This window comes from Dermochelys coriacea, chromosome 3 (genome assembly GCF_009764565.3).
Source record: "Dermochelys coriacea isolate rDerCor1 chromosome 3, rDerCor1.pri.v4, whole genome shotgun sequence".
Classification (NCBI taxonomy): domain Eukaryota; kingdom Metazoa; phylum Chordata; order Testudines; family Dermochelyidae; genus Dermochelys; species Dermochelys coriacea.
This window is the reverse complement of record NC_050070.1, coordinates 110164072-110407189: the sequence shown is the minus strand read 5'-3', so window position 1 is coordinate 110407189 and position 243118 is coordinate 110164072. Positions and strand designations below refer to the sequence as shown.

General features: G+C 41.6%; 1 protein-coding gene across 5 annotated transcripts; it reads right to left on the bottom strand.

Annotated features, from left to right (window-relative positions):
* Nucleotides 1-1405: 1405 nt before the first annotated feature.
* Nucleotides 1406-221472, bottom strand: PHACTR2 (phosphatase and actin regulator 2). Of its 5 annotated transcripts, none has more exons than XM_038396944.2 (13): nucleotides 221142-221471; nucleotides 77068-77235; nucleotides 51513-51593; nucleotides 47909-48067; nucleotides 39325-39564; nucleotides 31909-32455; nucleotides 29479-29675; nucleotides 28241-28397; nucleotides 26135-26190; nucleotides 17136-17197; nucleotides 14562-14699; nucleotides 9953-10029; nucleotides 1406-3036 (listed from the first exon to the last, which is right to left on the bottom strand). In XM_038396944.2, the coding sequence occupies exons 1-13, from the start codon at nucleotides 221299-221301 to the stop codon at nucleotides 3021-3023; spliced, it is 2058 nt and encodes a 685-aa protein (XP_038252872.1). In that variant the 5' UTR covers nucleotides 221302-221471; the 3' UTR covers nucleotides 1406-3020. The 5 variants fall into 5 exon arrangements, with proteins under 5 accessions (XP_038252872.1, XP_038252874.1, XP_038252873.1 ...); XM_038396946.2 differs by lacking the exon at nucleotides 221142-221471 and adding an exon at nucleotides 178161-178286; XM_038396945.2 differs by lacking the exon at nucleotides 221142-221471 and adding an exon at nucleotides 135641-135904.
* Nucleotides 221473-243118: the final 21646 nt, after the last annotated feature.

Sequence of the window (243118 nt, the reverse complement as noted above, 5' to 3'; positions counted from 1 at the left end):
CAATGTATCACAATCTCATTAACTTGTCTATCGCTTGGTCAATACTTTACAGCTTTTGTCCTCCAAACCCGTTGCTATTTACAATATATAAAATATATGTACAGGGTTAAACGTGTATGCATATCATACATAAACATTTTGTAAGTTCTAATTTAGCAAAGCACTTAAGTGTTTGCATAAGTCCTACTGAGGTCAACTTCCTTTATCCCATTTTAAGCATGTGGATAAGTGCTTTGTTGAATTAGGGCCATAGTTTGTACCTTATTTTAACAGTGAAGGCCACGGTTGCTCCTAGTAGTCAAATATATAAAATGGCATATGTTCTCAATGGCAAAGCCCACCACTGATTTCACTGAGAGTAGAAAGGGGCCCTAAATTCCCAGTCCTGCTGGCTTTAACTTACATGTGTAGTCATTACTCACACAGTGATATCCATGGGACTACTATCCCACATAGCATTTGCAGGGTCAGGCCACACATTTGTGAAAATTCTTACAGAACATATGTCATAGCCACTTTTCACTTTTCTAAATTTAATCCCTCGGTAATTTTTTTTTTTAAACTATCAAAGTGATTAGGTCGTATTAAGGACCTGTCAGTTGTCCCATTTAATTTTTTTGAAACAAAAACTTCAAATTATATTGTTCAATGTCAAAATAGTAAACTTCTACACTATTTTGCACTCCACACTTTCTTCGAAATTTGGCAACAAACAAAAAAACAGTCTGCGGAGAAGTATTGCTTTGCCGAGCTTTAATCCGGGGTACATTTTTATGGCTGGGTTTTAAACCCTGAAAATAAGGGATTTTAATAGGAATGCTGTCACAAGTACAACTAATGGCTTGCACACAGCTGTATGATTTAGTGTTGTATGCATTTTCATTGCTTCCTTGATGTAAAAATGCTGCTTCCATAGTTACAAAATGATGGCATTGCAGAAGCTGAATTGTTTCCTACTAATTCTATTTTTAATACACCTAATTGATTCCAGTAAGAGGCAGAATGATACCGATTATTTTTATTTGCTACAAGCTTGTAGTTGGATGTTTTACTAGTTATTGATATTTTTGAGTTCATACCCTGCATTTTGTAGGATTTTTACCAAAATTAAAGTGTTCTTAAAAGGTTCTATCAACCTATTTCCTTAAAATGTTTAAATCAATCTATTTAAAAAAAAAAACAGAAAGCCAGCTCATGGCAAGCATTCTGCTATTACCTGAATGCCCTTTACAAAAATAATCCATCCCATTTAGGCAAACCTGTTCTTGTTGTAAATATCAGTAAAGAGTGAGATCTAATTTTAGCCACTAAATTGCATTCCACCTTTAGGCTGACATCTAAAAATGACAATCTTCAATTTTATAAATTAAAAACACTCCGCAAGAACCTATTGCAGAATCTGAGGTAAAAATCACTCTGCACAAACCTTTTATTGCCTGAAAAAATACTTAGCTTTCATAATTAAAAACTAAACAGGGCACATAAAAGACAAAAATAAATTGTAATTATGTACACATATAAAAAAAGGATAAATAGTATATATACTGTAATACTGCATTACATGTATGTTTATGTGTACTCCAGGCCCAGAAAAATCATTGTGTACATAAACCAAAGGATAAATAAGTGCCAATATAAGACAGAGAATTTTTTTAGTGTAAACAATGCCAAAGGCTAGTAATAGGCCTTAGGGCTGACATAACAAAAGCATATATTGCCTTTCACGCTCCATACCATTTAATTTTAATAGTACTGTATTCGCAAATGCAATTTCAGAAGTTATGAGTTAATAAGCATTCTTCACATACAACAAAAACAGGCTGTGGATACTAAGGATTTTCTGTAGTTTTTACAAGACCCTTGATGAAGATGTATTGATCCACATGTTAATTCTTTCTAGAAGCAATCCAAGGGATCCATCTAATGTTGCTCTTAAAGTTAAAGTCACATTGTTAACCACTTTCCAAACCTACTTATATGCAAATTCATGGCCAATTTCAGTTTTAATTTTGGATTCAAATTAGAATGTCATGATTGTCAATACTGTCTGCCATAGTTCACAGAGATATTGGTGCCACTACTTTGACAACAACGTGAGTGACAAACAAAAGAAGAGTGTTTCAAAACATGAATCCTTTCATTGCACTCACAATTTCTCGTTATTTGTCCTTTGAAACCTACTTGTGTAATTCTGATGCATCATCATGGAGAATCCAAGGTATAATTGTATAAAAACATACCAACCATATTTAGCTATGCTATATGAATACTCAATGTATTTTCTTTAAGCATGCTTTTCAGAATTTTTAAAAAATACATCTGAATTATAACAAGAATATTTTCTGGCAAGTAAGTTCACTGGTACCACAAATTACTGTACTTCACTAAAGTACTGATGAAATGAGGACTTGGTGGCTTACTGTCTTGCTAGGACAGGCTGAGGTCTCTAGAACACACACACACACAGTTGCTCAAACTCCCAGACTTACAATTTTTTTCCTCTTGCCATCCAAATATACAATTAAACCAGTTTCACAAAGAACTTACTATCAGTTTGTTCTAACTTTTTTCTGTTAACTTACAGGTGAAGTCTCTTCCCCCCCCCCGCCTCTCTCTGTGTTCCCACTGTACCCACAATTACACTCAGTCACCATGATGTAAAGTCTGACGGGTTTCTAGCCACAGGCTCTCAAACGATTGTCTTCAGCTCTTCCTGTCTTCTCAAGCTTTGATGAAAAAATATCAACATATCTGTGTGAGCTAGCCACAGAACCACAATCTCTCTTACTATCAAGACATTGCTTAGTTAAAATGGAATGTTATCCCCACTTTCCCTAGGTTCTGGTCCCAGTCAAATCTCTTGTTCTCTAATAAAGATAAGGGCCACATTCATCATTAACCTCAGGGTAAGCTGCAACACGCGCTCACACTCGTTCAAGTTCCAGTGCAATCTCAGGTCTTCATGATGCAATGATTTTCCCGAAGGAAACGGGTGTGAAGTATGAGATACTGTCAAACAATTATGGACGATGAAACCTGAAACATTAAAATCAAATAGAAAGTTATAAGTGTTATTGTTTCATGAGATGATAGCATTGAGCCTGGTTCTGATTTCACACCTATTTATTTCCATTGACTTAACAGAGCTGTTCCTGACTTTCACTGATGTAAATGAGATCCAAACTAGATCAATTGTGTCTCATGTTTGAAACAACTGATGGGGAATCAGAAAAGCTTATCATCTCTGAAAAACAGGTCATTACTTTTAAGTCTGCTTCCTTATCTGTAAAAGGGGGATAACAATACTTAAACATCTTTGCATGTTGCTTTGAGATCTTAGGATGAAAGATACTTTGCACTTGCACAATATTATCTTCTTATTAGTTCAGTCAGTTATGCCAGATAAAGTATTAGAAGAGCACCAGGACCTGGTAATATAACCTATCATCAAGGATATGAATTTGTTTAAATAGTTTCAAAATGTATACACACGCATGGAAAAGATAAAAATACTATATTGAGAATAATTCATCCAGTGCAGGCAAAATATTAAATTTTGGGTAGATATGATTATATATGTTTTCTTCTGGTATAGAAGGATATTTCAAGGCAAGAGAAAACAAGCTACACTCTACTGCAATATAATATAATTCATAGTTATATATAGGGTCACTTTTTAAAGTATGGACACAATGGGTTTATCTGCAAAACCCAGTATTTGCATGTTAAGCAGGTGGATAACTAGCTGATGTTATACTAATTTGCAAAGGCAGATGTGTGATTTTAGTATTTATATTAATTAGAATGGTGTCTCATGACTGCAGAGGTTGAATGATGAAACTCATGTGAGGGTGAGACTTTTTAAAAATAACACATAGCACTGTATAAATATACACTATGTTGTCTTCCCAAATCTGCATGTTACAATTGGTAAATTATTCTATTAATAAAATACTATAATTTTAGAAATTCACTTTCTTAGGTGTACATCTAAAATGACCTAATTAGTGTAATTGTGTAATTACACAAGGAATCAGGCTACATTATCAGGACTAAAAGGAAGGCTTTGGCCATTATACTTTGTCGACAAATAAATGTCAAATATTTTCTCTTTATTCTGTATCCAAAGCTCAGTGTTAAATCTGGGTAAGGCAAAAGGAACTGTGAAAACAGATTAATAATAACCTGTAGGAAGTAGCTCCTTTGTCTTCTCATCCTACCACTGAATTTTATGAGCAAATCTGTTCTGACTAGCTGCAGGCTGCAACTTATTTTTAATTTTTATTTCTTAAATAGTTCTTTTTTTTCTTTTAAATGAATAATTCATTCTCTGCTGCAGAGTCACTTGCCCATGATACTATTAGACCTAAGCCTACTTTTGCTTTTTCAGTCCAGTGTTATTAGTGAACTACATGAGTTACATTCCTTTTAACAACAGGGCCTTGAGGAGACTGAAGCTCTTTCCTTTCTCCCAGAATTGCAATCCTACAACATCTGTGCGTGATTCTGCTCTTAACAGCAATGGTTTTTCTCTAGTGTTACTCCACTGACTTCAGTGTAATTATTCCTTCCTCTCACAGGCCAATCAGAGAGAACAGAGGGAACTGATGGGCAGGATCCCCTGGGAGGCTAATATGAGGGGGAAAGGAGTCTAGGAGAGCTGGCTGTATTTCAAAGAAGCCTTATTGAGGGTGCAAGGAACAAACCATCCCGATGTGCAGAAAGAATAGCAAATATGGTAAGTGACCAGCTTGGCTTAACAATGAAATCTTCTGTGAGCTTAAACTCAAAAAGGAAGCTTATAAGAAGTGGAAACTTGGACTGATGACTTGGGAGGAGTATAAAAATATTGTTCAAGCATGCAGGGATGTAATCAGGAAGGCCAAAGCACAACTGGAGTTGCAGCTAGCAAGGGATGTGAAGGGTAACAAGAAGGGTTTCTACAGGTATGTTAGCAACAAGAAGATGGTCAGGGGAAAGTGTGGGACCCTTACTGAATGGGGGAGGCAATCTAGTGACAGATGATGAGGAAAAGCTGAAGTACTCAATGCTTTTTTTTGCCTCGTTCTGCACAGACAAGGTCAGCCCACAAGCTGCTGCACTGGGCAGCACAGTATGGGGAAGAGGTGAGCTGCCCTCAGTGGTGAAAGAACAGGCTAAGGACTATTTAGAAAAGCTGGACAGGCACAAGTCCATGGGGCCGGATGCGCTGCATCCGAGGGTGCTGAGGGAGTTGGCTGATGTGACTGCAGAGCCATTGGCCATTATCTTTGAAAACTCGTAGTGCTTGGGAGAGGTCCCAGATGATTGAAAAAAAGGCAAATATAGTGCCCATCTTTAAAAAAAGGAAGGAGGAGAACTTGGGGAACTAGAGACTGGAACTACAGTCTCACCTCAGTCCCCAGAAAAATCATGAAGCAGGTCTTCCAGGAATCCATTTTGAAGCACTTGGAGGAGAGGAAGGTGATCAGGAACAATCAGCATGGATTCACCAAGGGTAAGTCATGCCTGACCAACCTGATTGCCTTCTATGATGAGATAACTGGCTCTGTGAATATGGGGAATGCAGTAGACATGATATACCTTGACTTTAGCAAAGCTTTTGATATGGTCTTCCACAGTATTCTTGCCAGCAAGTTAAAGAAGTATGGATTGGACGAATGGACTATAAGGTGGATAGAAAGCTGGCTAGATCGTCGGGCTCAACGGGTAGTGATCAACGGCTTGATGTCTAGTTGGCAGCCGGTATCAAGCGGAGTGCCCCAGGGGTCAGTCCTGGGGCCGATTTTGTTCAACATCTTCATTAATGATCTGGACAATGGGATAGATTGCACTCTCAGCAAGTTCACTGATGACACTAAGCTGTGGGGAGAGATAGATATGCTAAAGGGTAGGGATAGGGTCCGGAGTAACCTAGATAAATTGGAGGATTGAGCCAAAAGAAATCTGATGAGGTTCAACAAGGACAAGTGCAGAGTCCTGCACTTAGAATGGAAGAATCCCATGCACTTCTGTAGGCTGGGGACTGACTGGCTAAGTGGCAGTTCTGCAGAAAAGGACCTGGGGATTACAATGGATGAGAAGCTGGATATGAATCAACAGTATGCCCTTGTTGCCAAGAAGGTTAATGGCATATTGGGTTGCATTAGTAGGAGCATTGCCAGCAGATCGAGGGCAGTGATTATTCCTCTCTATTCGGCATTGGTGAGGCCACATCTGGAGTATTGCATCCAGTTTTGGCCCCCCACTACAGAAAGGATGTGGACAAATTGGAAAGAGTCCAGTGGAGAGCAACGAAAAACGATTAGGGGGCTGGGGCACATGACTTATGCAGAGAGGCTGAGGGAACTTGCCTTATTTAGTCTGAGAAGAGTGAGTGGGGATTTGATAGCGGCTTTCAACTACCTGACAGCGGGTTCCAAAGAGGATGGAGCTCGGCTGTTTTCAGTGGTGGCAGATGACAGAAAAAGGAGCAATGGTCTCGAATTGCAGTAGGGGATGTCTACGCTGGATATTAGGAAACACTATTTCACTAGGAGGGTGGTGAAGCACTGGAATGGGTTACCTAGGGAGGTGGTGGAATCTCCATTCTTAGAGGCTTTTAAGGCCTGGCTTGACAAAGCCCTGGCTGGGATGATTTAGTTGGGGTTGGTCCTGCTTTAAGCAAGGGGTTGGACTAGATGACCTGCTGAGGTCTCTTCCAACCCTAGTATTCTATGATTCTTACGGGGGGGGACACTTTGGGGCCGAATCTTCCTCATGTAGTAGCTTCCTTGTGGACCACCTGGACTCATTGGTTACGTGTACCATGGATAGGATTGGCATCCCTGTTTCAAGCCTCTCCCTTAAATACCTTTCTCACTGACTTGCTGAAGTATTGGATCACTTCAGACCTCTGGGCCCAGCTTCTGAGAATCCTACTGTAATGTGTGTCCATCAACTGCTGTTTTCAGTGTTGGTGAGAAACACTTTCAAGTTCCTCTTTGGTGTCTCTTGTACAAATATGTGCTAATTTTGCCATATAATTTGTAATGATGTAATCAAGGAGTTACATTTCAATTGTATCAGTTCATAGCAAAGAATAGTCTCTTGCAATTTACTTTATATTGCACTTTTCTAAACCTGTATTTTTACATATCCTAAAGATTAACAAATACAAGGAATACAAGACACAGGGTGCCAAATGGAGATACACGAGTTATGCACTTGGCCTAGTGATCTGTATCCATATTCGTTATGGGCATTTTCTAATAGTCTAAGCAAAACACTGGGTTCTAATCCCTAACTGTATGTATGGTTATAATCCTTGGCTCAGTTTTTCCATTTGTAAAAATGACAATGTTTCCTTACTTGCTTTATGAGATGTTATGAGAATCAATTAGTTCATGTTTATAAACTGCACTGATGTGCTAGGTGTTGTTATAATTATATTAAAAACCTTATTTTAAAAGGTTATTAAAGTTGTAAAGTCAAGCACTCAAAAATTAGGAAATGCCAGAATTAAAGTTGATCATTTAGACCAATTCAGTCTCTCTGTGAGTATGCATTCTGATACAGTCTAGCTCAGGGGTCTCAAACTCAAATCACCAGGAGGGCCACATGAGAACTCATAGTTGGCCCGAGGGTCGCATCACACCCCCCCACAGCTGTCCCCCCACTCCACCCCCACCCGTGGGGTGTAGCAGGGGGCTCAGAGCAGGGAGTTGGGGTGCAGGAGGGGTGTGAGGTGTGGCAGGGGGCACAGAGCAGGGAGTTGGGGGGAGGGATGCAGGAGGGGTTCCGGTTCTCACCCGGTGCCGTTTACCTTGAGCAGCTTCGGGGTGGTAGGGGCGCCTGCCTGCCTGCCCTGGCCACATTCTGCTCTGCTCCGGGAAGCGGTGGGCACCCTGTCCCTGCGGCCCCGGGCGGAGGGGGAGCAGAGAACTTAGTGAGCTGTTCTTGTCTGCGGGTACCTTCCCCAAAGCTCCCGTTGGCCGCGCTTCCCCGTTTCCGGCCAATGGGAGCTTCAGGGGAGGTAACCACAGGCAAAAACAGGTCACGGAGTTCTCCTCTCCCCTTCCCGCCCTGGTCACAGGGAAGCGGTGCCCACCGTTTCCCGGAGTGGCGCGGGCCCTCAGCACCATGGGGTTGGCAAATCTGCGGGCCAGATCCAAAGCCCAGAGGGGCTGGATCCAGCCCGGGGCTGTAGTTTGCCCACCCCTGGCCTGGAGGTAGGCTGGGGACACAGCACGCTGGGGAGGGACTGCGGGGAGCTTGGCAGGCCGCAGGGAAGAACCCCACCTGTTTGAGACCCCTGGTCTAGCTACAGCATCTCACACAATCACGGAGTGGTGGCAGCAATAGCAGTGGAAGGAAGGAACCCAGTTATGGATCAACTTTTGTGTGTGTTTCATCTGAAGGTTCAGTTTTTATAGAATCATAGAAATGTATGGCTGGAAGGGACCTCAAGAGGTCATCTAGTCCACAACCTCCCTTGATAACCTATTTCAGTACTAAGCTATCTTTCTAGTTAGAATGTTTTCCTAATATCTAACCAAAATCTCCCTTGCTGCAGACAAGGGGAGCCTGGTGTATGCAATGGTGAATGCAGGGCTTAATTTGTGGTAGGGCTTGCCAGGGCTGAGCCCCAGCACCTCTAGGCCTGGCAGTTCATAGCCCTAGCACCTGTAGGCTCGCTGCATCCGTTATGAACGTAAAAAAATTGCTTGAGCCCCGGCATCTTTTTCATTACAAATCAAGCCCTGGTTGAATGATTTTAGCAGCAAGCTCTACTGAGCATATTGCAGACTGCTAAATGCAATCTTCAGAAGCTTAGAATTTGAATAAATCAGAACAGATTTTCATGGAGACAGCAAAAAGCACACACCTGACCTCTGGAATAACCCTCTGCCAAATTTCAAAATCCTGCTGCAAATCATAGACATTAGAGCTCCTCAAAAAACTGTCAGAAAAAAATAATTATAATGGGAATTGTTAGGTGACCTAAATATAGGCTACTACTTTCTCTATAATGATCTATTTGATAATTATATAGTGGTTTTAAAAATATCAGGGCCCTGTTTATTATTAATACAATAAAACTATATTGAGTAATCCTTACGGAGTTGGAGTAGCTTGAGTGCAAAATTGGTTTACACTATTAGTACCTTCTGATCCCTAATTTAAAATCCACACTAAAACTCCTATTAGCTTCACATTTGTTTTGTTTGATCTGTAGCCAGCAAACTATTTTTAGACCAAATTTAAGGTTATTTAGACGTGCCCTTTTAAAGATATGGGATTTAAGAAAGACAGGTATTAATCATAGTTCGAAAATTCTTTTAGTTCTTTTTTGCCACATCCTAGCTTCAAGATAACATATCCTGAATACTTCAAACGAGGCTTATTTGAAATATCTTGGTGAGATCTACGGCACAGGTCCAAACAGAGATGTATATTACAATGTTATTTGTGTCAAATTAGGAATGTTAGAATGGAATGTCTGAATCTGGCAAATTTCCTAAAGAATGCTAGAAACTCTGGCAATTGTTAGGAAGTTCTCCAAAATGGGGATGGACTTTGTGAAGTTTGCTAGACTGCTAGCTTGGTTCCAGTGTCCCAAAGCACCCACCAACACATACTTTCATATGCAGTGGTTCTGTGGAAGCAGGGCTCTCCTCCCACACATGCAGACTGTGAATTTCATCTGGGACATGCTGAATCCAATAAAATGTATGAAAGGATTATTTTTCAGATTTCATAAGCAATCTGTTCCATTTAAAATCTATTCAATTCTCGTTACCCTCATTGCCATATCGATTAAGTGGTTTCAGTGATCACATCAGCAACACTGGGAAATCCCACCAGTCAAGGAATTAATTACAGTACAGCTCTAGAGGACTTGGGAAAGGCAGAGACTAATATGATACATTCACCTCTCATTGGCTTTACGCCAAAAGGTACTTTTACTCACCTTGTAAACTGTCGACTTTCCTCATGTACTTCCATTTCTGTGCTTTTAAATTCATTCAGTTCTTTCCGTATTGCTGCCTAATTTAAAAACATGCACAAACATCAGAAAGGTGAACATCCAGTAAAAACACATTAACAGAACAAATTCCCACTCCTATGAGGTGCAAAATACCCTCATCTCTATTGTTTTCCATTTACTTTTCACTTAAATCCTTTCAGTTACTCCATCATTCTTGCACAATTCTGATCCCAAGAACATAATGGCTCTTTCAATTATGGTTATTTGAAGCAGTAAAACCATTTTTAGGAAAGCCATAAAAAATATCTGAGGCCAGAAAATCCCTCTCACAAAATATGGCATTTGCTACAAAAGAAGCAGGGAAAGGGAATTTGTCACCCTCAACAGCCACCTGTTTAGTATGCATCTGCAAAGGGATTATCACAGCATACAGCCCTGGAGGGGAGGATGAGTCATACCTCATGCATAGCAATTGCATAAACTACAAGATTCCTATAGCTCCCGACTGGAGACAAGATTTTAGGAATGCTAGATGAATGCCACTTTTCAAATGGAAATTAGTCACTCTGTCTGATCGATTTTATGTAACATTACGTGAGATGTTTGGACATTCCAGGGCCGTGTTTTCAGCTGGTAGATACTAAAGAACAGCAGAAATTCAGCATACTTTAAAATGTCAGTCCTTAATGCCTATGTAAAAAGAATGGTAATCAATTTACTTCACTATGTAATTCATATAATTTCTTAAATGGCCACTCTACACACACAGGTATTGCTATAAATGCTTTTGGTCCAAATCTATAAACATTTTAAACCACTGCTTTCAAACCCACGCTGTTCAGTGAAAGGTTTATTCTCTCTCTTTCTACTTTCTGTGTTTCAAATACAAGTAATAGCATTTGAGTAATCCTTTAAAAAAGCAGCTCATTAAAGAGCAATGTCTTTCAAAGCAGGACAGAATTCCAGTGTGATAAGTTTACGCTGTGTCATCAGAATGCCATCTCCTAAATGATAAATTTCACATTCCAGCAGGGGACTGTCCTGCTTAACCCCAATGATACACTAGCACAAGGCTGCTGAAATAGTAAGGAAAGAGACAGCTCAGATATTGCACCCTTCATTGTTTTTAAGCATATGCCATACTGATAGACAAGATATCAGAGTCCTGAATCCACAGAACTGGTATAGCGCAGGCTTCATAGAATATTAGGGTTGGAAGAGACCTCAGGAAGTCCTCTAGTCCAACCCCTTGCTCAAAGCAGGACCAATACCAACTAAATCATCTCAGCCAAAGGCTTTGTCAAGCCGGGCCTTAAAAACCTCAAAGGATGGAGGTTCCATCACCTCCCTAATGAAATAGTTCCAGTGCTTCACCACCCTCCTAGTGAAATTGTTTTTCCTAATATCCAACCTAGACCTCCCCCACTGCAACTTGAGACCATTGCTCCTTGTTCTGTCATCTGCCACCACTGAGAACAGCCGAGTTCCATCCTCTTTAGAACCCCCCTTCAGGTAGCTGAAGACTGCTATCAAATCCCCCCTCACTCTTCTCTTCTGCAGACTAAATAACCCCAATTCCCTAAGCCTCTCATAGATTAGAGTTGGAAGAGACCTCAGGAGACCTCTTTTCCACTGATGTGCTTCAACTGGACCTAGAGGAACTACTTCTACGGAAAAGAGGTAATGGAGTCTTCAGATTCACTGGACCCTGTCGTCTGAGACTGAAAACATGGAGACCAATTTGTTCCAACTGTGCTGTGGAAACCTGTTCATTACAAAATGTATTGAGCCTAAAAATGTACTTCAGGTGGGTAATAATGTATGCAGTGTTGTTGTTGTAGCCATGTTGGTCCTAGGGTATCAGAGAGACAAGGTGGGTGAGGTAATATTTTTTTATTGGTCCTTGTCTCTCAGGTGGTGAATAATGACTTTCAGCCACTATTAGCCAGACCTGAGCACATGACCTACGAGTGAAAAAATTCCACTATCATGAACAATCAAGCCCTTCTTGTATCATTTCTAAATGTGGCACTCTGATCTACTGTGACTTAAGGCCTCATCTACACTGATTTGACCTATCAGTGCTAGCTACCAGTGTAGTTTGCTTGGTGCAACTCCCAATGCAGATCGATAAAGTTGATAGATAAAGCTGCTATTTGCACCAGGACTTTTCACCTCAGTTTCCTGCAAGGTGCTGAGTGCTCTAAGCTCCTGAAGACTTCATGGGGAATAGAGAATGTTCACCTCCTGAAGCCCGGGGCCCTGAGCCCTGCCACCCGGGGATGAAGCTGAAGCCTGAGCAATGCAGCTTTGCATGGGCCCCTGTGGCATGGGGCCCCAGGCAATAGCCCTGCTTGCTACCTACTAACGCGGGCCCTGGCTTTTATATGCAGAAAACCAGTTGTTGTGGCACAGGTGGGCCATGGAGTTTTAATAGCATGTTGGGGACGGGGGGCAGGCTCAGAAAGAAAAAGGTTGAGAACCTCTGCCTTACTTGGTATTGCAGCATCTTGAATTTTCTCCACAATTTAGTCCAGAAACGGTGGTTGGTAAACCACCTGTTTCTAGTAGAGAAATCCTGCAGGTATCTTTGCAGGAGGAGTGGTGGTCAAAGAGGGGAATGGGACAGCTGAGTAGGTTTTTCTGAAATGCCCTACTGATGTCTTAAAAAAAAAAGAAAAGTAATTCCTTTCAGAAAGGCAGAGGAACAAGCAGCTTAACAGAACTGCACCCAAACAGTGTGCCGTAATGTGTAAGGTACAAAGTTCCTGAAGAAAACAGTGCTCTTCACAGTATGATCAACAGTAACAGGAATGGCCAGCTCTTTCCTCATGGGCTAATGTCATAACTGGATCCTGCACTTTACAGCCATTTCACAACAAAAAAATCTGAGGATTCAAGCCAGCTTCTCTTGCCTCTCTTCCCACCCCTACATTCACCTCTCTCAACTTGCCCCCTTCTTTTGTACAGGTTAGAGATATCCAATAATGTGAAGCACCCGGGATTCCTTCAGACCTGAGCATGGCATGGAAACACCATGGCTGAGGATCTCCTAAGGAGACTTAAGGCCAAATGTCTTTGGTGACTCTACTTGATCTTTCAGAGGCCTTCAAGATAGTTGATTATGAGGGGCTGCTGAAGTAACTGCAGGCTGGCAAGAGTAGATGGGATGTGATAATTCATCCACTTATTCCTTTCAGAGGAATAGTGACAGGGGATGGTGTTGGGTGACTGGTCCTCTCTTTCAGGGCTTTCAACTGTGAGGTCTTGCAGGGCTCAGTTCTGACAGCCCTACTGTTCAACCATTATAAAACCACGAGGGGAGATCATGAGGAAATACGGTCTACAGTGAATTCAATGTACTGGTGACTTTCTGCTCTAGGGCCCCTTTTCATCAGACTCAGACGTATCAGTCTGCATGCTCTCCCAAAATCTGGCATAGATGGGGCCTGAACAAAAGCCAGTTGACCTAAACGCAATTCTGAAAATAGCGATAATGCTGGTTGAAAATATTGTGAGGATCTGGCAAGGTACATGACTGCTTCCTCCTTTGAGGAAGGCCTGTTGTGAAAGCAGAATGTAATATCAGGATTTAGTTAGTGACACCATTGCATATAGATGCTCAGATGGCACCCATGGGCACAGCCACCTTTTTTTCCCCACTTGTGGCTGGCATGGACAACCCTTTCCTCTCTGATGCAGACGCTCTACAGCCACTCAGGCCTTTGTTCCCGCCTGGCTAGAACAGTGTAACTTGCTGTACTTGGAGCGAACTGCTAAAGTCACTTGGAAGCTAAGACTAGTAGCTGCCACTGCCTTCTGAGTGGGAGCTGGTTTCTTATGCTCTGCCCTCTGAAATTATCTGCAGCCACAAAGAATGAAAACACTTTGTTCTCAGACTTGAATCCATCTTTTAGCAAAGTAAGCCTGAAATATTTTATGACTTTTCACCAAAAAGCATGACTTTTCTTCAGAATTATTTTACCTAATTTTTAAAACTCTACTTATAAGTAAATAAGAAACCTGGTAGCTTCTCTCACTGTTTAAAGTCCTCTCTACTACCGAATTAATCTCACTGCTCTGTTAAATTGCAGAGTAAAGACATAGGATTTTGACGCTGAAGGCTGAGTTTATTCCCCAATGGTGCATGAATGCAATTGGTCACCTGACAACTGTAGTGATGGTGTATTGATGTGGCCAAACATTTTTACAGTAATGGGAGAGCCTGTTACATTTCACTGTAACTGGCTTTAAAAGCAGCACTTAAGGGCCAGCACGTAGGCCTCTAACTGCCAGAAACATTGGTTGAATTCCAAGGACTACAACTAAAAGCTGATAGCAGTGATGTAACTGGCCTAGGAGGGATTTTAAAAATGTGAGAGATTGATCTCTGAACTGCCATAACTGAATTGGTAAGTACAATTTTAACAGGCACCTGAGTGGGTTCTGCTATGTGTGGGCAATGCATGGCACCATGACAATGTCAGTGCCTCAAGAAGATGTCATTAATGATACTAGTGTGGAGGGACTGAAAATAAGACCGGAGAAATATTTTGAAAGTTATAGAATTCAATCTCTATTTGTCTCTTGCCTTGTCTGCAGGAGTTAACCTTGCCCAGGGCTTGTCTGCTCGGCGATCATAATCTGGGGAATCTGTTACCTCCACATACTCATTGAAACGTAGGATTCTTCTTGCCTGCAGTTCAGCCACTGTAGGTCTCAGACTGAGCTGTGAACAGGAGGTGGAAGAGAGTAAATTGAATAAGCCAAAATAAAACCTAGGGTATGAAATAACCTGAAGAGAACATTAATGGTATTTCTAATCAGGGTCACTTTCAGGTGTCTAAAAAAAGGCACCATCTAGGGAACATCAAACAGGAATTAGAAAACAGTGCAACCTAGTTTCTTAGAGTATAAAATTAATCTTTGTCAGACAGGCCACAAAGAATCTTAACAGATAGTCTCTAAAACATTAATTTTACTTTGCTACACTGGTTCTATTTACCCTCTTAGACAATGCTAGTATTTACATTAATAACTACAATCACTACACGGTTTTTCACTACAAAAAGAGAACAGGTTTTTGATGCGTTTCTCTAACTAAAAGGAATTTGTGAATCGGAGAGTCTATCTTTATTATGATATTGAACCAAATGATCTGAGACACCCCAATCAAGGTACAAATTAACTAATGTGAACTAATGATTGTCACAGTAAACAAAATTCTGCCATTGCACATATATTTTTGAAGTGTAGGGAAATTGTATGTCATATTATGGGGCTTCCTCATCTCAAAAAGGATAGTGCAGAACTGGAAAGGGTATACAGAAGAACAATGAGAATGATCAAGGGTCTGGAAAAAAATGCTCATATGGAGAGAGATTGAAAAAGCTAGGACTGTTTACCTTAGAAAAGAGACCCATAAGAGGGGAAATGATAAAAAAAATATATAAAATATCAAATGGAATAGAGAAGGTAAACTGGGAACTTCTATTCTCCCTCTCTTGTAACCCACGCGCACGGGGATATTCCATGAAATTAAAAGGTTGCAAATTCAAAACCGATAAAAAGAAATACTTCCACACAGAATGTTTGATTAAACTGTGGAACTCATTGCCACAGGAAGTCACTGAGGTCAAGAACTAAACAAGATTTGAAAAAGGGACTGGATAGTTGTATGGATAGCAAGAATATCCAACATTATTGCAATTAACACAATTTTGGAAGGGATATTAAACCTTCTGCTTCAGGGGGTTTAATCTGTTTAAACTGTTAGGGACCAGGATGAGCTCAGGATAGGGGGCAGATAATCTCACATCTGTCTACTATGGGATTCTTACACCTTCCTCTGAAACATCTGGTGCTGGCCACTGTCAGAGACAGGATATGAAACTAAATGGACCTTGGGTCTGATCTAGTATGACAATTCCTGTATTCCCAAAATCCAGTTGAAATCATTAGGTTTGCATTGGTTTAATTGAGAGCAAATATAGCCCTAATCTGCATAACATGCACATGTGTACAAGCAATTTAGACACAATTAGAAAAACATTAATTGTTGTGGATCACATATTATATATATATATATATACACACACACAATTAATATATAAATGCACATATTTGATGTGTGTGCACATATATATTAATTATAATTAATTATTAATTAATTATATATGTGCACACAAATCAAATATGTGCATTTATATATATATATATATATATATATATATATATATTATATATAAAATTATGTTTTAAGGTTTTAAACTTCTCATTATTCAGAAAAAGAGAGACATCCATGAGATTAACAGGAAGATCACAATCCAAAAAGTAACACAATTTAACAATTGACTTGGGCACAATGATAAATATTTTGTATACTGTGGTTCTCTCTTGTACTAGACTAGGAAAGACAAGCAAAAAGTTATACATTACCTGTTGAGAGAGTCTTGCATTGCGATGTTTTACATGGTACTACCCACTTTGATCTTGATTATCAATTTTAGTGATTTAGATACACTCGATGATCAGGACCATGCCATTATCCCACTAAGAGCTCTGAGAGACACTGTGCATCACTGAGGCACTGTGGGTGGGATGTTCAGAAACCTTCAGTGTTGGCTTACGTCTGTTACCACTGAAGCGAGTGGGAGATTTACCATTGACTTCAATGGGAACAGTTAGGCCAACCCTGAACAGGAGAATGCAGTATGTGCTCCCATCTGTGATGGGCAAGCTCTGCTGGCTTGTGTATGGGATAGTGGTGGAGGGCTGTTCAAGCACCCTCCTTTTCCAAAAGAGGCAAGTACCTACACCTGTGGTTGCATGGGTGTGCGTGCGCGCACACTCGGGAAAGCTCCTGGTACTCACACCCCCTCCTTACACACACACATGCATAAGGCTAATCACAATTGGGCCCTACATTTCCTTCAAAGATGGCAGTTCTGCCCTGTAAAAATGCTAGGGAAAATTGGACAGACTGGATTTATACCAAGGATGACTTCGGCCCATTCTGTCTTTTAAACAGGGTTTACCTTTTGGGGAAATGGAGATGGAGAGGGAATTTTGTCAGTATATCTGAATATATTTTAGAATAGTATAAAGAAAAATTATCATTCTTTATTATACATACAAGTATACTACACATAAAACATTTTATCACCTTTCTGCTGAGTCTGCGTTTTAATTCCCTCCTGGCTTCCTGTTCTTCTTCTTCATTCTTTTCTGTTTTTGGAAGAGAGGAATAAAGGGGATGACTAGGGGGCTATAACTGTATATGGTATATTTCCCTTGGCAGTAAGTTTCAGGCCTTGGAATATTGGCTCATGCATACTCATATTTCTGAGCTATCCTATTTTTGTGTGTGTGTTCTCATTGCCTTTATCTGTCCTCTCCGATTCCCAACTCTGTAGCCTTCTGTAGCTATCACCTTGTGCCTGGAATATAGCAGAGAGGCTACAGTCATTTCCACTCTGTGAAATAACAAACAAGGAGTTGCACAACTGCTTCACCTACCTGCCAAGAGACTAAGATCATCATTGCCTTTATTCCCAAGGTCCCCTTTACCTTAGTCTAGATCAGAGTTTAATTGTGTTTACTAGGGCAGAGAAAATAATTTGCAGTGAATAACCTACCTGATGAACCTAACCTCTTTTTTTTGCTCCCAGAATATCCAGAGCAGAAAGCAAATTCCACAAATTTGTTTGTTAGTGGAAATTAGACAGTGAACTGCTTTGTTGTTGTTTTTTTGTTAGATTCCATGGATTGATCATTAATAGTTCTCAGTGAGTATCTGATTTTCATAATTTGAGCTGTCTTGGTTAACTGTGATTAGTCAGACCAATCATAATTTATTATTTCTGTTCCTTGGTCAGATAAGGCAAATAATTGCATACGCAACTTTAAAATTTCTGCAGATATTTGTGCATGTAACTGAAATTTGCTTTCCAGAAACTTTTGCGTCAGTGAAAAGAGTGCCTGAATGTCTGTGGAAAGCAAATTAAAAAGGGGTACAAACATGGGTGAAACAAATTATTTTACACTGATGAATGTTTGCAGAAAATTGTTTGTATCATTTGCCCAGCTCTATTGCTTATGTCTGAGTGTATCTTTTCTGTGGATGAAATATTCCAATCAGAGATGTTGGTTGAACTGCAAAGCTCAGATCTGGATCCACAATTCCCCAAGCTCATGAGTTTGGATTGAGAGTTTTGGTTCACGACCAACTCTAGTTCTAAAGGAGTTTATCTGTCCACTGCAGATGTGACCAAACTGTGTTAGAAGAAGGTGAGAGCACAGTTTTGAACACTTGTTCAGTATGATTTACCCTCATCCATAATAAATGGCCAAACTGTGTGAACATACAGTGTTTCCAAAACGGAGTTTGACTCTCGCGTAGGTGTTAGGCTTATGGTTGTTCAACAGATACACCTGTTGTACACGTTTTCACAGGCGTATCACTGAAGACAGAACATCATTCAGTACTCGTAAATTTCCTTTGATAAAGCATGAGATGGAGAGAAAGAAACAAACAATAAAAAACAGCATCAGAAGAAAATCACAAAGAAATAGTCAACACCAGCACTGCTCCTCAAGAAGATTTTGCCACCAAACTTCAAGCTTCAAGCGAGATAAAATCTTGCAAAGACTGCCAAGGCTAGATTAACTCTATGATTGAAATTACATATATTGAGATATGGAAGTGAATATTCTTCATATGACTTCTTTAAGTAGTCTAACTAAAGCTCTCTTTCCTTTACTGTATTTCATAGAGTTTAGCAAGATCACTTACCTTTACTCATTTATTAGCTGTTTTAGTATATTTATGATAACTCACGTGGAAATGACTTACTTTTAAACAAACTTCCCTTTGTAATCAATAACCACAATATCTAAGGTAACTAAACAGGATCTATTAAATTAGGGATTAATTCACTTGGTTTTAGCTCATTTAGAGAAGACTGGTCCCTACAGGAACTGGATCTCCGGGTGTAATCTCTGTTGCAAACTCTTCATGAGGGAAGAGAGAGCCCAGAGGAGATTGTAAGTGAACACACACATTGTACTGGTGCCTGTTTTTGTTATTTTCTTTCTAGAATTAGTTATTACTCATAACTTTGAATTCTCTTGCTTGTCTAAATCACTATGTCCTAAAGCATGGTAAGAACCTCCATATGAGAAATATTGGGATCATGTCTCTGAATTTATATCACAGGGAACCATTACTAATCATTTAGTCTACCTGATCTATGTTTCTCTAGACCATAATTCTTTTAAATTTGGGGATACAATTGCTTGGCAGTAGGCACAGGATGTGCTGGCCTTTTAAGGGGGTCAGAGCTCAGCTGCCCCTGTGCCACCAAGATGAAGGGAATAAATTCTGGGGTCACGTGGTTGAAGATTGTAACTCAGAGCTAGGCCTGTTGGGAAGCTTGAGTTCAGGGAGAAGGCTAGAGATGAGAAAAGAGCAGAGAGTTTCTCCTTAGCAACCAGGCCTGGGAGTGCGCACCTTGAAGGGAGCAGGCTAGGAAGGCTGGAAGTAGGACTGGCCAGAAAGAATTCCATTTTGTGAATAATTTTGAGATTGGGATATTTGTTTTTGTTTTGCATCCGAGTGAAAATGAGACCTTTTGAATTCTTCTGTGAAAAATTATTAACAAGAGAGATTGCCCCCACTAGTAATAGCCCAGTGGTTAGCGATGTGGGAGACCCAGGTTTGAGCCCCTACACTGCCTGATTTGGAGCAGGGACATGAATGTGGGTCTCCCACATCCCAGAGGAGTACTGTAATCACTTGGCTATTGTGTGTGTGTTTGTCCATTTCTCTCTCTCCCCCGACCCTTGTTCCTTCACCTGAAAGTTCATCCCGGACCGAAGAAATCTTCCCACTGAAATTTTAGTGGAAACTGAGACATTTCCACAAGAACATTTTGGTTTTGTTGAATCCAAAGAAATGTTTAGTCGAAAAATCCTGAACAGCTCTAGCTGGAAACCGCTCTGTTGGAGGAAAGCTTCAGCAGAAGGGAATAGAGACCCTCCTTTATACCCACACAGAGGGTGTGAGGAGCGAGGCCTGCATTGAGCAGATGAGCTCCATCAGGAGACCCTGCAGTCAGGGGAAAGGACGTGGCTTATATGTTGAACTGTTTTATTTGGAGAAATAAAACTCAAGCCCTAAAGAAAAAGGACTGAAATCCTGTGGCTACGTAGAGTTCTTTGATACACCGGCTGAGGAGCTGGCTCACTGACTTAAGGCACTCAGCACTGTAACTCACGCATAAAATACCCTTTTCACACTGTAACAGGATGGATTGCCCCTTCAGGGCTGGAGGGCTATGTCTAGTCAACCCTGATTACAGCATGATCCCCATCTTGGGGAGATTAGGGATTCCGGATGGTTTGCCCTATAAAGAGCAGCAATGGGCTGCTCTGCAATGAAGGGGAGAAGCTCAGGAAGCTGTGGAGTCTGCAAAAGCTTCTGTGAGGAAGACCCTCAGACTATGGGAGTTGATCATCATAGGGACCCATGGAAAAGATCCAGTCCATGCAGGAAAGACAATGCAAAGGCCCCAAGCAGGAAAAGCTGGGAGGTGGAAGAGAAACCTGGTGTTTTATGGGATTATGAATGGACTTTGTTTGGGATTTTAAATTTTATTTAGAGTTTATTTTATATTAATAAACCCATCCTCCAGGAAGGGATATTTTTGACCAAGAAAATGCCTGGGTGAAACTTTATTTGAACAGTCCAAGAGGGAAAAACTGAGACAGGCTGCCTGTAGCAAAACCCTAGACCACAAGAGGATGCATAGGAGATAGTTGGCCAAGAAGACCAAACATTGTTTTAGTGTAATTCCTACATAAATACTGTCCTTAAAACAGTTCTCAGCAATAGAATAATGTTTTTGTTTTCTGTAATTGGCCATATAGGTGAGATTTTGAAAAATGCCTAAGTGATTTAGGAGCATGAGTACCACTGAAAGTTGGATGTGCTCCTAACTCACTTAGGCACATTAGAAAATCCCTCCTCAGTGCCAAATTCTGGCTGCAGGTATGAAAGTGGCTGACTTGCCCAAACAGGCACACACATTCATGCTGCAAAAGAAGTGTTCATGGGACCACAGTTTGGCTGCTCTCCACCCTAGGAGCAGAAATCATCTGTATGGGGCAGAGAGTTAAATGCATGCACCATGCTCGCAATCTGCAAGCCCTATCCTGGAATGTCCCTCTGCAGCTCCACCTATGGATGACCGGCAGAGTGATCTCCTCTGGTTTGAAGGGCAGCTGGAATTTGACAGGAAAAACTATTCTATGGTTTCCTTCCTCTTCTGGCTGCTGCTTCTGGAACATAGATGAAGGCACTGCCCAAGCCAGAATTTGTTCCTAGATTAGAGGAATTTGAAATTGATGTCAATTATGGGATATTTTGTTGTCTCTTTAAATCAGTGACCTTGGAGAAATAAACACCCATGCCACTACTGTGACAGAAAATATTGGCATTTTAGACCCTGGCATCATTATGGGACATTTAATTCACCACAGAAAGTCAGGAAGAAAAAGAGAGAAATCTTTCCGCATAAGGACTGTTCTGTTTTCAACTATAAAGTAATTCAGGAGCGTAAAACTGAACTTTCCACTGAGTCCCTGTGGGGATTAGCTATGTTTAGATTACTTTGTAGGATTGCTAGGGAAATGAAAAAGACGACAAACAAAAGCACTAGGATCCTGGAATACTGTCAAAAACAAAAAGCAGTTTCTGTTTTCACATACAAAGATGATCATTAATATTCCCTAACTAGCACCAAAAGCTACATCACGTTTCTAAAAAGCAAGGCTTGGCAAGAGGATAGGCACACGGTCCAAAAAGCCTTGCTATTCGTCACAGCTACAGAAAAACACAATGGCTGTAAACTTGACTCCTTGTGAGAGTTGAAAAAGCTTCCCTGCTGTAATGCAACACCATAATTGATTCAAGGATGCACGTCTAAAATGTTTCAAAATCAGCATGCAAGAAACCAGCCCGAGTTAGAACTCATTCAAGTTACTACTTAACTTTTCATTTTTAATGTGGAAGGGTACAAAAGTCTGGATGCTTATATACACTTATCCAAGGTTCTGTGATCTAGAAATCAGGCTAGAATCTCTGTCACAGGATTTTCAGTACTCCCTGGTTTAGCTGAAACTATAAAAATAAAAAAATATCTTTTGACATAATAAATCTTTGCTTAGCTAGAGGTGCAAAAAAACAAAGTATTAAAAACTTTTTTGAACCTTATGAAAGGTTTGGATTCAACTTAATTTTGGGGCAAACATTTGGATCAATTTGATCTGTGCATCAGTTAATCTATCCAAAATGTATGCTAAAAAATAAATCAAATCACAATTTTTCTCCAGCTACAGTACTGCTCTGTTTAGGGGCAGTTCTAACACTAACACAACCCATCACAGCAGAAAGGAAGCTTTATGAAAGAAATTCTAACTCATTCACAAATCCCGCACACAAAAACAATACAGGAATGTAAGGGATGTAAACATTTCAGAACTGTCCATAGGAAGTGGGCACAATAAACCCATAAGCAATACATTTGGTTTAAGAGCTAAGAGAATTTCAGAAAACCTACACTGGTAATGGGCTAAGGGCACTGTCAACATAAGCAACACACCTATTTGGCATTTAAAAGATCACCATCGATTTGAAATGTGGTAAATTTAAAAAATGAATAAAAAGTAGTTTCACGTACTACATGTGCTCTTGAGTGCCCACACCACCTTTTACAATAAAAATTTCCTAATTTTTGAAATGTTTTTCTTTCTCCTGCTTCTCTGAGCAAGACCCACACAAATACCACAGGAAAATGAGAGAGACCAGGTAGGTGAGGATATGTTTACACTTAAAACACGAAACCAGTAGGAGAGCACTTCAATCTCCCTGGACACTCAATAACAGACTTAAAAGTGGCCATTCTTCAACAAAAAAACTTCAAAAACAGACTTCAACAAGAAACTGCAGAACTGGAATTAATTTGCAAACTTGACACCATCAAATTAGGCCTGAATAAAGACTGGGAGTGGCTGGGTCACTACAAAAAATAATTTTCCCTCTGTTGATATTCACCCCTTCTTGTTAACTCTTGGGAATGGCTACATCCACCCTAATTGAATTGGCCTCCTTAGCACTGACCCCCCACTTGGTAAGGCAATGCCCATTTTTTCATGTGCAGTGTATTTATACCTGCCACTGTATTTTCCATCCATCTCTGATGAAGTGGGTTATAGCCCATGAAAGCTTATGCCCAAATAAATTTGTTAGTCTCTATGGTGCCACAAGGACTCCTTGTTGTTTTTACAGTGGTGTAGACACTCACTACAGCAATGGGAGGGATTCTCCCATTGTTATAGTTAATCCATCTTCTTTGAGGCCATGTCTACACTTACAAGCGTACAGCAGCACAGCTGTACCGATACAGCTGTGCCGCCGTAAGAGTGCTCATGTAACCACATTATACCAACGAGAGAGAGCTCTCCCATTGACATAATAAACGCAGCTCAACGAGTGGGAGTAGCAATGTTGGTGGGAGAGTGTGCTCCGCCGACATAGCACTGTGCACATGAATGCTTATGTTGGCAAAATTTATGTCGCTTGGGGTGTGTTTTTTTCACACCCCTGAGTGACAAACGTTTTGCTGACATAAGCGCTAGTGCAGACCTGATCTGAGATGTGGTTACTAGGTCAACGGAAGAATTCTTCCATCAACCTACCGCTGTGCGCATAGCAGGGGGTTAGGTCAGCATAGCTACGTCACCAGGGGTGTGGATTTTTCACACCCCTGGGAGAGGAAGTTAGACCTATGTAAGTTTTCATTGTAGACCAGCTCTTCTTCAAGTCTGGGGAAAGTAACCTGAGTGTTCAAGCTAAATTCAAGGTGGTAAAGATTGTTAAGCATAACAATTCTACATACACACGTTGTAGGAGACAACTTAAAACAAAGTGGGCAATTAACATCTCTGCAGTTGTAGAACAATGGAGAGTTAGCAGGCAGTAGGGTGTATTACAAACTGTAATGAGCCACAAAACCAGTGTCTCTGTTAAAACCATGGTTTTTAGTGTCCAGCAGAGTTATAAATTTTGACGGAAAATGACTGTTTATTCTATGAAAACAGTGAAAGTTACTATACACAAAGTGCTGTCAAACCCACAAGATAAACAAGCTGAAACGACAGAGAAAATATTTATCTTCTGTTAATCTCGATCATCTATATTCATCTTTTGTGTTATGAGTAACAGTAGTAGGTCAAAAAATTAGTTCTAGGTGTAATTTTTAGTTTGATTGTGTCCTTTGACATGTTGATATATCACGTTTATTAGACTTGGATGGGGAAAGTGTAACTGGTATCCTCAAAGTCAGCAGAAGTAGCTTGTGTTATACTGGTACGAGTTTTTGGAATTATCTTTCTCGTGTAGTCAGGGCTTAAATTCAGCTGGAGTTGTCCAGAGCGGAGCTCCGGTAAATTTTTTCAAAGGCTTTAGGTAGAAGCCCCGAGCCCCGGCACTCCCCGCGGGGCAGAAACCCCCAGCCCTGGGGCTCCAGGAAATACTATATGAGATTTTAAACCCTGCATGTAGTCCAGTGTTTGCTGACTGGTTATCAGATTAATATGGTTATACTTCACAGTTTATCTTTATTACATTTGATAGTGTAATGCAGAGATTCAAAATTTTCCTTATTACAAAATATACTGCAGATCATCTCTTGGCTAGGAGTTTGTTGAACCCTCTTATGTACCACAATGCATAGCAGATAACCAGAAGCTACAGTTTTAGTAATTATCCTAAAGGCTGGATGACATCACTGGTATTTTATCAGCTTTATGGTTTCCCTGAAAGCTGATAACTTTTTTTTTTTTTTTGATTTGTTGGCCTGGTCAAGTAATGTTGCCAAAGTCACTTGGATTTCACAAGGCATGCCATCCATGCCTTCTTCTCTTCCTCTCTTTCACTTGCACATTGTGTGTAGGTATATCGAGATGGATTCCAGGCATGCAATGATTGATATGTGCTTGAAAACGTAGCATTACACACATTGTATCATTTATGTCATGGTTAGAAAATTTCTACACATCTAGTCTACATGGTGGGTTTTTTTGGTTGTAAACGGACTAGTTTTCCTATTATTATTGCTGTCATTTATTACTCATATGCTGGTAGAACCCGTAATATGGTAGGTATTGGGCACTCACAAAGGAAGACACAAGTCTCTATCCCAAAGAGCTTATCCGTTTGAGTAGGCAAGCAACATAAATAAGGGTGAAGATGGGCAAACAATCAAAGTATGTACAATATACTTCATACCCATTGTTTTTTTCAACAATTAAACAACACATCAGCTATACTCAACCTATTCAGGATAATGGGCCAATTGCTTATAGATGTCAGGGAAGGTCCGAGTCCTGAGGGGTGAGTGGCAGCCTTACGGATCAGTTGAGCGAGGGTGTTCCAGGGTGTTCCATGCATGGGGGCAATATGGAAAAATGCATAACTATATGGGAGAAGCAGATCTGAGGGTGGGCAGGGCTGACATCACTGGTGGCATGCTGCCTCTCCTGCTCCCTGCCCATTACAAAGGAACCCAGCAATACTAATACAGCTTTAGGGAGACATGGTTTCTTTTACATCTTCAAGAAGCTGGAATGTATTGTCTCCTCTCTTCCAAGACCCTTCACCTTTCTTTTGCTATTTGTACTTTACTCACTCATGTCTACCCCTGTTTGGGGGGCACAATATTTCTCTTCCTCCTTATAAAAGTTAGTGGGGAGTGATTAAAAGAATTAAAAATACCTTTAAGGAGTACCTGTCTGACTGATTTTTATAACAGTAGGAGCAGATTCTGCGCTCAGTTACACTCATGAAGCTCCACTGAAGTCAAGGGAAAGAGTATGAGTCTGACCAATAACTCAGTTTGTCTCCCTGACTACAGCCCATATTTAGTGCTGCCATTACAGATTTATGATGGGTCTAATGTCAAGTTGCTACTTCACCAAGCACCAATCTCTCTCCAGGCATGAATCTAGCATTTTATACTAGCAGTCAAGGTTCCTAATGAATCCCACAGTTGTTGTGCTTTTTTGCTGAATAAATAATTACACTAATCTGCACAGAATACTTACGCTTCAGGATGTTTCTCTGCTCTAGCTCTTCAGTTGTGGGCCTCTGGCTAAGTCTCCTATGAGTACAAATTACACGACCATTTATAAACCAAGATTTCTCAATCAAAGGTTAACAATAAAAACAGCAGGTTGCTTTGTTAAAGTCTCCAATGCAACTCCTTTAATCAGTCTTTTAATACTCTTCATTTTCCACTGAGGGGTAGGTGTGCAACTGCACGGTTAATCTGAATGTAGTTTCTACAACGGAGCACATACACTGGGTACTGAGCAGATATAAGTCTAGTTTGAGGCATGGTTGGCCACTTAGACATGCCAGTGACCAATGTGTGGATGCAATCATGGTAACTGTGTGTGCAAACCTTTAAAAAAAAAAGACTCTAAAATACTCCACTTTGGGATCTAGTTTGATGGAATAATCTGTACAAAAAACCTCCTGTACTGTATTGTAATATACTGTGCAACTGTTGGAATATTTTCATGCATTTATAAATTCTTTCAATTTCATTTGTTTTAAACACAGCAAAATGCACACTACTGACTGACTGCTGCATATATGCAAAGTCTGGAGATTTAAATCAAAACTATGTTAGTTACCTACATGCCAAAAAGTATCTGAACATTTAAAAAATGTCTGAAAACCACTTATTTTTCAGGCTTGTACCCTACAAAACATGGCTAATATTGCCATAAATTTACTAAAGAAATTCACTTCTGGGCTGCAAAGAAGCAGAAGAAGTTTCAACAGGGAAGTTAATGTTGGGTATCTGTGCAAGTTAGGAGACCCAGAGGCAGCTTCTCTGTCTAGTAAACTCCTGTGATTCACCAGGGAGCATCACTGGCATAATTAATCTCATTGTGTCCACCAGACTGCATTAGATAACCTTAGCCGGTCTGTGGGAAAATGGAAGGAAGGGGCAAAGACAGGGGTGGGTGAGCGCATGAAGCTTCAGCAGGGGCTGGAGCCACAGAGGTAGGCTGGAAAGTGGGATTGAGCAGCTGAGCTCCGCAGGATGGACTTTCTGGTAAGAGAAGCAAGTGAGATGTAGCTACAGGGGACTGGCACTGAATAATGGAAGTTCCCCACAAACACATAGTATTCCATTGATTTGCATTGTAGAGAAGAAACCTGTTAAGGCAATAGGCTGCAATAACTGTGTATATATATTAAAGTAGCATATATTAATGGAGGACTGAGTTATGTACAAATTTTCAAGTGTGCACATGACTATCTCCAGCTTACAGAGTTTGAACAAAGTCAGACAGGGTTAAAAATGAGTGATATTAATCTGTTTAGCAATCACTCGTTGTGAAAAGTACATAGAAAATTTGGACCTGATCCAAAACCCATTGAATAACAACAATATTAATAATATAAAATAATATAGTACCTAGCTCTTATATAGTGCTTTTCATCAGTAGTTCTCAAGACTTTCATTGACTTCAGTGGGTTTTGAATCAGACCCTTAAAGTGCCAGGTGCTGACTGAAATGTTAAAAAGTTTGATAAGAATAAGTGTTAAACTTCATAGTGCTTACACAGGTTTACACTCCCCTTTAAGTGTAAAGCTCTACATGAACATAACTATGTAGCCACTAAGGTGACGTATAATCTATTATCCATGGCCAAAATTCAGCCACCTCTGGAGTGGAGCACGTCAGTACCACCACTACTATGCAAGGCATCTTAAGACAAGAAGTTAAGAACAGTGTATTCATTTTAACCTATGGAGGAAATGTAGGTAAGCAGAATATGATTACTGGAGTTGGAATTTGGCCAGGACAGCAGTGATAAGAACCACACACCTATATGATTAATTAATTATTATTATTATTATTTTATTTTTATTATTTATTAAAGGGAAAGGGCCCCATGAATTCCACACACATGATGCATCACACCTACCATTAAGGAATAAAATATGTTTTTAATATGGCTCTCAAGTACACAAAATAATTTAGTTCATGCCATAAGAATGCATCAGATGCTCACAGACCTGGCAACCCAGAATATCCTGCACCAAATACCGTGGCTGCATTTAAGATGTGATGCCAGTGTTCTTGGTTTTTTCTCTACCTCCCAAACCCACCCTCAGATTGCAATGGATACCTCACTAGCTTCGTTCCAATCTGATGTCTGATTTCCTGCCTCTCCTCCTCAGAGGTACGCTGCAAGATATTTTTGTCTTCCAATTCTTTTTTAGATGGTCTGTTGCCAAGTTTGATAGCAAGAGTATCCCTACGACGGATTTTACTTGCCAAAGAGCCTGAGGGAAAAAAGGAGGGGGACAGTCAGTTCATTCACACTCAGGTTACAAATGCAAACTATCGCAAGAACTTTTAATACATCCCCACAGCGGCTGCTTTTTCCACATGCAAGAGAGGAATTTTAATTAACATCGGAAGAAAAAGAGTTCCAACTTGGTTCATGACAATAAAAGGCTGAAGGACTCAGAAAAGAACAAGCTGACCGCCAAGATGTTCAAAGGTAGTGAGTGAATTTACAAGCTTCACCCATAGTCTGTGAAGTGATATGATAAAAATGAGAAATCTGGTCTTGAATCTACCTGAAATCTGGTACATTACAGATTACTTTATTTATTTTTTTTAAAAACAGCATGTTTAGCAAACTGCTTCTCTTTTCTTAAGCCTTACACTGTTCAGTCTAATTCTCCTCTTCTCCCTCACTCCCCCTCATTTTTTAATGCTACTTAGCACTTTTATAGTGCTTTTCCTCTTCAAAGCACTCTGCAGACATGACCTAATCTGTGAAATCATCACACAACAGCAAATCTTTTAAAAGTGCATTTAGTGCATGTAAAGTATTTTAGATGGAAAGCTGTGGGAGCTGTAATCATCTATTCATTAAAAACCTGATACAGCATGGACAATGACAATGCAAGCCTCTCAACACTGCCCCATTAATATACTTAAACTAACGGTAGGACCCAATCTCAAAAGAAATCAACTGAGCTACCCCGTACCTCTATGAATAACATTTTGAATACTGCCTGCCTTGTATTGGACCAATGGCCAAATGAATGAAATACTCAAGTAATCGCATAACCAAGACTGCCACTCCCCTGCATCCCAACTCAGTACAGTGACAAACGGCTTCCTCCTGATCATTCCAAGATAGGTCACTCCGATTAAATTTCAAAACTTTCACACACACAGTGTATCATCTGTGCTAAGAGAGTCAAATGCCTGAGAAATCCATAACCAAAGATGAGGGAGGCTCTTCCAGAAAATAGCTGAGTTAAACTACCTGCTCACTGATGGGTTACTTTTGCCATTCATATAAAGTGACCATCTATCCCCCACACATCCCTCTTTAAATTGTCTTACTTTCTGCACTTGTGTTATCGTCGTCATCATCGTCATCATCAGTGTAGAGTATTGGCCCATCTGAATCAGAGTCACTGGTGTGGCTCTCTTTGCTGCTTTCACTTTCCGGATTGGCCATAGGCTCAGGAGGTTCTTCTGTTGGTTGAGGACTTGCTAGGTTAGGAGTCTCCTCTTCCTGGTCTTCTTTGGTAACTGAACTGTTGATACATAATAAAGATGCTGTAACATTAAGATAAGCAACACAGAACACCAAAAGGAGACCGCCTGGATAAGCAAGCATGAAAATACAAGCTCTTTTATTCAGACTGACTTAATCTTATATATAAAGAGATGCAAATGGTCTTAATGATGAGCTGCATCAGTAATACCTAAAATGCATTAACAGCCAACAATTGGAGGTGTATACAGTGCAGGAGATTCTCTCCTGAGCCAGAAGTCTGCTTGTGGTAGGGGGATGGGATGGTACAAAAGGGCCAGTTCCAGCTCCCCGATCTGAAGGCCAGCCTGGCTCCATCACTGACTGCTGCTACCAGGTAATTCTAAGTTACACCACTCGTGTATGCCTCTCCTTAGTGGAGCCTATATCAGTGGAGGACTGGGGCAACTGAGCACAGCTGCACCATGCCCAGTGCCCTTCCACTCTCTGTGTGGGATGAGGGGGAAGGACAGAGGCACAGGGGCTTGATCGTGGTACAGATGTGCTAGACGGGAGTTCTCTATGCCTGGGGAATTCTTTGCTGGTGATTAACATTTGGATTACAGCCCCTTTATGCCATCTAAGTGCAGAAACTAGAACTGCTTATTGTGGTTGTGAATGATGTTGATTTCTCTTGTGAGGAAAACAGAGCACGGTTGTGATAATGGGGCTGACAAGTTTACCCTAATTGTGAACTCAGTCAGTAAGACGTTACAATAACCTAAAATAACAAATGTTGATGAAAAGTTGGTCAAGTTGATTTCAGTAATTAATGTTATATACAGGTGCAAGAGAACCAGACATAGACACAAAATTAGTCCAAACAAAAAAAAAAAAGACCACATTGATATGATTCAAGAACTATGTTGAAATCATGCTTGATAAAAATAGAAGCTGCAGAACCAGAAATTAATGAGCCAAAATTGGTGTGTCGGATACTAGGCCTAATTGGTGGACAAAATAATGAAGGGATGGGCTATTCCACCATCATTCCCTTTTTGGGTCCTTAAAAGAAAGAGACTGGGGTGGAGGTGGGGGTCAGTGGAAGAATAGATGGAGGCTACTGGAGTGAGCTTTACCCTCATGGCTGCCAACTCCACCATATGCTGGGACCCCCCAGATCTTCTTCGTCCTAATCCCGAGGGATATTCTGACCAAACTGGGCCAGAGAGAGGGACCCAGTTACATCACCACTCCAGATGAATCACAAACACTGCTTTAGATGAAATGGGATCAGACTTTAACAACAGATGCAACAACAGCAGCTCCAGCCCATCTCAGCGAACTTCTCTTCTCCCCAAATGGACAATTATTGCCATCTTTGATACCATCTAAGAGTCTGTCAAACAAAGGGGGGTGGAGGTTTCCTTCTAAATTTTCTCCAGCTAAAGGGAAGGGAAAGGGAGAAGGGATGTTGTTAAAATTAAAGCCTTTCTTAATACTTTACGTTTCCAGTGTTTTAACTGTTCTTCATTCTTCTCTGTATCTTTGATAAAAGGTTGAATGATTTTTAACTGTGCTTGCCATGGTACTAAACAGGCTAAGGTCTCTGGATACCAAACTCCACACCTTGTTTAACACTGTTTAATGCTGACAGTGACTGGATTCAGGGGCACCAGAGCAGGGGGGCCAGGGGGCTATGGCCCCATCACTTTTAAAAGTCGGGGAGCTATGCCTTAAGGGTGATCGATGGAGGGGAGGAGGCAGACAGGAGCGAGTGGGAGGCGGGGCCTTGGCAGAAGAGGTGGTGCAAGGGCAGGGCCTCGGGGGAAGGTTATTTAGGGTTTGGTATTGATACCCATCACTGTAATATTTGGGCACCTTCCTGTTATGCAGAATGGCAATAGTGAAGTCCCTTCTGGACTTTATAGAGTCTCTGATTTCTCTTCCTTTCTGGCTGATAAAAAAAAAATACCCCAAGCAGACATTTCTATTATTATTCTTATAAAAGGGTGGCAGAGGGGAGCAGTTGCCATTGCAAATGTCATTCTGGTTATGTTGGGAAAGCATTTTTGAGTTTTGTTCATATATTTTGCCACTTCTACTTTCGACTGGGACATGGAAGTGTAAAGGCAAGTGAAAATAAATAATAATGAAAAACAAGTTAACTAAAGTTTTGGATCTGATAGGCAAAGATGCAAGACTGCAAGCATTTCTTACTTTATCTGAATCGTTTCGCCACGCCAACAATGAGCTGAGTACCTTCTTGCTTATAAACGACAGTAGAGTCTTACCATGTTGTGTTTTCTTCACTCCTATCCAGGCTACTGTCTAGGGCTGCCCTGCTAAGGTTTTCATTGTCTGTTTCATGTTCAGTCTGGAGAAGAGGATTAGAATCTGAGCCTGGGACGGACAGGCCTGCTTCGCTGCTAATGGGTACATCTGGTGTTTCTGGAGAGTCAGTGGACTGACTGGCTGAAGGAGGAGAAGGCGGCGGCGGTGGCGGCGGCGCCGTGGGAGGAGGAGGGACAATCAGTTTGCTCTGCTGGTCTGTATCTTCAGCCTCAGAAATTATGACGGGAGGTTGCTCTGAATGAGAGTTTTCCAAGTTTGTTTCTAAACTGTCTGCTGCTGCATTGGAGGAGGAAGAAACGTCTCCGTCTGCATGGGTTCGTGGGGTTGACTGCTTCCCGGGTTTCCTTTTGCCCTTGGAAGTTCCTGATGTGCCCGTTTTACTAGGTGCTGTCTCCTTACAGGCTTTTGGATGAGATGATGTGGATGAAGGAGACTGTGAAGAAGATGACTTGGAGACAGATGATTTTTTTACGTGAGAGGAACTAGCTAAAATAAAAAAGGACAATCATTTTACAACCTCAGAAATGCAGTTTTTCTTTAAACCATTTGAACTGTATCATGACTTGATATTTTAATAATAAAGCAACTATACTTAGTACTTCTATAACTCTAAGCATTTGACAAACATCAGCTAACTAATTGATCCTCACAAATCCCCTGTGAGGCAGGTAAGTCTTATTAGTTCCAGTTTTAGAGGTGGGTAGAGGCAGAAGGTGTAAGTACTTGCCCAAGGTCATTAGAGCTGAGGCTAGAGTTCCTGATGGTCATCACTGTGTGGTGACCGCTAGGCCAATGCCTAGTAATAATCTTAAAAATCCAGTTTAAAATAATAACACAGTTGTCCTGACTGAATAGCTAGCTACACATCAGGAAAAATTTTCAGAAGTGCTTGGGTGACAGAAGCCTGTCTCATTTTCAAAAGTGACTCAGAGACTTATGAGCTACTGACTTTCAGTGGGACTTAAGCATATCAGTTCTAAATTACTCTTGAAAATGAAACTTAGTTTCCTAAATCATGTAGGGGCTTTTAAAAATGTTACTATGTCTGTGTATAAATCTTGATTCACAATCATTAAAGGATTATTGTACTGTACATCCTCCTGTAGATGTACATGCATGTAAAGCATTTGTGAGAATTAGTTGCATGCATTCTGTGGAGAAATAGCTCCAGTGAAAACTTCCCTAGTCCCTCTTTTCTAAACAATGCTGGCCCCAAAAAGATACAAATAACCCCAGTTAGTCTGCAGCTAAAGCTAATAATCTTCAACACTAACCTTTCCTATTACGTTTTTTTGTCAGAGTATTATAGACTGTCATCATTATTGCCATTCCATAGCACCTTTATATCATCCAATTATGTCTTGCAATGTTCTTGAAAGGCTTTTCTCCCCCATTTTACAGATGAGGAAACTGCTAGCTATTTTGCCCAAGGTCACACAATGAGTCAGTGGCTAAACTGGGAGAGAATACAAGAATTCTGACCCTCATTTAAAAACAAAACAAAATATACAATTAAATCCTTTTAATCAAAACACTGGTGAAGTCAAACACTTTTTTTGGTAAGGGGAAATGCACTAAAATTAAGACAATGGGAGCACTTAAAAAAGAATCACATAACAGATCAATTGATTAACATTCTGAGTATGGAATGGGGTCAGCAGGCCCCACACTGAACCAGGGTGGGGAATAGAGGAATACTGCGCTAGGAGGCCCTGGTCTTCAACAGATGCAAAGCATGTTCCCAGTGGAGGAATGTTTTAGGGGCACTGGCAGCCCAGAAGGAAGGGGGTAGGGGAATGAACTGTTCTGCACTGCACTGCATGTGGCAGCAGGAAACAAGGCTGATGCTGAGAACTGTGCAGGGAGTGGCAACAGCTTTGTGAAGGGGAATTTGGGATCCCTTGCTCTTTGAGAGTTGAAAGCCCTGAGACAGACTGACTAACTGAACTGGACACTGAGGACATGTCTACATTGCTGTTAGACACCCAGGGCAGGCCCATGCCAGCTGACTTGGTTTCCTGGGACTCAGACTGAGGGACTGTTTAATTGCAGAGATCGGGTTAGCTCTGGGACCCTCTCACTCACAGGGTCCTAGAGCCCGGGATCCAGCCAAGGCATGAACATCTATACTACAATTACACAGCCGCTTAGCCCGAGTCAGCTGGCACAGGCCAGCTGTGGGCTTTTAATTGCAGTGTAGACATACCCTAAGAGGCTGAGGAGCGTCTGCTTAGCCCGCAACCATGCCCCAAACTGAAGAGCATCAGACTGACAGGAAATGACCAGGGGGATACATAATTTGGGGTAACTTGTAACTGGGCTGGCCACGCTGAGAGACTCCTTGGGGCTCTGCGCTGGTATCTGTTGGAGTGTGGGTCCTCCCCAGGTTGCCTCCCCCCCCCCAGCTCCTTTGTAGTGATGAGCTCTGAGGGAGCAACTGGAACATGAGGGGGTGAATGAGGCTGCAGCTGGGGCTCCCTCTGGGATGACTTGACTGGCAGAACTTGTAAAGTCATGAGCTGACCACTAGGCCAGATGGTCACCAGACCTTCCTGCTACAGAGTAGAACAGAAGGCTAACAATGTGTAACAGAAATTCACTTAACTGTATCTTTAAAACAGTAGATTATGATGGGAACCAAAATACAGCTATTTGCCAAACTTATTACAGTGAAATAAGCTCATGATACAAAAACAGCTTCCATTGCATGAAGTCTGAAACAGGAAAGTAATAGAGAAAGCCTATTATGCCATTTTCTCCTCTAACACAATATTACGGAGTACAGACATTTAGAAGGTTCTCTGGTATAGGGTGCGACCTTAGGCAAATCACTTGCTGCTCTCTTTATGTCACAAACTAGCTGTAAAATGCACAAAAGCAGGACCTCACTGTAAAGCAGGTATTGCATATAAGCAGAGCTTTAGGGGTAACTAATTTACAAATCAATCAATCAAAAAGAAAAGAAATATAAAGGCAGAAGTGGCAATTTGCAATGGAAACAAATAGTATCTTATTCCTGCACAATATTTAGTAGAAACCTTTCTGTGAAGGTGAAGGGTGCTTACAAAGGGCTTAATCCTGCAAGATGCTGAGATCTAGCATAGGGCTTGATCCAGTAAAGCATTAAGCACAGGGTTGAAATCAGTGAGGCTAGACAAGCTTAAAGTTAAAAACCCCAACATAATCTACAATCAATCTATAATGGTCACTGGTTAAACTTCAAAAGGTGAGGGTATTGAAAAATCTTGTCTCTTTCTTAGAACCTCTCTGGACTTGAAATCAGTCTGGAAAACTGCAAGAATGTTTCCCTGTGACACCGCCTGCCTAATTTCAGCTGAGTCAGAAGTATTATCATTCTTGTCATTGTTAGGGCTGGCTGAAATTTTTCCATCAGAACTGGTTTTTTGATGGAAAATTGGGTTTTCAACTAAGTACGTTTTTTGTGTGTGAAAAATGTTTGCTTTCCATGGAAAATTTCAATTTTTCATCTATAAATAAATAAATAAATAAATAGTTCAGCTAAAACCAGATTTTTTTTTTCCAATTTAGAAATACTGCCATGAGTCAGTGGCTAAACTGGGAGAGAATACAAGAATTCTGACTCTCATTTAAAAACAAAACAAAACATACAATTAAAACCTTTTAATCAAAACACTGGTGAAGTCAAACACTTTTTTTGGTAAGAGGAAATGCACTAAAATTAAGACAATGGGAGCATTTAAAAAAGAATCACATACCAGATCAATTGATTAACGTTCTGAGTATGGAATGGGGTCAACAGGCCCCACACTGAACCAGGGTGGGGAATAGAGGAATACTGCGCTAAGAGGCCCTGGTCTTCAACAGATGCAAAGCATGTTCCCAGTGGAGGAACGTTTTGGGGCACTGGCAGCCCAGAAGGAAGGGGGTAGGCGAGTGAACTGTTCTGCACTGCACTGCATGTAGCACCAGGAAACAAGGCTGATGCTGAGAACTGTGCAGGGAGTGTATTTTCAGTTGACTCGTGTCCCCATTCTCCTCCATGGGTTGGGCTCCCTGGCTGGACTATATATTCTAAGATGTATCGTGGCTGGGGGTTCCCATGATGCATTGCCTCTCCTCTCCAGGAGGCACGACCAGGGTTCCTCATTGGAGAAGCAGTCCAACCAGAGAACCCTACAACTCCCATGAGGCACCACAGCAGCATTGCAATTTTGGGGCAAGATATTTCCGTTTTCAATAAATCGACATTTTCCATGGAAAATTTAAAAGAAAATTATTTTTTTCTATTTTCATCATAATTTGTGATGGAAAACTCGCTATTTTCAACCAGCTCTATTTATATGTATTGCCATAAGTGTTCTTGAGGCCTTACAATAGGTATAGTGTGCTAAATATTTTGAAAGCCACCAGTGTAAAACAGATAAATTAGTATCTACCATCTTTTAAAGGAACATGATACACCTAATGTTGAAATAAATTATTAGCACAGAATGTATTACTTTAATAGCCAACAGATCAAATGCATGTTTCAGTTATACTCATGCAATCTAAATAATTTTATGGAGTTACTCCTGACAGAATTCTGCACCCATGAGGGGGTACCCTCATTTGGCCCGCATATTTCTGTGGCGCCCATGCAGAAAAATGCAAAAGAAATCTGTGGGGGGACATGCGTCTCTTCCCCAGCAACCCAGGCAGCGCGTCTGTTCCAGCGTGCCTGGAGCGGCTTCAGAGACGCAAATCACTGCAGGGAGAGGGGGACTGGGCATGCGTGCCTGCGGGGCAGACATTGATCACCGTCAGGGGGCGGGGCTAGCCAACAAGCGAGAGACTCTGTCCTTCTCTCTTGATACTGCGGCTTGAGGGGTGTGGAGGAGGATAGGTCTTTTTTGTCATGCAGGAGGAAGGCTCTGTCCCAAAGGCAGAAGTGTAGCAGCCTGCATGCCCAGTAAAATATAACTTCTTGAGAACTGAAAAAAACAATTAAATATTAGTATTATGTTACTGAAAATTGTTTGTTTTTAAATTAAAGAAAATAGCTTTTGTAAAAATAACCACATTTTGTTAATGTTTCTGTTGATGGTTAATTGATCTCATTCTCTGAGGCAGAAATGTAGCAACCTGTCTGCATAGTAACATTGTTAATTATTCTATTGTTAGTTAACTGTTCTCAGTCTCAGTCAATTCCCGCACCAGCATAAAAACCTGTAAAAGTTTTAAGGCCCCTACACTGCCAGAGTGATGTAAGCCTTATAAATGACAGTAAGGGAATCAGCTAGGAAGATTTATGTGCTCGCTCACTTTTTTCCTGTGCCAAAGTGGCATAATGGGATTATATTTTTACTTACCCATTTTAAAAAAAATAAAATAAAAGGACTTCAGAGGGCAAATAAAACATTTACCAAGCAGTCAATAAAATGTCAGTAAAATCAGAACCAAGCACTTTCCAAAGTACTCAGCTAGGTCCAGGACAATGATTAGCAAAACTGTACGACTTTCATGTGTGAAAAATCTGAGCAATTTAGGGCTTGTCTACACTGGCAATTTACAGCGCTGTAACTTTCTCGCTCAGGGGTGTGAAAAAACACCCCCCTGGGTGCAGCAAGTTTCAGTGCTGTAAAGCACCAGTGTAGACAGTGCACCAACACTGGTAGCTACGCCCCTCCTGGAGGTGTTTTTTTTTTTAGAGCCCTGGAAGAGCTGTCTCGCAGCGCTCTGCCACGACTACACAAGCCACGTTAAAGGCCTGTCATGGCAACACTGCTGCTGCAGCATTTTAGCATTGCCAGTGTAGACTAGTCCTTAAAATGACATTCTACTTTTAATTTTTCCGTTTGGTGTTCTGTAATGTAATTTAAATGAAAATCTAGAATTATAACTGGAACGCAGGGTATTAGTTATCAAGTATTTGTCACTTAACTTTCATGTATTTAGGAAATGATGAACAGTTATTGTGACTTTTTTTCTGTATTGTAGTTTAAATAACTTACCAAAAAACAATTGAAACTGGAGTGATTATATTGCATTATTTTGACAAATAAAATCTGCTGAATTTTGCAGTATTTTTTGGCGCAGTATTTTAAATTTTTTAGCGCATACTTTTTAATTTTCTGGCACAGAATTCTCCCAGGAGTATGAGTTGTACCAAAATCACTGAGGACAGAATCAGGCCCCAGGATAGCACCTATTTTAAGCAAACAAGTAAGATAATTATTTACCTAATTTCAAAATATGGATCTAATCACCTTTCTTCACCTAAATCCATTGCTTTATTTCTGTAAAAAAATCTATTAGCTTTACCTTGTTAGAAAGTTTCCCAACCCTGTAAGAACTTAGTTTTCCACCTGAATGTGGAATACAAGCAATGCATTCTGGGTTAAAAGTGAACATTTGGGTAACTGGTGTAGTTAATGTCAAGTTCATGAATGAGACTTTTTCTGGTAACGTGACTATCAAAACTTTAGCAGCTTTGTAGTGTCTTCAATAGGATTCTTCTTTCATGCTTCAAACGCAAAACCTGCCAACATCTGCAATCTATCAATGGTGATATATTTGGAGAGAAAAATGCAGGCACTGAATGAGCTTTCCAGTTGGCCTAGAGCATAAACAAAGTGCACTGATTATAAACTCACTAGTGTTTTAATTGCCTTCTGGTGGTTTTAATTTTTTTTTAAGTCATCCTATAATTTATAACCAGTCTCAGTCAAAGGATATTAGTATTGTAGGTTTGACTGCTTACAATATCATTGCTAACTGATAGATAAACAGAATCTCAATGGGTAGGTATATCTGCGATTTATCTGGCAGCATATTTTGTCATGATAAGAGTATTCTGTATCTTTGAAAAGTATCCATCAACTGAGGGAATAGTTGGACTTTTTCAATAAGCTGTAATCATTCTAGCAGCCAGAAGCAAATATATTTCAGTCTCTAGGGCTAAGTTAGTGGTTTTAGATTCTGCCCTCTTAAGAGAACTTGTAGTCTTATAAAATTTACTGAAATGTTAGTTATTTCCAGGAGAAATAGGTAGTTATACATTTCCCAGAGCTTTGGGGGAGTAACTAAGATAAATTTTGTCTTGGAACTCATCCTTTCCTCTGCAGCTTCTCCCAACATCTCTACCCTCAGTTTTTTCAGTTAACTGGGTATTCTACATCACCTCTGTATAGTACTTAATCTCACATATCCAGACATTAGACAGCGAAGTGATTTCTCCATTTTCAGAGGAGCTTTTATACAGCAAAGTATGAGCCCAACGGAAAACTAGCAAGGTGCAGATTCATTAGTAATTACAATTTACACAGAGAATAATTAGCACAAGCAACCCCATGCACATGCACCCACCATTCTGGCACTGCCTACCCAGTACTCACCAGCTTCTTGATTTGCATTGTGACCTGTTGGCTTGGGAGGTGGGACAGGGGGCTGCTTGGCAGGAGCCTTGACTTTTTTTTTAACATGAGGTGCTTCATTACTCTTATGGCTGGTGGCAGCGGCAGCAGCAGCAGCATTTTTTGGAGGTATTGATGCTTTTTTAGGTTTAGGCTTAGACTTAGACTTAGGTGGCAGTGGAGCATGGGATGCTGGTTTTTCAGGACTGTTAACAGTGCTCTCTACAAAGAAGAAAGTGAACAGAAGCCGACTGACACAGACATACACAATGTAAATGCAATGACAAGCTAGATGCTGCTGCTTAACCTCTTGGGAATCGGAAGAGAGTTCCTCTTCTCTTATTTAATAACAATGCATCACACTAATGAAATGTTATACTAGATCTCAACTGAAAACCTTTTTATGGAGGATGGAGCACTTGCCTGCTTCTCTCAATTTTAATCTATCCCATAGGTTTCTGAGTTCCACCCTTGACTTGCAGTAGCACTGATTGGTCTGCTAACTACAGTCTGAGCCAGTGTTAGAATCTAGGAGCTCCATTCTCCCCTCAAACAAATTCCCGAGGTTCTTTTTCCTTCCCTTGAGAGCAGCAATATGTATAGCTTTGTATTAAATTTGTGACCGTTCTATAAACGGGGGCATCTCCACAGTCACAGGTTCAGTGGTTACCAAACCTGGCAGTGGCTGGAAATTTCAGCTGCAGCTGCTAATTCTTCTGTGCCACAGCATGTTTGCTAAAAATGGTAACTTTATTCGGGCATCTTCCTCACGGTACTTCTATTCTTCAGGCAGAACTGAAGCCAAATTAAATGGAATGTTATTTGGCATGGGAATACTCACCCACCCTTGCATGGACTCTGATTGTGACTGCCAGCACTGACAGTGTTGTCAAGAATCAATAGTTCCTAAATCAAAGTAGATTTTGTAGTCTCCATAAAATTCTGCATCGTGTGGTTGTGTCTAGGTGCTTGCCAGATGGAAATTCTATTCTACTCCATCATTCTAGCCCAGCACTTGTTCGGTCTCAAGGTAACCTTCCTGACCTTTTTGAAAAACACTTTATATATAAACAGTAAGCATGTGTCAAAAATCACAAATGTATTACTTGCCCGTTAGTGACAAGCAGAGTGTTTGGGAAAATATAGGAGCAAAGGGCATAGTTAAAGTATTTCTAAAAATAGCTACCTTTGATATTGGAGGTAGCTATTTTTGGCAATCAGTGGCAATCTGTGTACCAGCTCTTAAAATTAAGATCATATTAGAACCAGACTCTGCATGTCAAGTGACCATTTCTGGATCTCTTTGTCCTGCCTTCCACCCTCTATGTTACTAAGTCTCTAATCCATTCCCAAAAAATAAGCAGCATTTCTTCACTGTAAAGATTAGTAGATGAAAGACAAATAACGTGTTAGACAACAATTACACTGCTTTATCACAGGATCAGGGATAAAAGATTAGGACCAATGCTGTGGTCTAGCAATGGTGAACTTGAGCCAGTGTGTCATTGGTCATCATTACACACAGCATGCACACTTATCGGTTTTCACATGTTGTGGGAATGAAGACAAACAGTTCATTCCTTTTCCCTTACTGGGTTATCTAGTACAATCAGTTTACACTAACTGTTGATTTTGTCATTCTTTATTTCCAGCCTAAGCTTACAACATTATGGACTTGGCTGTTCTTGCTAATACATTTGATAAATTATGACAACCTTTTGCAACTATTAAACTGAGGGCTACTTCTGCTCACTGACCCCTTGAACTATCTCTCGGCTCTCTTGCTTTTTGTTCCTGGATCAGACACACTCAGGGAGAAGGAGGAGATATATTTATTAAGCTTTCCTTTCCTCTTTTATAGTACATTTTCTGTGCATATCTACCTAGTCATTACAGCACCTATGCATCTGCCTCAAAATTCTCCCCAGCTTCCCTTTTTGATGATGACTTCTACTTTGATGCAGTGGAAGAAAGTATCAAGATGGCAGTAGAAGATACATGAAGGAAGCCCACCTACTTTTAAAAAAGGCAAGAAGCTGTCAGTGGGAGAGAAAAATCAGATGAGAGATTTCAGACCTATAGCTGGTTCAGTGAAATTTCCAACTGAACCCTTTCTGATGTCAGCCATTTAAAAAAATCATGAATTTCAATTCCCCCAGCTCTGGACTAAGGGTGCAGAACTTAAATCAATTAATAAAATATCTTCCATTAGCTCCACACTGTCTTCAGGAAGCAGACAAACAGATTGGTCTTTAATACCACAGTCCCATCCATCCACACAACTAGAAATCTCATTGTCTCACATCTCAATTCTTGCAGCATCATTTTCTCTGGTCTTGATGAGTGCAATCTTGCCCCAGTCATATCTATTCAGAATGCTGCTGCAAGGATCATTTCTCTAGTCATCACTTTGACCATGTCACATCTCTTTTTGCATACAGCAGAACCTCAGTTACGAACACCAGAGTTACGAACTGACCTGTCAACCACACACCTCATTTGGAATTGGAAGTACACAATCAGGCAGTAGCAGAGCCAAAAAAAAGGCTAATACAGTACACTGTGTTATAACGTAAACTACTAAAAAAAAGGGGGGGAAAGCTTAAAAAAAAAGACATTTTACAAGGTAAGGAAGCTGTTTCTGAGCTTGTTTCATGATGGGCAGGGATGGTGTGCCTTGCCTCTGTTTGCCAGAAACTGGGAATGGCCGAGAGGGGATGGATCACTTAATGATTAGCTGTTCTGTTCATTCCCTCTGGGGCACCTGGAATTAGCCGCTGTTGGACAACAGGATACTGGTCTAGATGGACCTTTGGTCTGACCCAGCATGGCCGTTCTTAATTGAGTCCCCCAGTGTGATTCTGCTTGTACATGGGCCCTTAATCTTCAAGACTATTCATTCTTTGACACCTCAGCTGAGACTGACAACAGCAATAGCCATCATAGCCAACTCTATCTGTCTGTTTCTCCAAACCCATCTCCATGGTATGTCAGCACCAGCTATGAGGTGCTATTTTCTGATTTGGACATCCGTCCACTTGGAACTGGACCAAGTTGACCAACTCATTTTATAAAATGATTGAAACAGCCATCAGATGGGAGTAACTTTTAGTCATTATCACCTTGCATCAGATTCGGACAGCGAGCAATCACTTGGACCAAGACAATCCACCCATCAATTACTCTTTTAGAAAACAAACAAAAACAAAGCAAATGTTAATGCCTCATTCAGAGCTTCAATCAATATTGCATTTATATTTAGAATATATTTCCCTAAGGGCCAGATGTTCTGATGCTGAGCACCCACAACTAGAGCCAAAGAAAGCTTTCCAGGTTTGTCCGGGTTTACAAAATGTTCACCATCCAGCAGCTTTCATTGTGACACTGTGACCTGATTTTCAAAAGGATGTGATACCCAAATATGCTGAGTTCTTTTGAAAATCTGACTATTTATTTTATAACTGATAACTGAAGTCTTTTTAAACCAGGGTCCCAATGGTGGCTGTCAAACCCTTCTGAAAATTCTGGCCATAATGTTTAGAAACAACTCCCTGCATATTCATAAATTTACTGTTAACTTGTTGTTAATTGCTGGGGATATTTAATAATAAAAGACCAATGTTTTTCTCAATCTATCACAGCATTATCTCATACTGTTCTAGTAGTATTATTTCTAATGCTAGAGGAGCACCACAAGAGAGAACAGCTAGAGTTGCAACTCAGGCATCTAATTCACATCAACAGCAAAGTCATTCCCTCCAGGAAGAGAAGTGTAACTCAGTGGGTGATGCTATGGAAAAGGAATGTTGCAAACAGCATATGGTTATTACAGCTTACTGCAAAAATGAAACTGCTGTGAGAAGAAGAGAGATTTTTCCCTATGGCTGCTTGCGTACAGATCATTGACATGGTTAATTAAGAACAGGGGGGTAGCCACTTGTGGACTTCTAACTCTATGTCACCACTTGTATCAGCAGCACGGTGTGCAAGAGGCTTTGTACAAGGGAATCTGCAGGAGTCTTTCGGTCTGGGGAGAGAGGCTAGTTTACATATGCCTCTCAGTGGAATGGTTTGCAGAGTGTAATTCTGCAAGGAGCAAGTTATGAACGAGAAGGAGACAGAGACGCTTGCCTTGATTCAGGCTCCACAGGTCTGGAATCCTTTAAGGGGTAGATAGGCCCCTGCAGAAGTCACTGGGTGAGGGGAAAAGGATGTGGTTGATATGCTGAACTTGTGTTAAATAGTTTTATTTTGAAGAAACCAAAGCCCTGAAGAAAACAGAACTGAAAATCTGTGGCTGGAGAGTGTTTTTTCATGCATGGGCCAGAGAGTTAGCCCACTGGCTTACATGCTCAAATAAAAAACTAAATTAAAGGGAGATAAAGGGATCGGTGGACAAATAGAAGGGGTAAGAAGCTACATCACAATGAGTTAAAACGCAGAGCTTTTGTTGAAGCTTGGAATAGAACTCTCCGTTGGAAAAAGACTCTCAGATGTTGTGAAATCCAGCCAGAAATCAACATGCAAATTTCCTGCAGTGGGGGACATGGAGAAATCCACCAGAATACACAGTATTGTTCAGCTCATCTACTGTAAATGCTTAGGAACATTTCAGAAGCTTGTGCTCAGTCTCACAGCATCCAGACACCAGCCCTGGCTTCCAACATTACTATAGTTTTTTTCAGCACTAATCATAATGGCTGGCTACCAGGCTGCAAAATTAAACTTCAGTCTCCGTTCCCATCACTATCTTGCTCCTGGGTATTCAGCCACATATTTCCTCAAGCCCAAGAAAACCACCAAGCGTGAAATTAACTAGCGGGGATAAAAACAGATTGAATCAGTTTTGTAAACTAAACTGAACTGAATGCTTAAGGTTCTAAACTAAGCAAGTGAGCCAGAGACGGAGAAGGAAGAGCAATCCTGCCAGGGGCACTGGAGGTATTATGCTGTGTAGTGAGGAGCAAGCACACTGCCTCAGGAGTGCTTGGGGAAGGGATGGGAGGATTGTCCTTAGCAGTTACAATTCTGACACTTTTTCTACAAGTGTAGCCTGTGCTCTCCCTAGTGCTGCGTCCTGTCTGTGGGTGGGACAATGCAGATGAGGGGGAGGGAAAAGCACAAATCCATCGCTATACCCCTCCTCCACATTGTTGCCCAATCTGGAGCCAGACTGGCAATCTCTCTGCCTAGCACTTCCATAGCTCCAGCAACCCAATTACATCTGCCTTCTGTGTGGGTGAACTGGAGCAGGGAGGTACTTAGAAGCTCCCTATTCCCTCTTCTCCACTCTCGTGTACCTACACAGGACAGCCATAATTAAGCTCTTCATTTTCCTTGGAAGGTGCTGGGTCATTTTCCTTTTAAAAAACACGAGTTCACAGAATAAATAAATGATCTATAACAATATCCAGGTTTCTCATCTGCAAAGGCTCAATAATCAATTACCCGTTGCATGTAAAAACTGTCAGCAGCTCCTCATTATCCTTATGACAGGGAGGCATTTCCTTTTAAACATGCCACTTGGATGATTGACACCCCATCATTATTTCAAATAGCAACAGTTACATTATTAAGCTGCCAAAGGGAATTTTTTCACAAAATGTTAGAAGCATCTGTAAACTGACAAGCAGCAGATGGGTTTATAGTTTACAGAATTGTTTGGCAGCACACAGGACAGCTTGGAAGGTTTTTTTTTTTGTTTCATACACTTTTGCTTAACTCATTTTACATTGTATGTTTCAGTCTATTGTTTGCCCCCGTTTCTCTAATTCTACAGATCACCATGGGATGGTTCTTCCTTTAACTCCTAACATATTCCATTTTCCACAGTGTTGCCAACTCTGGCAATTTTACTGAGAGTCTTGTGATATTTGTTGTTTTTCTTAAAAGCTCCAGATCCTGGAGTCATGTGAGAATCTCACTTTAAAAAAAAAAAGTTCCTAGCCCTCCCGGTTGTGTGGAAAACATGAACTCTACAGTCTCAAAATCCAGAAGACAGGTAGAAAGAACCCTCCACATTTTTTAATGTCATGATTTTTTAAAAACACTTTCGTCTGTCAATATTGATTACTGCAGCATGCCCTGATACTAAATGAAAGGAATTAATCCTGCCTCCAGTCCTCATATGCACGTCAAATGGGCAAAAAAACTCTCCTTTAAGATTTATGCACAAGTACAGTACCTCTAAAATGGTTAAGAGTATCTGCCATGGGATTGTACTTTCTGAATACGTTTTCCTGAATTTTCTAGCTAACTTTGAAGCTCTCATATCTTGATTCTTATGATGGAGTGGGAGTTGTCATCAGAGAGAGCAGCATGTTCCATGACCTGGGCACAGGACAGTGAGTCAGGAACTCCTGTATTGCAATTCCAGTTCTGACACAGACTTTTTCTGAGGCCATGAGCACATCATTTCCCTTAAACTCCTACTGAAGTCAATAGGCCCAATTGTCCTCTTACTTAATGTGGTGTAAGTCAAGAGTAACTCCAGTGAAGTGCAATGGGCTTATGTTGCTTTTGCTCAGTAAGTGGGAGGAGTGCATTCACCACTTCTTTCAGGATTGGCCCTCTAATATTTCCATTGTACTATTCAAATTCAAAGTGCTTTATATCCCCTGTGTAATATTACTAAAACTTTACTGAAGCTAGAAGATCAAAATCCCACTTTTCTTATTTTTATTACATCGTTTCCCCAAAGCATTTCAATTTCTCAGAGGAAATGGAGAGAAGAGGTATCATAGTTACGTATTCCTCTATTCTCAGATAGCTTGTGTGGCAAGGGTTTGGAATGGCTCTCTACAAAGCAGTCACAGTAGGTATAGAAGGTAGCAAACATATGTAGACTTTGAACCTTCTATTTTAACTAGAACTCTAAATTCTGCAGGACCAGCCATGTAGGATCAAATCACAATTAAAATAAAATGTTATTTTGCTCTTAAATGTTTCAAGGAAAACCCCCGAGTAGGAAAGGATAAAATTGACATAATCTTTAGCCCCAAAATCAATGTGAACTCTTTTTTGGTGAGTTTTCCCTTCCCATTATTTTCCATTCTACTGAATCTACGCATTCCTAGTCCTGGCTGGGACCAGAAGCGGGATGTGCCAAAATACCATGAGAAGGGCTGGTCTTGTTTTTCTGGCTCAACTGAGGGCAGCAAGTACTGGATATCTCACAAGAAAGCCAGTTGTCAGATTTCCAGCCACGTTTTGCGGCTCCAAAAGGTTTGCACAGTTTGGAGAAGGATCCAAACTTTTTGTGTGATTAGCTGAACTGACACACTCAACCTTCTGAGGAGCACTTCTCACTAGACAAGCCTACAAGAATATTTTGGAAAGGCTATTAAATCAAACAGCCAGAAATAGAGAGATCCTGACCCTTTGCATTACTGATACTTTTCAGGAAAGTCTAACAAACAGGCTGTAATTCAAGAGTAATTTTCACTGACAATGAAATAGCAGTGTGCATTACCAGTTATGATGGAAAAGAAACAACAATTACGGGACAAATCCTGTGATCTTCACTCAGTGTTTACTCTTCCTTATTCCATCAAACTTCTAATGAAGTCAACAGAAGTTTGAGTGAAGACAGTATAAGCTAAACTGACTTCACGATTTGGCCAAATAATAATATTTAGCATGTGTATGTTGCCTTCTACAAAGCACCTTACAGACATGGGATCAAATTTTCAAAAGCACATAAGGTGACTTATGAGCCGAAGTTCAATTTTCAAAAGTGACTTAGACTCTTAGGTGGCTGAGACTCATTGAAAGTCAATGGGATTTAGCTTCCAAGTTACTTTTGACACCAAGACATAAGCTCATAAATCACTTTGAGCACTTTTGAAAATTGTACACATGAACTAATTTCTTCAACAATCCCAAAAGGCTAATGAGTATGTATAATGGGGCTTAACCACCATCCGCTCAAGGCAAGGGGAAGAACCCCAATTAGTCATGCTCTGCAGCTGGGGAAGTGATTAACTAATTACCTCCTGCCTAGAGAAGGCAAAATTAGGCCTTATAAGTAGCCTGAGGGAGCTCAGTTATGAGAGAGAGATCTCTCTAGTGGGGGGAGAAGCCCTGGGCTAAGTCTTAACAGACAGGATATAACAGGGGAACTAGTGAGAGGGGTGGAAGGGCCATTAGTTTGAAGACTTGTTTGAACCTCCATTTGGACTAACTTATGCTTCCTTAGAAAGGCTTTAGACTTTCATGGGACTTGACCAGAAGGCCAAGCTAAGTATGCCCTGAGGGGGATTTAGACAGTTGCAGGTTTGAGGAAAAGCCTTACAGAGAGTGCCGGAGACAAGGGCTCTGTGCAATGCTGTGACCAGCCATGAGGGGGTACCCATGAGGTGAGGATGCACTCTTACACTATGTATTATTATCCCCATTTTACAGAAGGAGAATCTGAAATAGAGACTTGCCTGAAGCCAGAAATGGACTCGGCACTGGAGTCAGGGATTAGAAATCAGAACTTCCTGACTCCCACTTCTGTGCTCAGACCACTTTCCCCTTTATGACCTATAAAGGTTTGTGAGAATATGAAGATTTGTTTGTTTACCTTTTTTATCTTCTTTTTTTCCTTCCACAGCTGACGCTTTGGCTGATAAGGAGCCATTGTCTTCTGTGGTCTTTATTACATTTTCTTCCTGGATGGTTTCTTCACTGATTGTTATGGTGTGCCCATTTGAGGTTTCAAAATTTACTGTTACATCACCAGCTAAAATGAAGATTAAAAAGCCGTTATCCAATTTTACAACCTGCTCAAGAGCTAGTTCTCCATTTGTTGTCAACTCAATGATTTTTCAGGTTTTAAGTTTCCATGAAAGAAAAGCACAATTTCACATTAATTTATTTTATGTATAAAACAACATTTTGATGAAGTTCTACTCTAAGCAACTCTGTAATAGTATGTTATAAGGCTCCCTGTTCACTGAGTTTGTGACTTCCAGATCACATGTGCCCAGTTAACAAGTAACATAGATTATTATCATCCAATTTCCCACCCTTCAAACTGAATTCTAAGTCATGCATCAGACAAGTAATAAAGATTATGCAGACCAAATTTTGCCCTACCTCTTACAACAGATTATCTTTACTTACTAATATTTAACTATGGTTTCCTCAATCCTCTTAAGAACTTTTCCTTAACACAAACACGCTCCCTCCAGTGCATCTTGCTCCTCACTCTTTGCCTCCAAACATCTGGAGGATGTTATCTACTTATGCTGTCCTTGACTAACTACAATCTGATTTCCACTCCTCCACTTCACTGTCCTTATTAAGATAATCAGCTATGTTCTTTCTGGTCATTTCTAAGACCTTCTCTTTTACCTTTCTTCTCAGGTGTCTCCTGTCTTTCCCCTCCTACTGAATTCTCTCCCTACTAAGATTTATTACTTTTTCTATCTCAATTCTCGTCTTCTGTCTCCAACTCCTGCTTTGTTGACTTTTTCCAATAGCTCCTTTTCCTCCTCCTGCTCTGCTGGAGTCTTGTGGCATTCAGTTCTTGGCCTACCCTGCCTTCCCTTTATTTCATCCTCTTACATAGTTTTTCTTACCATCTTTATGAATCTCAGATCTCGGTCTTTATCCTTGATCTCCCCCATTGTTCAGTCTTATGACTCTGATTCTATAATTCTGGCTATCGAGATACCAGTTCCCACTCAACGTGATAAAAATAGAACTCCACTTTCTTAAATTCCTGTCCCTTCCTTGTTCATTACTGCTGATAATTCCACAATCTTCTTTTTCACTGTGCTGTCATAGTTGACTCCTCTGTCTCTCCTTCAGTCCTTCTTATACTGAGACTGTCATAAACCCATCCTTTCCTCTCCACCTCCAAAGTTAAATACCTTCCCCCACAAGCTGTTCACCAGCTGTCTTCACCGCTATAAACTTGTCCTCACTAGCCTCACCACTTCCCCCCATCCACTCTTTAAGCTACACAAAATGCTGTCACCAAAATTATCTCCCTCACCGATTGGCCTTATCATGCCACTCCCCCGACCACCTTCCACATCTGGTTCAGACTTCTTATTCTCACCTTCAAGACCTGGCAATTCCTTTAACCTGTCTACATCTCTGTTCTCATCCCTTCCTCCTCTCTATCCTGCTTAACCATTCCCTTCCTTCCAACTTTTACTCTCCTATCTTTGTGTGCCTTCTTTCTCAGAGCTTCAAGCATCTACCTTGTCTTCTTTTAGATTGCTCTTTAAAACGTACATGTTTATCATATGTAAAGCAAGAAGCATTCTAGGAAGCATAAAAATGAACAGATACCCCTTCTTAAACAGGGAAGAAAATATTTCACCTTCCTATCCTTTTCCTCTCTTTGTACTGACCCAATCCGAATGAGACTTTAATGTGTATTATAACAGAATACCGAGTACTCTGGGTAGGGTGACCAGATGTCCCAATTTTATAGGGACAGTCTGATTTTTGGGTCTTTTTCTTATATAGGCTCCTATTACCCCCCCCCCCCCTTCCTGATTTTTCACATTTGCTGACTGGTCACTCACTCTGGGGTACAGGGAAGGAAGGCAGGCTAAAGAAATAACTGCCTTTGTATGTCCATTTTTAGCTCATTTATTTTAAATCTTGTTCTAATCAAAGTTAGAGATTAAAAAACATTGCACTTATTGCCCTTTCTCACAAAATGAAATTTACAAACACCAACCAACTAAGCCTCACAGTATCACAAAAGAAAAGTATTTTTAAAAATTTGGGTTTACAGATGAGTAAACTGATACACAGAGCAATTAAGTTCCTTGCCCTAAGCCACAGAACAAGACAGTAGCAAAGACAAGCTTAAAACCCAGATGTGCCGAGTGTCATGCTCTGATACACACACGCCCCAGCACTAGCTGATATAAAAATAACCCTCCGTTTCTAAATATTAATGTATATGAGGCTGCAGGGAATATAAATAGTAAGCTATCCCTGACTTCACACCTAACATTCATTACACTGATTCCTCGGGTCAGTCAGAGTAAAACCTTTTTTTTTTTTTTTTAGTGGAAATCTATTTTTAGAAATATTATCAGAACCTGTCCTCTAAGACTTTTATAGTCCACTAGATTCTAAGTCAGTTCCTTTTACTGTTCTCTTTTTAGTCTTCATGACAAATGGATTAATTTTAGGAGATGGAAAAGCATTGCAGTTACTAAAATTATATTAGACAAAGATTATATTAGATCTAGATTTTTTTTTATTAAAATCAAGAATAATACAAACACTACCACTGTGAACAGCAGAAACAAACATTTTAAAGAGATGTGCATACTGCTGAAAATCTGCAGGTATAATCGGAGTTAGGTAATAATGCTTTACCCAAGCTTTACATAATACATCTTGCTATGTTTACCATTTACTAAACCTGGTTGTGTTTTTAAATAAAGGGAGTTTTCCTCAAAACTCCTTATGTCTCTGCTATTTGAACGTAGCATGTGTGATGGTGGTGGTGTGTGCGATACTACACCTGCTACCTCTCAATATTGGAAACACCAGCTGTTGAGTTGTTTGCTTTGGTTTACACTTGTGACACATAAGGTGTTTCTACTCTGCAATCAGACACCCGTGTCTGCCCCGTGTCAGCTCATTTGGGCTCATAGGGCTCAGGCTAAGAGGCTGTTTAACTGCTGTGTAGACATTTGGGCTTAGGCTGCACTCTGAGCTGTCATGGTTTTTAACTGCAGTGTACACATACCCCAAATGGTAAGTGGCAGGGCCCCAGAGTCTTTAGTTTTTCATCCATAATCACCATATCATCCTCCAGCTGTTTTGGAAAGAATTGCTCAACTCAAAATATCCTCTGAATCACTGATTCCAAAAAGTAACATTAATTACTTAGCACATTTCATCTGCAGAACTCAATTTGCTTTATAAAAGTGCTACGTATTACAGAGAACACAGAAAGGTTAAGTAACTTGACCAAGAACACACAGCAAGTCAACAGCAGAACCAGGAACAAACTCCAGGTCTCCAGACTCCAAGTTTGGTGCCCTATCCACTTGGTCAAACTGCCTCTCCCACTTGCTGCCAGTGTTTCACCAAATCTGCCTTTTTATAGCTGGATAGCTGATATTCATTATAAAATGGAACAACATGACAATAATGTCCATGCTTAGAGTTTAAGATCTAAATATTAGGTTATTTGTCATCACCTTGCTCAGGTATTTCCTTCAGAACTCCCTTTCTTATCAGCTCCTCTCTGCTTTGTCTTGTCGAAATCTTCCTTTCCAACACTTAGAAAAAGAGAAAGCACAGTTAAGAATACATCCATTCTGGTACTGAATGTAAAATTAAAAAAACAAAACAACACTCTGCACACTTTTTGATTTTGCTAGAAAAAAGGGTTATTTTTTCAGATCTCACACACTGGAAATATTCTTTATTTTATTAGTCAGACAGTAACCAATATCCTCAGCAATAATAATATCCTTAGCATAACCTGTGCAGTGCCCTAACTGTATGGGAAAAACAGCTTTAAAAGAAGTTAATATGGCCTGTTATGAACAGGAACAAAATCATCATTTGGGCTGATTGTCACAGCAAAAAATGCAAAGTCGTGTTTTTAGGTTGGGGGAAAAAAATCATGGCACGCATTTTAATTAAGTTTATTTTTCATTAAAAATAAATAGCTTTGTAGTAATTTAAAAACATAAACATACCCACACAAACAAAACACACCAAAATAGAGCACAGGGTAAAAATTGATGTAGACATCTTGTTAACAGCAGATAGTGCAGGATGAAAGAGACCATGAGTGACATTTTCAAAAGCACCTAACTGACTTAAGAGCCTCAATTTCGTTTTTAAAAGTGCCAGGCACTTACAGTCTGATTTTCAAAGGTATTTAAGCGCCTAAAGAAGCAGATAGCATCTACTGGGATTTTCAAAAGCACCTGGGCACCTACTGCAATTAAAATCAAATTAGTTAGGTGCCTAGGCCCTTTTGAAAATCCCACTAGACACCTACCTGCATCTTCAGATGCCTAAATACCTTTGAAAATCTGGTCCTTTGAAATCCTAGGTCTCACTGAAAGTCAATGGAACTTAGGCACATAGGAGTCTAAGGCCTGGTCTACACTACGAGTTTATGTCGGATTTAGCAGCATTAAATCATAGATTCATAGATACTAAGGTCAGAAGGGACCATTCTGATCATCTAGTCCGACCTCCTGCACAGCGCAGGCCACAGAATGTCAACCACCCACTCCTATGAAAAACCACACCCATGTCTGAGCTATTGAAGTCCTTAAATCATGGTTCAAAACTTCAAGGAGCAGAGAAGCCTCCCTCCAGTCAACCATGCCCCATGCTACAGAGGAAGGCAAAAAAACCTCCAGGGCCTCTCCAATCTGTCCTGGAGGAAAATTCCTCCAGGAAAATTCCTTCCCGACCCCAAAAAATCGAATTAACCCTGCACCCATCCACAAAACAAAGCCATTTTTTTCGACATAAAGGGCTCTTAAAACTGATTTCTGTACTCCTCCCCAACAAAGGGATTAGGGCTGAAATCAACATCGCCGTTTTGAATTAGGGTTAGTGTGGATGCAATTCGAAGGTATTGGCCTCCAGGAGCTATTCCACAGTGCACCATTGTGACTGCTCTGGACAGCACTCTGAACTCTGATGCACTGGCCAGGTGTATAGGAAAAGCCCCGGGAAATTTTGAATCTCATTTCCTGTTTGGCTAGGCGAACTCATCAGCACAGGTGACCATGCAGTCCCAGAATCAAAAAAGAGCTCCAGCATGGACTGAACGGAAGGTACTGGATCTGATAGCTGTATGGGGAGAGGAATCTGTGCTATCAGAACTCCATTCCAAAAGACGAAATACCAAAACATTTCAAAAAATCTCCAAGGCCATGAGGGACAGAGGCTACAGCAGGGACGCAACACAGTGCCGCATGAAACTTAAGGAGCTCAGACAAGCGTACCAGAAAACCAAAGAATCAAACTGATGCTCTGGGACAGAGCCCCAGACATGCCGCTTCTACACTGAGCTACATGCAATTCTAAGGGGGGGGTCTGCCACCACTACCCCACCCCGTCCATGGACTCCAATGATGGGGTACTCTCCGCCATGCCTGAGGATTTTGCGGATGGGGAAGATGAGGAGGAGGAGTTTGAGGAGAGCACACAGCATATTGTTCTCCCTGACAGCCAGGATCTTTTTATCACCCTGACTGAAATACCTTCCCAACCCAACCAAACTGGAGAAGGGACCTCTGGTGAGTGTACCTTTTTAAATATAGTACGTTATAAAAGCAAGCATTTTTTAATGATTAAGTAGCCCTGAGGACTTGGGATGCATTCGTGGCCAGTACAGCTACTGGAAAAGTCTGTTATTGTGTCTGGGGATGGAGTGGAAATCCTCCAGGGACATCTCCATGAAGCTCTCCTAGAGGTACTCTAAAAGCCTTTGCAGAAAGTTTCTGGGGAGAGCAGCCTTATTCCGTCCTCCATGGTAGGACACTTTACTACACCATGCTAGTAGCAAGTAATCTGGTATCATTGCACGACAAAGCCTGGCAGCGTATGGTCCCGGTGTTTGCTGGCATTCAAGCAACATCCGTTCTTTATCTCTCCGTGTTATCCTCATGAGAGTGATATCGTTCATGGTAACCTGGTTGAAATAGGGGAATTTAATTAAGGGGACACTGTGGCTGAAAAGAAATCCTCCCCGCAGTTAGCCACATGGTGGTGGGGGGGGGACTGGCGCTGAGCTCTTCGCATTTGGCTAGTAGGATCTTCCCTGATACAAGCCATGGGGTGGGGTGAGGGGTAAAGCAATCATCCCAGAGAACTGTATGGGGGGGGGGGTTAGTTTGGTTAACAAGAAAACCGCAGCACTAAATGGCCAACTCAACATGCTTTGCTTGGTATGGGAGAGGAGGGCGCTGCTGTTATGAAGGTTGCAGAAGCCAAAAGACTATGGCTTACCATGGCTGCCTGCAAGCCTAATTCTGTTGCCTGGCACTGCGTGTGTGATCTCTAACACCAAAGCCGCAGGCACTCAATACAAGATGCAAAATGCGACCTTTTACCAAAATCACATGTGCTATGTAATGTGAATAGTGTTGTTCACTGTGAAAGAGTATAGCCATTGTTCTGTAAAATGTACTTTTTTAAATACTTCACTCCCTTTTTTCATCCAGCAGCTAAAAATGTTTCAAGCCTCCCTCCTCCATCCCAAATGCTCTCTCAGATAAGGCAGCAAAAAAAAAAAAACGCATGCGCGATGAAATGTTCTCTGAGCTCATGCAGTCATCCAGCACTGACAGAGCTCAGCAGAATGTGTGGAGGGACACAATAGCAGAGTACAGGAAAGTGGCCAATGAACGTGAGGAGAGGTGGCGGCAGGAAGATCAGAGGAGGCATGATGCAACGCTGGGGCTACTGCAGGATCAAACGGATATGCTCCGGCATCTGATGGAGGTTCATGAACGGCAGCAGGATCACAGACTGCCGCTGCAGCCCCTGCTTAACCACCCTCCGTCCTCCCCAAGTTCCATAGCCTCCTCATCCAGACACCCAAGAACGCAGGGAGGGGAAAGGCTCTGGACACCCAACCACGCCATCCCAGTGGACAGCCCAAGCAACAGAAGGCCGTCATTCAACAAGTTTTGAAGTGGCCTTTTTCTTCCCTCCTCCCACACCGCACCCAGGCTACCTTGCGAGTTATCTCCCTATTTTTATAATCAATTAATAAAGAATACATGTTTTTTTAAATAATAGTGACTTTATTTCCTTTGCAAGCAAGCTGTGATCGAAGGGGGAAGGGCAGGTGGCTTACAGGGAATTTAGAGGCAACCAAGGGGGTGGGTTTTCAAGGAGAAACAAACAGAAGTGTCACACAGTATCCTGGCCAGTCATGAAACTTGCTTTCAAAGCTTCTCTATTGCGCAGCGCTTCCTGCTGTGCTCTTCTAATCAGCTTGGTGTCTGGCTGCGCGTATTCAGTGGCCAGGCGATTTGCCTCAACTTCCCACCCCGCCATAAACGTCTCCCCCTTACTCTCACAGAGATTGTGGAGCACACAGCAAGCAGCAATAACAATGGGAATATTGGTTTTGCTGAGGTCTGAGCGAGTCAGTAAACTGCGCCAGCGACCCTTTAAATGTCCAAATGCACACTCTGCCACCATTCTGCATTTGCTCATCCTATAGTTGAACAGCTCCTTACTACTGTCCAGAGTGCCTGTGTATGGCTTCATGAGCCAGGGCATTAAGGGGTAGGCTGGGTCCCCAAGGATAACTATAGGCATTTCATCATCCCCAACAGTTATTTTCTGGTCTGGGAAGTAAATCCCTTCCTGCAGCCATTTAAACAGACCAGAATTCCTGAAGACGTGAGCGTCATGAACCTTTCCCGGCCACCCCACAATGATGTTGGTGAAACATCTCTTGTGATCCAGTGCTTGCAGAACCATTGAAAAGTACCCCTTGCGGTTTATGTACTGGCTGCCCTGGTGGTCCAGTCCCAAGATAGGGATATGCAGTCCGTCTACAACCCCACCACAGTTAGGGAATCCCATTGCAGCAAAGCCATGTAGTATGACCTGCACATTTCCCAGAGTCACTTCCTTTGATAGCAGCAGCTCAATGATTGCATTGGCTACTTGCATCACAGCGACCCCCACGGTAGATTTGCCCATTCCAAATTGATTACCGACTGACCGGTAGCTGTGTGGCGTTGCAAGCTTCCACAGGGCTATTGCCACTTGCTTGTGAACTGTGAGGGCTGCTCTCATCTTGGTATTCTTGCGCTTCAGGGCAGGGGAAAGCAAGTCACAAAGTTCCATGAAAGTGCCCTTACACATGTGAAAGTTTCAGAGCCACTGGGAATCATCCCAAACCTGCAACACTATGTGGTCCCACCACTCTGTGCTTGTTTCCCAGGCCCAGAATCGGCGTTTCACGGCATGAGCCTGCCCCAGTAACACCATGATCTCCAAATTGCTGGGGACCGCGGTTTTAGAGAAATCTGTGTTCATGTCCTCATTACCTCTCAGCCGTCGCCTCCTCACCTGATTTTTCAGGTGCTGGTTCTGCATAAACTGCAAGATAATGTGCAAGGTGTTTACAATGGTCATAACTGCTGCAGTGAGCTGAATGGGCTCCATGCTTGCCATGCTACGGCGTCTGCTAGGGCAATCCAGGGAAAAGGGTGCAAAATGATTTTCTGCTGTTGCTTTCACGGAGGGAGGGAGGGTTGACTGACAACATTTACCCATAACCACCCATGACAAATTTTTGGCCCCATCAGGCATTGGGAGCTCAGCCCAGAATTCCATTAGGCAGCGGGGACTGCGGGATAGCTACCCACAGTGCACAACTCGGAATGTCGACGCTTGCCACAGTACTGTGGATGCACACCGCCGAATTAATGTGCTTAGTGTGGACACATGCACTCGACTTTATACTATCTGTTCCCAAAAATTGACTTCTGTAAAATCGAAGTACTTTCATAGTGTAGACATGGTCTAAGTCACTTTTGAAAACAGAACTTAGGTTCTTTTGAAATTCACAAAAATCATGGCCATGACAAGCATACAGATTAATGTCCAGTTCTTGCAAAGAGATGTGTGTTGGTGGACACTTATGCCCTCTGGAGAGTACCATTAAAGTCAATGGGACATGACAAAGAAATAAAGGCCACCTGTGCACATACTGTTGAATGACTGGGGTCTTAACCATCATAGTAAGCAGGTTTATTTATGATGATAGTACTGCACTGAATGCATCATTCTATCACATAGTTTCCAGAGACAATAATGCAGGCACATAAAAAATTGCTTACCTGTTTTACTAATAACAATTTAGATTAAAAATCTTGCAGTTTTCAGAACCTAATTCACTTAGTTCTTACCATTTATGCTTACTGCTTCCTTTTTGCATTTCACTTTGCCCTGGACAGTGAAACTAGACTGATCAGTATCATTTTCTGCTTATAGGGCCTGATCCAATCTCCACTGAAATCAATCGCATTCTTTACACTGACTTCAGTAGGCACTAGATTGGACCCATAATCTGGTTTTACTCTTCATTTCTCATGATGATGTTTCTCCAGTGCTACTGGGTAACACCTGAATTTATAATTGTTTTAAATGAAAAATAAAAAGAACCATGAAACACTTTCTTTCATATTAGGATGCAACTCTTTACACTTTCAAAGCACAATACTACCATTACTACACATACTACCTAGAAGATAATACGGTGATAAGTAACAGTCAGCATGGATTTGTCAAGAACAAATCATGTCAAACCAACCTGACAGCTTTCTTTGACAGTGTAACAAGTCTTGTAGATAGGAGGGAAGTGGTAGATGTGGTATATCTTGACTTTAGTAAGGCTTTTGATACTGTCTCACATGAACAAACTTGGGAAATACAACCTAGATGGAGCTATTATAAGGTGGGTGCATAACTGGTTGGGAAATCATTCCCAGAGAGTAGTTATTAGTGGCTCACAGTCATGCTGGAAGGGCATAACAAGGGGGTACTGCAGGGATTGGTTCTGGGTCTGGTTCTGTTCAATATCTTCATCAATGATTTAGATAATGGCATAGAGAGTACACTTATAACGTTTGTGGATGATACCAAGCTAGGAGGGTTTGCAAGTGCTTTCGAGGATAGGACTAAAATTCAAAATGATTTGGACAAACTGGAGAAATGGTCTTAAATAAATAGGATGAAATTCAACAAGGACAAATTCAGTAAGGACATTCAATAAGGACAGATGCAAAGTACTCCACTTAGGAAGGAACTATCAGTTGCACACATCCAAAATGGGAAATGACTGCCTAGGTAGGACTGCGGAAAAGGGTCTGGGGGTCATAGTAAGAAGAAAAGGAGTACTTGTGGCACCTTAGAGACTAACAAATTTATTTGAGCATAAGCCTTCGTGAGCTACAGCTCACTTCATCGGATGCATTCAGTGGAAAAATGGGGGTCAAAGTGGATCACAAGCTAAATATGAGTCAACAGTGTAACACTGTTGCAAAAAAAGCAAACATCATTCTGGGATGTATTAGCAGGAGTATTGTAAGCAAGACACGAGAAGTAATTCTTCCACTCTACTCCGCGCTGTTTAGGCCTCAACTGGAGTATTGTTTCCATTTCTGGGCGCCCCATTTCAGGAAAGACGTGGACAAATTGGAGAAAGTCCAGAGAAGAACAACAAAAATGATTAAAGGTCAGAAAACATGACCTATGAGGGAAGATTGAAAAAATTGGGTTTGTTTAGTCTGGAAAAGAGAAGACTGAGAGGGGACACGATAACAGTTTTCAAGTACATAAAAGGTTGTTACAAGGAGGAGGGAGAAAAATTGTTCTTCTTAACCTCTGAGGATAGGACAAGAAGCAATGGGCTTAAATTGCAGCAAGGGAGGTTTATGTTGGACATTAGGAAAAACTTCCTAGCTGTCAGGGTGGTTAAGCACTGGAATAACCACCACTGGGGATTTTTAAGAGCAGGATGGACAAACACCTGTAAGGGATGGTCTAGATAATACTTAGTCCTGCCTTGAGTGTAGGGGACTGGACTAGATGACCTCTCGAAGTCCCTTCCTGTTCTACGATTATGTAAGCTTCACAGCACCCCTTAAATATATTTATCCCCATTTTAAAGACTGGGAAATTCATGCAGAAGGAGGCTATGGTCTTGATCCTTCATCATTCCTAGTATTAACTGACAGTGTTTTATAAATTACTTTAAATAAATTATGTTCTGTTAGCCCAGCGTGATAATATAATGTTCTCAATTTATTTGATTATTGGAAAGAACATTAGAAATCACGTTAATATTTGCTATGAATTTAGTTCCTATGTACAAAAAAGGTTGCATAACAAATACATCCGACCAAGATTCTGTACTCTTGTATAAGAGGTATATTGTGACTACTTATGTTACCTTAATATGAAGGGACGCCAGCATCTAATAAGGTTGAATCTTAATAATAATTTATGGCATATCACAGATATTAGATTATTCATTACTGTGCATTTCACGATCCAATATTTTCAAAAAGTAAATGCACTTATGCTGGGATTCATTCGCTTAAGACAATAATTAAATCCAAAAAACTATTTTAGAAAAGACTTAAGAATGCACAAATCAAGCACTCAAGTTAGGAAATGCCAGAACTAAGATTGCCTGTGCCTTATTTCAGCCCCCTTGTGCCTATGCATTATGACAAAACCTTTCATTACATGATCACATGCTATTTTTTCCATAGGATCTCTGCCTCATTCAGTGCCTGGGATGAATGGTGCTCACTGAACAAGTGGTTGTTCTTTCTTTTTCTTTTAATATTTACTATTCAATGTGTGGCCCTAGGTCTTGTTTACTGCACACCATTCAAACACTGCTCTGAAAATTATTAATTTCCTCATGGGCATTTCTGTGGTGATCTCACCACAGAATCTGAGTGCTTCACAAATATTAATGAAGTTACCTTCACAACACCCCTGTGAGGTCAGATGGTATTATTGTCCTCATCTGTAAAACGGGGAAGAGAGAACAAGGCCAGAACTGTCAAAAGAATCCAACCATTCTCAGAGATATTTTTGAATGTAATTTCCTAAGTTTAAATATGCAAACTGAAAACCCCCCAGAAATTCTGTCATGTGGAACCATATTGACAGCCATGTGGTTCATAAGCAGGCTGGGAACCTTGCATTGCATAGACCTCCGCCATTAGAGCTATGGGAGTTACTGATAGCGGTATCAGGCTGTTGTCTATGTGGCCCAGCCACTAGAGGTGGTGGGATGAAATGCAGTTTCCTAGGGGGTTTTGCTATTTGCTGGTAGCAGAGAATTATCAAGACAAAAATCTCCTCAGTTCAAGTCCAGATTGTGGGAGGAGGGCATGGTCTAATGGTTATAAACCATTTTGCCCCCTCTCTAGCTCCTGTCCCTGGGCCCTCCCATCCTACCTCCTACCCTAGTTCTTACCCCTGTATCCTCTCCCTAGAGTTGATTCAGCTGGCTCCTACTCCCCTTTTTTTCCCCCTCTTCCCTTTATTCCCATCCCCCTTCCATCCATCCTCCTGCATATGTCCTTCCATTCCTGATCCCTGCCCCTGTACACACTGCTCCTATCCTCCCCTATGCTGTTTCCCTCCTTCCTGCTCCTGCTCCCTACTTTTCAGCTCTTGCTCCTGCCTGGGTCATGTTTTAAATTTACTAAACATGCCCTCCACTTCTCTCATCCCCTGCATGCTATTCAGGTTTCTTCCTCCTTCTCTTCCATGCTACCTGGCCACTAGTGTAGATCAGTTGCTCTGTGGGGATGGCACAAATCCAGTTCAACTAGCACACAGGTATTTAATAGACAGCAGGTTTAAAACAAACAAAAGGAAGTATTTCTTCACACAACGCACAGTCAACCTGTGGAACTCCTTGCCAGAGTGTGTTGTGAAGGCCAAGATTATAACGGTTCAAAAAAGAACTAGATAAGTTCATGGAGGATGGGTCCATCAATGGCTATTAGCCAGGATGGGCAGGGATGGTGTCCCTAGCCTCTGTTTGCCAGAAGCAGGGAATTGGCCATAGGGGATGGATCACTTGATGCTTACCTGTTCTGTTCATTCCCTCTGGGGCACCTGGCATTGGCTACTGTTGGAAGACAGGATACTGGGCTAGATGGACCTTTGACCTGACCCAGTATGGCCATTCTTATGATCTTATTGTGAGAGGATGGAGTATGCTCAGTGCAGACAGATTCTATGGAGAATGTAGCCTCCAAATGTCAAGAAGTCTCCATTGAGCATATGCGAACTTCAGTTTTCAGGGGTTTATAATTTGGCCAAATTTGGCTGGTTTTTCATGGGATGATAAACATTCCTGACACCAGCGTGACCGCTCTCCCCCCCAACACACCAAATTTCAAGCCCATACTCAAATCACAAAGGTGCTAGAACTTCTCAATGGATTTGAGATTTTTTTTTTTTAAAACATGGGCAAAACAATATATATTTTCCCTAATCTCATTCTCGGAAATGGCTGAATTATTTTTGGATGAAATTTAAAACAGAAACAAAAAGCCCCAACACAAACTCAGATCAAGTCAGATACCCAGCATGGAAAATTTGAGCCCAAAACAGCTTAAGTTTGGCAAAGTTATAAATAACCAAAAATAGTGGTCTTGTAATGGAATGTTTTAGGCAAGCTATAGGCTATGCGATGGACACCGCTTACAATACACCCAGGGAATATGGACACAACTAGAAGTCTCATCCAGGTCTGATCATTTCCTGTCTTGATTATAACAAGGCTTCCCTGATACTCAGTCCATTAAAAATGCAGTGGCTAAAATTACAGAACCATAGACATGTAGGGCTGGCAGGGACCTCAAGAGGTCATCAAGCCCAGCACCCTGAGCTGAGACAGGACCAAGTAAACCTAGTCTATTCTTGACAGGTGTTTGTTCAACTTATTCTTAAAAACCTCCAGTGAGGGGGATTCCACAACCTCCCTTAGAAGCCTATTCCAGCACTAACTACCCTTATAGTTAGAAAGTTTTTCCTAATATTGGTCCTGAATCTTTCTTGTTGTAGATTAAGCCCATTACCTTTTGTCCTACCTTCAGCTGACATGGAGAACAATTGATCACTGTTCTCCTTATAACAGCCCTTAACATATTTAAAGAATGAGGGGAAATCTGATAAAATTAAGTCTTCTTCTTAAGATTAAACATGCCCATTTTTTTTTAAACCTTTCCTCAATAACCTTATCCTCCCAGGTTTCAGAGTAGCAGCCGTGTTAGTTTGTATTCGCAAAAAGAAAAGGAGTACTTGTGGCACCTTAGAGACTAACAAATTTATTAGAGCATAAGCTTCACTTCAGATGAAGTGAGCTGTAGCTCACGAAAGCTTATGCTCTAATAAATTTGTTAGTCTCTAAGGTGCCACAAGTACTCCTTTTCTTATCCTCCCAGGCTCTCTCAACCTTTTATCATTTTTGATGCTCTCCTCTGGACTCTCTCCAATTTGTTCACATCTTTCCTAAAGTGTGATGCCTAGAACTGGACACAGTACTCCAGATGAGGCCTCACCAGAGCTGAGCAGAGTAGGACAATTACCTCCAATATCTGAAATGCAATCCTCCAGAATATTAGCCTTTTTCACAACATCATCACATTGTTAACTCTCATTCAGTTTCTGATACACTATTACCTTTATTCCTTGCCTGTTGATTTAACCATGTTGTCCCCACCCACACCTTTCAATACTTCTGCAGGCTCTTTCTCCTTCATTAAATGGGCCGCATCTACCATGATTGAATTGGCCTTGTTAGCACTACAAAAAGTAATTTTCCCTCTGTTGATATTCACCCCTTCTTGTCAACTGTTGGAAATAGGCCACATTCACCCTAATTGAAATGGCCTCATTAGCACTGACCCCCCCCACTCGGTAAGGCAACTCCCCTCTTTTCATGTGCTGTGTATTTATACCTGCCTACTGTATTTTTCATTCCGTGCATCTGATGAAGTGGGTTTAGCCCCCGAAAGCTTTTACCCAAATAAATTTGTTAGTCTCTAAGGTGCCAGAAGGACTCCCCTTTTTCTTTTTCTGATTCAGACTAACACAGCTACCCCTCTGAAACCTGTCATACATTCAGCTTAAGTTTCTTAAATTTGCCTTGCAGACCCAACATAAAACTCTATCCCCTCCTGCTCCATTGACACCACCAGCCACAGAGCCACTATTCAGCTGATCCTCCCACAAGATTTCTGTATCTTTATTCATGCTGTCTCCCACATTTGAAATGTCTCCTTTTTCTGATTTTCCAAGCTACCACCTTCTCCTCATTCAGAGTGGTCACAATATGAAATTCTATCCTTGCAAATTCTTTTAAACTTAACCACCAGGATGTACATATAACTAGGTAAGTGACCACCAGATCTTATTACTGTTACCTTTGTTCTCCCTTAGATCCCTTCTTTACTGTTTTTTATCCCCACTCCAAGCACCATGTCTGATACTAAAGCCCCAGTCTTGCAAAGGGATCTGCCCTTGTAGACCTTTACACTTACTTGGAATCCTGTTGAAGTCTAAAGGACTCCCTGCGGGCACAGGGGTCCACATCAATAAATCTCTTTCCAGGTTCAGGGCCTTAAATTATACAGTTTTTTGGGACAAGGCACCAGGGCTTTCTACCTAATCCACTTAGCACATTTCTGGAAGCTGTAACGCAAACCACAATAATTCTTCTATATTAAATTCCATCATCAAATATGGTGATTTAAAAACAATATTAATGTGAAACAGATATGGAAATATACAGTATTTTAATATAGCATGTTTTATATACTCGTGCAGTATAACTAATTTAGTGTTGTTTGCTAGTCTAACTGACCTTGTCGACAATATTTATGCAAATCTAATAAGAACTGGCCTTAGAGGTGAGATCTTTATAGCATAGTTGCCTTTTACTTGATGATATGATCCTTGTGGTTTTATAGAAATGCAAACTCAGTTTGGAGCTCTAGTAAACTAGATAGCATTGTGCCCCATACTCATGTTATGAAATGCAACCAATTCCATAAGCATAATGTGCTTGCCTGCTAAGAAATGCTAATGTGATATAAACTCAGTTCCCAGAGACCCTTCTCCAGCAAACGCAAAAAATCTTAGGGTGAAGTCCTGGCCACACTGAATTCAATGGCAAAACTTCCACTGATTTCAGCAAGTCCAAGGCTTCATCCTTAGATGGGAAGGGTTGGGTTTTGTGAGACAGTGCGTGAATATAGCATATTTTGTGTAAACCGAATCCTGCAACACCCATTCACCCCAGTAAACCCTACTCGTGCAAGGGATTCCACTGACTACTATATTTTTTGCAGTAGCCCAATTTAACATAGGACTTACTTTTCATGGAAAGGTGAAGAATCAACTTTATTTATTTATTGCAAAAAGAATGCTTTGTGCCATTCAGTAACAATAAGCCTCAAGCAGTCTTAAAAACCCCATTCTTGCATTTAAAAAGTAATCTGAGAGCCTAGATACCTGCCAATTTTTTTGTTTTGGTCTTTTCAAGATGAGCCCCAGCTGATTCTGATTTAGTTTTGAGTTTTTCTCTGGTCTTAATCCTGATCTAATCAGGCTAAAAATGGTTTCTGGCCTCAATTCCATATACTCTTACCATGGGGCTTTGAAGTGGCAGCTGCTTCATGCCAAGATATAAACTGCTGCCTCTCCAGCAAATAGACACTGAGAGGAAAAATCTTGAGTTGATGCCATTCACTGTTTGTTTTAACATTATTTTAAAAGCCCTTTATACAGAAAGTGCACAACTGGGTTCACAGTGAATGGATTTTATGAGATACAGCATGGAAAATATGTTGCTAAAGGGAAAAATTCCAACCATCATTCCCACATCAGTACAAATATTTCCATATCTGGTTCTCCATCTTTTTAAATATTTGCACCATATGTTATGTAGATTTTTCAGCTCTTAGCACAATACAATTACGTGAAGATTTTGTAAAAAAACCCCAAAACTGCATGATACAGCCTGGTCAAGCCTATACCACGGTTCTATTTCAAAGGACTGATCCAAAGCCCAGTGAAATCACTTGAAAGACACTCTTACATTCTATTTAGAAGTAACGGAAGACGAGAAGGACCTTGGAGTATTGGTTGATCATAGGATGACTATGAGCTGCCAATGTGATATGGCTGTGAAAAAAGCTAATGCGGTTTTGGGATGCATCAGGAAAGGTATTTTCAGTAGGGATAAGGAAGTTTTAGTACATTATACAAGGCACTAGTGAGACCTCACCTGGAATGCTGTGTGCAGTTCTGGTCTCCCATGTTTAAAAAGGATGAATTCAAACTGGAGCAGGTACAGAGAAGGGCTACTAGGATGATCCGAGGAATGGAAAACTTGTCTTATGAAAGGAGACTTAAGGAGCTTGGCTTGTTTAGCCTAACTAAAAGAAGGTTGAGGGGAGATATGATTGCTCTCTATAAGTATATCAGAGGGATAAATACAGGAGAGGGAGAGGAATTATTTCAGCTCAGCACCAATGTGGACACAAGAACAAATGGGTATAAACTGGCCACCAGGAAGTTTAGACTTGAAATCAGACGAAGGTTTCTAACCATCAGAGGAGTGAAGTTTTGGAATAGCCTTCCAAGGGAAGCAGTGGGGGCAAAAGATCTATCTGGTTTTAAGATTCTACTCAATAAGTTTATGGAGGAGATGGTATGATGGGATAATGGGATTTTGGTAATTAATTGATTTTTAAATATTCAGGGTAAATAGGCCTAATCCCCTGAGATGGGATATTAGATGGATGGGATCTGAGTTACCCAGGAAAGAATTTTCTGTAGTATCTGGCTGGTGAATCTTGCCCATATGCTCAGGGTTTAGCTGATTGCCATATTTGGGGTCGGGAAGGAATTTTCCTCCAGGGCAGATTGGAAGAGGCCCTGGAGGTTTTTCGCCTTCCTCTGTAGCATGGGGCACGAGTCACTTGAGGGAGGATTCTCTGCTCCTTGAAGTCTTTAAACCACGATTTGAGGACTTCAATAGCTCAGACATAGGTGAGCTTTTTTGTAGGAGTGGGTGGGTGAGATTCTGTGGCCTGCGTTGTGCAGGAGGTCGGACTAGATGATCAGAATGGTCCCTTCTGACCTTTGTATCTATGAATCTATTTTCAGACTGACAAGAAAAGCCTTCTCCCTATACACATATTTACCAGGGTAGGATATTTGTTAGGCCTTTAAGAGAACAAACTAAAAACAGGACAATAATTCTGCTAATAATCTTAGGCCAAGTGCTACCTTCATAGTTGTAACACACACACACACCCACCCACCTTTGTCCAAAACACAGGTATATCTCCCCTCCCAGCTGTTTGGGGAAGAGGCCCTTCTGCCCTGCACCTGTGACCTCCCTGCTCCTTTTCCATTATAGATCAGCAGGTAATGTCTTTCCTGCTGCGTTAATTAGTGGGGCAACAAGAGCCACCTGCTAAGCAAATGCAACATTTTAACTTCTGCTTTTCCTAGGAATCTCTCTTCAGTAGGTATAAGGATGAACTTTTTATCTCTAGGAAGCAGCTTGTGATAGGATGCATTCAGCCCGAATGAGGTTTCACTTCAAACCCCACCTTTAAGGAAAATAACTATAGAATTTAAATGAGTCTATAAAAGTTATTCTATCTATTTAGAAAATTTAAGAGCAGATCAAGTCATTCCAGGTCTTTTGTGTGCGTACGTCTTGACAACAGGCTCCATAGTAGATAAGAATATTTCTTCACTGCAGCATTAACTTGGGTGATTGGCACTTGGGCTTGAGCACTCAGGTTGGCCTAGGCTGGGTGGGAGCAGCCACATTGCAAACCCCTAGCCGAGTTACTAGGTCCTCATTGGCGCTGTGCTCATCTACATGTGTTGCTAGGACTTCTGAAGGCATGGCCCATGGTTCTTTGTGCTGCAGTAAGCCGAGCCACTCTGTGGTTCTCTCTCAGTGAATTGTGGGAGAACTTGTCCGTCCTTCTGGGCACAAAGGGGGAAATGTGGGAAGGCACTGGAGGATTATTAGCACTGGAGTGATTTAGCTTATGTCCTTACTTCAGATTGGGTGGGTTACCAGCCCAAGTGATAGCAACACCTGAGTGCTGGCCTGCCGCTCTCAGACAGGCCAGCTAGCCTAGGTTGAAAGCACCACCACACTCAGCTGAAGAGGTTTTGTATGTAGACAGGACGGAAGTTTGAGACAACAGTTGAGTAAGAGCCTGAGGTAACTGTGCAGTGAAGAGAGACCCTAAGAGTCTTCAGTGTAAGGAGATGTGGCTGCACTTGGGAACAAACTAATTAATATTAAACAGTTCAATAATACTTTACAACTTTCAAAATGCAGTACAAATACACCTCTACACTGATATAATGCAACCCAATAAAACACGGTAAAGCAGCGCTCGGGGGGGGGGGCAGGGCTGCTCGCTCCGTCAGATCAGCGTGTCTGGCTCTGACATGCTGCTCTGAGCGGTGTGTTAAGGGTGCTGGGCTGGGGCTGAGGGGTTGGATAAGGGGCAGAGGGTCTCGGGGGGCGGTCAGGGGAGAGGGAGTGGGAGGGTTGGATGGTTCGGAGGTTCTGGAGGCAGGACAGTCAGGAGATGGGAACGGGGGCGTTGCATAGGGCATGGAAGTCCCGGGGGGCCTGTCGGGTGTGGCTAGTGGTCGGGGCAGTCAGGGGACAGGGAGTAGGGTTGGGGGTTCTGAGGGGTCAGTCAGGGGGTGGAAAGTGACTATTAATAACGGAAATGCTCAAGGCTAAAGAAAGTTCGAATCAACGCAGTTTCATGTATAATGCGGTAAGATTTTTTGGCTCCCGAGGACCGTGTTATATCGGGGTAGAGATGTAACAGCATGGGTTTAGAATGGTATAGGTTTAGACATTCTAGCTTTGCCTCTAACTCCTTTCTTATGAGCATTTTTGTTTGATCATTACTGCTATCTGAGTGGTGGGAGGATGAGAGGTTTGCAATCCTATTTTCCCAACTGACATTTCTTTATTTAAACATCAACGTGCGTGAGCCACAATGTTCAGCTCTAAATCTGGTTCTAAATTTTCCCATATTCCATTCTAGAGGTTTATTTGGGCTCATCTCTATTAAAAATCTTAAAGAAAAGGGAAAAACTAAGAATATCTTGTCAATGGATCAACTTATGTGAATCAGAGTGGAATATTTTCTTGACAGGGCTCTGATGGAAACAGTATAGCACACTGGCACTGGCTCTCTTAATGTACTATCTTGTTGACGAGAATCTCAGCATTTCATTTTTTTTTAATAAAGCAAGTCTCTCTCACTGTTATGGTTGTGAAGAAAACCTCAAAAATGTAATTGATGCAGAAATGTTTTTCCTGAGTCTGGAACAATAGCTCTAAGATGTGAAAGGGCCCAGTCTTCATAGTGATTATTTAAATGTCCTGATAGTTAACTAACTCATTACTCATGTAAAAAAACAAAAATATCACAAATCTGTGCAATTTATTATGAATGAATATTCACTTTGGTATCATGTGTGGAATGCACTTGAGACACTATCACCCCTCATTCCCTGCCCCAAATCAAGAAGCCAAGTCTAAGGAATGTAGCAGATCCAAGGGGCATAATCAAGCCATTCCAAGGGGGACTCAAGCTGAAAGAGCCGAGAGATCATGCGTGATATTTCCACAATGTACTGTGAGCAGTATCTCATTTTGGTGACTTGCAAGGGTAGATCTTATTTTGTATGCAGAGGCTGGAAGCGTACCAGCACCATTTTCTCCTCAGTTCAACCCCTGCTTCTTGATATGTTTTGCGCTGTGAAAATATATTTGCAGACAGTAACAAACCTAGAAGACTCTATAGTGTATATTTAAAGATGTGCACTATTTGATTGTTTAGTGCTGCATTCTGCAGCTCTTAATCAGGCAAACTCCAACAGAACCCAATGAGAGTTTTGTTTGAATAAGGACAATAAGAAAGTAGCAAATATAGATCACCTAATGGCCCTATGATTATAGATTATATGATTATAGATTTATTAAAATTCTATGCATATTATAAACTATTTTATTCATGTAGAATGAGGTAGTGTATTTCCTTTATGCTTTCTTTCTTAAAGTTAAATACTTCAGGCCAGATTTTCCGAAGTTCACACACCATTTTTTGTGAACCTATCTTAACAACACACAAGCTACAGTAGTGTACATATGCAGTATTGCAAAACCCAAGCATTCAAAATCGTGAGTCAGACTCCCGAAAATCATGGAGTGTATTAAATACAACTTTTTTAAAAATTGGGGTTCTTTTTACTTTTTTGAGCCTTTCAGGTTCACATTTTCAAGCTTTTCTCTGAAACCAAGAGGGCTAATTACCTAAATTTTCTTTAAAGTGAAAGCTGAGAGTCTTGGGTAATAACATGCCTCCAGGAGTTTGGGCTTTAAAAAAAAGCCAGTAAATGGTGTAAACATTGGCAACAATGCATTTTTGTGCATATGTTCACTACAAATAAATAAAATACACATTTATGTACAAATTAATACAAAAAATACATTTAAAAATCTGGGACTTGATCCTCCATTCTATCCTAATGGTGTAATTGCATAGAAGTAAATGGAATTTCACAGTCATAACATCAGTGAAAGAGTGGAAAATCAGGCCCGTAGTCTTTAATTAAAATAGAATATATGTACTCACTAGGAAAAATAAAAAAAATTAACCAGTCTACTAAATATTAAAGCAAATACCACAAGTTCCTGGGTCTGCTGTTTACAAGGTTAACTTCATTCTCTATAATATGCAGAGAATTTTCTCTGTTGGCACTTTGTGAATAAGAAAGGCTAGGAAATATTATAAATTCTAAAGTGTTGGGTTATACAAAAACTTCTGCTTTTAGCATTATTTTTTGTAAACATTCAGTAAAAAAAAAAAAGGTTTAAAAAAAAAAAGGCCAGAATGCTGTATACTGGCTTGAATTGCATATTGTAAGGGCTTGTAGTAGGAAGCCTTAGCCAAATGCCAAGTCAAGATGATGAAATAAAAGTTAACAAAAGACAACTCTGGACCCATTTCTGAAAAATTCCATGCACCTGAAAGTCCTTTTGGGAGTGGAGGAAACTTAGTTCAGGAGGTGCTTTACAGTCAGGTCCATTATTTGGTTGTGGCTAATAAAGCCAAGTTAATAGAAAAGTTCAGCTGCCAACCTTGTCACTGAGGGAAAGGGAATATCATCCATGCAGGTGTCAGATCCTAAACTCTTTTCTATTTCTGTCATTCCCTGCCAGAGGGATCTTTACATGAGCATTACCTTTTTCACGTCATTAATTTCCACAGCTCATTAGAAGACTTAAAAAATCTTATAAAATGGGTTTGATGAAAACAATGACCTGGTTGACAGAGCTCTCAAACAAGAGCTTTCAGATCCATGTAATTATCTATTAACACATACCCATGGTCTATACTCCTTCATTACCAAGCACATTGAGTGTCTGCCACTTTTTCAATGTAAAATCTCTTAACCTGTATGTGAGTTCTACCTGCAGAATAGAGCTCTATTCTGTAATCTGAAGATGAAAAAGTTAAAAAATTGAAATCCTGAAGAGGCAAAAAATTAAACCTAATCTATAATACTGGTTTTGGTCTCTCACACCTGAAGGACTGTGTTGTGAAATCGCTGCTGAAATTAAGAAAACAGTTTGCATGATTTAAAAGTGTTCCAGGAAAGTGATTCTGCTTTTCCTCTCTGCTGCACTCTGCTATATCCAAACAAAGCCACACTGCCAGAATAGAAGTCCAAGAGGTGGTCTTTGTAAAAAGAAGTTAGCTTACTTATTTCAAACCCTCTCCTCTCTGTCCTTAAAAAAAGTCTGATAGATTACTTTTATTTGTCCTAATGTTTTCCTTCTGCAGCCAGTGTGAGCAGAGTATTCAAAATCACAAGTAATGTGTAGAATATGCAAAAGTGTTATAGAATTTAACAGAAATTGATTCACTTTCCATGTGTTTTTTGCACCATGATACACAATGATAGAGAATTATAGTCCTTCTATAGAATTCTAAGAATGATTAAAAAACTACTTAAAAGAGATCACCCTCTGTTTTATTATATATGTTTTAAAAGTAATCTCAGACCATCTTTTTGTTCTATATTTGTACAACGCCTAACACAACGAGCTTCTTTTCCATAACTAGGGATCCTAGCTGCTTTGGGAACACAAATCATAAATGATACATAATAATAACGACCCTATTAATTTTTACAGTACTCCATACATTTAATTCCTGGGCCATTCCATATAATTTTTCCATATGGGGCAAGACAGGCCTTTCAGACTCACAATGGCCCTAGCCACAATATTCCCCATTTTTGAGACATTTTAAATGTTAATCACAGTTTCCATTTTAAGACAAGTTACAAAGATAACTTCCAATTATAATGCATCTGCGTTACTGGGCTCATCCTTACAATACAGCCTTTACATGGTAATAGTTTACTGTCGCTTCCCTCCTGGTCTGGAGTCAAACCACTGTCATAGAAATTGAAGGTTCCATATCCAATTACCCAACATTTGCGCATCGAGATCCCTGTACATTGTGTTTACTGATTGTGATGTACGGTTGTGTGGGGTTTTGTTTGCTGGCCTATCAATGGTATGGGTTTAACATTTTAAGGGATCAGGCAACATTAGAAATAATCTTTGGATTTCTTATTTCCTGCTTGCTAAAGAAAAATGATACATGCATGTAAATACCCAATTTCAACAGTAGCCATCTTACAAATAGCTCTTATATAGCAGATCAAATATGAATCAAGATCTGACTCAGCAGCCTCTGCTTTCTCTCTCAAGCTGGGTCAGAGCCTGGCGTTATGGCTGCTGTTGCCTCAAACTTGGTGCTGTGCCTTTGATAGTTGCCATCTGTCCTAGTTATCAGCAGACTGGACCAATTTTGATGGGACTCTCGTATATCCTGCATGTTGGTTCGGTCCTGAAATGTCTTTGGGCAGGTGAAATGTCATCGGATTGTAACATCATGTCACGACACAACACAGTGACGTTCACAACCCGACACATCCCATCCCCGCAATGCATTCATTCATATACTCAGGACAGTTCCTAAAAGGTACAATCTATCCCTACATAAATTGGACGCAGGGACAAGGAGAAGAGTTCCTCCAACTTGGCCACAAAGGGACAAATTCACTGCTGAAATAATTCCGCTGAAATAAACGAAGTTAAACTAAAAATAGTTTTGGCCAAAGTAGGTCTGTAGGACTAGAAGTACCCAGTCATTAAAATATCCTCTCTTTAATCTGTAAAGTTTGGGGAAAGAATGGGTAGGCTGTTTAGATTTTAAAACGGTGTAGTTATTAGAATTAGGCTTTAGGTTAGACCCAATTTAAAATTTAACTCTAATCATAGGGTAAACAGCTGCTTTGTATTATTTGCTTGATTAAATCCAGACAAGGAAGGCTTTTAAAACCAGAAGTGCCACAGTTCAGGAATTGGAACTTAAAAGTTGGGCCAAGTGAAAATTGATGCAATTATCCTTTACGTGAACACATCAGAATTAGTTATTCAGTATTTAAAATGGTCACTGCTTCATAATAATCTCATTAATATTAATAAATATAGTTGTTAATCAGACAATGATTATTGACATATACATAGGAACAGATCCTGAATCTGGAATGTTACCTGTAGTGTAAATTTAAAAACACAATTTTAACCTAAATTCTAGTACTATATGGTTTGCTCCATTATATCGGCATGATAACTAAGTTACCCCATATCCTAGTTGTACCTTTACCACAGTACAATTTATTTGAAATAACTGAGTTATTTGAAAGTTGTTTTAAATAAATTATAGGAAAATAGCCCATTACATACTAACAATCAAAGCAATTTAGAAATAAAGAGAAGATTTGCCCTAGTTAGAGGAAAGTTGCAGATGATGATAGGTCTCTGAAACGTCTATGATTCAAGAAATAAGGAAGGCGCTTAGAAAAAATATGACACCTAGGAGTAAAGTGCATTTCAGAATTTCAGGGCCCTTCAAGGGAATGAACTAGTAACTAAGAAAAAAATAAATTGTGAGCAAATGTCCATGCAATCTTAAAAACAAACAAACGTCAGTACCAGGCAAATTAGTTGAAACAATAGGAAAGAATAAAATTGTCAGACACATAGAAGAACATAAATTGTTGGGCAAAAGTCAACATGGTTTCTGTAAAGGGAGATCATGTCTTACTAATCTATTACTGTTCTTTGAAGGGGTCAACAAACAGGTGGACAAGGGGACAGCTGACATAGTATACTTAGATTTCCAGAAAGCCTTTGACAAGGTCCCTCACCAAAGGCTCTTATGTAAATTAAGCTGTCATGGGATAAGAGGGAAGATCCTTTCATGGCTTGAGAACTGGTTAAAAGACAGGGAACAAAGGGCAGGAATAAATGGTAAATTTTCAGAATGGAGAGGGGTAACTAGTGGTGTTCCCCAAGGGTCAGTCCTAGGACCAATCCTATTCAACTTATTCATAAATGATCTGGAGAAAGGGGTAAACAGTGAGGTGGCAAAGTTTGCAGACGATACTAAACTGCTCAAGATAGTTAAGACCAAAGCAGACTGTGAAGAACTTCCAAAAGATCTCACAAAACTAAGCGATTGGGCAACAAAATGGCAAATGAAATTTAATGTGGATAAATGTAAAGTAATGCACATTGGAAAAAATAAACCCAACTATACATACAATATGATGTGGGCTAATTTAGCTACAACTAATCAGGAAAGAGATCTTGGAGTCCTCGTGGATAGTTCTCTGAAGACGTCGACGCAGCGTGCAGCGGCAGTCAAAAAAGCAAACAGGATGTTAGGAATCATTAAAAAAGGGATAGTGAATAGACGGAGAATATCTTATTGTCCTTATATAAATCCATGGTACACCCACATCTTGAATACTGTGTACAGATGTGGTCCCCTCATCTCAAAAAAGATATACTGGCATTAGAAAAGGTTCAGAGAAGGGCAACTAAAATGATTCGGGGTTTGGAACGGGTCCCGTTATATGAGGGGAGATTAAAGAGGCTAAGACTTTTCAGCTTGGAAAAGAGGAGACGAAGGGGGGATATGATAGAGGTATATAAAATCATGAGTGCTGTGGAGAAAGTGAATAAGGAAAAGTTATTTACTTGTTCCCATAATATAAGAACTAGGGGCCACCAAATGAAATTAATGGGTACCAGGTTTAAAACAAATAAAAGGAAGTTCTTCTTCACTCAGCACACAGTCAACCTGTGGAACTCCTTGCCTGAGGAGGTTGTGAAGGCTAGGACTATAACAGGATTTAAAAGAGAACTGGATAAATTCATGGAGGTTAAGTCCATAAATGATTATTAGCCAGGATGAGTAAGGAATGGTGTCCCTAGCCTTTGTTTGTCAGAGGGTGGAAATGGATGGCAAGAGAGAGGTCACTTGATCATGACCTGTTAGGTTCACTCCCTCTGGGGCACCTGGCATTGGCCACTGTCAGTAGACAGGATACTGGGCTGGATGGACCTTTGGTCTGACCCAGTATGACCATTCTTATGTTCTAACAATTTCCCATTTCACTCCTTTTAGAGCAGAACCTGCAATGTTTTGATGGTGTGAACTCTGGCCTTGGTCCTGAAAACGCACCCAATAGTAACTATATGCATATATTTGCTCAGTTAGGGACAGAGTTCATGCCATCAAAATATGGCAGACTTTGTTCTACATGGCTATAAACGGAGTGAAATAGGAACTTATTTCTTTTACGATACATGTCTGCCAAGCATCTCATCTCATCACCTTGCATGATCAAGCTTTTGAGGCAAATTCTCTGCCCAGCAACTGGCCAGGCAAGAAACAGCTCTGATTTGCACTCAATATTAGGTATTTCCTGTACATAAACTGGTCCATGTGAGATTATGAACATGCTTTTGAAAAATATGTGCATAGGCCAACATTTTCAAATATCCACTAATTTTGGGTAATTGAGTTTACAGACATCCATCTTGAGACAGGCCGGGCCTGAGCCAAGTTAATGGGAATCACAGGTCTTAAACACCTTTGAAAAACTGGGCCCTCTCAAGTTAGGCCCTCAAAAAAACTAAGGAAGCTAAGTAGACACTATTGAAAATGTTAGGTCTTAACTTCTGTGCCTCATTTTCCCCATCTGTAAAATGTGAATAATAATAATACTTATCTATCTTGCATGGGTGTTTTGAGAACTGATATTCCATTCTCATAGAAATGGTTTGAAGGAAGGAAGTTGATATAGAATACAGAATGTTATTTAATTACAGATGTATTAATAGTATGATTTTGTGAAAAATATCTGCTGAGGTACATACAATTTATTATTTAAGGGAGGGAATAAAGCCTGTAACGGTCCATGTGTTAATAAATTGTGACAGTCTGAGGAATTTATCTATGTACAACTTATGAATTCTGACTGATTTTATGAACTATATGTATAGCTCAAACCCACAGTGTGTATTAAATCAGCTGTTTGCTGATGAGGACTTGTGGTCACTGTGATGTTGCACCCAATAATGCTTTACAGAAATATGCTTCTGAGGGTAAATATGACATAACTGAAATATGTTTTATGCTAGATATGCCATGTAACATATCTTTGCAAAGGTTATGTTCTGCTGAATGTATTCATCCTATTCATATGCATGTATCGTTTTTATATCTGAAGTTAAGAGCGTTGGCTCTATGCTTGTATTTAAAATGTTTGCTGTAGGAAGCACATAAGGCAGATTTGGTCAACATAGCGTGAAGGGGTTATTCAAGTAATTGGGAGTACTTAGCTAACAGTGGACCTTGAGAGACACCAATGCACATCTGAGCTTTCCTGGGAATGTTCAAACTAACATGTAAACAATGGCAGCCTGTAAAAACTGAGTCATGCATGGGTATGTGACTTGCCCAGGTGACAGCAAAACTCCATCTTGTTGAGGGGATTTTACACAGGAAAAGAGAGGGGTTTCTACCCACAAGAGAAAGACTATATAAGACCCTGGAAACCCCGCCATTTTGTCTCCAGCTGGCTCAAGAGATAGCCTCTTCACCCCAAAGAGATGCTTGAAAGAAACTGGAACAAAGGACAGTAACTACATGGGTGTGACTGATTGCTGGACCCAGACTAGGAAGGACTCTAGTCTGTCAAAGAAGCTTATTGGAACATCTCTGAGAGTGAGATTTACCTGCATTTAGTTTCCTACTGTATTAGGCTTAGACTTGCGTGTTTTTGTTTTATTTTGCTTGGCAATTTACTTTGTACTATCTGTTATTACTTGGAACCACTTAAATCCTACTTTTTATATTTAATAAAATCACTTTTTACTTATTAATTAACCCAGAGCAAGTAATTAATCCCTGGGGGACCAAACAGCTGTGCATAATTCTCTATCAGTGTTATAGAGGGCGAACAATTTATGAGTTTACTCTGTATAAGCTTTATACAGAGTAAAACGGATTTATTTGGGGGTTTGGATCCCATTGGGAACTGGGTATCTGGGTGTTGGAGACAGAAGCACTTCTTAAGCTGTTTTCAGTTAAGCCTGCAGCTTCTTGGGGACGTAGTTCAGACCTGGGTCTGTGTTTGTATCAGGCTAATGTGTCTGGCACAACCAGCAAGGTACTGAAGTCCCAAGATGCCAGGGAAAACAGGCTTAGAGGTAGTCTCAGCACATCAGGTGGCAGTCCCAAGGGGGTTTCTGTGACCCAACCCATCCCAGTCACATATTACACATTCTGTCTGGAAGCAGCTACAGAACAAATCCTAGAGTACAGAGACATTGACTGGTGGGGGAATATTTTACCTGTCCATCCCAAATTTCTCTGGGGGAAGGTAGCATATGGCCTTGTGTTCATCAACAAACATATATTTTCTACGTTAAAAGAATATGAAATGCAGAGGTAAAAAAATTAATGTTTATTTAGCAAAGTTCTTAGTGACAGAACTGATGATAGAATTTGAATTAGGTTATTCCTCACCTGGTAAGAATCAGTTAAGGCATGTCAAATATTGGGCCTAAAACTCTTTACAATGTCTGCTTAGCATCTAATAAACTTCGGTACCTTTTGAAGCATTACCATTTAATGGTCACTTCTGGCCTTAAAAATCGAGCAATCTATGAAAACAATTTTTACAGTTAACAAATGACTATACACATACCTGCTGATGTTTCTTTAAATGTGTCACTGGTCTTCTTCTTCCTCCATTTCCAAGGTTTAAATATTTTGCCAATAGTAGAGAGTTTGCCTTTTCTCTTGAAAGGAGGGGTTTGGGATCCTGGGGTTGGCCCATCAGAATTTGCAATTGAAGCCTTGTCTAATCCATCAACTATATAAAGAAGAAAAGTAAAATGTTACTGAAACAAGCAGGACAGGGAAGTCATTTTAAATCTAAACCTGAATGTTATTAGATTGCAGAGTGCAATGTGAGTGGACTCTCTTCTGAGTCCAGATTGAGATTGTTTCAGTGGACTCAAAGCAATCATTTTGGGCCCCTTTGTTCCAAAACCGTTCAATAGCCTAGTTAGAACTGATCAGAACTTTGTTATAAAATATTTCTGATAAAAGCATCAACATTTTTTCAACAAAAATGTGTGATCCCCCCCCCCCACCCCCAGAGATTGGGGGGGAAAAATCTTCCCCTGCAAACTGGAACAATTCCCATAGTTAAAATTTTAGCAGAAAAAATAAATCAGTTTTTCACCCAGCTCTAATACTGAGAATTCTGGCAATGGAATGGGACACTCAGAAATAGGTCAGTTTGATATCCTTCATAGTCAGTAATTCACAGTGGAGTCTGTCATGATTAAGGCTCCTTATTAACAAACAGAATTTAACACTAAGCTTTTGGGGCTAAATCCAAAATACTGTAGGCAAATATGCAAATAAGAATTACTGGGTTTGGTCAGCAAAGATTTATTGACAATATCAATGTCAGAGCCAATATTAACAAGTAACCTTAATGCTGGGGTTTGTGGACCCAGTTAAGAATAACCATTCAGCAGGAGGGGGTGGTGTAGAGTTAAATGTATAGTGTGGCATAGACTTCCCTATGATATCACTTTGAAGTCTATTATTATTTTTTCTTATTACAGTAGAGGCTTCTTTAAGAATCAGAAGACAACAGGTAAAACATTCTAGCCTGATCCTGCAAACACTTAAATATGTGTTTAATTATGCTATGTGCGTAGTTTCATTGAAATCAGTTGAAATTGTTTATGCATATAGAGTTAAGCACATGCATGTTTATGGGAGAATGGCTTCTGTTAGTACTTTGGTCTATTTACATATTCCAGTTATAACTGGATCAACACTTGATGCCACCACTGACAATAATAATAATCACAGTCTGTACATCTCAAGGTTCTCTACAAAGGGGAGGGGGAGTAGTGCTATCCCCATTTTATTGAGAGAGAAACTGAGGCACAGTACAATTAAGTGCTTAGTTCTAAGGTTGGAAAGTGAGCCAGTGGTAGATCCTGGAAAAGAACCCAGATTTCCTGAAAGCTGATCTTGTGCCCTGTCTACTGTCCCATGCTGCTTCTGGCCCATCACACCAGTATGGATTCTTGACATCATAGTTCCAAGGCAATCAGTGTTTGTTTGATAAGATCTATACTTGCCCAAGACTTCAGTATTGACCTTGGATGTTTAAAAAATTCCTTGCTGTGGGAGAATTTTGAAACACTGATGTCAGCCAATCTGAAGGCAAGAAATATTATTTCCAATATTCTGTAAAAGACACTTGGCCAAACTGATCCCTCATCCAACTATATTGAAATCTATGGAGTTAAAAGCAGGGATGAATTTGGCCCAATATGTAGTATTTAAATCAATAAACCTGAACAAATTAGGTCATAAAATGTAATAAATCCTGCAGGAGCAGGAAGATGGAACAAACAACATAAAAAGGGCTTTTCCAGCTTAATTGCTGTTATTTAAATGCTTCAGAATGGTAATTCTACACTCAGTTTTTATTTAAGTGTTATCCTTGGACAACCTGAGTATTTGTAAAATAGAAAAGCCACTACAGTTGGCTTTAACGAAGCTTGCCAGCCTTAGAGCCAGACTGTGACTGGCCCTTGCATAGGGCCACAGGATGGGAGGACACAAGTGGTCTCCCCACTTGGCTATCCTGGGCAGCCAGTCACAGTTACAGTCTTTCACAGGTGGAATGGCCTTTAAGAAGAGTTGGGCCCAACCCGGTCAGTGACTAATCAGCTGCCTCCCAGCTAAGGCTGCAAGGCTAGGAACTGCTGGAAGATCAGATGGTTCTCACAGAAAGCAATTCAGAATGAGAACTGCAGGGCGTCATTAGGCTCCTACAGGAGTTTCAAGGGCAGAGCAAAGAACCTAGTTTATGACTCTCAGGTGAATGTAACCCTGCAGGAGAACCTGGGTCAGGGAGGAAAGGGCATAGCGATACGTTAAACAGTCGGAAGAAACAGAACTGAAGACCTGAAGAAAAGGGACTGGAATCCTGAGACTAGAGAGTGGTCTTTGGGACATGGGCCAGTGAGTAGCTCCTTGGTTTATACAGAGTTAAGTGACTGCAGGGCAGCATCCTTTGTACACCCAAAGTCAGCAGGGAGGAGGTACGATCATGGCCTGCTCTTTTCTTCACTGGCCTGAAGAACAGACTGGAGCCCATTCCAGTGAGCAGGCTGCATCATCCTAAAAGATGGTGCAGCCTCCGTAGACTCTCTATGCACTGGAGAGCTCATGGAGATACTGGGGCTCCTAGAGCGCCCTGTAGAGCAACATAATTCTGCACTGGCCCCTACATAGGGCTGTGCCTAGAGGGCAACATTTAGCTCTGTAACATAGCTTTACCATCAGCTTTAACTGGACAAATACTCCTCTCCTTCAAATGAGCAAACATTTTTCATACACAAATAAGAACATCAATTTAGCTCCAAATACTATACAGGAAAAAACACAACTTTTGAAAACAGGATTCAGAAATCAAATATTTTTGAAGTTATATGGAGAAGACTCATTTAATAAACAATTGCCCCATGTTCATTCCTTCATTTTGAAGGCAACCCAGCAAAGAACTGGCTGCAACAAATAAGGATGGCCAGACCTTGCAGGCTGTTTCTAGAATTATCCCATGATGAGGTATTTGGTAAAATTTCTGAGCTGAAGAAAATATCAGCATTCCAATTAAAAAGCAATAATAAATTAACACATTTGATTTCAAACTAACACACCACCAGGAAGAAAGCTATTTCACAGTGAAATTCCAGAGCATTTATGGAGAATTTTTTTCCCCATAACTATTTCTCTTCAACTTTGTAACGCTTTGCAGGAAATTGGTGTTTAAGATTTACACTGTATGCTTTAGATGTCATACATCAAAGGGTGTATTTTTACCTCAAGTGCCCATGGACCTTCTATAAATGTACTGCTTACAGTGATTAATGAGTAGGTGTTTAACTTTCCGTGACTGGATGTTGTTTGGTTACTTATGTTGCTCTCTCACTTTTACTCTGGAACCTTATGGGGGGACTTGATACCAATCAGCTCTGTGTTTTTGGGGAACCAGGGGGTAGTATCTAGCCTGTCTAACTCATGAAAGACAACCCCCTCCCCAGTCACCAGTCTCTGCTTGAACCAAAACCAATCAGAGAAAAGGCTCGCAGAGAGCAGTGAAGGGCGTTGGGAGACACACCTAGACCCCTCCTGACAAGGGTGACAAGATTAAGACATCTCCAATATCATATATAATGAAGAACAGAGACAACTCCCCTAGCCTCATCTGCATTAAAGATGGGACAGCGATTAGCATAAAAAATGAACAACAGAGAACTGCACTGAACTCTGGGACCAGAAAAGTAGGGAAGCATGGCATCATGGGAATCTCTGCTCCAGATGTTAATAACCTATGCACACACCCATCTCAGCAATTATCAGACCAAATTCTAGTAATAAATCCTTGACTGATATCCAAAATACTGAAGCAGCCTAGTTGCATTGTGAGCTCCCTGGAAGAAAACACCACCCAAAGCCAAGAGAGATCAGCTCCTATTGTCTAGACTAAAGAAAACCCTTAAGTCATCAGTTTACCTATAAACAAATCTAGTGTTCTCCCTTCAACCATTGTATTTTCTCCACAAAAATCCCTACTCACCCTCCAGTCAGTGTTCTGATGCATGGATCCAAACTCTGTATCAGTTTCACTGGGACTCCATCTCCTGACTGACTATGCTGGGGGCTCTGCCCATCTCCAGCAATCAAGACCCTGAGCTACTACCATCAGCTGGGAACCCTGACCAGTTCAAGCCTCATGGAGTGGGTGAGATCCAGTGATGAGCTGCCAAAAGCTGAAGAACCGGTTCCTTCAGTCGCTCCGGGTCTTCGGCGGCACTGAAGGACCCGCTGCCGAAGTGCCGCCGAAGACCCAGAGCGAGTAAGGGACCCACCGCTGATGTGCCGCCGAAGACCCGGAGCGCCGCCGGGTGAGTAAAAATTAAAAAGGGATTCTCAGGAGAGCCTCCCTAGCCGAGAGCTCAGGCAGGCTGGACAGGATGGTCCCGCGGGCCGTATGTGGCCTGCGGGCCGGAGTTTGCCCACCCCTTTAACAACCAGTTCTAAACTGGCTTCAGAATTTAACAACTGGTTTGAACGAACCGGTGCGAACCAGCTCCAGCTCACCACTGGTGAGATCCCTCTCTCTCTGTTTTCTTTCTACCTCAGGTATTAACCTTTAATAATGTAACTGTTATGTTGGTTTAGGCTCTGCTTGTGTAGTTATCACTATTATTCAATAAATAACTTTTATGGTTAAGCTGGTTGCTTCTCTCTCTCTCTGAACTTTACTCTTTTGTGTTTTTAGCTTCCCCCATTTACTCTGCAGCAACGCTTCTTTTACCGAAGCTAAAGATCCCTGTAGCACCCAAAAATACTGTGGGGTTTGCTCATCAAGTGGGTTACTACCAGTACAATTGTGACACGAAAGTGGGATAGGGATGTGTTAAACCTGTGGCATATAAGGGGGGGCAGCTGAAAGTGCTGCTCGGCCCAGCCTATTGAGACCAGGGGCACATAAGGGTGACAGCTTGAGAATGCTGATTGACCTGGTCTGCTCAGACTTGCTCTGTTAGTGTGTGTGTCTGCGTGTTCATCTGGTTCTAGTGCTGGAGGAACCCAGGCCTGGGGAACATAGGTCCTGCAGGATAGCTCCATTGGGAGGGGACTTGCAGAAGGAAGGAGTAGAGCTCCATATGAACACACAAGTGACATAAGCAGTACATTAATAGAATTACAGAACCCCCCTTCTCCCCCCTGAAGAATAATCCTAATAAATGAGCATACCCAAAGTAACGGGCACATCTGGTAACCTTTGCCTTCTCCCCCATCGTCAAAAAGCTAGTGAGCCACTCACCTGCACTCAATAATGGTCATCTATTAAGTCTGACGTTAGGATTTTTGACAATATAATATGCATGGATTTAGTTTACATCATTTCAATTGTTTACCCCATCTACAGATTTTTCATCTGAAGGCTTAGGTGGCAAATTCCATTGAATGCAGGAGAAAATGACAGGCAATTCATTTTAAATGAAGGAGCTGACAAAATAGTTTTACTATTGGAGAACTAGATGCACTTAAAACATTTTTATGCTGTTTCACTGAAATTCATTTCTGGAAAACAGTAACGCAAGGAAATTCCCTCTGTCTGGCTTTAGTGCAGGAAAACACCTAACAATATGCTTAAATCTATTCAGGAAAGCATTTAAGCATATCCTTAAGTGCTTTCCTGAATAGAACCTCTACTGGGAAATTCTAGAACATATTCGTTATTAAAGAGCACTTGACAAACATTATGGACACAAAGTGATTGCCATTAAAAGTCAACCATTAACCAATGTTACCACACAGCAGTATTTTAGGCCCCGATCCTGCAATGAGCTCCGAGCTCCACAAGGATAGATCTCTGAGCGCTCATGAAGCCCCACCAAGTTCAGTAGAGTGCTGCATGGGCCCATGGGTTGCCTGTGCAGAGCCACTTGCAAGGTTGGGATATCCGTTACAGTGGGTAAATGTTGACTTTTAATGGTGCACACAGTGTGACAGCCATCTGTATTTGTGCATTTCTCTCAGTGATAAGAAATACATCATTTAAGCTGACATTATCAGGGACCTGTCAACCCAGTGAAGCAAAAGATTTAGGACTATTTACAAGGGAAATCAACGTTATAAATAATATTGATCTCTAAACATATTGGCTATTTCAAAGTGTGCCAAGCCGAAGTTTGCCATCCTAAGCATTTTCTATTTTGTTAAGATTTGTAAAAGGTCAAATTGTTAAAGATCAACTAAAAGCCGGATTCACGCCTGCACTGGTGATGAGCTAACCCGTAGGAACCAAGAAGGGAAGCAACGCACCTCCCTGAGCCTGGTGCTGCCAGCACACATTAGAGCAGCCTCAGGTGCTGCCCAAACTTGTACCTCAGCTCTAATGGCCCCTACAGGTCGCTCCAGCAGCCAGGGAGAGCCAAGGTGTAGAAATGCTCTGGCCAGGGCTGGTGTAACCACTAGGCAAACTAGGTGGCCGCCTAAGGCGCCAAGATTTGGGGGTGCCAAAAAGCGGTGCCCCCCAAATTTTTTTCTTCCACTATTGCTGGAAAATGAATGAATAAAGAAAAAGAGAAACGTCGTTGAACTTGCATTTTAACTTGTCATTCTCTGGTACTTTACAGCTATAGCCTATGCCAGCTCTGCGTTGCATGCACAAGCTTACTGCTTCATTACGGTACAAAGTGGCAATGACGTCATTTTTCTCGTCACACGCAGCCGGTACCCATTCTGACAGGCTGTTTATCATGCTACATTTACTAGTTTTCGGAGGTTGTCGACTGAGGCTAACTATTTTTGTTGAGTTTTTTCAGATCTAACACTCTGGCAATTGCTGCTGCATCATTTCGCTAATACTTTGTGTCCACTGTGTGTGTATGTTCAGTATTTGAGTGTATATGTTTATCATGTGCAAATATCCGTGTGTAGGTTGTTGAAATCTGTCATCTTGAAATTGTCAGTTGTTGTATGACGGAGTATCCGCCATTCTAATTTTATAAATTTTATTAACAATAACTGGATATTCTAAAAAGGTAGAATAAAATGTAGTAGATTTTGATATGAAAAAATGAAGGAAGGAAGTAAACATGTCTAAAAAGGATGCATTTCCGATTACTATCAACATTGCTTAATTTTAAGGAAAAGTCATCTTGATCTCTTAATCAATGTTTACATCAAACAATTGATGAAATTCAAATAGTGACTCACAGTTAGTAAGTGACATGTATTCTATATCCTTTACTTTTAATAGTGAACAAAAAAAAACGGATAGGAAAAAAATTTCATTTTTTTTGTTTTCAGTTGATGCAGTCTCATGGCAGATAGAGAAAAATTGTTGATAAAAACATACATACGAACATCAATGTTGCAACAAAGACTTGTTGGGCTATCTACCTTGTCAATAGAACATAACATTGCTCGCAGCATTGACTTGGAGGAACTTGTTTCTAAATTTGCTAAACTGAAAGCGCGGAAAAATAAATTCTAAATTATAACGTGTTACTCTGTGACAGTGTATTGTATATAATGTATATGATTTATTTTTAAGATCCATGCTATGGTGTGCAAAGTGAAAACAATAATGATGTTAACACTGTCAGGTTATTCATTTATTTTCATTAAATATGTAGACTAAATAATGAAATTAATAAATTTTCAAACCAAACATGTATTAATTCTAAGGAACAATGCCACATTATGCAGTATTCATTTTTGAAAGTTTAATAATAATAAGCGATGCTCCAGGGGGAGGGAGGGAGCAAGGTGGAAGTTTCGCTTACGGCACAAAATATCCTTGCACCGGCCCTAGCTCTGGCCATGCTCCATCCTAAGCACGCCCCCTATGCCGGGTAACAGAGAGCCAGCTATGCTGTTTGTGCAACTCATCATTAATATCTGCTGCCGGGATGAGTTTGTTTTGTTTTTTTCCCCCTAACTGCTAATACTACAAAACCAAAATATCTTTTTACTTGTAAACTGAACTAATTTTATTTGGAATAATTTAGGGAAATATGGGACAACCCCATGCCATATTTACAGTCACTGTTTAGAATAAAGCCACCTTTTAGTAGTTAACTGAAAATTCCTTGGTTATAGTCTGCTTTTAGTAACTTGAGTTATTGCTCACTAAAAAGGAATATAAAAGAAGAGTAATGAAGTAGCTAACAAACAGTGTACTCAAAGAATTTTTTCTACAAAAAAAGAAGGCTATTGAACTTGCACATCATTGCTTTTAATAATCCTTTTCTTCTCCACCTAAAACAGCAATTCCACATTAATACGAAAAGAACTTTGAGTTACATGGCTAACTTCAATGCATGTTTGGATGTCATTTTAATTAAATCCTACAGAGACACTGCATTACCAAGATAATATTAAGCAAAACGTATAGTACGCAAATATATAGAGATTTCATTATGCATGTATATGTTGAGCTACAGGAGCAAAACGTATGTACAAAGACTGTATTATTACATCAAATTACAATTACATCAGTAATAGTCTAGTAGAGCATAAGATTGGGAATCAGACCTTCTGAATTCTGTTTCTGGTTATGTCACTGACTCTAAGTAACCATGGACAAGACAGTTTAAACCATATCTGCCACAGTCTGTCCATCTGCAAAATGGGGATAAGATTTACATAGATCACAAAAATCATTGTGAGCCTTATTTAATTACTGATTGTGAAGAAGGATTTTGAGATTCTGAAGCGAAGGCACTTAATGCTAATAATACTTAGCATTTATATGGTGCTTTACAAAGCATTTACTAAACTAATGAATCTGTGTGGTAGGGAAGAATTCATTATTAATTATTATTAATAGCAATACAAACACTAATGCTAAGACTTCAGCCCACAAAAAACAAAGTAATTGGACTAAAGGTTGCTACAGCACCTTGAAGTTTGCCCCATTTGTTTAAACATTATTACAGAAACGCAGCTTGCTGGAACATCTCATAAATGGATTGGATTCATGTGGTCTTTCCTGGTCCCACCTCTATTAGATTCATATGGCTCTGTTAGGTCAACCGCTGTCAAATAATTCATTTAAAAAATATGGGTTAAGACTGGAAATGCACATAAATAGTTGTTGCATTCCCTCTGAACACCACATATGAAAAATCATCCATGCACGGTGCGATGGGGTGTGCACACCATACTGTCCTTGCAAGAGCTGAATTAAGCCAGGTGGGCCCAATCAGCTAATTAGGTTGCAAATGGGAACTTTAGGCTGGAAGCAGCTAATTAGAGAGAGGCTCACCTATAAAGCCAGGTAGTGGTCTACAGACAGGACTACTAGGAAAGGCTGCAGGAAAGCAGGCAGCAGCCACTCCCTGGGAAGAGGGTTCTTAGAGCTAGTGCACCCAGAGAGAAGGGGAACCAGAGTTATAGAAAGCAGTCCAGGGAAGGAGCAGCGAAAGCTGAGAGAGAAAAGCCAAGAACTGCTGAGCTGAGGGTCCCTGGATTGGAACCCAGAGAACAGGGTGGGCCCAGGTTCCCCACCAGCCACTGAGGGTGTGGCATGGATCTGAGGCAGTGAATGGGAAGACTGCCTTTGACTGCTGATAGATTGTATCCCAGAAGTGGGAACACTGAGTGACCTAGTACCTAGCTGAATGACTTTTAAACTCAGTGTGGTGAACTTTTTTTTTTTTTTTAAATCAATCATCGTAGGAACTACTATGTCTAACCATAAAAGAGTTGATTTCAGGCTCGGAGGATGTGCCAGCCTGAAATCAGACTTACTTAATTTTTGTGGATTTATGTCTTAGTATTTTGTATATTTATTATTTATCAACCAGTCTGCTAGAGATCCAGTTTTGAATATAGTTCTCTCTTGCTCTTGCTTCCTCTGATCTCACCCTCTCTCCGCAAAAGGATATGCTACAAAAGACACTGGTATATGGAGACCTCAAATCCTCTTTTGAAGATGATGTGACTTCACATACAGTCTTGCTAGAGGGTGCCAGAGTTTGACGTCATGGTCTCCAACCCAGCAGAATCAACATGTTTATGCAGCTGCATGTTATCCCAGTTCACCAACAAGAACAATAACTCCTGGACTTGGTACAAAGTAAATGAAGCTGCTTGTTTCTAGAGCTGATTGGAAAATTCTTTTGAATGGTAAAATGTTTGAGCCTCTGGTTTAAAGAGTCACTTTTGAGATTATCAATGTGATTTTAAATTAAACTCTCAAATTCTATAACATATCAATTCTTCCTGAAGCAAAAACAGGATTTTTTTCCTTGTTTTCTTCTTACTGGGGAAGAAAAAGAATGCAACTAATCCCCCATAGATAAACTGACAAATGGGGGAGCTGTAATGCACCTCTGAGCAACCCAATCAATTGACATTGTATGCATTTGCCTAGCCATACATCTGGTGTTTTAACTTTGGGAAACTATCATGATGTAATTGATTTGATTGTATTTTAAATTAAATAGAAGGGAACCACTAAAGTTTTTACATGAGTGGCTGAATGGTAGTTTCCATACGGGGCTGCCAGTGCTCAAAATGTTAATTAGATCTCCTGCTAGCAATATACTCAACAGGGTGGGTAGTGGCACCTCAGATGAATTCTGATTGCTGTCTTAAAATAACAGAAGTGGGTAGTGGATATATTCCCTTGGGATAGCCAAAGCTGGAGCTGAGCACAGTCCACCTGAAAGTCACCATCTTGCCACACAGACAAAACTGCACACTGGTCAGTGAGATGGTCCTGCAACACACAAGTTCAGATGGCTGATTCATGCCTCTCTACCTCACGAGAAGCAAAGTAAAATCTTGCTGCAGTAAGTCCAATCTATAACAGAAGAGGCAAATCAGTCTACGTTTTTTAAATCACCAAACAAAAGGCCAAATTCTGCTCCCTGATAAGCAACTGCATAGGGATGCAAACTACCCTTAATAATGCACATGTGCTTCACAAGCACTTAGCAAGGATCTATTGGAATTCTGTGCTTCCTTGATAGTGCTACTACAAATGCATATGGTCTCTATGCTGTTATCCAGACATCTCAGAAAAAGTCATAGTATCCAAAGAGGTGGGCAGGGCATATTACAGACATGATTTATACTAGCCTCATATCCCCTTGGTCTCAGGAGTACATTACACAAACACACTTCCTGGCTCTTTTGACAACAAAATGTTATGTACGGCCACAACAGATGCCTTTCACAGCTGTACATGGCATGAGCATCTGCAGAGCCACATGTCTTAGGCATGAATATAACCTGAACAATGGTTCCATCTTCCACATGCACTTGCTATCATTTTTCTCTCTCTCTCTCTCTCTCTCTCTCTCACTCCCTCCCACCCCTAAAACATAATTTTTCTCACTATCCTCAAGCGTGTATTTAGAGGTTTCAGAGTAGCAGCTGTGTTAGTCTGTATCTGCAAAAAGAACAGAAGTACTTGTGGCACCTTAGAGTCAGTGTTAAAAAAAACAGGTACCCTTCTGTGACATGATGGGGAGGCCTCTTCCTGGCTGCCAGGAAGCAAGGAGTTAATTTCAGCTCAGTATCCCACTACCCTGCACATGTGCCTAGGAGAAGATAGAATGATGGATGTTCCAGTGGTTTGGGAGCCAGCCTGGGACATGGGACCCCCAGTTTCAATTCCCTGTTCTGCCAGAATTCCTCTGCAACCTGCAGGAAGTCACTGAGGGTTTGTCTTCACTGACAAGTTAACTTAGTTTTGTCCCCAACTCTAGTCCTGCCCCCACACAAACTCTTAACTCACATGTGGTGATGATGCTTTTAACTTGAGCTGACTGGCCCATTAGGGGTATAGGCTACAGCTTGAGTTAGCACTACCTGTCAGCTGCTAATATGATGTAATGTCACTAACAGAATCACTCTGTTCAGCTCAACCGTAACTTCACAATGTAGTTGGACTCATGTGAGCTCAGCTCATTTGAGTGTAGATAATTCAAATTACCTTTGAAGAACTACGCTGAGTCTCTCTGTGCCTCTGTTTCTCATCTGTAAGATGGGAATAACAGCACTTCCCTACCTCACAGGTGTTGTGAGGATAGATATATTAAAGATTATGAGGCACTCTGATACAATAGTAATGGGATCTCTATAAGTACCATAGATAATGAAGCTAGCTAGGCTGGAGAATTCAGGGCAATCAAATAACAGAGGACACTGAAAAAGAGCTACTCCACTGGCTTGGGAGACAAGCAAGCAAGGAGGGCTGTGCGGTGAGCTAGGCTGGGATTTTTCCTATTATGTTTCTAGGCAATACCAGACCAGTTTGTCTTGTCCTTTTGTAAATACTTCAACCTGAAACCCTCAGGAAGGAAAAAACCATAAAGATGGATGCAGGAGGCTAGAAACAACTGTTTTGTTTTATCTGTCCCCACAGCTGATTTCCACATTCAGTGCACCGTGCAGTATGTTGCTGGTGGTGCTCACAAGGGGATCCTGACTGATGATATTGTTTAAACTGAAAAATAATGAGCATACAAAGAAAAAGCTGTGATGAGGAAAACCCTCAGCACCTTATTCAGACTTGTACTTAGTTCTTGAATAGGTAAACCCCACACTGAGATCAGTAGGAGTTTGCCTAGGATTGAATACACTGCACCTCTGGATTTGGCTTCATAGTTGTAATACTCACAAATACCAACCTATCACAGACTAGTTATTTGCATTCCGGCACCATCCTGTCTTCATTAGAGCATTAGATTGTCCTACATACTCATCACTTACTCCCTCTTCAACCAACTGTTCAACTTCTGTTCTTTTTGGCTTCTTTCATAAGGAAAGATTAAGAGCTTATTGTTCCCAGAATACAGATATTAGAACCCAATTTGGATGAAAATTAATAATTCCCACCTGTTACTTGCTCTCTGATTGGAACCCAGTTGGCTCAGATCGGAAAAGAGCAAAGTTAGGCTTACAGTAAACTGTATACTTTCCTTTCCTCCCTCCAATGATTTGTTTTAAAAAAGCAGATGGAAAGCTTCCATACAGTAAAGTTTTCCAGATGTAATAAACGTCAAGATAGATCCTAAATTTGACCTAAAAAACTACACAGTAAAAAACCAAGCAAGCAACCAACCAAACCAGTCGTCATAAGGAGAAAGGGAGGTGGAAAGAAAAGAAAAAAAATTGCTGCACAAATGAAATCACAACCAAATTGCTTTGTTTAACTGAGGGCTGAAAGTTGTTGTACATCATGTCAGTGTATCAGGAAATAAATCTCCTCACCCTGATGCAGAGCGATAACGTTTTCTAAGAGAAAAATCTTAGAGAATTTTGTTATTCAGCCTAAAAATAAATTTAATTTTACTTATCTTGTTGAATTTTACAGCAATATATTTCAATGCCACATCTGAGAACAAATACTGCAAAACCAGAAATGTTTCCTTAAATTGATATTTCTTGCTTTATTTCAAGATTAAGGGGAAAAAAATCAGTGATGATTAGTTTATGGAAAATATATTTAGCAACTGGCAACTGACAGAAATTCTTAGCAGATACTGAACAGGAGTGTGAAAATAATTTGAAGTATGTATGTGGCCACCCCACTTTTGTGCTAAAATAAACAGGAACTAAAAACAAAACAGTTCTGGAGTAAATGAAACATGTTTTACAGATGATAAAATGAGACCAAGTCAAGTGTATCACATGGAAGCCTCTGGACCCATTCCCATTTCTCAAGCTAGTTCCAAAATTACCTTCCAGCTGCACAAGATACAGTGGAAACTCTTCAATGGCCTGTCAAAACATCTAGCACTAAAGCAAGGAAAAATAGGAGAGAGCTGAGACCCTCAAACTGGTTTGGTCTTCCAAGAGAAAACACATAATTTGATACACGGTGTAATTTGCCTAAATTAGGACTTCCTATCCCCTGTAGTTCACAGAAACCTGAAAAGACAACATGAGAAACAAAATATGCAGGAATTAGTTTAAAAATATTGAAATGAGTAAGTCAAGTGAGCACCTCCTACCAACACAACACAGGTGCTGCTCACAGTCATTCCAAAATGCCAGGGTCCTTCCTGACTGCCAGGGTCCTAAACCTCCAAATACAAGATTTTCAAAAGAGCTCAGAGCCAGATTATCCAATACTCAACACCTACATTTAGGTCCAGTTTCCAAGAGAGCTAAACTCCCATTTAGGCACATAAATAACAATGATATAGTTTCAGCATATGGCAATAACTCTTTCAATTCCACTAGTATCTCTAGAGGATGTTAAACTACAGCTACTAAAGTCAGCCATTTTTAAATCAGCAGGTACAGATAACTTGCATCCAAGGATTTTAAAAGAACTGGCTGAGGAGCTCATTGGACCATTAATATTGATTGTCAATAAGCCTTAGAATAATGGTGAAAGTCCAGGAACTGAAAGAAAGTGATTATAATACTGATTTTTAAAAAAGATAAATGAGATGACTGGATAGCAATAGGCCTGTCAGCCAGACACCAATCCTAAGCAAGATAATGGAGCAGCTGATACTGAACTCAATTAGTAAAGAATTAAAGGAGGGTAAAGTAATTAATGTGAATCAAGATGCGTTGATGAAAATAGATCTTGTCATACTAACTTGATATCTTATTTTGATGAGATTACAAATTCGGTTGATAAAGGTAATAGTGTTGACATAATCTACTTAGACTCTCTACAGCATTAGACTTGGTACCATAAAACATTTTGATTAAAAAGTATTGAATAATATAAAATTAATGTAGCATATATGAAATGAATTAAAAAGTGATTAACTATAGATCTCAGGATGTAATAGTAAAGGGGGCCCTAGCACCTCCAGTCAGGGGTGCCCTGGGGGCACATATATGAGCTTGTCAAAGTACATTATCCCATCCTGCATGGACTGTGTCCCTTGGGCAATTGGGTCTTTTTCTGAGGCAGTTCAGATGAAGGAGAGCAGGTCTCATTGAACTGTGGCACTGGCAAAGTTACCAATCTCAAGGAGATATGGGGGCTTGGAAGTTGATTCTTAGCTTGCCCAGTAGTATTCCCCCTTCCACAACAGAGCATCAGCTTTTCCATTTCGCTTTCCCAGGTAGTCGGTAATTGTGAAATTGAACCAAGAAAAGAACAGGGCCCATCTTAGCTGCCTCTGGTTCAATGCTCAGGTCTTGCTAAGAAGATACTTAAGGTATTCTTCAAATGCCGTTTTATAACAAGCAGCTCCTTGTCCAGTATTTCATAGTTCATCTCTGTGGGGGTAAGTTTTTGAGAACAGAATGTGCAAGGGTGCAGAACTGACTGGGGTCTGATTCACTGTGAGAGTACTGTCCCTATAGCCACATTGGATGCATCTGCTGCCACTATGAAGGGATGAGTCAGGTCCAGGTGTTCCAGGATTGGGGATGTGGTGGAGACAGCCCTTAGTTGGTCAAAAGCAAGCTGGGCTTCAGATGACCAAGTGAATCACATGGCTTTGAGGACGAGGGAAGTCAGGTGGGTTATGAGTTGTGAGTTTGCTGATGAATCTCCTATAAAAATCTGTAAAGCTCAGGAAGTGCTGAAGTTCTCACAGCACCACTGGGGTGCTATCCAGTTGCAGATGGCTTCCACCTTTTGTGGATCCATCTGTATTTCCTCTGGGGAGTTGGTGTACCCCAAAAATTCAATGGTGGTCTGGTCAATTTTGGCGTACAAACCAGGCATCCCTAACCTCTCCAAGACAGATGGAGCAGCACTACCAGCGTGTTTGAAGTTTTTGGAAAATACCAGTATATCCATTGAGGTAGATTATCACATACTGGTCCAGGATATCCCTGAACACATCATTTATGAAATGCTGAAATGTTGCAAGGACAATGGTTAAGCCAAAGGGCATTAGCAAGTATTTGAAATTTCTTTATCATGTACGAAAAGTGGTCTTCCATTCGTCCCCAGCCCTTATGTCCCCCAAATATCTAGTTTTATAAATATCTTGGCAGTCCTCAGGCAATCCCGCAATTCCAGAATGAAGGTCAAAGGGTACTCGTTATGAATGGTCACTTGGTTCAATGAGTGATAGTCTACACAGAGACATAGTGAGCCATCCTCCTTCTTCACCAAGAGGATTGGTGCCTCTGCTGGAGAAGTGAATTGCCAAAGAAGCCATAGACTATGTTTTCCTGTAAATACCCACATAGTGCCTCCAGCTCTGGTTAGAACATGGAGTGTATCTGTCCGTAAGGCACCTTTGACCCAGGTTGGAGATCTATTGGGCAGTAGTAGTCTCTATGCAGGGGTAGTGAGTCTGTATTTTTCTTTTTGAAAACATCCAGGGAGTTGTGGTGTTGTCTAATTTTTTAGGGGATTAATACTATTTATATAAAATTGGTTATAGGCTCGATAAATTAATCTGATTAGAAGAAAAGATTCTTGTCCCAGAAGCAAGCTACACAGAGTTTTGCAAGGACTGTCGGGATGTATGACAAGGACACTTACACTGAGAACAAAATACAGCCTTAAAGACACTTATTGAGACAAATGGAAAGTAATCAAATGGAAAATTAACCATTCAGAATTAAAAAGGAAATAATATTGTTCTAGAGGTACATATGGTACTATTTACTATAAAACTTCCTAGATTAACATACTCATACTCTGCCTTGACAACCTGTTGGTGAGAGCCAAAGGACCAGCCTTGCCTTGGCATGCCAAAAGAGTCTGATGGTCCAGTTTCCTCAATTCTCAAGTGGGACGTGAAGAATTTAGGAGAACCTAGAGACCTAAAAAGCTACAGAAAGACTATAGAAGGTAACTAAAAACAAAACTAAACATGGTGGGTTGCCCCTCTTATAGAGCCTGAGCACTATGTGCCCATCTTCTATGTCCAAACTTTATTTCCTCACCCACAAAATATCAGGGTATGCTTACTTTATAGACTGGCATGTTCATACGTATTAATGACCATTAGCTCATTCTCACATCTGTTATTTCTGGCCTAACCGGTTATTTCCATGTTCTTTGTGGTGTACCTGATATGTTTGTAGGGGGCATGAACTTAAGTCGCCATCTATCTATGCCAAAAGTCTTACTTCATTGAACTCATCCTCACTGATCTATGCTAAAGGTCACAAACATATATAGGCTAACTTTATGCTCTAACTCAACATACAGGAAGTAGCCTTTAGCTTCCTTGCATTATTGCCAAAAATACTCTACTATGAATCTATAAGTCTATTATAATAAAACAATCAAACCCATAAAAAAGGATATATGAGCAAGCAAGCAAGCAGGCTAGCCTTATGGGCTACAGTGGTACTTGTCAGGGAGGCTGAGATTCTGGCCTGGAGCCGCTCATGACTGGCTAGCCACAGCTGTCCGGGGTTCCACTTCCAGGGGTCTCCTTCCATCACATGGCCCTGCATTCAGGTCAATTGAGGATTGGTTGCTTTGTTGGAGGCATGCCTTTTGACAGTATTCGGAGGGGAAGCTAATGGTTCTCCACCACCAGGAGATACATGGGTCATCCTGCTTGAACCAAGGAATGTCATGAATCATCAGGAAGAATGAAGAGCACATCACATCAAAGCATAGTATTTCTCAGTGCTCTAAGGGGACAGTCTCCTGAGTCACCAATCCTGACAATAGGGATGACCCATCAATCAACTCCCCAGTTATGGTGTGGGTTTTGGCTGAAGGGGGATCTGGAGGGTTTTGGCTGCCTCAACATCTATAAAGTTGGCCACAGCCCCAGAGTCTATCATTGCTAGTTGTGAGGAGATCTGCTGCACTTACCCAAAGACCTGCAACCACAGTAGCAACTGGAAATGAAGGAAGACACCATGGTTCCCAGGTTGGGTGCTACTTGAGGTAGGGGTAAGAGTGGGTTCAGAGCATGGGGCTCTGAAGGTGCACAGGCTGAACTGCACATTAGGCCTGGGCTGGTCCATTTCCTTAGTTCTTCTGAGCTGGGCAGGAGGTAAGGGCGTGTCCTGGTCCCCCTCAGTCAAAAAACAGAGGTTCAGTGGTCATAGACACTTTTTCTCCTCCAGAGTCAGATGTCCGCGACCCAGGCTGGCCTGCATGGATTCAGGACTCAATTCTACAGGCCTTAGTGTGGAGGGCAGGTGTAGTGTTGTCGGGCCACCTCCTCTTTCCTCCTTCCGCTCACACAGCAGAGAGTCGATGCACAGGGTGAGGTCAATAACAGTGCCTAGACAGATCGAGTTTTCATCGTGGGCTAGCTCATCTTTTACCTCATCACTGAGCTGCCACTAGAACTGGTGAAATTGGGCTACATTATTCCATTCAACATCAGCCCTAAGCTGTCAGAAATGGGCAGTGTAGGAGGTAGCCAGTCCTTACCCCTGGCAAAGCCTTCCAAAGGGCAGCCTCTGCAGAGCAGATACAATAAGGGTCATCAAAGATGGTTGGGAAGGCTTCCCACTCAGAGAGATCTGGGCTGTTCTGTCCAAAAGAGGGAGGCCCAAACAAGCTCTTCGCCAGAGAGCAGGCTGACAACAAGCCCCACCTGAGTCTGGCCTGTGGGATACAGTAGAGGGCAGAGCATGAAGAGCAGCCCCAGACTTTCCAATGATCCCCACTGAACCGTTTGGGACGTAGCACAGTGTGGGGTGGTTCTCCCTGTAAGAGTACAAGCTGCTTGTGTAGGGTCTATGCTTTAGCAGTGATCTGCACCACTTGAGCCTGCAATGGGGCTAGCTGCTTGTGCAGGGTCTGTGCTTTGAATGCAGACTGCATAGCATGATCTGTAGTCCAAGGTTCTCTGCCTGCAGATGAGTGACTTGGTCCTGTGGGTGCCAGACACTTGGGGAGCCACTGGTTGGAGGGCAGCGAGCCCCTTCCATTGTCTGTGGAAGTGTTTGATGGATCGGGGCGGGCACCCAGAGATGGTCTGAGAAAACCGTCATGACCGTAACAAAGGCGGTCAGACATAGTGGTCAGAGATGGAGTCAGGCCGAGTCAAGTACCGGTAGGTCAGAGTCCAAGACAGGTCAGAGGGCAAACCAAATGTCAGGTGTGAGGAGGCAGGCAGGATCAGGCACCAGTGCAGACAACAATCGAAGAGCAAAGCCAAGGACAAACCAGGATCAGAAGCCAGAGTCAAGGGGCTATCATGAGCAGAGACAGGCAGGCAGTCTGTGTTGTTGTTCAGACAGTTTCCCATCATGACTTCCTGGTTTAAGTACTGGTACCAGCCAATCAGTAGGCCGTGAGGGGCTGCCACTCAGGTCCTGCTGGGTGGTACTTCCTTCCAAGCCTCGCCTCACATGGTCATCTTGTGGGAGCCCATACTAAGCCTGCCGTAGCAATGTGGTGGTATCTGGAACACAGAACTCCCAGATTCCAGCCCTGCAGGTTTTTAAACTTATAGTGATAGGCTTAAAGAGTTAAATCTATTTTGAGAAGGTTAAGAGATAACTTTAATAAAGTTGTAAGTATCTACATGGGGAACAAATATTTAATAATGGGTTCTGCAGTCTAGCAGACAAAGGTATAGCACAATCCCATGGCTGAAAGTTGAAGCTAGACAAATTCAGGCATAAATTTTTAACAGAGAGGGTATTCAACCATAGGAACAACTTGCCAAGGTTGTGATGAATTCTCCATCACTGACCATTTTTAAATTAAGATTGGATGTTTTTCTAAACGATCTGCTCTAGGAATTATTCTGGGGAAATGCTAAGGCCTATGTTATACAGGAAGTCTGACCAGATTATCACAATGGTCCCTTGTGACCTTGGAATCTATAAATCTATAAGATCCAAGATTGTCCATAGTGTGCAGCTTCTGGCAGCTCCTGCTGAGATGCTTTGGGCCATTCTTTCAAAAGAGTTCGGTACCGATGTGCTGAGCTATTTGAAAAATCTGGCCCCAAATGTTTTGTCTCCTGCCTGTTTCTTAATGCTATAAGAACAAGATAATTCATCTAAAAAGGGGGGGGGAAGGCAGGGGGAGGAAATGCATGGAAAGAATGGGCACAACCCCCCCTTCTTCTAGAAGGAATCAGAGACACAGTAAAAGCTCATCCTTCCCATGAAAGAAGGGAATATAAAATGACTTGGTTATGAAAGCAGGACTGGAAGAGGGAAGAGGAGACACCTCCAGTGGCTCAACATGTGATGTTTACTGCCTCTTCCTCAGCAGACTAATGCACATGTGACAAGTCTTGGGTTGAACCGGTACAGGGTAGCACAGCATGCTGGCCTGTCTCTGAAACAGCTACCTTGTTCCTTGCAATCTCATCTTTCATATAAAAAGAAAAGTGTAAGTTTCTAGCTGCTATAATTGCAAAGAAAGACTTTGTGACTTTCCCCTGGTGTTATCTGGACGGGTGATCTGCTAGGTCACTCCAATCCTCGACTCTGGGAGCCAGCCTTACCCTGCTCCGCTGTGAGAACCCCCACTTCCGGGCTGTTCCCGCACAGCCTCTAGCATTTAAGCTGCTCCCAGCCAACTGAGTGAGCACTTTTGGCCAGCCACTGCTTGGATTGTGCAACTGAAAGACACTAGCCAATATCTCCAGTCCCAGACACAACCCTAGGAATCTCCATCTTGCAGTGTCCAGTTATGCCCACTGGACGCTGCAAGCTTATATGAATTCATCAATTTAACAAAGAAATTGATATGTACCAGGCTTGTTATCCCAAGGGGAGTCTCTGACATGCTTCAAACCAAACGCACTACTTCAGGTAGAACAAACAAACAGATTTATTAACTAAAAAGATAGATTAACTACAAAGATAGAACAGTGGAGAGGCTAACAGAGGGAGTTTGCCTGGGATCTGTCTGAGAGGTGGTATGGTAAGTGTTGCATTAGTGGGGCTGTGTTGTTGAGCATCTGAGTGTCTGTTGTGGGGACAGTTTGACCGTGTGCTTGATTGTTTGAAAAGTGTGAATTGGGAGTGCTTTGTTCCAGGTGAGCCTTGAGTGGGCCTGACTGTTATAAAAAGCCAGTCAGCTGCAAATCAGCTGAGCGGCGAACAGCAGAGCGGCTAACAGAGGAAGTTTGTCTGGGAGTTCACCTGGGAGAGCCCACTGAGGCTTTCATTGTGCAGGCGTCTCTGAATAGTTACGACAACACCCGAGGAAGCTCTTGGAAGGAAGGTAATATGGAGCGTGAGTGTTCAGCTGTTGTTACTTGCACAGGATGTGCCATGTTTGTCTGTCTTTCTTCCACAGGACAGAAGCGACTTTGTCTGTACAAAGTGCAAGCTGGTCTCCATATTGGAAGAGAAGGTTCAAAGTCTGGAGAAACAAGTATCGACCCTGCGTTGCATAAGAGAAACTGAACATTTCCTGGACAGACGTCAGGATATACTTCTACGGACACAACATTATGAAGATTCAGAGCAGGCTGCGCAACGGGGACAGAAGGACGGTGAAGAAATCTAGCAGCATGTGACCTCCAGAAGAAGAAAGGGGAGTGTCCATGTACCAGCAATACAGATGCAGGTAAGCAACCATTTTCATGTTCTCTCCCTGGGTTCTAATGCGGAGAGTGGACTAGAGACGATACATCTGAGGGAAGGGAGCAGAAGACGGACTCCGCCGATTGGAAGGCATGAGATGCACTGTCTTAGGGATGGGGGTGCCATGACCACCGCTCCCAAGAGAAGGAGGTGGGTGGTAGTGGTTGGGGACTCCCTCCTCAGGGGGACTGAGTCACCTATCTGCCACCCCAACTGGGAAAACCGAGAAGACTGCTGCTTGCCAGGAGCTAGGATTCACGATGTGACGGAGAGACTGCCGAGACTCATCAAGCCCTTGGATCGCTATCCCTTCCTGCTTCTCCACATGGGCACCAACGATACTGCCAAGAATGATCTTGAGCAGATCACTTCAGACTACGTGACTCTGGGAAGAAGGATAAAGGAGTTTGAGGTGGAAGTGGTGTTCTTGTCCATCCTCCCTGTGGAAAGAAAAGGGCCGGGTAGAGACTGTTGAATTGTGGAAGTCAACGAATGACTACACAGGTGGTGTCTGAGAGAAAGCTTTGGTTTCTTTGACCATGGGATGGTGTTCCAAGAAGGAGGAGTGCTAGGCAGAGAAGGGCTCCACCTAACCAAGAGAGGGAAGAGCATCTTCGCAAGCAGGCTGGCTAACCTAGGGAGGAGGGCTTTAAACTAGGTTCACCAGGGGAAAGAGACCAAAGCCCTGAGGTAAGTGGGGATACCGGGAGGAAGCACGAGCAGGAGAGTGCAAGAGGGGAGGGCTCCTGCCTCATATTGAGAAAGCGGGATGATCAGCAAGTTATATTAAGCGCCTATACACAAATGCAAGAAGCCTGGGAAACAAGCAGGGAGAACTGGATGTCCTGGCACAGTCAAGGAATTATTATGTGACTGGAATAACAGAGACTTGGTGGGATAACTTACATGACTGGAGTACTGTCATGGATGGATATAAACTGTTCAGGAAGGACAGGCAGGGCAGAAAAGGTGGGGGAGCTGCACTGTATGCAAGAGAGACAATGACTGCTCGGAGCTCCGGTATGAAACTGCAGAAAAACCTGAGAGTCTCTGGATTAAGTTTAGAGATGTGAACAACAAAGGGTGATGTCATGGTGGGAGTCTGCTATAGACCACCAGACCAAGGGGATGAGGTGGACGAGGCTTTCTTCCAGCAACTAACGGAAGTTACTAGACTGCAGGCCCTGGTTCTCATGGGAGACTTCAATCACCCCGATATCTACTGGGAGAGCAATACAGCGGTGCACAGACAATCCAGGAAGTTTTTTGAAAGTGTAGGAGACAATTTCCTGGTGCAAGTGCTGGAGGAACCAACTAGGGGCAGAGCTCTTCTTGACCTGCTGCTCACAAGCCGGGAAGAATTAGTAGGGGAAGCAAAAGTGGATGGGAACCTGGGAGACAATGACCATGAGGTGGTCGAGTTCAGGATCCTGACACAAGGAAGAAAGGAGAGCAGCAGAATACGGACCCTGGACTTCAGAAAAGCAGACTTTGACAACCTCAGGGAACTGATGGGCAGGATCCCCTGGGAGAATAACATGAGAGGGAAAGGAGTCCAGGACAGCTGGCTGTATTTTAAAGAATCCTTATTGAGGTTACAGGGACAAACCATCCCGATGTGTAGAAAGAATAGTAAATATGGCAGGCAACCAGCTTGGCTTAACAGTAAAATCCTTGCTGATCTTAAAACACAAAAAAGAAGCTTACTAGAAGTGGAAGATTGGACAAATGACTAGGGAGGAGTACAAAAATATTGCTCAGGCATGCAGGAGTGAAATCAGGAAGGCCAAATCACACCTAGAGTTGCAGCTAGCAAGAGATGTTAAGAGTAACAAGAAGGGTTTCTTCAGGTTAGTTAGCAACAAGAAGAAAGTCAAGGAAAGTGTGGGCCCCTTACTGAATGAGGGAGGCAACTTAGTGACAGAGGATGTGGAAAAAGCTAATGTACTCAATGCTTTTTTTGCCTCTGACTTCACGAACAAGGTCAGCTCCCAGACTGCTGCGCTGGGCAGCACAGCATGGGGAGGAGGTGACCAGCTCTCTGTGAAGAAAGAAGTGGTTCGGGACTATTTAGAAAAGCTGGACGAGCACAAGTCCCTGGGGTCAGATGCGCTTCATCCGAGAGTGCTAAAGGAGTTGGCGGATGTGATTGCGGAGCCATTGGCCTTTATCTTTGAAAACTCATGGCGATCGGGGGAAGTCCCGGACGACTGGAAAAAGGCTAATGTAGTGCCTCTTTTAAAAAGGGAAGAAGGAGGATCCTGGGAACTACAGGCCAGTCAGCCTCACCTCAGTCCCTAGAAAAATCATGGAGCAGGTCCTCAAGGAATCAATTCTGAAGCACTTATAGGAGAGGAAAGTAATCAGGAAATGTCAGCATGGATTCACCAAGGACAAGTTATGCCTGATTAATCCAATTGCCTTCTATGACGAGATAACTGGCTCTGTGGATGAGGGGAAAGCAGTGGACGTGTTATTCCTTGACTTTAGCAAAGCTTTTGATACAGTCTCCCACAGTATTCTTGCCAGCAAGTTAAAGTAGTATGGGCTGGATGAATGGACTATAAGGTGGACAGAAAGCTGGCTAGATCATCAGGCTCAATGGGTAGTGATCAATGGCTCCATGTCTAGCTGGCAGCCGATATCAAGCGGAGTGCCCCAAGGGTAGGTCCTGGACTTAGGACAGAAGAATCCCATGCACTGCTACAGACTAGGGACTAAATGGCTAGGCAGCACTCCTGCAGAAAAGGACCTAAGGGTTACAGTGGACAAGAAGCTGGATATGAGTCAACAGTGTGCCGTTGTTGCCAAGAAGGCTAAATGGCATTTAGGGCTGTATATGTAGGGCATTGCCAGCAGATCGAGGGATGTGATCGTTCCCCTCTATTTGACATTGGTGAGGCCTCATCTGGAGTACTGTGTCCAGTTTTGGGCCCCACACTACAAGAAGGATGTGGAAAAACTGGAAAGCATCCAGCGGAGGGCAACAAAAATGATTAGGGGACTGGAACACATGACTTATGAGAAGAGGCTGAGGGAACTGGGATTGTTTAGTTTACAGAACAGAAGAATGAGGGGTGATTTGATAGCTGCTTTCAACTACCTGAAAGGGGGTTCCGAAGAGGATGGATCTAGACTGTTCTCAGTGGTAACAGATGACAGAACGAGGAGTAATAGTCTCAAGCTGCAGCGGGAGAGGTTTAGGTTGGATATTAGGAAAAACTTTTTCCACTAGGAAGGCGGTGAAGCACTGGAATGTGTTACCTAGGGAGGTGGTGGAATCTCCTTCCTTTGAGGTTTTTAAGGTCAGGCTTGACAAAGCCCTGGCTGGGATGATTTAGTTGGGGATTGGTCTTGCTTTGAGCAGGGGTTGGACTAGATGACCTCCTGAGGACCCTTCCAACCCTGATATTCTATGATTCTATGCTTTTTAGGGATTATAAGTCAGAGCACAAGTAGTCAAATTTGTCAAATGAAATAAAAGAAAAACACATTCTAAGCTGATCTTAAACACTTTCAGTGCCCTTGCAAACTTAGATGCTTTTCACCACAGGCTGACTGGCTGCCCTTCAGCCAGGCTCTCCCCTTTGATCAGCGCTTCCGTCGCTTTGGTGGTGGTGTCTGTAGATGGAGGTAGTGGAGAGTCAAAGAACACCATGGGTAATGAACCTCAAACCATACTGTCTGAACTGAGGATATGGTATCATAAAGATACTTGTAAATGTTCGTCTTATATGCTAGAGACGGTGCGGGAACAACCCAGGAGCGGGGGGTCCCACAGCAGAGCAGGGTAAAGCTGGCTCCCAGAATCGAGGACTGGAGTGACCTAGCAGATCACTGATCCAGATAACCCCAGGGGAACATCACAGCCTCAAAATGTGAACGGATTGTAACTGATGAAGAGATGTCTGGGTATGTATTCACTGCAGCATTAACCTGGGCTAGTAGTCTGGCGTTGTCCTTAACCCACTCTTGTCTGCACACAAAACCCTCTCGCAGAGTGTGATGGTGCTTTCAACCAAGGCTAAGTGGCCTATTCCAGGGCTGTAGGCTAGAACCTAGGTGATGCTTTCTCTCAGGTGGTAACCCATCCAATTTGCAGTGAAGACATAGGCTAAATCACTCGAGTGCTGACAGTCCTCCAGTGTCTTCCCAGAATTCTCTCCCATTCGTCCAGAAGGACAGACAAGTAGAACCCTGTAAATCCACGGATATCCAGTTTAAATCTGCAGATATCTGCATCCACAGATGCAGCTGTATTGTTTACCATCTTTGTGGATTGGATGCGGATCCTAATTTTTGTATCCTCAATGGGCCCCAACAGTGAGATAGAATGCTGGTGTGGGTGCAAATGTGGATACATATAAAAGGTGGCATGCGGATCGCAGGTCAGATACAAGTTAATTATTGTGGACGTGGATCGGATGCAGATCCAAATTTTTGTATCTACGCTGGGCTCTACAAACACATTCTTCCACAATTCGCTGGGAAAGAATCATACTGCAGCACTAAGAACCACAGGATGTGCCCCATAAGTCCTGGTGATGCAACTGGTTGAGTGAAGCACCAGTGAGGACACACTAACTCGACTGTGGCTTTGCTGTTTGAACACTTACACCCACGCTAGGCTAACCCAGGTAGTGATGACTTGAATTGACTCTGCAGTGAAGACATACCCTCTGTGTGAGTGTGTGGAGATCCTCAAACAATAGCTCTGATGGGGTGAACTGCCCCACACATCTCAGGTTGGTGTTAAATCAGATGCTCAGTGATGATCATTTAAAACGTTAACATTGTTAACTATTTTATTTTTCATGTAAGAATGAAGCTCTCCTGCTTCCCAAATTCAACCCCTGGTCACCAAAATCCCACGGTAAAATTATGCATGGGGGGGGATATTATTGCATTATTATAATACCTTAAAGTATAACCGAGTCCCTTCAAAAATTGCATATTGATGACTCACAAAGGTGGAGTTATTTTCTGGGTGGAGCCTGGGAGACATTTTTCCAGTATGACCCCTCTGCATGCTGTGATTAGAGCTCTAAATCCATAGATGCAAACAATAGAATATTTACATACAAAAACCTAAGATCAACTTGATATCAGTTGCGTTGTTAAAACCCCTATTACAGAACTGTCTGGAGGTTCCACTGTTGCATTTTTAAAAATGCTATTTCTTATATTCCCACAGTTTTGTCATCTACGTTCAAAACCACATAGTATGGGAAGTTGCATTTTGCTGCAGTTATTCAAACATGCATAAGTCAAACCTGATACAAAAGGTTTCATGTTGTGCCCCAGTTGGCCACAAAAACCTAATGAAGAGGCCAAAGGGAGGTTTAAATCTCACTGGTAAATTTCTGAGCTTTGTTATTGCAAATGGTTATGGAGCCTATTAGCTCTGCACCCATAAAAAAAGACTGTTTAATTTAGTTTAGTTCTTAACTCCCTTGAAAATGTCTGTCTTCATTGCTAGATCCTACCTTGGGTAAACAGTAAAGTTTGAACATGATCACAAGAAATGTATCAGTTATTAATCACAACCGTTCTTGGTCTAAATCCCAATTTGTCAATACCAAGCACATGTTCTAAAGTGATACAGTTTAAGATCATGTTTTTCTCCCTAGTAATATCGGGATCCTGGGTAAAACCAAAGTACTTATTTGCTGTGAGAAAATCCAAGCCAACAAGTTGCAGATGGCTTTTATTCAGCATCATGTTTCATTGCTCTCATCATCCCTAGCTGCATGGCAAACAGCTGTTGTATTTACTGTATCTAGCTCTTCATTAAGGAAAGAGGGAGAAATTGCATACAGGATGAAACATTCTTCAACCCAGCTGCTTCTCCTACTCCAAGCAAACAAAAAAATGCAGCTTGTGAAGGGATTCAGTTCTATTTTAAAGGATTATAATAAAAAGTTTAATGTGCTTTCATTTATACATAATAAAGCAATAATAATTCCATCAAGGGATTCTGGTGACATCATGAACCATGAGCGCAAAGCTCCAGGTGGAATTATAGCTCTGCTTTATGCTGATTTGAGTAGTGCATTAGGTTTTTAATTTTGCTATGGAGCTGGGGGTTATGAAAGTGGGGGGCTGACAACTAACACCATCAACACTGGTTAGAATAGATTGCAAAGCAGCAACTGCGCAAGCTTCCTCTACACAGCTGTCAGTGCATCTCAATCCTGTCCTCCAGCACCTTCTGTTCTTCCATTTCAAGTTGCCCATCCTGCCCATTAGCATGGTGGTTTTATTATGTGGAGCACAAATGACAAGGCATTTGGAGATCTTAATCCACTTTCTCGTTTGGAAAATAGATTTGAGTATAGATCCCCGAAGATAAAAGGCTAGAGGACTAACCACCTTGTCACCTTCTATCCCTATAATACAGCCTGGAAAATTCAATTTTCCTGTGCTCCTGGGGCAAGCACTATTTTGACATGCGAGTAAAATGCCATTAGTTTTTCTATTATCATCAAGTTAAGGGTAGGCAGATAGGTTGGGTGCATGGAATGATATATTTCCATTTTGCAAGTGTCTTATAAAACCTGGTAAATACACAATAATTTTCCTTATCTATGTCTCTTAATCTCTCCACAGCCTTCAGCCAGTCTGTATTTCAGATTCCACCTTCTCCTCTGCTCCCTACTTTTCTGGTTCTTCTCTACCTACCTGTTTAACAGTTTGATTTTTAAGACTATTTACATTCCTACAAGCTCATGTGATTTTCTTTACCGTATGCACTTTTCCGGCACTTTCTTTCATTCTGGTATTAACACTGAGTAATAATAAGAATGCACTCCTTTTTATTTAACATATCTATGTGGGTTTTAGGCTAAAATAAAATCTAACCATGTACTTTTCTTTAACATTTTAAAGTTAATTTAGTGCTTCTGTTAGCCTGGTGCTAGATTGGCAACCCTGGCAATTGAAGACAGCTACCCACTGAAGCAACACAATATAAACAGCTCATATTTCTCCAGTAACGTAGCCCTAATGTGTTTCACTCCTATGCTGGAAGCCCACTTCTTGCCGAAAATCACCATGTTTATTCAGTCAGAGACCACTCCCTCCCTCCAATATAGACACTGAACTGCCATCAGATGGTAACTTTTGGTCATTACCAACCTGGGCTAGATTCAAATCTGGCAATTTAGAGGTCACTGTTTCCTACTGGCAATCTCTTGGGAACCATTTCAGTCCTCCACCAAGTCTATTCAAATAAGTTCTAAATGATAATAAAAGTTTTACTTATGTTTACACAAAAAATAAGGATCTTCTTAACAGACTTCAATAATCATTTAAAACCTACTTTGGCCAAACTATTGTTGCCAATCTCATGATTTTATTGAGTGTGTCAAGATATTTGACAAAAAGAAAAGGAGTACTTGTGGCACCTTAGAGACTAACAAATTTATTAGAGCATAAGCTTTCGTGAGCTACAGCTCACTTCATCGGATGCATTTGGTGGAAAAAACAGAGGAGAGATTTATATACACACACACACAGAGAACATGAAACAATGGGTTTATCATACGCACTGTAAGGAGAGTGATCACTTAAGATAAGCCATCACCAGCAGCAGGGGGGGGAAAGGAGGAAAACCTTTCATGGTGACAAGCAAGGTAGGCTAATTCCAGCAGTTAACAAGAATATCAGAGGAACAGTGGGGGGGTGGGATGGGGGGGGAGAAATACCATGGGGAAATAGTTTTACTTTGTGTAATGACTCATCCATTCCCAGTCTCTATTCAAGCCTAAGTTAATTGTATCCAGTTTGCAAATTAATTCCAATTCAGCAGTCTCTCGTGGGAGTCTGTTTTTGAAGCTTTTTTGTTGAAGGATAGCCACTCTTAGGTCTGTAATCAAGTGACCAGAGAGATTGAAGTGTTCTCCAACTGGTTTTTGAATGTTGTAATTCTTGACGTCTGATTTGTGTCCACTCATTCTTTTACGTAGAGACTGTCCAGTTTGGCCAATGTACATGGCAGAGGGGCATTGCTGGCACATGATGGCATATATCACATTGGTAGATGCGCAGGTGAACGAGCCTCTGATAGTGTGGCTGATGTGATTAGGCCCTATGATGGTATCCCCTGAATAGATATGTGGACAGAGTTGGCAACGGGCTTTGTTGCAAGGATAGGTTCCTGGGTTAGTGGTTCTGTTGTGTGGTGTGTGGTTGCCGGTGAGTATTTGCTTCAGATTGGGGGGCTGTCTGTAAGCAAGGACTGGCCTGTCTCCCAAGAGCTGTGAGAGTGATGGGTCGTCCTTCAGGATAGGTTGTAGATCCTTGATGATGCGTTGGAGAGGTTTTAGTTGGGGGCTGAAGGTGATGGCTAGTGGTGTTCTGTTATTTTCTTTGTTGGGCCTGTCCTGTAGTAGGTTTGTCACCATGAAAGGTTTTCCTCCTTTCCCCCCCCTGCTGCTGGTGATGGCTTATCTTAAGTGATCACTCTCCTTACAGTGTGTATGATAAACCCATTGTTTCATGTTCTGTGTGTGTGTGTGTGTGTGTGTGTGTGTGTAAATCTCTCCTCTGTTTTTTCCACCAAATGCATCCGATGAAGTGAGCTGTAGCTCACGAAAGCTTATGCTCTAATAAATTTGTTAGTCTCTAAGGTGCCACAAGTACTCCTTTTCTTTTTGCGAATACAGACTAACACGGCTGCTACTCTGAAACCTGCCTAAACAAGCTCACTTTGCTTTCTCCTCGGAGGCTATACACAGTGCAATTGCCAGCAGCCCTTTCTACAGCACAGCACATTTTTAAAGGTGAAAGCATTACAGATAAAACGCATTAAAAACAATAGAAGAATCTATTACCTCAACTCCAACCAGGGCTCTGGCAAGTAACCCATCCTTCAAACCGCCAAGGGGTGTTTTCTGTTTAACTAGTTCATAGCAGCTGTTAGCTCAGAACAAGCACCCCCATGAATCTGTGAGTCCCTCCTTTATTCCTTTGGGCCTTTGATCTTGGGACTCTGGGAACAGGTGATCAGTAGATCCTCTTAGGGCATAGCTGGGTTTTTGCATAACCAGAGAGAACACATTTGCCTCTGGCTAGAGATTACTTGGGAACCCCCTTTTAACTTTGTTTGTGCCAAAAGTTCATTCTTGCTGGCATATTTAAATTAGTCCTTTAAAGCTCATAACACTTCCTAGGATTTACATTTAGTTGGTGTTGGTCCTGCTTTGAGCAGGGGGTTGGACTAGATGACCTCCTGAGGTCTCTTCCGACCCTAATCTTCTATGATTCTATGTCTTCCCCCTAGGGAAGTTACATTCAATCTGACAATAATACATAAAACTTTGAATTTACAATACAATCGACTCCAATGCTATTTAAAAAACTTAATTCATTAACATCTCCCAAAGATATTGCAGAAAATTGCTGTTTCTGTCACACAAGATTTACTTCACCACCAAAATGGTTAGAAATTTATTTAAGTGAAATTTACATTCTGGAGTACCATTCTGTGTCAAAGGGTTGATTCTGCAACAAAATCTACAGCAGCAGAATTGTAGCATTTAGATTTTTTTTTCTTCTTTGCCTTAGCTTATAGTCTAGTTAGTAGTAGGGTGATAGAACATGATTGAGGGCAAAGAAAAGGTGTGAACAATATTATGTAGCTAATTCTTAGTTGAATATTTAGTTGTGTGTTTAAAAATACCTACTAAAGCTGTGATAATAAAAAGGTAGACACAAAAAGGCAGCATATTGCTGAAAGGCAATGGATTTTTTTAGCCACTTCCTGCTGTTGTAGAAGTTAAGAATAAGCTCCTCATCCATAAAATTCAGGCCTAACAAATTCAACTTTGGCTTTATTTAAGTTTTGTGAAGTTTTCTTTTTTTAAACTGCTACCAAATGGTTTCCAAAAGAGGGAACATTATGTGACAGAGCAAGCCTCGGTTTCCAATGTCCCTGGGAAAGTGAGCCACGGCTCAGAGAAGCCCATAGGAATACTTCAAAAATTCCGATTTGCTAGTGTTTTTGCTTGTCCTAATCTTTTTAGCCTCCTCCTGGTCTTTTATGTAAATGGTCTGGCAGCTCATTAACAGCACAAAAGAGGAAAAGATTTAGAAAAAAAACAAACAATAAAATGGGCTGAGAGCCACATTGTACCCTGCATAGGATAGTCCCACCAAAAAACACTAGCAAACCCCGAATTTCCACGGCATCTTTCTATCCGCAATTTGCCCACACTCCCATACACGGAAGAGAGGGGGTAGCCAACACCTACAAGCAAGAGATCTGTGGGGCTCCTGTGCCTCTTCACATCAACCTTGTCAGGCCTTCCCTCTAGCTGGCAGCATGGCTCCTCTAGGCGTCCTGTTGCCGTTCATCGACTCCTTAAATCCTGATCAGATTTCTGACTTGGAAATGTGCAGGCTCATAAGGGAAGCTACATCAGCTACTCTCTGACTGCACTCCATCCCACCCCTTTCCCTCGAAAACACTGTAGCTGAAACCCTGCAGGGGAGTCTTTTTGCAGGAAGACAAAAAAACATGGAGACTGTGCCTAATGGATGATCTTGACCCTCCGCTCATGGAAGCGGAAAGAAAACTATAGCCTCGTGTTAACAACAAGAAGTGGAATTTTGCGCTGTATTACTTTTGCAACATATGGCGTCTTTTCTGGCTGTTTCTAAGTGCTACCCTTATTATGTTATATTTGAAGCCCATCCAATACCACATTTCATACAGCATTGACTAACCAGAAACCTTCAAGTAATCAACTACAATTGAATTCCCCCGAACACGTACTGGGAAAATCTCTTTTCCAAAATTACCTTCAGGTAACTAATGATAAATGCATTCCATACATGAAACTACACGGGCTGAATACAGCTGACGAGTAATTAGATACAAGACATACATTGTATAAAAGCACGTTTTGACATAAAAAAGGTAACAATTATTTTTGAAAAGAACATTTACAAAACAGCTTACAAATGACTGCTTCCTTCCAGTGCTTTTAGGAGGGGTTGGTGACATTTTTAAAATGCAAAGGACTGAGGAAAGCTAAGTCACTGCTTTTGTAGCTTGGAAAATGTTTCTAATTTCTCCAACTTCTCTCCCATTCTTGCACACATTGCTCAACACATTTTAAAACACTGCGCTCAGTCTTCATTTCATTCCATCTCTAATGAGTGACATACACAAGGAAATTATGGCAATTTGCACCACATGAGCTTTCCCCCCAAAGACTGCAGTGTGCCATTCTATACCACCCCTTCACCACGCACAAGATCCTGCCTTACCCACACAGAACCCTGCAAACACCACCACGGGGAACAAACAGTTTCTAACCTGATGGCAATGCAACGCAACAATCCATTTTGTTACTGTAGTAAGGACAAAAGGGTAGCATTGTTTCATTATATTTGATTCTTTCCAGAGCAGTGCTTTCTTGAGTTAAGATATTTCAGTGTAAAAAGGTTAGTGACCTGGACAGTCAGAAGCCGTAAGACAGAAGGTTTTTGGTTTTTTTTAAACTAAAGGTTATGTCTTATACTGGAGGCAGAAGCTGTAATATCTAACTTGGGTAGACATAGTGGTGCTAGATAGAGTGCTAAAAATAGCAGTGTTGCCTAACAGCAAGGGTGGTGGGACAGGCCAGTTGCCCGAGTACAATCCAGGGATGAAAGTAACTTACCAGTATGCAGGGCAGCCGGGGTCCTGGGGGGACGGGAGAGCGGCTCTGGCTCCCCAAAGGGGCGGGGTCTCAGGCAGAAGGGGTGGAGCCTCAGACAGAAGGGGAGAGGCCTATGGGGCGGCCGGGAGCCCTGGGCCCTTTAAATTGCCGCCAGAGCCCTGGGGCAGCTGCCCCTTTTGCCCCCCCTGCCTCATCAGTGGCCCAGTCGATACGGTTGGCACTTTCTTATCGTACCACCTTACTTTCACCATCTGACAGTAGGTCTACACTACAAACTTTTGCCAATGCAAATTACGATGGCATAAAGCTGCCACAGTTAATATGCTGTTTGTGCGCACGCATACTTGGCTCCTTGAGTTGGCGCTGCGCGTACTAGGCAGGAGTGCTTGTGTTGATGCACAGTGCGATGCATCATGGGGAGGTACCCCAGTGTGCAACTCACACCATCCAGTGCACCATCTTTTGGGAAGTTTTGGCAATTCATGGTATGGCAGAAACCAGTAGCACGGGGTGAGTGTGCGGTGAAGTTTCATGACCACGTTTCTACCACTGGTCTGTAGCTGTGCTTGCACAGCCTCTTCTCTCCACAGGCCAGGAGTTGCAGCGTCTCCTGTCTATTTCAGGCTGGAGCACATCTGGAGCATGTAGCCGGCATAGTCAGCTGGGCAGTTGCCCACACCAATGGAGAGCTGCTAGATGTGCTTGCCAAGATGGACAATCAGGAAAAGACATTTCAAAAATTCACCGGGAAGGGGGACTTCCGGTCTCCATGATCTCTGGGTACTAGAGTTCACAATAATGACCAGAGTGGTCAGTGTTGAGCATTGTGGGACAGTTAGGATTGACATAGGTAACACAGTGTCTACATTCGCTCTGCATTGACCGCCACACATCAACTTTGGCTCAATGCCTCTCAGGGAGGTGATGTTATTATGTTAGCTTACATCGGTGAGAGACAAATTTCAGGTGCAGACATATGCACAACTAAGTAGATGCAAGGTGGCTTACGTTGACCTAATTTTGCAGTGTGGACCAAGCCCAAGACAGGGACTCAGGCAGCTAGTGTGAGCAGCTGCCTCCATTGCCATGGTTACACTGCTATTTTTAGTGCACGAGCTTGATCAAAGCCAGCACTTGTACATCTACCCAGGTTGGAAATTACACCTCTAGCTGCACTGTAGATGTACCCTCTGTGTAGCTGCACAAATGCAAACCTCTGCTGTAGACAAACTGCAGCAGTGCTACTTACTCCAGGTAAAAGAGCATCAAAAGTTGCACACCATCCTTCAATGAATAGTTCCTTGCTCTGGAAAAAAATCTATATTTAATTAAAACTGGTTATTAAGTCAAGGATTTATTTTTAAAGTAAAAAAATTACTGCCCCAGATCATGATAGTAAAATAAAACTAAACAGCATAGTCACAGTGGTGCCAACTCTTGAAAGGTTATTGTGAGTTTCAGGATATTAGGTGTTGTTTCAGCTCCTGAAGTCATACTATTATGTGAAAATCTCAGTTTTCATTTTGTAAGCCCTCATGGCTGTGGAGAAAAGCTGGAAAATGTGATTCCTACAGGTTCAAAAAGCAGAAGGCAAAAGAAAAAAAGGCTTCAAACTTTATTTCTTAAAATCTCATGATTTGGGGGGCATGACTCATGATTTTTGAATGCTTGGAGTTCAGAGTATTGCAGACATGCAGTAACAATTCCATGGCCAAATAAGACTTCACAGTTATTAGATGAGTCATCACAATGTGGGCACGAAGATATTGCAGTTGTCAGCAAGACTAAGAACTGAAGATCTTCTGGCTCCACATGTTCCTTGGGATAAGGAGAATCTCCATAAGCTGCACTACTATTAAAACATGTATTGTAGATCAAGAGAGAGCAAAGAGTAAAGAGAGCAAGGACCCAAACACTTGAGTTGGTCCACAATCTTCTACAGTATAACCTATCAGTGTTAGTCCACCTCTTACAGAAGTGCTTATTTCATTAATGCATTTCTGCTTCATTACATGATGGTTCCATCTCCTAATCACACAGTTATTTGTATCTGAACTGGTTGTTATTTTCATGGCACACGTACAGAGAAATGGAAGAAAAACATAAAGTACACTTTCTGGGACATTGCAATGCAACACTACTTTATTTCTCAGAACCCAGAACTCTAAGGGTATGTCTACACTACAGCTGCTACAGTGACTGCACTGCAGATGTGCTGCATTATAGATGCTTCCACATCGACGGAAGGGATTTTTCTGTCAATGTAGATAATTCACCTCTTTCAGAGGTGGTAGCTAGCTTGATGGAAGTATTCTTCGTCAAACTAGCCATATCTACACTGGGTTTAGATCAACTTAATTACACTGCACATGCTGCAGAATTTTTCACAGTCCTGAGTGATGTTGCTAAATTAAGTGTAGACCAGGCCACCCACCCACACCAGGCTGTTTGCCTAACGCAGAGATGCCCAACACAACCCACCTTGCCCCAGTCTGGCTCTTTTCAGTCACCCAAGACTACTCAGGTCACATGGCTTTTCTCAGAGCCCCCTTGCCCTGGAAGCAGGAGTAGGAAACCCTTTATAATTTAAGTGATTTCTTGTCATTTTAATCCAGTTTCAATTCATCACATTGCTGTTGGTAGGTTCTTAATTACAAACGCCTTTGACTATTGACTATTTTTCCCTTATAAGTTCTGTTCAGCACGGAATAGTGTCCTCTGAAATCAATCAATAGTCATCAGCTAATACTTAGGTAGGACAGTACAGTGGTACACATGTACAATCCACTCAGTTAAAATTAATGCCAGACACTTGGAGCCATGCTCTGCTTTCAGTTACTCCTGTATTCAGCTGGTCAAACTTCAAAATATAAAAGGGAAAAAAATTTCAATTAAATTTTGGGAATTTTTGTTCTGGTTTTTGACCGACACCACGTCTAGTTCAAATGTGGAATTCTGAAAATAAACACAAATGCATTTTTAAAGAATGAATGATTTCACTCCCTTTCTCCCCATAAATAAATCTAATCTTCTGGAACTTTACAGAAAATCAATAGGCAGAACTTGTCCCATACTCTTTGTATTCAGTATAGTTGAGGGGGAAAAAAACCTCCAACACACAGGGGCTGAAGTTCACAATCCAAACTTTTCACTGCCTAATCAGCTCCATCACTACCATTAGCATCCCTCGCTAACCTACCTTCAGGCTGAGACAAACAGACCAATATTCAACTTTCTTTTCTCCTTTACAAAACCAAAAAAAACCATGTAATTTTAATTTTGTTTTATTTGTAATAGTAACTTTTAAGGCATCATTGTACTAAAAGGGAGGTTATAAAACGGGAAAATTAAAAAGAAAGATTCATGTTGTTTTCTTACATCAGTTTTAAAAAGCACGTTAAATAGTTTCTTTAGTATTTACAGGAAGAGAATGGGTAGTAGGGTTTTATTTACTAAACCTGTAGGTTTCATGATCAATATTTAAATACCGTCAAAAATAGATAAATACTGTATCTGGAAAGAGAGAAACCTATACAAATGATACACGTCAATAGCTATGACTCCCTCAATGAAGGCTCTTAAACAAATCTAAATCTCCTCTTCAGTGGTTACAGCAACAACTGTTTCAGAGTAGCAGCCGTGTTAGTCTGTATTCGCAAAAAGAAAAGGAGTACTTGTGGCACCTTAGAGACTAACAAATTTATTAGAGCATAAGCTTTCGTGAGCTACAGCTCATCCGATGAAGTGAGCTGTAGCTCACGAAAGCTTATGCTCTAATAAATTTGTTAGTCTCTAAGGTGCCACAAGTACTCCTTTTCTTTTAGCAACAACTGTGTAAATTTCCTTTTCCCATCTGTGACAGACGCATTAGCAGAATGCTGGCTTCCTGGGGAAGCAGTAGGGCACAGAAAAACATAAATTTATCATAAGGACTGTTTAGATGAGAACTTCTAGTTATACACTGGTTGCTGTGAACTCCGTATCCTACAAACTGGCTTTACAGAAGGGCCTTACCCTCCAAGAAACACTTTTACAAGCATATATAGGTTTATGAATAAGACCAGGCACATACTATATATAGGTTTCAGAGTAACAGCCATGTTAGTCTGTATTCGCAAAAAGAAAAGGGAGTACTTGTGGCACCTTAGAGACTAACAAATTTGTTAGTCTTTAAGGTGCCACATGTATATTATATATAAAGATCGAAATATGGATTTACATTTGAAAGAGTTCAGATTTCAGAATATAAACATCTGTTTGCCTCCTGTACACAGTCCAAATGATTGTAATATAATCTGATTTAAGATAATACATTAAAAAATTGCTTGTTGTTTTGACAAGCATAATGTTACTTTCTAACTATAGTGAAAACTCTCTCAGAATAATATCAAAAGAAAGCTAAGTCACTTCCTGTGACCAGATACAATATCTGACTCATCCTCATTTTCTGACACTTATCTCTGAAGTCCACAACATGTATATTACTTCCCTAACAAGGTGCAGTTTGAATAGTCCAACTATGGCCTAGGAGACCTGTATTCTAGTCCTCATTTTGCCCTTGGCTCACTTGGGCATGTCCCTTTAAAGTATTGCCATCTATCAGTTTCTTTACCTGTAAAACAGAAGACAACACTGACCACTTTGTGAAGGGTTTCCAGATCTTCATATGTGTGCACTGTATTATTGCTACACTGGACTACCTTGAAGAAGCAAGAGCTTATAACCAACTGGAGAAAGCACATAATTTCAGAATACAGACTTACTGAGAAATTGGACTCTCTCCTATGGTCTGAGAGAGTCCAGAACAGAGTGTGAAATAAAATCCAGTTATTCTATATCCCAGTCCCTTTCGTGGAGTTTAATTTTGGCAGACACAGATGACTAGTGACTGTACATACTAAGGTTCTGTTCAGTTGGAAGCAGAACTTTTCATTCTACAACGACGTTTAAACGCAGTTGTTCCTGGCAGAATTCTAACTTTTTAATAAACAAATATTAGTAAGAGAATACTTTGAGAAATAGAGTAGAGTATAGTTTTCAGGAGACCCGTATTTCAGTAGATTCTAACGTATACCATGACTTCATAAAAAGGATCTAACTTGGGCACAGATCCTGCAAACTCTTATGTACATTACATCCGATTACTCCTACTGAATTATTTGCAGAATCAGGGCCATATCCTCAGGTGAAAAAATTGTCAGTACTGGTCAGAGCAACCATACCAAAACCTTGCTGGCAAGAACTGTTTTGAGCTAGAGCTGTTCCACATCTTCACTTAATTTCGTACCATGCTATCAGCTTGAAGGGGCTTAGTGGAAATCTTCATCAGGGAGTTTTACAAGGGCTCTGCTGTTACTTGGCTAATTTGCTGCAGGTGTAAAAGACAAGTGTCCCTACCTTGTCTCTCCCCCCAGACAACCTCTTCTCCCTTTTTTCTTGCGAAACAGAGAAGTTGTTTTGGTGTATTGAAGTATACTGAACTCTTAATGCCCTTCACATCACTTAAAAAAAAAAAAGTGTGGGAGCATAGGATTTAATTAAAAAGAAATCAACAGAGTAAAATAAAAATAAACCTCTCTAGATTTGCAGGATTTCCCCTCGCTGACATCTGCGCTTACAAGTAACTGCCTATGCCAATAAAAATGTTCTATACATGCTGGTATTTTTGGGCAATATTGAACTAAGTTTGTCTGCAGGTTTTGTTTGTTTGTTTTAGAAGTCACTAACTTAATTTCCTCTCTTTATTTCTGTTCCTCCAAGTGTGGGGCTTACAATATAAAAAGGACAGGGGAAATGCAATTGGGAGGGCTGTGATGAGAATTCTATGCCCAGAGGTATCAATCCTCACAGGAGATGGACAAGGCTAAACTAACCTACCCTGTGCCGTCAGACACCTCTATAGTCCTTGTCTGCAGAGAGGAAGAGTCCCCTAAGGCTTGGAACATTCCTTGTTGCTGGTTTTATATCCCGTGAAACACCCCTTTAGGGAGGAGAAATAGGTTACCAATTATGCTGAAGAGTAGCAGCTCTCCCTTCCGAGGATGGCTGCTGCCTAATTAAGTTATCAACTGGACTGCAGGCAGGGGTACTGGAACAATTGGTATAGTGGAGGTGCTAAGAGCCTATTCAACTAAACTGTAAACCTTGTATATGATGGTAACCACTTCAAGGCAAGGGGTAGGGCAGCACCCGCAGCATTCCTAGTTCCAGCACCTCTGACTGCAGACAATAAGTCTTCAGTAGCTTTCCAATCTGAAAATTAACACAGAGCCTGTTCAGAATAAGAGTTTAATTTATGGGCTACCCCAGGCCTCATTCATCCACCATGCTGAATTCATCTCATAGGAGACCTCCTCTATTTGTTCTCATTTGCAGTTTTCTGAGGCTGGTTTTTACAATGTTTTTCCTGTATGGCTGTGCATGCTTTGAATGCTCTATGGGGATGGAGAGGCCGGAAGAGAGAGAGAGAGAGAGAGAGAGAGAGAGAGAGAGAGAGAGAGAGGTTTAATATACAAAATAGGGCTGTCAAGCGATTAAAAAAAAAACTTAAATCACATGTTATTTTTATTACAAATATTTGCACTGTAGAAAAACAAATAGTATTTTTCAATTCACTTAATACAAGTACTGTAGTGCAATCTCTTTATCATGAAAGTTGAACTTAACTATGTAAAATTATGTACAAAAAATAACTGCATTCAAAAATAAAACAATATAAAATTTCAGTACTGAAGTGCAATCTCTTTAATCATGAAAGTGAAACTTACAAATGTATGCTTTTTTTTGTTACATAACTGCACTCAAAAATAAAACAACGTAAAACTTTAGAGCCCTCAAGTCCACTCAGTCCTATTTCTTGTTCAGCCAATTGCTCCGACAAACAAGTTTGTTTACATTTGCAGGAGATAATGCTGCCTGCTACTTGTTCATAATGTCACCCGAAAGTGAGAACAGGTGTTCTCCAGCACGGTTGTAGCCAGCATCATAAGATATTTACATGCCAGATGCGCTAAAGATTCATATGTCCCTTCATGCTTCAATCATCATTCCAGAGGCCATGCGTCCATGACAGGTTCTGCTCGATAACAATCCAAAGCAGTGCAGACCAACGCATTTTCTTCTTCATCATCATGAGTCAGATAACCAAAAAAGAAAATCAACCTTCTGGTAGTGTTATTTGGGTTCTGTAGTTTCCATATCTTTTAAGACTTCTGAAAGCATGCTACACACCTCATCCCTCTCAGATTTTGGAAGGCACTTCAGACTCTTAAACCTTGAATTGACTGCTATAGCTATCTTTAGAAATCTCACATTGGTACCTTCTTTGCGTTTTGTCAAATCTGCAGTGAAAGCGTTCTTAAAATGAACAATGTGCTGGAAAAACAACGAGGAGTCCGTGTTGCACCTTAGAGACTAACAAATTTATTTGGGCATATCATCATCAGAGACTGCTATAACATGAAATATATGGCAGAATGCAGGTAAAACAGAGCCGGAGGCATACAATTCTCCCCCAAGAAGTTCAGCCACAAATTCATTATTTTTTTTTAAATGAGCATCAGCAGCAGGGAAGCATGTCCTCCGAAATGGTGGCCGAAGCATGAAGGGGCATATGAATGTTTAGCATATCTGGCACGTAAATACCTTGTAATGCCAGCTACAAAAGTCCCATGCAAAAACCTGTTCTTACTTTCTGGTGACATTGTAAATAAGAAGCGGGAAGCATTATCTCCCGTAAATGTAAACATACTTATTTGTCTTATTTATTTCGGCATTTATTTCGGCTCTGCACGCTGCCCCATCTGAGGGCACCGCCCCTGTAGCTCCCATTGGAGCTCCGGAGTGGACCATTGGAGACTGTAGGAGCTGGAATAGGGCCATGCCGCAGCTTCCGGGAGCCACGTGGTGCAGCCCCTGACCCTGCACCCCAGCCGGAGCGCTGGAGTGGGGCCAAGCCGCGAGGCGCGGCTCCCAACTCACCGCCCTGGCTGGAGTGGGGCCAAGCTGGTGCGGCCTCCTACCCAGCACCTCGGCTGGAGCAGGGCCAAGCCACATGGTGTGTCCCCCGACCCAGCACCCCAGCCGGAGTGCTGGAGCAGGGCTGAGCCATGTGGTGCACCTTGCGGGCCGGCTTAAAATGGCTCTGGCCCACGCGCCGTAGTTTGCCCATCCCTGGCTCAGTGGCTTTGGGTAAGTCATGCACCTACCCATGTCTCACTTTCCACATCTGTACTAGAAAGTAAGCAGTAACACTTGAGTGAGCAGAAATGGAAAAGTTAACAAGGGATTAATTTAAGAGGTTGAAACAGCAGCCACTGGGATTAGGAGCTGGTAGCTGTTGCCATTTGACAGGGGTATAAATATTAAACTAACTCATGTCATAAGACCAGGACCAGGCATACAGAGCAGTCTCTTATCAGCACTTCTGTGCATCACACTTTTGTGTCAACCTGAGCATGCAAGAATCATGAGTCAGGCCCCAAAAATCATGAAATTGGCTTAAAATCATAATTTATCATCTTTTAAAAAAAAAATTTAAGAAAAATCACCATGCGGGGGTTGCCTTCAGGTTTCTGAACCTTTATGGTGCCACTTGCTTCATATTTTCAAGCTTTTCTCTGCAATTATGCAGGCTAGAAAAGTACATTTAAAAAAAAAAAAAGAAAGCTGAGACTCTTGTGATTCCAGAGGTTGGATCTTTAAGAAAAACACTAAATATTGTAAAATTTCAAGAGTTGGTGATATTGTTTATTGCAATGGTGCAAAATATGAATGGACTGAATCCACCTTAAATATGAATGGTAACGGATCTTTTTCTTTTCATATGAGATTTTGCAGTTATTTGTTTCAACCCAGGCTTCTCCATGGATAATGTTAGTAGATAAACTTGAAGTACTGCTCTAGCACAACATTTATATGGACCTGATAGATCTGTTATTTGGACTGGAGGGTATAACCCTGTTCCACTGAGCTGAGGACCCATTGGTCCGAGGTTATAGCTATCCAGGCAGGGAGGAAGAGGGAAAGGAGATTGGAGAACACAGAGAAGGATGGATCCGGGGAATAGTCTGGTAGGTCGCCCTCGGGCACACCCTTGAAAATGACCATTTGTCCCACTGCTTATTACAGGTCGAGCCCGGCTGGGCAGAGGGTGGAGGCGGGTGGCTCAGGCAGTGCTTATAACCCTTGGCTCGTTTATGGGGCTGGTCCTGCCAAGGCTGACTCCCCTGGCCCCGCGATTGCTGCAGTTTGAACCGCTTACGCGCTGGGGCTGGGATGTAGAGACCCAGGGTTTTCAGAGTGCTGTGGGAGTCCTTGAGGCCATGCAATTTGCTGTCTGTTTGCTCCGCAAATAGGGTCCAGCCATCGAAGGGCAGGTCCTGCATTGGCTGCTGAGCCTCAATGGACAACCCAGAGAGGAGCCAAGAGGCTCGCTGCATGGAGGTAGCGGAAGCCATGGGACGGGCAGCAGCGTCTGCAGCATCTGATGCTGCCTGGAGGGCTGCAGTCATGCCCTCATCGAGGATTGCTCGGAACTCCTTCTTGGAAGCCTCAGGGAGCCACCCTTCGAACTTGGCCATGGCTTGCCACATATTGAAGTCATATCAGCCCAGGAGGGCTTGGTGGTTGGGCACTCTCAGCTGAAGGCTGGAAGACGAATAAACCTTAGAAAGTCCCTTCATGAAACGGTAGAGCCCCCCGACAGGGGCTGAGGAGCAGAGGAGGTCAACCAGAGAGTCCGAGGGCTCTTCCAATTCCTCCGTCCGAAGCCTGAGATTAGAAGCGACCTTCTTCAAAAGTTCCTGGTGTGCCTTGGTGTCTTCTTGAGGAACTGGGTGAGGGGGCCCCGTGATAGCCTTGTCCGGCGACGAGGATGATGCCGGTGCAATGGGAACATCCATGTCCACTGGTGGTCCAGCAGCTTGCTCCCCTGGGTCCTCCTGGACCTGCAGGGGTCTTACCCCCGCAAGCCTCAAGCACTGGAGGGGGACAGGACCAAGGCCGCTGGCCTCTCCAAGGCTCCCGACACCGATTGGGCAGGCCACGCACTTGGGGCCAGGGGATAGGTTTCGGTGCTGATAATGTAGTCAGTACCGTTGGTACTGGGGCTTGTCCAGCAGTCAGGGAACCTCGCTCCAAGCCGGAGCTACCAGCCGAGCAGTCAGTGCTGGGCAACCAGGATCAGGCTGAGTGGTGGCTCTTGTCCGACCAGTGCCAGTTGCTGCCTCCCAAAGCTGATCTGTTTGAGCGAGACTGTCTTGGTTGGGCTCTCAGGGACCGATGGCATTCGGAGGATCTGCATTGGATACCCGGCGATCCATGCCTCATGCTACTCGACAAGTACCAAGGTGTCGAGCGAGACCAGAAGCTATTACGAGCTGGTTGCCAGGAGCATCGTCCTGAGTAGGGCGACCTTCCTTTTGGAGACAGGCGATGATGGCCCAACGATTGGTGGTCTCTGGCGCCCGATTGGTCCCGGGATCAGTACCAGGCCCTAGAAGATTGTTGGGGCCAGTCCCCAAGTTCTTGCTGGGTGGCATGTGCCTCAGAGGGTCTGCGCCAATCTACCAGCGAGGTACAAGATACCACTCTCGAGTCCCTTGATCGTTGTCCCGGTGTGAGGACCGAAGAGGGCTCCACTGAGCCTGCCTCTCCCATCCTGAATCATGACGACTGTGGGTGGGCGAACGCTGGTGGGATGTCCCTCTTGATGGGAAATGGTATCACTGACGGGGACACATGCATAGATCCCAATGTAGGTTTTCCCCGAGACCGGGGTACTGCAGGAGCCAGTGAGGATGGCACCAGGAGCGTCAGGATCTCCTGAGCTGCTTGAAGGGCTTTGGGCGTCAATGGCACCTGAAGCTGGCCGGGGCCTGAACCGCTATCCAGAGTCGCAGGCAAGGCATGGGATGGGCTGGACCGCTTGACTTGAGCTGGGGTCCAACTTCCAAAGGGGAATGTTGAGTTGCCCTAGTCGGGTCTTGGCTCTTCCCCTGCCCTCTCCTTTCCCTATGGGAGATAGGAGATTTTCCACTCACAGTCTTTTTTGGCTTCCGTGGAGGGAGACCAGTGCCAGCTCATGGATGGCTCCGGGTGAGCACAGCACATGGAGGCCACGGTACTGAGTCGGACTGCTGATCCAGTGCCGGAGTGAGTGCCAGATATCACGCTCCTTCTTCATCCTAGGTTTGAAGGACTTGCAGATACAGCACTTGTCACTTATGTGCCCTTTGGCTAAGCACCTGAGGCAGCTGGTATGTGGATCGCTGATGGGCATAGGCCGTTTGCAGCAATCACAGGGCTTAAAGCTTGGGGACTGGGGCATGCCCCGACCCCCAGCTAGGTCCCATTTGGGACTAACGGAGAGTTTGAGAACTACTACTAAGGGTAACTAAGAAAACTACTATGTATAGCTATTTTAGAGGATTTCAAAGTTTGCAAGAACAGAGAAGGAATCAATGCTAGCTGAAGCAGCAGACATTCCAGCACCATTACTGGCAGCAAGAAGGAAGTGAGGGTGGGGAGAGCTGGTGGCGCCCCTTATTCCGCACCATGTGGGTGCCACTCCAGAGGGCGTCAGAGCCGGTCCCCTACAAATATTGCTGAGGGAAAAAATTCCAGCACCGGTGCATGTGGCGAGCACACACACCTAATATGGAATGGACATGAGCAAGCACTCGAAGAACAACCAACTTTCCTCCACTCAAAATGTGTAATAAATTAATAAAACTTCAAGAAATCACCCAGTAATCTTCAGACATATTGAATACATTTACAGGAACAGAAATACATGACCAATTTAGAACTATTAGCAATGAAATAAATTATAACACATATATAAATTCTTGGCAATGAAAGGCATTGGGTTATTTTTTCCCAGTAAAGACAGCTAGAACCCAGAAATCACTTCCCACCAGATTAAAACAAATTTCAGTGGTTACATGAGCTAAATTACTTTACTGTGTCTCACTGAATAGATGTGTTTAATAAACATGTGCTGAAAAGTATCATTGTGTTCATTCCCTCACCTAACAAAACCAAAACACATAGAAGATTAGGTTTCATACTGGGCTAGTTGCTTGTTATGACTTTAATGCTTTGCATATATTATACAGCAGGAAGGGCTGGTATTCAGGTCAGAAATAACAAAAATGATGCAGTCACTACTGTCCCCAACCAAAAGACAGGAAATATATTTTAACATAGTACTTGAGCTGTCCATGCACCAGAGAACTATGAATGGAGTAGAGTACTTACTGAAGTGGCAGTGGTCTGGCCTCTGAATTTCCATTATGAGGTTAACTACAACTTACAAACCTGTAAGGATTCATTAGATGATAGAGCAAAGGAGACCAAAAGTCACAGAAGAACTTGTATGGGAAAGACAGGGATGCTTAATTGGTGGCTCATGGGAGAACTTAGGTTTTGGGAAGAGCATCCAATGTGTCTCCTAGTCTCTTACTCCCTATTGTACCTGCAAAGTTTGATTTGGGAGCACAGATGTATGTATGTAGAACCCCAGCATGGTGCATCTCCACTGGACTGTTGTGCCTTTTGGCATGCCTGAAACACCATGATTCAGTGCACCCCAGATTCCAATAGGCATAAGATTGCGCAACAGGTCACTGGGGATGATCATATTGCCCTGCCACAGAGTCGGGATTTATAATTTAAACAAATGGCGGGTCAGTTTAAAAGAATGAAGTGGGCTACACTGAATTTAGATGGAGTTGTGAAGGAGGAGACTCCAATTCAGCTGTTAAAAAAAAAATTAACACACACTCATGACAAGTGGCCCCACTGTGAAACCTCCTGCACACCCAACCCAACTTCCCTCATGACAAGTGCCCTCTTACTTTGATAAGAATGTTGAGGGCCATGACCAAACAACAATTTGGCTCTATATTGTTCAGCATTGGCCATCCTTGGTCTAGAGATATATGGGCAGAGGAGAAAGGGGAGATGCCTTATTTCTTCATCAACAAAGATACAAATGGTTGAACTGTAACATTTACAATATATCAGATGGCAGCAATAAAGTTCTGGGTAACAAACCCCAGGCATATTGCCCATGGAGGTTGATCCCCAGTCAAGAGTCATTGAAAAAATAAGTAGATTGGGTTCAGTTCTCAGCCAAAGCTACAGCCATTTAAAAAGAAACCTTAGGACTTCAGAAGTGTCCCCGTCTGCCTCTAGCTATCACCCCAGGCAAATCATGGCTTAAGCTGAAAATGTAATGGATTGGTCATGGTGAAAATGTCAAATTTCATTGTCTGTCACAGAACAATTATTCTAGCTGTGGAAATTATTTATTTATCCTAAACAAATATTTAGCAGATCCTGTTCTTATTTTGTGAAAATGATGTTCATTGTAATTTGTTTTTATTTACAAGCTGTGTGATGTTAATTCTTTGTACAAGTGCTGCTAAAACCCCAAACCTTCTGCCAATACCAAGTGCACCTGCAATGCTCTTGGATCTCTATTAGGCATGATCCTGGAAGTAAAACAACCAGTGCATTCAGACACAGAAAATACAAAAATGATTTAATAATATAAAAATAGGGAGATTTTCTCTACATGATTAGTTTTGCTGCTGATGTTTGACCAGTTGGCCACAGTGAACATCTCTCAGCATCAGTACAATTGATGTTCTTTGTGGGGGATGAAAGTTGATCTTACTGTGTACAGTTTGCTTTCTCAGCACGGTTTCAAGTGTTAGGACAGCTGTACCATACCCCCCGATTCCACTCAATAACACTGCTCAAATTCATAAACAGGTGAAGTGGAATCAGGGGGAAAGAAAACAACGTTCACGGTCTACATTAGCCCTGAGCAGGACTATTTTTTAAATCTCACTCCCGTCCCACCCGGCAATCCCTATGCCCGCTCCCGCAGCGTTTCTTGCATTTTTATCCTGCTCCCACCTGCAAAAATCTTAGATTCTGCAAATCCCACCAGAGACTACTGCTACCGGAAACAACAAACAAACCACAAATAACGGTCTATATATATATATATATATATATATATATATATATATATATATATATATACACACACATATAAAAATGGAATTCAGACAATTTTTATCACTAAAAGAATACAACAAATCTTGCTTAAACCATATAAAAACAGGAATTAAAGTAACAGACATCAAATCTTTTTCTATCCCTCATGTAAATTTAAGTATGAAAACCTTTATTAAAAAAAAAGATTGAGTGTTTTCCCACAAATTATCGCGGTCTGGGTTTTTTACCCACCCAATCCCACCTGCAATAAAGTACGTTACCCACTCTTGCTGTTATCCTGAGGGATCCCAGTCCTGCTGCAGGGCTCTAGTCTACATCTTTTGATGTAACAATGCATAGTATCATAAGGTCGTCACTCACAAACAGCTTACCTTACCTTGCTCGACTTGTCAAATAATAGAAAATATTATTAGCCAGTATACAATTAACCAATCCCTTGCCAATACAACATACATAGATAGATCTTCACCATTTTTTGCACATTTTTCTCTCATTTTATTTCTTATGCAGTCTGACACTCTGCCCTGCCACACTATGACTGGGATGTCTGGGTGCCTGCTTCTTTCAAATCCTCCAACACTAACAATTGTCCATCATAGCTGTTCTAAGCAGAGAAAAAAACATTAAAGTCATAGAATATCAGGGTTGGAAGGGTCCACAGGAGGTCATCTAGTCCAACCTCCTGCTCAAAGCAAGACTAATCCCCGATTTTTGCCCCAGATCCCTAAATGGCCCCCCTCAAGGATTGAACTCACAACCCTGGGTTTAGCAGGCCAATGCTCATACCACTGAGCTATCCCTCCCCCTCATCTCTTCCCTTCTAACTTTTTAGAATAACCATTATCAGTCATAATCCCCATCTATAAAACGGAGATAATGATACTTCCTGTGTAAAATGCTTTGAGATCTACTGATGAAAAGTGTCATAAGAGTCAGGTATTATTACTTGATCTCTATGAATGTTTATTCAGCAATACGAAAGTTACAGAACAGTGTCTGGAAAGGAAGGAGAACGGTGACTGGAGAGAGAAGCGGGCTATGGAGTAGAATCCTCTATCATTAGATACTGAAAAGAGGGGTATGTGCGCAGAGTTGAGAACTCCTGGGGTTTGGGTTTGATAGAAACATCTGGAAGGCCATTTGATAATGCAGTTCTATAGAAAACTGGACAGCTCATCTTATTTTTCAGTCTTGTCAGTATTGAATTTACTAGGTGATCTTTTCTCTTTCTAACTGTAGTAAATCAGGAAGCTGCTGATTAATGCTGCGAACAGCTGATTAGTGGTTAGAGATTACCAAATATCAGGGTATGAATTTATCAGACTCAACATACAGTTGAAGGCAGTGGTACGAAACACATGCCTGAAAAAGGGATGAAGTAATTTAAAACAATTTTTTTCTAAAGTGAAATGTAAATACGGTACGGAATACTTAAGTAGCAAAATGGAAAGGATTCATGCTCACCTTAAGAGCTGCCTCACAAAGTGAAAGAAGGTGGAAATACTAAGGTTGAGATTTGCACAGCATTAAGCCTACATTTGTCACAAACACATTGGCCATTCTTGTGGAGTAGTTATTCCTCCATGGCAGAGCAGAGAGAGAACCCCTATTTTCCACTGCAACTTATCACTGCAACCTCGTCTGTAGCAAGTTATTGTTGCAGCAGTGGAGTTCATTTGAGGCCAATCAAAAATGAACTGCTGCGGCATTTTGTGTAGTGTTTTGCTCAGGGAGAGCATGACTGAGTTATTGCTGGGAGGGACTTCAGTATTTCTGCTTCCCTTTCTGCACAGTCCCCCAGTCCATTTGTTCACATTTTAGTCTTGATGGGTAGCAAAAAGCTTTGGGCACCGAGACCTAAATTTTCAAAAGTGGCTATTTAATTTTGGCTTCCCAGTTTGACACACAAAAATGTACTGATCTTTCAGTGGGTCTGAGCACCTGCAGCTCCCACTGATGTCAGCTGGAGTACTGGCTGTTCAGAATCTCAGAAAATCAGTGCCAAGTTGGGTACCCAAAATTGCAGTACATTTTTAAAAATTGAGGCCCATATAAATCTAGATTTATGGACATAAGGGGTTCAGACCTCAAACAAACCTGTTCAGACCAAGATCTACATATATGCAAAAGCTCCAGAATATCAGAATTGATCACTTTTTCCACTGACGTTACTAAGGAAAGTAAAATTCAGTAAAAATTGAGACTAGTAGTCTCCCTAGATCTTAGATATACAATCCTCCAGAATTAGGGCCCTTCCAAATTCACATCACGGACCATGAAAACTGGTCTCCCTCTGTGAAATATGGTCTTTTGTATACTTTTACCCTATACTATACAGATTTCATGGGAGAGACCAGTGTTTCCCAAATTGGTGGTCCTGACCCAAAAGGGAGTTGCATGGGGGTCACAAGGTTATTTTCTGGGGGTCACAGTATTGCCACCCTTACTTCTGTGCTGCCTTCAGAGTAGGGCTGGACAGAGAGCTCTGAAGGCAGCGCCCCGCCAGCAGCAGCATAGAAGTAAGGGTGGCAATACCATGCCACCCTTACTTCTGCGCTGCTGCCTTCAGAGCTAGCAGCCGGAGAGAGTCAGAGTCTCACTGAGGGCCCAGGTCTGCAGGCAGCAGCACAGAAGTAAGGGTGGCAGTACCACACCATGCCATGCCATCCTTACTTCTGTTCTGCTGTTGGCGGCGGCTCTAACTTCAGAGCTGGGCTCCCAGCCAGCAGCCTCTGCTCTCCAGATGCCAAGCTCTGAAGGCAGTGCTGCCGCCAGCAGCAGCGCAGAAGTAAGGGTAGCAGTACCACAACCCCCCCTACAATAGCTTTGTGACCCCTTCCCAACTTCTTAATTGGTCAGGACCCCTACAATTACAACACTGTGAAATTTCAGATTTAAGTAGCTGAAATCATGAAAATTTATGATTTTTAAAATCCTATGAGCATGAAATTGACCAAAATGGTCCTGAATTTGATAGGGCCCTATCCAAAGTTACACAAGGGTACAGTGCAAGAGACAAAAAAGGATAGAGTTCCAATTCTCAGGCTTGGTCTACAGTTAAAATTTATCCTAGCATAGATGTGTCTGTTTGGGGTGTGAAGAAAACACACTCCTGACTGACATAGCTACGCCAAAAAAAAATTCCAGTGTAGACACAGCTATGCTCACAGAGGGTTGTTTCAGTCAGTATAGTTCATGTCCTTTGGGGAGGTGGTTTTTCTCTACTGGAAGAAAAACTCCTTCCGTCAATATACACTTAGGCTACGCTAAGGGGCTTTGCCAACATAGCTATGCCAACACAGGTACAGACCATTGTGTACCCATAGCCTCAGTATTATCTGGGCACAATCCTAAATTTCCCATTGTTTAGTCCTGTGGGAAAAAAATAAAGATAAAAAACAACATAGGATTGGTAAGATAAAACTTGGTTCAAGTCAGTATAGAGGCGGCTATTTCTCATATTCACAACAAAACTATTAGCCTTCCTAGTTTTTCCTCTTATGCTGCACCTTTTTTGTGATTCCAGACGTAAGAATGAAAAAAATGGAAAAGTTATTTACTGTATGTGAAGTCCAATCAGGTTTATTTATGGCTGAAAAGAAAGGGTTGAATGAAAAGAATGTTTCAGAAGTGCAGTTTTCCTTAAACAGCAAGGCAGATAGCATCTTTCTTTCAGGTTAAGAACCAGATGTGTGTGCCAAGGTTCAAAACTTAAGGGAAGCAGTGACTTTCACTTCTGAAGACGGGTTGAAATCTCAACTTAGTTGGCAAAGGAAAATGAATTTTGTGGTCACATTCTAGTTCCCATTTGTCCATACCCCAATATTAACAAAAAATCCATCACAGTTAGCAGGCTGTGTGTGCAAGAGCTACAGAGTGGAATTGAAAGCTTGTTGAGGCTTGGGACTCGGATACATTGGGAGAGTTAATGGGAGAAACTTTAGGATGTGTGTGTTTACAATCCCTCTGGCTCAAAATCAGCACTGAGTCCTTTACTTTCATGAGCATTAAATGTCCTCACAAATTCTAAAAAGTCAAAACAAAAGACAAATCCAGACATACACCCACACTCCTCTAAAGAAGAATCAAACATTCTGAACAAAATATGCACTGGACATTTCCTGAATATACATCTGTACTCAATGGACTGCAGTACCAGAACACTCCAATATAAGAGATAATGGGAAAAATTTTCACACACACCTAACTGACTTAGATTCCTAAGTCTCATTTTCAAAAATGAAATGGGTCACTGTCACGTGTAGGGGTAACTGGGTGTCATTTAGAAGGCCAGGTTATGATCTAATACAGTGGTTCTCAAAGCTGGTCCGCCACTTGTTCAGGGAAAGCCCCTGGCGGGCCGGACCGGTTTGTTTACCTGCCGCGTCCACAGGTTCAGCCGATCGCAGCTCCCACTGGCCGCGGTTCGCCGATCCAGGCTAATGGGGGCTGCGGGAAGCGGTGCGGGCCAAAGGACGTGCTGGCTGCCCTTCCCGCAGCTCACATCGGCCAAACCTGCAGATGCAGCAGGCAAACAAACCAGTCCGGCCTGTCAGGGACTTTCCCTGAACAAGCAGCGGACCGGCTTAGAGAACCACTGATCTAATAGACCCTTCTGGCCTTAAAAAGTATGAACAGCCAATATACATTTTTGAGATACTAAAAAAAAAGTAAGATGTAGGGTAAAATTTCAAAAGCATCCAAGTGACTTAGGAGCCTAAGTCCTATTTTCAAAAGTGATTTAGACTCAAAATGCCTTATTGAAAGTCATTGGAATTTAGGCTCCCAAGTTATTTAAGTACTTCTGAAAATTTTACCCAAAAGATACATGATAAAAATAGGACAGGGCCTGGTAGTACTTTTCATGAGTAGTTCTCTAAGCACTGTGCAAAGATTGGTACGCATGACTCTCTCTCAGATGGGTGAAAATGAAGTATAGAAAGGTGCCTGGACTTGCCCAAAGTGACAGAGGTGAGCAAGTGGCACAGAATAGAACTTCCATCTTCTGACTCTCAATCCTACCCCCACTGAATAACACTGGCTAATAAACGTATTGCCTGCCCAATCACTGACCTGCTTGGGAACGATACATTCGTGCCAGCATAAATTTGACTGTCAGAATCACAGCTCACACCTAGTATACTGCATATATAGTTTAGACCGTATCTCATTATTTCTCATAACTCAGACAATGTCCAATAGTTTGTCAGAGTTTGAATAGTATTGACACCCCCTTCACGGCCCCTTTACCTGCCAAAGCAGCATAAAGGAGCCTGCATATAAATGAGAAGAAAGTTCCAATGCGTTTATCAAGTTAGAAAAACTGTTCTCAATCTCTTTGTCAAGACTTTTCAAAACACAACTATCGACACTCACCCTTCCCACCTTAAAATCCACATAACCGTGTTGTGTTTATGATAAAAAACGTAAAAAAAACCAAAACAAAACAAAAAAAACAGTACAGAACAAATCTCTGAACTTATCAGAAAGCCCTTATTGCCTGAGTCTGTGCAATCACTGAGAACTGAAATCCCTTGTGTTGTTTATCAGGGTCTCAGTGCAAACTCCAAGCAGATGGATATCTAGTATACAATGTCCAACAGCCGCTTGCAAAGGGTTTTTTCCTTGCAAAAAAGCACACTGCATTACACCAATACTCTCTGATCTACATGGGCATCCAGTTTGTTTCTGGGTTAAATCGAAGGGGCTGGTTTTAACCTATAAAGCCTTAAATGGACTGTGTCTTAGTTGTCTCAGAGACCAATTCTTAACCCATATAAACAAAAGAGTAGCAGATGAGATCAGATGAGGTGCTTGACTAACGGTCCCAAAGTTCTCTGTGAGGAGGTTTGCAGACAGAGCATTTTCAGTGAGAGCTCCTTGGCTATAAAATTCACTTCCCCAGTTGGGGAAAAGCCTGAATTCGTTGACTTTCTGTTCATTCTGCAACGGTTGTCTGTTTTGTCAGGCTCCCTCCGTCTCTGTTTTTTAGAAAGAGGGAGCAGAGGAGGATGAGTGGGGGCAATGGAAGCACCTCAGTTTGATGGAGTAATTTGGGTGCATCTGATTTTTGGACATTAGCTCCTAGTTGTTTGTGGCAGGGCACAACCCTGGAGCACGCCCTCTCATGGCATTGCAAGCATACCACCTGTAATTCCCTCTTGCATTTCTACAATAATTTGTTCCCAGACCAAATTATTTAACATAATATTCCCCCTTCCTGGGGTCCAATTTCTTAAGTATTTATAAATATACAATTTCCCTTGGCTCTTCAGGACCAAATCCTTACCCTAGCTAAAGGGAGTCCACAGCCCTCCTCCTGGAGTTGTGTACTGCTTTTCCCTGGTGAAGCGACTCCATATCCCTGCCTTCTGGGGCTATGACATGGTTAAAGCCAGCTTTTCTGGCACACCAGTAACCAGATTTAAGCCCTGCTTCATAGACTTTGTCTACACTACACAGCTTTTAGAAACAATTGAGTTGCTTATTGATACCTAGCTTTGTTCTTTCACAGAAACAAAGATCACCTTTTCCATTGCATTCTGAAAAAATATTGCTGGTGATGTGGCTGGCTGGTCAAAACAAGCTGCAAGTCCTCTGGCCAGCCACAGGAAAAGATGTGATTGCTGTGTCAACTAACAGGAAGCCCCTAGCCCCAAGAGAGAAAAATAAGCAGGCTGAGAAACAAGTTAACTTTTGACCCGTGATAATGCCTGCACAGAATGCCAAGCTCAACAAATAGCAGGATCCAATGGGCTATAGTTTTTCAGCTCCAGGGATAAGGGCTTTAGAGTGCTACATTCCCATTGTGGCTCCCACTCTTCCATATGAGAAGTCTCCACCCTCATGGTACTAAGTGGCTGGCACCAAGCAATACAAGAACTACTTATAAAAGCTGCTTCCCATCAGTGGTCAGCAGCTCTTCTCCTTTCTTGAAAGCCACTGATCTGCTGGACAGAAAGCAGAAGTGACAGTTGCACTGATCAGCTCGAGTGCAAAGCAAAGTCCCTGAACATCACTCAGTGAATGTACTGTCAGGCTTGGGAAAGATCAGAGAGGAGGAAGGAAGAGGAACCAAGGCAGGATGTTCTCAATTTTTATTTTTTTTTATTTTATTATTTTTTTTTTTTACAATGTGGGCTACGTTTCAACACAGAGGTTATCTACTGGACCCACCGTCCCCCTCACCTTTTACAGTTGCACTGCCCACTTTCCCTAACAGTCACATTTACAAAGCATCTTCTATGCAGCTAGAGCAAGGGCATACACGGAAAAAGAACTCTAGAAAAACCTTTTAAATGTGTTTGAGCAGCTGGAGCGAAGGCGGAGAAGCCAGCTCCATGTGACCAGCCAGCTCTCTAAAGACAGCCAGCAACTGCTCTGCCAGTGGTTTGCAGGCTGCAGTTTGACTGCCTCTGGGTTAGGGGAAAGAACAGATTTCAGATCTGATCCTCCTTTCTTTTACACCAGTGTAAACCTGAACACACACCAGTGAAGGCAATGTGTGTAAACAGAATCAATGAGAGCAGAAATAGGTCCTTAATGAGAAGAAAGAGTAAAAGAAATAAGCTAACCAGAGGGGAAAGAGACACTAAAATTACAGGAGGAAAGATATATTTATGCAAAGGAAAAGTGATGAGTGGTTTAAGAAAATAAATAAATAAATAAATAAATAAAGGGTGTGTCACCTTAACTATGTGCATAAGTCCCTTTAAGGTCACTGTTAAGTGCTTTGCTGAGTCAGGGGCACAGCAAGTGATTTTACTCTTGTAGCAAGTTTTCTTTCTCTCCGGCAAGGTCTGGATAATGTAAGGTGCTAGGGAGCATTGCTGTGTAGGAAGGAGGTGGTTTGGGAGATATGGTCACGGATGGGAGACGGACATGGAAATGCAAACTTCGTACTCAGGGAGGAAAGGACAACCTGTTACAGAACTGATGCTAGCTCTGGTTTTAGGTTTAGGCCCTCATCTTGCAAGACACCCATGGGAAACACTCAAAATGTATTTGGGGCCCTCCTTTCTTGGGTCTACGCATTTTAAACACACATTTCCAGATAAATACCAAACAAACTTACTTTTCAGGGTCCTCTCCCTGCCCCCTTAAAAAAAAAATCTTTTGATTTAAAATAAATAATCAAAAATGTAGGTAATTAGAACTGATACTTCCCATTTTCTAGGCAAGAACCCCCTGGAACTTTCATTTTAATTTTTTTCTGTACTGAACAAATTTCTGCTTCTTGAGCAAATCTAAGGCCCCAATTCTGAAACGTGATCCTGTAGTTCAAATCTCTGGTGCCCAGATGCTGGACCCTTAACATCACACAGGCACAACACAGTCCACACTAGAAAATTATACTGCACAATCAGAGCCTAAATGTTAGCTTGGATGAGAAAGAGGGTGAAGCTACGGTTGCCAATTTTGGTTGGATGTAGTCCTGAAGGTTTCATCACATGACATAATCTTTAATTAAAGATTAATCTTTAATTCCTGGAGACTCCAGGACAATCCTGGAGGGTTGGCAACCCTCGTTACAGCCCCAGGCCAGGGCATGCTCTTTCACAGGTGCTTTTGCTTGGGTGGCTAAGGGTTTGAATGCCCTGTTGATTCCTTAGTACTAAAACAGATTTGCATCCCCTGTGTATAAGTGATAAAGCTCTCCTTTAACTCTCTAATCTCTAGCAATTGTCAATGGTTTATACAGCTTGTAGTTGGCTGGTATATCAAATTGAATAAAGATTTTTGGCCTGTCTATTCATTAGGGGGCAACCCAGCTCCACTGGAGTCAAAAGGAAGTCATTTCATTGAGTTCAGTGGAACAGGATTTGGCCGCAAAAGCTTATGACTTTTTAAACATCCAAACCAGACCTGTAAAATAAACTAGATAGAAAAACAGACTCCATAGGACCTACCCACCCACGTATTTATCTCAAGGGTTTCTTGCTGAGAATATACTTCCCAGACATTTTCAGAAGCTTACTGCAGTTTTGCGAAACTTTCTGAAAGCGGCATCAATATCATATTATAAGGGTATTCAGACAAGGTTACCTCTAATTCAAGATTCATGAGGATAGTATGCTTGTCAGTTAAAATTTTTACAATTAGTATAACTCATTTGCAGCACCACAAAGTACCATCAAAATGTACATTTTCCAGCGGGTTTTCTTCTGTTGCTCTGAAGTGAAAATGCTGTTTTCAATTAAAAGAGGATTCTGAGATTTTTTAAGTTAGTTATAAAACCAGTACAAAGAAAAGGAGTACTTGTGGCACCTTAGAGACTAACAAATTTATTAGAGCATAAGCTTTCGTGAGCTACAGCTCACTTCATCGGATGCATTTGGTGGAAAAAACAGAGGGGAGATTTATATACACACACACACACACACACACACACACACACACACACAGAGAACATGAAACAATGGGATTATCATACACACTGTAAGGAGAGTGATCACTTAACTTACTTACTGAACTTTCACTTACTGAAAACCAGTACAATTATTCTTCATCAGTGTGCACCTTGGAGAATATAGACAAGTAATATGTTTCAAGATATACAAACCCCACCCCCTAACCACACCCAAAACAAATTTACACACAACATTTTGAACATGTTTTTGTAAAGGAAGTTTAATAAAAACTTTATCTAAGGCTTCCGTTTCCTTAAATTTGTTTCCTAACAACAGCTACCTTGATGAAATTCTAATGTGCTTGCTGTTGGGTGAGACCTTTAAAAATATGGCCAAATTTCTCTAACATATATTCATAGAAGATTAAGTGAATCTAGAGAGGGAATAATCAAAGTTTTCTTACACAGATAATTTTACTAGGCTCATGCATGGTGGGAACTGAAAATTATACCATCTGCAACATGATACATTTTTCCAGAAAACCTCCATGTTTTTATAAAACCGTTCTCTAATACCCCACAGCACCATGAATAAACTGACAGTAAAGAAGGGAAAAGAGCGTTTGATATACAGTATCTTGATTTGCAAAAGGTTCCCATTATCTGTGTCACTGAACACACTTGGAAACAAATGCAAAGTATATACAGAGTGGTCAGCCTCACCACAGGGTTTGTTTGTTTGCTTATTTTAAAGGATGGCAAGAGGAAGAGGTGTTCAAAAAAAAGCTCTGAGTACACTGAAATTTTTACTGGAAATTTCAAACCTTGCTGGTATTAATTTAGATTCTACATTCCCTTCTCTTTTATTGTTGTTGGGGTTAGCCGATCTTTTGTTCCGTAACTAAAACACACTAGGTTATATCAACATGCTTTTGCCCCAAAGTATCAAATATATAATATTAATCTTCAAAAAGTGAATTTGGAAACAACCAAAATTTTTAAAAAATTCCACTAACATTTCTTTTAACAGTCAGCTTACACATAAACTGTAAGAGGGCCAAGAGCAAACAGATGGGTGGGTTCTAGCCATACTGCTGGGATAAGTGCCAAAGGTCCCCTTCCTTCCTTTCTTTAATTAAAAAAAAATTACATGGGCAGAGAAGGGGAGAGGAAAGAAACAGCGCATTGCAACTCAGAGAGAGCCTGTTAATGTGTTCAGAGAAACACTCTTTGGTTACATGTCATTTATGCCTTGATGGCTTTTTTAAAAATTCAAATGAATGATGAGTAAAGATATATATATATTAGTGCAGAATTAAAAACTTTTGGTATGGCGAGACAGTGTTTGTATTCTGTGGAAGCAGAGCGGGGGGGGGGGGGGAGAAACAGAGAAGGAAATATATGCATCAAACCAAAGCTAATACATTTAGAATAGGCATTAAGAAGTTCTGTAGACAGCAGAACTCCATAGCATACTGTTCTTTTCCATATGTTTCAAAGCAGAACAGCAAAAGCACTCTTTTCTTGCATCTTAGACAAATAGTTTCTGATTTAAAAAAAAAAAAAGACAGTAAGGAATGTGTGATTCCTTGAGCTATAGATATATATTATGATCAAGTTAACTTTTTATATTCAAAAAGGGTAGTTCCAGATCTAACCAAGGTGAAACCAATAAAGGGGTATTCAAATAACACCAAACGAAGGCATCCTTTTAGGAAAAGAGTGCCCTGTGCCTTTAAGACAAACTCTGCTGCATGCAACCCCAAAGGCTTTCTACTTTTTCTTTCAGAGTAGCAGCCGTGTTAGTCTGTATTCGCAAATAGAAAAAGGAGGACTTGTGGCACCTTAGAGACTAACAAATTTATTAGAGCATAAGCTTTGGTGAGCTACAGCATCCGATGAAGTGAGCTGTAGCGCACGAAAGCTTATGCGCAAATAAATTTGTTAGTCTCTAAGGTGCCACAAGTCCTCCCGTTCTTTTTACTTTTTCTTTGACAAGGAATTTGGTGCAGCGCTGCTGTTCCGTCCATCTACGGGAACGGGTCACGCTGCAGCTTGTTTAACTCGCTGCAATCTGACTTTTCTTCCACTGAGAAAACAACAGTCACAGAGCGCACCAAACACCCCCCGTGGGGAGTCCGGCGGAATGGCTCGCTCGCTTGCCGCTTCCCCGCGCTACTCACCGCCGGCTGGCTCAGGCAGCGAGGAGACTGAGGTCTGGCCCATTTCTTAACCTTTAAGAGGGCCGCTGTCCAACAATCATGCAGCTCGCTTGGTCCTTTGCTCATGTATTCTCTGCCACAGACATTTCCAAGGGTTCATTTCACCTTTTCCCGGGGCTTGCTCTTTCACTACCACACTGCAACTCCTGCCTCCGCTCGCAGGCTGCTTTGCAAGTCCACCTCCTCCGGCTGCAGCCCGGCTCGCGACTGGTCCTGCTCAGCCGAGTGCCTGTCATTCCTCTATGCAGATTCTGCGGAGGGTCAAAGGTCACGGGGAGGGCGTCCCTTGCTGGTACAGCCACACAGAGACCATCCCAGCAACAGCCTGGAGTTTTAAGCTACTCTCCTCTAACAGAAAGGGGGCAATGTTAAATGATCCTATAGGGCTTGAAGGAGAACTAATGAAGTATTTAGACATGGTGCTTAAATTTAACAAGGTCCGCTTTTCTTTCGTGGTCTTATCCCTCTTTATCTCCCCCACCTCAAAGGACTAATACATGCGTTAGTCCCTAAGGTGCCACAAGTCCTCTTTTTCTTTTTGCGAATACCGACCAATACGGCTGCTACTCTGAAACCTGAGTTCTCTGTGTTCTGGTGGTGCTAGGATGGAATAGCAACCACAGCACACGTACACGCGCGCGGAGGCATTATAGTTCTCCTCACAGGTCCCTGCACTTTATAGATGGATACGGTCTTGGGAAGGGTTTTTTTTTTATTTTTTTTTTAAATCTTTAATTAAAGATACATTCAGAAAAATTAAGTTTAATCAGTAGAACCTCCTGATGCCACTAGAAGCCCAAATCCATTACCAACCATTTCCCCACAGCCCAAAACATACTAGGGTAAGGAGATGTCCCAATTTTTATAAGGACAGTCCCGATATTTGGGGCTTTTTCTTATATAGGCTCCTATTAGCCCCCACCCCCGTCCGGATTTTTCACACTTGCTATCTGGTCAGCCTAAAACATACCCATATTTCAGTTGTAAAAGACATCAAAGTTAAATACTGGGATGTCCTGATCTTACCTGGTATGTTAAAAAAATGTAGAATAAAATAACTGACCCTGACCGCACAAATTGCTCCATATAGGAGGACTCCTGGGTACATGCAGAACCCCACTGATTTCCACAGTACTTCTATGCTGGTATAAGGGTCTGCTCTTGTGCTACAGCTTGTAGGATCAGGATTATTGAGAGCCACTAATTTCACCAAAGCTGGATGTTTTGGGCAGGTTTTCCATTATTTCACACCCACATACACTATATTCCTAAAAAAAGTCTCTATGCACTTCAGATTCTGCATTTGTGGTGTGGCTATGGGGGAGTGTTTGTGCAATATCTGAAGTATTAAGACAAAGCTGTATCCATGAATTAAAATGAACTAATCATTGGATTGGAAGTTGGTGATTGACTGGGACTAGTGATCATGTCCTGATTACTTTCAATGTGGGCAAACAGAGGAGTGTCCCAAACGGCAATATATATATTAGGGCTGTCAATTAATCGAAGTTAAGTCAAGCGATTAACCAAAAAAATTAATCGCGATTAAAAACTTAATCGTAGTTTTAATCACACTGTTAAATAATAGAATCCCAAATGAAATTTATTAAATATTTTTGGAATTTTTTTCTACATTTTCAAATATATTGACTTCAATTACAACACAGAATACAAAGTGCATAGTGCTCACTTTATATTATTATTTTTATTACAAATATTTGCACTTTAAAAATGATAAACAAAAGAAATAGAATTTTTCAGTTCACCTCATACAAGTACTGAAATGCGATCTCTTTATTGTGAAAGTGAAACTTACAAATGTAGGTACAAATGTATGTTTTTTTGTTTCATAACTACACTCAAAAATAAAACATTGTAAAACTTTAGAGCCTACAAGTCTACTCAGGCCTACTTCTCATTCAGCTAACCGCTAAGACAAACAAGTTTGTTTACATTTACGGGAGATAATGCTGCTCACTTCTTATTTACAATGTCACCTGAAAATGAGAATAGGTGTTCGCATTGCACTTTTGTAGCCAGCATTGCAAGGTGCCAGATATGCTAAACATTCGGATGCCCCTTAATGCATCAACCACCATTCCAGAGAACATACTTCCATGCTGAAGACGCTCATTAAAAAATAATGCGTTATTAAATTTGTGACTGAACTCCTTGGGGGAGAATTATATGCCTCCTACTCTGTTTTACCTGCATTCTGCCATATATTTCATGTTATAGCAGTCTCTAATGATGATATGCCCAAATAAATTTGTTAGTCTCTAAAGTGCAACAAGGATTCCTCATGTTTTTCCAGCACGTTGTTCATTTTAAGAACACTTTCACTGCAGATTTGACAAAATGCAAGGAACGTACCAATGTGAGATTTCTAAAGATAGCTATAGCACTCGACCCAAGGTTTAAGAATCTGAAATGCCTTCCAAAATCTGAGAGTGATGAGGTATGGAGCATGTTTTCAAAAGTCCTAAAAGAGCAATACTCCAATGCAGAAACTACAGAACCTGAACCACCAAAAAAGAAAATCAACCTTCTTGTGGTGGAATCTGACCCAGATGATGAAAATTAACATGCATTGGTCTGCACTGTTTTGGATTGTTATCGAGCAGAACCCATCATCAGCATGGACACATGTCCTCTAGAATGGTGGTTGAAGCATGATGGGACATATGAATCTTTAGCACATCTGGCACGTAAATATCTTGCGACGCCGGCTACGACAGTGCCATGCGAACACCCTGTTCTCGCTTTCAGGTGACATTGTAAACAAGAAGCGGGCAGCATTATCTCCTGCAAATGTAAACAAACTTGTTTGTCTGGGCGATTGGCTGAACTAGAAGTAGGACTGAGTGGACTTCTAGGTGCTAAAGTTTTACATTGTTTTATTATTGAATGAGGCTTTTTTGGTACATAATTCTATATTTGTAAGTTCAACTTTCATGATAAAGAGATTGCACTACAGTACTTGTAATGGAGGAACTGAAAAATATCATTTCTTTTGGTTTTTTACAGTGCAAATATTTGTAATAAAAAAAATATAAAGTGAGCACTGTACACTGTGTATTCTGTGTTGTAATTTAAATCAATATATTTGAAAATGAAGAAAACATCCAAAATATTTAAATAAATGATACTCTATTATTAACAGCAGGATTAATCACACAATTAATCACGCGATTAATTTTTTTCATTGCTTGACAGCCCTATTTTATATATATATATATATATATATATATATATATATATATATTATATGACACTTCAGAGGGTTAATTTCTGAAAGCTGAGGAAAATCATGAACAAAATTGATTGGGAGGAAAAATTGTAACAGAAAAATTTCAATGAAAATTGGGAGTTCTTTAAGAAAAGTTTATTAAATGGCCCAAAAAAAGATGACAACTTTGGCTAAAAGCAACATCTATCAAATGGGGAAATAGATAGCAATCCATATAAATTAGAAGTTATGGTGTACAGAAATTGATAAGGGAAGCTAAAGATGTCAGGGAATTATCCACAGTTGTCAGGGCTAAGGACAATAAGGAGCTTAAGTAAACTAAGAACAAAACAAATCCTAGCAGTGTTCTAAACCCATTACTAGATGGTGATAGTAAAATTCTTAACAATGATGCAGAAAAGGCAGAAGTATTCAATAAATATTTTTATTCTGTATTTAGAAAGAAGCAGGATGATATACTCATATCACATGTAAATGATGAAGTATTTTCCAGTCCTTTAGTAAATAAGGAGGATTTTAAGTAACATCTATTAGGAATAAACATTTTTGAATGAGGAGGCTTGGATAATTTGCACCCAAAAGAAGAGTTGGCTGATGAGATCTCTGGCTTGCTGATTTTAATTTTTAATAAATCTTCAAATACCTGGGTAATTCCAGAAGTCTGGAAGAGTCCTTTTGCTGTAACCAAAAATTGTAAATGGGATACCTCAGATAGCTATAGGCCAATTAGCCTAATGTCACCCCCAGACAAAATAATGGAAAAGCTGATATGACATTCAGTTAATAGAAAATTAAAGGATATTAATATAATTAATACAGTCAACATAGTTTTATGGAAAACAGGTCTTGTCAAAGAAATCTGATTTTATTCTTTGATGAGATTACAAGTTTGGTTGATAAAGGTAACTGTGTAGATGCAATACAAGTATTTTGTAAGGCATTTGACTTAATACCACACGACATTCTGATTAAAAAGTTATCACTATATTATATAAATATAGCACGTGTTTATGGATGAAGAACTGGTTAATTGACAGATTTCAAGAAGTAGTTGTCAACAAGGAATCATCATAGAATGTGAGGGAGATTTTGCTCAATGGGTAAGCCTTCAAAGCAGGTCTATTAGTTGGTTATAACAGGGTGGCAGTTTTTTCCTCTTAGAGATTAAAAAAGGTCGCTGCCATCAAATAATCCTTATTTTTCTTGTTTCCAATACTGAATAAGGAACTCTATTCGAATAGATAAAACAAGTATTATCTCTAGAACTACTCCGTCTCTTTCTGTTTCACTGCATAATCTTCTCCATTCTCTTTTCTGCCTAGCTTTTAGCTTCCAGCTACAGATTTAAAGAAACAGTACATGTATCTTCATGACTCCAGTAGCTTCACAATCTTTGACTCCTGTCACTAAGAACAGTCTTTCATCCTTCCCTCCATCCAGCCGTCAACCCATTAATCCTATGGAAAGGCCTCCCATGATGATTTATTATTGGGGGATTGAAACTTGGAACTTTCAACACTAAAAGCCTGGGTCTTTACCACCTGAGCTAAGGAGTAACTACTTCAGCTAGAAGCAATAGCATGTTCTTATTCTCTTCCGTGGGTCAACATTTGCAAACTAACTGCACACAGAGGTAATACCAACCTCACATTGACTTTCCTAGTTGAGTAGCTACACAAAATAAATGCACTCCATGTTTGCATTGTTTGGTGTTTAACTCTGCATTTACATAATTTCAAGTATTTCTGATTTAGGCATAAAATTTCCTGACTATTTTGGCATTTACTTTTTGTAACACTGCAATATTCTGAGGCTTGTAACATTTCTTAGATGATACAGTTTACAATTTTCGTTCCATTATAGCAAAGGTTTTAAGCTGCAGTTATACATGCAAAGGAATAACATATTGGTTCACATGACTGCAGGTAAGATATTTATTTGGAATTTAGCTAGCTGTTTTAAAAGTGTTTTGGGGCCATTTCTTTCACTTTATCTTTAAACACTGATTAGTCTTTGGAAGAGATGTAAAATGGAGGTCCTGACAATCTGTTGTCACTAAAGGTCTTCCAACATTCAACACACAGAACTACATGGAAGTTGGTGGAAGCTGGGGAGAGGATCAACACCTCTGATAATCAGGCACTAAAAAATTCCTTGACAATTTTAGCAAAAGTAGGGTTATTAAATCTAATGTTCTGGCCAGATCTGAATGTAGGTAATAATATTGTTTACTCAACTGCCTCATACTCTCTCCATTGGATATGATGTTCTTCATTTTCTTTCCTAAACTGTTGTGTTTCGTACTGCAGTGAACACCGTTAACAGCTGATATGTTCCATTCCAGAAGCCTAATTCTACCACTGAAGGATAAAAGTATCTCCCATTGACTTTAATGGGAGTATTATTCATAATGATGGGTAAGACTCACCCTGATGCAGATGGCCAGTACAAGTCCTACACACCACTGAATTCCAATTTAAGACCTCAAAATTAGTCTTAAGTGAGGTTTAAGCAGTGCATAGGTCTTAAATTGGCCCATGTATAAGGGTAAATGTAATCTGCTCTTCCACTGGGGAAATAGGACTTTGCAGATGGCTGTGTTTCAAGAATGGATGAAGGGATCACAAGCCAAATCCTGCTCATCACACTCATATGAATAGTTCCAATGAATGAATATCAGAAGCAGGATTTTGGCCCACTGTATAACTTATCTTTTGAGATGAAAGACACTACAGAAGTGTAAAAGAATTATTCCTCCTTTTAGGCATTTAGATTCAGTGATGATCCTAAATATTATAGTCACAAGTTATAAAGAAAGGCTATGATATTTAATAATAAAAATGTGTGCAACTTTATAATAGGAAAGGCTTTATCATAGCTAGGTACCTATCAAGATATACCAGCAGAAGGACAAAAACAGTTACTCAAATGCAGATTTAACTCCCCACTGCTTTTAGAACTTAGGTAATTTTCTAGAGTTATTAGCAGATAAATAAATGCTATGTTGTACAAATATTAAATATTATTTAAATATGGTCAAAATAAACAAGAAAGGTGTGGTAACTTCTGAGTTATGGTAAACTGTAAGGATTGTAAAAAAACTTTTTTGAATATACTTTTAAAAGGACACCATCAACATAAAAATCATGGACCATATTAATTTATAACAATGGAGTTACATCAGGAATGAATTTGATCTACTGTCTTTTAATATATATTTATCTGCTTTAATAGCACTTTAGATTATTTTAAAAATTCTTTCATTTGGAAATTAACTTTTCATAATTTTTGCTGTTTGTCTCCTTTTACCTTTTGGATTTTCATTAGCTTGGAAACTTGACTGGTCAGATTTCACTTTCAGCGTGGTCAGCATCAGTCCCTAGTTCTCATGCACGAGCACAATACAAGAACATACACCTCTACCCCGATATAACGCGGTCCTCGGGAGACAAAAAATCTCACCGCGTTATAGGTGAGACCAGATTATATCGAACTTGCTTTGGCCACCCCCATTCCATGACCTCCCCCTCCAGAGACCCCATCCCTAATCACCCCCGGACCCCACCCAACCCCCCTGCTCCCTGTCCCCTGACTGCTACGACCCCTATCCACACCCCCCTGGCCCCTGACAGCACTCACCAGCAGCTGCAGGAAGTGGAGCAAGGTGGCCCCAGCCCGCTCCACTCTGCCAGCTCCCAGCCGTGGCGCTCCACTTCCCGCCACCGGTGAGTGCGGGGAGGCTGGGGAAAGGACATCCTCTGCACTCACCAGCGGCGGGAAGCAGAGCGACGCGGCCCCAGTCTGCTCTGCTTTCCTTGCCCCAGCCCCAGCAATGTTGCTGGGGAGCTGGGGGGTTGAGAAAAGGTCCCGCACTCACGGCAGTGGAGCACCACCACTGGGAGCTGGCTGCTCTGCTTCCGCTGCTGCTGGTGAGTGCTGGGGGGGATCCCTTTCCCCAAGGCCCCTCCCCCAAGCGACACGGCTGGGTCCAGGGCGAGGGAAGCGGAGCGGGCTGCTCCTGGCCCCCCCACTAATCCCCCGGGCCACTCTGAGACTGCGGGTCCCCCAAAAGTGGCCCCCCACAGCTCCTGCCTCCCAGACTCTGGGGGCTGGGGGGGGAGCGCCTGATCGCCCTCGATACCCTCTGTCCCTTAGAATCATAGAATATCAGGGTTGGAAGGGAGCTCAGGAGGTCATCTAGTCCAAGCCCCTGCTCAAAGCAGGACCAATCCCCAACTAAATCATCCCAGCCAGGGCTTTGTCAAGCCTGACCTTAAAAACATCAAAGGAAGGAGATTCTACCACCTCCCTCGGTAACGCATTCCAGTGCTTCACCACCCTCCTAGTGAAATAGTGTTTCCTAATATCCAACCTAAACCTCCCCCACTGCAAGTTGAGACCATTACTCCTCGATCTGTCAAGAACACTGAGAACAGTCTAGATCCATCCTCTTTGGAACTCCCTTTCAGGTAGTTGAAAGCAGCTATCAAACCCCCCTCATTCTTCTCTTCCGCAGACTAAACAATCCCAGTTCCCTCAGCTTCTCCTCATAAGTCATGTGTTCCAGTCCCCTAATCATTTTTGTTGCCCTCCGCTGGATGTTTTCCAATTTTTCCACATCCTTCTTGTAGTGTGGGGCCCAAAACTGGATACAGTACTCCAGATGAGGCCTCACCAATGTCGAATAGAGGGGAACGATCACGTCCCTCTATCTGCTGGCAATGTCCCTACTTATACATCCCAAAATGCCATTGGCCTTCTTGGCAACAACGGCACACTGTTGACTCATATCCAGCTTCTCGTCCACTGTAACCCCTAGGTCCTTTTCTGCAGAACTGCTGCCTAGCCATTCGGTCCTTAGTCTGTAGAGGTGCATGGGATTCTTCCGTCCTAAGTGCAGGACTCTGCACTTGTCCTTGTTGAACCTCATCAGATTTCTTTTGGCCCAATCCTCTAATTTGTCTAGGGCCCTCTGTATCCTATTCCTACCCTCCAGCCTATCTACCTCTCCTCCCAGTTTAGTGTCATCTGCAAACTTGCTGAGGGTGCAATCCACACCATCCTCCAGATCATTAATGAAGATATTGAACAAAACCCTTATCCAACCCCTTGGCCCCGGCTCGGCCTGGCATCTTAACACGCTGCAGCAGCGTGTTGGAGCTTTACCGCGTTGTATGCGGGGTAGAGGTATATTTAAATCCCTCCTTTAAAAAATTTTCAGTCTTTGAGAGAGGTCACCACAAAACTGTTAAGTCAAATTTTATAGAGAGCAGAATTAAGACATTTATACAAAATAGTTAAGAGAGGCCTATAGAAGAACATTTGGGAGCCCCAGCTGGGAAAAAGTTTATGGTGTATGTATACAGGGGGTCAGACTAGATGATCATAGTAGTCCCATTGGAAATATTAATCTTTTAAAATTCAGATACGAGGCAGACAGGAATTTGAACTCAGGTTAAAACCTTCAGCCAGGGCAATTAATATGCAAAAGGAGGGTTTTAGGTCAGAAAAAAAAGCAGACATACCTTGGAGGAGAGCTGCTTATTTAGAAGTAAAATGTATTTGTGCTGGGAGACAAGTAGTCCTTGTCTACACTAGGCTCTCCCCCATGAAGTTTCCCCCGGTAGGTTGGAAAGTTAGGAGGTGCAAGGGGGACGAGGGTTGTCTACAGTGGACCCAGTGCATATACACATCAAAAGAACTGTTTAAATTGAGTAGGAAAAACAACATCCAAAACTAATTGCTCAAAGCAACAAAGAATCCTGACTGGATTCAGGAGACGGACATACAATGGATATTTCAGGTGAGTGTGTGCTAACCTTTTAAGTGGCCATCTAAGTAAAAACCTTTGTGGAAAATGCTGATATAATAATGAACAGAATAACACCTTTCATATCAAAAGCATCAGAGTCTATACTTTGGATGATTTGATAAATGTATTGGAAGAAGACACCTACCCAAAGAAACAGAGACCTTGAGCTCAATCCTGGTGTGCAATATTGGTCACATTTCACCATCTAAAAAGCTTACCAGTGAGCTTTCCAAGGATCGGCTAGCATGCACCAGATGTACTTCTTGACTTCAGGGCAGAAGGTAGAACAGGACAAGCTGGGGGGACAAAACCCATATTTTGGACCTGAACTACTCTGACATTTTTCATTTAATCACCAAGTAGAAATATGTTTTTAGTGCAGTTTTAGCAGTACTTGGCTGAAAAATCCAAATCTACTCAGAACAAGCTTCAGAGTAGCAGCCGTGTTAGTCTGTATTCGCAAAAAGAAAAGCAGTACTTGTGGCACCTTAGAGACTAACAAATTTATTAGAGCATAAGCTTTCGTGAGCTACAGCTCCGATGAATGCATCCGATGAAGTGAGCTGTAGCTCACAAAAGCTTATGCTCTAATAAATTTGTTAGTCTCTAAGGTGCCACAAGTACTGCTTTTCTTTTTTCAGAACAAGCTGTTTCAGTTGCAGAAAGAACAGTTTGAGTAATACCAATAATACTTAGGACTTAGAGTGCTGAAAGGGAAACGCTCCCCTTCACCCAACTTGAAATCTAGTCAGTTTCAAACAATGAGTAATTTCAGGTATTATGCCTTAGTCCCCCTGCCAGTTTTTGTGGTTTTACAATCATATTTTCCTATTTAATTCCTCCCCCACCTTCTCTGTGGCTGCAAGACCCACACAAAGGAAAAGGAACACTGATAAACTGAATGACTACACAGTCAGGGAACAGTGAAACTGACTATACTCAAAGTGCTGTCAAAAGCACAAAGTAGCCAAACTGAAAAAACAAAGAAAAGGATTTTTCCCCTCTCAAATCTGTTTCACTTGTAGTAATCTTACTTGTGATACTGGTAGAGGATAACATTTCCGGCAGAAGTGTGGTTTTTAATTTGATAGAACAATTTCAAATCATTGTACAAACATTAACTAGTCAATCTCCACAACATTCCTGAACAATTGATATTCTCCAGTCTCTCTAGTTGTGGATCTATCACTTTAAATATCTACCACTGTACTAGCCTTGCTGCACTATCCCTTGTGGATACATTACTGGGTGTGTTCTTCATGGCAAATACCCTCCTTGCTGGCTGTAACTTTATCTCCATGGCCTGAAACTTCTTAATGACTCATTGACTTTTGTCAAAAGAGCCAAAATAAACTCAATTTTGGATGCTTTTTGCCAAACGTATACACTTACAGCAACCTAGGAATAATAATAATAAAAGGCAAAAAAAAGTGTTAATGGAACAATACGACTATGTAGTGAAAATCATTAAAAGTCTGAAAATACAAATTATACAGTCCCAATAGTAACTTCTCAGCCAGGGAGTATATCTTGTATAGTTTAAGTATACATATAATGATATTACCAATAATATTTTCAGCTACAGATTTATCAGGCAAAACTAATAGTTAGTACTAGTGTGCAATGAGGCTAAATGAATATGGCTGTTAGAAGCTTAAATATTGCTTTTCCTTTCGGTTATTTTAACTGTGCAATCTTAATGCATTTACATTTCCTAACTTTTTTAAAGAAAACATTTGATTTGCAGCACTGTTTAGCTGGCAGAGCTTGTAAGTTGCTTGAACGTAAGTACCTAAGATAGCTAGAGGGTGAGTACTGCGCCCAAGACAGGGTTTCCTTACCACATCAGAAGTGTGTGGGGGTCGGAGGAATCAGGTGGCACTATAGCCACCACCCTCTGCTTTGGGGGAGCAGCTTTAAACTCCAGCTGGGGTTCCCTAGGAGCACCCTTGGCAGAGGCTGCCCAGGTGATATGCTGAACAAACATCTTCTCAAGTTCCTATCCCTATCCTATTCCTTGCTGTTCCCATCCTCTTTGTGGCCGTGGGTGGCTGGCTGGCTCCAGTCTTGGTTGTTCAGGAATTGTAGGCTTTTTGTGCAGCTGCACACTTTCAAGTGGGGATCTACAGCATTGTTTCTGTCTACTTGAACAAGCAGAACCACAGATGCTAATCTGGGCCCATGGATTTTTCCTCATAACTATTCTGGGAAGTGATGTTTTCTGGGCATCCCGATTCTCTCTTGCCAATTAAGACTTTATACTAACCTTCACTGATCAATTGGAATGACCTACCATAAGTTAACATGCTAGTTAAGACGACAGCAGTGAAAACAGCCTTCAGTCCACTTTTTGTGGGTACAAAGCTTCCACCCTACTAAGTTCCAATGTCTATGTGGCCCCATCTGCTCACTCTGAGGCTAGCACTCTGCATACCATGAGAGACACCTGGGGATTCATCTGATAATAACGCGCTTGTACATGGGCATCCTACCAGACGGAATATCATACACACTCCCATGTTTGTTAGTATCCTCTACTGGCTGAGCTAGCATAGCTTCTTATTTACCTTAGAGAGGGCAGTGGTGTCTTTATGTGGTCACAGATCCAGTCTGTCTCTCCTTGGACTGACAGGAGCCAAGACTGCTGGAGAGGCAGCATGCTCAGACAACAGTCAGAGATAGAGAGCTCCTTGCATTACTCAGAAGTGACTGCTCTAAGCACAGGCCTGACAAAAGAGTTTTATTCAAAGCATGGTAACTACAGTGCAAAATAATCAGGGAAAGGGGAGCTAGGAAGGAAAGGGGAAACAGGAGAGTTTCTTTTCACTGGATTCCTTGCCTCTTTACAACTAATGGAATTTGTACATTGAATTCAAAATCCCACTCCTAGTTCTGAGAAAATTGTACAGCAGCTGTATTCACGCACACTGTACCAGGACATGTTTTCAGAACCTTCAGCAGATCCAAGGGCAGGCAGATGTCAGTGTGTCATTGCATCAGCCATACTGTATATTTTGGGAGCATTTGACTGAGATGCACTTATTTACATAACATGGATCAAATTGTCAAAAACGGACACTGTACTCTGCAAGCCTAAAAAGCAGGAGAGACTGTGACTAGGCAAGCAGGCTATTTAGCCAAGAAAACACAATAAACCAAGTAATTTTACGAAACATCTTCCACAAATTAATGTGGATTTTGTTCTTATCCCATAGAGTATATGGACATCTTTTTTTAGATTTTCATTGAAAAGGTGTAACTAGATCAGGTTTCTTGTTAATATATCTAACCGTACAACCATGTTCACATTCAGAAAAGTGACTGGTTGTCTTTGTTTGTCTGTTTGGATCACTTGGACTTATAGCTACTGGGTTTGATACATTTGTTTTAAGCCCCAAACTGTCTTTTCATTTTTTAATAGTAATGTTGCCCCTAATTGGAGGGAATTTCCTCATTACTAGTTTCTTTGTAGTGCCTTTTCTAAAACCATTCTCCATCTTGAGAAAATATTCATACCAACTTAACTTTTAAGATACACAGTGGCTGGCTCAGGATGCAAATCTACTTTCATGTTTTGCATAATAAAAACATGTAATAATGTGCCATTTCATCCTTGAGTAGCAGACACTTCCTCCATACTTCATATATATATATACCAGATATGGAAACTGGTCTATAAACATCAATAGGATTTAACTTAGCACAGGTCAGTGAGTTCAGCTAATCACACAGAGGGAGAGTTCTCTAGGTTTTTGTTCTGAGTCAGAAATTCTGGTCAGATTTGCCCAGCAAATTCACCAAATGAACAAACTTGGGGCAATACATGGGATTGGGTGGAAACCAAGTGCAATTAGTGATTTTGCTTTAAGTACACTAGTTCATTCAATCATGAAATCCCAAAGAAAATTCAGGGGTGTTGAACCCTACAAAAGAACATCTAAAAAGTTCATGTGAATTAAAGAATGAATTTTGTACAGCTCTGGTTGTGAAAATCACCTTTATCAAGATAAGTGTCAATGCTGCACCTTTTCTACCATCACTTTTTAAAAGAAGCAGCTCACACCAAACTTAGATACTGAAACATACCAATTTTTGCTAAAATCTAAAATTAAAATGAGAATAGATGAAAATGATATGGGTGCCATAGGAAATACAACCAGTTAAAATTGCCTATTTTCAGAGCTACTGTATATTTAATTTTGTAACTAAACCACAATTCAATTAAGTAACATTGAGGGAAACACTTACAAAGATTGAAACAAAAATAACTTAAAATAATAATTTTATTCAAGAAAAAATAGCAGATCAGGTTCTTGCATTGTGCTGTGGCTGCATTGTGCTATGCCCCTGGTGCAAAGCAGCCCTACAGTCAATATAGAGGGATCTTCTTATTTCCTTACCAGGCATATTACTTATTTTAAAAAGGGCTTCACTATTCAGTATTTACTGTAAATGTTTTGGTGTGAAAAATTCACACGTGGTTTCTTTGCCAAGATGGAAATTCTCACAAGAATGGCCCAGCCTGAGTAACCATGTTGCGTGCTCTGGTATGTGTCGAATCCTCAGCCCCATCCTGCAATTTCTAATGCATATCTGCTGCACAGGTGCTATTGCAGGGTATTGGTGTGAATAGTAGCCATGGGCCACTGCTCCCTCATGTGTATGGTTTGGGGTAGATTATCCATGTAGCTCACTGACTCATTGGCCACAACCCCAGTCTATGCCCCTCCCGCTGTAAGTGGGCTGCTGCAGAACTCATTTCTACAATTCCCTGCATGATCATTCCTGCATTTTCCTTATCTAAGGTAATTATAGTGCACCTATAAGCACAATACAGTATTTAAGTGCTGGTCCTGCTGCATTATATGACCCTTCCAAGGTCTCTATCCGGCCCCAAAGAAAAAAAAATCACCCATAATTTATTTTACTTTTAAAATTGTGATTGTTTTCAGAAAAGTAGAGCAGGTTAATTCCATTTGATAATTACAGGAATGCAGTAAATAATGTTTGGTACTGTAATAGTAAATACAAGTCTATAGAAAGATCAGCCACTAATAATGTAATATACCACGACCGGCATTCCTCCATGATTCTCAAACACAGATCCTCACTTGCCTACACTATTTTCAAACATAGCACAAAGCATGAGAGTTTTCATTGTCTCACACACTGCACCATAACTACAAAACGGCATCTTGATTCAGACACAGTAATAAAACCTGGTGCCTGTAAATTTATTAATTTGACCCATAGTCATTAAAGTACATTATGTTGTGGTCAGGCTGGTGCCTGTTTATTTCCTTAATCTTTTTCTTATTTAATGATCTATTGTTGGAAGCATTCCAGAAAATTTCAGGAATGTTTTATGACTTATTTATTTGACTGAGAAATGTGTATCGTATTTACCATCCAGCCTATTCTGACTTGTCTACACATAAAGGATGCAACAGTTTAACTAAAATTGTTTTTTACATTATTTATTTACTTAAACCTGAGCAAACTCCTGAATGGATACACTTAAAATCAGTTTATACCTGGTTTATAATCAATTTAGCTGAAATCAATACAGGCCAGTTGTAAAATGATTTAAATTAAAGCAGTGCAACTTTTGCATTTCAGTCAGCCCTGGCAGGAAATTTCTGTATTCATACTCTATCCTGGTAGCTCATACTGTCAGCCCCATTGGATTCATGAACATCTAAACTTCATCCCAGGACCATAATGCTATCCACCCAGCTCAACGGATAGGACACCTGATTGGGTGCAACAAGGGCAGGGAGGCAGGAGTCCCAGGTCCTGTTTCCCCCTCTCCCCGCCTGCCTCCCCCCTTCACCATAGACACTACTACAAATTCACATGAATTCCTTGCTGAGCCACCATCTTTCCTTCTGGAACAGGCTCAGAAGCGGAAAAGGTAGAGGAGACAGGATGAGGAAATGGCAGCCTGCAGTTCTGGGAGGTGGAGAGCTGGGGTCACTGAATCCTGGGGCTGCAAACCCACTGCCTATGCTCTGACTGGTTGCTGATAGCTTCAATTACCAGTTCTTTCTCACCTCCAAGCACCACCCTGGCAGAGAGCCCTGGACCCAGATCCCCACTTCCCAGAACCCAGGGCTGCCATCTCCACACTGTGCTTCCTCCTGTTCTTCCACTTCCAGGCCCACTCCAGAATAAGAGATGGTGGCTTGGCAAGGATCTACATGTGCCATGCAGCAGTGCAAAGGAAGGGAACCCCATAGACACATGTGTGCCTCTCAGAACATGACCTCTGCTGCAGGGCCCCTTTCTAAGGAAAATTCTGGTTGTGCTCCTGTACCTAATAGGACCTGCAGGGAAATGAACAGCTTTGGAGCAAAATGGTGAGAAAATGTATGCTGGAGGAACACAGTGTTGGCCTTTCCTCCTCTTTGTTGGGCGCTCTGCCTCCCTTTGACTAGCCGGATAGAGATGGGAGATGATTGACTCCCTGCTTCCCTCCTTCCCTCCATTAATTTAAATCCTTGCCTAGGGCTTTTGGAGCCTCTTGTTTAGGTCAGATTTAGTCTCTTGTTTCTGGCCTCAGATTCTAGACTGTAGCATATACTATCAGCCTTGTTGGATTCCTGAGAGTTTAAGCTTCAGACCAGGACCAGAATGTGGATGCATGTCAATCTAAATCCATGCAGGAAAGGGGCAGAAAGGGAGAAACATACCTAGAAAGAACTCTCTTTACCTGTCCAACAAAAAGACAACCCAGATTCGGACATTTATTGACGTTATTCATTTGAAAGAGGCAGTTTACATTTATTTGGTATTTGCCCATCAGTTGAAATAATGTGCCTTACAAAAGATTAGAAGCAGTTCAAAAACATTTTCTCCATCAACTCAATGATGGAGAAAATGAGTTCAAATGAGGGACTCTTTGTTTGTATGGGTTTTCATATTTATACTTGAAAAAATCTCCCATGTAAGTTTAGTAACTAACTAATAAGATTTGAACATAACACCTTAAGATGAATGAGAGAAATGCACACCCCAATGGATTTAGTTTAGACTAGTCTGTCTACAAACTTAAGACAGCTGCACATAGGATTTTGCAGTGAAGTTTGTTTTTCTGACCGCGAGTGCAAAATACTTCATTTTTAACCCCTCAGATGCTACATGGTCATGTATATCCAAGTTAATGCTTTCTAAAAGGTGTGCCAGTCTAACATGGTGGAGGAACACCCACAGCAATGTGCACTACATGTAGCTCTTTATTTAGACTCAGCAGGTAAAGTGTATGTGGTATGTCAGTACTAACAGATAGTCATGAAACTGTATAAAGGAAAGCTGAAATTTGGAATGCAGCTGGTGGACAGACATAATCCATGCGATTTCCTAGTCCCTACCTCTATTTGTTTCTCATGTTGGATGGCCATTAAAAGATAAAGCTCAAGTTTAACCAAATTCATCACTGGTGCAACTTCATTTGAGTCACAGAGATGAAGTCAAAAGATATGTTGGAGATGCCTACATTATGTATAAATTATGATGCAGAAAGTAGCTCTAATTCCTTTGGAGTTATATCCAACCCAGATTAGACCCCAGGAATCTGATTCTCTGCTCTGAGCTGTGTCTGGCCATCTCACATCTGGTTGGATACCTGGTCAGAGCACTGACCTATTTTTTCTCTAACGTTCACGTACCTACCAGAAAAAGCCAAATGGATTCCACTCTACAGTAGTTTCCTAGGTGGCCCAACTAGGCATAGAAACATACTGCCAACCTCCTCCCCCAAAAAGACAAAACCAAAAATGCTGCAGCATTTGCGTATTCTGTAGACTTCTGAATAGTTTAAAATAACATTAAGATAGTGTTCCTAAACAATACTGCTTAAGAAAATAACTCTGTGGGGATGGAGCCCTCGAGACAGGAATGCCCAAAACTTTCCATTTGGAGAGTTACGGCCTTTTCTCAAAACTGGCTTATGATTCTGAGTAAAGTGCTTCTACCATGCATGAGGAATATTTTCCTTTAACTCATGGAGTAGAGGCACATGTTTTTGAAACACTAAATCTTAAATTCATTTTCTTTTAGAAAGTATGCAAGCTCTCAGGGCTACACCATACCTAATATGCATTCCATCTTATCTGATTTGTCTTTTTTAAAATTTTTGATTGCCTCAAGTTATATCCCTCCACCCACGCACTCTCCCCTTCATACATACCAATGACAGTATGTATATAAACAGCTGGGAATTGTTATAATGAATCATATTTTATATTATACACAAAAAGCTACATTAAAAGAATGTTAAGGTTGCAAAGCCAAGCATTCAAATGTTAGGAAATCGTAGAATTAAGGTGGCCAGTGCAACCTTAATATGCATTATGATACAGTCATTAATTACATGATCCCATAGTCTTTTCTCCACAGAAAGTTCTTTTAATGTAGTTTTTTGTGTAATATATAATACACTGTCCCCTGACACAGACTTGTAAACTGTAGACTTTTATGGGCCTATATCTTACAGTGTGCTGCCTCATGGTATGTAATATATTGTTAGAGGTCATGGTGACATAGTTGGAGTAATAGAGTCTGATCCTCAGAGGTTTTAAGCACCAACAACTCCAAATGAAGTCTAACAGAGCTGTGAGCATTCAGCCTCTCCGATAGTCCCATAATGTTTACAAAGGAATTCTAGCTACACTCCAGCAGTGTCCTCAGGAAGAACCTTGATTTTTCTGTTCTTCCTGATGACTAGAGAAAAAAATATGTAGGAGAACAAATAAATGAAAACATACATAGTAAACAAATGTTAAATTGTTTTATTTGCCTTGTGTATTACTTATAATAAACTACATACAACTGCTGCATTTTAAAATTCTTGCACTTAACTTTTGAGTGCTTAACTTTGCAACTGTAATGACATTCTTTTAACATAACTTTTTGTGTGTAATTTACTAGGTTTTTAAAAAGGCAAACTGAAAAAACAATCATCATATGACATTATATGGACACCCACGTGGTTCATCAAAATTGTGAGAACTTTACTTCCACTGTAAAGTCCTCTGCCACTTGCACTAGAGGAGTCACTGACAGCAGTAGTAGATTGTCATCATCTATGTGGACCAGCACTAGTAGGGAATGAGACACACACTTTGCCAGTGGTTTCACAGATATTTCCTGATGGCAGGGACCTGTGAGACTCAAGAATTTGGGTTCCATTCCAGGCTCTGGAGGGGAGTGTTCTCTAGTGCAGTGGTTGCCAAACGTTTTTGATCGCGCACCCCTATCAGTAAAAATTTTTTGAGCATGCACCCCCAATATATATTTATTGATGTATAAATTATATACATGTACTACTGTACTAATATATTGTATAAATTATAAAACATACACAAAAATAGAAATTAAAAACCGATGAGATAAAGATGAAAAACAGTATTTTTAAAATATTTTTTATTTTATTTATTAACAGTACAAAAATTTTTTGCTCTCACTAAAAAAAATTATTATTAATCATAATATTTTTAGAGAGAGCAATGTGATTGAGTATGCTTTATTATTTTTGAAAATCTTGGTTTAACACTGTGATACAGTGGACACTCAGGGTGGGGTGCGGGGTCTGGGAGGGAGTTAGGTGCAGGAGGGTGGAGGTGCGGGAGGAGGCTCAGGGCTGGGGCAGGTGGAAGGTGCAGAGCACTTACCTGGGGAAGCTCCTGTTTGGTGCAGGGGGGGTGCAGGTGGCTCTGCGCAGCGCAGCACCACTCCCATGGCCACGATTCTGGAGCTGCCCCCCCCCCCCCGGCAGGCAGGGCCACCTGGAACGCAGGGGCTTATGGGGCTTCAGGGCCCTAGGCTAAGGGGGCCCTGGGGCCCTGGCCTGCAGCGCTAAAGCCCCTTTCGGAATGCAGCCCTGCGAGCCCGGGCTGGGGGACTCAGGAGGAGCAGGGGCAGCCGCGCAGCCAGTGGCCGGAGAGAAGCTGCGCGGCTGCCCCTGCTCCTCCAGGGCCCTCCCCTTTTCCCCCCCTTCCAGTGGCGCTCCTCCTGCTGCGCCCCCCAATTGATCGTCTTGCGCACCCCACTTTGGAGACCACTGCTCTAGTGGACAAAGACATTTCTGCCCATTCCCCACAAGATACCTGTTTCTTCCGCATCCCCTGGAACCTGTCTCTCTTCCATTTCCATCTCTTCCCCACCCCAGCTCCTTGTCCCAGTCTCCTTACTACCCAGTCCCAGCTGCCACTCCTCAGGCTTCTTGTTTCAATCCCCATCTCCTTGCCCCGCCAGTCCTAGTGTCCCCATCATGGCTCTCTGGATGATCTGTCTCTCCCTTCCTCTCTACAATGGCTCCCAGTCCTAATCTCCCTCCCCAGGCTTTTCACTCCTTCTCAGTCTCCCCCCAACCTATTCCCCCATCCCATTCTTTGCCCCAGTCTCTTTCCCCAGCCACTCCTAGTTCTCCTGCAGTTCCTCCTCAGATCTGTCTACCTCCCTCTCCCACTCCCTACTCTGATTCCTAGTCCCACTCTCTTTGTCCAACCAGTCCCAGCCTCCTCCTGCCACTACCTCCTCCTCTGATCTCACTGTCCTTCCCCAGCCAACTGTCTTTAGTTCCCCCCCAATTCCCTCATAAGCTCCTTGTCTAACCTTCCTCTTCACCCATGGCTTCCAGTCTTAGGCTCTCCTCCACCTTTGGATTCCCACTCTCCTTGCCCAGATAGTCCTAGCTGCAGTTTCTCTCCCACACCCTCTCAGTCCCAGCCACACCAGACTCCTTGTCCCAATACACCCCTTCACCTCTCCCTGGTCCAGCTTTTGCCCCCTCTGCATTCAAATCATATGGGTCCCTCCTCCATATTGCCTGGCTGCCAGCAGCAAAGGGAGAGACAGGTTCCCTGCTCTCACGTTCAGTGCCCAGACCACACTGCCTGTAGCAGCAGGAGAGTGGGGCTTTGCCCCTATAGCCCTGGGCTGTAGCATGGTCAGTTGCTCTGAGGGCCTGGCTCATGAATAGTCTGGACAGCACAAGGAACTGTGAGAAGCTCAAGCATCCTGAGTAAGGGTGGAATCTTCATAGATTTTTGCTGCTAAAATCAAATAAGTCTGTGCTGAGCATGTGAAAATTGCAATTTTTCAAAGGCTGGTAACTTTGGGCATATTTTCACAGGAATGGGAAAAGACATCCCTGACACAAAGGCCACCAGCTGCTAAATTTCAAGTCCTTGCTCCAAAGCATGGGGGTGCTAAAGCTGTTCAAAGAAAAGGTCACCAAAATTTTGTAACACGGGCAAAACATTTTTCCTTCATCTCATTCCCAGAAATGGCTGAATCATTTTGGTTAAAATTTCCCAAAGAATTTCAGCCTGATAAAGACACCTGGTATGCAAAATTTCAGCCCAAATGGTTAAAGTTTGGCAAAGTTATAAGCATCTAAAAACAGGATCTTATAAAAATCTTAACAACCGGCTGGGCTACCAGCCTCGCCTATAATTAATCTGGCTCACAGACTGAAACCAGAAAAGAATGACAGCTGTATCTCACCTTTTCTACTATTAGAAACAGATCCTTTTTGAACAAACAAATGGGAAAAATAAATATAGATTCATCCTTTTAAAACACAAGTTTTTAAAAACATTACTACATTAGAATATACTTTTAAAAAACTAAGCATATTGTTATGCTTAACCATTCTCAGATTATGTGTACATGCCTACTAAAGACTATAATTGTAGGGACTTATTTTTGAATGAAAGTGAAAAGGTAGTGGAGACTGTTGCTTGTTATTTGATCTGAGTGCTTGTCTCCAATCTTCTTTGATATGGAGCAATTACACGTATTATGTAGCATACTGTCAGATTATTTTCATTGTGCTCAAAGTCTTTCATGTGGTTTGTCACAGAACAAAAGAAAACAAGATATAGGATATTATTTATTTCTGATACATCATTTCTATGCAAGATTGTCACAAAGTGTATCACAAGAGTTGAACATTTATCTATCTATACTATTTATATGGGAATTATCATTATCCCCATTTTACAGATGGGGAACTGAGGCACCAAGAGCCTAAGTGACTTGCCCATGGTCAACTAGGAAGTCTGTAGCAGATGAAGGAATTGAGCCTGGTTTCTTGAGTCCAAGACCAGTGCTTTTAAACCATCCATCTGATATAAAGCTTTGTACACTAGAACCAAAATTCACATCTGGTTTTTGAACCTAGTTCAGAGGCCCTCACATCTGGGGTGGAGGGGGGTTCATTTTAGTATGACCTGGTGTTGGTCAAGGTTACGCTGCAATAAAAGCAAAATTCAAATCTACATCTGGGATTAGATTGCAAATCCTCCAAAATGCCAGAGTGCTCAGGTCCAATGTTCTGTTCATAGCTATCTGTTCAATACCATCACATGTTTCTAACCAAACCTTTCTCTAGCACAAAGAAAAGGAGTACTTGTGGCACCTAGAGACTAACAAATTTCTAAGGTGCCACAAGTACTCCTTTTCTTTTTGAGAGTACAGACTAACACAGCTGCTACTCTGAAACCTGTCATTATGCAAGGCACTGAATTTAGCCGTATAGAGTGGAAATCTATCAACTTCATGAAAAAACTCGTACAGATACAGACAGACATCAACTTCCTCTCCAAAATAAATTAAATTTGTTAGTCTCTAAGGTGCCACAAGTACTCCTTTTCTTTTTGCGAATACAGACTAACACGGCTGCTACTCTGAAACCTCTCTCTAGCACAGTGGTTCCCAAATTGTTTAGTAAGGCAAGCCATCAGCTGCATAATGTCTTTTTTTGCGACCCACCCGGAATCTAAATTTGGGGGGGGGCCAAAATCATAGGACTCCGCTCTTCTCCTCTGCCCACCTCCTCCTCACCCCGCTGATGGGACACTGACCACCCACAGCAGCACCCTCCATCCTGGAACCACAATCATAATCCCGGCTCAATGCAGAGCAGAGGCCCTGGGGTGGGGGGGTGGTTTGGAGAGCAAGCCTGCCCCACACTAACCCCAAAGCGGCATCTCCTGACCTATGGAGCTGAGCCTGGCTCTCAACTCTGGGCATTGCAATCTGATGCATTTAGAATCCAGCACCACTCGGGTTTGGCCCAGCCACCCCTCTGTCATAAAAGAGGAGTGGCAGGGCCAAATATGTGTGAGTGGTATGGTGATTCCTTGTGCCAGGTTGCAACTCCATTCATTCAAATTTGGCCAGGCAACCCCACAGTCATGACAGAGGGGCCAAACCTGAGAAATGCTGTGACCTTGTGCACCAAGTCAAAACTCCCGGTGCAGGGAGACAGGCCCAGCTTCGCAGGACAGGAACCACCACTATGGAGGTGAGTGCGGAGTCACTCTCCAACCTCCTCACTCCTCTCAGGGCCTTGCTTCCACACTGGGCCTGTGACCTCCCTAGAAACGTCACTCGATCCACCATTTGGGTGGAAAGACTGCCCTAGCACCTTAGGGGTGTTTGGGTCCAGGTTTGGTTTGAATACATTTCTAAATTAAAATTTTAATTAAAAAAATCCTAAATTGCATTGGTCTTTCTTCTCTTATGCACTCCAAAGTGTTATGATGTGGTGTTGATGTAATTGGGAAAAGAAATCATACAGTAGACAAAATTATTAGTTGTACACAGCGTAGGGGTTTTGGTTTGAAAGGAAGCCTTCAAACCTTTATATAGTTTTGTTAGGCTTGTATTCTCACTCCTTGAGCCTTACTTTACATGTACAGTTTCAATTAACCTAAAAATAAAAACTAAGCTCATTGTAAACTGTCAGATTTTGCCTGGTTTGAAGTGAAAACTACATATAACCACAGTGCATAGATGCAAATAATCACATCTATATGAAACAACTGAGGTACCATTTGAACCTGTATGTAGAGAGCACCAAGCGCCAGAGCAGCATCAATAATTGGCATAGTTAACAGCCAGATTTTCAGTGAATAAGCAGTGCTCAGTAGGCAAGTCACTGAAGAGATTTACAGCCCACTGGTTAGATTGCAGCCCTGTGTAACTTACAGCTACAATGTCAAGCTGACATCTAAAATGAAAAATGTGGATGTTTGACTTCAGCAACTCTGGAATAATGCCAAGATCTCTCCCCTCCTTTGGCATAAATGGAGATAAATCTTTTAACTGGCTCTGGATTACCTGTCACCAGACCCACTTGTTATTATTTATCTCATAAAAGGAACATGAGCTGCTTTATCATACATGAACCACAGTTAGCACTGAGTCCATAATGATTGAACAGAACTGAGCATTTCTCTTAACTACACACACACACACTCCAACATGCAGTATTTTAACAAGCCTCTCATCCTGAGGAGGTAACCAAGACTTACATGTACTGGTATGACCACATTGTAGTGTCCAAAAGGCAGCAATTCAGGCAGATTGAGTTAGCTACACTATCAGAAAGAATTTTGAGCTCTGGATGTTGAGACACCTGACTCCCATCTCCAAGCAGTCTGTCTGGTTTAATTTGTATGGCAGTATTTGTCCATGATGTACCCAATAGTCATCTGGAATTTTCCAAATGCAAATATATTCCTAACCATCCCTTTCCAAGAGCATATTTGCATGTTTGTGCAATTGTTCCCAACAACACCCTTCTACTGAGGAGATTACTACACTATCTAGTCCTAAAACTAGAGAGAAATAGTCCAAATGAACTCTTTCCAGTAAACAAAATACTTGTCAATCTTCTCACTAACAGGACTATTGTAGTTAGAGAGGCAAGGTTCAAAATTCCAAGATCATCTAGTCTGATCTCCTGCATAACACAGGCACATAGGACTTCCCTGAATTAATTCCTGCTTGAAATCTAATAGCTGTGTTGAACTAGACCACCGCTTTTAGAAAAATATCCAATCTTGATTAAAAAATTTCCAATTATTGAGAATACACCCCCCCCTTTGGTAAATTGTTCCAATGGCTAAAAAAATGCATCTTATTTCTAGTCTATATTTGTCCAGCTTCAACTTTCAGCCACTAGACAGTTGTTATGCATTGGCCTGCTAATTTGGAGAGCCCTTTATCATCAAATTTCTATTTTGCATGTAGGTACTTAGAGACTGTGATCAAGTCATCCCTTAGCTATCTTTTTGATAAGCTAAATAAGAACTGTAAGGCACGTTTCCCAATCCTTTTATTATTCTTGTGGCCATGGGCTAGCCCACCGGCTCCCCACCCCTTTCTCCCGAGGTCTCGCCCCCCCAATCCCCATCTCCCCACAGCCAGAGCCACAAGTCACCAGCGGCCTGAGCTGTGCCAGCTGGTCAGCCCCAGCTGTGCCGACCCACCCTAGGCCAGCCCCAGCCACCCCAGTTGTGCCAGCCCAAGCTGCCTCAGCTGGCCCGACCCTGGCTGACCAGCTTGACCTCCAAGCTGCCCTGAGCCATGTCGGCTGGCCCAACCTCCATTGGCCAGCCCGAGTTGCCCCGGGCCGCTGGCCTGACCCCCAGCCCAGTCCAAGCTGCTCCGTCCACGCCAGCACCTGGCTGCTGGCTAAGCTCCAGGTTGCAGCTGGAGCTGAGCCCCCAGCCCACCAGCTTCAGGGCTCGGGGGCGGGGAGCATGGGTGGGGCCACAGCTGTGGTCAGGGAAAGTTTAGCCTTCCCTGGCCTGATACCTTCTGCCCCTGTTTGTGGCTCTTCTCTGAACCCTCTCCAGTTTTTCCAACATCCTTCTTGAAGTGTGGCCTCCAGAACTAGACATAAATTTTCCAATAGTGGTCATACCAGTGCCAAATATAGAGGTAACAACCTCCTTATTCCTATTTGAGATTCCCCTGTTTATACATCTGTGATGCCTCCCAGGGGTACCCAGGGGCTGCAAGGCACCTTGCTGCCCTGAGTGTGAGGAAGCCTTGTCTGTGCCTCCCGTGGATCAGATCCCCAACTCCACCAGCCACGGGCAACACAAGCACTGCCCTCTAGGCCTCGCAGTCTCTGCTGTTACTCTACACGTTATCAATTGACATATTCCAACCTTTGAGCTCTCCGAGCAGCTCCCTGCACTTTCCAGCCCCTGATCCACTGGACCCTTGCAGTATTCACAGATCTGCAGCTTCCAAAGAAACATTACAACTCAGCTTACCAGTTCCACCTCCGATCAGTGCTCCACTTAACACACAGCACTTAGCACAGAGTTTCAAGTAGTAGCAAGTAGAAGTATTGGAAACAAAAGATTACATAAAAATAAAATCAAAACACACATTCTAGACCCTAGATTTAATTAACAAGATATTCTCATGTCGTAGAGAATATTGCTCACCCAAATCCTTGCTGCTCCATACAGGCTAGCTGTGACCTTCTTTACATGAAGCAAGCATGCAGTCAGTTTGCATCCTAGGTGAAGGACCCAGTGTGTCTCTTTGCCTCAGGCTTAGTTTGCAAGAAAGCAGACATTGTGAGGCATACAATACAAACTACACAAATGGCCAAATAGGGAAATAGGTGTCAGTTACTTCTTGGTTACTTGCCTTAACTCCAAGACCTTAAGAACATAATTTCAAGATAGATACTCTCTCCTCATGCCCTACGCTACCAGCACTCCCAGCTATCTTCAAGACACCAGTGACTTCCTGAGGATACTACAATCCTTTGGTGATCTTCCAGAAAATACCGTCCTAGCCACTATGAACGTAGAAGCTCTCTACACGAACATTCCACACAAGATGGACTACAAGCCATCAGGAATAGCATCCCTGATACCATCCCGGCAAACCTGGTGGCTGAACTTCGACTTTGTCCTCACCCACAACTATTTCAGATTTGGAGACAATTTATACCTTCAAGTCAGCAGGACTGCTATGGGTACCCGCATGGCCCCACAGTATGCCAACATTTTTATGGCTGACTTAGAACAACACTTCCTCAGCTCTCGTCCCCTTACGCCCCAACTCTACTTGTGCTACATTGATGACATCATCATCTGGACCCAGGGGAAGGAGGCCCTTGAGGAATTCCACCAAGATTTCAACAATTTCCACCCCAGCATCAACTTCAGCCTGGACCAGTCCACACAAGAGGTCCACTTCCTAGACACTACAGTGCTAATAAATGATGGTCACATAAACACCACCCTATACCAGAAACCTACTGACCGCTATGCCTACCTACATGCCTCCAACTTTGATCCGGACCATATCACACGATCCATTGTCTATAGCCAAGCTCTACGATACAACCGCATTTGCTCCAACCCCTCAAACAGAGGCAAACACCTACAGGATTTCTATCAAGAAACTAGAATACCCACTTGGTGAAGTGAAGAAACAGATTGACAGAGCCAGAAGGGTACCCAGAAGTCACCTACTACAAGACAGGCCCAACAAAGAAAGTAACAGAATACCACTAGCTGTCACCTACAGCCCCCAACTAAAACTTCTCCAGCACATCATCAAGGATCTACAACCTATCCTGAAGAACGATCTCTCACAGACCTTGGGGGACAGGCCAGTCCTCGCTTACAGACAGTCCCCCAACCTGAAGCAAATACTCATCAGCAACTACACATCACACAACTAAAACACTAATCCAGGAACCAAACCCTGCAACAAACCCTGGAGTCAACTCTGTCCACATACCTATTCAAGGGACAGCATTATAGGACGTAACCACATCAGCTACACCATCAGGGGCTCGTTCACCTGCACATCAAACAATGTGATATATGCCATCATATGCCAGCAATGCCCCTCTGCATGTCCATTGGCCAAACCAGACAGTCTCTATGCAAAAGAATAAATGGACACAAATCTGACATCAGGAATCATAACATTCAAAAACCAATAGGAAAACACTGCAATCTCCTTGGTCACTCAATAACAGACCTAAAAGTGGCAATTCTTCAACAAAAAAAACTTCAAAAACAGACTCCAACGTGAAACTGCAGAACTGGAATTAATTTGCAAACTGGACACCATCAGATTAGGCCTGAATAAAGACTGGGAGTAGTTGGGTCATTATAAAACCTAAACCTAATTTCCCCAATATTAAATTTCCCCCTACTATTACTCACACCTTCTTGTCAACTGTCTGAAATGGGCCACTCTCATTACCACTTCAAAAGTTATTTTTCCTCCCTTGGTGTCCTGCTGTCAATTGTATTGTCTCATTAGACTAACCTCACACTTGGTAAGGCAATTCACATCTTTTCATGTATTTATACCTGTTCTTGTATTTTCCACTCCATGCATCTGATGAAGTGGGTTCTAGCCCATGAAAGCTTATGCCCAAATAAATTCGTTAGTCTCTAAGGTGCCACAAGGACTCCTTGTTGTTTTTGCTGATACAGACTAACACGGCTACCACTCTGAAGCTCCTTAATTATTATCCATACATACAGTTTGCAATGATTATGACAACCAGCAGGCAACTGGCTCTTGGTAGAGACTTCAAATGTTACCCTCTGGTTAACTATTATGTAGATACCTGATCCAGGATATCCCCGTACCAATTATCGACTGTGACTGCTAAGTCTACTTTAGAGTCACTGCTTCCCAGGATAGAGTCCCCCATCCTGTAAAGATGGCCTACCTTCTTTGTTCCTAGATGTATAGCTATATATTTGGCTGTATTAAATGCATATTGTTTGTTTGTGCCCAACTTACTAGGCAGTCCAGATCATGATGTATGAGTCACCTGTCCTCTTCATTATTTACTACTCCTTTAATCTTTGTGCCATCTGCAAACTTCATCAGTGATAATTTTATGATTTCTTCCAGCTCATTGATAAAAAATGTTAAATAGTGTAGGGCCAAGAACCAATCCCTACAAGACCCCACTAGAAACTACACCCACTCAATGATGATTCCCCAGTTACAATTACCTTTTGAACCTATGAGTTAGCCTGTTTATAATCTGTTAAATGAGTATCACATTGATTTTGAAGCTTTCTAATTTCTTAATCAAAATGTCACGCAGTACCAAGTCAAACTCCTTACAGAAGTCTAAGTGTATTACATCAACACTATTACCTTTATTAACCAAACTTGTAATCTCATGAAAATTATATCAAGTTTGACCTATTTTCCATAAACCCATGTTGATTGGCATTAACTGTATTACTCTTCTTGAATTCCTATATCAGCTGTTCTATTATTTTGCCTAGAATCAATGTGAGGCTGAGAGACCTGTAATTACCCAGCTCATTCTGTTTATCTGTAAGGTCTCAGACCCAGGCCTGGGAGTCCCCGGAAAACTGCCACATGTTGGCTTCCACCCACTGGCTACTGAAATTAGGTGGGCCGAGAAGCTGCTAGGGCTATAAACTCAGCCAAGGCACTACTCACAGGAGCTCCGATTGGAGGATTCCCTGGTTTCACCAATTGGTCCAACTGTGCTATTTAAGCCAGGAGGAGGAACAGGAAATTTGTCTGGGCAACAAAGTAGTTTCCTGTTGTAGCTTTATTAGACCTTGCTTCTGCCTGCTCCCTGCACTCAATCCTGTTCCTGCTCTGCTCCTGGCTCTTGCCTTACCCGTCTTTGCTCCTGCTCTGTGCTTGATCCTTGCCTCTCTTGTCCTGATGCCTGGCCACCAGTCCTGGCACCAACTCTGGCCTCCAGCTTCTGACCATTACTCTGGCATTTGGCATCTGAGCTTGCGCTTTGATTCCTGCTTCTGACTCTGGCTTGACCCTTGGCTCTGGTAACTGGCAATTGACTCTTGTGGTGACTCTGGGCTTTGTTCCCCAACCTAGATGCCTGCTCTGCCCACTAGACCTGACTGCCTACATCCTAATCTATAACATTATTCTTTTAAAATATTGGAACAAGATAGATCAGTGTCTATCCTCTGGCAAGAGCAGGAAATTGTTCACTGGGCATGCAGTTCTCTCACAAACAGGAAAAAACTGTCACATCACATTCTCTGTACAGTTAGCTTCATGAAGGGAATTATTCTGAGGACAGAGAAGCTAATTTCACTCAACCCATGGGCAGAGTGCAGGAGAGCTTTGCTACCCTCCTACAGCTGCTACCTCACTCTCTGGGTTAGAATAGGGTAAGTGGCTCTACACAGGGTTTGTGGCCATTGGAACTGCATAATCATGGACCTAGTGGCCAACCGTCTACAGCTCCCTTAGAGAGCATTCACCCTGCCCCCACCTCTCTGTAACTTAGCATGAAGCCTAGCATGCAAAGAACGTAAAGTACCTCCGTGCACCGACTCCAGGGCTGGCTCTAGGTTTTTTGCCAGAATGCTGCTCCTGGAATTGTGCCACCCCAAGCACATGCTTGCTTTGCTGGTGCCTAGAGCCGGTCCTGACCAACTCCACAGCTGCCCAGCCCTCCATACAGCAGCAACACCACAGTCCCTGCCTTCCGGGGCCCCTATGCCCTGGGTGAATGTCACTCAGAGAAAAGAATCTGTCCTATTCTGAAAAGTGCTATGAAATAGTTCAGGAAATGCTGTTCGTACATATTCACAGTACTCCTGAACTCTAAGAAGAATGCTAAACTATGTACGACAGATCTCCACGTATCCGTATGTGAATAATATCAAGAGAAGTGGTTGGCTTTGTAGGGGAACTCATATGTATAGTTGTAATTTAATGTCCACTAGAATGGGAAGACAAACACTTGGGGGGAGGGAAGATCAGAAAGGTGTGTGTTTTTAAGGTAGGTAAAATCCAGGGCTTGTCAATCGTCGCCCTGCTTCACTCAATTCTCTGAAATGATCAGAGAGCCCTCGTCTGAGTTATGCTCAGTTATTTTTACATCACCGTGGCAGGTGCTTTAAATTTACACCCATCTTAAGGCACTTTTACTCTGCTTGAGCAGGGCCTGATATGTTACCTAATTTTAGTTTTCCCTTTATAGTAAACACAGTATACCCAAATTGTGCAGTAAATCAGGATTGCTATCTTTTTGGACAATGTTTTCTCTGGGGCAAATTCTGAACCCATACCTGGATTCAAATATTGGGATGGGTGTGGGCCAAACTGTGGAAACAGATGAATAGCAGCAATCCTCTTCCCAGGCTGTGGTATCTCTCCACCGAGGCTATTTCAGCTCAGTGGCTAAAGTAGCCTCCATGGCACTTACCTAGCCCTTCCTGGGGTGAGGATACACATAAGAGGATGTCTTCCATCTCCACCATTACTCCAGCAATCCACTGTGCATTGCTAATGTGCATCCTACACCATGGGTGTCATGCCGGGGGGGGGAGGGAGGGAGGGAGGGGTCACTGGAAGGCACTTCCCTCCCCAAACTGCAAGCCTCAGGCTGGCGGGGAATTCCCGCTCATACCCAGCCTGATTAACCTGACTGGAGCTCCCCCTGCAAATATAAAAGTCAATACTACACCTATGCCCCACATCTAGATCCAGCTACCCCCTTACCCGGTAGTACTGCATCACTTCCACCCCCGAAGGGAGAGCCTGTGTTGTATTTGGAAAACTCCCAATAACCCCAATGGATAATTAATATTTTAATTCCTTTTCAGCAGTCAGTTAGAGGGGAATTTTTTTTTTGTATCCATACCACTTTGGATACTTTTAATTAGGTTGTACAATTTCACAAGCTATTTTCTGTTAAGTGTAATAATAGCACAGATAACACTTCAGATTTAATGTGAACATTAGCTCTTCTACTATTAATTCCTAATTTATTATCTGAACCCTCCTTTTCATTGGATGGCAAACAATGCTATGTTTGCTTCTATCCTCTATGTTGTTTCCCTGTTGAGCTTCTCCCACTCCCTTTTTTGGAAGCCCCTTAAAAAAAACCAAACCATTTTCCTGGGCATACTATCATAAAACTCTTTTCCGTACTCTTCAGAAACTGCAGTGTGTAATCAGTTTAAGATGATGCAATTGCATGCTGATCTGTTTTCCCTTCCTGTGTGCATTAAAAAAAGAAAGCAATATTTATTGGTGGGCAGTTCCTAAAATTATTAGGAGACAGTTATATAGCATCTTTCATACCAATGCACCTTACAAGTTAATTATATGTCATATTATATATGTCCAGAGTTATTTATTGCTTGTGTGCCTTTTTAAAATGCATCAGCAAAAACTGATCCATACACATCTGCATAATTTAAAACTTACATGTATAGGTTTTATAGCTGGTCAAAAGCTGCTCAGAAACAGAGACATGAAGGGTCTAATCCTGTATGGTACCAAAATACCAAGTGTCGCTTTGAGATGCTGAGTGTCTTCAGCTCCCACTCACTTCAGGGACAAAACCAGGGAATGTGAAGGTTACTTACCATCCTTACTGTATGATACTGCTCTAGTTATTTCACAATGTCTCAATTTAAGGACAGCACACTGGCCCTAATTTTAAATTGCTTGATTTTTGACAGTTTACGTCAGAGCATTAATGTTAAACAGTTTTTTTTTAACTTCCTTCATGAAAGCTTGCTGATCATGTAATGCTTGACAAAGCAGAATAGCTCCATTAGAATTATGATTTAATGTAAATATGGAAGTATTAAGAATGACTATTATGGATCTTAAAATTGCATGGAAAAATCCATTGAATAACAAATTATGTGAGCTGTCATATTTATTAAAGCTCAATAGCTCTATCATATGCATTTCTTTTTAAAATGCCAAAAGCAATTAAACCACACCACATCTGCTTGCCAAATTTCACTTGAAATTAGACAGGCCAGTGCAGCATGTCACTTATTTTAATATTAAAAAATAGAAACAAAGAAAAGAGGCAGGAAAAAAAAGGAAGAGTATACAACAAAGCCAACTACATACAAAGTAGCCAAGACAGACAAATGCAAATAAATATTACATATGGAATTATTAGGTCTCCAACAAAGTTCACATTGCATACTAAATAGAATTCACACAGGCTTTATGCATTAGCAAACATTTTTCATTTGAAGTTAACGCACTGATTCAGCAAAGCACCTAAGCACATGACTAACCTTAAAAATGCGATTAAGCGTCTTACTGATTTGGGCTCTAAATGAGTAAAGGCCAACGCTGGAGCAATATCACCATTCCTCAGATTTGATATAATCAAATATTTTAATTTCTTCAGATTCAAAGCTAGTTTCCACACAAGAATTTATATCCAAACACCAGAATCAAGCTCCGGTGAGGAAGTTACACGGTGCCTGTGAGTAAGTGGTAGATTTGAGCTGGAACAAATCCAGATTGTGACTTTAACTGTGGAAGTACTAGCTGCTGCCATGTTTGTGTCTGAGTTGCACTGTGCAAGGGTTCTCAAACTTTCTGGATCATTTCATAAACTGTATCCACCTCCCTTTTATGATGGTAGAATATGCCCTGTGGATATTGCTACACGAAGTAATGAATTTAAAAAAGATTTACTACATAGCAAATCAGGAAATAAATGGAGAAATTACAGGTGTGTTGGTATTAGGCAAAAAAAATATGCAGCCCAGTTCAACTCAGCCTCTTATTGGCAAGTAGACAAAAGCATTCATACTGGCCTTTATCTTTTGTTAATCAGATTCCATCAGGTCCACAACAAACTTATCTTGCTTGGACCAAACATTCCTTGGAAGCCCAGACTTCCCATTGGAGGGGATGCTATGCCTAAAATAATTCATTCTGGCTTTCAAATTTTTGCAGTCTTCCTGTGAGAAGATCCTCACTCTGCTAGTGCCACTGTCATGTTGGATCATATTAAAAAGTTCTGTATTAAAATCACAAATGAGTTTGATTCCCTATAGTTTAAATTCCAGGGTATTACTAATTAAGAGGTCTCTTGGTTTTTGGTACTGTTTCTCTCCCTCTCTGTGTGAAACTTGCAAGCTGCCGTTTGTGTTAGTACATTCTAAGAGAGTCTGTTCTCAAAGCGATACTTTGTAACCACAGAAACAGCACCTAGAGACACCCCGCCTTTTCGTTGTATTTATCTTGCTTTGTTAACAATTGTGATTAAAATGGAGATAGAGGATGTATGTGACTGGATGTTTGGTGTGGATAATAACTGAATGATCAGGAAGGTGCCAGCCTAAGAATCCAGTGACCATCGGCTGAAGAAGGCGTCCAGTAGAAACAACCAGAGGACCCCCGGAGGGCAGACTGGAATCCACCAATAGCCTCAAGGATGGGAGAACCGAAGAACAAGATAACATCTGGCAGCACGGAGCTGTCAGAAATGTGCCATCTGCTGATTGATTCAGCAACAGCATGATGAAGCAATTCCCATAGACTGGCATAGGAAGAAATTCCTATAAAAATGGACTCTAGAAACTGAGAACTTTGGGGTCTGATTCTGCAAACCAACTTCCAGGAGCGTCAGATGTGCATCTGACAAGGCCCTGCTCCCTCCTCGTGTCCAGGCCACCTGGCCAGTGGCTTGGCACGAGCAACTCTAAGGCTGGTAACTATGATAACAACCTTACAGAACCTGTTTGTGTGTGTGTGAATAAATATTAAATTGAATGGAATGTTATAGCCATAACTAACTGCTTACTTTGATTCTTTCTGTATTCACAGTCAATGTGGCATTTTGCCTTTTCCCCTTTAATAAGATCCTGCTGGTTTTTATTTTATAGGTATAACACCACCCCCACAAGGTTCTTGGAGAGGGCAGCTTTATGCCGATTTCTACCAATGGTAGCTTCCATCCACCAGCATCTGTAGAAGACATCTGGAATCTTATGGTGGTGGTACTGTAGAACCTGCCAGTTTTAACTAGAGATGGTTATCCATTATCTAGCCCTTGTGCTTCCTGTGACCCGATGGCATTCTCATACTACCCAAAATATTGTCTATATACTCCATATAACGTCAAACTTACCACCTTCCTTGAGTTTGGCTTTACTGGGCACTCAGATAATTAAAAAGATTATTAACCTCAGCCTAAGCATTCTCTCCAAGCCTGGCAGTTTAAGTTTTTCTGCAGAACCTCCCTTTTTTTGTCCCTAGTTCCTTTTCATGCTCATTTCTTACATCCTGGTAAGTTACCAAGTCACACCTGCCCCAAGTCAGTAGAAGTGACTCTGCAGTTTTATGCAAGGTTCTAGGATGGTGGGTCAAGAGAATATTCCTGCATCCCTATACTATTTTATATTCAACTCCAATTACACTTTAAGAAAAAGTCTCATAATAAGTTATATATGCAAGTATAGTTAAAAACAACAAACCCATTAACAAACCGAGAAATTCTTGTGTAAAATTCCAGATGATCTACTTTAACACCCCACAGCATGCCCAGGCAAGTAACACCATGATCATCAAACTTTCCTAAAAGATTCACAGCTAGACAATGAACAATGACAAAAACAACTATATGTTGGAGTCTCACTGTCAGCTACTTTCTCTTTGGTCACATGATTTTGTTTCTTCCCCTGTGGCTAACTTCCTGCCTCCACAATTTCCTGCCTTGAAATGCCCCAGAGTATAATCCAGTTTTCTTGAAGGAAGATTTTTGTGATCGACTTTTAGTATATTCAAAGTCACAAAGTTCAGCCACAAGGTTTGCTGTGACATTATCGGGGATACTTTGTCCTCACCCATAACTATTTCACATTTGGGGACAATGTATACCTCCAAATCAGCGGCACTGTGATGGGTACCCGCATGGCCCCACAGTATGTCAACATTTTTATGGCTGACTTAGAACAACGCTTCCTCAACCCTCCTCCCCTAATGCCCCTATTCTACTTGCGCTACATTGATGACATCTTCATCATCTGGACCCATGGAAAAGAAGCCCTTGAGGAATTCCACCATGATTTTAACAATTTCCATCCCACCATCAACCTCAGCCTGGACCAGTCCAAACAAGAGATCCACTTCCTGGACACTACGGTGCTAATAAGCAATAGTCACATAAACACCACCCTATACCAGAAACCTACTGACTGCTATTCCTACCTACATGCCTCCAGCTTTCATCCAGACTACTCCATATGATCCATTGTCTACAGCCAAGCTCTACAAACAACCATATTTGCTCCAACCCCTCAGACAGAGACAAACACCTACAAGATCTCTATCAAGCATTCTTACAACTACAATACCCACCTGCTGAAGTGAAGACACAGATTGACAGAGCCAGAAGAGTACCCAGAAGTCATCTACTACAGGACAGGCCCAACAAAGAAAATAACAGAACGCCACTAGCCATCACCTTCAGCCCCCAACTAAAACCTCTCCAATGCATCATCAAGGATCTACAACCTATCCTGAAGGACGACCCATCACTTTCACAGATCTTGGGAGACAGACCAGTCCTTGCTTACCAGACAGTCCCCCAACCTGAAGCAGATACTCACCAGCAGCTACACACCACACAACAGAACCACTAACCCAGGAACCTATCCTTGCAACAAAGCCCGTTGCCACCTGTGTCCACATATCTATTCAGGGGACACCATCATAGGGCCTAATCACATCAGCCAAACCATCAGAGGCTTGTTCACCTGCACATCTACCAATGTGATATATGCCATCATGTGCCAGCAATGCCCCTCTGCCATGTACATTGGTCAAACTCGACAGTCTCTACGTAAAAGAATAAGTGGACACAAATCAGACATCGAGAAATATAACATTCAAAAACCAGTCGGAGAACACTTCACTCTCTCTGGTCACTCGATTACAGACCTAAAAGTGGCAATACTTCAACAAAAAAAACTTCAAAAACAGACTCCAACGAGAGACTGCTGAATTGGAATTAATTTGCAAACTGGATACAATTAATTTAGGCTTGAATAGAGACTGGGAGTGAATGGGTCATTACACAAAGTAAAACTATTTCTCCATGTTTATCCCCCATCCACCCCCCACTGTTCCTCAGATGTTCTTGTCAACTACTGGAAATGGCTCACCTTGATTATCACTACAAAAGGTTTCCTCCCCCTGCTCTCTTGCTGGTAATAACTCACCTTACCTGATCACTCTTGTTACAGTGTGTATGGTAACACCGGTTGTTTCATGTTCTCTATGTATATAAATCTCCCCAGTGTATTTTCCACTGAATGCATCCGATGAAGTGAGCTGTAAGCTCACACACGAAAGCTTATGCTCAAATAAATTTATTGGTCTCTAAGGTGCCACAAGTCCTCCTTTTCTTTTCGCGAATACAGACTAACATGGCTGCTACTCTGAAACGGGTTAAAATAGTATTCTCCCCCATATCAATTCAGGGCACAGCATGACTTTACATACAAGCAGACTGAGTAACTGTCCTCTCTTAACATGTTCTACTCTTTGATTAAAGATACAAGCAAGGAAAAAAGGATGTAACAGTCAAAACAATGGCTGGATAGTAGTGAGAAATTGCATAATGTCATCTTCATGGATGAAGAACAGTGGAAGTGGATTACCATGGTAATATGTATTTCTAGAATGCCTGTATTTAGCACCTGAAGCCACAAAATTACCTGTCTGGGAGCCATTTCAACAATGGGAAATGGTCCCATGCTTATTTTGGAAGATGCAGCATGGCTTTATATACTGCCCATTAAGTCTTATAGTACTTGTTTTGCATCTGTGCAACTACTGTAATGTCATTTCAGGTGACATGGACCAAGAATCCCTTTTGTTTTAAAGCAGAGTGCTGGAAGAAGAGGTACCATTCCTGAAGAAGTTTAGTCCTCCCAGATGTTTTTCCAGTGTGATGGTTTCCTGTACATTCTGTTGCAATTTCTATGTAAAGGGCTATATAAACAACAAGTATTATTCTAATCAAAATACAATAAATGAGATATTTAATTTTCTTGCAGTGACCCAACTACTTTCACTGAGAACCATAAGTGCAAACAGCTCCTACTGATGTATTTTGGTACAAAGTAAAATACACAGAACATAAGAAGGTTGATCATTGCTTTGCAATTTGCTGTCTACTTACAATCTCTTTTTTGATCTATAGGTCACTGGATATGAACCCAATAGAGCTAGTGTGGCATCATCATAGCCCCATTATATATAGGAAGAGGCTAAAGTCAGCAAAAAAGGGGGAACTCAAGGTTATTCAGAGAACAACTCCACACTGTTGAAAAATGTAAGAGATGCAGAAGTCATCTGGCCATATCAGAGAGAAAGGGAGTTGCCAGCAGAATTTCAATTGAGACCATGTATTTTGTTATAACATGAAAGCTAGTCATCCCACTGCACACCCATGCATTCAGTCTCAACTTTAGTAAGCAAAAAGAAAAGGAGTACTTGTGGTACCTTAGAGACTAACAAATTTATTAGAGCATAAGCTTTCGTGAGCTACAGCTCACTTCACGTTTGATACTGTCTCACATGACCTTCTCAAACAAACTAGAGAAATACAACTGGTTGGAAAACTGTACTCAAAGAGTAGTTTATCAATGATTCAATCAAGCTGGAAGGCCATATCATGTGGGGTCCCACAGGGATCTGTCCTGGGTCCAGTTCTATTCAATATTTTCATTAATTATTTGGATAATGGCATACAGAGTACACATATAAAGTTTGAGGCCGATACCAAGCTGGGAGGAATTGCAGCACTTGGAGGACAGGATTAGAAATCAAAATGATCTTGACAAACTGGAGAAATAGTCTGAAATAAATAGGATGAAATTCTATTTGGATAAATGCGAAGTTCTATACTTAGGACAGAATAATCAATGGCACAAATACAAAATGGGAAATGACGGACTAGGAAGGAGTACTGCAAAAAGGGATCTGGGGGCTGTAGTGGATTAGAAACTAAATATGAGTCAACAATATAATTTGTTGTAAAAAAAAAAAAAACATCACTTTGGGATGTATTAGCAGAAGTGTTGTAAGCAAGACAAGAAGTAATTTTTCCACTCTACTCAGCACTGATAAGGCCTCAGCTGGAGTACTGTGTCCAGTTCTGGGCATCACACTTCAGGAAAGAGGTGGACAAACTGGAGAAAGTCCAGAAGAGAGCAACAGAATGATTAAAGGTCTAGAAAACGTGACCTATGAGGAAAGGTTGAAAAATTGGGTTTGTTCAGCCTGAAGAAGAGTGAGGGGGTACAGGAAAACTATCTTCAAGTATGTAAAAGGTTCTTATAAAGAGGAGGGCAATAAATTGTTCTCCTTAACCACTGAGGACAGGACAAGAAGTAACAGGTTTAAATAGTAACAGGGGAGATTTAGGCTAAACATTAGGAAAAACTTCCTAACCATAAGGGTAGTTAAGCAACAAATACCAAGGGAGGTTGTGGAATCTCCGTCATTGGAGGTTTATAAGAGCAGGTTGGACAAACACCCCTTCAGGGATGGTCTAGAATCTAGATAACATTTAGTCCTGCCTAAGTGCTGGGGACTGGATTAGATGACCTATCAAGGTCCCTTCCAGTTCTACATTTCTATGATTCTGTGGTTCCAATTTGAAGCACAGACAGGATATTAGAATAAAGCCTTGGATATCCAAGAATCTCAGAACCTATGAGACAGACAAGTATTATTCTTACCTTACAGATTGGTAAACTGAGCCATAGAAAGACTGAAAAGAGGCGCTTGCACCCAGGGTCAAACAGGGAGCTGGCGGCATATTCAGGAACAGAATCTGAGTTCCATTGCTTTAACTACCTAAATGCACATCTTCCTTAAATCTTAAATAAAATGTATACTTTTATGTTAACATACAACATCCTATATTTAATGTAGAAATATTGCTTGAGTTTGAGGCATTCAGTTACATGTGAAAGATTTATACGACCTGAAGAGAAACCAGAGCTTAATAATGATAAAGTATCAGTTTAGGGGCCAAATCCTGACCAGGTCCTGACCAGGTCAGGATTTGGCCCCATGTGGAATACTTCATATTGACTTTGTGGAAAATAAATTAACAAATGCATCAAAAGCAAAATGAATTATGTTTGGCAAATTTCTTACTCTACTCTCTGCCTTCCTCTTTACAGTAGGGGGTATATTGGAAAAATAGATTAAAATTAATGCTTTAAACCAAGTCTGCAACACTATTTCAGGATTTCCATAAATAGTCATTAAAGATCACTATTCTACAAGAACTTTAAAATATTTACTGCTGGTGAACTATTGAATCTCATTTTCAGTTAGACAATCCTCAAAAATGATATGGCATTCAGTGTATATGTCTTGTATTTCCTTTAAAAGAGACAATTTAATGCAAGGCAGGGCCCCTCTGTTGGAGCTACCCACAGAGTGGCACTATGTAGTCACTCATCCCAATATAAATACCTCAAGAAATTTCAACATTTCTGGTTAAAGTGGCAGCCAATGGTCTAACACAAGTGAGAATATTGCTTGAGTGCTACTCGTCTGCTTTGCTATCGGGTTCCTATTCAGGAATAATATAACCGTTTAACACCTGCGGGGAAAGAGATAAGGCTGGTCTTACATATTTTTAAAGAAAGTCCAAGAATTACTGTGTTTCCTCAGCCTCTCTCCTCCTGCTATCACAATGCTCCTGCTGTTTTTAGAACCTCCCCATTAGTCTACTGTCAGTTTTTTCTCTGTAAGTCGTTCATCTTTTTATTTCTTTAAAATGTGCTTTATTGCCACCATTCCTGACCCCAGCCACCAAGTAAGCAACACAGGCACCATGATGACTACAGTTTACATGCCCTAGGATTGGCTGCGGGAAGGGAGAAGAGAGATAGCTATTATATAGCCTTTTCGAACATATACACGGGTAGCAGTAATTCAAAAGAAAACACCACTGAATGCCTCCAGCTATAACTACAGAAACAACAGTTATTACCAAAACAGGCGCCAAACATTGCTGAAACTACCCTGACACTCCATACACTATTTAATGAATATTTGATTGTTATTCCAGGAAAGGCTTTTAAAAGAATACAGAAGACAACAATTATGCAGAGCTGTCTCACTAACTGAGAGAGCAAGAATGTAAGCTCTAATATGAAACTGAAAGATGGACACTTTTCACAAGAACATTGTTTCTTAAATCTACAACATAGGATGGACTGAAACAGCAAAAAGTGCGTACAGCTGACCTAAAGACAACAGTGGCCATCTTCAAAACCAGATTTGTCTAGCACATTATTCTGGTGTTAGCACACTGTTTGACTGATAAATTACAGAGCTATATGTCTGTTATGCAGAGCAGTAGTTGAAATTCTGCCTAACAATTATCCACAGTCTGACTCTGAAAGTCTATTTGTCAGAAGGATGAATTTGATAACAAAAGGCCTGATTCACTGACATTGATAACCAAATTGGTATTTCCAGCACTCAATGGTTAAAACCAGCAGCTGTGTATAAAAGACTCTATAATTCTATAATGCCAGAAATAGCATTGACTCAGGAAATATTCAGGCAGGTACCCAATGTGTCTCTATCATTATCTTGTTTATATATAAAATGAAAAACTACCAAAGTACAAGTTAATTAGGCATTCTAGTTTACAGATATTTTAGACCTTACAGTTGTATCAGCAGTTATACTCAGAAGTTAAATATGAATTCTGAGATATAGGTTGAAGGAGGTTTTCAAAAGGACGTCCAAATCTTGTTTTGGCGCCTTTGAAAGCTATTATACATTTTCATGTTCAAGCAAACACATATTCCTGGAAAAGGTCCCTAGTTCACAAGTGTAACTGAAACTCATTTAAGGCTCAGTTCTACACAACTGAAGTCAATGAGATTTTTACTATTGACTGCAATGGAAGCAGAATTAAGGCCTTACCCATTACAGTGAGGCTCTTCACAATATTTTGTTTGATCTTGTTATCTAATTCTTAATTCACCGTTCAAAGATACAAACATACAGTTTATCTGTCTACATTTCTGAAAGAGAGAGATTACCAGTCATGTTTTTGGGGATTGTTGATGATATCAGCAATATGGGACATACGGACACTGGCTGGTTAAAGTTATGCAGAGAGCAATGTCCTATTTATTTTTAAATTCCAAAATGCTGCTGGTTGCAACGCAATCAGGAATCAGAATTTAAAATCGAAGGCAAAAAGGAAATAATACAGGAAAAACCATTTTGATGGTTTTCAGATATTAGCCTTTCTCCTCTCCCCCAAAATGGCCTTTAAAATAAGTATGAATCATTCTAGAAAAGGCTCTTACAGATGGATTAAAGTGATAGCTCTGTCAGGATTTCAATAATAATGATTGTTGATAGTGGAGAGTTTAAAAGCAGGAGGAATTAGCAGTTTGTGATATCTCTCACCTACAGGCATTTTATACTGTAATAAGGGAATCCTCTCACCTGACTGGAAAACTCTGCCTAGTCATGGAATATCAAGCATGTGTCTTTTATTCCAGATCTATTGAGTATACTTAAAAAGACAGCCAACATGGGGAGTGCAAAGCGTGCCCCCAAATCTTTCATCTATCTTATTTCATAAAAGCTAATGTTAAACTTGCACCACATCAGTTTAGGAATTCACTGGTACTATAACTGACCATACATTTTCAGTAGTACTAACACTTTAATCTCTGGTAGTATTTTTTGTTTATCTTAAGAACAGGATTTCACAGAAATCAAAGCAAGATTTTCTAACCTGCTTATCCACAAAATCAATCGAGGTACATGAAAGATGAATTTGGCCACTACAGCTTAAAGGCACAAACAAAAGTACACTCTTATTATAAAAATAAAATATAGGAGTATCATCTTGTAGTATCTTCTTTCAAATGTACTGTATAAAAGGGTGTATATACACAGTATATAGTGAGTCATCTTTTTTAGTACTGAGCAAACCAAATGATTTAAACTAGGTGCAATGGCAATGAATCCACAGATAATTCTGTACCTTACTTTATTTTTTGCTGGTACAATAAAACAATGAGCAAAAGACATGTGCAAGTTGCATTGCAGTTAAAGCAATATGTGAAATGTTCATCACAGAGAGTTGTCTTTTTGCACTGATCTATATAACCATCAAAAAGTGAAATGCAAATACTGTATTTGTTAGAATAAGTAAAGCTATTATTGTGTTTACCTCCTTAGAAACCCTGAGATGCATTATTTGGCATTAAAATGCATGCTCTAAAGATGAAACATCAAAGGAAATAGAAAAAAGTGAAAATATATTCAATGTTTTATCTTCTAATTGGTTAGAGAGCAAAGTGTTTTTACTTAAAAGAAAAACCATCTTAAAGTAAATACATGTGATGAGTATGAATGTTAATGCTCTTTCAGTTTGCTCTGTTAATTACTTATACAGACCTTTTGCCATCTGTCAGATATTTTTCTAGTTAACTGTATGCATTTTTCCCTCCTCTACTGTGGTATAAAGAGATCAAAGTCCACACGTCCTGCAGACAGATTCTGAAATAATACTGAAGTCCTTAAGAGATGCATTTTCAATTACATTTTATATTCACATTTCCAAAACCCCCAAACTTCAGCAGACTATTAAATGAGTATGACACATTTTACACAATAGAAATTCAGTTTAATAAACATATCATTTTTAATAGCAGAACTGCAAATAGCAGAATAGCAAACATCCTACAGCAAATGAGACAAGATACAAATGAACCCTTAGATCAGCTAAGAATTAAGATCTGTTTTCTTTCACTTACCAGCGTTATCCATTTTTTCTGCGCCCGCCTGCTTCAAGAAGCAGAGTTCTATAGAAAAACAGCCGGTGCTGCTCTTTTTCTATCTAATGAAGCTCACTGCCCTTCTCCTGATTATTAGACCTTGCTGGCAGTCAGAGCATACTTCATGCACTGACTGCAATAGACACCACCAGGAAATTTATATCTCCAAGGATGACAAACAGCCATTAGCTCCATTATAGGCTGATTAAGACTGTGTGAGCCTATCAAGTGGATACTTGAATCCCCCCAGGATTTTCACCTCTCCTGGGGAGAAAACAAAAAAAACCCTCCAACTATGTAATATTGAATACACATTTTTGCAAAGTAGAAGAAATGTTGTTTTAATGAGGAAGTGTTAAAAGATGGGGAGGGAAAACTCTAAAGAAAAAGATGTAGATAACAGCGTGCAATCAGCCTACATTATAAATGGCAAAAGTTTTGATTCTGGGAGGGAGGAGGATGGGGAAAGGCAGCCTTTTTCCTCAGGTGTTTTAGCTTTGAGAAAAATGTATCACTAAAAGATGTTACATTTGCTGCAGTCATTAACTCTGGCTATGCATTAAATCCTACAACTTCTATGTCTGATATATCAGATGGTTGACCAGAAATGCATTTATAGCTGTATCGATAGGCATACTCAGACAAGCAATTCATCCATTTGAGACATTAAATTATTATACTACCGTTTGCAGACTAAAAGTAACTAAAGGGTCAGATCCTATTAGTCAAGGGCATAACTGTCATTAGATGTCAGCAGAATCAGGCCCAACAAAAACTGATTGTCAGAGGTAGAAATGAAAAGCCAACTACAGACATTTCTGCTAGACTTTCCATACCATCTGAGATTCTGATTCCCAAGATTTTTCCATGATCATGTAAAATTATTATAGCGGAATTGGATTTTTAAACATTTCCCTTTTCTATATAGATTCATAGATACTAAGGTCAGAAGGGACCATTCTGATCATCTAGTCCGACCTCCTGCACAGCGCAGGCCACAGAATCTCACCCACCCACTCCTACGAAAAACCTCACCTATGTCTGAGCTATTGAAGTCCTCAAATCGTGGTTTAAAGACTTCAAGGATCAGAGAATCCTCCAGCAAGTGACCCGTGCCCCATGCTACAGAGGAAGGCGAAAAACCTCCAGGGCCTCTTCCAATATGCCCTGGAGGAAAATTCCTTCCCGACCCCAAATATGGCAATCAGCTAAACCCTGAGCAGATGGGCAAGATTCACCAGCCAGATACTACAGAAAATTCTTTCCTGGGTAACTCAGATCCCATCCATCTAATATCCCATCTCAGGGGATTAGGCCTATTTACCCTGAATATTTAAAGATCAATTAATGACCAAAATCACATTATCCCATCATACCATCTCCTCCATAAACTTATCGAGTAGAATCTTAAAACCAGATAGATCTTTTGCCCCCACTACTTCCCTTGGAAGGCTATTCCAAAACTTCACTCCTCTGATGGTTAGAAACCTTCGTCTAATTTCAAGTCTAAACTTCCTGGTGGCCAGTTTATACCCATTTGTTCTTGTGTCCACATTGGTGCTGAGCTGAAATAATTCCTCTCCCTCTCCTGTATTTATCCCTCTGATATATTTATAGAGAGCAATCATATCTCCCCTCAACCTTCTTTTAGTTAGGCTAAACAAGCCAAGCTCCTTAAGTCTCCTTTCATAAGGCAAGTTTTCCATTCCTCGGATCATCCTAGTAGCCCTTCTCTGTACCTGCTCCAGTTTGAATTCATCCTTTTTAAACATGGGAGACCAGAACTGCACACAGTATTCTAGGTGAGGTCTCACCAGTGCCTTGTATAATGGTACTAAAACCTCCTTATCCCTACTGGAAATGCCTCTCCTGATGCATTCCAAAACCGCATTAGCTTTTTTCATAGCCATATCACATTGGCAGCTCATAGGTCATCTTATGATCAACCAATACTCCAAGGTCCTTCTCCTCTTCCGTTACTTCTAATTGATGCGTCCCCAATTTATAACTAAAATTCTTGTTATTAATCCCTAAATGCATAACCTTACACTTCTCACTATTAAATTTCATCCTATTACTATTACTCCAGTTTACAAGGTCATCCAGATCCTCCTGTATAATATCCCGATCCTTCTCCGAATTGGCAATACCTCCCAGCTTTGTATCATCTGCAAACTTTATGAGCACACTTCCACTTTTTGTGCCAAGGTCAGTAATAAAAAGATTAAATAAGATTGGTCCCAAAACCGATCCCTGAGGAACTCCACTGGTAACCTCCCTCCAGCCTGACAGTTCACCTTTCAGTAGGACCCGTTGCAGTCTCCCCTTTAACCAATTCCTTATCCATCTTTTGATGTTCATATTGATCCCCATCTTCTCCAATTTAACTAATAATTCCCCATGTGGCATGGTATCAAATGCCTTACTGAAATCTAGGTAAATTAGATCCACTGCATTTCCTTTATCTAAAAAATCTGTTACTTATATGATCAGTTCTCTTACAAATAATACATATTGTTTATGTTCACACAAAGATCTTTCTCCTGCCAGCTAAGGTTGAATTGATTCAGTATGGGGATAGGCCTCAGGGGACTGGGTCTATTCCCAACTCTTCCACAGACCTGCCATCTGACCAGAGGGAAGGAACAACCTTTACCTCAGTTTTCTCATTTGTATGAGGGAGATAATCCTACTTACTCACTTTTGTGACATTCATTAGAGTCCTATATGAAAAGATATTGCTACCTAGTCATGAAACTACATAAATGCCACACAGTATTATTTTTTCTCCTAGTTTCTCTTTCATTTAAATAATTCTGTGTGCTACCAAAATCCTCAGCAGTACTGTAAAGAAAACAGAATGTTTTTATATTTTTTACTGATATAATTTTCTGCTCGCCACCAACCAGTGTATTATAGGAGCAGCAATATACATCTCTGTAATTACTCCCCCCCTCCGGCCTCCCGCCTTTTTAAATACAAAAATGCTTAGAGCCCTGATCTCTTTGCACTGATTGGGGCTGGGGAGAGAGAATCAACTGCTGAGAGTGAATGTCATCAGCAAATATGGAGAGTATCTAGGGCATGTTGGTTACATTCTGTATTGAAGAAAGGAAAAGCTTGGAGGGCTAAGGAGAGGCAAAAGATTAGAAATACGTCACACTTTATATTAAAGTTCTATTTATAAATTGTTTATAAAGAGCCTATCAATGACAGATGTCATAAGCATGTTGCAGTAGTATGTGTGATAGAAGGTGAAAAACACATCAGTACAAGGTGTTATATATCATTATAAGCCATGGTAATAAGCAATCTATTCACCTGTTGGACTCTATAATAATCACTAACAAATGACTAACCAAGTAATAACTTATCAAGTATTTATAAATGAATCCTTAACATAAAGTGTGAATCTCCTCTTCTAGGCCGAAGTAGAAAAGAACTTCTAGAGAAGAAAAAATAAAAAAGTTACAGAACCAGAGAAGATACATATGTTGATTAGCATATGCTGCTACATGTTACTTCTTAATGAAAACCCATGAGCAGATATAACTATTACATTACAGCATCAGAGCGACATCTCACTTATGGTTTGGCTGCCAAAACTACTAAGCTTTAACTATCAATTTTAACTTTAATTTTCTACTGACATCTCTATTGTTGGTTGAAAAGTGTAAAAAGTGGTATTTTTTCAAAATTTTCCCAAATTTTGAAACCTCAGAATTATGAAATTTGAAAAACTTTCAGCCAGCTCTACTGAATTTCATTCCTTTTTCTGCTTTATTTTAAAATAAATAATAATTAATAATAATTTGAAATTAGGGATAGAATAAATCCACTTTTTTTTCATTCAAGCAAATTAGAAACAGTACTACACTGGTATGACAAACACTGAATCCAAACCTTGCTGTCCGTGAGGCCACACTACAGTGTTAAGATTTGACCAGTAATTAGGGCTGCTTAATCCAGTGGTGATCTGTACATGCGCCTTTAGTATGAGAGAAAGACACAAAATGATTAAATGGGATGCTGTGATTCTTTTCAGAATTTTCTCAGCTGCTCCACTTACTTTGATTTAACTTATTTTGCTCTTCTTCATCATAGCTGATTAAAAGCACTATATAAGCGCCAGATATAATTATTTAGTATGGGTCTGACACTGTACCCATTGAAATCGATAGCAAAGCACTCATTGATTTCAACAAGGGCAGGATCAGTCCCTAAACTTAATGCTGTGAATTGTACCATTGTAGTCACTGAGCGGCAAGATGGTCCAGTGGAGTCCTGGGCTCACATCCCTGTTCCACCACAGATTCCCTGTGTGATCTCAGGCAAATATATTAAAAACTGGGCTCAGGAACTACGGTGATGAGGGCCATATGGGTACCTAATATAGACAGATAGTCAAAGCTATGACTTATGATCATAAACATGACACCCAGAGGTAAGTATTTTGCAGAATAGGACCCTAAATCTCAAACCTGCAATGTATAATGTGTAGGTGGGCTGCTGCGCCTATGTGGAGTCCCAGTAAAGTCAAGTGGGTCCAGTTCACCCAAGTATTGTACATTGTGGGCTTGGGAACTAAGTGAGTAAACAGAGGGAAAGGGGTAAATAAACCACAGTTCCCACTCAAAGTTAAGACTGAATAATTGAACCCAAATAATCAATTACAACTTCAGCAAGTGTAACCAATAATGAAAAATAAGCCTAAACACACTTGTAGAAAATGTAAACAATGACTCAGTGTAAATATATCATTATAAAGGATTTGATATTTTAAAAGCAATTTCTGGTAAAGTACAGCAGTTCATTTCACTGTTTCTGTTTCTTCCCAAGCAGAAGCTTTAATGTAAATGTCTCTGGGAGAAACTGTATTTGGTTTTAGATGCTGTGGGGTTTTTAGCTAACCTCAAAGTTCTAAATATACAATTTCAAGTAATTCTGTAAAGCAACTTTCAATTCCCAGGATAGATTTTTGTGATCGCATGGGAATTATGATGTTCCATAAAACATATTCATTCTAAGGAATTTTCCTTCCCTTCCCTTCCCTGCCAGAGATGGCATGATTCCACAGATAAAAGGATGAAGGATGCTCTGAAAACACAGGAATCAGAACAGTCTTCCTGTGTCATCACCTTTGGGTAAATCATTTAACCTTCTGTGCCTCACTTTCTCTGCCCGTGGCAATGGTATACCTCACAATGGTATTTTGAGTCTTAATTAATGTTTATAAATCACACTGACATCCTTGAATGGTAATATCTATATAAATGCAAGGTTGTTATTATTAAATTTCCTATCTTCTTCTGTATTCACGAGGCCTTACGTGTATGAAAGCCATTCCTTCTGGGCTCATTCTTGCAAGAGGCTGGTCACTCTGGCCCGATCCAGTGAAGTATTTAAGCAAGTGTTTAACTGGAAGTACACGAGTAGTATACTCGTGTAGTATAAAAATACTCAAGTATTTTTCTTGAAGAAACAAAATTCTTCTTCCTTTCAAATTCTTATAGGCATCTGGAGTCACTCTTGTAAAACCATTATGTAAAGAAAGGAAACAAACATCTTGGAAAAGCAAATGGCCATTGAGAAAATAGGGCTGGGTCTTGGCCAAACAAACAAAACAGTTAATTAATACGGTACAGCTTCTCTTCTTAACACAAAAAGGGTACATGGCCATTAAGAAAGACTACAAGATCCTGGGTAGCGCTAATGTATGTCTGGCTGTTCAGTTCCTCATTGTACAAACACAATATATCATTTACATGTTTAACACATCAAAATAGGTAACATACTCAAAAATAAGATGCTTTCTCCTGCCTTGTACTAAAGATAGATTAAACATTACAAACAAGTGCATTAAAACATGATTTTCCCAATGAAAACAGAGATGAGCCTGAAACAAAACCCTGCAATCTTTGTTTCACCAGATGTATCTGGCCACATACAATTATATAAAACAGGTAAAACCAAAACCCTGGATCCAAACAAACCCAAACTTTATGAAAATTTTGGATCTGGATTTGTATCAGAAATGTCTGGCTCTGTCGAGCTGTGACTGGTATACTGGCACCTCTTCACCACTGTTTGATGAGCAGTCTGACAGATGAGGATAGCTAGTACAAAAAAAGTTTCAGCTTATAGAAAAGCGTTTTAAATATATAAAGTGATTATATATTTAAAGTTATAAGGGAGAAAACGCCAGGTAGTAAAGGGAACTTAAATCTAGCAGAGAAAATTGTAACAAGAACAAATAGCTGGAAGCTGAAGCCAGACAAATTCAAACTAGAAATGAGACACACATTTTTAACAATGGGGTGATTAACCACAGGAACAAACTACCAAGCCATGTGATAGATTCTCCATCCTTTGGTGTATTCAAATCAAGATATGCTGTAGCCAAACACAAAGTTATTCTTTACGCAATTAGAAGTTACTGGGGTCAGTACAGGGGTAACTGTGTGAAATGTAATGGTCTGTGATATATAGGTCAGACGATCTAATGGTCTTTTCTGGCTTCAAACTCCATGAATCTATGAAAATGGCCTGACTCCATAGTCCTTACAGCCCCTTCCATCCTTAATGGACTGAAATACTGGACTGTTTTGTCAGGCTTTTACCACTGAATTACAGGAATATATTTCATATATTTACATAAAAATACATTTTACCCTATCCACAATACTGGGACTATAGTCTTGCCTTTTTGCCCTCCACTTTTCCCTCTGTTTGGTCTGCAGGTTCATCTCCCATGTTTTATGACCTCACTTTTGGTAAAAGAGGGAAATTTACATTAATGTTAGGCATAAAACAAAGCAGACAGTAGCAGGAAAAATACATGGCACTAACAGTGGAATTACCTATCAGGAGAGAAAAACAAAGGGAAGACAACATAATCTTGTCCCGAGGACTCAGGATACAATCCTAGTCCCATTGACTTTAGTGAGGCCAGGCTTCCATCCTTGGCTTTAAAATATAGAGAAGAGTGTGTGTGAGGGATGGGAAATGTACAAGGGGCATGAACTTTAATTTGTGTTAAATGGGAGGGTGAAAAGGAAGACTTGACACAGAAAAGAGGGAAGGTATTTGTAGTGTTTGTTGGCATTCATCTTTCTCAATCCTTCCCTGTTGTAATGAGAATATTGAAAGAAGAGGGATCCTGATAATTACCGTGTGTAGGTCTATCTCCATCCCAAGGAAAATAGAGGAACAATTGTTAACAGTTCTGGAGGATAATGTAACGATGAGCAAAATGAGGTTAGTTATAGTTGATCACTTAAGATAAGCCATCACCAACAGTAGGACTGTAGTTTCCTCAGGAAATCGGTGGTGTCTCGAAGATAGCTGGGAGTGCTGGTAACGAAGGGCCTGAGGAGGGAGTCTACATAGCCAGACAATCCTGCTGTCAGAGTGCCAATGCCTGAGATGATGGGGCGTCCAGGATTTCAGACTCCAACGAGAGACTGCTGAATTGGAATTAATTTGCAAACTGGATACAATTAACTTAGGCTTGAATAGAGACTGGGAATGGATGAGTCATTACACAAAGTAAAACTATTTCCCCATGGTATTTCTCCCTCCCACCCCACCCCCCACTGTTCCTCTGATATTCTTGTTAACTGCTGAAATTAGCCTACCTTGCTTGTCACCATGAAAGGTTTTCCTCCTTTCCCCCCCTACTGCTGGTGATGGCTTATCTTAAGTGATCACTCTCCTTACAGTGTGTATGATAAACCCATTGTTTCATGTTCTCTGTGTGTGTGCATATAAACCTCTCCTCTGTTTTTTCCACCAATTGCATCCGATGAAGTGAGCTGTAGCTCACGAAAGCTTATGCATTCTAGGATTGTCACTCTGTGTGTCACTCTGAAGCTTAGAATGTCTGTTGAGTCAGTGTGAAGTGACAGAAACAATTACAAGCATGGTTGAGAGCACTTTTTGTTCAGAATATCACCAGGTTCAATCATCACTGGGATTCACAGTCTGTTATGATCCAATTTTGACAGATGAATTACAGAACAGGCTTTCAGCTACAGTAAGGCATGCTAGACCATTGTGATATCAGGGATAAATCAACCAGTCATTGCCCTTACCCTACAGCTAATTTGAATGCAACAGTTTCATTGGTTGTATGAGGGAGACCACACAGATAGTGGATTACTTGATACAACTGCCACACATGAACAGCAAGGTCTCTCATCCACTAGTAAAGTATACATTTTGCTAGACAAACTTGATTACTTTAAAAAAAAAGAATTTATTGACTTAATTCATAAGATGGGAAAGTGAAAAATAGTATATTAAAGACATTTTACAGGCAATACTAAACTGGGAGAACTAAAGATGCAAATCCCCCCAAAGCCTGTTGCCCAATTATCTCTCTCCTTGCATCCCAACATTTGTACTCTTTGCTGAATGGTGCTGGCTTTTGTGTTCTCCATTGCAGATTAAAAAGTGAAATGGATCATTACAAAATACTGGATAACCATTATGTGCTGTTCTATGTCTGGTGATATCTGGGTATAGCAAAGTGGAAGAACCAAACCACAGCTTGAAAAAGGACACTGTCCAATGCTATAATTCCCAATAATGTTAAAGAACTTTTATTTGTGGTGCTTCAACCCAATTACTGTTACTGAGCAGACATATAGATATCCCAATTAGGGATGGGAGAAATACACTTAATCACTTCAGGTGCAGGGTTACTACTGTGTCAGACCATGGGCTTCAATAAAACTGCACTCATTGCTCCTTCAAACCATTTGGGCTGAGGGTCAGGTCACTGGACTAATATAGTTGTGATCAAGCCCTCACCCACAGGCATGTTAGCCTAGGTAGCATCAACAGGAAGACTCTTTTAGAAAACACAGGGGATGTGAGGCTAACAACCTGTCTGCTGCAGTAGCACCAGGTTGCTTAGGAGTGTAGGAACTACCATACTAATTCAGCATAATGTCTCCAGCAATGGCCAGTACCAGTTGCCTCAGAGGAAAGTAGGCAATTATGGAATAACCCACCCACAAGGAATGTTTCCTCTTAACCCCCAGTAGTCAGAAGTTGGCTTAATCATTAAAACATGAGGAGTTTATATATCTTCCCAAACACATGTTCATGGGAGGGGAGTACTGTTGTAACTCTGGGTATTCTTCTTAGTCATCTAAGAGTTTAATGCCTTTTTTGAACCCTGCTAAGTTCTTGGCCCCAATGATATCTTATGGCAATAAGAGGAATAGAGATCCTTGTACACCTGGATGAATTTCACTGGGAGTGTAAATATTTCTAAAGCAATCTGAAAAAACTAGGGCTGTCAATAACAGTTAACTCACGCGATTAACTCAAAAAAATGAATAGCAATTAAAAAAATTAATCACCGTTTTAATCGTACGTTAAACAATAGAATACAAGTTGAAATTTATTAAATATTTTGGGTGTTTTTCTACATTTTGATATATATTGCATTCTGTGTTGTAATTGGAATCAAATTGTATATTATTTTTATTACAAATATTTGCACTGTAAAAATGATAAACAAAAAAAATAGTATTTTTCAGTTCACCTCATACAATTAACCTCATCCCATTTCTTTGTTGTGAAAGTGCAACTTACAAATGTAGATCTCTTTGTTACATAACTGCACTCAAAAACAAAACAATGTAAAAGTTTAGAGCCTACAAGTCCACTCAGTCCTACTTCTTGTTCAGCCAATCGCTGAGACAAACAAGTTTGTTTACATTTACAGGAGATCATGCTGCCTCTTCTTATTTATAATGTCACCAGAAAGTGAGAACAGACATTTACATAGCACTTTTGTAGCCAGCATTGCAAGGTATTTACATGCCAGATATGCTAAAGATTCATATGCCCCTTCATGCTTCAGCCACCATTCCAGAGGACATGCTTCCATGCCAATGACGCTTGTTAAAAAAATTTGGTAATTCAATTTGTGACTGAACTCCTGGGGAGAGAATTGCATGTCCCCTGCATTCTGCCATATATTTCATGTTACAGCAGTCTCGGATGATGACCCAGCACATGTTGTTCATTTTAAGGACACTTTCACTGCAGATTTCACAAAATGCAAAGAAGGTACCAAAGTGAGATTTCTAAAGATAGCTACAGCACTCGACCCAAGGTTTAAGAATCAGAAGTGCCTTCCAAAATCTGAGGGATGAGGTGTGGAGCATGCTTTCAGAATTCTTAAAGAGCAACACTCCAATGCGGAAACTACAGAACTTAAACCACCAAATAAGAAAATCAACCTTCTGCTGGTGGCATCTCACTCAGATAATGAAAATGAGCATGCATCGGTTGGCACTGCTTTGGATTGTTGTTGAACAGAACCTGTCATCAGCATGTGGATGCATGTCCACTGGAATAGTGGTTGAAGCATGAAGAGACATATGAATCTTTAGCCCATCTGGCATATAAATATCTTGCGATGGGGACTACAACAGTGCCATCGGAACACCTGTTCTCACTTTCAGGTAACATTGTGAACAAGAGGCAGGCAGCATTATCTCCTGCAAATGTAAACAAACTTGTTTGTCTGAGTGATTGGCTGAACAAAAAGTAGGACTGAATGGACTTGCAGGCTCTAAAATTTTACATTGTTTTATTTTTGGATTCAAGTTTTTTTGTACGTAATTCCACATTTGTAAGTTCAACTTTCATGATAAAGAGATTATACTTCAGTATTTGTATTAAGTGAATTGAAAAATACTATTTCTTTTGTTTTTTTACAGAGCAAATATTTGTAATCAAAAATAAATATAAAGTACACTTTGTATTCTGCGTTGTAATTTAAATCAATATATTTGAAAATGTAGAAAACATCAAAAATATTTAAATAAATGGTATTCTATTATTAACAGTGTGATTAATCGTGATTAATTTTTTTAATCGCTTGACAGCCCTAGAAAAAACAGATACTCAAATGCCTCTAAAGATAATTAAACTAAGCAAGAGTATTTTTTTAACTTCTACGATGATATATATTTGCAGTTAAAGGGGAACAGTCTGCAGCATCTAGTTATTTTTTATCATAGTTCTGTAGTTGATAGCTTCGCCATGATTTCCTCCAAAATGTATTATGACAAGCTTATAGCCAAACAGATATGAACAAAGTACATTAAACAAATTGGCATGTTGGTGAGGTGCCATAAAGAGGTGTGATAATAACACACATCAGAAGAAACCTGCCTGTCTTTGTAGAGCTAGCTGGGGAGGCAAAAGGTTTATAGCTCAGTCTGTAGTCATATCACCATGGGCTGTGATATTATTGGATCCTACAAGCTAAGCAGGGTCAGGTCTGGTCAGTATATTGAAAGGGAGACCAAAGAAATCCCAGTTGCTGCAGGAAGTGATGATTCAGTAGCTGGCACTTGTGATACTGAGTCAATGCTACAGGAAGTGATGATTCAGTAGCCGGCACTTGTCACACTGAGTCAATGCTGAACCATTACTTCAGCATAGCGTTAGGAGGTACTGCAGTGTTAGACATGCCACATAACAGCTTTTGCTGCAAGTATATAAAATCATGATCAACAACAAGCTGGAGGTTGAGTACTATATTATTTTAAGTCCTTGATACTGGTGTAACTGCATGATCAAATATACATATACATATATATGTATTTTATAAAACAGCTGGTGGCACTTCTTTTCCTCTCTAGGTATTACAAAATACCTTATTTATTGCAAGATTTCTTTCCCCTAGGCATCCATTCACAGCACATTGTGTAAAGCCATCTATTCCTTTTGTGGAAAACAAGTCATCGCTTTACTCCTGGGGTAATAATCAGACATAAAAAGATACTGACGTGACATTTGTACAGCATTGTTCTCTTTCTTTCCCCTTCACAATAGCACCCACTTGCAGTTGCACACCAAAGAGGCACTGCAATCTAGGATGCTGTAATTTTCTTGCAAACACAGGTTTTTGAATTAAGGCACCAACAAAGGTGCGGGAGGGGAAATGATACACCCCTCACCATTTATTTCCAAGAATAACCTTCAGCAAGAGCAAACTGCACAACATGTGCTCTACGAGCATATTTAGGACCCAGGGAGGGGTAGCCTCTTGAGCACAATATCAAAAGGCTCATTAAAACAGTTATGAGAAGCTGTTAGGCATTTTTATAACTCTGTTGACCTTTTCTTTACATCATATGGCAGGGAGAAACTTAATCTGCTCAGCTTCAATGAAGGTGCAAATGACATTAGAGGGACCTTGTCAAAATAAGTATTACAATGTTCTTTCCCTGCATTACTAATAATGCTTGAATTATGAAAACAATGTATTTGAAATAGCTAATTCACTTTTTCACCATGTAAACCTTTTTTTTTGGCATATCACTCAGCATAAAGAGTAAAACTAGTCTGGAGAGTTTTCACCTTTTTATGTTCAGATTCACTTTCTGGTGTTTATGCATTAGCACCATGGCTCTTAAATTTTCCCATACTAGGGCTCCCCCTCCTCTTGAGCAATATGGAAAGGGAAACGTGATTACAATCCCCTGAAGCTTCCATTACCCACCCACCCCCACCAGAGGGTCATGACCCACAAGTTGAGAACCCATGTATTAGCACATTGTTGTTGTGATGCTCTGTACCTCAGGGGAACACCCTGCACACTCATGTTCATCCTTATGATATGATTGTGTGGTATCCAATGCAAAGTTTTTCATGTTGGATGTCTTCGGAAGGCTCATGATGCACTGAGCATTGAGGTTATAGTAATGTTATAGGTTGTAATTTCATGTATGAAATTATGTTATGAGGGTGCAAATGTGTCCTCATGGCTTAAAACAAGCCCAGGCAAAAACTCTCCTGGAGCAGAGGGGCAGTTCACACCTCATCAGGGCATGTATGGGACAAACCCAACCCAGCCTCACAGGACACAACAAAGGACACTGGCCTAGGCAGCAACAAAGGATCTGTTGGACTCTCAAATGACTCACCCCCCTTCCCTTGGTCAGTTTGGGACTACAATGAGGTAATGCTCACATGACTCTGAAGTGAGGGGGGCAAAGCCAAGAGGGAAGAACATGATAAAAGGGAGAGACATTTGCATGCTCTCTCTCTCTTCCACCTGCATCTACCGACACCACCACCAAGCAGCTGAAGCGCTGCTCAAAGGGGAGAGCCTGGCTGAAGAGCAACCAGCCAGCCTAAGGTGAGAAGCATCTAAGTTTGTAAGGGCACTGAAAGTTTTAAGATCAGCTTAGGATGCGGTCAAGGTTCCTTCCCCACTCTGAACTCTACGGTACAGATGTGGGGATCTGCATAAAAAAAACCCCCTAAGCTTATTCTTGCCAGCTTAGGTTAAAAACTTCCCCAAGGTACAAACTTTTACCTTTTGTCCTTGAACCTTATGCTGCCACCACCAAAGCATCTAACAAAAATAACAGGGGAAGTGCCCACTTGGAAACATCTCCCCCCCCAAAAAAATATCCCCCCAAGCATTACACCCCCTTTCCTGGGGAAAGCTTGATAAAAATCCTCACCAATTTGCATAGGTGAACACAGACCCAAACCCTTGGATCTTAAGAACAATGAAAAAGCAATCAGGTTCTTAAAAGAAGAATTTTAATTGAAGAAAAAGTAAAAGAATCACCTCTGTAAAATCAGGATGGTAAATACCTTACAGGGTAATTAGATTCAAAACATAGAGAATCCCTCTAGGCAAAACATTACAAAAAGACACAAAAACAGGAATATACATTCCATTCAGCACAACTTTTTATCAGCCATTTAAACAAAACAGAATCTAACGCATATCTAACTAGATTGCTTACTAACTCTTTACAGGAGTTCGGTGACCTGCATTCCTGCTCTGGTCCCAGCAAAAGCATCACACAGACAGAGAAAACCCTTTGTTCCCCCCCCACTCCAGCTTTGAAAGCATCTTGTCTCCTCATTGGTCATTTTGGTCAGGTGCCAGCGAGGTTATCTTAGCTTCTTAACCCTTTACAGGTGGAAGGGTTTTTCCTCTGGCCAGGAGTGATTTAAAGGTGTTTATCCTTCCCTTTATATTTATGACAAATGCGTTTTGCTTTTATTTCATTTGACCAACTCTGACTTGTTGTGCTTTGATTTATAATTGCTTAAAGCAGAGGTGGGCAAATGTTTTGGCCTGAGGGCCACATCAGGATTCCAAAACTGTATGGAGGGCCAGGTAGGGAAGGCTGTGCCTCCCCAAACATCCTGACGCCCGTCCCCTATCAGCCCCCCCCCCACTTCCCACCCCTCTCAGAACCCCCGACCCATCCAACCCCCCCGCCCCCGCTTCTTGTTCCCTGATCGCCCCCTCCCGGTACCTCCTGCCCCTAACCACTCCCCCAGAACCCCACCCGCATCCAACACCCCCTGCTCCCTGTCCCCTGACTGTCCCGCCCCCTATCCACACCCCCCACTCCCTGACAGGCCCCCTGGAACTCCCACGCCTATCCAACCCCCCTGTTCCCCATCCCCTGACCACCATCCCCAGAACCTCTGCCCCATCCAACTGCCCCCTGTTCCCGTCTGCTCCTGGTACTCCCTGCCCCTTATCCAACCCCCCTGCTCCCCACTCCCTTACCATGCCACTCAGAGCAGCAGGACTGGCAGCTATGCGGCCCAGCCAGTGCCAGCCACGCCACCGCACTGCCCAGCAGGAGTTCGCAACCCCACTGCCCAGAGCGCTGGCCGCACAGCGAGCTGAGGCTGCGGGGATGGGTGGACAGCAGGGGAGGGACCAGGGGCTAGCCTCCCTGGCTGGGAGCTCAAGGGCTGGGTAGGACTGTCCCGCGGCTGGATGTGGCCCGCGGGCCGTAGTTTGCCCACCTCTGACTTAAAGTCTGTCTTTCATAGTTAATACATTTGTTTGTTTACTCTATTTGAAGCAGTGCGTTTGGTCTGAAGCATGTCAGAGACTCCCCTTGGGATAACAAGCCTGGTACATATCAATTTCTTTGTTAAATTGACAAACTCATATAAGCTTGCAGCATCCAGTGGGCATAATTGGACACTGCAAGACTGAGGTTCCTAGGGTTGTGTCTGGGACTGGAGATATTGGCTAATGTCATTCGGCTGCACAGTCCAAGCAGTGGCTGGCCAAAAGTGCTCACTCACGTAGCTGGAGCTGCTTACATGCTAGAGGCTGTGTGTGAACAGCGCAGGAGTGGGGGTTCTCACAGCAGAGAAGGGTAAGGCTGGCTCCCAGAGTCATAGAATCATAGACTGTAAGGTCAGAAGGGACAATTATGATCATCTACTCTGACCTGCACAACGCAGGCCACGGAATCTCACCCACCAACTCCTGTAACAAATCCCTAACTTATGTCTGAGCTACTGAAGTCCTCAAATAGTGGTTTAAAGACTTCAAGGTGCAGAGAATCCTCCAGCAAGTGACCCGTGCCCAACGCTGCAGAGGAAGGCGAAAAACCCCCAGGGCCTCTGCCAATCTGCCCTGGGGGAAAATTCCTTCCTGACCCCAAATATGGTGATCAGCTAAACTCTGAGCATGTGGGCAAGACTCACCAGCCAGACCCCCAGGAAAGAATTCTCTGTAGTAACTCAGATCCTATCCCATCTAACATCCCATTGGGCATATCTACCACTAGTAGTCAAAGATCAATTAATTGCTAAAATTAGGCTATCCCATCATATCATCTCCTCCATAAACTTATCAAGCTTTGTCAGATATGTCGTTTGCCCCCACTGCTTCCCTTGGAAGGCTGTTCCAGAACTTCACTCCTCTGATGGTTAGAAACCTTCGCCTAATTTCAAATCTAAACTTCCTGATGGCCAGTTTATATCCATTTGTTCTTGTGTCCACATTGGAACAGAACTTAAATAATTCTTCTCCCTCCATGGTATTTATTCCTCTGATATATTTATAGATAGCGATCATATCTTCTCTCACACTTCTTTTAGTTAAGCTAAACAAGCAAAGCTCATTGAGTCTCCTTTCAAAAGACAGGTTTTCCATTCCTCGGATCATCCTAGTAGCCCTTCTCTGTACCTGTTCCAGTTTGAATTCATCCTTCTTAAACATGGGAGAGCAGAACTGCACACAGTATTCCAGATGAGGTCTCACCAGTGCCTTGTATAACGGTACTGAGTCAAGGATTGGAGTGACCTAGCAGATCACTGGTCCTGATAACACCAGGGGAACATCACACTAGTGTTTGGGTTTCTTACACTACAAAACTTTTAATTAAGATTCAAAATGTTTTATGTTTCTATACATACTTCCAGAGATTTTGTTGGGCACCCATTGCACAATTTTTATTTAAAAATAAACTAAAACCTAAATGGTGGGCCTCAACAAATTTCACCTGGAGCTCTATAATGGATCCTATGTAGGTTCCTGTTATGAACAAACCAGTCAAGCACACATGAGAGTATCAGTGAATATGAAACTTTCTGTATATTTCAACAGATCAGAATTTTTGTTCCTAACTCTACACTTCTCCGTCTAAAGACAAGTGTACAAACAGTTACTCTCACAATCATCTCTCACCATCAAAAAGCCTACAGGATGTGGCACTGGAGGAGGAAATCTCCACTAGGAACCTAGTGTTGATATTCTTTGCAGTGTTCTGTCAGGAAATCAGGATGTGCAAAACAGACTACAGACAACCTCCCTCTCCGAAACAGGCATATCCTCCAGAGTCAGTGAGAGGCCAGGGTCATATGTACAGAGGTTCTGCCCCCCACCCTCCCTGGCAGTGTACTCCGTTGGAGCTGACCTACCAGCCACCTTCCCCCCCAGTCACTGCTTGCCTCCAGGACCGCTGAGGTGATGGTGCTCTATGGAGAAGACAATAAAAGCACAAGTCATTACCTTTTCTGCTTAAGTTTTCCAGAGTTGGGGGGATGAGGGAGGGGCAGAAGATTTACATCCCCTTCCACCCACTACTTAACCTCTTGATCCACCCAGTCTCCAACCTCTCCAGATGATCCCAGAGATGCAGCAATCCCTCTGTGGTGTCTGGATGAAGGATGGGGATATTATGGAGACAATGACCTCCCCATTTTCCATATGGTATGGGGGCGATCAATGTGCATAGAGTCCCCTTTATGTGTGGATGTGGGGGGTGGATGGAGATGATCCAGCCAATGTTCTTCTGACTAAGGGTTGCAGGATTGGATCCTATAAAAACTACACATTTATTCACTGTTCCAAGAGTTGAAGAAAACACTTAAAGAAATCCTAAAAATTCAGTCTGTAAAATTATGATACTACATTTTAAAGCAGGGGAGGATTACTTTTTGCCTGCTTCTAAAAATATAACTTTAAGCTAAAATGACTGACATTTTAAAATTATCTGGAAACAGGAAGCAATGTAGGAGATCTGCTTATGCTAGTATCTTCGACTGTCTAGTAGGAGGAATGAATTCATAGCTTAATTATAAATCCTTTCATGGCCAATTAATTTACATTTCAGTTAGTTCAATATAACTGCTGTCTTGATACAGATCTGTAAAGGCATAACACTCACAGCCCTGGAACAGGATTTGTTCTTACATTAGCCAAATTTGTCCTAATCTCATCTAAATGGAAGTCTTCTCTTCCAAACTGCCCTCCTCTTTCTAGTCAGTGTTACTGGCAAATTTATTATTTTGACTACAGCAGTGCCTAAGGGGGTCCAGTCATAGATCAGGACTCGGTTGTGCTGGGCACTATGCACACACATAACTGAGACAAACCCTGGCCTGAAGATCTTGCAATCTAACCATAAGTCAAGAGACAACAGGTGGATACACAATCAGATGGGGAAGAACAAGGTAACAGCAATGTAATTATGATCAGCAATGATATAAACAGCACTCATTGCACACCAGCTGCCTAGCCATTGTCTAGCACTGTGTAGGTATCCTGGAAGAAGTAAGTTTTAAGGAGGCCAATATGGTAGCTTTGCAGATTTTTAAGGGGAAAGCCTTAAATAAAGGACTGATCCTGCAAATGCTTAACCCCAGGAGTTAACCTGACTTAGGCAAACAATCTAATTGACCTCAAAGGTCCCATTCATATGAATAAAGTTACTAACTTAAGTGATTACAGGACTGGCCCCTAAGTGAAGAAATATTCAGAGGTGTTCATGCTCCTGCTCAGCAAACACTAAAATGCTACAATTAAAGAAAGACCAAATGTAATAGGCAAGCCTTGAATCTGCAAGGACCTGCTAGGCAGGCTATGCCTTCCTGCCACTCACCAGAACTCTTACTTCCAAATCAGACAGAAAAACAGTTTGGAAGATGCTCTCAAGAATTAACCTAAAATTAGACATTCAAATTATCTAGTTCTTTAAAGCAACACTGGATCAATGCTGTGTCTGAATCTAAAAAGGGGCTGGATAATGTTAGAAAGAGTGATATTATCCATGCTAACGGATGGAAAATTTCAGCCATAAATTTGCAGGGGAGGAAGGAATTTTACCAGTCCTTCTTCCCCATCTCCAACACACAGAACAAACTGAGAAGCTAGATCCGCTTGTGCATTAAGGCAACTTTCCACAAAACTGCCCTAAAATGTTCTCTGTGTAGTATTCTTAAGTGGCATAGATGCACTGTAGTTATTCCTATGCTGCTACCACATACTTCTGCGGCTGGTATGAGGGAGGTGAAGTTGGGGCTTCTCCAGCTGCTGAAATGTCTCTTTAGAGCTGTTGGCAACTGGTATGATAGCACACTGACTTTGGTGTTACTATATTTTTTCTCCGTCAAAAGCTAGCTATAGCTACTATGTCTAATTTTTTTTTATGTTTATCCCATTAGCTAAGCATGTCTATTTAAGAGGTAGTTATATCAATGGCAGCTTACTGAATAAGGTCAATGATATCATTTATTTGTTCTCTGTTTTTACTTATAATTGATGCATTCCACATTCTGGGTAATTACTTCTCCAGTAACTGGATTACTGTGACAACATCTCTAGGCTCTCCCATTTATTTGTTGTGAGAAGTTTAGGTAATGATAATGAATAAATAATTGAGCAATGTTTTAGTAATAGTGATTTTTAATGCTTCATTTTTGGAAAACACCAAAATTCAGTATGACGTTATTCTATAACAATATAGCTCCCCTTTTCTTTTTCATTACTCTCGACATAGGTTTACATTTGAATTTCACTGTGCAACAAAATCTCCTCTGCCTTACTTACCAACCCCCACACATGCATTCACTATTTATGTCTTCTTTTGAATTTGATCCTTGTGTGACCCATTTAATCACTTACTGTTGTAATTCTTTTTTTTTTTAAGAAATAAATCCCCAGACAAAACAATGTCTGATTTTTGTCATCATTTCTGACGAGGCCTCGTGCTTAGGAATGGATGGATCAGATCTGTGATGTTTATACAGCCCTACATATCACTCCACGCATCCCCCACCCACTGAAATTCATTCTCATTCATCAGTCCCTCATGGCCAAATGCATCAGATTGTATGCTCTCTGGGGCAGAGACCTCATTTTGTTCTGTGTATGTTCAGTGCCTAGCACAATAGGGTCCATGGTTCCCACACAATACTACAATTCATATAATAAATAATAATTACAATAAATCATGAAGAAGATTTTTTGTTTTTTACTCTACTCATAAGATGCTATGGAACTGTACAAGTAAAAAGAATGCACTCCACTTTCTTCTCTCATAAGAATGGTCATACAGGGTCAGACCAAAGCTCCATCTAGCCCAGTATCCTGTCTTCCCTCAGTGGCCAATGCCAGAAGGAATTAACAGAACAGGTAATCATCAAGTGATCCATGGTCACTGATTTACATTTGACGTGATTGATACTGATCAAAAGTCATCACCATACAGCAGGAGCTCTGTAGCCTATGGGTATTTAGTTATGGGCCCCAGCCCAATTCCCAAAGTGGACAGGTATCTGCATCACAGAACTACTATCCTGTGCTCATAAACCTGCTGCTTTAGCTCAGAAACAAAGCACTTGGTGTATATGCTAGAAATCCTGGTTCTAGTAACAGCAGACTTCTCCCCTCAGCGTGAACTGAAGTCGATTAATACCATAGATGTGCAACAACCTCAGGCTGGAGAATACAAGCCTCTAATGATTCCAGCCTAGTACAACACAAATAGGTGTAGCAGAATTGATTTCTCACCTGCTCGTCAGTCAGTTTCTTTGAAGATCAATATGAAAATCCCAAACCTTGGCCAAGCACAGCAGAATCAAATACTACAAAGAGCTCATATTTCACTAGCACAACCAATAATGTAAGGCTCAGTACGTTACATCACATTACGTTGGCTGAGAACAGTAGCACTGACTGATAATTACTTTTTAAAATTGCTTAAACAACCTTTGTAGTTTGGAACACAAATTGCCTTTAGGAATTTTTTAAAAAATGCTGTCCTGTTAGTTAGCTTTTTATTCTCTTAAAGACAGCTGAATTGGTGTTTAAAGAAACCAAACCTAATAATGACCCTACTGTGACTTCAAATCATTCAGATATGAATTAAACCTAAATGTTAAAAATAATTGCAGTAATTAATTAATTCTGCTACACAAGGACTCATGTACTTTATATAACTTCATAAAAGAAAGAAAATATTTGTATCCTCATGCCAGCAATTTGACATCAGCATAACAACCACCCCATCTAGTGTGTCAACTTCACAGAGCAGCAATTTCATTTGCCATCTAACATTTTTCCTTGTATTAATCCCTTATCAAACAGTCTTGCAATTAGAAAGGATATATTAAAATCCTAATCAGAAAAATATTTAAGAATATAAACAATACTGTGTGTATCTAAACTAATAGCCTGAACAGCAGGTGAATCATACAGAGCACTGCTGGACAAAATAGGAGTGCTTGATATAAGATAAGCTGCCTAGTCAGCAGATAGCTGTGTTAGCTAGGATAACAGCAGCTGAAAGGCCAGACTCTTCAAAGGGTCTCTCATGTGGACAACCTGAGGAATCCTCCTTTTTTTTGTAAAGTCCTGCTACTCCTCCTTTTTGCTGAGTGCAATAAAAATAACTGGACTTCAGGCTGAAACATGCTACTTCACTCAATTACATCATAACACTCTAAGTGTGGAAGTAACTTCCACTGGAAGCTGGAGGTAGGGATGGGTAGAGCATAGCTCCATCTCCTCATACTCTAGGTCAGCAGTTCTCAAACTATGGGTTGGGACCCCAAAGTGGGTCGGGACTCCTTTTTAATGGGGTTGCCAGAGCTGGTGTTATACTTCCTGGGGCTGAAGCTGAAGCCTGAACCCCACTGCCCAGGGCTGAAGCCAAAGTTCAAGGGCTTCAGCCCTGAGTGGTGAGGTTCGGGTTACAGGCCTCCCACCTGGGGCTGAAGCCTTTGCGCTTTCACTTTGGGCCCCCCTCCCCACTGTGCAGGGCAGTCGGTCTCAGGCTTTGGCTTTGGGTCCTCCTGTCTTGGCTGGCAGGACTTGGGCTTTGCCCCCACCCACCCGGGGCAGTGGGACTCGGGCAGGCTCAGGCTTCGGTCCCACCTCCTGGGGGTCACGTAGTAATTTGTTGTTAGGAAGGGGTCATGGTGCAATGACGTTGGAGAACCCCTGCTCTAGGTAATCCAATAATGGCCACCTTCCTACACCACTGAAGTCAACTTGTGTGAGTAAGAATTGTCAAAATCCAACATTAAAGGAGATTTAATCCTAGTTGAGGGTTGCGCAAAATTTCCCTTTTCAATATTGCCAGATTGTCATTGTGAAAATAAAGTTGCTCACAAAATCCTTACCTCTAGGGCATTTTGCCATTCCTTCCCACCCAACAGAAAAACTACAGGAGGCCTGGGACTTGTAAAACTAGAAAGGTCATGAAAGAAGCAAAGAGCTCCTGCAGTCCTTATTCAGTCAAAACTACTTTTAGGAATAAATATTATTCACATGAGTGAGACTCCTCCCAGGTAACTTTAATGGTTCCAAAACATTACAACATGGATAAGTGAACTAGAACCACCGGTCTGCCTATTCCATGGGTTTTTCCCTGCAGGCTATGGGTTTTCAGACCCTTCTATTGATCTGCAGGTAAAACTTCTAGCCTATGGGGAATTCCCCTTCTGATTGCCTGGCAAATGATAGCTAATCAGAGTGGCTGACATCTTGGTCTCTTGGAAAATATGGCCACCAGTCCTTCCCTACAAACATAGGGCCAGAACATTACTTGGGTCAGCTATGCCATGTCTCCTGGACACTCCCCATCCAGGCTGGGGACCCTGCCAAATCTGGGGAGTTGAGGAATGAAGGTCCTACTCTGTGGGTGTCTCCCACAGATAAGCTGGATCCACTGCTCTTTTCATGGGAGGGAAGTCAGAGCAAGGAGCAGGGCTCAGAGCACAAGACAACATCAGAATAGAAAAAAGGTAGAGGCAGGCTGGTGGGGGGCTCCGGGAGCAGAAACAATTGGGTGGGTCTGTGTGGAAGGAGCAGTATCAAGTGTGAGGGCTTGTGGGAGCAGAACTAAATTGTTTTTCAGGGTAGAGTTAATTTGTTGGCATTTTGTGCTGTGTGTGTGTACAGGGAGGAGGAGTGAAGCATAGAATCTGGAGACGTAGTAGGGGAAGGAGTGGAAAATCTGAAATGAAGAGAGGAAATCACTTCCTCACCCCTCAGTCTCTTACACTTAAAATCTATTCCATTTCGCCACAAATCCACTCTCACTCTGCTATTTAGACTTAACCTTTCTTTCTCCCCAGGACATTTCCTTCCCTTTTCTCTTCCATTTCATAGGATTAAGGAGGGCAAGTTTGAAAGAGGGCAAAGGGGATGTAGGCACAGAGCATCCTTCGCCAGAGAGAGAGTAGCCTGGAAGTCAAGCAGCAAGCACCATCACGGAGAAGAACCACCACTGACACCTATTACACCCAGTTCCTGCCCTTAACTCAGTGGGAAGGGAACTGTTACATATGAATCACATAGAGATGTGAGCAACATTTTTTTTCAGTGAGTAGCTTTCAGAAAAAAGTCAAAATATTTCAGAAATTTCTAAATTAAACATTTTTTGTTTCATGCTGATGAAGTTTCTCTTTTCAATTTGGGGTATTTTGACAAAAGCAAAGGACTGGAGTCACAAAATGGCAAGCAGGGGGAAGTGGCCTCCCTTATAACCTTTAGCCCAGTGGTTACAGAACTCACGCAGTCTGCTGGAGACCCTGCTTCAGTTCCCCCTCTGCTGCATGAGAAGAAAAGGTTGGAATTAGGCTCTCCCACACTTCTTAGATGAGTATCATTGCTATCTTAATGACCAACGTTTCTTTTTTTGAAAATGAAAGCTGATATTCTCAAATAATCTGAAACCTGTCAAATAATCATGTGACTCCAGGAGCTGGAACTTTAAAACAAAACCCCACCAAATATCACAGGAGTCACAATGAAATTGTAAGAGTTGGGAACTCTGAAATAGGCCTTAAGGGCAGGTATGATGTTTAAAAGGAAGGGGATGCACGGTAGTTAAATATATGTGTGTGGATGGATCATCATAACTGTGTGATAAGAGAACTAAATCATTCTTGCAGAGTTATCCTCTGAACTGTATTCATGTTAAACAACTCTTTTCTATGCTAAGAGTTCCTGGTTATAATTATCTCTTTTCTTAAAACATACACTTTTGCTCAACAATCAAATGTCTCTTTGTCAAGGATATTATTATAACTTTACACTAAAATTGTAATATCTAACACTCTAAAATTAGAGTAAAAGTATCAAGGCTTGTACCTGGAAGCATCTCTAGTGGGAGGAAATCACATAGCTATTCCTGCCCCTCATTCTTGTTCTCCCCCACTGTCCAACAGCCTCTGGCCATTTCTCTGTATGCCCAGTGTTTCAGAAAAATGGCATTTTAAGTAGAAAGAAAAGGAGTACTTGTGGCACCTTAGAGACTAACAAATTTATTTGAGCATAAGCTTTCGTGAGCTACAGCTCACTTCATCGGATGCATTTATCTGCGATCTGCAAACATGATCTGCAGATTTGCAGGGCCCTAATTGAAGATGGATGTTTGTAGAACGTTATAAACACACACAATTATACCAGCCAATCTAAAACTATCTATGGACCAGGGCATACACAGTATATAATTATTCTTAAAATTGCAAAATTTTCTGTATTGCATATTGTGAATCTTCACTACAAAGCCACATACAAGAATTTTACATTTGCTTTACCTCTGCTGTAGTGTGGCTTCCAGTCCTATATTAAATTCGTACAACGCTTTCTACCTGTACAGTATCACACAAGCAATGCTATTATACAAATTCCTGGCCTCAGAGAAAACCCTAATGGAGACTGTGGACTGTAGAGTGGTACCAAAGAAAGATATTCCATTAAAGCATCAACAGTCCAAAAACAATGGACTTGAGTAGCAGTAATCAGTTCCGGAACGAATATTGTAAACATCCGGCATCCACCAATAGCCACTGTAACTGGTTTCTGATTTTTCCTCATTAAACTCATTACACTAGCTTTGCCTCTAAATATGAAAAGCCATTATTGCAAATGTTTGAAAAGGACAGAACACCTATGATGTTAGAGATTAGGCTCATTACAATGTATGCACATGCCTGTTGCCTTTACTATGCTAAGCTTTTTAAATGTAAAATAGCATTACAAGTTGATGTTAGCATTGTTCTGTTGTACTTTTTTCGAACTGTAGTGTTTTCTTTCCAGTGTTCATAAACCCAAGCATCTAATCCTTGGTAAGAGAAAGTGAATCTTACTTGTCATTTACACAGTGGGTTCTAAAATTGTTTGGATTTTTTTTTTTAACAACTCTGCCCCCACAAGGCCAGGTTCTACTCTTGATTACACTATAGTTCATCTAGATTAATTCCAGTGAAGCCAGAAGTAGTGTTTTAATGGAGATCAGAATTTGTCTTAGTTATTTCTGCTTGCATTGAAATCTCTTTGACATTTTTTCTATCCTTCACATTAAACATAGAAAAGAGCATAGAAAATAGCTAAAGCCATTTGGTTCAGCAGAATTACCATTATCAAGACCCTTCCCAACTTTGTAAGCTTCTTATGATGGTTCCAATTTCAGACATAAGCAGTTGTCTCTGGACTTGTTAGGTGGTTCATCTAAATATAGTTACCCTAATCCCAGGGTTAAGGTAAAGTGGAATGCAACTCTCACTCTGTATTTAGCACAGGAGAAGTGCTCTCCCTCCTCCTGAGTTTATTTTCAGTTCAGTTTAATGAGATTTTATTGGCATGACAAGCTATACAAGTGTTGCCACAGTGTAAGAAAGATCGACTCCTCAGGTGTCTACTAGAGATGATTTGCACACAGCATTTTGAGTTTGATCCTGTGTCCATTTGTCATTATTCCACCTGATCTAGTGGCAGGTTGCTTCATTGCATAATGCTACCTCTGCCATCACTCTCCTTTCTCTCATCTTTCCTGGCACACCCCTGCTCCTGCTTCTTTACTGGCTGCCTCATCATACAGGAGACTCTAAGTAGGAGCAGCAGGAGGAACTAGTGCCTGGCTGAGAGTTTATATATCTCCAAGCCTCCCATCAGCAACGGCAGCCTCTAATGGGGGAAGACTTCCAAATTGTACCAGTCCCCTATCTGCTTCATTTCTTCCTCAGGAAGATTCCTGTCCGTCCCCCGTCCCACCCCCACCCCCCCCGCACCACCAGTGGATCCCTCCAGAGGGGTAGTGGGGGAAAGAGGGAGAGTCTGCCTGCCTTCAGCTCTCTCCCCCTCTAGTGGAAAACTGCCACCAATTCTGAATTCTAGCAGAAACCCAGAATCAGGGAACTTTCAGCCACAAAAGACCTGTTAGGTCATCTGGGTCATCTCTCTGCTGAAAAGTCATCTTTCCTTTCTATATATTTTTCTAGTGCTTTACCCAGTTTGATTTTAAATGTTGCAAGCAGTGCACAATTTCTCTTGGGAGACTATTCCACAGTCCCATGGATCTCAACTCTCAGAAGCTTTTTCCTAATAACGTTTGATCTTTTCTCCCCTAAATTTCATCCCAATACGCTTACATATGACCCCTTGCATGTTGTACCAGATACCCTTTGTTTGAACTCATGCAAGTGAATTAAATATCATTCCTTCTCCACCCCCACCCCAATTTCACAAAATATTACGATTGCAAAATGATTGCTAATAATAGTGGATGTGAAGCTGCTTTTCTAAGCTATATTCTTTACTACATGAGTCGGGTTGTTTTTACTTCTAACTTCTGTGATATAAGCTTGTGTGCATTAGTCCATTTCTTGCAATATACGCTTTGCAGCAACTTTAAGAAATGCAATAAAAGAAGACAAAATTAAAAAAGGAAAATAATTGTGATTACCCTGTTATTATAACAGTTACCTCATTTAAAAGAGCTGATTTAGCAACTGCTAAAAGAAAGTGCAACATGTGGAGAAAATAACATGAACATGGAAAATTACAGGTAAAATGTCTTTTTTTTGTACCTAGGGTTTCTTTATGTTGTCTGCTTATTATGTCAGAAGTTCAGGGGATAAAACACAGTTTTGGTGAACAACTACAAGCACTGCAGGTGTCCAAGATTTTAAGGAGTCATTAAACAGGATTTTGAGAAAAGTCACTGGAAATGTATATGTCGTAGAAAGTAATTAACTCTGCTGTTTCGCTCAAGGTCAGTCAGATCCTCTGCTACAAGGATCAACTGGTACCACTGATTGGCTGCCAGCTGAATGAGAGGGATGTAATATAGTGAGTTCTTTCTGAGTACAAATTATGATTGTCAGATTTGGAGCGTTGGCAGGGAACCTTCTTCAACATAACTATTTCATTCTCTTGAGAGCCACATTAGAAACCTTCTGAATTGCTTTCAGGACTGTTTCTGTTCTGACTGCTACGCAGACTGTGCAGTGACTTGAGACAGAAGGCATTGGTCCTTGTGTAAATAAATGACAGGCATGTCTGTTATGATATTTGAGATTGTGTTAGCGATTATGTACACTTATGTCCTGCAGAGAAACTGCATCCACTATACAATGAAAAATATCCACACAACACAATGAAATATATGTTGTTGTATTGTATGCTAAAATGCACAGCACCTTGCTCCACAACACACACACACAATCCTATATATTTAAAACTGATCACCATGTGAAAATTCTGTTGGACAACTGTCTTATTGATTCTCTAAACAAGACAGAGCTACAAAAATAAATCCATTTACAACTTTCTCTCTCTAAAACCAAATTTGCTTTTTGCAGATCCAAAATCACCGTTATTTCAACTTCCAAGAAATCTAACAAAAATTTCATAGCAGAATCAGCTTTTTTTCCTGAGCTTCGCCATCACTCGTCTTATGGTTCTGAAAGATCTCCCCTCTATTCCCACTATTCAGTCTTCTCTTCTCAGGACTCCTAACAGGCCTTTTGTTCTTTCCCCATGATCTCTGAAAGATCTAATGGATCTCTCCTTTTCTTGTGCAACTTCCAACTACCCCTGTTTATCCACAGCCTTAGCCAAAGGCTGTCTTTAGCTTTAATGGAGCTTTTGTGGAATCTAATAAATTTAGCTCATGTTTTCTGGGTCCCAGATCCATTCAAATCTCATTCACTGGAGCTTCCTAGTCAAAGGGTCTCTAGAACATAAGTAGTATAAGGGGCCTACCATCAATCAAACGTGGGACCCACCCCCTGACCCTGCCCACCTGTCACCCTAAGACCCACACCCTGGGGTATTACTTCTGGAGTCAAGACAGACACATGACCGGAAGCAAAGGGTGTCATGTGACCCCTCTACAAACTCCTCCCACCACCCTCTACCAATCAGAATGGGTTTTAGCCACAGAGGACCTCCCCAAGAGCAGATTTGACCAATTGTGAGGAGTTCTGAGGCAGGGTGACCCACTCAGAAGATGGTTGTGTGACCACTCTATTAATCAGAGCACAGCACCACCCCCAAAAGTTCCAGAGCCATGCAGAAGAGGCCATTTTGTTCCAAGAACACGTTTTTCTAAAACACAGTTGTTTTAGAAACTGTGGAAATGCTGAGAGGAAACATGGATTCCTTCACCACCCTGGTGAGAACTTCAGACTTTGTTTTAGCTCTGAGGGCCTTTGACCGCCCATGGAGGAAGCCCTACATCAGCGACAGTTCTGAGGAGGAGGAGGAGAGAGTGGCGGATGGGCACTTTTTGGCCCAGCCGAAGATGGATATACCAGAACCCAACCCCAAAACCCAAGTGCTCATGAGGAAGACCTATGAGTATGACGGCCTCTCGTTGTCCACCCCTATGGAAGAAGGCGACCACGGTTCATGGGAGTCACCCATGGACAAGGTGAACAGAAAATATGTCACTCAGGTAAACGAACAATTAAGAAATGATGGTTGAGGATGGGGTGTAATGGGGTTCGGAATGAACCTGGGGTTGCATAAATCTAAAAACAAGCAGTGGGGGCTTACAGTTTTTTCTTTTCTGAAAATCTCTTGACAGCTCGATGCCTTTCTAGAGGACCCAGAGGCCCTAACAGCATTGCATCAGACAACGAAGATGAACTGGGCCCATCTCGTTTTTGCTCAATGCTGGTACAAATGGTTGACAATGATGCCAACGATGCTGAGGATGATGGCTATATGGATTTAAGAGGAGGCTTGGCATGGAACTAACTGAGCCAGGTATTCTATTGTATGTGTTGCTTTTTATGGTGTCCTTAATCACTGCCTTAGGGAAAAGCTTTTTGAAGATTGTGAGAGCTATGTCATAGACGCACCAGCCCAATGGCACCATGACTATGCGAGTTGGACTTTGGAGGATATAAACTGCAAGCTCCGGGACCTATGTGCTGACTTGTGTTTGGAAAATTTATTAAACACTGTTATTGCCATAGATTATGTTTTGCAATGTCTGTGCCTAACCCAAGAAAATTTAGCACAAAGGGTGACCTTGGTAAATGTTGTGCAATTCAGTCGAGACCCTGGCAGTGTTTTAAAGAAAATGACCAAACTGGAAGATGCCTGCTTACAGCATTATATTGACTGTCTGGTCTGTACAAAAAGTTACAGAACCCTGCTTAAGAAAGAGACTATTAGTAAGAAATCTAAAAGGATTAAGTTTGAGAATGGTGAGTGGACAAACGTGATATAAAACTTGGTAGCTGTAAATAAAAATATCTATTGAAAAGGGCTTTGTGACTATCTGCGTTTCTGTTAGAAGGTCTGTGTGGCCATTAAGGAAGATAAAAGTTTTGATGGAGCATCTTGGTTTGTTTTCAAGGGCTTGTATGTCTTTTAAATAAAAAAAAATAGTTTGTGAGAAACTAGCTCTTGTGACTTTGTGTAAAAGACACCCATTTACAGCAAAATGCTGAAATGTGTGTAGTAGAATCTTGTCGGGGGAGCCCCCGCCCCCACAAATGTGTTTAAAATAAAAGCAAAAAAAAGGCTTCTATATAAAACAGGGGTGTTTGAGACATGTGTTTGAATACAATAGAGCTGATTCACCCTGTTGAGCTGATGGTTTAACCACACCCCCACTGAATAGCAAGGGGGACTCCATTCAGTCTGTAGGTCTAGATGTGATTACCCACCCTTGTTGCCATCAGGGTTAAATGAATTAGTGATCAGTAATTAAGTTTGATGGGTATACACCCACAGTATGTGATAAAATGGACGTATCACATTGGATGTACTTCAAAACAACCCAGAACTTTAAGCATGAAAGAAACATGTTTAAAAAAACAAACAAACAAACAAACAAAAAACCAAGACATTCATTGATATCAATAACATTAAGGATTGTTGTGTATGGTGATTTACTGTTTAATACTGTAAGCAGGCCTGACAGTGCTCTGTTTTTTCACTGAAACAGAAAAATGTATTTTAACGGAAAAAAAAAAAAGCAGCCCAGTTGTGCAGACAATTTAATTCCCCCACTCCTCAGATCACAAAAAGGAACTTTGGGGAGGAGTGCATAATTTCCTTAAGTATCTATTAATTCAGAGTTGTAAGTGATCAAATCAACCTGCTAACTACAGACTCTGAAACAAAAAGAGTTAGGATGGTATAAAAACCTCATTTTTTTTTGGAGACTATCCTCTTTCAACAGAAACAATCTTGAACAAAATAGCTACTGGACTGCAAGACTAGGTATGTTGCTTGTTTTAACTCTGAAAATATATATTATAGAATGTCACTCTTTGTCCATGCTGTCCGTACTAAATAATGGTACCTATCTTTATTGCCATGTGGTCTGTTTAGCATGGAAATAGCAGTTTCAAGCTGCTTTTCAACCAGGGCCAGGTAAAACCCCATTTTTAACTACAGCTGTGCTTAATACTGTTAAATTAAAAAACACCAGGTATAACACAGACTGCACAGAGATTTGATACAATTGGGGAATAATACTAACTAAAAACTTTTCTTGTTCTTTAATCCAAAGGCCCAAATACACATAGGGGGAAAACAAAATAGCCATGTGCCAGCATTCCTTTACCCTGTTGTGGAAGGTAACTTTCTGCAATTGCCTTTTAAAAGCATGTGTGAGTTTTAAAATGTTTTAAAATTAGTTTTAATGTTTAAATTGTGAGGTAGGGGTCTGCAAGACATAGGTGTGGGGTTTTTTTAAAGTATATGGTTGCAAACAGTTGGTTTGGTATGTTCAAAACTGCTGGGATTTTTGTGAGTTGGGGGTCTGTGAAAGACATAGATCTGGGTTTTTCTTTTTAAAGTATTTGGTTGCAAACTGTTGGTTTGTTTCAAACTAACAGGATTTTTTACTCTGCAAAATGTGATGTATTTTAAAAAATGGGTGGTTTGTCTTTTGAAAATTAATTTTAATGTTTAAATTGTTGTTGGTGATTCAGGGGGGCCTATGCTAGGTAAGTATGTGGGGTTTTACAGTATTTTGTTTCAAAACAGTTTGGTTTTTACTCTGCAAAATGTGATGTGTTTTTAAAATGGGTTTTAAAATTAGTTGTCGGAGACCTAGGGGGCCTATGTAAGACATAGTTAGGTTGTGGGATTTAAAAAGTATTTTATTGCACGCTTTGTTATTGGGTGTATGGTGGAAACATGTGCTTGTATTAAAAATGCCTAGGTTTTAGAGAAACACTAATGGTAGAAATAAACCAAAACCTGTGTTTGTTGTAGCCTGAAATGGATTATTTTGTTTTAAAGCTCTGACTTTTTAAATAGAAAAACACCCTAATGAATATTTTATTTTTTAAGTTTACAAGACAGTTTCATGTGTTTTATAAATAATAATGTTGTCTGCTCCACAGTACGGTCAAAACATGAGAGATCCTTAGACCAGAGGTTAAAGAAGCTCAAAAGAAAAAGGAAAGACAGCTGGAAAGGAAAATTCACCAGCATCAATGGCTGACAGATGGATGAAGCCCAGTAAATATATTTTGCTTATTGGTTTGGTTATTTTAGGAGATTTTGTATTTTAAGCAAATACATAGGTGTGGGTGAGAAAGATGGTAAAGTTAAGTTTTGTAAAATGTTTATTTGATGATGAATTGGAACATCTCTGTTTTTCTTAATCAGGCATGGGCAGCTCTCCCGTCAGTGCTGTAGTCAGAGCTAGAGGAACACCTCTACCAGAACTGCCAAAGAACGAGAAATCTGCTTTGAGACCTTTAACAACAACAGCACCAACACAAAACAACACAAGAGCGCAGATTAAGTCTCAGGACAATTCAAAGCTCGTATACATCAAACCCAAGGACAAAACAAAAGCTCTGGTAAAAAGCAACCATGAAAACACAACTCCAGTTCCTCAGCGGTCAGCACCACACCAAGCCCTGAGAAAACTGCGAGTGAAAACACACACATTCACAAACCTGGAGCACGCGCTTTAGGGGTTGTGAATAAAAAAACAAGGACTGAAAGCTCCTGAGATGCTGGCGTATTTCCTTATGAAGTATCTGAAAATTATTGCGAACCATTCACCCAACACAATAAGCTCAGCACAGCTCTCTGGTATTCTAAAAAGATTTGGGGAAAATATGATGCTTCATTCAGAAAGCTGATGGGTGCTGTATCCTCAGGGGTTCTTAAAAGAAAGGAGGACTGGAAACTACATCAAAAATGCAAAAGCTCTTGCGGGTGACTTTTTGAAAAAATACTTCAATTTTTCCAGAGGGTGGCTCTGAGCAGGTGTGACTAGTCGTGGAAAGGGGCCTGGGTAAAAGGGGCATCCTGAAAGGTACACATCAGCTAAGGCATAAACAAAAGGGGGAGACAGCATTTGGGGGATAAACAGACGGCTGCCCAAAAGTTACAGACCAGGATTACTGTAAAAATTTTGAAAAAGGCTGAAGACGTGATGAGAAAAAAACCAAAGAGATGCCAGCTATTGGAGGCTCTCAAACAGGTGTGTCTGAGAATGGGGAGGCAGAATCTGACCTGTAGGGTGGTGGTGACTCTCACACACAGTCTGATTTAGAAAATTCCCCAGAAGGCTCTCTAGATGGGTCCCTGTCTACTCCTGATGATCCTTGCGGTGGCCCCTTCAGAGTCTGACTCTCAAATAGTGTCTGACGTAGAAGACGCAGCTGATGGTCCCACAGAGGAACCCCCAAGTAACCCTGAAAATGCAGATGCAGACCCCAAAACAGACGTGTATATGGCGCAAGTGAGAAGTTGGCAATGGGAATTACCTAGATTTGGAAGTTTGGTGTATTGTCAGGAATTTCATTTTGTCTATATTGAGTGAATGAATTCAGCTCAGCAGGTCATTGAAGCCATACACAGGGGGATACAGTTAGTTCTCAATGACGTTAACAGTAGGGTAGCCCGTGATGATTACGTTCAGTTACACTTAGAGAGTTGTAATTTAACCAATATAGTTCAGAACATATTTTGTCAGAGAAAAAAGATTCGCAGATTAACCTAAACACAAAGTTCATGGTTCTGTTCAAAAACCCCAGGGATAAATTACAAATTGCTATGCTATGCTACTGCTATGCTCAGCAAATGTATACCCTGGCAAAGCACAATTCTTTCTAGAAGCTTTTGAGGATGCTACCAAAAGACCTTATGGCTACCTGGTGGTGGATTTAGATGCTTCCACACCAGAAGCTTATAGACTAAGAACTGGCCTTTTCCTTCCAGACTGGCTGGCGGTTTATACTTTGAAAAGAACAACAGCTGGGTATAAAAAGAGATGAATTATCGGCAGACCCTTTTTAACAACCAGGGCTGCTGACCAAAAGCAGGTCTAGCTGCATGAAGAGAAGCCTGGTCCTTTTAAAATTACTCAGCAAATCGTCTCTGCAGCAAAAGGAAGGCTATACTGTGTCTTCTCACAATTTAGTAGTGGCCATCTCAGAAATAGCACTCAGTACCTTAAAAGGAAACTTATCTTTGATACAGAATCAAGTGCGTGTGCTGAAAAAGAGACGCACACTTATAAAAACTTTGTGTAACAAAAGAATTTCATTTAAAAGAAAGAAGCATCTGGTAAAGCAATCAGGAGGGTTTATCGGACCTCTGTTAAGTTTTGTTATCCTTCTGATAATGGTGCTTTTGTCTAATCGATAATGGAGTATGCAGAAAAAATGTACCTGGTGGTCAGCCGCCAGTTGGAGCAATTAAGGGCTCCCCCCTCCAGCAGAGGAAAATATCAGAATGACCACAACTTGCTTACTGGATGCTGAAACGAAGTTTGTTCTTCAAAGGATTGACTTAGCTGAATACGAAAAGGCTAAACTTTATAGTGCAGTGCTTGAAAAAAGTACCTAACATACATGAAACGGAGCACTGAGAAAGAAGAGAAAATAAGTCTGTTTTTACTGGAACAGGAACAAAGTGTAAAGGCCAAACCCCCAGAAACACCAAAGATCTCAGACTCTGTTGCTCAGGAGGTGTTGGATAACGTGAATAAGCATTATAAGAAAAATGCATGAGTATTGCTAAATAAGCTGGGCCAGGATAAAAAAAAAATCTCTTCGTGGAACAATAAAGGGGCTTTTGTGTACAAAGGCTTGGTGGTTAATGATTCTAACATGCTCGACTTAGGCAGGGCCATCACCCAGACGCGCTCTGTTCCTAGCAGACACATACCTAAAGGATGGGATGTGTTTATGAATGCCATGGCGGAACTGAAAGTATAGCTTCCATCATGGGCAATGCGGCCAACAGAGATCTTTTGGAATGCCTGAAGGTGCCTTGACCACTGACATCGGGGTTGATCGAGAAACTCCTTAAGTGAAATGAAGTTCCCAAATATCTGCAAGGTAACAGAAAATCCTTGTTTTGTTTTGTTCGGCTCCACCTATGTGTGCGAACAAACGTTTTCCTTGCTGAATCACAACAAATCTCGCTACAGATTCCAGTTAACTGACCAGCATCTCAGCTCGGTGTTGCGGATTTCCACAACGAGAATGACACCGGACTTTGATGCTATTGTAAAAAAGGGTGACCAGCTGCATTGTTCACGTTCATCAAAGAGGGTGTGGAAAAGGGTGAAGTTTGGTTTAATTACTGTAATACTTTGTTATGACAGTATATTTATAATAGTAAGTAAGGTTTTATGTTTATTTCCACTAAAATGTATCTTTATTAAATAGAGTTTATGTGAATGTCTCTGAATTGTTAATTTTGTGAGCGTTCATGGCCTGCCATACAATTTCCATACCTAGATGTGGTCCTCAGGCCGAAAAGTTTGCGCACCCCTGGTCTATTGAATACTTCTGAGGATGTAGGAAAGTGGATTTAGAAATGACACAAAGAATGAGAGAAACAATGTTAATGTATGCAAAAAGAATATAAGATCAGTAACGTGAAAGAGATGACAGATGATAGAAAAGCATGTCATTACGGAAGTACACAGCGGGTGATGCTGCTGTTTAACAGAGCTGTACTTGAATGCTCTTCACATGAGGGAAAGGGAAGCTTGCGAGGACTTTTGACATTGCTCTGATAAAGCTTCTGGCTGAGTGACAATGACACTAACATTTCTGAAGCCATTGTAACTAGGATTTGATTCCTGTAATATTTAAGAATATTTCAGTGCTTCAGCCTTTCATAAACTCACAAATCCTAATGTTTTTACAGGCTTTCATAGTTATATAGCTTGCTTTTATATATTAAAGGCCCAATTCTGATCTCATAAACGTTGTAAACAAGAACAACTCCTCAGAAGTCAATGGTGTTACAATGGTATAAAACTGATGTGAATGAGAGCAGGACCAGGCTCTTAGGCTGTTTATCCTGTAAAAGAAATACACAGACAGTAAGTCTTTACATATGTTAAGAAGACGACAAAGCTTTCCACTTGGATGACAAGAAAGAATGTCTCTTGTCATTAATATTTCTATGACAGGATATTTCAAAGACAAGTAAAAGGCAAAGGAATCCAGGACACTGAACTCAGGATTTTTTGTTCCCCCTTTGGAAACTCTTCCTGATGAGCTGAGTGGTTTAACAGAATACCTTTAGGAAATATTGACTTACTCATCTGCACTACAACTAGCAACAAACAATACTAGGCAAATGAAAATGATTGCTACTAAGGGATAATTTATCACATCATACTGACCTCGCTTTGTAAAGTGCTTTGAGATCCACTGAGTGCTATACAGGAACTAGATATTATTATTAGCCAAAGTATATTTGTCGATGAGCAGCCTGGACACCTGGATAACAATTGACTACTTTATGCGGGGCTTTCATGGGCTTCACCACTGTGAAAAACAAGAATAGCCACAGGGTGCAGTTTTCATCTTAAAATTCCACTTTGAATGCTCCTATTTACCATATGTAACGCACAAAAGAGCAGGAATTTCTCTTGATATTCTGTGTCATAGATGGCTTACAAATCTCACATTGACTCTTACAAACTGTACATGGTTTCTATCATAATATGTTAATGGCCCTGTGATGGGGTGTAACTTGGCCTTTGTGGCTCCCTAGGGAAGGGCCCATGGTCCTAGTACACCCCGCCCCAGGAAGGTGGGAGGAAAAGGGCTGCAAAGATCCTTCAGGTCTGCCTAGAGAGGCTTTGTTGGAGAACCCATCTTGGAAGCTAGAGAGAGACCTGGGCCTTAGGGTTGCCAATTTTAGTTGGACATATTCCTGGAAATTTCATCACATGACACAAAATTTAATTAAAGATTAATCTTTAATCCTGGAGGCTCCAGGACAATCCTGGAGGGTGGGCCTCCAAGGGCTAGAAGGGCTAGTGACAGCCAGTCAGAATGCAGCAGGTCAGATAAAAGAAGCTGCAGGAGCTTAGCAGATCAGTTCCTGCCTGGTACCAGAGCAAGGGAGGAAGGGTTCTTCTCTCTGGCTAAAGGAAATTGAGGGATAGCCAGAGTTTGTTTTTGGCTGCATTTTGCATAACTGGATTTGTAGAGAGAGAAAAGACCTAAGAGCTTTAACCCTGAAGCTAGAGGGGCCGCGTAGGGAGAGGCCCGGAGAGGAAGTAGCAAAGAATTGGATGAAGCAGTACATGGCTGCTGTGTAGAGGGTTCCTGGATTGGAGCCCATACTTGTGGGCCTGGGCCTGGGTTCCCCCACTGGCCACAGGTAAAGTGGCATAAACCCCAAGAAGGGGATGGAGCTTATTTGGGAGTCTGAACAAAAGGCTGAATTTAAAGGGCCCAGAGCTGGGTTTGAAGGCCCGAGTGAGGGCAAAGTAGACTATTTATTTATTGGACTCTTCCTACCCCAAAAGGCTTCATTCAGACTTTGTGGCTTGGCCCTCTGGCCAAGACCCATTGAAGACCCATCAAGGTTAGGTCGGCAGCCTGCAGATGACACGAAAGGTGAGAAAAGATACAGTGTCACGCCCAGCTACTCAGAGTGCCCCATTACAACCCCATGTAACTGTTTACAGCCCATGTACCTCTAACCACATGCAGTTCTGATTGCCACAAAGGGCTACTATTTCATGAAATGACAAAATAACCAAGGAATAAATACATTTAAGTCAATGATGCATTCAATCAGATGAAATATTTAGGATTTTTCAGAACCTTACATGACTTACAGTCAGCAAAGATAAAGGAGTGAACTCTTTTGCAACATATCTTTTAATAGCCTACGCAGCCTTTGTACTTCAGAAGTGATCTGATATTAAATGGTTACTATGTAAAAGCCTCGCTTTAGCAGGAAGTGAGAAATGCCAAAGGCCATGAGAAACTAAATTACACAGTGGCAAAATGCTAAACAGATCATACAGCCAGTAGCTGATTCATTGCCACAAATACATGTTAAATCATATACAGCAAATGTTTGTAACCTGCTTTCTACTTAGCTAGCTGTGGAAATCATTACTACTATAGATAATGTTTTTCATCCTGGGCTCACAGCTAGAATTGATTTTAAAGTGCTGCACTGGAAATCATTCCACTTGTAAAAATGACATACTATTTTGTGTTTTTTAAATCATGGTGCTCCCAGTGTACCCTGACTTAATCATTCTGTGTTATTATCAGACACACAATTGTTTTCTACAAGCTTCAGCAGACAGCAAGATTCACACAGACTTAATCTTTTACAATAAATGCACTATGAAAAAATGTACACTGACAGCTGACATTTTTCTTAGAACAACTTTGAAACTACAAATGATGTGTAATAATGAAAACAGTCAAGTTTAACATTACGTGACAATGGCTGCAATATGTTTCCCAATTACAAAGAAATAAATCTACATATTTCATAAACATTTGCTTGTCAAACAAAATACTGGTAGGTTTATCTCCTATTCTCAATAGTCCAGGTTTTAAATATAATGAAAAAAGATCAAGAGCCTACCGCCTTAGTAAAAGGATGTACAATTTCTTAGAAATCACACAGGTTGTTCCTAGTTGCTGATCTTAAACAACAAAGTAACTATTTGTCTTTTCTTCTACTGTAATTTTCCATCCCAAATTACCCATCTTAAACTTCCTGTGATTCCTGTTCTTTAATCTATGCTGTAAACAAATCCTGCAAAAGCCTGCTCAATAAAAGTGTATATTTCATTTATATTTTTCTCCTTTTTCAATTTGTATGTAATTTTCATACAAACACCTGCAAAGTTAATTACTATACACATAAATATATTCCCCTAGCATGAGAGAGACGCTGCCTAAACTTGCCATCTCCCCCATCCACAGACTGAAAGATTCTCTCTGCCGAACAGCCCCACTCAGCATATGTGTGACATGATTTTTTGGATGCACTGAACATCTGCAGCTCCTATGGACTTCAGTTATAATATTGGGTGTCTGGTACATGTGAAAATGAGATCCCAAAATTATGGAACTCAGTCTGTAGCCACTTCTGAAGACTTTGGCCTAAGTGACTTACCCAACATCAGACACGAAGGGCCAAAATCAGAGATTAGTCTAAATTAGTCAAAACAAGCCTAAAGAACTAATCAGCACCTAATCTCTCCCACTACTGAGGCAGTCTACCCTCAAAGAGTCAAATCAGTCCATAGCCTGGGAGTTCTGGGCTCCAGATTGTTTCTAGACACTAAAATACCTACAGCTGTCAAAAATATCTTTTATTTGCATCTGCCAAGAAGGTTGTACCTGCTGCTGTCCGATAATGGCCTGGCTGCAATGATCCACTTCTTAGTGACTTTTAGGCTCGATTACTGAAACTCACTGGTTCTGGAAATGAGTGCACCAGCCATAAAAAGCTCCAACTTATCCAAAATGCATCAGTTCTCTTCCTGAGCAAAACCTGCCATCAAAAGCACATCACCCTGGTGCTCTTCTCACTACACTGGCTCCCCGCAGAACACTCGGTTAATTTCAAGATAGTGGTGATTGTAAATGACCTTTCAGCAAGCGGGGACCTTACTGAATTAAATTATCCTGGATGGAGCGGTCCCCTAAGGACCACTCTGCTGGCTAAGGATTGCCAGAATATACCATACTGTGGCTCTACCCTGTCACCCCTGGCCAACCCCTGGTGTCTCAGGATGGGTTGTGGGGTGGTGCAATGCCAGCTACATTGGTTGAATCCCTGGTTGCCTTCTTAGGATAACTCTCCAGTCCATTTCCTTCACCAGAACTGCACAACGGGGTTGGAGATGGGGTCCAAAATCTACCCTTTCACCCTTAAAGTGCATCTGTGGCATTGGAACAAGTTATCTAAACAAAGAACATGGAAAAGGACCAACATCAAGACACCCACAGGAACAATTAAGCTGTCAACCACAAGGACTAAACTCATGAATTCTTTCTTGGCAACTGCCAAAGGTGGGTGGGGATTAGACCACTGGACCAGAGAATTGCCCACATACGCATCCTTGGGTTCCATCCTCATAACTGAGGTGCATTAGGGCTGTGAGGACAGCTGCTTCAGCTATTTGACTCAAGTAGTGTCCATGCAGTCGCTCTGCAGCTTCTCTGAAACTTGGGGAGAATATTCCTTCTCCACCTACCATCCACAGACACATCCCAGGGTACCTCTAGGCAGTTTCGCCCAGACTTAATTCCCCTTAGAATGGGAATTAAATGGCATGCAGTCTATGCCGTGCAGGAGCCCTCTGAACTTGGATGACTTTAATCTTTTTTGAGGGTACAAGTCAAGTTGCTACCAAAGGGCCAGATTATGCCACTTTTATTCACCATTAAGTCGTACCTCACTCCTCAAATAGTCCCACTGAAATGAATGAAAATACTTGAGGATAAGGTATTTCCCAGCATGACTAGGACTGACACAGTTTGGCCCAGACAGAGGAAGAAAATAACCTGCCATCACTTACCCTAGGATAGGTCCCGTTTGAAAAAAAAAAAAAGTATGTATTTTAAATTGTATTAGCCTAAAAAGTAGGATGGCAGTTGATGGCAAGCTGCTGTAAAGAGATGCCAGGAAACTGTTACTTCCAGGATATAGGAAAAGCCTAGATTCATTCATCTGTTCAGATATATAGATTGCTTGTCTGGAAAAACAGACAGATGGATTTTGTGAGCCATTGCCAAAACTGCTTTTAGAAAGCCTAGTATAATTTTCGTAACTAGACAATCTCCTTTAACATTGTCCCTCAACAATTGCTGCAGTTATAGTGGCAAATTCAGTGGTGACTAAAATGGCAGAATAACCTTCTTGTAGGGGATATTGATTTTTCAGAAAATGGATCAAACTGTGCTCTCATTTAAGTCAGCACAACTGAGTTCAGAGTCTGGCTGATGGGGACAAAAATATAACTTCAACAGGCACCATTTAATTTCATTCAAATATACTGGGGCTGGACAGATTTTGGGAGTGACAAAGGGGAAAAAAACATATACAGATTTCTTTAAAAATCCTTCTAAATAGGAACACTTGGCGTGCATGTGATATCTTTGACGTGAACGAATGGTCTACTTTAAATAAATAAACTGATAAGGCTACAGGAAAAGATAGGGGCAAAAATAATAATCACTATCATATTGTACCTCCAAGCACCCCACATTGCAGTCCCAGTTATGTTTGCTTTCCATGTTTTTGGAAGAATGAGAATGCCAGTTATTTTTCACTGAAACACTGTATTAAAAATGTTCCTAACTACCATATTAAAAATGTAACAGTTTTGAATTTTTAATGCAGGTGTTCTTTTTAAAAAATGGAATCAACAGTTGTGTTATCTGACCTTTTGTTGAAAAATCTGAAAAATCCAGTGAACAGCAATGGAGAAAATAAAGAAGTGGTTAAAAAAATAAACCAGAATGAATTATTTGTCAGTCGCTGGCAGGGAGCATGTCCTTGAAAAGTTTTGTTTTTTTTTTAAAAAACATACCAGGGCAGGAAGGGAGGCCTAATTTGCCTCACATAAGGCAAGAAAACTACAAATAAATAATACCGTTGAAAGGAAATGTCCACATCATGGTAGTCACCACAGTTAACACTAACTCTTTGTTGACAGTCTTGACAGACTGACTGAAAAACAAACATACATGGAGACTGAACACTGTCACTCCTAAAAGTGCTTTTTCTAGGCCTGGATTGAGGCATATAAGGCGGGCAGCACGAGGAGCTTGCAGGGCTGCAGTCTGTGCTGTACCTGTTCTGACTCTTATCTCACTTGCTTAACACAAACAATTTGTCCCCTATACCTGCAGAACCCTTCACCAGCCCAGAATTTACTTGAACATAGTTCAAAAAGAACAAAATATGAAAAGAAAAAGGTAAAAGAAAAGATGAGATGCAGAAACTGCATAGGGTATTTGTCAGCAAAAGAGTTTCAGATTGAATCTAATACAGGCCCAGATTGTGCTTTGCTTCCTTGTGAGTGTGCAAGAAGTCTCCTCTCCCACTTGTGCACTTTGCACAGCAGCCAGATGGACTCACAGTTTCTGCGTTCCCCCAACCAAAGAACCTACTCCCACCTAGCATTTCCCATGGTGCAGATGCATTAGAGGGCAGTGCCCTTCATACCAGGCAGCATTGCTAGCTCAGTGCAGTGTGCTGCTCTCCCTACATTATCTGAATAGATAGTGCAGCAGAGGTGCTCACTCTGTACACTTGGGAACTCCAGAAGGCACTCTGACTCCCTAAAGCATAATCCCTCATTGTGGTTTGGCTCCACATCAACCTTGGTGTATAAATAGCATAACTGAATCCAAAGCATCTCAGGCCAGATCCTCAGCTAGTGTAAACTGGCATAGTTTAATTTAACTCAATGGTGTAGAGCTGACTTACATCAGCTGAGGATCTGGCTTTTCATTTTCCAAATAAGTGTAAACATATGCAGATCTGTACTGCAGGATGCAACAGGGCTTTGCTCTTTTTAAACTGAGCCACGAGAAATGGCCTAAAACACTAGGAAATACCCTCATTTTTACTTTTGCACTTTACAATTTCTGCAGTGTAGACTGGGATCCTCATCTCCCTTAAATGTCTACTTGAAATTCCCTGGACCTCCTTGGAAGCCTCATTTGTCTCTAACGCTCAAATTACACCCAGAGACATGCACCCGCAACTTCCCGAAGTCAGTATGTTGTGCACTCCTAGCTGTGGACAGAATTTTGCATCTCAAGTTTTTGTCCCATTGGAAACCCCACTTTTGTTAGTGAAACAGTAATTGTGATTGGTTTTAAGGTAGTACATTTACTCAGGAATCTTCAAAATAACATTTTAATAGAAAGTGTAAGGCAGTAAAACAATACAGAGCAATTCCCACTCCAAGCCAGAACCTGCGCCGCCTTTATTAGGCAAAGCACTCTTAATGAGGACAAATTGGGCCTTGTGTGAGTCACTGCAATCAGTCCCACTTCTCTGTATTTGGGGTCCCTTTCAGGGCATTTCATTGACTCTTCGCAAAGTTCCTGAGAACACTTGTATAAAATATTGTATATTTGAGGAAAGTTAGTTCGAAAAGCTCTAGGGCCAGGTAGCAAAATGATAACTTCACTTTCGAAATAGAAGAAGGGAATATCCCAGCAATGAATAATGAGGGTAATAAAGGTGTTTACATCGCATAAACAGACAATCTGCATAAACAAACAGTGATATTAGCCATAACATAGGCTGATCTTGAGTGCCCAATCAGAGTGAAGTCAAAATGAATCTTAGGCACTCTTTGCCTCTTAGGATAAGCCCCATGTTGCGAGGGCAGCTTAGATCTTATAAACAAATTGCAGACTCATTGGGGTCTTGAAGCACCTGGAGTGTAGGAGTGCTACACTGCCTTTCCCTGTTTAGATACACTTTGGATGTTAGAAACAGACAGGGAACAATACAGCTTTCCAGGTGATGCTCCTGAGTCAAGCTGGAGAGAGAACCGGCACTTGGTTCTCCATATAAACCTAAGTTTTTGGTCGCAACACCGTGCTGTCACTTTCCGCCCTCAACACTTGGGAAGGTTTTTAAACCCCAGTGACCAGAGAGGTGCAAAACCCAGGCGGATCTGTCACTAACAGGGCTTCCCTTACTCCAAATCCCCTCCAGGACACCTGCTGCAACCGCTCCCCAGCAGAACAAAGTACTAAGAGCCCTCGCGTTTGCGGACTGCAGGTGGCCTAGACCAGCTTCTTGCACCCGTGTCAGACTGGAACACATTTAACTAGAAATCCACCAAAACGATACCCGACTCCGCCACTCACCGGAGCCTGAGATGTTGGATCTGAACGGGTGGCTTCTTCTGGAGGAACAGAAGGAGGAGATGTCGCTTTGGGAACGGCCTCTGGGGCCGGGATCCCCGGGTAGCAGCCAACTGGCTGGAGGAGCTGCCTCTGCAGCGCTCCCCTTCCTACCCTCCATCATCACCTCCGGGGCAGACAGCGGCAGCCCCGCGATCCGCTAGCCGGGAGCGACCTGCCGACCGCGTCTGGCTGAGGAGGGGCGGTGGAATCTGCGGTGTCCTCGCCACAGAGCCGCGGGCAAAGGGAACAAGCGAAAGAGGCTCCCGCTCCTCTGCAAGGCACTGAGGTGGACGGGGGGGAGGAAGGCAAGAGAAAAGTTTGCACAGGAAGGAGCCGCCCACTGGCACAAAACTGCTCTCAGAGACACAGCGTGCTGCCGCCAGAGATGTGCCTGAGTGCTGCCCTGGCTGACCTCCCTCACACACGCAGGCAGCTTCAGCAGCAGGCTTCAGTCATGGCCCCTGGGGTGGGTTTTCTGTGCAGCCCTGCGTTTGAAAAGATGGGGCAAAAAGGGGGGCTTTGCATCGCAGCGGGTAGGGCATTAATGAGGAAACAGGGAAGATTGTGTCGAAACTTATCATGCATAAGATCGGTGTGTGTTTAAATGCTCTTTCCTTATTACACACCCGGACATCCACATGTATCTGAAAAGAGGAAGAGAAGGTGTGCGTGTGTACATAAGTCAAAACAGATATAGCTGTGGGTGGGTTCATATGTAATACTCGCTTATCGCTTTTTCAAAGTTCAGCCTAACCACTTTGTTGGGGCTTTTTGAGTTAGCCCTTCCCGACTGTCTCAGAGACACTTTGGGCCTGATTCTCCACTGCTTTGCACCGGCTGTAGTCATTTGCACAAAGTGGAAGCAAAAACTTACTCAGATCAGACAGGTGGCATTTTATACCCACTTTGTGCAAGTGTAAATGATCACACCCCGGGGCAAGTCAGTGGAGAATTATGCCATGTCTGTGTAGGAAGAAAAAATAACTCATTCTAGACTCAGAGCCTGATCCTTCCTCACTTATGCCAGCAGTCCAGTGACACTATAATAGTTTTCCACTTTGTTTCCCACTCCCAGAAACAAACTGTAATGGTCAATGAGACAAAAGCTAAGAAATTGACAGTATCAATTTTCTTCTGTGTACAGGATGCCTTATTTTTCCACCTCCACAAAGAAGTTGCTCGCTGCATCACTCTACCCATAGTTACTGTGATGAGTCAAATTTTCTGCCTAAGGTGAAGTTTTATGTTAAGAAGGGTGCTTTGCCTTTTCTTGATATAGTCTCTAGCTGCTGCGATATGTAACATAAAGTCTAAATACATTAGAAATCATTCCTTCTCCCCTTGAAATCAATTGTGGAATTCTCATTGATTTTAGTAGAAGCAAGATCAGGCCCTATGATTTCAGTATTTCTCTCTCATTTAAGTACTTTCATAACATTAAGCAACATAAAAGTCATCAATGGAAAAATCCAGCTTCTGTTAGATAAATCATTGCAGTTAATTATAGTAGATTAATGTTAGCCAGAAAAAGACTGATATGAAAGTCTAAAGCAGTGGCGCTCAACCTTTCCAGACTACAGTACTATATCCCTTTCAGAAGTCTGATTTGTTTTGCGTACTCCTAAGTTTCACTCAATTAAAAACTACTTGCTTAGAAAACCAGATATAAACACACTAAGCACATTATTACTGAAACATTGCTTACTTTCTCATTTTACCATATAATTATAAAATAAATCAATTGGAATATAAATATTGTCCTTACATTTCAGTGTATAGAGCAGTATAAACAAGTCATTATCTGTATGAAATTTTAGTTGGTATTGACTTTGCTAGTGTTTTTTATGTAGCCTGTTGTAAAATTAGGCAAATATCTAGATGAGTTTATGTACCCCCTGGAAGACTTCTGTGTACCCCTAGGGGTATGCATACCCCTGGTTGAGAAACACTGGTCTAAAGTGTTCCCAACCAATATCACAGCCATTACAAAACATGGATTGTGGAAGTACTACAATGGCAGTTGTATTTCACCAGCTGTTGTGTGACTAGGAACGGAGGTTCTAACTGCTTCTCAAGCATCTTAAAAGGTGCTGTGCTTACAGCAGCAGAAGGGACTAAATTTTAACCTCTGCAACGTATTGGCTTTTCTAGAGATGTCATCTAACTTTGGTAAAATCCTGGCTCCATTGAAGTCAGTGGCAAAACTCCTATTTACTTCAGTGGGGCCAGGGTTTTACCCTTTATGTATTTCTAATGCACCAAATATCATAGCGTCTAAGCCAGAGGTCAGCAACCTTTCAGAAGTGGTGTGCCAAGTCTTCATTTATTCACTCTAATTTAAGGTTTTGTGTGCCCGTAATACATTTTAACAAGGTCTCTTTCTATAAGTCTATAATATAGAACTAAATTATTGTTGTATGTAAAGTAAATAAGGTTTTTAAAATGTTTAAGAAACTTCATTTAAAATTAAATTAAAATGCAGAGCCCTCCAGCCTGGTGGCCAAGAGCCGGGCAGTGTGAGTGCCATTGAAAAATCAGCTCGCGTGCCGTCTTCAGCGCACGTGCCATAGGTTACCTACCCTGATCTAAGCTATAACATACAAAATTAAGTGTCACATAAAGCTGTATGAAAAAAACTTTATTCAGCAGCTGCTACTTAGAGATTATCTTCATTTTTTCTCCGTTTCTTCTATTCATTGACAGGCCATTCTTTAAACTTCATTATTGCAAAAAGCTCCAGCCCCAGCCCAAATGTTCACACCGCTATTTTTAGCACCACAGTGCTACCCCCAGTCATTTGAGCAGTGCTGTGAGACTTGCTGCCACAGGTTTTTTTTGTGCTGCATAGATGTACCGGGAGTGACCTAAATGCTGTCCATATTCAGACAGCTTCCTGTGTACCTATCAGACTTGCTCTAGTATTCAGTCTTCATAGGCAATTAGTGAAATGTAATACAATTTTTATTAGTTTCCCATTGCATTTTGTATCACTGCTGAACTTTTCTTACTAGGGATTTCAGTGACTATGCTGGGCCCTTATAACTTTTGTTGGACACAGTTAACTGAATTCCTGTTTATCAAAAATGTATTTTTGGTCATGATTAATATTTATTCAATGGTTTTATTTTTTAAATTTCAATGGATTCAATTCATTTAACAAAATACACAGTGTCTGATCCAAAGCTCTTGGAAGTCAATGAGAAATTTACTTCAATGGACTTTGAATTAGAGCCACAAGCTAGTTTTGGACTATTTTTTCATTCAAAGCATTTAAGCCATAGTGATTGTGCCTCAGGTGTACGGCACAGCATGGTGCTATTTTAACAGACTACACTTAAAAACACCTACAAGTAAGGAGCACTTAAGTATTTGGAATCTTTTAGTAAAGGACAAATATCAAAGAGAGAAGACACAGGCTACAGCATGTAAGAAAGCTAAAAGAACAGAGAAACTGGAAGAGTAAAACAAAGTAGCAAGAGACAGAAGATTCATGCTAATACGTGGTGAGAAGCAAAGTGACATAGAAAGGAATGAAGGTAAAAAAATATCTTGCAGAAAGTAGGTCAAGTTTGAGAATAAAATAAGCAGAGACCAATATGAAAAGGCAGGATGAAAAGTAGAAGTTCAGGTGCTTGTATTTATAAATTTAAAACACCATTAGAAATCGAGTAACGTGAACAATGAATGATGCCACAGGGACCACAATGTTTTAATCAGCCACTAAGTCGATATACTCAGCAACACATTCAACTGAAAATATTAAGTCCTTGTTTAAGGCCATTGAATTTTTTGGGGGTGAATATAATGTTTGTTATTGACAGCTCTGGAGACTGAAGCCCTCTATCCACAGACCAGGAAAAGCACACACAACAAAGTGAGGCACAAACTTCATGTTGCCCTACCAACCCTACCATGAAGGAGGGGCCATTCTGATGGGGAAGAGATTACTTCAATTGCCTGTCAATTCAGTCCTTGGCCTTTCTGACAAGATTGCCAACCTGGGTCCCAGTTGTGGTGCTGATTTTGGGAAGTGCATATTTGTTCACTAAGAAATGGGATTAAAGCAACTAATTTGACAGAGGTCACCCCAACAGCCATTACTGGCCTCAGACAGAAGACAGACAATAAGCAGTAGCTAGTGGGTCTAAGGCAGCGGTGGGCAACCTGCGACTCACAGGCTGCATGCAGCCCATTAGGGTAATCCGCTGGCAGGCCGCGAGACAGTTTGTTTACATTGACCATCTGCAGGCATGGCTGTCTGCAGCTCCCAGTGCCCGTGGTTTGCTGTTCCCGGCCAATGGGGCCTGTGGGAAGCAGTACGGGAAAGTTTCCTACTGTGGGGGAAGAAACAAAGCCGACTTTCAGCAGAGGATTGCTTCTCCTCTGTGTGCAGGGACCAAGGTGGCACATAGATGAGCAGCATAAGGAGCAGGGTGGAAGCCACAAGCATGGAATAGATGTACCCTCATTTCCCTGCTTACCCTTAGCAGTGAGATGTCTGCTAAAATTACCCCTGCCTGTGGAAAAGTATGGGAGAATTTTAGAATTTGTTCCCTAGAATGCTGCACTATGACCCTTGCAAAAAGAGTGTGTGCTCTTTTCCCTATATGGAGCACCCCCAGCCCACACTCACCATGCTTTGGGTGTTTGCAGAGATGTGTGCCTGGCTAGGGTCAGTGAGAAAGTGATGGCAATGTTGCAAAAGGTGTATTTAACAGAAATGTTTCAATGCCATGCGTGAATTTAACAATCCTGCTTCTGTGTGTTGTCCCCTGGGCTTCACCGGATGTGGCCTTCAGGAACACCCCACGCACCTTGGCCAAGTGGCTCTGCCAGATAGGAAAGTGCCCAAGATGCAGCAAAGATGATGTGCTCTAGGAGGCCCTGCAGTGCTCCAATGCAGAAAACAGGGAACAAAAGGAGTGCTGGGAAGCCGAACGGCAGGACAGAAGAGAGAATCAGGCGTTTGTTAAGGCCACCACTGAGTGGATGATTAGAGTCATGGAGGAGCAAACAGATGCTGAAGTCCTTAATAATGCTGCAGACTGAGCAGATCCATGCTCAGCCCTCGACTGCAGCACATTCAGAACTCTTTTCCATGCTCCCCCAAACGCTGCCCACCCTGTCCTTTCCACCTTTCAGGACTTCTCGGTTTCCCTTTCACTCCACCCCCTCAGACAACACACAGTTGTGACAGTCTGCCCTTCTCTGGTTCCTCCTTTCCCGCCAAGCATCTGTGCATTTGTGTGCTGTTTCTCATGCAATGAAAAGGAAACTTAGGAAAAAAAATAATGATTTATCATAAAAGATGAGATTGCAGGCACTGCTAATACATGCATCGGCATTGTAATCACTTTATTACAGGAATACAAGGCCCCAAATGTCACCATTGCCTCCTAGGAAAACTACATCTTGGAACATTGAAGCAACTCAGATACAGATATGTTACTGGCACCGTTCCCTCTAAGCTGTGCGCGCGCACACAGATCCTAAACCCCGCGCATACAGTGAAACACTGCATGCACAAAAATTTGCACAGAAGAAATTTTTTGCGCACACGGCCTGTCAAAAATTAGAGGGAACATTTACTATGACCACCAGTAACCAAAGTGCTGCCTCAAAGCTTCCCCGATTCAAATAGCTCCCCTCCGACAGCCCTGGCATCTGGCTGCTCAAAATTAGCAGCCATGCTGTCTGCCTCAGCACTCCAACCCGAGCAAATCTTTCACCCTTAGCTTCACAGAGATTATGCAATCTATGGTCATAGCTGCATGCTATACGAGTATTATCCTCAGTGAGGTCCAATCTGCCATAAAGGCATCACCAGCACTCCTTTAATCTGCCAAAGGCACATTCAACTCTCATCCGGAACCTACTCAGCCTGTTGTTGAACCACTCCTTACTACTGTCCAGGTGTCCTGTGTAAGGTTTCATGAGCCACAGCTGTAAGGGGTAGGCAGGGTCCCCCAGGATCACTATGGCCATTTCAACACCCCACACAATCTTCTGGTTAGGAAAGAAAGTCCCCACCTGCAGTTTTCTGTATAGGCTGGTGTTCCTAAAGATGCATGCATCATGCACCTTCCCAGACCACCCTGAGTTGATGTCAGTGAAACACCTGCAGTGATCCACAAGCCTGTAACACCAGAGACTTACCTCTTCCTATTGATGTACTCCATTGCAAGGTGATCTGGTGCCAAAATTGGAATGTGTGTGCCATCTATCACCTCTCCACAGTTACGGAAGCCCATGTCTGCAAAGCCTTCCACTATTTCACGCACATTTCCCGGAGTCATGGTCCTTCGTGGCAGGATGCAATTTATTGCCCTGCACACTTGCATTAATGCAGCCCCAATGCTCAACTTCCCCACTCCAAACTGATTTGCGATGGACCAATAGCAGTCTGGTGTTGCCAGCTTCCACACAGAAATTGCCACACACTTCTGTACCGAGAAGGCAGCTCTCATTCTGGTGTCCTTGTGCCGGAGGTCTGGGGCGAGCTTTGTGCATTGTTCCAAGAAGGAGGCTTTCTGTAGCCAAAAGTTCTGTAGCTGCTGCTTGTCATCCCACACCAGCATGATGATATGATCCTACCATTCAGTGCTTGTTTCAGGAGCCCAAAAACGACGGTCTACCCTATGCACTTGCTCTGTGAATGCCAAAAGCAATCTAAAGTTGCTCCTATCCATATCATGCAGAATGTCAGGCGCCTGAGAGTCTTATTCAGTTAGGAACTTCACAATTAATTGCACTGCCATCCATGAGGTCTTCATGATAGTTAACAGAGCATAGGAGAGCAGTGTGGGATCCATCCCTTCTCACAAAGATGCTGGGGTGCAAAGCAAAAAAGGCCGTTGAAAAAAAATGCCATGAAAGAAAGTCCCTAAGAAAGCCTATGGAGTACTGGGACAGAAAGCAATGCATCATGGGACATTTGGCACTGTCCCAAATACACCACGATCTGCTCCATTGTCCCACAAAACCTGGCAACAGGAGGACTGTAGGATAGGTACCCACAGTTCATTGCTCACACTGTTCATGATGGTGCCCCCACTCTGGATGCAACCTGCCAACAGAGGGAACAAGTTGGAACATGAAATTGCAATTTTTATTTTGATGACTTTTGGGTGTCGACATCATTTTTGGCGACAAAACTTGGTAGTGTAGACAAGGCCTTAGAAACCCAAAGGAGGAGGTGGACCAGGGAAGACAAACAGCAGCCAACTGGCCCAAGCCCCAGGACCACAAAGGCCTGATTTATTGCAAACAGTTCTGCAGGTTACCAGTGTACGAGGAATGATCAATAAGACAAGTAGAGAGATACTGATGGATGGGCAGTGAAGATGCAGATTTATTGCAACAGGCATGTGGCGAATGCAAAAACAGCTGACCTGTGGGAGGGGTAGGGGGTGAGGGAGGGATAGGATGCTGATGAGGAGGCTAAAAGTTGGTTATGTTTTTCTTTTGGGCCCTTGTTCAGTTCCTGCCTATACCTGGTACTGGATCTAGGTAAATGGACACCGATAGATACAGAACCGTGTGGTTGTTCATTGTTTTCTGCAGAAGGAAGGGCACCATGATGTTCTGATATAGTAGATGCAGGAATAGGAGAATTAAGATTTTTGGAGAAAATGTGGAGAGGTAGAGGGGCAAGGTTGGGTAACATGGGTGTGGATGTAGAGTCATTCCCTGAGGCATCTGGAGATGTTGGGGAGAAAAAGTAAAGGATCAGTTTGTTTATCAGTCTCATTCTATTGCGGTGTGGTAGGGAATTCAGATTTGGAGAAGGGGGAATGCCTTAACCAGTCACTCAGCACCACATGAGGAAAGGTGGAATAATGAGAACAGGGATACTGTACTGCCTGCCCTTGTAAATGCATGTTGACACCTGAAAAGAATGCTGTTGATTCTGTGGTGATCTTTTGAGACAGCATCATGAGAAACAGTGCCTGGTACATTCCTCACAGGGTCACTTTGCTCCTTTACTGCTAGTGGTCCAAGTATGAGTCAATGCTAAATCAGGCTGGGGTAGTGTTCTAGTTTTCCAGAGTCCTTTCAAAAATGATCTTCCTGCCGGGGTGGATAAAAAAAAATGATTTTTTTTAAATAAATGTTCCCCCTCAAAAAGCGTTTTATCAAAAAAAATCCATCTAAAGATAAAGTTACATTATAGCTCAAAGATACATCATGGAATAGGGATTATAAATTCTATAGTATGAGACAATGTATTCACGTAATGATTAAGAAAAGTTTTGTAAATGAGTTCCAATAGTTCATGGATTAGGAACCCAATCTTATAGGGTTCCAGGGGCTTCTGTATAGATTCTTTAGGTTAAATCTTTCTATCTACTCACTAGGACTCAGTGCTCAGTCTAGAAGATATCAGAGATGCTTAGTTTTGCAGTTCTCACAATGAGAATTTCTCTCCAGAGATAACAGCAAAAAATGTTTTAAAAAATATATAGAGGTGAGAAATAACTGACCTCAGCCCTATTGTCTCTGCAAATTTATGTACAGAGAGTCAATCCTCTCTCTAAGGGTGCAAAGTTTCAAAGAGTTCAATGAATAGAAGATTGTTGGGAGCAGAATAGATCTGGACAAGGAGAAGTCTTGAGATAAAAGGTGAGAAGGGAGGGACAGTAGAAACAAAAGTGAAAAACTGTTTGAGCAGCACATCCCAGAAGTCTTGAGGTCTTTCTGAGCATAGCCTTCATTGATTTGAAATCTACTATACTGTTCTCTCACTAGAGGGGAAAACCTATAATGGCAGCAGCCCATAAAAAGAGACCCAGTTTGGGAATATTTTAATTAAGTTCCTCTACCTGAGGGTAAGATAGGCATGCGTGCAAAATGCAAACAGTGCAACAAAGAAATGCAAGACCTGTTGCCTGAATGAAACATCATGAGAAGAAGTGTTCCTTCTCAGGAGGAAGCTGTGTTGAAGATGAAAGCAACATGTCTGAACATGCAAGATCTTCAAGTTGGTACACATTTCATACAGTTTTCTTAAAGAGTGCCTGTCTTCCTTCTGCTATTCTTGAATTCTCATTTTTTTTTTTATATATATATATATATATATATATATATATATATATAGTTGCTACTCTATGGTAGAATCATTTTAGATGCAGTTGTGATAAAAATAAATAGCTGAAATAGGCAGATCTTCCTTTTACAATTTCACCTTTAAAGTAGTACAGTGTGTCAGTGAATGCATTGAGTAATGAGCAGTATGGTAATTAAATAACTGCATTGACTTGCTTAGGAGAATCCATCCTCAACATACAGAGTTCTGAAGACTATCCACCTTCAAGTTCACCATCATTTTCTATAGTTTCAGAGTTATCTGCCAATGATAGTGTTTCAGTCACATCATGTATGTCACATAGCCATAGTATATCACCTGTAGCAAAAAGAAAAAAATCTAGATACAGCCATAAATAAATTTGTGATAAGAACCAGCAGATTACCTTTTTTTTTTGTAATTGATGAAAAAATTGCCTGGGTTGTTTATACAACTAACTCTCCTTTCTCTACGATTGAGAACTCACTTCATTAACATGGTTCAGTCATTAAGACCAGGATACAGTCCACCCAACAGAGCAGATGTTGCAGGCAAATTGCTGGATAAAGTGTATGAAAGAGAAATTGAGCGGTGTGCAAAATGTCTAGAGGATAAAATTGTTAACCCGAGTCTTGATGGATGGAGCAATGTCCACAATGATCTTGTTGTGCAACAACAAAAGGGAATATCTTCCTTACAGAAACAATTGATACATCAGGAAACATGCACACACACCCCCCCAGAATACTTACAAGTAGCAGTAGTAAAAGCTATAACAAACTGAAAAAAAATTCAAATGTCTAGTACGCAGCTTGGTCACAGACAATGCTGCAAATGTATCCAGGAAGAGAAGAAATTTAGAAGAGTCCCAAGCTAACATACGGTTGCAGTGCTCATTTGATGCACCTCCTAGCCAAAGACTTCAGTGTTCCAGAAATAAAGGTTAATGTTGTTGAAATTGCAAAATACTTCTGTAACAATCACTTTGCAGCACCTGCTCTAAAAAAAAAGTGGGAGGAACCAAGCCAACTCTCCCACAAGACGTGCGATGGAATTCAGTAGTGGACAGTTTTGAGCACTATATCAAGAACTGGCCTAATCTGATGACAGTTTCTGAACAAAATCATGAACACATGGCACTGTCACAGCCAAAGTTCGACATTTCTCTTAAGCCCAATATTGAACACATACTGAGTACCCTGAAGCCTATTTCTGTAGCCTTGAACAAAATGCAGGGAAATAGCTGTTTTATTACTGACATTGTTGAAATTTGGAAGGAACTGAGAGATCTTAAGAAGAGAAATATGCAGAGACAGAGTTAATTTACAAGCATTAAAAACAAACGAATAGGACTAGCACTATCTCCAGCTCGTTTTCTTGCAAATATTCAATACTTGGTACCAAAGACAAACCTTAACTGCTGAAGAAGAGGAGTTTGCTGGAGGTCCATGTCATAGCTATCACCCCTCCATAATGTCAACTAATAAACTTCAGAGCTAAGGTTGAACCATTCAAGAAATATATGTTTCCTGCTGATGTTTTAAAGAAAGTCACACCAGTGGTGGAAGTCAATTAAGCACTTGGATTCAGAGACTATTTAAGTGATAATCTCACTTTTAACAGCAGTAGCTTCTTCTGCCAGTGTAGAAAGAATATTTTCTTCCTTTGGACCAATTCATTCCCAATTAAGAAATCATTTGGGAACCTGAAAAAAGCAGGAAAGTTTGTTTTTCTTTTCCAAAAATTATGAACAAACAGGAAAATGAAGGTGAAGATGACTGAGTTAGCTGCAGATGCCAATATTTTAAATTTCTCATGTTGACCTAGCCGAGATAGTTGATTTTAAAAAAACTGAACGTTTAAATTAAAAAATTCATGCTTGTTAGTTATGTTTGCTGTTGAAGAAAAATTCAGAATACATAATGTTTTAGTTAACTAAAATGACATTTATCATGTCTGTCTGGTGATGTTCTGCACCTAATAGAGAATGGCAAGAAAATCCTCCAATTAATGATTAACCTGTTGAGTTGGAGATATTTATGAAGTCATTGGGAGGTGAACTATCTGCTTCAATTACCTTTGCTAAATGAAATAGCCAAACAATCATTCATTTTCTGATATATCTGTAAAACTGATCTGAAAAGTTTTCAAAATAAATACATTAAAAATGTATTGTGTGTGATGGGTTGGATCACAGAAATCCCCTGGGAACTGCCACCTAATGTGCCCAGATTACTTGCGCTCCTGCTTTCCTGCCCTGGCAGCTTAGGACTTCAGTGCTCTGCTTAGTTTGAGCCAGAGCCGCTAGCCTGCTGCGAACCCAGACTCAGGTCTGAACCACATCCCCCAACAGCTGTAGGCTTAACTGAAACAGCTTATAGAAGTGTTTCTGTCTTTGAAACTCAAATGCCCAACTCCCAATGGGGTCTAAACCCTAAATAAATCTGTTTTACCCTGTAAATCTTATACAGGGCAAACTCAATTTTTTTGCCCTCTATAACACTGACAGATATGCACAGTTGTTTTCCCCCCCACCCCCCAGTATAATACATACTCTGGGTTAATAAGTAAAAAAAAGTGATTTTATTAGTGACAGAAAGTAGGATTTAAGTGGTTCCTAGTAACAGATGGAACAAAGTGAATTACCAAGCAAAATAAAATAAAATCCACAAGTCTATGTCTAATAAAACTGAGTAGAGACAAAATCACCAGTTCCAGTAAGCTTCCTTTTACAGACTAATCTCCTTCTAGTCCAGGTCCAGCAATCACTCACACCCCCTGTAGAACTGTCTTTTGATCCAGTTTCTTTCAGGTATCCTTGGGGGTGGAGAGGCTAAAATGGAGGGGTCTCCCACAGACTTAAATAGACTTGTGGGTGGAGACTTCCCTCCCATCTCCTGTGCAAAGTCCAGCTCCAAGATGGAGTTCTGGAGTCACCTGGGCAAGTCACATGTCCACGCATGACTCAGTTTTTACAGGCAGAAGCCATTGCCCACATGGTACTTATGTGGATTGGCGCATTCCAAGATGCATTGTTCCTTAAGTGCATCTTGATTGGGCACTTAAATTCCTTTCTCCAGGAACTGACCAAATGCTCTACTAAGGTTATTTAGAAATCAAGCTAGTACACGGCCAATATTCATAACTTTGAATACAAAAGAGATACATGCATACAAATAGGATTAATAGATTCAGTAGATCATAACCTTTATGTAGATATGTTACATGGCATATGTATCAGAACATATTCCAGTTATGTCATATATTCATAAGACTATTTCCATAAAGCCTTATGGAAGGCACAGTGTATACCTTCTAAAAGTGAAGCCTACATTTACCTCTGAGTTGTGAAGAATATGTATTATAACCACCAACAAGAATGCACTTTTAATGTAGAAATCCATGATTAAATCGAGCCTTTCTGAATTGATTTAAATCAAATCCACCCTGCTTCCTTCAGACTTGGAGTCTGCTAAAGGTATCCATGACACTCCATGAGACAAGCCTCCCATTTCCATCAGTACAACAAAAGGTGTCTTGTCTCCTGTCCTATCAGCTATTGGAGACTGTGCTGCAGCAATGTGCCCTGGGTGGCCCTGCAGAGATCTTGCCTTTGGTGAAATATCAGATTAGGGAACAGATGAATGACCAAGGAGGGAAACAGGGTGAGTTTGGGGAGGGATTCTTCTCTCTCTCCTTGGGGCAGGAGACTATTTGGGTGAGAGCCTGAGGACTATTGGAGACTCCTGGTGAACCTGATGGTCTTCTGCAGACAAGCAAGGACAGGAATTAGAAGCCGAGTGGTGGCTAGAGAGGGTGTATATGGACTAGTAAGTAGAGGTATCTGAAATCATGACACAGAAGCAGCATTGAAGAGTTGAACCCATCCTTCACAGATCACACAACAACCAGCAGAGATCATGACCCAAGTGGACTCCTTGATTCAAAGATATAGCAACATACAGGAGTGTGGTTGGAGAGTATGGACAAGTGGGGAAGTGAGGTAGGTGGAGAGTTATGATTACTGCAAATGATTGGCTAGGGACTGAGCAGGCAGCTAGTCTATACCAAAGCATCCTATTCTTTCCTTTACCCTGTCCTTTTGTTACCCTCCCCATAACATTTATGCGTTTCATCCAACTATTAGGTCTTGTCTTTTAGACAGTAAGCTCTTTGAGGAATGGATTGTAATTTACTATATATTTGCATGATCCCTAGTATAATGGAGCCCTGACCTGGTAGGGGGCTCTAGGCACTACAACCATATAAACAATGATGATAATAATACAAATGATGAATGGTGCAGCAGGGTCTCTGTGACAGGGTTCAGGACTCACCACTGCAGCATCTCCCGCTGGCATCTCAGGGAATTAGGTCTGTCCAGTGCAGAGCAACCTCTGCTGATGGTGTCCCGTCCATCTCTTGGCCTGCTGGCAGCTGGACCCATGTTGCTCCTTGCTCAGCAGCATCCTCTTCAGGACACTGCCCTCCAGCAGTGCCCACTGCTCCAGTCTAGCCCCCTTCCAGGGGTTTGGTGTTATCAGCAGTCCACAATCTGCACTTGCTGTAGTGGCCAGCTGCAGCCTCAGAGTCTAGCCCTTTGTTGCTGGGACCAGCCACAGCCTGGATCAGGCCATGCTCCTCTTCAGCTAGGTGTAGCATAAGAGGGTGAGGGGGGAACCCAGGCCCACCCACTACTCTGGGTGCTAACCCAGGGACCCTCTAGCAGCAGCCTCTCTGCCCTCCTTCCCTCCCCGTGCCCTGCTATTGTCCCTGAGTTGCTTCCCCTTTGGCTCTATGCACCTGCCCAGCCCTTAGTATCTAGGCCAGCAGCCTGGGGTTTTCCTTGGCCAGAGCGCCCCAGCTCTTTCTGCTCTTAGAATCATAGAATATCAGGGTTGGAAGGGACCCCAGAAGGTCATCTAGTCCAACCCCCTGCTCAAAGCAGGACCAAGTCCCAGTTAAATCATCCTAACCAGGGCTTTGTCAAGCCTGACCTTAAAAACCTCCAAGGAAGGAGATTCTACCACCTCCCTAGGCAACGCATTCCAGTGTTTCACCACCCTCTTAGTGAAAAAGTTTTTCCTAATATCCAATCTAAACCTCCCCCATTGCAACTTGAGACCATTACTCCTCGTTCTGTCATCTGCTACCATTGAGAACAGTCTAGAGCCATCCTCTTTGAAACCCCCTTTCAGGTAGTTGAAAGCAGCTATCAAATCCCCCCTCATTCTTCTCTTCTGCAGACTAAACAATCCCAGCTCCCTCAGCCTCTCCTCATAAGTCATGTGCTCTAGACCCCTAATCATTTTTGTTGCCCTTCGCTGTACTCTTTCCAATTTATCCACATCCTTCTTGTAGTGTGGGGCCCAAAACTGGACACAGTACTCCAGATGAGGCCTCACCAGTGTCGAATAGAGGGGAACGATCACGTCCCTCGATCTGCTCGCTATGCCCCTACTTATACATCCCAAAATGCCATTGGCCTTCTTGGCAACAAGGGCACACTGCTGACTCATATCCAGCTTCTCGTCCACTGTCACCCCTAGGTCCTTTTCCGCAGAACTGCTGCCGAGCCATTCGGTCCCTAGTCTGTAGCGGTGCATTGGATTCTTCCATCCTAAGTGCAGGACCCTGCACTTATCCTTATTGAACCTCATTAGATTTCTTTTGGCCCAATCCTCCAATTTGTCTAGGTCCTTCTGTATCCTATCCCTCCCCTCCAGCGTATCTACCACTCCTCCCAGTTTAGTATCATCCGCAAATTTGCTGAGAGTGCAATCCACACCATCCTCCAGATCATTTATGAAGATATTGAACAAAACGGGCCCCAGGACCGACCCCTGGGGCACTCCACTTGACACCGGCTGCCAACTAGACATGGAGCCATTGATCACTACCCGTTGAGCCCGACAATCTAGCCAGCTTTCTACCCACCCTATAGTGCATTCATCCAGCCCATACTTCCTTAAGTTGCTGACAAGAATGCTGTGGGAGACCGTGTCAAAAGCTTTGCTAAAGTCAAGAAACAATACATCCACTGCTTTCCCTTCATCCACCGAACCAGTAATCTCATCATAAAAGGCGATTAGATTAGTCAGGCATGACCTTCCCTTGGTGAATCCATGCTGACTGTTCCTGATCACTTTCCTCTCCTCTAAGTGCTTCAGGATTGATTCTTTGAGGACCTGCTCCATGATTTTTCCAGGGACTGAGGTGAGGCTGACTGGCCTGTAATTCCCAGGATCCTCCTTCTTCCCTTTTTTAAAGATGGGCACTACATTAGCCTTTTTCCAGTCATCCGGGACTTCCCCCGTTCGCCACGAGTTTTCAAAGATAATGGCCAAGGGCTCTGCAATCACAGCCGCCAATTCCCTCAGCACTCTCGGATGCAATTCGTCCGGCCCCATGGACTTGTGCACGTCCAGCTTTTCTAAATAGTCCCTAACCACCTCTATCTCTACAGAGGGCTGGCCATCTCTTCCCCATTTTGTGTTGCCCAGCACAGCAGTCTGGGAGCTGACCTTGTTAGTGAAAACAGAGGCAAAAAAAGCATTGAGTACATTAGCTTTTTCCACATCCTCTGTCACTAGCTTGCCTCCCTCATTCAGTAAGGGGCCCACACTTTCCTTGGCTTTCTTCTTGTTGCCAACATACCTGAAGAAACCCTTCTTGTTACTCTTGACATCTCTTGCTAGCTGCAGCTCCAGGTGCGATTTGGCCCTCCTGATATCTTTCCTACATGCCCGAGCAATATTTTTATACTCTTCCCTGGTCATATGTCCAACCTTCCACTTCTTGTAAGCTTCTTTTTTATGTTTAAGATCCGCTAAGATTTCACCATTAAGCCAAGCTGGTCGCCTGCCATATTTACTATTCTTTCGACTCATCGGGATGGTTTGTCCCTGTAACCTCAACAGGGATTCCTTGAAATACAGCCAGCTCTCCTGGACTCCCTTCCCTTTCATGTTAGTCCCCCAGGGGATCCTGGCCATCTGTTCCCTGAGGGAGTCAAAGTCTGCTTTCCTGAAGTCCAGGGTCCGTATCCTGCTGCTTACCTTTCTTCCCTGCGTCAGGATCCTGAACTCAACCAACTCATGGTCACTGCCTCCCAGATTCCCATCCACTTTTGCTTCCCCCACTAATTCTACCCGGTTTGTGAGCAGCAGGTCAAGAAAAGCGCTCCCCCTAGTTGGCTCCCCTAGCACTTGCACCAGGAAATTGTCCCCTACGCTTTCCAAAAACTTCCTGGATTGTCTATGCACCGCTGTATTGCTCTCCCAGCAGATATCAGGAAAATTAAAGTCACCCATGAGAATCAGGGCATGCGATCTAGTAGCTTCCGTGAGTTGCCGGAAGAAAGCCTCATCCACCTCATCCCCCTGGTCCGGTGGTCTATAGCAGACTCCCACCATGACATCACTCTTGTTGCACACACTTCTAAACTTAATCCAGAGACACTCAGGTTTTTCCACAGTTTCGTACCGGAGCTCTGAGCAGTCATACTGCTCCCTTACATACAGTGCTACTCCCCCACCTTTTCTGCCCTGCCTGTCCTTCCTGAACAGTTTATAACCATCCATGACTGTACTCCAGTCATGTGAGTTATCCCACCAAGTCTCTGTTATTCCAATCACGTCATAATTCCTTGACATCACCAGGACCTCCAGTTCTCCCTGCTTGTTTCCAAGGCTTTGTGCATTTGTATATAAGCACTTGAGATAACCTGTTGATCGCCCCTCATTCCCAGTATGAGGCAGGAGCCCTCCCCTCACAGACATTCCTGCCTGTGCTTCCTCCCGGTATCCCGCTTTCCCACTTACCTCAGGGCTTTGGTCTCCTTCCCCCGGTGAACCTAGTTTAAAGCCCTCCTCACTAGGTTAGCCAGCCTGCTGGCAAAGATGTTCTTCCCTCTCTTCGTAAGATGGAGCCCGTCTCTGCCCAGCACTCCTCCTTCATGGAACACCATCCCATGGTCAAAGAATCCAAAGCCTTCTCTCCGACACCACCTGCGTAGCCATTCGTTGACCTCCACGATTCGACGGTCCCTACCCAGGCCTTTTCCTTCCATGGGGAGGATGGACGAGAACACCACTTGCGCCTCCAACTCCTTTATCCTTCTTCCCAGAGCCACGTAGTCCGCAGTGATCCGCTCAAGGTCATTCTTGGCAGTATCATTGGTGCACTGGTGCACTATCTTCCCCAGCACTGCTCTGGCCAAGGTGCCACCTTTCAGCTCAAGAGCCAGTTCTCCTCCCTTGCCCACCAGAAAGAGACTGCCTTGCTTTTTGCTAGGCAACCTTTATATAGGGCCTATGCTGGCCCTGATTGGCTGCCTCTCCCCCTGCCCTGATTGGTTCTCCTCAGGACTTCTGTGATTGGCTGCGGGTCTGTGCAGCCTCTCTGGCCTGGTTCAGCCCTTCTTCTCAGGGCGGTGGGGCACCGCCCCACCACAGTCTAAATCAGCACAATCTCTCACTTGTGAATACCGTCAGAGCAGCAAAGTGTGGCACAGCTGGGAACTGAGTATCTTAGTGTGTTTGTTATAAATGGAGCTTATTGGAAGAGAACAATTCTGTTTCATATCAACTTTCAAGGTTTCAAAATCTGTTTTTCTTCCATACTGGAATGAAAACAAAACCTTTAGAACATTTTCACACACACACACACACACACACACACACAAATGGGAGATAAAAAGAGGGAGAGTGTGTGAGACACGCTATAGATACTGACCAGGATACACAGCAAAGCAGACCCCACAGCAGCAAGTCTACAGACTCGGGCTTATACTACGGCAGTATAGACAGCCAGGCTTGGGCTGGAGCTCTAGGGAGGAGGGTGAGCTTCAGAGCCCGAGCTCAAACTCCTACATTGCTATTTTTTTGCACTATAGTGCAAGCCCTGTGAATCTGAGTTCATAGACCCAGGTTCTGAGACTCACTGTCTTGGAATCCTGCTTGCTGTATAGATTCTGGGGGACCCTGATTCTGCCTGACTCAGAGCAGTTTTCGTTGTCCCATATTACTCCAAATCAGCATATCCCAGGACAGTACCATCACCATCCAGCTACAGAGTCTCTCTCTCATTCTGTCTGTCCTGGACTCAAAAACCTTTTGAAACCATTACGTCTCCCAAAACGTTTCAGTTTCAATAAACAGCATATTTTGTTGAAATTTAGTTTAGTCAAAAATGTCCTGTCCAGCTCTAGTTATAATTACAGGGCTGCTGTGTAAGGGGGAAGTGGAGTGCAGGATGCCTTGCAATTGCAAAGCAAGACATAGGCAGAGGGGTGTTCAAGTAGGGGTAGTAACCTACACCTCCATGTTTTTGGGGGTATGTCATTCAACATATATCTTATTTTATACTTAGGGTCAATCCCTATGCTCAGAGCCTCCAATTAGAGAACCCTATTGGTTCTCAGTCACTATGCTTTTGTCCATTGGTTGCATACATGCATGCACGCACACACACACGCACTTCCTCAACCTCATATAACACCCTACCCACTGGGCACAGCCCCTTTAGTTTAATCTAACCTACAAAGAAGCAGTGGTTTCTAGATTTGCTGATGCTGCACGTCATGAAGCAAACAGGAGAGTCTGGTTTGCATCACAGAAGCCTGTAGACAAAGCTGCTGCCCATCAGTGGTGTCTTGGTCTGGGGCAATGGCATAGGCTGCTGTTCATGTGTCTCAAATATTATTGATTTTTTCAACCTGATCTTAGTCCAGTCCTGGCCCTTGGGATTAACAAAATCAAGGTGACCATTGTATCTTTCTGTATATCAAGCAGAAACCTTTTCCTATTGCCCCCAGTGAAGCTAGCATTATGCTTAAATTCTATTATTGGAGCTGGTTTCGCTGTTTTGAACAACTTGAGAGCAAAGCTGCCTGGTGACTCACTGCACTTTGCACAGAGCTGATTTCTTGTGGGCAGGGGACCACTGAGTAGTGTTCTCCATGGGTGGTATTGTGGTCTCTCTCTCTCTCGGTGCTTGCAACCAGCAGAGTGCACTCACAGTACTTGTCCATTACAAAGCGCTTCCCTAGTCTTCCTCCCTTCCAGTGGCCTATTTGCCTATCACAGAGCAAGTTTACCATATTGTAGATGAAGGTGTTCCAGAATCAGGGTGCTGTGCAGTCCTTTGGCGAATAGATACATAGATTCTAGGCCAGAAGGGACCATTGTGATCATCTGGTCTGACCTCCTGTATAACACAATCTGTAACATTTCCCCCAAATAATTCCTAGAGCAGATCTTTTAGAAAAACATCCAAATTTGATTTAAAAATTGTCAGTAATGGATAATCCACCATGACCTGGGTACACTGTTCTAATGCAGTGGTCCCCAAACCTTTTACCTTGTGCCCCCCTTGCCCTTGTCCACATCCTGCCCCCGGAGCCAAGGCTGGGAACAGGGCTGCAGCTGTGGGAGAGGGGGGACATAGATGGGGTAAGAGGGCCAAGGCTGGGGCCACAGATGGGGCAGGGGTGCTTAGGCTGGCAGCCAGGGCCCTGGAAGCAAGGCCAGGAGTGGAGCTGGGTGGTGCTCCCTCCCCACATCCCATGGGGGTTGGCTCGGGCCACAGCTTTACCCCCCATAACATTCCTCTGCGGCTCCCCCCTGTTCTAATGGTTAATTACCCTCATTGTTAAAAATGCACACCTTATTTCATGTCAGAATTTGTCTGCCTTCAACTTTCAGCCATTGGATTGGGTTATATCTTTCTCTGCTAGATTGAGAAGCCCTCTATCAAATAGCTGTTGCTCCTGTACATACTTATAGACCATAATCAAGTTACTCGTTAATGTTCTTTTCATAAGATAAATCGACTGAGTTCTTTGAATCCCTCTCTCTCTAAGGTAGTTTTTTCTAGTCTTTTAGTCATTAGGCTCTTCTCTGACCCCTCTCCTATTCACCAACATCTTTCTCGAACTGTGGACACCAGAACTGGACACAGCAGCGGTGTCACCTTTGGCAAATACAGAGGTAAAATAACCTCCCCACTCCTACTTGATATTCCTGTTTATGACTCCAAAGATCACATTAGCTCCTTTGGCCACAGTGTGACTCACAGGCAGCTCATGTGCAGCTAATTATTCACCATGACCTAAGTTTCCTGTAAGCTGCACGGCTGGGCAGCAGCATATTTAGTACCGCACAGGCGCTCAGGGAACCCACCCTGGGATCTGCTGCGACCAGGGGAGGGGTGGCCTTCCCCCAGCTCCAAACTAGCCCAGCCCCCAACCTACCGCGGTGGCGTGGCCCAGACCTGGATGGTCTGGACCTAGCCACGGCTGGGGTGGCTCGGCCTGGACACGGGCGGCCCAGCCCGATCTGTTGTGGAGCACCCCTGCCGTAACCCAGCCCCAACCTAGACCTGTCGTGCCAGGGGTACGTCTCCCTGAACCCAGCCCTGGGGGGGCTAAGGGAGGGGCGCCTAACCTGAGGCCCCAGTCCCTGGGCTGCCACGGCGGGGAGAGGTGACCCTCCCCTGCAGCCCAGGTGCTGCTGCAGGGAGAGAGTTGGGGGGAGTCCTCTCTCCTCACTGTAGCCCTGGAGCACCCTCTTGAACCCAAAACCCCTCATCCCCGGCCCCACCCAGAGCCTGCACCCTCAACTGGAGACCACCCTCTCACCCCAGCCCTCTGCCCCGGCCCCACCCCAGAGCCTGCACCCCCAGCCAGAGCCCTCACACCCCTGCACCCCAACCCTCTGCCCCATCCCTGAGCTCCCTCCCACACACCGAACCCCTCGGCCCCACCCCCAACACATTAATTTTGTTATGTGCACTGATATGAAGGTGATGTGTCACACATCACCTCCGTATTGGTACATATAACAAAATTCATTCCGCACATGTGTGAGAAAAATTAGAGGGAACACTGACCATAAGCCCCAAATCTTTTTCAGAGTTACCCTTGATTGAGAATAGAATCCACTATCCTGTAAGTATGGTTTACGTTCTATGTTTGTACATGTATACATTTATGTCTAGCCATTTTAAAAAGCATATTATTTGCTTGCACCAATCTTACCAAGCGATCCACATCGATGTGTATCAGTGACCTGTCCTCTTCATTATTTACCACTCCCCCCATTTTTATGTCATCTGAAAACTTTATCGGTGATGATTTTATGTTTTCATCCAACCGATTGATAAAAATATTAAATAGTGTAGGGCCAAGAACTGATCCCTGAGGGACCCACTAAAACACACTTGCTTGATGATGATTCCCATTTACGGTTACTTTTTGAGACCTATCAGTTGACCACCTTTGAATCCATTTTATGTGTGCCATGTTAATTTTATATTATGCTAGTTTTTTAATCAAAATGTTGTGTGGTACCAAGTCAGACACCATATAGAAATCTTAGTATATTACATGAACTCTATTACCTTTATCAACTAAATTGATATTTTTATTTGAGCACAAGACCTATAATTATCTGGGTTATCCCATTTACCCTTTTAAAATATTGGCACCACAGTAGCTTTTTTCTTGTCTTCTGAAACTTTCCCAGTGTTCCAAGACTTATTGAAAAGCAACATTAATGGTTCAGCAAGTCCCTTAGCCAGGTCTTTAAAAAAACTCTTGGATGCAAGTGATCCAAACCTGTTGATTTTAAAATGTCTAACATCAGTAGCTGCTCTGTGACATCCTCCTGAGGTACTAGTGGAATGGAAAGAATATTATAGGATGGTTCCTTATATAGTGTTCCATTTTTTATAGGGAATGGATTATTCAGATATGAAAATATGGTGCAATAGCCATTAGCAGGGGGCACATTTCTTTTTGGTAATATTTCTCCTGTGCTTACCCTGGACAGGCACGATGTGAGGTTTTTCCCTCATTCATCTAGGTCTTTTG

Excerpts from the sequence above, each read along its gene's own strand:
- PHACTR2 (XM_038396944.2), bottom strand. The coding sequence starts at position 221,301 with ATGATGGAGGGTAGGAAGGGGAGCGCTGCAGAGGCAGCTCCTCCAGCC. Across the intron at positions 48,068-51,512 it reads GAAGGAAATACCTGAGCAAG|CTGGTGATGTAACAGTAAAT; the intron begins GTGATGACAAAT and ends TCTTCATTTTAG. Across the intron at positions 17,198-26,134 it reads GCAGAGAAACATCCTGAAGC|AAAAGAATGAAGAAGAAGAA; the intron begins GTAAGTATTCTG and ends TTCCAAAAACAG.